This window comes from Ochotona curzoniae, unplaced genomic scaffold (assembly GCF_017591425.1).
Source record: "Ochotona curzoniae isolate NIBS_2020 unplaced genomic scaffold, NIBS_Ocur_1.0 contig_2754, whole genome shotgun sequence".
Lineage (NCBI taxonomy): Eukaryota > Metazoa > Chordata > Mammalia > Lagomorpha > Ochotonidae > Ochotona > Ochotona curzoniae.
This window is the reverse complement of record NW_024465582.1, coordinates 14036167-14323219: the sequence shown is the minus strand read 5'-3', so window position 1 is coordinate 14323219 and position 287053 is coordinate 14036167. Positions and strand designations below refer to the sequence as shown.

The 287053-nt window shown below is 45.0% G+C and overlaps 4 protein-coding genes, 1 non-coding gene and 1 pseudogene across 12 annotated transcripts in view; 4 read left to right on the top strand and 2 right to left on the bottom strand.

The window, feature by feature from the left end:
- The window catches only part of SUB1 (SUB1 regulator of transcription), a 9875-nt gene extending 2701 nt beyond the window's left edge, over positions 1-7174 (bottom strand). Inside the window, exons 1-3 of the mRNA XM_040977441.1 lie at positions 7106-7174; positions 4924-4996; positions 2509-2628 (exon numbers count right to left, since the gene is read on the bottom strand). Coding sequence (XP_040833375.1) covers positions 2509-2628; positions 4924-4995 — 192 coding nt within the window. The 5' untranslated portion in view covers position 4996; positions 7106-7174. The remainder of the gene's footprint in view (positions 1-2508; positions 2629-4923; positions 4997-7105) is intronic.
- Positions 7175-74107: 66933 nt separating this feature from the next.
- On the top strand, positions 74108-147296 carry ZFR (zinc finger RNA binding protein). Of its 3 annotated transcripts, XM_040977438.1 has the most exons (20): positions 74108-74227; positions 74525-74624; positions 95133-95415; positions 97178-97322; positions 99096-99314; positions 104290-104537; positions 107020-107211; positions 107927-108218; positions 111119-111315; positions 115734-115853; positions 117189-117334; positions 121923-122085; positions 122875-123080; positions 124050-124200; positions 126647-126788; positions 130972-131069; positions 131923-132018; positions 144740-144851; positions 144956-145053; positions 145806-147296. In XM_040977438.1, exons 1-20 carry the CDS (start codon positions 74191-74193, stop codon positions 145983-145985), a joined length of 3225 nt encoding a protein of 1074 aa, XP_040833372.1. In that variant the 5' UTR covers positions 74108-74190; the 3' UTR covers positions 145986-147296. The 3 variants fall into 3 exon arrangements, with proteins under 3 accessions (XP_040833372.1, XP_040833373.1, XP_040833374.1); XM_040977439.1 differs by lacking the exon at positions 107020-107211 and having other exon boundaries at positions 74116-74227; XM_040977440.1 differs by lacking the exons at positions 130972-131069; positions 144956-145053; positions 145806-147296 and having other exon boundaries at positions 74116-74227; positions 144740-144828.
- LOC121154698 lies at positions 105570-105672 on the top strand. The gene has a single exon (XR_005883586.1). It is a non-coding gene; the product is annotated as a U6 spliceosomal RNA (small nuclear RNA).
- A 6787-nt stretch (positions 147297-154083) lies between the features above and the next one.
- Positions 154084-223308, top strand: MTMR12 (myotubularin related protein 12). 6 transcript variants are annotated; one of them, XM_040977435.1, is made up of 17 exons: positions 154084-154207; positions 182132-182192; positions 185370-185512; positions 186296-186298; positions 186443-186515; positions 187337-187467; positions 189186-189283; positions 194547-194669; positions 198738-198813; positions 203540-203646; positions 204283-204407; positions 207814-207892; positions 209202-209272; positions 212690-212862; positions 215875-216042; positions 216878-217039; positions 220398-223308. In XM_040977435.1, the coding sequence occupies exons 1-17, from the start codon at positions 154127-154129 to the stop codon at positions 220965-220967; spliced, it is 2244 nt and encodes a 747-aa protein (XP_040833369.1). In that variant the 5' UTR covers positions 154084-154126; the 3' UTR covers positions 220968-223308. The 6 variants fall into 6 exon arrangements, with proteins under 6 accessions (XP_040833369.1, XP_040833367.1, XP_040833366.1 ...); XM_040977433.1 differs by lacking the exon at positions 186296-186298 and having other exon boundaries at positions 154085-154207; positions 189186-189279; positions 194540-194669; XM_040977432.1 differs by lacking the exon at positions 186296-186298 and having other exon boundaries at positions 154085-154207; positions 189186-189279; positions 194540-194669; positions 216875-217039.
- A 26314-nt stretch (positions 223309-249622) lies between these two features.
- GOLPH3 (golgi phosphoprotein 3) lies at positions 249623-281946 on the top strand. The gene is made up of 4 exons (XM_040977431.1): positions 249623-250124; positions 269099-269230; positions 272245-272359; positions 280030-281946. The coding sequence occupies exons 1-4, from the start codon at positions 249900-249902 to the stop codon at positions 280452-280454; spliced, it is 897 nt and encodes a 298-aa protein (XP_040833365.1). The 5' UTR covers positions 249623-249899; the 3' UTR covers positions 280455-281946.
- LOC121154601 lies at positions 274761-276679 on the bottom strand (annotated as a pseudogene).
- Positions 281947-287053: the final 5107 nt, after the last annotated feature.

Genomic DNA, 287053 nt, shown 5'->3' with positions numbered 1-287053 from the left:
GAACATCGTAGTGTATAAGCACTCGCACACAGCTGGCTACAGTGTCACTAGGTGATATGAGCTATCTTCATACACACGGTCTGTTAACCAAAACGTAACTATATGGTACATATCAACGCTACTACAACATGCACATTCAAAGGAGCGTCCTTCACGACAGGGAGGGGGAGACAGTGAGAGATTCTTTCATTGAACAGGTCACTGCTCAGATGGTCAAACTGCTGAAGCCAGGAGCCTGGAGTGCTGTCTGGGTCTACTGTGTGGAAAAGGAACCCAGGCACCATGCTCCACTGCTTTTCCAGGAACATTAACAAGGAACTACATCAGAAGTAGAGCAGCTGGGACTTGAATGGTGCCTGTAAAGGATGCTGGGTAACCCACATGGGTGCAGGATCTGAAGGTTTGGGGTTACCTTCTGCTACTGTCCCAGGACACATGTAGGAAGCTGGATGAGAAGCGGAGCATCTGGGACTTGAATGGTGCCTGTAAGGGATATCAGTGCTTGCAAGGGGAGGATTATCCAATTAAGCCATTGCGCCAGTCCCTTACCACGGGCAGCTGTTCATAAAGCATGTCACAGACTATAGCACGGATGAATCTGAGTATACTCTGCGCTAAGTGAAATCAGTCACATAAAGCATAATATTACATACTTTCACCTACAATGAGGTACCTAAAGGAGTCAAACTCAGAGACAAAAAGAATGATTACCCAGAGCTTAATATTTTGGATTCCCTGTTCTCTTTAAGAATCTGACAGACTTTATAATCTCTTCAAACACACACACAAACTCTAAGCAGGTATGTGATTACACAGACCCTTAGCAGCCTTTCAGACCTCACATCCTCTGGTTCAAACACTCAACCCCAGGGCCAGCTGGTGTAACAGCAGGCTAAGCCTCTGATTGTCGGTGCCAGCACCCCTAGTGGACACTGGTTTCAAGTCGCGGCTGCTGCACCTTCAGCTAGCTCCCTGCTTACAGCCTGGGAGCAGTGGAAGATGGCCAAAGCTCTGAGCCCCTGCACCGTGCAGGAAACCTGGAGGAAGCTCCTGGTTCCTGGCTCCAGATCAGCTCACCTCCAGCTGTTACAGTCATCTGGAGAAGACAGAAGATTTCTGACTCTCCTCTTCTCTAAAACACACCCTTCAAATAAAAATAAATAAAGAATCACACAGCTGACCCATTAACCTTCTGTTCTCTTAGGAAGAGATTTGAAAAACAGAACGACAGACACAGAGGAAGAGATAGTGACACCATCCATCCACTGGCTAACAGCCCAAACGGCTCCAGGAGCAAGCTGGCCAGGCCTCAACTGGGACTCTCACGCGGCTGCAAGGACCTGGCACCGGGCTGACGTGCTGTGGCCTGCCCAGGTCTGCTAGCAGGAGTACCTGGAACCAGGACTCCAGCCAGACACCCAGCAGCACAAGCGGCGCTGAACATGCTGTGGCTCCGCTTAAGATCGCTGCCATTTTTTATTTACTCTACCTTATTTAAAAGGCAGATACACACACGCACACACTGTCCACGTGCGGGCTCACTCCTCCAAACCCTGCAAACAAGCAGGACTAGGGACTGTGTTGTACAATAGCAAACAAAGTTGCCTCCCGCAGCGCTGGCACCTCAAATGCCTACTAGTTCGAGTCCCAGTTGCTCTGGTACCAAACCAGCAAGCAGCCTGCCTACAGCCTGGCAGGAGAGGAGGGCCCACATGCTTTGGTCTCTACCATACGGGAGAACGGCAGGCAGCTCCTGGCTTCGGCCTGGCCCAGCCCTAGCCAGTGCGGCCTTAACTCTTGTCTCTGTAACTGTGCCTTTCAAACAAATAAAACCTTAAAAAGAACAAAGCCAAGCAAACCAGACAGCCAGGGCTAGGCCAGGCTGAAGCCAAGAGATGGGAACTCAACCCCATTCTCCCTCAGGGATGGCAAGCAGCCACGTACTGGGGCCAGCACCTGCTGCCGGTCAAGGTCAGCTTTAGCGGAGCCCCAAGTCCCAAGCAAGGCCAGGATTCAAACTCTATGGATGTTGGTGCCATCAGGGCTGTGTTTACCACTGTGCCAAGCCTCTCCCCCGATCATCTACATCAAGTAATCACTTTAAAGTGGCAGGTTTCTCTTCAAATCAATGAAAGCAGTCTTACTGACTCTGCTCACTAGGGAGAAAGTTCCAATCATTCTGTCAGTTAAGGCCCTAATTACGTGATCATCCTCCAGCATGCCTGTTTCCCAGAAGTCATTTCTGGTGCTCTATTTCCATGTGGAACTGGTTCCCCAATGCGGAGCTGGCAGGATCCAACACCGTTCCACACTTGACCGAACCAGCCGGGAGTTTAGAAGACCGGGGGTGATACTCTTCAGCTCCAATTATTTTTCAATATTATATAGAGGGAACCGCTTTGTATTCTGATTACTCTTAGTCCAGAACACCGCACTCGTCGCACAGCATCCAGCGAGGTGCTGGCGACACCCCCGGCCAAGCCGGCCACCCGCTGCAGGGCCCCGCACCTGGAACATGTTGTCGTCCCTGCTGCTGCTCTGTTTGGGAGAGGACAGGACTCGGGAGGTCTCGCCCGTCTTCTGCTTCTTCATAGGTTTTTCCTGAGCGACTTGCTTTTTCCTCTTTAACTTCAAAGGAAAAAAGAATATAGTTAAAATACGCAAATGGTGGGGGGACAGGGAGGAGACAAAGCTAGTCAAGCCCCTTGCTTCCATGCCGACATTTCACCTTGTGCCAGTTCGTGTCCCTGCCGCTCCACTTCCCATCCGGGTCCTTACTAACCTGCCTGGGAAGAGCAACACAGATGGCCCAAGCATCTGGGGCACCGCCATCCACACTGAGACCCAGACGAAAATCCCAGTTACTGGCTTCAGCCTCGGCCCAGCATGGGCCACTGCAGCCACCTTTCCATTAAAAATAAATAAATCCTGGGCCCAGTGCAGTAGCCTAGTGGCTGAAGTCTTCGCCTTGCACACACCAGGATCCCATATGGGTGCCAGTTCCAATCCCAGCAGTCCCACTTCCCATCCAGCTTCCTGCTTGTGGCCTGGGAAGGCAATGGAGGACAGCCCAGAGCCCTGGGATCCTGTACCCACATGGGAGACCCAGAAGTTCCTGGCTTTGGATTGGCTCAGTTCCAGCCGTTGTAGCCACTTGACAGTGAATCATCTGACAAAGTATCTTCTCTCTCTCTCCCTCCTCCTCTGTGTATACCCGCCTTTTCAATAATACACACACACCTGCATCTTTTAGGAAAAAACCTTCATCACACACACGCAGAAAACCCCACAGACAGACGGCAATCCATTAGACCAGCATTCCCACAACGTAGTATCACAGCAAGTTGCTCATTACGGCCTCCTTCCTACCACTGCATAAAAACCACCTCAGTCCCCAACCCAAACAGTAGAGGGCAGTATCGCTTCTTGCCAGTGCAAATGTAAAATTAGTATTTTAATGCTACTGAATTAAAGTGCTGAATTAGATGAAGTTAGGGGAAACACCATACACAGATTCAAAACACGGGATGCAAAGCACAACTGTATATAGGCGCTTATAAGATTAACAGTACTATTGGGGACAACAGCAAAAACTAGCTCAGTGAGCAAAGCCGTCATTCTTTAAATCCAGGTCTAGGTATCCCTGCGGACTACTGCCTATCTGGCACATGAAGGTTCAATCCGAATTTATCAAATGCAAGGCCGGGTGCAAACCGAGCAAGTTCCTCAGGCAGCACTTCACGCGCTCTCCGACGTCTGTCTTGTCTCCGACAGGATGTTCCGTCTTCGTATCTACTGCCCCCACCTTCTCCAAGGCTCCCCTAAGCACTCCTTTTTCTTTTCTTTTCTTTTCTTTTCTTTTTTTTAAGATTTGTTTATTTTTATTGGAAAGTCTGATTTAAAAAGGAAGAGAGATGGAGAGGAAGATCTTTTGTCCTTTGCTTCACTTCCAGAACAGCCAGGGCTAAGCTAATCCAGAGCCAGGAGCTTCTGGGTATCCCACAAGGGTGCAGGGTCCCAGGGCCTTGGGCCATCCTCTACTGCTTTCCCAGGCCACAAGCAGGGAGCTGGATGGAAGTGGGGCAGCCGGGATATAAACTGGTGCCCATATGGGATTCTGGCACATGTAGGACAAGGATTTCAGCCACTAGGCTACCGTGCTGGGGCCAAGCACTCCTTTTTCTTGCCGTTAACACTGCTACAGAGTTCAGTAGTAAAAAGAAAAAAGATGGCAGGCCTGCTGTTTCACAGATCTGCTAGAGCCAATCAACTACTTTTTTTCTTGAGAGACACTGCTAACTAGAAAGCATACAGCAACCCATTTCACTTCTAGAAGCTGGGTAGGAAGTCCTGACCGCAGCACAAGACACTGTCATGCTCCAATGAGATGCGGGACTGAGAGGAAGGTCTAGTGCACAGCCTGTGGGGTCTGCCACACAGAGCTCCCCTTGGGCACATCACAGCCTGTGGGGTCTGCACACAGAGCTCCCCTCGGGCACATCACAGCCTGTGGGGTCTGCACACAGAGCTCCCCTCGGGCACATCACAGCCTGTGGGGTCTGCCACACAGCCAACAGCATTTAACCTCAAAACACACCAAGTCTCAACTGTAGGTGCAGGAGCCAGTGGTAGAGAAGGGTTGTAAAACGGGTATTTAAATTCAAAACCTCCAGGTCATTCAGCCCAAGTGCCACAAACGGCAACTCCAGAGCAGACAGATTTCTACACAATGGCAAACAGTAGCTTCCTTGGGGTCTAAAGCAGTTTGGGGTGTGCCCCACCAAGCCACACAGTCAGAAACTCCAGCACCCCAGACCCTGGCTTCAAGACAGGCCCAGCCCTGTGCTGCTGGGGCCCCAGGAACAGGCCACACTGCAGCAGCGTGCACTACCAAAGCCACGAGGCCCTGGCGCCAACACCCACCTTTTTGTCCACTTCGCTGTCGGAATCGCTGCCAGATGAGCTTGAAGACACAAGTTCCTTTGACTTCGGCATCCTGTAAGGGAAACACACTGTGTGAATAACTTACTGCAACTAGGCCTGCCCCAACGTAGCAAGGCAATCAAGGGCCAACCCACAGTTCTCTCCAGCACCGTGGGACCCGGGGCTCAGCTGTGGCTCAGTTGTGGCCGAGCACAGGTTTTAACCTACAGTGAGGTACTGTGGACCCTGGAGGGAGAGAATGCCAAGTCATTCACTTACAGTCCCCTGCCTCCACTTTCTCAAAGCCTAGGGGTCTCTGATTCATTTCCGTGGGTTACAAGTTTAGGGGCAGGGTAGATTTTAAGAGGGCAGCTGTTAACAGTTCCTGTTAAAACCAGAAGGTACAGGAACAATTGCACTCAGTACTGCCTACCGTCCCAGTGACAGCAGATGTAACGTAGGATTAGCGACTGCAGGGAAACTGCAGGGAAAGCAGGCCCACATTCCTACAACAGAAGCTGCTGTGCAAAGGTGGCGTGGTGCCTAATTAACTTTGCCTTGATATCATTTTACCTTACATTTTATATGCCATGACTTTCTGGCCATACCATCAAAATGGCAGGCTTACACAGTTACACATAACTCCCAGCGAGGGACTGGCCTGCATTTCACACTTTCCACTCTCAAATACAATCTAAATTTGAAAAGTCTATTTATGAGGACAGAGGTTTCCCAGTTACTCCCAGAGAGGAGGAGCCCACACCTCCACCTGCCTCCAGCAAGGGACCAGCAGCACCCCTCAAGGAACTGTAGGTGTGTGGGTCCTCCACGAGGCGCCTGGCCTGCGTGGCAGGTGACACAATGCCAGTTCTCCACCTGCCTTCTGCTCTGGCCACCTCCGAACAGCATGGCTCCTGCAAATGTCTGTATGCCTCATCAAGACCGCATACTTGCAAGGCAAAAGGCCTCGCAGCTGGCCTGCACAGCCTTGGGGCTGGGCTCACAACGGGAGTCCTAGGTGGCCGTGGGTCCTCCCAACCCTTGGCCAGGCAAGCTGACGGCCATTCCGACTTCCCGTGACCCATCAAGCCGAGGCAGCCATTCCGACTTCCCACGGCACGTGTTTTTCCTGTTTCAGCTCTAATTTTACAACCCAATCTCCACAACCAATTTACTTCGTTTGTTGTTTTTTAACGCCAGCTGCTGCTATAACAGCCCAAAAAAGCCTTCCTCTTCCCCCCCCCATCAAGTTGAACATCACCTCTTTTTAAATTTTAAAAGGCCCAAGCGTTAACTATCATTTTTTACTAAAAGCTGCCTAAGGGCCTAGGATGGTTTCCAATAATACCCACCTCCTATTTTAAATATATCTACTCCAGACAAATGGGGAAACGCCAAGCTTCTCTGAACTTCCAGCTAAGAAATTCAGCGGAGTAATTCTTTTAAGATCGCCTTTGCTGGGTTAAAAAAAAAAAAATGGTGGGACGGCAGGTAACTGACTAAAGCCAATATCACAGAGGATAGACCAAGGTAAGCAGGGAATAGGGTTTAAAAGGAGGGGGGAGGGGAGCACTTTCCTTCTTGGCTGGACGGCTTAGGGAGGAACGGGGGAAAGGAGATGATGAACCGCGAGTCAAGGGCGCACGGTCTCGGGGAGGTCGGGGTGGGGGGATCCCGCCGGGGGCCGGGCCGAGGGGCGCCGGGGCTGACGGAGGGCCGTGGGAGGCGGCCGAGCGCCGAGCAGAGGCCGAGAGGAGGGGAGGGACCGGCACCCAGCGCCATTTTCTCCTCTCGGAGCGCTCCCGATCCCACCCCCGGCCCCCCGCCGCCAGCCGGGCCTCCCTCGGCCCCGCCGACCCCGCTCCGACGACGCGCGTGCGGGGGCGCCCGAGAGAGGGCCGTGAGCCGCCCGCAGGCCCCCCACGCGTGTCCCCAGCCGCGGTCGCATTGTCCCGGGGGGCGCCCCGGGATCCCCTGCCCACCGCCACGCCCGCCGCCTCGCCGCCCGTCCTGGGAGCAGGCCTCGGGGGCCCCGCGGGCGCGGAGCAGAGGGCGCGCTCGGCCGCCGGGGAGGCTGGGGCGGGGAGGCCGGGCGGGAGCGGCCGGGCAGGGCTGGGGTCGGGGAGCCGAGGCCCGGATCCGCCCGGGGCCGCCCGGATCCCCCCGGGGCCGCCTCACTCACGCTGCGCTCCGGCCGCCGAGCAGCCTCCGCCTCGCTCGCTCCCTCGCTCGCGACTGACAGACGATCGGAAGTGACGACAGCGGGGAGCCGCGGGCCCCGCCCAGCCGGACTCGCGAGCACGTGACGGGGCGGGGCCATCTCGCGGAAACCGAGCCGCGGGCCCTTTCCAGGGCCTTAAAGGGGCCGCCCTTCCTCCAGAGCGGTCCCGCCGGAAGTGAGAGGCCACCAAGGTTGGGTCTGAGCCTCGAAGGAGTGCGGATGGGAACGAAATGCGACCACCGCTTGAGCCCTTGGGGGCTGGGTGGGGGAGCGATGTGGCACCCCGGGGTTCCCTCCCAGATTCTTTGGCGAAGGATGGTCCAGTGGAAACCAGGAACAAGTTGCTGGCTCTTAATTCCCACACTGACCTGCCCTGGACATTTTAGGTGCGGAGGGAACCAGTGGTTGAAAAATCAATCCTAACAATATTTATTTTTCTTTGAAAAGCAGAGAACAAGAGATTTCCTGTCTGCTGGTTCACTCCCCAGATGGCTGCAGCGGGCCAGGCCAAAGCCGGTTTTTGAAGTGGCACCTCCACCAGCTGAGCCACACGGACCCCTTCAATGAATCATTTTAAAAGAAGAAGGGGGAGCTTTGGGGCAGTGCTGTGGTCGCTGCAGCATCCCGTATCACAACTCCAGTGCAGTTCCTGCTGATGTGCGTGGGAAGGTGGCCCAACGTGTAAGGTGCTCAATAACCAAGCTGCGTGGCTCTGTAACCTGGAGCTTGTACCCTAACACAGGGCACTTCCTAGGCACACACAGGCCACGCGACCCGTTGGGGACAGTCGGGGGTCTACGTTGCTGTGGGCGCCTGCTGGGACCTGGCTTCAGTGAGGGGATGCCTGCAACAGCAGGCTGCCCGGAGGCCATCCACCGGCTCCAAACGGAAAGCAGTGTGCTGACAGCAGAAGGGGCTGGAAGAAAACAACCTGCACAACTTCCACCAGCCCCAAAGGCTGGCGTAGGGAACCGCCCACCAGTCCTTCCCTGCTTCACGGACCCCTACCCACCCAGTACTCTGCACTCACCCATGGCTAGTGAAAAAAAAAAAAATCTACTGACCTTAACCCCAGGATCCGTGCCTCTCCACTTGGAATTCCCTTGCCTGCATTAAACGCTGGTTTATGTCTCAGCTGCTCCACTTCCCATCCAGCTCCCTGCTTGTGCCCTGGGAAAGCAGTCGAGGATGGCCCAAAGCCTTGGGACCCTGCACCCACATGGGAGACCCAAAAACTCCTGGCTTCGGATAGACTTAGCTCCAGCCATTGTAGCTACTTAGGGAGTGAACCAGCACAGATCTTTTTCCTTCTCTCGTTCTCTGTATAAATCTGTCTTGCAACAAAAATAAATAATCTTTTTAATTGAAAGAAATCTCTCTCTTTTTTTTAAAGGCAAGAAAGGAAAGAAGCCCTGATGTCGTGCTGTCCCAGGACCCTGCAACACTTTGGTCTGCACCTAAAGTCACACTCAGGGTAAACGTCTTGTTCCTCTTCGCTTGGCACAGGAGTTTTCGTTGAGGTCCTGTGTCTCTGAAGGACCCGAACAGAGCACCTGGGATAGACGGGTTTAGCTCTCAGTGCCTCAGAGGGGGAGGACTGTGAAGGAGGGATGCATTTTTAGCAACAGAGCAGCCTGGGGCTTTACATGCAAATTTAGTTGGCCCACTTTTCTTGGGTGTGAAACCTTGTAAAACTATTAGCAAATCCTGAGTGTTGCCTATTAAATAAAAGCACATGTAATTCAGGAAAATAACAATTTTTTTTAACACTTGAATGAAAGAGGAAGGAAATGTTTGCTTAAAAATAGGATTGTAGTTGCTTTCAGCTGAGAGGGCTGTGTAACTCACCCGCGCTTGTGCGGAATGGGCTGGCTGGGGGCATGACTCCTTATATGCCGAAACACTGAGAGCATGACTTGAAATGGGTAAGTTCTCAGGCCTGGTTCTGGAACAAATGGATGACAGAAAAAGGAAGCCACATCGATGTGCTGAGTTTTTAAGAATTTGTAGGTACCTCGGAGAGGAGGATGGATTGGGGAGCAGGAATAAGGGAGGGGGAAATATTGCGGTTGCTATGAAAGAACAGAGCTTGAAAGGCATGAGCCGGGGAGAGTCCAAAGCTGCAAGTGGCTGGGGTAGGGGAAGGGGTTAGGCAGTGGGTCCCTGGGTATCCACTGTGCAACTGTGCCCGGCCTCCATCATCCATGCGCCAGCAAAAGATTTGCTCAGATACTGAAACATCACTCAGGGTGGCTCTTGGCCCTGGGCCCCCAGACCCTTGTGGCCGAGGCCCTGACCCCATTTCCCATTTTCTCAGTTACAGCATCCACTGGGGAAAAGGTGTGATGTCAAAGCTTGGACCTGTGTCCTAGCTTTTTTTTTTTTTTATAGTATTTCAAGTACATGGTTTCTTTGAATTGAACAGTGCTCTAACCAGCAGAGCTAGTAACGTGGACACGGAGAGAGTCTGGGGATGAAGCACCGACAGGAGACCAGTGATGGTAGAAATCTCTGTGAAGTCTCTATTGCTCCTTCACCTCTCCTTATATACTCTAGGTGTTTTTAGTCACAAGCCCAGTTTGTGTTCTGCTCAGCCCAACAAGCACTAATCAATTCCTTAGCCCACAACAGGGCTCACTTATACACTAACAGAAAATTTCTGAGCTCTTCATTTAACTACAAGGGCCAGAGAATAGAGGAAGGAAGAGATAAGGACATTAATCAGTTAAAAAGCCGAGAGCCAGCAGCCAGTGCGGTAGCCCACAGGCCAATCCTCAGTGCTGGCATCCCATGTGGACACCAATTTGTGTTCTGGCTGCTCCACTTTCTGTTCAACTCCCAGAGAGAGACACAGCAACACCTGTGCTCTCAGGCTGTGAGAGCCCACTGAAGGGAGCACGAGCAGAGGGAAAGCTGGGCTTCACAGCTTTAAAGAAGGTAAGAAAAGCAATTTCCTTCCTTGCTGAGACCCCAAGGAGTTGGGCCTAGGGGCCAGAGAAGGAAGGAGCTTACAAGGACCATGCTGACCTGGTGTTGGTAGGTCTGCCGTCAGTGGGAATAACAATGAGCCAGGAAGCCAACAGGTGCCCGTGCCACGATGACAGCAGCGCCAGCATCCTGTATGCACACCAGTTAAAGTCCAGGCTGCTCCACTTCTGATCCAGCTTCCTGCTATGACCTAGCAAAGTAGCAAAGGGTGGCGCAAGGCCTTGGGACCCTGCACACACATGGGTAACCTGGAAGAAAATCTTGGTTCCTAGCTTCAGAATAGCTCAGCTCGGGTCATTGCAGCCATGTGCGGTGTATACCAGCACACAGAAAATCTCAATCTCTCTCCCTTTCTTGAAGTTCGCCTTTCAAATAAAAATAAATCTTTAAAAGTGAAAAAGTGATTTTGTAATTCCAAAACTTCAATACTCCTTCTCATTCCAGCAGCTGTAAGTAAGCCTGACTGATCTGAAAGGTCATACACATTGAGTAGCATGCATTTACTTAGGGAAGCTATTTCAATGCAATGTGCTGAGCGTTTCTTCCCTAGGGTGACCTCTCTGAACCTGGCAGTACAGTTACTCACAGATCCAACCGTCATTCGAAATGTTACGTCACCTTTTAGAGAAGAGCACATTTTATAACAGCAAGTACGGCCATTCACACACACACACACACACGTACACGCATCTCATTTTAGGAGGTTAATAGTGTAACTCTTACCAGCTATTCCTGACTAATTAAATGGACTATAAAGTATTATAATTACATTCTAGTAAATATGCTATAACTTACATCTAAATGAGTATTTCCTCCTTCAAAAATCATCTTCTTAAAAGTTGTATAATCATTGTAATGACTCTGACATTGGTCAAAGTTAACTTTTAGAATTACTCTTTGAGAATAGCTGTCAGAACTTGAAACATTGTCTTTTATATGTCCCTAGGGACAGGAAACGATTGTCTTTGGAGGTCAGCTTTATCTGCAAAGAATGAAAAAATAGTAAGACGCAGGATAATAAGAAAGGAATATATAAATGATAGCGTTATGTGGCTCACTAATGGGTCTTGGGAGCACCCAGAGGGAAATAATTACTGAGGGTAAGCGTGGGATCAGTGTTTGAATAAATACATGATTTCCCAGCGGGACTTTTACAGAGGTCAGGACATGTGTCTTAACTTAGCTAGAGTTGTTTGAAGTACACAGTACTTAATTCTGTGGTGCTATGTGTGATAGCCAATGATTCCAGTATGAAAATCCAATCCAAGCACTCTCCTAGGCAACGGTTGGATCCCATGTTGGTTTGCCCAATTGACCAACCGCATCCCAAGCAAGAAGAGCCTTAGTCAGTCAGTGGGTTAAGGGCAGGGACAGAACAACCTGGCTCTGGAACAAAACTCAATGGGCCTGCAAAGTTACTCAGCCAGAGACCACAGGGCTGAGTGACACCTATACTGAGCAATCTAATTACACTCCAGCTGGGCACACTTCAAGGATGCTAGGGTTCAGGATAGATATGGAGAATATACAGCTCTGTATCATCAAAAACAAGATGACGGCCCTAGGGAAAGGTTATCAATGTCATTTCATCACCTCTGAACTATGGTCGTTCCACACCACTGAATCTTCAGTAAGTACATTTGTTGTTTGAAAAGGGGTCAGTTAGCTGACTTTCAGTTTCAAAAAACGTAGCTGCGCTTAGCAACAGGTGTGCAGATTCTAGAACTTCAGTAAGCTTTCAATACATCTGTTTTTTAGTAATGCCTGAATGGACACCCATGGCACTCAGTGACTCCTACCAGACTCTCAAGGGCTACACTTGAAAAATCAAACAACTGCACTCTTTTTTTTAAGATTTATTTACTTTTATTGGAAAGTCAGATATATAGAGAAGAGGAGAGACAGAGAGGAAGATCTTCCATCCAATGGTTCACTCCCCAAGTGGCCGCAACAGCAGGGGCTGCGCTGATCCAAAGCCAGGAACCAGGAGCCTCTTTCAGGTCTCCCACGCAGGTGCAGGGTCCCAAGGCTTTGGGCTGTCCTCGACTACTTTCCTAAGCCACAAATAGGGAGATGGATGGAAAGCAGCGCCTCCAGGATTAGAACTGGTGCCTGTATGGAATCCTAGTGCATACAAGATGAGGACTTTAGCCACTAGGCTACCATACCAGGCCCTTTTTTTTAAAAAAAAAAAAAAAGGATTTATTTATTTTTATTGGACAGGCAGAAATACAGAGAGAAGAGGAAAAGATCTTCCATCCATTGATTCACTCCCCAAGTGGCTACAACGTCCAGAGCTGAGCTGATTAGAAGCCAAGTGCTTCGTCCAGGTCTCCCATATGGGTGCAGAGTCCCAAGGCTTTGGTCTACCTCGACTGCTTTCTCAGGATACAAGCAGGGAGCAACCGGGACACAAACTGATACGCATACAGGATCCCAGTACATGCAAGGTAAAAACTTCAGTCATTAGGCTACGGCACCGGGGCCAAAGCACCTATTCTGTACCTGGCACATGGCACCGGTAATCGCATCAGAGGTTCATATGAATCCTGGAAACGAAATATTTTATCCCAGTTTACAAAAAAAAGACAGCATAGGATTGGCAAGGAAGTCTTCCACAATTAAAGGGCTGCCAAAACATTGCATTCAAGTTGTAATCTCTAAGACTTGTGAATGTCGCCATATTTGGAAACAGAATCTTTGCAGATGAAATCATTCTAGATTAGGGTAGCTCTTAGTTCACTGGGTGGCACCTTTATGAGAGAAAAGAGGACATTTAGATTCAAGGAAGGCCATGTAGGGACAAAGGTAGAGATTGGAAAGATGTAGCTTCAAGCCAAATCACTCCACCAGTACGTATTAGCGTTTGAGACCGGTAATCACCAGGAAGCTTTCAGAGGGAATATGGCCCTGCTGACACCTTGATTTTGAACTTGGAGCTTTCAGGTGGTGGAAGGATAAATGGCTCTGGTTTTCAGCCTCCCAGATGATGGTGCTGAGAGCTGCCCATAGACATGTGAGGATCAGCATGGCATAGCTAGGGAGCTGCAAAGCTGGAGTCTGACCCGGTTGCCTGCTCCCCAATTACTAAGCATAATCCACACGCTGTGTCTTTCAGTGGGAATTTTGCGGCTTCCTGACTCAAGACTGATCCGCCCTCTGTAAGTCAAGTAATAGGGACAAACAGGCTAAATTCAAGCGTTAGCAATCCATGTTCAGAGTCTATGCGATTTAGTCTCTCTGAGCATTACTCCATGGGAGTTGCATATGGAGATGGAGAGGATGCTGAAGGGATGAGCCTACAGAGCAGCAGTGAAGGTAGAGTGAGATAAAGTCACTTCATCCACATAGGCCTTTTAACTTCCCATCCCCTTCAAAAGCTAACTAATCCACAGGCTCCCAGACAACAACCGGGTCCACTTGGCTGGAACCGCCACAAACTTTCTGTTTCTGCTTTTGTTCTTTTGGTAAGTTTTTTTTTAAAGATGTATTTATTTTTTATTGGAAATGCAGATCAGATTTACAGAGAGAAGGAAATATAGAGCGAAAGATCTTCCATCTACTGGTTCACTCCCCAACTAGGCCCAAGGGCTGGACCTGGACCGATCTAAAGCGGCAACCAGGAGCCTCTTCCAGGTCTCTCATGCAGGTGCAGAGTCCCAAGGCTTTGGGACATCCTGTACTGCTTTCTTAGGCCACAAGCAGGGAGCTGGATGAGAAGTGGAACAGCTGGGACACGAACTGGTGCCCATATGGGATCCTGTACATGCAAGGCAAGGATTTAGCCAATGAACCAACACACTGGGCCCACTAGGTTTTGACTGTTTATTTTTAAATAAGTGTTTGCCACTGTCTTGGTCACGCCCATATGTAAATGTTGCCTTCTTGTGTCTGTTCATGTATAGGCATCAACAGTCACAACAAAGGTAATATATCAATGCTCTCCTCAGTATTTCTTGCTTCTGCTGAGCTGGCAACAGTTGACACTTCCCACGTAGGCCCTAAGCCTGAGCAGCACCCTCACAGCCATTGCAGGTGCAAAAGACAACTGAGCTGTTTCCAACACAAGAGCAATGAACCGTCGCAAGCTAAGTACAGCGCAGTGATTGGCTTTCTAAAACTGTCCACCATGCAGAGAAGCACTGACACTAAATTGGGTTGATTTCCAGGAGAAGCTTTCTTGAAGAATGTAAAACAGGCAAAGCTGCATGTGTTTCCATAGCTGTGACTCGGAACAGAACCCAGCAAGGTCCGCCCGCAACGCATCCTGCGTCACAAGGCAACACAGGTGTGGCAAGTGGGCTTGCTTAGCTAAGAAGAACCAGGCTGTTTTCACTTTGACTTGTCCTTCTTTAAAAAGTTCTGAAATCAATAGAGCAATGCAGCTGAAGAGCTTTCGAGGCACCCTTGAGGGCACAGCTGGGTTCTCCTTCAGCCATGGCTGCCGTGAGGCTGTAGAGGCTGTAGTGACTATCGGGAGAGGGAACCGTGACTTCCCGGAGACGAGTTTGGTTGTAGCTCTACTTCTCAATCCCCTTGGGGGAATTTGCTCCCAGAGGTGGAGCTCCCCACAGCCTCACAATATCACCAGAGCTTCCTGGGTCCTTTTATTTATTTATTTTCATTTATAAACTGCCTATTTGGTTTGTTAGAGAGGCAGAGAGAGAGATCTCCCATTGGTTTGTTCACTCCACAAATGCCCAAAGCATCTGGAGGCGGTCCAGGCTGAAGGCAGGGGCTGGGAACTCAATCCCCGTCCCCAATATGGGCGACAAGAACCCAGCTTCTTCTTTTATTTATCCATTTATTTACTTTTTAAAGATTTATTTATTTATTGGAAAGGCAGATATACAGAGAGGAGGAGAGACAGGAGAAGAGACAGAGGGGAAGATCTTCCGTCCGATGATTCACTCCCCAAGTGAGCGCAACAGCCAATGCTATGCCAATCTGAAGCCAGGATCCAGGAACTTCTTCCATGTCTCCCACGTGGGTGCAGAGTCCCAAAGCCTTGGGCCGTCCTCGACTGCTTTCCCAGGCCACAAGCAGGGAGCTGGATGGGAAGTGGAGCAGCTGGGATTAGAACCAGTGCCCATATGGGATCCCAGTGCGTTCAAGGCGAGGACTTTAGCCACTAAGCCACTGCGCCGGGCCCAGGAACTCAGCTTCTTGAGTGATCATCGGCTACCTTTCCAGGTGCGCATTAACAGGAAGCTGGAGTGGGGAGCGCAGCCGGGGCTTGAACCCCGGTCCCCGAGAGGAGATGCAAGTGTCCTAAATGGCATCAACAACTTATAACCCTTTTACTACCCCTCTTATATCCTTTAAACTGCTGCTTGGAATACCAGCCTAGCATAGCCGAGTGCTGGTTCAAGTCCCGGCTGCTCTGTTTCCCATCTGGCTTCCTGTAAACGCGTCTGAGAAAGCAGTGGCAGATGTCCCAAGTGAAGCAGGTTGTGAAGATGAAATTAGAGGGTGGATGCAGAGGTTTCTGAAGAGCCTGACCCAAAGCACCTGACACAGATTCTTTGGCATACACTAGACACTCTTTAGTTATGGTTTCTTGTTTCTTAAAGAAATGCGAGTTATTTCACATACAATAAAATTTACTCCTTGAAAGTGTACGTCTTCTGTTCACAAAGTTATACAGTTATCACCACTATTGGAGACAGGCAGTCCAGAGTTGCAGGACTAGCTGCATGACTCCATTAATCATGACCCAAGATAAATCCAGGTTTCTACTCCACCAGCCTGGCAGGTAGCATTCTGAGAAGCAAGACCAAGAGCAAAAGGGCCTGGGGCCCAGTATGCTAGCCTCATGGTAAAGTCCCCACCTTGCACACACCGGGATCCCACATGGGCATTGGTTCATGTCCCGGCTTCTCCACTTTGCCTTCCAGTTCCCTGCTTGGGATCTGGGAAAGCAGTAGAAGATGGCCCACAGCCCTGCACCCACATGAGAGACCCAGGGGAGGCTCTAGGCTCCGGGCTTCGGATCACTTCAGCTGCTGCCATTGGGGCCAGTTGGGGAGTGAACCAGCTGGTGTTAGATCTTTCCTTCTATCTCTCCTTCTCTCTGTAAATCTGCCTTTCCAATAAAAAATAAATAAATCTTTAAAAAAAGAAAAAGGGCGGGGGCTGTCTGTCAAATCACGCTCCTGGAGACAGAGCTCGAGCTCCTGAGTTTCTGCCAGCAACATGGGAGATCGGATGGAGTTCCTATTCGTGGCTCTGGCCTGGCCTGGTCCCAGCTGCTGTAAACAGTGTGGAGTAAACCAGCAGACAGAAAAATGTCTCACATTCACTCTGCCTTTCAAATAAATAAGTCTTTTTCAATTGGCTGATTAGACAAATCTTGGCAAATGCCTAGTGCAGCGAGGATTTAAAACCAGGGCCGGTTGCTCCAAGGCAAGTGCTCTAAGTCCAAGCTATGCTAACTCCTTCCTGGAAGATAGAATCTAGAAAACTGTGCACTGCTCAGTACAGCACAAGGATAAATCGTCAGTGTCCTTACACTGTTATTAAATACCCACCACCAAGTCAGTGGTTTAAACAACACAGATTTCTGGGTTTACAGATGCAGAAACCACAGCCTGAAATCTATATTACCATACTTAAACGCAAGCACCAGCAGGGTGGTCCTTCCTGGGTACTTCCTTCCTGTTCTAACTGCTGGAGGCTGCCAGCACTCCTTGGCACCTGGACCCTTCCTTTCACCCTTCCAACCTCTCATTTTAGGGCCACTTGGGCTGGGCTGTACCAGGCAAGTAGCTAGATTAGAGCCCCCACGCTGCAAGCCACACCTCCCCCACCCTGTGTAATCCTAGCCACCTGTCCCTCCCTCCACGTGGGATCTGGAGGTGGTGTAACCACTTCCCTTTCCCATCCCCTAAGAGGCCAGCAAATGGGTGGCGCTTGCTCTTCCTCTTCCTGCCAACTCAGAGGGAACAGGCTACTGACACCACCCCTCTCTCAACCCTCCCCCATCCTCTTCCCTTCTTGGCCCACTCCCTCTCTAAAGGATACGTGTGTTTCTCGCCTTTTAAAGAAGCTTTATCACTTTGTGTGTCATATTCATAACTGTGCTAAGAATGGTTCTCTAAGTAAAGGGCGAGAACCTAGAATAAGACTTTAGACCGCACCTCCCCGACAACGTCAGAAGAAAGATGATGGCGATATTGTCAAGAACCTTGGATAAGGTACAATGTCTCATGATGCACTTAAAAAGCAGAATGATGGACTTCTGACTGCCGCTGAAGGTCTATACTATTGTAATAATATAGGGGAAGCTGGGGGGAGGGGAAGGGCAAATCCTTGAGCCTATGGAAGTTTATTATGAATAACAATAATAATGTAATTCATTGCTTTAAAGAAAGAAAAATAAAAAGGCACAACCTGAGAACCCTGGGGATGCAGAAGGTAGAATTGGACTTTACTTCTGGGATTATCAGGAGGAGTGAACACAGTTTGGCCAGGCGGAGGCAGTTTGGCCATCGCGGGTAGTTAGCAAGTAAAAAAATCCTGGACTATAAATAAGGTGAGTCAGAGACGGAGGAAAGAACTAGAAACCAAGAGACCCCAGGAGAATTATCTCCACAGCGGGGCAAGCAGAGTTTCAACAGCACTCCTGACCCCGGGGCTGTCTTCCAAGCATTTTGTGACCTCCTGTATCCTCAGATACACAAAGCAGCCTCTGATGAAAGCTGGAAAACCTTAAGGCTAGAACGCGGGTAAAATAAGACAGGAAGACAGGTGCCTGTAGTACTCTTGGTGCCTTCACTGATCTTGAACTTTCAACACACTGAGAATGAAGGCCTCCTTGTCCCTTAAGTTTTGCACGCCAGACACCTCCCTTGCTGTTACTCTTGTTCCAGTTCTGGGCAACTTATAGTTAAACAAGGTTTGCCTAGACCTTGACAAGTGCCCAAACCTTGAAATGTGAAGAAAGACATTTGAAGCTGCATAATTTATCAACTTTCCTATTATTATAACCCTTTGCAGACATCCTCATTTCCAAGTCTAGACGATTTTGATGAAGCAAGGCACCCCGTTGCCCACAGGAGCCCTCAAAGAACAGCTGAATGCTGCCCGCCATTGGCTTTCACTTAATTTTCAAGTCATCAAATGCCTTAAAAGGAGGCCCCCGACCCCGTAGGACCCATCCTCAACACAGGAGGCAGCTGGAAGGCCTGATCTCTCACACCTCGGGGGAACCCGGACCGGTGGACCACCTGCACAGGACTCATTGGCTAGTTTGGTGGGAAAATGAAATGAAAGGCGAACCCAAGGTCTCCCTGTTTAAACAACAAAGTTTACTCTCATTGTATTTAAAAAACCATTAACCTCTTCAGATAAAGCTGTGCTGGAGAAAAAGGAGAAGGGTGTCAACATGGGGGAGAAAAGGCAAAGCAACCAGGAGCAACTGACCATTACACTTGAACTCCTGTGTCCCCTGCCCCCCCGGGGGGGGGGGAGCTGTTAGAGGCATTGATGATTTGCTCTCAAGCAGGGAGACTCAACCTTGACTGTTGCATATTGTTTAAGCTAATTCTCTGTCGGGGAGGTGGGAGGGTGGGGGAGGGGATCTGCTGTGCATTGTTAAGATGTTCAGTAGCATGCTTGGCTTCTGGCCACCAGATTCCAGGGGCACCCCTCCCCCCAGCTAGGACAACCAAACTAATGTCCATAAAGGATGTCAAATATCTCCTGGGGGCAAAATAGTCCCTGGCTGTCAACTGGAGAGTCCAGGAACTGGCAGTGCCTCAGCCGGCCTAACCAAGGTCACTTTCCCATCACAGAATTCCTATGAATCCTGAATGAGAAGAAAGGAATTCTTTATGAGCATACATGGCAGAACAGAGTAACCCACCATTGCAGTTACCCTAGAATAAGTATCCACAAAAGTCACCTGTGCTTTGCCTATCATACCAAAGCTCTGACTCCAAAGAAGAGGGGAACTGACAGCCGGCTGGCCTCTCCTACATTGTAACACCTTGCTTAACACTATGCTCTGAGGAATACTTCAGCAGCTGGTTTTGTCCTGGTATGAACATAATGGAGCGTATTCGTGCTAAGACCACTACAATTTCACTAAATCATGTCATCGTACGGAAGCTGTAGTGTGTATGCAGTGTGCTGTCATGTGGCACAAGATTGTGCTTGTTTACAAAAAAGAAAAAAGTTCATCTACTGGATGGAATGATAGCTAGATGACAGCTTCATAGGTGACAGAAATCACTGCATTTCATTCAACAACTCTAAGAGTTACTTTTCTCTAGAGACAAAACGTAATGGGAAATGCACCCTAAGTGCTCTGATGCACACGCCCTCGGTACTCACGAGATGGGAAGTTGGTCAATGTCATTTCTTGTGCACCTGGTCCCTGAACAGAGGTTGCAGCCTCCAACCTTGACTACTATTACCACCAGAGGGAAAGCCAACTGGGTGTGCACAGAGGACCTACCAGTCAGAACCACCCTTCTCTGCGGTCTGTCTGTTTTCTCTACGGTTTCTCAGCTGCTGAGAAGGCAGCCCAGGCTAGCCACCCTTCCTTCTCCCTCTCCTCCAGCACCGAGCCCTCCCCTGCTGGTTCTGCCTGCAGCTGCCACTCTGTTCCACAGCTCTCTCCTCCCAGTCAGCATCAATTTTTCATTGCTCCACGCCAGGCCTCTCAGCATCCTTAGGGAGCTTCCCCTGCTGCCTCCTGTCCAGCTGGCTCAGTGATTCGTTCTGGGCTAGAACAGAGACGGACCATTAATTCCCAAAGCATGCCATCGTTTCCTTGATTATTTCCCTAGGAACAAGTCTGGGGCTGTAGGGGGAGGCTGCTGATTTTGCACATTCCCTGCAAGAGAAAAGCAAACAGCAGCCACAGGATGAATAGACAGAAAGCTCTGATGGGGAGGAAAGAACAGCATTAAAAATAAAAAAGCCCTTTAAGGGCAGGCTGCTGCACAGATCCCTGTTATGTTTGAACACGGCTGTCGGTGCGCATTGTATTTCTTTCCATGCCTCCAGCTGGCTTTTTCTATGGCCTTGGCCTTCAGGGGCCTGGGCCTGAGGCCTAAGCTTCTCTGATGGGCTGTAAATGTCCACCCCACATCAAATTATAAAGAGTACAATCGCCATCCATGTGTGTACTTTACGGTACTTGTATTGGCAGGAATTCTCTAAAGAAATAGAACCAGAAATGTAGGATGTGTGTGCTGGGGGAGGAGCAGGGAGAGAAAGAGATCAATTTTAGGGAATTTGTTCCCACAATTGCAAGGGACTGGCCAGTCTGAAATTTTCAGGCTTAAGCCCCAGAAAGAGTTCATGTTGCAGTTCAAGTCCGAGACGGTCTGGAGGCAGAGTCCTGTGCTCCTTGAAGGACCTTCGCCTTTCATCATAAAGCTTTCAGCTGACTGGCTGACAGCCCAATAAGAGGGGGGCCGAGGTCGGAAGACCTTCCTCTCTGTATCTCCTCCTCTCTGTATATCTGACTTTCCAATAAAAATTTAAGGAAAAAAAAAATCTTTAAAAAAAGGCGGGGGGAAGGGGACATTTAAAACCTGAATCAGATTTGAGACACAGGAAATGGGAGAGTAAACCCAAGGGGCTGCCTTCTCCACCTTCTCCCCTCCCCTTTCATTCAAGCCCACCATCCAAGCAGAGCTGCTGCAGGAGTCCCTCTTACATGCACCTGCTAGACTCTGCTGCTGCTCCCAAGTCAGGAGGGTTGATGAGATCCTCCTGGGGGCTCTAGCCTGGAGTTACTCCAGGAGAGAAGGGGTTGGAATTGGCCCCAACCAGGCAGAATAAACACAATGAAATGAAGAGTGTGAGATTGGAAGTAGGACAACGTGGCATTGCATTTGTAACAAAAAGCAATAAAGCACTTCATCTCTATTCTTTGATTTGTAAAATGAGAGAGCTGGACCCAGTTATCCAGAGCTGTATGACCCATTTCAGCAGTAAGAGTCTTGGACTCCGTTGGCTCACTGCCAAGTGGACTTACACAGGATGAGGACGCCCCACCCAAACCACAGGCAAGCTGGCACACATTTTAGGAGACAGAGCATTTGGGATTGTTATTATTTGTTCATCCACTCAGGAATTTTTTTATTAAGATTTTTATTGGAAAGTCAGATATACAGAGAAGAGGAGCGATAGAAAGATCTGCCGTCTGATGATTCACTCCCCAAGTGAGCACAGTGGCCAGTGCTGCGCCAATCCAAAGCGAGGAACTTCTTCCAGGTTTCCCACACGGGTGCAGTTCCAAGGCCTTAGGCTGTCCTTGGCTGCTTTCGCAGGCCTCAAGCAGGGAGCTGGATGGGAAGTGGAGCTGCCAGGATTAGAACTGGCACCCATATGGTGCAGCCTCTAAAATGTCACTTGAGACTCACGCATCACATATCAGAGTAGCTGGTTTGAGTCCCAGCTCTGCTTCCAATCCAGTTTCCCACTAATACACCATCTGGGAAGGCACAAGATGTGAGCCACTGCCCACAATGCAGGCAGACCTGGATTGAGTCCTGCGCTCCTGGCTTCAACCCTGCCCATCCCTAAAGCCTGCAGGCATTTGGGGAGTGAAAACATGGATCTCTCTGTATTTATCTCTGGTCTCTCTCTCTCTCTCTCTCTCTCTCTCTTTCTCTTGCAAATAAAAATAAATGTGAAAGGGCGCTTAACAAGAGAAAAACAAACGCATTAGTGTGGTGCTCATCATGTGAAAGAAACCCCAATGAAAAGTATCAACGCAGTGGCTTAGCACTCTGACTTCCATAGTGATCTTAACAAACGGCGATAAATTGGTAAGGAAATAAGACAGAGGGAAGTATTTTGGGCTCCCAGCATGGGAGACTGCAGGCAGGTAAATGCACACCAGGAAATGACCAGTGTAGGGTTTGCTTGACAGTTTCTATGGGACCATCTCTGGGCTGAAAAGAGCCCAGGGCTGTGTCCAGCAAAGAACAGGAAAGAGAGAGAACTTTTCCTCCATTTTCTGCCTTTTAATTGCCTTTAGAATGAACATTATATTGATGTCCAAAGGGCATATTTGTAAGTGACGAATTCTGGGTCCCTTCAATTCATTATGAACATTTTGAGCAAGAAACAAACTGTTGGCAAGGAGGGAGACTGTCAAGCCAACGGTGGTGAGGTTTGTCTGGGGAGGATGGCAGGATGGCCATGGTGTTGTGTAGGGGAGGCGTTATGCCTCAGCAGCCTAAGCCACTGCCTGCAACATCAGCATCCTGTATGGGCACAAGTTTCAATCTAAGTTGCTCTGTTTCTTCTTCTTTTTTTAATTGTATAAATTTAATTTTTGATAATTTTTACATATTTGATTAGGGTGATAAGGATTAAGGGCTAGAGGAAAGTGGACGAGACCATCATTTTCACATTCTCCCTGTTTCTGGGGGAAGGAGAGAGGTAAGGGGAGAAGCCACACCCAGCCTCCCAACCATCCCAGGGTCCCCAATGTGGCGCATGCTCTGAGAGTCCTGCTCAAGTGGTTTTGATAGTTCAACAGTTCTGTACTGCTGCCAATCTTGCCACTCCAAGCACGATGAAATCTCTCCAGAATCCACTGGCTGACACAGTTCACCTTAGAGACCCTGTTTGCCCAGGTATTCACTGCCAACACTTGGCTGGGGTAGTTGATCGATTTGTTCTGTCCTCAGTCCTCTGTTATGGTACCAGGTGTCCTCTGCAGGATCCAGTGTACTGCCATGTTCTCTATGTGTACCTGGGTTTGCTGTCCACTGCTTTGTCTAAGCCATTGAGGAGGCCCAGCTCTGACACATGTAATCCATTGTCAGACTGTAGAACCTACAATTTTTCTCCATGGTTGGAGTTCTGAGTCCAGCTAATTCATCTTCTTGCTGCAGCACCTGGAAAAAGCAGTGTAAGATGGCCCCTGTGCCTACATCCCTGTTACTCACATAGGAGACCTGTTAGCTTTTATTGCCACAAAACCAAAAGCCAGACACCGTAGTCACACAGAAGGTCTTTATTACAGCAAGGAAGGAGAGGTAGAGAGAGAGAGAGGTAGAGAGAGAGAGAGGTAGAGAGAGAGAGAGGTAGAGAGAGAAGAAACATATCCTTTACATTAGTGAGGCCAGGTAGTTGGAGCATGGGGCTGCTGCTGGAAATTGGTGAATAAGTAGTGGGACGATTGTGGATTGGAGAAGGGACAGGAAGTCTCCTTTTTTGGAGACCTTATTAGGAACCAGGGGCCGATTTACAAAATTTCTAAAGAATGCGAACTAACAGAAATGAAGAAAAAAGGGAGTGAGCATCTAAAATGCACCAATTCTCTATTTGCTGGGTCTTACCAATCTTTGGGCCAATGTCCCAGCCAGTCCTCAAGGACCTGGATGCAGTCCAGCTTGGTCTGGCGCTGCTATTGTGTCATTGGTGGAGTGAACCAAGAGACAGAATATTCCTCCCTATCTTTCCATTTCCCTGTAATTGCGTTTCAAGAAAACAAATTTTTTTTAATACATAAGTGAGGGTCAGTGCCATGGTATAGTAGGCTAATCCTATTCCAATGGTGCCAGCATCCCATGTGGACCCCTCTTTGTGTCCTGGCTGCTCCACTTCTGATCCAGCTCTTTGCTATAGTAGCCTGGGAAAACAATGGAGGACGCTTCAAGTCCTTGGGCCCTTGCACTCATGTGGGAGACACAGAGGATGCTCCAGTTACAGCAGCTGTGGCCATTTAGAGAGTGAATGAATAGAGGGAAGGTCTCTGTCTCTCTGTGTCACCTCCCTGTAACTCTACATTTACAATAAAAATAAAATAAATGTTTTTATTGGAAAAGCAGTTCAGAATTAAAGAGAAAAGGAGAGACAGAAAGAACAATCTTCCACCCACTGGTTCATTCCCCACGTGGTTGCAATGGCCAGAGCTGAGCTGATCTAAAGCCAGGAGCCAGAAGCTTCTGTGTCTTCCAAATGGGTTCAGGATCCCAAGGCTTTGAGCCATCCTTTACTGCTTTTCCAGGCCACAGTCAGAGAGCTGGACATGAACCAGTACCCATATGGGATCCTGGTACTTACAAGGTGAGGATTTAGCCATTGAACCATCACACCAGGACCAACTTCAGGAATTATTTATTTTATATTTGTGGACTATGGTTGCCTAGAGACAACTGAAACCTGAAATAAAGCAAGGATGGGGGGAAGGAAGGTTACTGCTTTAAGTGCTAGCAAAATATCCCCAGTGTAAACAAGACCCTGACTTGTCAATAGCATCACCTGTTTATAACACTGACTAAGACATCAGCTGGTGACCTAGGGTGTTTTCCCTCCTCTGTAAAAATAGCAATGGAGCACGAAGGGTGTCCAGGAGAATTCCTCTTCTCTTCCACCTAGCTGTATAGAAAAGTCAAAATGGCCAGGCCAGCTTCTGCCGGAAGCCAGCTCCAGCCAAGTTCGGAATTCCAGAAGGGTACGTGGAGTAGGCATAAAGAGAGAAGAAATGGATCATTACGATTTCATGATCATAATGGACAACGTGAGAAAGCTGCCTCTTTATTTATACAGAAGCAGTCACAAAGACTGGCACAGACTTTTTACGTCATGGTCAAATGGGTGTTTCCAAGGATAATTCTGCCATTTGTTTCACCTTAAAGCAGGATGTTATTCATCCTGACCCTGTGGTCGGGAAGTTCTCAATAGACAGTGCATATCAGTCAATAACACATTCTTGCTACAATCCTCTTTCTACAACTTAATCTTGAATCAGTTAAGGAAGGAAATGCATCACAGAAGGAGGAACCTAAAGATCAAGGAAAGACGGAAAAGCCCTAAACATAGATTCCCACTACACCCAAGGACATAACACCCTAGATTAGCATATGGTCAATGGAGACAGCTGAGACAGCATGAATAGTAAAAGGCCCTTTTGTTAAAACATTATTAACAACATCAACTTTCAAGTAAAAACCAACAAATAATGCCTAGATTACAGAATTGGGACTCTGCACCCATGTGGGAGACCCAGGAGAGGATCCTGGCTCCTGGTTTTGGATTGGCTCAGCTTTGACCATTGCAGCTACTTAGGGAGTCAATCAGCAGGCAGAAGATCTCTTTTTCTCCTCCTCTCTGAGATCTAATTTTGCAATAAAAATAAATCTTTAAAAAAAAAAAGCTGAATATCAGTGATGTCAACTTCACAAATACACTAAGAACAGCATTTACCTGCATATTCTCGATGGCTGATTTTTGGGGCTGGCACCCTGGCAGACCAGCTTAAGACGCAGCCTGCAATGCCAGAATCCAAGATGGTCAAGTCCCACTTACTCCATCTCCTGTCTATCTCCCTGCTGATGTGCCTGGGAAAGCAGCTGAGGGTGACCGAGTGCTTGGTCCTCTGTATCTGCTTGGAAGACCAGGAGGAAGCTCCTGGCTCTTGGCTATGACCTGGCCCCACCCAGCATTTGCAGTGGTCTGGGAAGTGAAAAACAGAAGCAAGATCTCTCTCTCTCTCTCTTCCTCCCCACTTAATTCTTTCACACTCATAAGAAGATTGATTTATTTATGTTGGAAAGGCACATTTATAGACTGAGGGAGAAACAAAGAGCTTCTGTCTGCTGGTTCACTCCCCAAGTGGTCGCAATGGCCAGAGCTGAGCCAATCCAAAGCCAGGAGCCAGGAGCTTCTTCTGGGTCTCCCACAGTGGGTGCAGAGTCCCAAGGCTTCGGGCTATCTTCTATTGCTTTCCCAGGCGACACGCAGGGAGCTTGAAGGTAAGTGGAGCAGTCAGGACACAAACCGTTGTCTACATGGAATCTTGGTCCATGCAAGGCGAGGACTTTAGCCACTAGGCTACCAGACTAGGCCCCACATATATTAATCTTTTTTAAAAAGTGAATTATTTAAAAATATGTGAATGATTCTTCCTTAAGTCTATCATTTATAAGTCAATGAGTATAGATGTTTCTAATGGCAATCATTGAGATTGTTTCAATTCAGAGTTTGTGCCAGCAGAAGGGAAAGTTTGCCGAGAGTGATTTGGATGAGCAACCTGGACAGTGAGAGGTTCAGACATGGACTGCCAGCAAACCTCAGTTTCAGGGCCCAGGGACAGTTGGGATTGCTGGCTGACAGCCTGGCCAGTGCTGCTAGTAAAAGCTGTAGGCTTTGGCAGGTGACCAGAGAGGCCACATCATCAGAGCCACTGGATTGTGTAACCCACCCCATGCCTCTTCAGGGCACTCAGACCAAAGGTGGTTCCTCTATTTCCCAAGAAGTGCCTAGAGAGGGCATTCAGTTCATTGCTTGCCACACTATTCCTCACTCATCATGTGCACAAACAATTGCCACCAATGAGTCTAAAAAGAAAGCCGTCTCCTGGCAAATGCTAACAGTAAAGCTCCCAAGGGTACTATTTTTATTTGTTTATTTTTTGGAATAAGTTTTGAGAACATGGCCCAGTCAAAACCTGCCCCCTTTGTGGCAGTTTGGCTGCAAGGGGCAGAACCTGAGAGCAACAGGAAGCCACAGAGGAGAGTGGATTTGCCAGGGCTTATTCTCTCTGATGCTTCAAACTTCTCAAGCTTTCAAACGCCTTCTGTTCCCCACTGAACTTCCACATGCATGTACACTGCCAGCAGCTTCCCCTGCTTCTCTCACCCATTCCATGGGAGCCGGGAACACTGTTAGCAGAGCTCCAGCAATCAGACCCACTGTCTGTTGCCTGGGGACTAACATGCAGGGCACATCCAGTCCCCAGTCTGCACAGCACCCACACTCAGGACTGTATTTCTGTCAGCTAGGACTGAGTCTGACAAAACAACACTAAAATCAAGTATTTGAAACTTTCCACACCATCACGATAGCTCAAGCATAAACATTTGCAAACAACTCATACAGGTGGGCACCGTGGCATAGTGAACTAAGCCTTCACCTCCAGTGCAGACATCTCATATGGACACTAGTTCATGTCCCAGCTGATCCATTTCCCATTCATTCCTTGTTTATGGCCTGGGAAAGCAATAGGGAATGGCTCAAGTTTTTGGGTCTCTGCACCCATGTGGGAGACCTGGAAGAGGCGCCTACTTCCTGCCTGGTTTGGATCGGCTTAGTTCCAGCCATTGCAGCCATTTAGGGAATGAATCAGTTGGATGAAAGCTCTTTCTCTCTATAGATCTGTTTTCCTAATAAAGCAAACAAATAAATCTTAAAAAGAGGGAGAGAAAGAGAGAGAGGGAAACTGTTTTTCCCTGAGAAGCTGGCAGTCTTGGGCCCACGCAGCGCAGTAGTCTGGACGCCACTACAATGTCCTCTTTGTGCAGTCCACCGTGCACTTTGGATGAGGGGCCACAGACTTGGAGCGCTGCTCAGGTTCTCATCCACAGAAGGTGGGCTGCCTTCATTCTCTGGGGTGACTCGGTTTTTATTTTTAAAAAATCTTGATTGATTGATTTGAAAAACAGGAACGGAGGGAGATAAGCATGTATGCACACACACACACATACACACACTCACAGATCTTCCAACCACTGGTTCATTTCCCAAATGGGCATAACAGCTGGGCTTAGATCCAGTCAAAGCAAGGAGCCTAGAGGTTCTGTAGTTTCCATACAGATGGCAAGCGTGCTCAAACACTTGGGCCATCTTCTGCTGCTTTCCCAGGCCATCAGCAGAGATTCGCTATTGGAAGTGCAGCAGCAGGGACACAAACTGTCACTCCTATGGGATGACAGCATTTCAAGTGGCTGCTTAACCACCGTGCCAGTCCCCAAAATCCACCCCTGTGAATCAGAGGGAATACTTCCCATATCTTGCCAGCAGATTTGTTATAAGATTTCTGTAGCTATTATTTAGCAGATTAAAAGAATGTCCCTCCTCCCCCAAGTTTGCCAGGAATTTGTTGTAATTGTAAGTTGATATTTTACCAAATGAGTTAATCATGGTTTTCTCCTGGAAAATTACATCATTTAATTTTTTAAAATGTAACCAATATTGCAGGACTCCTAAGACAAACTCCTTTTACAGATGGTTGAACTTGGTTTGCTAGTCTTGTTTCGGATGTGTGCCTTTCTTTCCTAAGTTCAAATAATCTATATTTTCCATTGTTACAAAATTTGAAAATCACTAGCCTCAAAATGAACCAAAGAATGTTCCTTCTTTTCCTATCTTTGGCGTTTGCCTACAGCTTGTGTTCTTTCTTCCTTAAGTTTTTCATAAAACCCAACATCAAAGCTGTTGGCATGAAGTCACACCTTGATTACATGCAGTCACACATTTATCACGGGCCAAGAACACTGCCTGGAACTGGGGCACTGAGGGCAGGTTCTTCTTTCAGAACAGAACTGAAAGTGGGAACCCACCCTTGCAAAGTACACACTTCAGTGGCTTTGAAAAAACTCCAAACTAATTCACCTACCCCCAGTGTCTAATCACAGATCATGTCCATCATTCAAAAGGGGAAGCCCATGTCCATGAGCCACCACCTCCAGGTCCTCTGTCTCCCATCCCTTCTCCTGCCAGGGGTTCTCTTCTTACAGACACTTGAGAACAATGGAAGCACCCCACGTATGGTCCTCTCTGCTGAACCTTTTTCATTTAGTGTCATGTTTTCAAGGTGTGTCTGTGTTATTGAATAGATGTGGATTTCATCCATTCTGACAACCAATATCCACTGTATGGATATGTTCTTTTATTGATGTATTTATTAGTTGCAGGAGATTTTTTTTTTCATTTTAGGGTGACTATAAAGAATTTTGCTGTAACCTTTCAAAAAAAAAAAAGATACTTGTTTATTTATTTGAAATGCAGAGTAAGCAAAAGATCTTCCATCTGTTGGTTCACACTCCAAATGGATGCAACAGCCATGAATGGGAAGGCTATAGCCAGCAGCCAAATGTGGGTTGCAGGGACCCAAGCGCTTGGGTCATTTCCCACTGCTTTCCCAAGCACTTTAGGACAGTGAATCAGAAGTAGAGTAACCAGAACTGGAGCTGATGCCCAGATGAGATGCTGGCAGCATATGCAATAGCACAACCTGCTGTACCATGCCACAGGACTCTGCTGTGAGCTTCATGTATAGGTGTAGACATAGGTTTTCTGTTCCCTTGGGCTGATACCTAGCAGAGGAACTGCTGGGTTGTAGGAGGACTCTGTGTACAGAACATCACTTTACATCTAAGGCTGCTTGTTGCTATGGCAGCGGTAGGGCTTTGTTTGGTTTCTGCATAATCTGTGCTCCTTATGATGCCACGTGAAGCTCAGGATCCTTTTTCCAACATGTGTCCAGGTATATTCTTATTTCCCCTTCCCATGTGCCCCTTGTCACAACGAAATAACATGTCCCTAAGCAAAGACGACCAAAATGCAGCAAGAGCCAGCTGCGCATCAAGTATTACACTCCACAATTCCTGTGGTTTGTTTCCTGGCCTAGTTGCCACCTTGTCAATAGCAAACTGAAAAGCCTATGCTTGCTTGCTTACTTGCTTGCTTGTTCTTTCTTTTTTTAAAGATTTATTTTATTTTAATTGGAAATGCAGATCAGATTTTCAGAAAGAAGGAGAGACAAAGATCTTCCATTCGCTGGTTCACTCCCCAAGTGGTCACAAAAGCCATAGCTGAGCTGATCCAAAGCCAGAAGCCAGGAGCTTCTTCTGGGGCTCCCACATGGGTACAAAAGCTTTGGGCCATCCTCCACTGCTTTCCCATGTCACAAGCAGGGAGCTGGATGGGTAGTGGAGCAGCCAGGCCATGAATTGGTACGCATAATGGATCCCAGTGCTTGCAGGGTGGATTTAGCCTCTGAGCCATTGCACTGGGCCCTGTGCTTTCCTGCTCCGAGCCATAGTCCAGGCCTCCCAGAACACGATTCTCAAACCTTGTGCCACAAAACCTGATGGTCTTCAGGAATTTAGCAAGCAACAGAAGTTTCTGTGGAGCAAAAGAGCATTAATAGTTCCATTTGGGCTTCTGGGAAGATCTTGACAATATTCACTGTTGTTTCCCTGGGCTTAGAATCACACAGTAGTTGTTCAATAAGGCATTGATATAGGGAGAAAGTTTCTACTGATGAAAATTTGGAAAACCATTGTGCTGAGGCATTGCTTCCCAAACCTGATGCTAGGTCAAAAATTGTTCCCAAAACTGCAGACATTTGGTCTAGTGGTTGAGATGCTGGTTAAGATGATGTATCTCCACACCAGAGTGCCTAGCTTTAATCCCTGCCTCCGCTCCTGACTCCAGCTTCCTGCCAACGCAGACCCTGGCACACAGGGATGATAGCTTAACGATTAAATCCCTGCCACCTGCAGGAGAGACCTGGATTGAGTTCCCAGATGCTGGCGTCAAGCTCCCCGACCCTGGCCATTGTGAGCACATACAAAGTGAAACAACAATCTCTCTTTTTCTCTCTCTTTCTCTCCACCACCCCCACCCCGGCAGCATCTGTAGTTACTTTCAACCAAATAAGCAATTGGGAGTCTAACTGGATCCATTGTCATTACGGAATACTAACCAGTGCTGGCTTCACGCCAACCACTAGACTATGGAAACTGTCAACAGTGAAGTGGAACCTCTTTTGTCAAATCCAAACAAAATAGAACCAGGAAGGCGGGGCCTCAACACACATGCCTATGATAAGGACTATTACGAAGTCTCTCAGGGCTCTTACGCACATAGGCCTCTAACAAGAAAGAACTTTTGCCAAGAACTTTCCAAAGTGCACCTTGCCGGGGTGAGTCACGGGGACAGCTCGCCAGACATACAGGAACACTGGCTGGTGCACGCTCTCCGCTACTGAACGACCTCACATCAGCATTTACAATAAGCCCCTGAAATCAACATTCTGTTTACCTCCAAACAGCTTACATGGACAGTTTACATTTTACACTGAAAAGCTCTTGTCTCCCTTTGGCTTACTGAAAGTGTCTGTGGTTGCCATGGCACCTGAATTCTGTGTTACAGTGCCCTGCTATTTCCCCATTTAAGCTCAGAGTGGTTGGAGCACCACTCTCTGTGCTCATTACTCAGGTTGACAAGACCCTGCGAAGGAGAGGATGACTCTCCGTGTATGAAGAACACTGCAGGTCAGCCTTTCCTTTGATCTGCTTTCTTCTTATTAACTATTAACAGGGGTAAAAAACGAGGCCAGCGTGAGTATCAGATGTTCCCCATGCTGGAGAAAAGAATCTCACCACTCTCCTTTTTTTGCTTGTCTTCCTCTCTGCCCCCTCTTGTCTTCTTTCTTTCCTTCGTTTATTCTTTAAAAGAGACACAGACAGAGTTGCCATCTGCACTTTCACTCCCATAACAGTGTGACGCAGGAGCAGGGAACGCATTCAGACCTCCCACGTGGGTGGGCAGGAACCCAGTGTTGGAGCCATCGCCTGCTGCCTGCCAGGACGCACATCATCAGGACAGAGCTGGAACTGGAAGCCCAGGGGCACGGGTACCAAATGACATCATAACCACTATGCCAAACACCCATCCTTGGTCACTACTTATATCCTCTAACTCCCACCCCTCAACGACTTGAGAAGTTAAAACACACGATGCAAGTAAACATGGAATTCCCCTTTGCCTTGCACCGAGAGGAACAGGCAATAGCTTCCATGGACTCACTTCTTTAGAAGTCAAGGGTGATGTAGCAAGCATCATGTCTTTCCCGACTGGTAGGGGACCCAAAGAGGAAAAGAACTCCTGACTCACTTTTCTGTGTTTGTTCAAGTCTCATTTCCATGTTTTTTTCCCCAGGAGGAAGAAAGATTTTGTTTTACTAGCAAATGTCAGGACTCTCCAAAGAGACGTGATTGTTTATCTACAGTCAGAGCCCACAGGGGAAGAAGACTGGGGATGGCATGAGTAGCTCCTGACTCAGTACAAGTGGCAGAGTGAGGATTGGGTTATATGAATCTGCTGGAGGAAGGGAGCAAGGGAAGCAGGTTGGCAGGATAAGTCTATGTGGACACTAAATAGAGCCAACTCAAGCAAACACAGCAGGGCCTGGTGTGACAGCCTAGTGGCTAAATCCTTACCTTGCATCCATTGGAATCCCATATGAATACCAGTTCATGTCCCAGCTGCTCCACTTCCCATCCAGCTCCCTGCTTCTGACCTGGGAAAGCAGTGGAGGACAACCCAGGGCCTTGGGATCCTACACCCACATGAAAAACCCAGAAGTTCCTGGCTTTGGATCAGCTCAGCTCCAGCTGTCATAACCACTTGGGGAATAAACCAGCATATGGAAAATCTTCCTCTCTGTCTCTCCTCCTCTCTGTATATCTCTCTTTCCAATAAGAAATAATTAATTAATAATTAATTAAACTGTTGGAATCAAGGACTTAAGTAGTCTCAAGATAGTTTAATGGGGATGCAAATAAATATGTATCAGTGAAGACTCCCTGGCACCTTGTTACACAGGACATGGCCGCTACAACCAGAACGGGCTTCTGCACAGATTGAAGTGCTCTGCACCAGCGTGAGCGGAAACACAACTCCATGCTGAAGCCCACAGGTGGGGCAAGCGTTTGGCACAGCGGCTGAAACGCCATTTGGGAAGTTCACATCTGTTTCTGAGTGCCTTGGTTTGTGTTCCTGACTCTGCTGCCAATTCAGACTGCAGAGTTCCATGAAGCGCACCCCGGGAGGCAGCAGATGATGGCTCAAGCACTTGGGTCCCTGCCACCCGCAGGGACAAGGTCAAGTCCCCAGCTCCCACCTTTGGCTTGACCCAGTCCAGCTACTGAGGGCATTGGAGAGGTGAATCAACAGACGGGCGATTTCTCTCTCTCTTTTTGACATCTCTTTCAAATAAAATGAAAATAAATAACAAAAACCCAGCAGATGATTGGACTGAGGCTAAGAGAGTTCTAGGCTTTTATGTACGCAAGAACTTTGTGGAAAGGTTCTGATCCAGAAGATGCCGGCTGGTGCACAGCGTCTGGGTTTCCAGCCAATGCACAGAGGCTCTGCTTCCTGAGGCTCCAAGGGCCTTTGCTCTAGATAAACACCATGACAGCGTCACACATGCGTGTGCAGACCACTGTTTAAATGCTTCATCCTTCCCACATATTTTTCTCTTTTGCCTATTGCCCATTTGTAGCAGACACACCACACGGGTTACAAGAGGATGGAAAGCTAAAGAAAAAAAAGATAGATGGACAATCCTTTCTGAACGGAAAGTCCCAAAGCCTAAGCCATCAGTGATACCAGGAAAGTTAGAATTAATTCAATGTTTGTAAGTAGAATTTGGCCAGGCACTGTGGCACAACAGGTTAAGACACTGATTAGATGCCAGCATCCTTGATTGGAGTACCAAACAAGCCCACATTTCAGGGAGTGGCTCCAGCTCCCTGCTAGCACACCTGGGAGGCAGCAGGGAGTGGGTCCTTTGGAAAGTTACCCAGTCTGGGATAATCAGTGTTAATAACAGAAAACAGACTAAGTCAGCATTTCCATTTCCACTCTCTAATCTCCCGAAGTTCAGCTTCCCTAAAGAGTCAGGGTCATCATGACCTAAAATACTAATGCCAGAAAAATGAATTCCTACCAAAAAATATGATACCCTATCATCAGTTATGGAAATGAGTCATTTAAAAATATTTACTTTACTTTAAAGAATTACAGAGACAGAAAGATAGACAGAGCTCTTCCATCTGTTGATTCACTCCCCAAACAGCTGCAATTGCCAGAGTTGGCCCAGTCTGAAGCCGGGAGCCAGGGTTTCCTGTAGGGAGTACAGGGACCCAAGGACTTCAGCCATCTTCCTCTGTTTTCCCAGGCCATTAGTAGGGAGCTGGATCAGAAGTGGAGCAGCTGAGGACTGGTGCAATGGCATAGCAAGCTAATCTTTTGCCTATAGCACTAGCATCCCATATGGGTGTTGGTTCAATTCTCAGCTACTCCACTTCCAACACAGCTCCCTACTTATGGCCTGGGAAGGCAATGGAGAATGGTTTAAGCCTTGGGTCCCTTACCCTCATGGGACATCCAGGAGCAACTCCTCGTTTCAGATTGGCTTAGCTATGGCTGGCAGTTGTGGGTATGTGGATTGTGAACCAGCAGATAGAAGATTCTCTCTCTCTCTCTCTTTCTCTCTCTCTCCCCCTCCTTCTCTTAAATAAAAATAATAAAATGTTAGAAGAGAGAGAGAGAAAGAGAAAGAGAGAGAAAAGTGGAATAGCCGATTCATGAACCAGCACCCATATAGGATGCCACTGCTGCAGGCTGAGGGTCAGCCTACTACACCACTGTGCCAGCCCCAGAAATAAGTCTTTTAAGCGAATTTCCCAGGATTATAAGAGCCTGTTACGGGGCTACAGGCACTGATACCCCAGCCTCTTTCCAGAAGCAAACAGCAGAACAGAGTAGAGACACAGCCAAGGTAAGAGGCAGCCCCATGTGCACCTCTGGCCTGTTAGCTCTGCTCAAGACCTTTCCTACTGCATCCTAACCCAGCAGCGTCTGGCCCTGTCCTTAGCCCCGCCGCTCCCCCTGCCACGCACCTCCCTAGCCAGCCTGCCCCAACGCTCGCTGGGGAGAGCAGCTCAGGCCCCTCTCTCACCTGCAAACTCAGCAGGGATTTTCCTCACTCTTCCCTGAAGTCAGAGAAGAGGAACCGACTGTAGGAAGGTGGGTACAGGCAGCTCACAGAAGTGACTCAAACGTCAACTCCTGCCCCACCCACCTCCCACTTCCTCTTGCCTTTTAGCATCTCTGGGAAGAGCTGTGGGTGCCTCCTGCCCTGACAGCCCTCTTCCTCCTCGGGCTGTAACATGAGTCTGCCAGTGTGACCTCAGCACACTGCGTGAGGACTGCCCACTGAGTCCAGGAAGGGCAAAGAAGGTACAGGAGCATGAAGGCACAGAGGAAGGGAATTGTGAATTGGGGTGGTCGGTATTGTGGTATAGTGGGTAAAGCTATTACCTGTAATGCTGGCATCTCATATGGGCACAAGTTCGAGTCCCAGCTGTTCCACTTATGATCCAATTCCCTGTTTATGGCTTGGAGAATATAACCCAAGTGCCTGACCCCTGCCCCCCATGTGGGAGACCCGAAAGATGTTCCTGCTCCAGGCTGAAGATGTTCCTACTCCTGGCCACCTGTGGTCATCTGGGGTATGAACCAGCGAATGGAATACCTCTCTCCCTCACTCTCTCTGTACAGCTCCAACTTTCAAATAAATCAATAAAATGTTTTGAAAAGATTTATTTATTTTTATTTCAGAGATAGTTTATAGAGAGAAGGAGAAACACAGAGAAAGATCTTCTGTCTGCTGGTTCACTCCCCAAGTGGTCACAAAAACTGGAGCTGAACCGTTCCAAAGCCAGGAGCCAATAGCCCCTTCTGGGTCTCCCATGTGCGAGCAGGGGGCCACAGACTTGGGCAGTCCTCCACTACTTTCCCAGGCCATAGCAGGGAGCTGGACCGGGAACAGGGCATCCATGACATGAACCTGTGCCTGTATGAAATGCCGACACAGCACCAGCCACAACTGAATGGTTTTTGTTTTTTGTTTTTAAGAAATTGTTAAATTGGATAATGTCGTTCAGCATTCATGGTTGCTGGTCCCTTGCTGCTTCTCTTCCTCCTGATGCCTGTTCGCTCTTGGATTCCCTAAAACATCATTGGGTCTCACCCTAGCATCCCAGGACTCCATTCCAGCTACAGGATTTCCGTTCTCCCACAGGGAGCCGGGATCTCCTTGACAACAAAGACCTTTTAAAATTCATATTTAAAAATGCAGCCTTTGGTGGAGTAACCAGGTACAAACAGGTGCTTCAAATGTCAGCTGACTGAACAAAAAGACAACTTGACTATCACACATTACCCTTAAAAAGACACATTATATAACAAAGGTTGCTGGATGCTGCGTTGGATACATCACCTCCCCCTGCTGCCCCCACACACATCTCAAGCATCTTCTATCCAGAGGTTTTGCTAATAACGAAGACTAATTACATAGAACATATGGCAGCAGAACAAACACATTGCATGTGCATGCGTGACTCCTAAAATCAGATACAGAAATATAAGAAGCACATTTAACACTTGGGGGAGTTCCTTGCTGTGATGTGGACAGGGGTCAGTTGAAATGCTGGAAGGAGATCCGGGAGAAACAGGGTAAACGCAGGCCAGCGCCTTCTTGGGAGGAGGATGGGAAGGTGGCCCCTGGGGAGAAGAAAGGTGCTGGCACAAACTTCCGAGGGGGCGGGGGCGGGGAAGGGAAGTGAAGAAGTCAGGAAGTGAGGCTGAGAAGGCCTGAAATGGGATCGCAGGCAGAGCCGCTCCACTGCAGGAGGAGGAGGGGGCTGGAAAGCTTGGAGGGAGGAGTCATGAGCCAGAGAATGCAGAGGACTTGCACAAACCACAGCCCGCCGGCACCGCCACCGACCACAGGCCCCTGAAACGGGCCCCCAGAGCTGCGGAAGGATGAAGTCGCATTGTATTCAGCAAACTTTGCGGGAGGGATCATTGAAGGAACAGGCAGTCATTACAACAACCCGGCCCCAAACCAGCCAGCCCTGAGAACTCGCTACCTCTAGAGCCCGTGGGACATGACGTCACCAAAGCTGGGGCCCTTCCCCCTCCCCCAGGGCAGCCCCTGGCAACCTGGGCGCTCTCAGAGGAAGCAAACCGGCAGGCTGCCTGGCAGACAGGCCGCTGGGGATTCCCAGGGCTGCGCCGGCCCCTTCTCCCCGGGGTGAGGCCGAAATCCCCCGACCCAGTCTCGTGGCTGGTGCATTACAGAGCCACTCACTGCAGGGGAAAGAGCAGATGGGACATTCCACCCAGGTGGCACCTCGTCGCTCTTGAGGCCCACGGAGCCATAACGCTGCTTTCTCCAGGGCCTGTGCTCACGCATCTCTGTCGCCTGCTGTTCTACCATCTAGCTCCTCTGCCTGTCAGCCAGGAGATGCCAGAGATGCACACAGACCAGAGGCCGGCTCTGCCGCATTACCCGCAGCTCCCCAACCCCACGCCTTTAGGCAAACCCTCCAACTTCCTTGGCTCTTGGACCCTGCACAATCGTAGCGATCCAGCAGGGAGTCCCCAAGGCCTCCTCCTGATGTAACGCCTCTGGCTCCAGCCCCCAGCAGGGGCCCTGTGCAGAACCAAAGCAGGAGTGAGGCAATTCCTGTTAACTGTTGTGCAGCCCGCCCACCCATCCTCCAGCGCTGAAACCCCCCTCCATAAGAGATCTGTTTTGAGTTAATTCCTTGGCAAGATGCCTCATGCCGAAAGGTCCCCTCTGATGTACAAAGGGGACTGTTTTCAGCTTGAGTTGAGTCATTATTTGCCTTGGAAATGGTTTCTTCTGGGTTCAGTGCTCACAACTTTGGTCCCAAAGAGAATTACTCCCCTTGAATAAAGTTAGTCCTAACCCTCGAGAAAGCCGGGTGTGTGACACCGCCAGTCTCCGGGCTTGCTTTCCTGAGTAGGATCTCTCGGGACTTCTCACAGAACTGGAGAAAGCAGTTCTGCTCACCTGCCCGGCCAGCTAGCAGCAGCTGGTCTCCCTGGCTGAACAACAATGCTCGCCCACACCGCGGCTGGCATCGCTCTCACAAACCAGACTCCAAATCCTCCTTCCCCCTCACCCTCAACTATTTGTCGGAAATCCCAGAGTCTCTTGCACAGGCACAAAACAAAGATAAGACCTGGGCATCAAGGGTCCTAAAGACAAAAAAAGGGGGGGGGGGCGTGTTAGCATCAACCAGGAGCATATTCCCTTATGGGAAAGAAATCTAGCGCTCCACAACAATCGCCATGTTGACACGAATCTTACCTCAGTTTCCCTGATAGGGAAAAGTCTAAGTGGATTACACAGGAGAGGTGAAATGTTGACTGACTGGAAGAGGGGTGCTGGCTTCAGGGATGGTGTTGGGAAGAGATTGGGAAGCCAACGCCCTGCGCCGCGCCCCACCTCCCCACCCTCCAAGTGACTGGGTCTCTCCCCTCTAAGCTTATCCATCCTTGCTTTTTAATGCTCCAAATGTAGAATTAAGGCCAAAAGGCAGCCTCATGCTCTTTAATATCATTCTGACTACTGTTAATCCTCTGCCCAACGTATCTTTGTTTGACTTAATTCTTTTTATTAGAGCCCAATGTGATAGCCTAAGGGCTGGGACCCTTGGCTTGCATGAGCTAGGATCCCATATGGGCTCTGGTTTGTGCCTTAGCTACTCCACTTCCCTTCCAGCTCCCTGCTTGTGGCCTGGGAAAGCAGTAAAGGACAACCAAGGCCTTGGGACCCTGCACCCACGTGGGAGACCTAGAAGAAACTCCTGGCTCCTGGCTTTGGATCAGCTCAGTTCTGGCCATTGCAGCCAACTGGGGAGTGAACCAGTGGATGGAGGATCTCTCTCTTTCCTTCTCTTTGTAAGTCTGACTTTCCAAGAAAAATAAATAAATCTTTTTTTAAAAAAAATTATTAGTCTCCACATTCTGTGAAATGACCTGCTAATCTGGAGGATGTTTCCTATGAGAGAAGCAAATTACTCCCATCTAGTGAAGACCCAAAGTTTGAAGTTTCTGGAGCTGCACGGGATTAGCAGAGATTTCCCTGTAACCTAGCTGCCTTACTGAAGCACACCTACCCTGACCCTCTGCTCCACATACACCCCTAGCTCTTCTGCTTTCTTCATGAAGTAAAGCAAACATCTGACACGTGGGGTATCCTGACCACACACAGGTTCCACCTTCTAGCTTCATGACCTGGGAGTCAGGACTTCAACCTAGGAATTCTACCAAGACATAAATATTCACTGCGTAGCAACAGGCAGGGCACTGTGCTAAGGGCAAGGGAATGGGGAATATTACAGAGAACAGGATGGGCAAGTCCCTGTCATCGGGGAGTAAGCACACACACGAGGGGAATATTGCAAACACAACAGCAGAGACTGACAGGGGGAGGCCGCCAAGAAAGACCTCTCTGAGAAGGCGACACTAAGCGAAGCTTTAACAAACGGGAAGAAGCAGGATTGGGCACTTGGCACCAAAGTGAAGAAACTGCTTGCAACACCTGCTTCTCACATGGCAGTATGTGAGCTCTGGCTCCACAAGACCCAGCTCCGCTCTCCAGTTCAGTTTCTGGCTAATGTACACTCTATGAGAAAAGCAAGTGAAGGCTCAAGTGCTTGGGTCCATGCCACTCATATGGGAGATCTAGACTGAGTTTCCAGACATTTGCACAATGAGCCAGTGGACTAATAGCTGGGATAACTCTGTGTCTCCATGCCTCTCAAACAAAATTTCAAGATATTTATGTGTTTATTAAAAATCAGAGCTACACAGAGAGAGGAAGACACAGTGAGAGAGAAAAAGATATTCCATCTGCTGGTTTACTTACCAAATGGTCAAAAACTGGACGTCTGGAGCTTCTTCTGGATCTCCCACATGGGTACAGGAGCCCAAACGCTTGAACCATCTTCCACTGCTTTCCCAGGCACATTAGCAGGGAGCAGGATTGGAAGTGGAGCTGTATGGACCCACACTAGTACTTAGACATTGTTTAAAATCTTCTACTGAATTTCCTTCTGAGAATCAAATGTTTCAAATCAGTAAGGACATAAAAACCAGTTAACCAGTTAGCACAGTGTTTCATCATGTGGCGCATGCTTCAGTTGGAGACTTATCGCCTATAGTCATTTGGCAGCTGCTGGATCATGAAGGCCACTGGCACCTGTTGGTCTGCATCTGAGTGAGGGGGGAGCCTTTTCTTGCTCTATTTCCAAATTAAAAATGGCAACTCTGGGGCCCAGCGCAGTGACCTAGTGGCTAAGGTTCTCGCTTTGAATGTGCCAGGATCCCATATGGGCACTGGTTCTAATCCCGGCAGCTCCACTTCCCATCCAGCTCCCCGCTTGTGCCTGGGAAAGCAGTTGAGGACAGCCCAAAGCCTTGGGACTCTGCACCCACGTGGGAGACCTGGAGGAGGTTCCTGGCTCCTGGCTTCAGATCGGCACAGCACCAGCTGTTGAGATCACTTAGGGAGTGAATCAACAGACAGAACTTCCTCTCTGTCTCTTCTCCCCTTTGTATATTTGCTTTTCCAATAAAAATAAATAACTCTTTATAAAAAAAATGGCAACTCTAGACTCACCAGGTAAATGAAATAGAGCAAGGCAAGCAAATATATTCTCTGCTACCTTCAACATTCAAGAAGCCCTATAAACTATGAGTTTATCTGTCCATACTTAAATCTCATAGAATCTACCAGGGTATTAAGTCCCTATGTTTTCACAGGATGGCTTTCCCACCCTCTGGGTTGGGTGTGACTGTGACATCCAGAATTATAGTGGTAATATTGACTATTGCCTATTCCCTAATCCCCTTTAACAGCCACTCCCAGCTGTAAGTAATCTCTTCTGTTTATTTTCTATTTTCTTGTTCCTTTCATCCCCTAACTGGTCCATTCTGCTTCACCCCAGACCATGTTTTATTTAGATTTTACTTGCTGATATAGCAACGTGAGAAGTAGGCCATGAAGCAATTCCTACCCGCAGGGAGTGACTGCCTCCTTGGGCAGAAGAAGTACTCTTTCTTGAAGCAGAAAAGACTCAAAGGGTTGAGTTTCAGAAGTCTTTGAGTATTGGCATATTTAATCTTTTACAGTGATTCAACGATATTCTTGACTCTGATTTCCAGTGTAACCTAATACAATGAGTCCCAATTCTTTCACACAGTGGGATCAATGTAATGCAGACTGGTCACCCTGCCAAACTGTCCTCTTACCCAGATAACTGTCATCTCCTTGGGCTGCTGTCCATTTCCTCGGGATGACGTGGTCTTAAGGTCAGATAAGTCTTGAACTCATTTGAGTACACACCACACACCAGGAACTGCAACAGACTCCACCATGCTATTCTGCCCATCAAATGTTAACTCTACCCCCAAATTTTCTCATTTTGTCGTTAGTGGCTTTTTTTCATTCTCTATTCTAACAGGCTATCTATCCACAAAATAAACCCTTGACATTCAAAAATTTAACATTTCAACCCAATGAAAACTACTCTACAAAATCAATAAAGCACAAACAGGTGCCCTTCTCTCCCAGGAGCAGGGGAAACAAAAAGTCTCATCCTCTGAAAAGCCTTCTCCAATACTTTATCACTTCCAGGTTCAGGCCAGGGGCCCTTGAATCACTGGAGCTACCTCCAGCACTAACAGAAAACCGGATAACAGCATGCAAGTACTCCAGAGGACAGATATTCTGAAGGTATGCAATGCCTGGGTTGTTTAGTTTCTTGATAACACTAGGGCTCTGGCTCAGAATTTTTACAGGTCTCTTGCCCAAGCCCACTTTGTCCACTTCGTTATTTAAAGGGTAAATAGCCTGCTGGAATAGTGAATGATGACATCAGCTCTCAACAGCACATCTCACATAAACCTTTCTCCAGGCGGGTGGGAAAGAAGGCCTCCTGCAAAGGTATTGTTCACCAAAAAGCAAAATGCTTCCTGCAAATTTCTCCATTGACTTTCCCTTTGTAGAAAGGAGAGACAGAGAGATCTCCATCTGCAGTTACCCTCCCCAAATGGCCAAAACAGCTGGAGCAGAGCTGATCCAAAGCCAGGAGCCAGGAGCTCCTTCTCGGACTCCTATGTGGATATGCAAGGTCCCAAGGACTTCAGCCATCCCCTGCTGCTTTCCCAGACCACATGCAGGGAGCTGGATTCAAGTGGAGAAACTGAGACACAAACTGGCACCCATATGGAATGCCAGTGCTTGGAGGTGGAGGATTAGCCTTTTGAGCCACTACACTGGACCCCAGAGTTCTAGGTTTTAATCAGTCAGCCTTGTGACTCTGATGCAAGGCAAAACTTGGAATGACTAAAATAGATCTATCATGGTTAACCCAGGGGAGGAGCCCACCCACCTGAGTATCTTGACTTCTAGAATAAAATCAAGATCCCATGAAACATGGAAGGAGAGGGAGATGCTGTTGGATAGACAAATATATTCCATTATTTCCATTTCAATGACCACTAATTACTGACATGTTGATTCTGACCTAACTTTGTCTTTTCTTAGTATCCCTAGTGCAACAGAAGGCACTGGATCAACAATCAATGCTTGCTGGACAGATGGATAAATATTAAAGAGCCAGCAGACGAGAGCATGCTCTGACCCTAATTCTGTCTCTGAAATAAATGTTCCTTTAAATTTTTTTTTTAATATAAGTCAGATATACAGAGAGGAGGAGAGACAGAGAAGATCTTCTGTCTGTTGATTTGCTCCCCAAGCAGCCACAACAGCTGGAGCTGCGCTGATCCTGAACCGAAGCCAGGAGCCCAGAGCCTCCTCCAGGTCTCCCACGTGGGTGCAGAGTCCCTAGGCTTTGGGCTGTCCTTGACTGCTTTCCCAGGCACAAGCAGGGAGCTAGATGGGAAGTGAGACCATCAGGATTAAAACCAATGCGGGTACATGCAAGGCAAGGACTTAAGCCACTAGGCCACTGCGCTGGGCCCGTCCCTTTAAATTTATAGTAACCTCTTCTCTCTCTCCATCCCATGAACAGCTGCTTCCTGCTGCTATCCACTCAAGGAATATTTGCACAAGAGCCATGTCTAGGAGCCAAGAGCTATCTCTTGCACAGGTCTGAGAACAATGATTTCATTGCCTTATGGGAGCAAGCAGACACTGGCTTCCTGAAGGCATTTTGGACTTTTATGGACATTCACTTATGCTCAGAGAGCCCTGCTGTGCAACAGCCCTGCACAGAAACTAGCACAGAACTAGACATGTTGATGATTGAGCTGGAATCTGGCTGCTGGCTCTCTCCAGTCAGGCTTTCTCAGAGGCAGCTGCGTACTCGGGGTCAAGGCCCCCAGGCTTCCACCCCAGCAAGAGCAGCAGGGCAGCCAGGGCAGCCAGGGCAGCCAGCGGCAGCATGGCTTTGTCCTGCTCAGCATAATGAGCTGGGTAAGTCTGTGAGATTTGGTGAAGTCATTTGTGTTTGATGGAGGGACGCTGTGGGTTGCAAGAGACAGAACATCCAATGGGTAACGACCTAATGGTGAAGGTATCAGTGGTGATGCTGCATCCCACATGGGGGCACCAAGTCCCAGCTCTCACTCCCGCCCAGTGCATTCTGCCTGCATGATTCTACTTTGCATTACCTTAACAAAAAATATCTGAGGGATTCTTTGGGATAGAAAAGTCTTATTTTAGCTCACAGTTCTCAGATTATGATTCAGGATGAGATGGACTCCACAATATAGTATCTGAGGAGACTATTTATGGCAGATGTTTAGGCAAAATCACACGGGAAGCTAGGAAGCCGGGAACTGCTTGAAATGGAAAAAAGATCAATCCTGTTGCAATATACCCCTCCCAGAGCATGCCCCCAGTGGCCCAATACCTGCCACTGGCCCTACCTCCCAGCCACCACAATTAGAGCAAATCTGCAGTCACTAACATGAAGACATCACGGCCATGCTAACGGACAGACACGCATTGACATGATGGGAGCAGTGACGGGCCATGTAGTTGGGTCCCTGGCACGTACGTGGGAGACCTGGGTCGAGCTCCTGACTTCAACTCAACCCAGCTTTGATCAGTGTGGGCGTTTGGGAAGTGAACCAGCCGAGGAACACAATCTACCTCTTTCCCTCCTTCTTCACTCATCTTTTATAAAAAAATGGAGAGTATGGGGATGACTTTATAGGCTTAAGGACTTAGTATCAGTTTCGGCTACATTTTCAGATACACAGACAAGTTTTTCAGGAACTTTCTCTCTTCATTACTCAACAACAGAATCTTGTCCTATCAGCCTCACTTTTCAGGCTTTCAACAGAGCAAGCCAGGGGCAACTCCAGGCATGTGCCGCAGCCATGGGGCGCTGGCAGTGGGAAGCAAGCCTCTCACGAAAGTGCTAGGCTGATTCTCAGCACCTGGACATCCCCACGCAAGTGATGGCTTTGCTGGACACAAGTGCCCTGCTTGGAGCAGGGCCCGGCCTGAGTGGAGGTCATTGTCACCTGAACCCCAAAGCAGATCTCTTGGTCCATCTCCCCCCAGTAGCAACACTGTTATCACAGTGTGGTAGGGTTTTCGACCCGGAATATGGCAGCAACCTCAATGCTTGTCTCGCAGGAAAGAAGAATTTTCATGCAGACACAGTTTAGCTTTAAAGCAAGATTTATTAGAAAAGCTGAGAAGAGAGGTTCCCGTCCTAGTGATGGGAGGGAGCCCCAAGACAGAAAAGAACCCATACCTCCTGCCATAGAGGAGTGTCTCTCTCATTTGTGATCTGGAACTTAGGCAGGGGCACCAGTTTGGGAAGCTAACCTTTCCCGCTCTTTGTAATGACGGTTTTTTCAATGAATTACCTCTCATTACCCAGGACCTGAAGGGGGCGGTGTTGAGTAGACACTCCCCTTCCAAGCCCCTTACAGACCATTGCTAAGGAGCCATTCTCTCTTAAGGTTGGATGGACAGACATGGAGGACACAAGGCAGCAGCTTTTCTCCTTTACTCTTTCCCTTCCTGGCCCACTTTCCCTAAACACGTGTGTCTGCATTCCTCACCCTTCCCACTGTCTTGACCTATGTTGATGCCTGTTGTTAAAATGCTTTTTAAGTAAGAGGCAAGAAGCTAGGAAATGAAAATAGCAGGCCTAGACCACAAGAAGAGAAGGCAGGAGTGGCTACTGAGAAGGCATAATTCACAGCCATCCATTCTACCACTCCTCATTTCGGGTCTGAGTAACACTTTGTATTCAAAAAAAAAAGCACCCACAACCTGCCGCTTACAGAGTTGGTACCATTTTCCTAAACAAGGAAGGAAAGAAAGTGCCTCCAGAAGATAGAAAGTGCAGGCTTTCTTCCCCCCAGTGGCTTGAAATAACTGCAGCAGCAGCCACTCAGCCTGTAGAGTAACCCTCCCAGCATCTCCAAGCGTCTGCCTTGCTGAGCACCAGCGCTGCCCTCTCCCCTCCACTGCAGGCCAATCCGGCCTCCCGCCGTCTCCAGGCTTAACAGCTGTGCCATTTTATTGTGGCAGGACAAGAGTTTTCTGGTTTGCTTTTCTTTACCCTTCTTCTCCCGGAGGTTGAATGCAAGGCTGGTGGGGCTCCTTAATATGATCTGAAGAGGCGCTGAACCGGACCGCGAGGTTTGGACCCGGTGGTTCCCTGAGAGCAGCCACTCTACCACTCTCCTGGCTCACTGCCCTGACCATCCCGCCTGCAACCAAAGTGCTGACCCTTCCAACTGAATAAGAGACAAAGGGATTAAGGGAAGGAAATCCAGGCTAATGAGATGAGAAATCCACGGGGCATCCGAGAGGGAAGGCGAGAGGTTTCCCCCCAATGTTGGAGGGCGCTCCGCTCCATTTTTCCCTCTGCAAACTACAGCCAGAGCTACAGTCTTTCAAATGATAACAGAAGCCAACGCAAGTTCCTTCCGTCCCTCCCCCACGCCCCCACCCAACATTTACCAGAACTAATGAAATGACTCAAAGATGAACACAAAGGAAGAGATAAGCTGACTCAACCAGCTCCAAACTGAGGTTCTTCAAACCCGGGCGGGGGGCGGGGGGTGGTGGAATTGCAGCCGAGCCAGGGACCACCCAGCTCTCCAGCTCCCCCAGGCCATCTTAATTGAGGTTTTTTTTTTAAACTTATATTTATTTTTATTGCAAAGTGAAATATACAGAGGGGAGGAGAAACAGAGAGGAAGATCTTCCATCCCTTGATTCACTCCCCAATAGGCTTCAAAGGCCAGAGCTGAGCCAATCTGAAGCCAGGATCCAGGACCCTCTTCCGGGTCTCCCACGTGGCTGCAGGGTCCCAACACTTTGGGCCGTCCTCGACAAGCAGGGAGCTGAATGGGAAGCAGGGCTGCCAGGATTAGATCCAGCACCCACATGGGATCCTGGCGAGGACTTTAGCCTTACCATGCGGAGCCCTTGAGGTTCTTCCAGCCTAGGGTCTGGGCTAGAGGCAAACCGTGGTGCCGTCTAAACTGGCCTAGCTCCTTTCCCATCCATGAGGCAAGCCCATGGGATTGCGTATGTATTTATTTGTAAAGCATCCAACTAATAAATCACAAAGCTTAACGCTGATTTGAAAACTTCTCTTGAATTCCTTTAAAGAAAAAAAGAGAAAGTATTTATTGTTTTGACAGTCAGAGTTTTAGAGAGACAGGAAAGATTTCTATCTGCTGATTCACTTCCCCAAATGGCTGCAACAGCAGTAGTTAGGCCATGGGAAAGCCAGGAGCCTGCAACTCCATCTGGGTATCCCCTGCAGGTGGAAGGGCCCAAGTACATAGGACTTTTTTTTTTTTTTTCTGCCTTCCCTGGTGCATTACCAAGGAGTTAGTTCAGAAGTGGAGCAGCTGGGACTGCAGCTGGAGCCTGATACGGAAGTCAGTGTAGCAAACAGCGGCTTCACGTGCTTCTCTACCACACTGGCTTCTGCATGGATTTACAGAAACACACTTCTTCTGTATTGGCTCTTTAATGCTCCCCTCCTGTGAGTCTTTTTCTAGATATCCACTGTCATCCCAGTGGTTAAAAGCAAGCTGACTTTTCTATTTCTGGGTTTCTTTCTATAAGATCCTTCTTTTAAAAAAAAATTTTTTTTTTTCATTTTATTTGAAAGACAGAAAGACAGCACAAGGGCTAACAGGTAGATAGGAAGGAGCTCGTCCCTGCTGGAATAAGAAAAGGGGAGTCTCTTTAAAGTGTCTAAGATGCTTGCATAGGCCCAGGAGATATTAGAGGACAAAAGTGCCTTCTGAGTCAAGTTTTATCACGAGACTACACAGACGTTACCCTTCAGGTTTTATCTTGAGCAAACTAGACAGGATTCCAGCTCTGACCTTCTGGTTTTGTGTTGCTGATCTGCTCATCTGACACACGCTTGAAAGACATTCAGACATGTTGTCAGATGTTCCTGGAGCCCCACTCCAAATGTTGCCGTAGGAAGTTTCTGTCTTCAGTAAATTTCACTTTACTCCCAATTACATGTCCACATGAAAATTCTTTTATGTGAATCAAGAACTGAGGCTGCTTGCATCCTTTATGTTGAAATTCCTCTTCATGAGAAAGAGAGATCTTCCACTCTCTGTCTGGGCCAAGCCAAAGTCAGGAGTCTAAAACAGTCCAGAGTTCCCAGATGGGGGACAGAGTCCAAGTACATGAGCCGTTATCTGCTGCCTCCCAGGCTGCATTGCGAGTTGACCAAGTCTATCCCTGAAATGTGCTGGAGGCAAACCCTTAGGAGCTCTGGAGTCTTCATTCACCAGCCTTGACTGTCCCACAGTGGAAGAGAAGAGCTACTCCAATCAGCCATGGGCAGGGGTTTTAAGCAATGATTAACCAGTCAACTAAGAGAGCACTGGCACGTGATATGAATCATTCCATCAACCAAGCTTACATCAATGCACAATACAAATTATCCAGGCAATTGTAGTGGCACAAAACAGAGACCCAATTAGTTTAAGCATTGTGCACTCTAAACTATCCAATCGGGAAGAGCTGCATCCTGTCTAGTAGTGAACAATTGAATCAGACAAAGAGGTCCTTTCAAATCCATGCGCGGGAACCAATTTGGGACAATCAGCTTACTGCCTGAGCTGTGGAAGGGAAGCAAACTCTCATCCCAGAATGGGATTGTGTCTTGTGATAAGCACTCTCATGTTCCCGGGAATTTCCAAGAACCCAAGGTCATGGACACCTTTCCGGAAACGTTTCAGGAGATCTAGCTTTACGGTTGCCTTTTTTTCTTTTTAATTGTCTGGGCTATCACAGCTGTGCATTAAGCAGGAGCTGAAGCGAAAGGAGAAGAGCCAGAATTCAATATGGTCTGTGGACTCCTCAGATAGCAGCCTAGCCCTGTACCTAGCACCAGCTCCTACCTTTGGCAGCTCACTGTAGCCACCGCATGCCTCTTATTGTCACTGACTAGGATTCTCTCCACAATCCCAGGATTGCTGATCACGCTAAAGACAATGATATGTGTTTATTACAGTTTCTGGTAGTGGTGTGTTATTCTAACATCAGTATATTTATGAGTTTTTCTTCTTAATTAAGATTTGTTTGGTTTTTGTTTTTATTGGAAAAGCAGATTTGCAGAGAGAAGAGAGACAGAGACAAAGATTTTACGTCCACTGGTTCACTCCCCAAGTGGTCACAATGGCTGGAGCTGAGCCAATCCAAAGCCCGGAGCCAACAGCCTTCTCCAGGTCTCCCACGCGGGTGCAGGGTCCCAAGGCTTTGGGCCATTCTCTACTGCTTCCCCAGGCCACAAGCAAGGGCCTGGATGGAAAGCGGAGCAGCTGAGTCACAAAATGGCATCCTTATAGGATGCTGGTACTTGAAGTGGGAGGACTAGCCAATTAAGTCATTATGCAGGGCTCAAGATTTTGAAAAAGTGCATTAGGAATGGATCTGATACTACAGTGCAACAGGTTAAGCCACCACCTGAGACACATATGAGTGCTAGTTCAAGTCTTGGTTGCTTTCCAGCTTCCTTTTGAGACACATAAGAAAGCACCAAAAGATGGTCTGTGTTCCTGGGCTCCTGCACCCATGTGGGAGACCTGGAAGAAGCTCCAGGCTTTAGCTATGAGCCAGTCCTCATTGTGGAAGCCAACTGAGGAGTGAGTCTGGATGGAAGGTTCTCTCTCTCTCTTTCTCTTCAGCTCTCACCCTCTACATCTCTCTCTCTAACTTTGTCTTTCTTTTTTCTTTTTTAAGATTTATTTCTTTTTATTGGAAAGGCAGGTATATAGAGAGAAGGAGATACAGAGAGAAAGATCCTCATGTGCTGGTTCACTCCCCAAGTGGCCGCAATGGACAGAGCTGAGCCAATCTGAAGCCAGGAGCCAGGAGCTTTTTCTGGGTCTCTCACATGGCTGCAGGGTCCCAAGAATTTGGGCCATCCTTGACTGCTTTTCCAGGCCACAAACAGGGAACTGGATGGGAGTGGAGCTGCCAGGACATGAACAGGCACCCATATGGAATTCAGGTACATGCAAGGCAAGGACTTTAGCCAGTAGGCTGCAGTGCCGGCTTCTAACACTGCCTTTCAAAGAAGCACATTTGCTAAGTGCATAAGGCAGATGTCATGTGTTAAGCCATATAAAAACACAGTATAGGTTGTCGACAGTAATTCCTATGGCATTAGTTAGTAAACAATAGAAATTCTCCCCGTGATGAATCCTCCCAGAGAAGAACCATGCAGGAGACAGATACAAACGACAGACATTCCGGCATCAGCAAAAAATCTTTGTGTTGCACATTCTTTCCAATTTCCTGCTTGAACACTGTATTCTATTTACAAGTCCAATGAGAACCTCCAAAGTTCTCTGTGTTATTTCTTCCATCTCCGTTGAAATGCAAATGGAACCCTGGTCCCACTCAGTAATCTGAACGCACACATTAATAATTACCACTCCCAGCACTTGAGACCTCCTCCAAAGTAAAAGAAGTATCAACATGGAAAGCCTCGCAGAGATCTGCCCATGGAAGAAGCCTCTGCCTTTAAAACACAGGGAGTGCCTGACCCAGAGGAGGAAGCCAACAGCCTGCAGAGGGTCTGTGTGGAGCTGGCCTTGAGCAGCTCTGGGTCAGCTGACTGGTCAGGCTGTCATAGATCCTTCCAGTCCAGATATACAGGGCTGGTTTCCCACTCTGAGCACAGCAGGCCCAGCAATTCTGCTCATCCCTCAAGCCTGAAGAGGGCAATTTGAAGCTTGGAGCTTAGAAAAGCCCTGATGTTACAAGGGAAGTGCCTGCCTACCTGCCCCAGAGAAAGTCATTATCTACATTTTAGTTGTCAGAAGACCTAGAGAATGTATTTCTAGCTTCCATAGAAAGTTGCTAACCAGGCAATCTCGAGCAGGTGATCTGGACAAAGCAACGCCCAAGTGTGTGGGAACGCCGAAGAGACCAGCACTCTCCATTCAGTAGATGTGGTAGAGCCAGATGGAAACATATTGTGGAAAACAAGGGCTAGAGAAAGACCTAACTAGCCACTGCTCCATCCCCGGGGGTAGGCAGGGACTTTATGCTGCTGATCTCCACCACCCAAATCAGGACCATCACAGCAGGGAAGCACTTCATCTAATGAATTGTAAGGTTACAGAGTCCTTTTTCTTGGGATAACTGATATCACCAGATGTTGTAAAATGAGAGTCAGATGTATCAGATATTTCACAGAGGGGGTGGGCAGAAATCTGTGGATGGGCAGGAGTGACAGATTGTGCTGATATTGGGAGAGCTCTGGCCCTGCTTTCCAAGACCTTCCCAAAGGATGTTGAAGAGGCAAAATCAGCGAAGCCCTGGAGCACAGTGACCAGTGAAGAGCATTGTCTACAAATATTACTGAGTGTCCAGGTCCTTGACAAAGCCCTTTGGGGACTAACATCACTGAGGGAGCCCAGCCCTAAAAGAAGTCCCTGACTAACACCATCCCACAACTCCTCCCTGACATGCACACATTTAACAGAATAGGGTAGAAGCTCCTTGGAACAAGTGTTTGTCAAATGGTAAGATTTAGGTTTTGACAGAAGCAAGTTAGAAAAGGCTCTGGAGACCCAGAGGATGTTGCTGTATTTCCTGTGTAAATCTGCCTTTCCAATAAATAATTAATTAATAAAATCACCCTTAACTTCACAGTGGCTAATGTCTAAGCACTCTATTTGCTCTTTGCAAATACAGTGTTAAAGACACAGAAATACCCCTGGACTATGAGACCCCAATGGCTCGGTCTCTTCCACAGCACATCCCCTTTGCTGGGAGCTTCTTCTCTCCTTACTTGAGCAAAACTTTATTTCTTTACTCTCACTATTGTGTCCAGTTGTGTCACTTGTCATCAGTTCTAGGACAAACCCAGACTCATCCCACCAGTTTTCCAGCAACGTCATGGCACAGGTGGTTGAATGCCACTTGTAATGCTGGCACCCCCAAATGGAGACCTGACTACTCCACTTCTGATCCACCTTCCTGCTAATGTACCTTGGAAGGAGGCAGAGTGTGACACAAATGCTTGGGTCCTTGCTACCCACAGGGATGACCAGGACAGAGCTGCTGACTCCTGGCTTCAGTCCTGCCCAGCCATTATCACCATTTGAGGAGTAAATCAGCAGATGGACAATCTCTCTCTTTCTCTGTTGTTCCCCTTCTTTTTTCTGGTGCCTTTCATATAGATAAATACTTTTTTTTTTTAATAAAGAAAAAGCCCTTCAATGTGTAACCAGTTATAAAATGACATCACAAACCAGAGAAGTAAAGCAAAAAGGCTTGTTTTGTGGCAAAGAATGTAAAGCCACCACCTGTGATGTCAGCATCCCATCTGGGCTCTGGTTCCCAGCTGTTCCACTTCTGATTGAGATCCATATTAATGCTCCTGGCAAAAGCAACAGAGGATGCCTCAAGTGCCTTGGCCTCTGCCACCATATGGGAGACCCAGATAAAGCTCCCGGTTCCCAGTTTCAGCCTGGCTCATCCCCGGCCATTCTGACCACTTGGGGGAGAGAAGCAGTGGATGGAAACATCTATCCTTCCTTATTTCCCTCTATCTAACTCTGATCTTCAAATAAATAAATCCTTTTTTTTTTTTAAGGAAAAGGAAAGCAAGCCAGGAAGCCAATGCTTCCTGTACTACTGACTGCCTACCCGTCATATTTTGAGATGCACATTGCCTTGTTCTTTTTGTCAACTTCTTTCACAGAGCAGCACAAGCTGGTTGGACAAGATCTAACTTCACCATGTAGGGCCCTCCAGAATCACCATGAGTACACAGAGAAGGAATGCACAGGGCCTGACACCAGAGACCTTGCAGCTCCTCAGTGACATCACCACACCAGCATCCCCTTACAGGCAGCCTCTTCAAAACCCCCAGGACCTCCTCACTCAGCAGAGCAGCAGTGTCGGGACCCTGAGGTCAGCCACTCCCTCACCTGTTGGCAGATTAAAGATGCCCACATCCCATCCCAGTGTGCCTGGGGCAAGCTCGGCTCTGGTCCCTGAGAGGCAGCAGTAATGGATGTATTAATTCCTTCTCTTCCACCCATGTGGAAAGTCCAGGTTGAACTCCAGGATCCCAAGGTTAGTCCCAGCCCAGCCCTGAATTGCTAGAGTTTGGGGAATGACAGAACAATAAATAGGATCGCATTCTGTCTGTCTGTCTCTCTCTCTCTCTCTCTCTCCTCCCTCTAATTATCAAAATAACAACACAATAGTAACAGAAGAACTAAAAATAATTATATACCTCTACTGAGAAGGCATTGTGAGATGAATCTTTATCTTTCATAACAGGAAGTCAAGAGATAATATCCAAAGTTGGTGAGCTGTAAGGAAGCCATGTAAGCATGGTCTAGATGCAGAGAGATAATTACTTAAAAGCAGAGACTAAGTGACGGCCTCTGGACAATGGACTTGGTATAGGTAAAGGGTCATACCTTTGACACATTGGTTTCACTTTGTAAATCATGTGCCTGAATTACCCTCTTAGATTAAATACTTACAAGAAATATAAATGGGGTTATTGCTTATCTCCTCCCTCTTCCAATATGACTCCATGAATACAATGTTTTTGAAGCTTCTTTTTTTTTTCCTTCTATTCCTGGTAACCTATCAAACTAACCCCTCCCTACCACTTGTCCAGGGTAGGGATGAAGGACTAGCAGTGGTGACCTGAAGCTTGGTATGGCTATGAAAGCAGTTTTTGATTGAAGGCCACTCTAGATGTTGTCTGAGGAAATAAGAGACAGAGGACGCAAGCAGGAATGAATGTGTGTGCACACTCTAGCCTACAAGATGCACAACTTCCTGTGTGTGTCTTAGTCACGCTGGTTTCTACTTTCTACCCAATAGGTAGGTAGTCGAGGTGACAAGTGCTTAAATCAGCAGACAGTGAGCTGCACAGATTGTCCTCCATATTAGGAGTGGGCCTCATCCCGTCTGTGAGGAAGGACTATAGCACCCCAAGGGAAAAGTTCCACTCTGACCTGCCTTTGGACGCCAGCTGAAGTATCAGTGCTTTTCATGTCTGCGGACAGCTGGCCTGCTGTGTGGATTTTGGAGTTCCCAGCCCTCACAGCCACGTGAGCCAATTGCATCTCCATCTTGCTCTGAATCCCTCCTTTCTGTACATACGTGCACACGCACGCGCACACACACACACACACACACACACACACACACCCCCTCATTGGCTCTGCTTCTCTAGAGAATCCTAACCATGCCAGAACACACTGTGAAACGTCACTTTTCGTTTCTCCTCACCAATGCCATAGTGACTGTAGTGACAAAAGTGGAGATGATGCCTGCTGCCTGGATCCTTGAGGGCCAATAGCAGGTGGAGTTCCTCTGCCAACCCCCAGTGCACAGACAGCCTAGGCAAGTCATAAGTCCCTCATGATTGACGTGGACTACCAACGTATTAGGTACGAAGCAGAAACCAGGATAACTACAAACCACACAGGAAGCTCCCCATCTTCTAGGCCGGGGTGCGCAGTAACATTGGCTTCTGCTCGTGTACTCTGTCTCTCATTTCCTCAGGCCAGAATCTCCCAGGGTTCAAGAGCAGAAGCAGCTCTAAAAGTGGGCCCTGCCTAGGATGTCCCTGCATTGACATTCTAGTCTCTTCCAGCTGTCAACCTCGGGAGCTCAAAAATTTTCTCTCCCTCTCAAGTCAGTTTAAAAAAAAAGTACTTTCCCCTAGTGTGAGAGATAACAATCCTGTCATAAGGGGTAACAAGCAAATCCCCTCCCACCTGAGAACAGAAATTTCACCTTCTTAAAGGGATTTGCATTTGAAAAGATTAAAGAACAAGCCAGAGATCCCACACAGAGGATGCTATACTTGGGGAAATTCCAGGGAGTTGAAGGGAGGAGTGAGGGATGAAATGCTGGGGCTGGAGGGATTTTTCACAGGTGTTCTGCAGGGAAGTGCCACCGAGTCAGGCTGGCTTGCCTCAGTTCAGAGGGATAAATGTTGGGGTAATAAGGTGAAGTGCATTGAAATACGTTCCAAGGAGTGAGCAGGCCTGGAAGAGAGAGCATGTGACCCTCTGAAGGGAGAGGGTTGATTGAAGCACAGTATGGAGAGAGCACGTGGCAGTCTTTCTTCCTGGTCTGGAACTTTGATCCCTGAGGCTTGAGGATGAGGGGCATTGACCAGTGATGGGCTGTGATGCTCATGATTGATATACATGACACACAGCTGGGGTTTGCATGCCTCCAGGCCATCGGTGCACAGGCCTACAAACTGGACTTGTCTGGTCAGGCTGAGCTCCTATCCTATTTCATCAGATCCTTCAGTCACAGGTTGAACAGGAAAGTGAGCAGTCTGAGGTGAGTCCTGGAGCAGGGCCAGCAGGGTCCCTGGCCCCCACTGGATGAGGGTTTGTAGTCTCTCCCCAGACACTCATGCCTACTTCTCTGCCTGCAAGAACCAAGACGCCCTAGGCCTGATACTGGGGGTTGTGGTGCTTCTGAGCGGCAGAAGGGTCAGGCCCAGCTCCTGGATCTCCCTCCCGTTGGCTCCTGATAGAGTCCTGAGAGCAGCTCCCAGCTCTTTGGCTTTCCACAGGGCAGCTTCCTGGAACACAAGGCTTGTCTCTGGGGACCACGGCTCCCCTCTTACCTTGCACCCCCGGAGGAGGCTGCTCTCTAATCTCACAGGCAAGATCTATTCATAATTCAACCTGGGGATTCATTTACAATGCAGACTGAGATAACTAGGTTCTGGGATGCAGCCCAAAAAGATGCACTTTGTGAGCCTGCTTCCCGCAGGTGGTTCACAGCAGGTGGGAGGCAGGGATGTGTGGAGAAACCGGCTCCAAGGAGCTGGGGGAGTTACGCTAGCACAACCCACTCTCTTGGGTCTCCAGCTAACTCTTTCCTAGGTGGCTGTTTTTCTTTTTTTCTTTCTCAAACATAAGCTTGGATAACCAAGGTACACACAGTTTATTCATGTGATATTTTAGCAAACCTGGTGTAGAATCAAAAATCACTGAGACATCATCCACTTGGCCAATGAAATGGTTCATTTCTATGCTCTCGTGGGAGGCACCCACTAACGCACACACACTCTCTCCCTCTCTCTCTCATTATCCCAGCCAAGCACTGACCAAAATCCATGCACCCCCTGGTGGTTGGAAGATACATTACAACTTCCCGTAATGGGGAGTAAAGAATGCATCCTTCGGTTTTGTGCTTGTATTTCACCACTCCTCTACTCAACATCTGGAGAAATTTCTCAGAACAGATCTCGGGTCTGCTGCATCAGCCCTGTCCCGCAGCTAAGAGAATCATAGCTGTGTAGCATCTCCCCACTTACTTTAACACAATGCTGTAGGATGTTGTAGGGTGATCTGCGCAAAAACACGGCAGCAACCTCGTTTCTTGCCTCACACAAAAGGATTTTCATGGAAACTCTAGTTTGCATACTATTATTTATTTAGGAAAGAAATAAAGAGGGCTCCTGTCCTAGTGACTGGAGGGGTTCCAAGGTAGGGAAAAACCCAAAAGGAAATGGTTGAAATGGTGTCTTTTAACCACCATCTCGGGGAAGGGGGTTTACAGGAGTACTCCAAGGACAGAAAGAAAAAAAAAAACTTACTCACAATGGGTTGTAATTTCTACCACCTTGCCCCGAGGTGAGACCTGTAGCTTCCTTCCCCCACACTGAAGATAAACTGAGGTGCCACCACTCTCAAAGTGGTCCATTCTCCTCCCCAAGGGACAGGGATTGGTATATTAGTTCTGTCCTTTGGTTCCTTCTCTTCGGGAAGAGTATAGAAATAGGGAAAAAACCTCATTTTTAGACACTCAATTAACCTCTTAAAGGCAACTTCGGCAGAGACCCTCACTGTCCCTCTAATTCTTTACACAACACCTCAGACATCCCGTGGGTCCTTACGTGGCCGCATGGAGGCGAGGGACCCGCTGAAAGCATGGACACAAGAACTCCCCAACCGTGAACAGATGCCGTCTCTCCTGGTCTCTCCAACTGCCTTTCAGAAGAGTAGATTTATTTCTTTTACAGAGAGAGAGACAGAAAAAAATTTTAATTCTAATACATTCCATTTTGGTTTGAAATCCTGCCCATCTCTCTGTTCTGCATCACATTTTAGTTTTTAAAAAATTTTAAATAAGCCACGGCTTATGACACCAGTCCTCCCCATCAGAGTGCTGGTTCAAGTCCTGGCTGCTCCACTTTCAACCCCACCTCCTGCTAACGCACCCAGGAAGACGTCAGTGAGCCCAAGAACTGGACCCCTGCTACCCGTGAAGAAGACCAAGGGCTCCTGATTGGACTTGACCCATCCCAGGTTGTTGTGGCTGTTTGGGAAGTGAATCAGCAGACACACGCTATCTCTTTCCCTCTGTCATTCTGCCTTTCACAGATTTTTTTTTTTTTTTTTTTTGGGAAATGTATTTGGACATTCTCTTGTTTCATCCATCTGCAAACAACTGGATCACCTCACATATCAATGCAAACTTAGGAAACAGTAAACACTTTAATATTATCCTAAATAAAGCAGGAAGATAAAGCTGTGAAACGTATTTTAAAGTCAAATGACTTGTAGGTTATTTGCAACAACATTCTCTTATCACAGAAGTAGGGTATTAATCACACACAACCATACCCAAGTCTGAGCTACACTACTGTATCTTTTTTTTAAGATTTATTTATTTAAAAGATAAGTAACAGTGAAAAGGTGTTAGGGAAGAAAAGAGAGAGGGAAAGGGGAAGGGGAAAGCAGAGTTGCAGAGAGAGCGAGAGAGAGAGATCTCCTATTTGCTGGTTGGCTACTCAAAGGGCCACAACAGCCGGAACTGGGCGGGTCTGCAACCAGGAGTCAAAACTTCCACTGGGTCTCCCAAGTAGGTACAGAGGGGCCCAACGGCTTGGGCCAACTTCCACTGTTTTCTCAGGTAAATTAACAGAGAACTGGATTGGAAGTGAAGTAGCTGGGATTTGAGCCAGTACCCATATGGGATGCTGGGACCACAGACTGAGGCTTAACTTCCTACACCACTGTGCCAACCCATGAAGGGCAGTCTTAACACCAACACTGAGAAAACTATTATACAAGTGTGAAAGAATGAAACTGGATCCTTACCTAGCAGCGTATGTAAAAAGACTAATTCAAAAGAGTGGATAAAAGAATATGAATATAAGAGCTGAAACCAAAAATCTCTTAGTGGAAAACACAAAGGAAAAGCTTCATAAATATTGGGTTTGGCAATGATTTCTGTTTACAACAGCAAAACCATGGGCAACAAAAGCAAAAAACAAACAGATGGGACTCTGCCAGGCTAAAAAATTGTCTTGCATTAAAGAAAACAATCAGTGGAGTGAAAAGGCAACCCATGGAATTGGAGGGGATATTTGCATATTTTCTGTGTATCTAAAAGGAAATCCAATGTGCTAAAACATAGCAAGCCAATCTGCCTGTGGTGTCCCAGCTGCTCTACTTCTGATCCAGTTCCTTGCTTGTGACCTGGTAAAGCAGCAGAGAATGGCTCAAGTCCTCTCCCTATACTCACGTGGGAGACCCAGAGAAGCTCCTTGCATCATCATACTGGCTCAGTTCTTGAAGGCATTTGGGGAGTAAACCAGTGGATGGAATATCTTTTTCTTTCTCAATCTCTCCCCCTCTCTCTGACCTTCTCTCTGTAAATCTGCCTTTCAAATAAAAATAAATAAATAAATAAATGTAAAGGATTACTGCCTAGAATATAAAACTACTATAATTCAGCAACAACCAAATAGGCAGAGAATTTAGACAGAGATTTTTCCCAAAGGAGATATACAAATACCAAGAAACATATTAAAAGATGTTTGCATCACTGATCATTACTGAAACCACAATGAGATACTACATCATACCCATTTGGATGGCTAGGATAAACAAACAAACAGAAAGAAAGAAAATAAATGTTCATGAGGTTGTCTCATTTATTCTCGCCGTCTACTTGGAAGCTGAGAGATAGAGAAACATATCTTCCATCTGCTGATTCACTCCCCAAGTGCCTAAGGCAGCAAGGTCTGGACCAGGTCAAAGCCAGAAGCCCAGAACTTACCCATGTCTCTTGCTGAAGTGGGGGCGCAGTCACTAGAGCATCACCTGCTGCCTCCAGCATGCACAGCCGGAAGTTGGACTGAAAGTACAGCGTCTAGGACTGGAACAGGGAGTCTGATAGGAGCTGTTGGCACCCTAAGGCTTGGGTTAGCACGCTATGTCACAATATCTGTTCTAGATACAGGTATCTTTTTATGACTTAATTATTATTTTTAAAAATATTTATTTTATTGGAAAGGCAGATTTAGAGAGAGAAAGATGGAGAAACAGAAAGATCCTATGTCCTTTGGTTCATTCCCAAGTGGTTGCAATGGCCAGAACTGAGCCAATCTGAAGCTAGGAGCAAGAAACTTCCTCCAGGTCCCCATGAGGGTGCAGGGGCCCAGGGCTTTGGGCTGTCCTGGACTGCTTTCCCAGGCCACAAGCAGGGAGCTGGATAGGAAGTGGAGCAGCTGGGACACAATCCAGCGCCCATATGGGATCCTGGTTTGTGCAAGCCAAAGACTTTAGCCACTGAACCATTGTGCCAGCCCTTATTTATTCGAAAGGCAGAGCTATAAACAGAGGGAAGGAGAGACAGAAGGAGAAGGGAGAGAGAATGAATATGAATCTTCCATCTGTTGGATCATTTCCGGCAACAGCCAGCGTTAGGGCAGGCTGAAGCCAGCAGCTTGCAGTTTCATTCACACCTCCCCTGTGGGCACAGGGTCCCAAGCACTTGTGGCATCCTCCACTGCTATTCTCAGGGGTTCCAGCAGGAAGCTGGACTGGAAGTACAGCAACCGAGTCTTGAACTGGCCACTGTATGGAATGCCGGTGTATCTGGTGGTGACTTTATTCTCTGCACCACAACGCTGCTTCCAGATACAGACATCTTTTTTTCTCTTTCTTTTTCTATTTTTTTAAAAGATTTATTTATTTTTATTGGAAAGGCAGATATACAGAGAGAAGGAGTTACAGAGAGAAAGATCTCCTACCTTCTGGTTCACTCCTCAAGTGGCCGATCCAAAGTCAGGAGCCAGGAGCTTCCTCCAGGTCTCCCACGTGGGTGTAGGGTCCCCAGACTTGGCGCTGTCCTTAACTGTTTTCCCAGACCACAGCCAGGGGAGCAGTCGGGATTAGAACTGGCACCCAGAATAGGGTCCCGGTACATGCAAGGTGAGGACATTAGTCAGTGGGCTACCACGCCGGGCCCCAGATACAGACATCTTAACAAGTATCTGAACTATTAGGCTAAATACCCATCTGTGAGCTTCTGTTTTTGTTGTTGTTGTTGTTGTTATGTTTTTCAAACACAGTGGATTCTAAAATCACAAGAAAAAATATATAGTATAGTAAACACATAACTAGTAACCTAGTAACTGTTATTTAATAATTATGTGCTATATGTCATACAACTGGAAATGCAATAGGGTTTTTTTTTTTAGCATCACTACATACGTGAGGAAAGTGCTGCACTGAAATGTCAGCACAGCTTTACCACATCACTAGGTTTCTGGAATTTTCCAACTGTACCATTGTATATGGAATACTGACAAACATTATTGGGCAGCACATGTTTGCATTTTACATTCATTCTGATTTTTTTTAACTAGTTCAAATGAACTTTTGGTGCCAGAAGGGTCAAGTTCTCATTATATGGAAATATCCACGATATGGAATATTCTCTCATAATGTCAGCTAGGTGAAGTTTCACTATAATTATTAGACATGGAAAGAAATCACCATAAAACCAAGCTTGTGCCTGCACATCAAGGCAAAGCTAGCTGTCCCTGCCATTCTGAGTGGAAGCGAAAAAGACAGGTGCCCTTGTCCCTCAGGCCAGCCCTGGTTGCTGCATTTCCCTGTGCAGGAGCAGCAACCTTGAGGCAACACGTTCCAGCTCCGTGTGCTCAGGTTCCCAGCTTGGCGCTGCCTGCTGGGGAAAGCTGCTTCTGGCCCCGTAACTGGAGCTTCCGCACACTCACATTTTTAAAAATTTGATTTCGTTCTATGACACAGTTTCATAGGCTCTGGGATTCCCTCATCCCCTTCCCATGCCCTCCCCCCATGGTGGATTCCTCCACATTGTTGCACTTCAAATTGTACAGTTCAAATCCGGTCATGGCTCTTCCATTGCAAACATGTACCATGCATAGAGTCCAGCATCTTGAGGTGCAAAGCAGTTTTAGGAGGGGTGTGCAGAGAAATCTTCTATACCTTAGTGAGGAGTAACTAATTTTTGTGTCTTACCCAGTACGGTATATGTAAGTACGAGCTGTCTGTTTCCTGTCTGGTTCTAAGCTTTCCTTATTGATCTCTGTCTATCTAATCCAATTCTAATTTTTTGGGGGAGGGGGCACCAGAGCGACCCTGCTGGTCATTCCAAGAGAGGATGGGGATCCAAAGTTGGAGCTAAGTAAGGACCAGAGAAAGCTCCCCTCTCGAGTCCCGAAGGAAGTTTACTGTTCTTCTGTTCCTGAGGACCGCTCAGGGCTCCCGGCCATTGTTCCAATGACATTAGATCCTGTGAGGAAGGATCTGGGCTTCTCCCATCTCCTGTGGGAGTTCCGAAAGGGAGTGGATGACCTGAGAATTCTTGGCCTACAAGGGCAGTCCAATTCCCAGTGGTCTCCTTGGCAGTTGGAATATAACCTTTGGTTCCCGTACGGATAGTCCTAGGTGAGGATCTGGGAGTCTCCAGGGTTGGGATACAAGCCTCTTCCTGTCCTCCTGCTCCACTCTGAGGTTCCCCCACCTGCTCTGTATATATGGCCTTCTGTTAAGAGATTGTCAGATCGCTCTTGATTCCCCCTGTATGTCTTTATAGTTTTGCTACTGTCTAATGCTGTTTCGAGACTGTTGTCTATAAGTTACCTATTATGTTCTTGATAGGTTATACTTAATGTCTTCCTCACACATTCTAAGAAGGTGGAAGATTGCTCTGCTCTCCCGACCCATTACAGAATAATATAGAATATTAAAATGTATACTCACATTTAACCTGGAGGCAGAAATCAAGGAGGCACATATTTTAACCTGAAGGCTGGAAATCACAGCTTGTGTATCCAAGTGGCAGAAAGGGGAGCCATCTCCAGCCTCGCCCCTACCTTTGAGTTTCTCTCTTCTGATTCAGCATGTCTCCATGGTAACTTACTTGTGCCTCCAAACAGTCATCACAGGCCCTGTGGTAAGGTATTGGATTACTGCACTCAATTCTTCATTTCCTCTCTGCAGCAGAATGAAACACCTACAGCTCTCGCCACGTGATTCTGCAGGCAGAAAGCATTTTCATGACCCCACTGATATTGATGTAGCCCTGTGATTTATTTGTTTGCCAATGGAATATTCATGGATGTCATCAGGAAAAGAGGCAGTTTTTTTCTAAAGGCATACTTATATTTATTTTAAAGGGAGAGGTAGAGATCTCCCATCTGCTGCTTCACTCCCCAAAGGGCTGCCACAGCCGGCACTGGGCCAGATCACAGCCAGGAGTCAGGAACTCCGTGTGGATCTCCGACATAGCAGCAGGGATCCTCCTTCCAATGGGCTTTCCTAGTCAGCTACACAAGTAGTTCAATCCGACGCAGAGCAGCCAGGACCCAAGTCAACACTCCCTGGTGGGGGTGCTACTGATGCTGGCACCAACCTGACTCTTGGTGCCATAATCGCAGCCCCAGGAAAGAGATTCTTTTAAAAAGGGGGCGTTATTTTAATTGGAAAGTCAGATATACAGAGAGGAGGAGAGACAGAGAGGAAGATCTTTCATTCATTGATTCACTCCCCAAGTGACTGTAATAGCTGGAGCTGTGCCAATCCGAAGGAAGGAGCCAGGAGCCAAGAGCCTCTTCTGGGTCTCCCACATGGGTGCAGGGTCCCAAGGCTTTGGGCCATTCTGAACTGCTTTCCCAGGCCTCAGGCAGAGAGCTGGATGGGAGGCAGGGCCACTGGTATACAAACCAATGCTCATATGGTTCAAGGCCAACATGCTCCACTTCTAATCTAGCACCCTGCTGATGTGCCTGGGAGAGCAGCATAATATGGCCCAAGTCCTCAAGCTTGCATACCCACAAGGAGGACTCAGGAAGATCCTGGCTCCTGGCTTTAGCTTGGCCTGGCCCTGTCTATTGTGATCGTCTGGGGAGAAGACCAGTGACTGAAAGATTCTCTCTCTTTCTCTCTCTCTGTAAGTTTGTCATTAAGACTCATTTAGGGGCCTTCACCAGTGCCTTTTACTGAGCTAATACTTTATCTGCATCAGCCTGTCGTTGCAACTGGTGCATCCGTGAAGATGTTGAGCAAAGACATCCATGTCATTACACAAGGTGCAGGCACGCTGATGTCTTCCGGAGCAGTCATCACCAAACCTTAATATGCTGCAATGCACATTTTGTATCACTATAAAAACTCTTCTCATTTTTCTTTACACTTCAACTGAAATGCTAGATTGCTTTTGAAATTATAAAATTAGATTTATTATGCAGTGTTTATAATTTCTGCAGTTTTCATTTCAGGACAGTATATAGGATATTACAAAAATGTATTATAGGAGGGGCCCGGTGCAGTAGCATAGTGGCTAAAGTTCTTGCCTTGAACGTGCTGGGATCCCTAATGGGCGCCTGTTCTAATCCCGGCAGCCCGCTTCCCATCCAGCTCCCTGCTTGTGGTCTGGGAAAGCAGTCGAGGACAGCCTGAAGCCTTGGGACCCTGTACCCACATTGGAGACCCGGAAAAGCTCCTGGCTCCTGGCTTCAGATTGGCACAGCTTCAGCCATGGCGGCCGCTTGGGGAGTGAATCATTGGAGACAAGATCTTCCTCTCTGTCTCTCCTATCTGTATATCTGACTTTCCAATAAAGATAAATAAATATTTTTAAAACACATGCAAACTACTACATTCAATCTGTATTTACTTGCCTTCATTTTGTTGATGTTATTTAATGTTATATTTGCAGGAGTCATTCTTTTGTGTAACAGTAGTCCATTCATTTTCAATGCTGTTAATATTCTTTTGAATGAGTAGAACAGAATTTATTGAGAAGATTGCTTGACACAACAGTTCAGTGCTCTGCTCCCAATTCCGGCTTTCTGCTAATGCGCCCCCGTGGATGACGCACGTGTTGGCTCGAGCCCATTGAGTTCCTGACAAACTTGTAGAAGAATCAGACTGAGTTCCAGGCTCCTGGCTTCAGCGTAGCCTAGACCCAACTGTGGCAGGCATAGCTCCCTGTGTCTGTCTCTCTCACTCTTCCTGCCTGCCGAAATCAAATTTTTAAATCAGATTTATGTTTCTATTTGACTATTGGTGAAAACTTGGGGACCTTCTAATTATGGACTGATGTGAATAGTGTTGTTATGACTACTTTTGTATGTATCCTTCAGTAAATGTCTATAAACCTTTCCGAGTTGTATTGGCAATTAGACTTGCTGGGTCCAAAGTGTGTACTGTGCAGCGTTAGATTCTGGCAGTTTTCCAGAGTGGTTGAGAAAATTGACACTCCCACCCCAGTAAGGACAGTTCTCCTTGCTCCACACTCCTAGATTTCAACATTTCCATGTTTTCTTCTGACTCCACATCACACAGACCCTTGCCAACACAGATTTTGAGACACTGCTACGTGAAACGAGAAAGGTGGGTGTGTGGCCACCCCAGCAATGAGCCCTGAGGAGCACGGTCACCACATCTTACAAGAAAAGACTTGACTGAGTAATGGCCAAGTCCAACAGTTGGCTCTGAATCCCCCTTTCTATCTCATTGAGCAGCTGACTCACTTCTTGTGCCTCCAAGCAGAGAGAAACCAGCGTTCAAGTACCCCCGCCTGCATCCCAGCCAGGATTGCTGGAGTCAGGGGGCTGAAAGCGCACAGGTGGAAAAGCCCAGAGTAGGCAGAGGAAATGCGGGGGCTGCCTGGCAGCTGGAAAACAGATTCAAGGTAGGTGGGAGTGAGGGAAGCCAGGGTACAGATGACTGTATTTCCAAGATGTATGCAATTCAGATGATCAGAGCTAGATTTTAATTGAAAGTTTAATTTAATATATGGGAAATAGAAATATAGTGAAAGAATAAAGTCTTTTGTCTGTTAGAGTCATGGGCATCTCCAGTAAGTTATTCAACTTCTCTGGGCCTCTTCTCTCACTGTGTGCTACTGAGTGATGAGGTCATTTGCGATGAATAGATATTTATTGGTTTGTACTTCTGGAGGCTGGGAAGTACCAGATGGCTTACAATGATGGCCTTCTTGCTGAGTCACTGTATGGTGTGTGGCAAAGAGGAAATTCTCATTCATTAGAGGAGTACAGAGATAGAGAGCCCACTTCTGCCAACTCCTTTTCTTGTGGCTTGTATCCATTCTGGAAGGCTCTTCCATCATGACACACCTTCCAACACTGACACATCTGAGACTCAGCTGCCAATACGTATGTTTTAGAGGTGACAAGGACATTCAAATCAGAGCCCTGGGTCTCACATGCTCATAACAATGCAGATGGACACAATGCTTCCTTTCAGAATCAATCTCTAAAACTGCTTTTACTTGATTTTGCCAACCTTAGGGGAGGAGATGAAAGGGATGCTGAGACAAAAGAACCAACCTCTATTTTTCCTGCCATTCCTGCCATCAAGCGGAATAAGAACAATTAATAGAAGCCGTTTGGGCAAAGTTGGAGGATTGTTATTACTCACATATATAATGTCACTGAGCTGGCTGGACTGCAGTTCGCAAGGTTTATCTGGAAGGAATGCCACCACTAAGGAGCTGTGTGATCTTGTGATGTCAGTCAGCTTTCTAAATCTATTTTCTTTATGTAGACGATGGAAGCTAGCTTTGAGGGCACCTTTTAAAGTGATTCTAAGGGGTACATTGAATATTCCTATAATTGGAAGCATCTTATAATCAATAATGTCTTATTATTGACAGATTTTGCTTTTCGGCTGCATAATAATTAGATTCAATAAATACACTTGGCTGTACAGATAGTTATATAGTAATACCTTACATTTGTATATTAATATAATAGCCTGTAACTTTTTTTCAAAGATCTATTTATTTTTGCTGGTAACACAGATCAGATTTACGGAGAGGAGTGACAGACAGAAAGATCTTCCATTTACTGGTTCACTCCCCAAATGACCACAATGGCCAGAGCTAAGCTGATCCGAAGCCGGATCCAGGAGCTTCTTCCAGGTCTCTCACATAGGTGTAGGGGTGCATGACTTTGGGACATCCTCTACTGCTTTTCCAGGCTACAAGCAGGGAGCTAGATGGGAAGTGGAGTAGCAAGGATACAAACCAGTGTCCATACTTCCCAAATGGCCATGACAGCCAAGTTTGGGCCAGTACCAAGCCAGGAGCCAGGAACTCCATCTGAATTTGCCATGTGAATGTAGGGTCCAAGCAGTTAGGGAATGTGCTGCTTTTTCAAGTGCATTAGCAGGGATCAGGATCAAAAGTGGAGCAGCTGGGACTCACACCGGTGTCTGGAAAACTGGTGTTCAGGTGGCAGCTCAATCAGCCACACCATAATGCTGGCTCCTATTTTGTGCTCTAGTAATTGCTTTTAAAATACTCATTCATTCATTTCTACATGATGCATCTTAGTGGTTTTCAACAGTAGCATCTGAGGGGGAAAAAAATCACCTAACCTGTCTGTTTTTGATGTGTGCTTAACCTGACAAACAGAAAGGAATGGAATGTCAGGCAAAGTCAGGGAGAGGCACGAAGATGTTACTTTACGAGACATGTTCAGAAAACGTCCAGCATTTTTGTGGCTGAAAACAGAGAACACATCACTAGGTGGCAGGTGACACGTCAATTATGTCTCTAAGAGAGTAGAAGAAAACATCCAAAGAGGGCAGAATTTCATCCTCAGAGCTGGGGGTTTTTCATCAACAGGGCAATTTAGCTGGATTCACATTTGAAGTTCAGGAAAACCACTTTGATGGGACAGTAGATTATGCTTTAAAAGTGTGAGGAAAGAGAGATGAATGAAAAGTTGTTGACATACTCTTGAGAAATTATGAGGGTTGGAACTAATAACCTGGTAGGGGAATGGAGAAGAGAAGATGAAGTTGAGAGATATTGATGGAATGTTGATCAAAGAGGTGTAGGATATGCAAGAGGACTTCAAAAGTTTATGGAAAATGGAATTAAAATACAATAAGAAGTTTGAAGTTGGCATTGTGGTACACTGGGTTAAGCTGGTGATTGGGTGCCTGCATCCTTCAGCAGAGTTTGAGTCTTGCCTCTGCTTCTGGTCTAACTTCCTGATGAATGAACAGCCTAGGAGGCAACAGATGATGTTTAAAATACTTGAGTTCCTGCCACCCACATGAGAAATGGAATTCCTGGCTCCTGACTTCAGCTTGGTCCAGACCTAGCTGTTACAGGCATTTGGGGGAAAGAACCATGGTATGAACGACTTTTTTTCTCTCTCTGTGTCTCTCTGCCTCTATCTTCTGGGCCCTCGTGGCAACTAAATATCTACCTGAGTATCTGACCCCAAGTACTTATGAGAACTTCCCATCATGAAGTGGGTCTTTTCTGATGCACCAAACCATAAAACTAAGCACGTGCAGCCCCAGCATTCCAAAATAGAAGTGGTGCTGTTTGAGAGATCCCGCTGGGGCCGTCCAGAGATATCAATAAACTAGCACAAGCTGGTGACCCAGGCTCTCAAGATCCCTTTTCCTGCTACCTCACATGCCTTCCTCCAGCCATCCTTAAACCTCTGACTCACTGAAGAAAGAAGCAGAAGCAGAAGAATCCGAGGCCTGAATGATTGATCAACTTGCATGGCATGCTGATTCAAGCTAAAATTGGACAACTAATGACCTATTGTCTCACTCAAGGGTTGATGTTGTGGCTCAAACATTGGCATACAGGGCAGACTGGGGGGAGAGCTGTGATTATTTACCCCATCAATAAAGATAGACTGAGGGCAGTTCTATGCATAAATGGGTACAAGTGAGTGGGTTGTCCAGCTGATTGAGGATAGGCGAAGAACAATTGACACAAGAAGATCTGGAGGAGAGGTACACGCGTGAACATTTCAGAATGATCATAGCAAAGAGAGATATTTTATTTGAAAGGTACAGTTAGAGAAGGAGCAACAAAGAGGTTTTCCATCCACTGGTTCACTCCCCAAATGGCTACAATGGCCAGAGCTAAGCCATGCTAAAATCAGAAATCAGGAATTTCATCTGCAGGCATGTCAGGCTAGATCACAGTACCTCCTGGCAGATACAAGAGCCCGGGCTGGGAGTATGCCTGGTAGGGAACTGCGGGCACTCCCCTACTAAGCTGTACCTACCACTGGTGAACACAAGATTCAGAGCTGGGCAGGCCAGGCTGAACGAGGTGGCAGCACTTGTCAGCATATATGGGGACCAGGTCTGGGGGCTGGTCTGGCTGAGCTAAGTTGCAGCACTATGGGTGTGCATAGGAGCCAGATGGGATGTAACTTGTGTCTGGCAGGCTAGGCCACAATAGAGGCTAACATGTGCAAAAATCAGGGCTAGTAGTTGGCCCAATGGGGATTGGGGATTATTAGGGGTTGCCCTGATTAGGCCACAATACCCACTGGTGTGTATGAAGACCAGGTCTGTGATGAGCAGACTGTGCTGGGTTTCAGCACCAATTGGAACTCTCTTCTCCATATTGGGTTCTCAAAGGCATCATCAAATGACCATTCCCCAATCCTTGAATACTAATGTAGTTTGACTGCAAGGAGCGGCCCCTCCCCCTGCTTCCGGGGGACACAGGAGGAAAAAAAAACCTAAAAAAATCTGTCCTACTCCCCTTCCTCCATACCTCAACCCTCCCTAACCTAATTGAAGACCCACTTGGGTGCACAGCCCTCTACTAACTTGAAAAGAAAAAAAAAAAGGAAAAACTGGAGATAAAGGTGGAGACAGAGATCCTCTATCTACTATTCATTCCAAATGCCCGCAGCAGCTGATCCTGGGCCAAACCAAAGCCCAGAATTCAATCTGGGACTCCCATGTGGGTTACAGTGACCCAATTCGTTGCCCTATCAGCTGATGCCTCATAGTACATATTAGGAGGAAGTTGGAATGGGAATCTGGGCTTGGACTTAAACCCAGATACTTGTGTGTGAGATGCAGGTGTCCCAAGCACTGTCTTAATTGCCGTGCTGAGCATCTGCCTCTGGAAAGCTGCAATGGCCAGTCAGGCTGTGGGATCTAAATAACGTGCCTTCAGCGTCTCATATGATGGTATCACACTCCCAGTCAGGTCCCAGTGTGGCTTCTAAACAGTGATTCCTTGTGGCTGCCTTGAGTCCTGCAGGTGCTTCAGATTGCTGAAGATGTGTTACTGACACAAAGAAACCCTTATACCACCGAAGTCCTGAGACTTGGCAGCCCAAGCCTATGCTAGAATATCAAGGAAGCTGGGACTAAAATAGGCTGGTATTTGCTTATTTGTCCAGTACTATGTCAGGAGATAGCGAGGGTAGGGAGAAGATATCAGACACATCTGATAAAACCACTGACCTCAAGAAATGGACTAAAGATTAATTTCATTCATTTTAGAAATGTTTAATAAGAGCCTACAAGGTCCTAGTTAGGTATTGGCAATCCTTTGGTAGAAGAGACCCACTTGGTTCCTGATCCTGTGCTGCTTATGTGTTTTTTTGTTTATTTTTGTTTTGTTTTGTTTCACATCTCTCTGTGCCCTTCTGTACTTCATTGTACTCCTCTTGTGACAGAGGAGCTAATACAGTTATATGTTGACAAGGCCTTTCAGCATGTTGGACCTTGACTCAGAGTTATTGCTGAAGGTGACCAGATAATATTTTTGGTAAGTCTAGGGCCTGGCTTTCTCAGCCTAGCTCTACCTTGTGGCTCACAAAACTGCCAATTAGCATTTAACTCATTTGCTTCTAGAAGCTAAGTGAGGTCAGAAGTATGAAGCACTACAGATTTTTTTTTATGCTTTATTTTTCTATTAGACCACCACGCCGGTCTCCTCCCCCCCCTTTCCCCCTAAGATCTATCTATTTGCATGGATATACAGAGATAAAGAGAGAAAGATCTGCCATCCACTGGTTCACTCCCCACATGGCAACAGCCAGAGCTGAGCTGATCTGAAGCCAGGAGTCAGGAGTTTCTCCACCCCTGCTGCTTTCCCAGGCCACAAGCAGGGTGCTGGATGGGAAGTGCAGCTGGGACATGAACCTGTGCCCCTGTGGGATGCTGGTGCTTGGAGGTAGAGGATTAACTTGCTGAGCCATATACCAGCTCTGACACTACAGATTCTTAAACGATCTTCAAATTACCAAAGAAAGCTTACTCTGTGCATAATCCATTCATTCCAAAAGTACTTATTGGGTGTGTATCACCAGGTACACAATATTCGCACTTTGCCCTCATGAAGTTTATAGTTGGATGAGAGAAATACGTACTAATTCATCATGCAAGAATTTTAAGATCACAACTATAATGAAGGAAACTACACAGAAGTTTAACATTGCAACCATCTTGAGGGTAACTGTGAAGAGACACCTGGTGTCCCGGCAGCACAATTAGGAAAAACTGAAGAGGGTTTCGCCAAGATTTCCAACCATGAGGCTAGCCAGGGAAGAAGACGAAGGAATAGTAATGCTAGGCAGAGATAACACGCAAGGCCCTATGGGAGGAAGAGAGCAAAGGATGGAAGGCTGAAGCAGCTGGAATGAAGAGAATAAGGAAGAAGATGCTGAATAGGCAGAGAGTTTAAACCAGTCTTTCAGGCCATGTGGAGGAATTTCACTTTTTCTTACTTAGGAAGAATGGGAAATATTTGATCAGATTTGTTTTTTGAATCATTTCAGGACCTGAAAACAGGCAGATGCTATAATTCGCTGCTTCCAATTAAGTCCTGTGCCTCCCATGGTCCCAGGAGGACTGTGTGCTGTCATGCTTCCCAGACTGGACAATCTGGGGCCTACTTCTTCAGGACAGAATCATGAGCAACCATAGTGCATTTGCTTATTAGAATCACAATCATGCAATCTAGTACTTCGTAATTAAAAGACTAGGTATTGTTTTAACATAAACACTGCTTAATTTATCCCCAACCAGAGTTTCAAGAGGGAAATGCTATTGCTATTTATGTTATTTAGGATCAGAAATGTTAAGTTATATATTCAGGCCATTAAAAAAAGAGTTATTTATTTGAAAGACAGAGAGAGAGAGAAATCTGCATTCACTGATTCACTCTCCAAATGGTTGCAATAGTCTGGACTCAAGATGAAGCCAGGAGTCAGAAATTCCACGCTGGTCTCCCATGTGGGTAACAGGAGCCCAAGTACTTGGACCATTTTCTATTACCTTTCCAGGTGCAATAGCAAGGAGCTGGATAGGAAACGGAAAAGCCAGGGCTCCTACCTGGGCCATGCTGGGATGCAGGCATTGCAGGTAGCAGCTTAGCCCACTGCTTCACTGTGCCAGCCTCTGTATTCAGGCCATTCTACTACCAAAATTCACGCTGGGAAAATTCAAGTCCTTTCAAAAACTTTTTCCTTAAATAATCCCAAGTCAGTGGCAGTTGAAAGTCTTCTTTCAAGCTCCATCCCTGAAGCAGTTTTTCCACTGCACAGCTCCTTAGACCCGAACAGCAGCCACCAAAAAGGCAATGTCTTATCATTCTAGTATAGGTGCTTATTCAAGGGCATGTGCCACCAGCATACCACCCTCTAAAGACCCACTAAGCAGCAAAGTATAAAACATTTTTGTTTTTATTGGAAAGTCAACAGAGAGGAGGAGAGACAGAGAGGAAGATCTTCTGTCTGCTGGTTCACTCCCCAAGTGGCTACAATGGTCAGAGCTGAGCAGATCTGAAGCCAGGAGTTTCTTTCCAGGTCTCCCACGTGGCTGAAGGGTCCCAAGGCTTTGGGCTGTCCTCAACTGCTTTTCCAGGCCACAAACAGGGAGCTAGAATGGAAGTGGGGGTAGCCAGGATATGAACCAGTACCAATATGGGATTCTGATGTATGCAAGGTGAGGACTTCAGCCACTAGGCTACCGTGCCAGCCCTGAAGTTTTTGATAGTTCTGAAATGTTGATGGCTTTGTTGCACCAGATTGAGAATATCTTTCCAAGTTCTAATGGCTGACCATGTCCACCTTAGTGCGTCCACAGACCCAGAAACATGTTGCAAAGCTTGACCAGGAGAGTGGTCCAACCTATTCTTTTTTCCTTCTTCTGACAAGGCAATTGAGGTTCTCTGCTGGCCTTGATGACCTGGTGGTCATGTTCCCCATGTGTATCTGGGTATACTGACAAATGCACTGGCATCAGCAACTGAGAAGATCTAGTAACAAATAAATTCACTCCAAGTTTAGATCACATATCTTGTGATTTTCCCTGTGGCTGGAGTTAGAATCTAGTGGTCTAGTTGGGGAATCTCCCAAAAAAACCTCGCCTGAGGTGATTTCACACCTAACCCTCTTGAATGCCAGATAGTGCAGGGTCAGGTTCAGGCTGCCTTCTGCACCAGCTAATTCATGGTGGTTGTTGCTGCCTGGTCAGTTTTTCCCCAACACCATTTCTCACGTGAACTGATGGGTGCTGTAGCAATCTGGTAAGCCCAGTCTAGCCCACCACAAACTTAATACACACACACCATTGGGTGCCATAGCCTAGTAGGGGCAACTTTGAATAACCTCCATTAGGCCCCCTGCCACTAGTCTTTGTGCTTGCCAGCATGTGTTACAGCCTAGCCTGGTCTAGCTCACATTCCATCTGGCTCTCATGTACACCCATGGGTGCTGCAGCTTAACTCAGCCTGACCTTCCGTTAGGTCCAGGTCATGGGTGTTACATCTTGACCAGCCTGGCCCGCTCCCAGCCCTGGGTCTCATGTTCACCAGTTAGTTGCCGCTGCAACCCAGCAAGGGAATGCCCACGGTTCCCCTACCAGACCTGCACCCAGCTCCAGTTTTTGCCTGCCAGGGGGTACTGTGGTCCAACCTGACATGACTTATGCCCTGTTCCCATATTTGCCAATTGGCGCGGCAGCTTAGGCCAGCCTGGCCCACCTCCAGACAGGCCTGCCCTGAGTCCCAGCTCTCATGCACACCACTGTATGCAGTGGCCCAGCAAGGGAGTCCTTATGCCAATCTTGCTCATGCCAGTGTGTGTTATGGATGGCCTGCCCTCAGCCCACCCCCAGACTCAGCTCACATGTATACCAACAGGTGCTACAACCCAGTCTGGCCTGGGCCTGGCCTACCCTCAGCCCCAGCTGTCACACTTAGATCAGGAGCTCCTGCCTAGCACAGGAAATCCCCCTGTTCCCCTACCAAGATCACTACCAGCCCAGGATCTCATGTGTGCCTGCAGGAGCTGCAGCCCAGGCTGCCATGGCTAGCCTGCAATCCTGGCACTCACCAAGAGGGTACTAAGGCCTAGCCCAACTGGCCCATACCACTTCCAGATCTTGCTGGTGGGTAGTGGGTGTTACATCCTAGTCTAGCAAGACAAATTAAACTGCAGTTTCAATGCCCTATGTGTAGCAGATATTTTCTTATAACAACACACTTGGAACACAAAGGACTTCTGCCTAAAAAAAATTAATATGCTTAAAAACAATGACATTAAATTTTCCCCAATGTTTTCTCTTTTCTGAAATGAGTAACAGGGCAAATTAGACAGGTCTTTAGAAGCTGTACCTTTGTAGGAGGCGTGGGAGAGCAGGGTTGGCACAAATACTTGTTTGAGGCATTGCTTCTCTGCATAAGAAGGTGGGAGAAAGCCCTAGGTTTCAGGGGCGAATTCTGAATCACCTTTTGCGTTTCTTTCGGGTGTTCTAATCCAACAGCAAGGAGAGAGGAGGAGTAGAAGGCCTGGGGGACGGGCATGGAGAGGGCGAGGAAAAGGTGAAACGAAACACTTACGCATTGAGGATGGTAAGGAAGAGGGAAGGCAGAAGGAGACAGCCCTTCAGAAGAGAGACCACTTGCATAGAGAGAATTGAGAGAGTAAAAGGAAAACTGAGAAATCAGAGGGAAGGAAAAAACGCATAGGAAAATACTCTTGCTTTGCCAAAGAAAGACTGTACCAAGCAGGTGCCTGACAGGGTTGCTGTCTCACTCAGCTGCGGTCAGAACGACCTTCTGACAGCTCCTGAACATTCGTGGCTTTGAACAACCTGCCAGGTAAAAAAAAAAAAAAAAAAAAAAACAGCCACACCATTTTAGGATGAGTTTTCAAGCTGTTTCTCCCAGGTAGGTGATTTGTCTGCAGAGCCTATACCTGCTCCTTTAAAGAGATTCCACCATGTCACCTGGGCCACCCTCACCACCTGCCACCCATGTTGGAGACTTGGATTGAATTCTCAGCTCCTGGCTTTGGCCTGGACCAGTCCCCACTATTGCCGGCACTTTCTGAGATTTGGGCTGTGGCCAGTCACATGTCCCTCCCGAAATGCAAATTCCATGTGAACGGGAACCTGACTTTGGGTCACTGCTGTGGCTCCAGGACACACCAGGTGTAGGTCGTGGGTGGGTGGCACCTTCGGTCCACTGGCTGTCCTTCCCCCCTTCCCTCCCCATTTCAGAGGCCAGGGATAAGCAGCAAGAACGTGGGAAATGAGGCAGAATGCTGATTATTCCAGTTCAGATTCTGAAAAGTGAACGGGGCGAGACAGACAGGAAGGCAAAATCAAAGGAAAGGAATGCAAAGTCCCAGGGGAAAAAGGCTGACAGACGTCACGCTCTTTGGTCACGCTCCCCAACGCCCCCGCGACGGCCCAGGCGCTCCCTCCTCCGCATCACTGTCTATCCGGTCCAGAACGCCGCCACTATAGAGTCCGGGGAGCCTTGGCCCTCGGCCCTCTAACCCTTGCCACTCATCAGACACTCTGCGCCCGCTCCCCCTGCTCCTCCAGGGTTCTCCCCGACACGCCCGCGGGGGACCAGCGAGGCGGCTGGGACTACAGCTCCCAGGGAGCCCAGCGCGCGCGCGCCTGCGCAGTGTGGCCGGAGGCGGCGGTCTGTTCTCCGCTGAGGAGGAGCGGGGCAGAGGAGGGAGGCAAGCGGGTGAGAGTTCAGAGTTCAGCAGCAGCAGCCCGAGCCCATGATTCCCATATGCCCTGTAGTTTCTTTCACCTATGGTGAGTCCGATGTGGCCCGTGAGGCCTCAGCCTGGCCCTCTTTTCCCTGGCCCGGGGCGGCGGGGAGGTGCGGGGGTTGGGGCTGGCTCCGGGGAGGAGGCGGCGGCCGCCACCGGGGCGTGCGAGTGAGTGAGGAGTGCGAGGCGGGCGCGGGGAGGCGGCGCGGCCGCGGCCCGGGCCGGCCGGGGCAGCTTCTCACGGCGCCTCTCTCTCTCTCTGCCCTCCCTCCCTCGGCGTCCCGGCCCCCTCCGCGCCTCTCTTCCCGCCATGGGACCCGACTCTCCGTGCCCGCCGCAGTGCCCAGCCGGCTGGGGGAAGATGCCAAAATGGCGACCGGCAACTACTTTGGATTCACCCACAGCGGGGCGGCGGCGGCGGCGGCTGCGGCCCAGTATAGGTAACGGCTCTCCCGCCCGCTCCCTTCTGGGCCCCCTGATCGCCCCCCGCGGCCGGGGTCCAGCCGAGCCGACGCGACGCCCCCGCGGCCGACCCCCCGAACCCCGAGTCCCCGAGCTCCGACCGGCGCTGGACAGGCCCAGCCCCGCGGCCTCGCCCGCCCCGCCCCGCCCGGCCGAGCCGAGCCCACGGCGGCGGGCGGGGACGGGGGGACACGGCGGCGATCCGGGAGCGTGGAGGGCCGCTGGGGCCTCCGCGGGCCCGGAGCTAAAATGGCCTCCCGCGGCCTCGGAGCCGGGCCGAGCCGTCCCCCTCTGGCACCCGGCGAGGACCTCTCCCCGTCCCTGGGTCCCTGCCTCTGCCGTCCTCCCGCCCCGGGGATGGAGCCGGAGGAGCCGGGGGTGGGGAGGAGGCTGCCCCGGAGGAGCGCGGCGTCGTGGCAGGTCCACGGGCCCTGGTGCTCCAGCCCTGCATGGCCACTGCGGCTGTCACCCGGGCCCCCCAGCTCCCTGTCCCGACCACCTGTTAGCCAAAGAGGTGCAAAGTTTCTGGTGCTGTTGGGAGTTTGGGTTGTAGGTGGGCTTGCAGCTGACTTCTCCTGGGGGCGGGGGGGGGTCTCTTCAGAGGAAAGAAGGTACTAGGGAGATGCCTCGGCTGATATGCCCACCCTAAACTGGCAGCTCCTGTTTTGTGGAAGTGTCCGGGGTCCCTTTGCTCGGCTTAACCATCCCGAAAGCGCACCAAAGTGGAATGTGCTCTTGATGCTCCTGATGGATCATTTTGAGACTGTGTCTTGATCAGGCGGTATGCACACGGAGCTCCTGGGAAGTGAGCTTTTTACGTATGTAATATTAGCCACCTAGTGTTTTTGCACGTTTTGCAGTTGGTTAAAGTCAGGTAGTTTGTTGGTGTTTTGTTGTGTTTCCCTTTCCTTTTCTTGAGACGCCAGGTGTGTAGTGGGACAAGCAGTTTGGGGAATGGCATGACTGGGGCTGAGTCTTACTGTGGGTTTTATGATGTTGGAGAACTCGTGTCTTCGGATGTTTGTTTTCCTCATCTGTAAAATGAGACACTGGACTAGCTAAAACTTGCAGTTCTGAGAGTGTTCCTAAGGTGCCATTTGTTCTACGAGGTGCATTATTCTGTGTAACACTAAACATGGCACTGTGAATTCAGATAAGACACACTGTCTGAGGCCCCACTTATTTTTTGAAGAATTGCTGGAATGTATGATCAAAACTAACGTTTTTAAGAAGTTGGTGGAATGTGTAAGAGTGCATTATGTTGATGAAATCAATGTGTTGCTGATTGTCAGATGTTGTGATTTCATGTGGTGTTTCGCATCTCATCATGAGGCCTGTGTCTTACAAAAGAACTGACATCATGAACCGCTAGAGCAGAGTTTTAGGGCTTTTCAAACTTAAAACATCTTTTGGTTACAACTTGTGATAATGAAGCAATGAAGTTTTAGCTACTGATAAGACGTTTAGTGTTAATAATTTTTGCAGAGCAAGGGAAAATTTGCTGGGAAACAAGGCAGTTAATCAGCATCAGTGCTGCTAGCAAGTGCTGCGTGTTCTGGCGAGGCTCTGTGTAGCCATTACATTTGCTGCTTGTGTTAGTGAGATTTATTTATGTGTCTGAAAGGCATAGTTACAGAGACGGGGGAAAAGACGGAGCTCTTCCATGCACTGACAGGCAGGCAGGCTCCCTCGGGGTGCAGGGCTCAAGCACTTAGGCCAGCCTCCACTCCTGTCCCAAATGCATTATCAGGGCGCTGGATGGGCAGTGCAGCAGCCGAGCAGCGCCTGTGTGGGATTCCGGCTCACCGGAGGAGGATTGGCCTGCAGGAGAGGCACTACCTGCCCATCTTGGTGATAATATGTGCTTTTATTTTTTTTTTTCGGTAAATACAAACTTTACAGATAGAAATATAGAAATATGGAGGGCAAATTCCTGTTTAAAGATTTTTTTTTGGATAAAATGTTTGCATTCATTTTTCCTGTGGCAACATAGGAAACTTAATTTGTTGGGCCTTTAATCTCAGTTTCAGTAAGTTTTAACAATTCAAATTAGTCGATTGTTATGTTTAGTAGGAAAGGTCTAACCTTTTATTTATTTATTTAAAGATTTATTTATTTATTGGAAAGTCAAATATACAGAGAGGAGGAGAGACGGAGAGGAAGATCTTCCCTCCGATGATTCACTCCCCAAGTGAGCGCAACGGCCGACCGATGCTATGCCGATCTGAAGCCAGGAGCCTCTTCCAGATCTCCCACATGGGTGCAGGGTCCCAAGGCTTTGGGCCGTCCTCCACTGCTTTCCTAGGCCACAAGCAGGGAGCTGGATGGGAGGTGGAGCTGCTGGGATTAGAACCGGCACCCATATGGGATCCTGGCGCGTTTAAGGCCAGGACTTTAGCTGCTAGGCCACGCCGCCAGGCCCACCTTTTATTTTTTAATTAAAGATTTATTTACTTATTTGAAAGTGCATTAAAGGGAGACAGAGATCTTCCATTGTACACTCAAAATGGCTGCAACAACCAGGGCTGCCAGGCTGAAGCCAAGAGCCAGGAACTTTCCCATTCTGGTTTTCCCATACAGGTGGCATAGATGCAAGCACTTCAAACATCTGTTGCCTTGCCAGGTGCATTAGCAGGGAACTGGGTGGGAAATGACCCCCTGGGACTTGAACTGGCACTGCAGAATAGGACATTGGTGTCATGAGCTGTAGCTGTCCATCCACTGTGCCAACAGCCCTTGTCCCAAGACTAGTCTTCAGCATTGCTAATTTTGGGGCCTATCACCACAAATAATTACTATGGGTCTCTGTGTGTATAAACATAATACATGACAATTGTATTTGATGGCAAAAAAAAGGTAGGCTCAGTATTTTTAATATTTTTGCTTAGCAAAATTGGATAAACTAAATAATAAAAACATATACAGAAAATACATTAATAATGTTACTTTTTCTTCCTGGCTGGAAATAGTTGTAATTGAAACCAGAATTCACTTTTTTCGTTTTAAAAGATCTCAAACTTGGGATTGTCTGACTTTTTGTTTTGTTTTGTTATGTTTTGTTTTGTTTTATTGCAAAGTCTGATATGTAGAGAGGAGGACAGAGAGGAAGACGTTTTGTCCGCTGATTTACTCCCCAAGTGGCCGCAGTGGCAGGAGCTGAGCCAGTCCAAAACCAGGAGCCTAGAGCTTCTTCCAGGTTTCTCACGTGGGTGCAAGGTCCCAAAACTTTGGGCCATCTTGGACTGCTTTCCCAGGCCACAGGCAGGGAGCTGGATGGGAAGCGGGGCTGCCAGGATCGGAACCAGCATCCATATGGGATCCCGGGGTGTGCAAGGCGAGGACTTCAACCACTAGGCCACTGTGCTGAGTCCCTGTCTGACACTTTTTAAACGTGGAAGATTTGAGTTGTTCCACTTGTTACTGAATATTGATAGTAAACTTCCTACAAATTAAATTAATTCTTGGTTTTAGTTTGCTTGCTTAAAATTGCAAGGCATTTGATTTTAAGTTTTAGATCTAAACTTTTACTATTTGAGATTCATGCTGGCACACTGAAGTAAAGATCAGGTTCTTTAGGATGTTAGAAGAAATCTTTGTCGGTCTACTGATTTAAATTAATTAAGTTTTGACAATGCATATTAAACATTTGTGGTAAGCATTTCGTTTTTTATCTTTTTAAAAAAATTTAGAGGTTTTTATTGGAAAGGCAGATTTACGGAGAGAAACAAAGTATCTTTAAAATCAGTTTTACTTGAAAAGCAGACTGACAGGGAGGGAGAGGCAGAGATTTTCTGTCTGCTGTTTTACTTTCCAACTGCTGCAGCATTCAGCACTGGGCCAGGTAAAAGCCAGGACACAGAACTCCATCCGGGTCTCCCACATGCCTGGCAGAGCCATGCCCCGTTGCTGCTCCTCTGGGCACACTTGCAGGAAGCTGGATTGGAACATGCGCACTGGCTCAGGCTGGCCCTCCAGGGTGGGATGCAAGTGCCCAACACCTGTTTAAAGAAAAGAACTTTTAGTATTTTAAAAACATATTAAAATAATTTTGTTTTATAATAAAGCTTGGGAAAAGAAGCATTTTAATAATCTTTAGCAAAAAATGTAAGATAATTATCAGTATAGAAAAACCTTTCTAGTGGTTTCATAGGCCTGGAAGTCTTTTTTCTTCACTTTATTGAGAGTGATAGAAAAGTTCTTGTAAGAGTCCTTCAGGTTTTGAAGGGGACTTGTAGCATGTGTTTAATATTTAATAAAAACATTGAATAATAATGCCATTATATTCCACAGTTAATAGGAACTAAGGCATAAGAATTTCTTTTTTATTTCCTTGTAAATGACTTAATTTATCTTTATTTGGAAGGTTTGAAAGCCAGTTAGACAGAGGTCCTGCATGTCCTGGTTCAGTCCCCAGATCATTGGAGCTGGGCTGGTCTCGAGTGAGGAGCTAGGCACCTCTTCCTGGTCTCCCACATGGGTTGCAGATGCCCAAGCGCTGGCAGCATGCTCCGCTGCTTTCCCTGATGCACTAGTGGGGGTGCTGAAGCAACCCCCCGGGAAACCTTCAGAACTGGCCATTTTCCCCTTACTTTAGAAAAATGCTGGACTTAGCAATTATGTTCTTCCTATTCAGTTAGAATGTTATAAATCTAACTTGTGCTTTAACTAGCTTTCTTTTTCTAAATGTGCCATATCAAATTTACTCTACCTTCAATCAAGTTGACTATTTAATGACTTGAAAACTTAACGTATACAGTAATAATTTACCACTGTATTCTTACCATCTTAGTAAATGTTAAATGATACATGTTTAAGTGGGTTTTTGGCTAGACATTTAAATCTGGTAGATAAAAGAAGAAGGCATCTCCTGTAATCATTTTGAGATGTCTTCAGGACTGTTGTAAAGGGTGAGTGTCTCATTGCCAAGGCTGTCGCCTGCCAGCTTGCTGAGAGTGACAGGCTGCTGAGTTGTGCTCGCCGCTTCACTTTTTATTTTCATGTAATATTAAGAATATTATGTCTAAGGAAATGATAAAAGTAATGTTAGTAAGGTAGAGAAGGATTAATCTCTGAGAAGGTGGAAAAACCAGGTGAACAGGTTTTTGAAACCAATCCTAGTTGTGGAAATTTACTGGTTCTTCCAAAAAAAGAAAAAGCTTCCAACTGTTGATTGTGTTGATTGCTGAATCGGATGCCTAAGGATGCATTTTGTCTAAATGAAGTTGAAGCAGGAGCGTATCTTTTCTGAAAAGGTTGATGCTGTTGATTGGCTATGTTGCCTGTGTATGTTATGAATAGATTTGGGGATAGTGTGCAGCATGGAGCTACATACTGGGTTTGAGGGCCAGGGGCCCCCAGATTCCAACTTCCTCCTGAGGCACACGGGCAGGGGGAAGCAGGTGGGCACTTCAGTGTGGGTGCCTCTGCCTCCAGTGGGAAATCCCACATTGGATTTCCAGCTTCTGGCTCAGCCTCACCCAGCATGACCCATTGTGGACATTCGGACAGTAAACTATTGGGTAGGAGATTTGCTCTTGCTTTTTCAGTTTCTGCCTTTAATATAAAATTAAACCTTAATAAATTGATTAACTGTTAGTAAAATATTCCTGAATAGAATGCTTAAGGCGTATGTTTGAATATGCTTTTGTAAACTGCCTTATAGTGTGCTGTAATGAAAAGGACACGAATTTGGAGTTTGAATTCCAGCTATATCCCTCAGTCACTTAGCCAAGTCATTCAACCTGCTTCTAAGAGCTTCTTCTGGGTCTTCCATGTGGGTGTAGGGGCCCAAAGACTTGAGCCATCCTCTTGCTGCTTTCCAGGCCATAAGCAGGGGCCAGATCAGAAGTGGAACAGCTGGGACAAAAACTGGTTCCCATATGAGATGCTTGCACCACAAACCAAGGTTTAGCCTTCTGTGCCACAGGTCTGGTCCCAAATATATAACTATTTAAGTAAAAAAAAAATTTTTTTAAGACTTATTTATTTTTATTGGAAAGTCAGATATACAGAGAGGAGGAGAGACAAAAAGAAAGATCTTCCCTCCATTGATTCATTTCCCAAGCATCCACAATGGCCAGAGCTGCACTGATCTGAAGTCAGGAGTCCGAAGCTTCTTCCGGGTCTCCTATGTGGTGTAGGGTCCCAAGGCCCTGGGCCGTCCTATACTGCGCTCCCAGGCCACAAGCAGGGAGCTGGATGGGAAACAGACCTGCAGGGATTAGAACCTGAGCTCATATGTAATCCCAGCACATGCAAGGCAACTTTAGCCACTAGGCTACCGTGCCAGACTCATTTTGTTATTATGTTAAAGGCCAATTAGCAGCGTTATTATTTGAAGACATGCCACTAGATTGATCAGAGGGCAGCCCTTTGGCTTATAAATGTAGTGATCCACAACGTATGTAAGAATTACTTAGATGTATCTTCAATCTACTGATTGAAAGTGAGTATACCCACTATACTTGTCCATAAATTGTCTTTGTCACCACTTTATCAGGATACAAGATGAGAGCCATTGTTCTGAGTATACCATCTCTTATTGTTTCATAAAAGGCATATTCAGTGCAGTTATTAATGCGTAGAAAGATCAGATGAAAGAAACACTGGGCTTTTGGCCTGAATATTGGTGTTCTTATGTACTTTTGTCTATTTAAATAATTTTTAGGCAATAATGCACTTTTTTTTTTAAGTTTGTCTAGTTGGAAGGCAGAGTGACAGAAAGGGGAGACTGAGAGCAAGAGTTGTACCATTTGCTGGTTTACTCTCCCAGTGACCACAAAGGTCAGGACTGGGTCAGGCCATAGTCGGGAACCTGGGACTCCGTCCAGATCTCACGCAGATGGCTGGCAGGAAGCATCCTCGTTGCTGTCTCTTCCCTGTCACATTAACAAGGACCTGGATTAGAGGGGGAGCGTCTGAGACTCAAACCAGCATTCTAGAGAGGGATGTTTGTGTACCAGGCAGTGGCTTAACTCACTGTGCCCCGACTCTAGCTCCAATGCACTTACCTACCATTTGATGAGCATCTCCAGTGTGCATAGTCTGTGTTCTCAAGGAGTGTACACTTCTAGAACATGATCGTGGCATATAAACCTCCAGATAGCTATGCCATGAGAGTGATCATATAACCAAATCTTGATAAAATGCCAAAATGGAGAAAATTGAAGGAATCTTACTTGGAGTTTGAAGTAGATGTAAGATTCTTCATTCAAAAAACCCAGAGGGAAGTCATTTTATGGACAAGGTGTTTGATACAGGGCTTAAGGTGCTGCTTGGGATGCCTTCATTCCATATCCCGGCTCCTTTTCTGAACCAGCTTTTCCCTATCATGAGCCCTGGGAGGCAACAGATAATAATGTGGGTATCTACTACATATGTGGGAGACCCAGAATTCTATGGTCCTGTTTTTGGCCTGTTCCAGCCTTGGTGGTTGTGGATATTTCATCAGTAGATGAAAGTTCTCTTTTCTCTGCTTTACAAATAATGTGAAAATGATTTTTTTAAAAAAGGGTTCATGGACCTGGTGCAATGGCTCAGTGGCAAAATCCTTATCTTGCACACGCTGGGATCCCATATAGGCGCTAGTTTGTGTCCCTGCTGCTCTACTTCCTGTCCAGCTCCGTGTTTGTGGCCTGGGAGGGCAGGGGAGGACAACCCAAAACCTTGGGACCCTGCACCCACTTGAGACCTGGAAGAGGCTACTGGTTCTGGCTTTGAATTGGCTTAGCTCTGGCTGTTGCAGCCACTTGGGCAGTGAATTAGTGGACGGAAGATCTTTCCAGTAAATCTGCCTTTCCAGTAAAATTAAAGAAATCTTAAAAACACACAAAAAATTTTTAGAGGTGATTTTAGACAAAGAATATGTGTTGAGCCAAGACAGGAATGTAAATTGTGTAGTGGTGTTCGAGACTGAGTAGGCTCTAAAGTCAGCCTCCTGAGCTGAATGAATCTGCTGCTTTCTGCTTGCGGTGTGACTTTGGGCAGATGCTTCTGGTACTGTCTCATTTCCCCACCTATGAATTGATGATAATATCTTTTCGTGGGATTGATTTTAAACATTTTTATTGAACTGTGATTTGTGTAAAGAGGATATTTGATGAAATGTCATAGACTGAGAACATCTGCATTACCTGCACTCAGATTTTGAAAAAAGAATGTCAGCATCTCTGGGGTCCTACATTCTTGTTTTGTTTTGAGGGCTCGGTGTTACTTGTTTTTTTCTCAATATATATAGTTTTCATTTCCTTGAGAGAGCTTTTACCCAGTAGTTCATTCTCCAGATGTCTGTAGCAGCCAGTCCATATATCCTAGGCCAGAGCTAGGAGCTCAGAATGCCATCTGGATTTCCCACTTAGGTGGAAAGCGACCAAACACTTGGCACCATTACCCAGGGTGCATTAACATGAAGCTGGATTGGAAATGGAGTAGCAAAAACCTGAGCCAGCACTCAGTACCCCCTTTCAGTATTATGTATAAAGTATCTGGAACAGTCACCAACAGTCCCCTTTGGTATATTTTTTGAGGATTTATTTGAAAGAATTACAGAGGGAGAGAGAAAGGTTCTTGATCTGCTGGTTTGGTCCCCAAATGGCTGCAACAAGCTGAAGCTGGGCGTTTTCATCTGGTCTCCCACGGGGGGTGCAGTGGTCCAAACACTGGCTACCCTCTTCTGTCTCCCGGGTTCCTGAGTCGGGACTTTTAGAGATCCATAATCTCATATAAAATACACTTTTGAATATGCAAGTAAATTTTTAGGAAAACTTGATAATAGAAGATGAACTGAGGCCCGATGGCGTGGCCTAGTGGCTAAGGCCTTGAATGTGCCAGGATCCCATATGGTCTCCGGTTCTAATCCCAGCGGCTCCACTTCCTCTGTCTCTCCTCCTCCTGTATATATGACTTTGTAATAAAAATAAATCTTTTTAAAAAAAGAAGATGAATTGGTGGAAGGTAATTTTTAGTTCTTTTCAAAATTTTCCTTTAGTATGTATTTATTTGTTTACTTATTTATTTGAAAGACAGAGGAGAAGATTGAGAGATCACTTCATCTGTCAGTTCGCTACTCAGATGATTGCAGTGTCCGAGGCTGGGCCATGCCTGAAGCCAAGGGCCATGAACTCCATCCAGGTCTCCTGAGTTGGATGACAGGGACCAGAGTACTTTGCCAGCCAATGCTGCTTTGTAGGCTGGGGAGTGGCTCAGGTGTGGAGTAGTCAGAATTCAAAATAACGCTCAGATATGAAATGCAAGCATCTTGGGTCATAGTTTAACCCACTGAGCTACAATGCTGGCTTCTAATCCTGTATTTTTACCTAAACAGTAAATATTCTTGTCTTTTAGTGAAGAAATCTTAGTATGTTTGATACTGATTGATTTTTTAAAAAAGATTTGTTTGTTTTTATTGGTAAGTCTCCCACACAGGTGCAGGATCCCAAGGCTTTGGGCCATGCTCTATTGCTTTCCCAGGCCACAGGCAGGGAGCTAGATGAGAAGTGGGGCAGCCGGGACATGAACCAGTTTCCATATGGGATCTCTGTAGATGCAAGGTGAGGATTTAGCCACTAGGCTTTCATGCTGGACTTGGCTACCAAGTTTATTTAAAACACAATATCCCTTCTAACTTTACTGAGGCTGCCGACTATGTTAAAAATTCAAAACTCTGCCTGAATTATGTTATTATCCTTGTGCAGGAAACATGCCATTTTTAGCATATGTGCTGTTGGAGTGAATAATCACTTTTTTTTTTAAGATTTTATTTATTTTTATTGGAAAGGCAGATATACAGAGAGGAGGAGAGACAGAGAGCAAGATCCTCTGTCCGATGATCCAGTCCCCAAGAGACTGCACTGACTGGTGCTGCGCTGATCTGAAGCCAGGAGCCTCTTTTAGGTCTCCCACAGGGGTGAGGGGTTCCAATTCTTTGGGTAATCCTCAACTGCATTCCTAGGCCACAGGCAGGAAGCTAGATGGGAAGTGGGGCTGCTGGAATTAGAACTGGCGCCCATGTGGGATCCTGGCGTGTTCAAGGTGAGGACTTTAGCTGCTAGGCCACCACGCTGGACCCTGATCACTTATTTTTTAAATACAGTAGCCATTCTGATGAATATGCATTGATATCTCATTATCTTTTATTAAGATCATTTGAAAGGCAGAGTTAAAGAGGAGACAGATCTTTCCACTGCTGATTCATTTCCCAAATGTCACAATGGCTGGGGCTGGACCAGACTGAAGCCAGGAGCATCATCTGGGGCCTCCAAGAACAAGGGTTACTCTCCCAGGCACATTATCAGAGAACTAGATCAGAAATGGAGCCGTGGGTGGCTTAACCTACTAAGCCACAATGCTGGCCACTCATTGTAGGTTTGATTTGTTTCTCTGATTAATTAAGAGTTTTTTGTATGCATACATCTCTTTAGCTGTTTATATATCATCTTTGGAGAAATACCTGTTCAAGTCTTTTGCTTCAAGTCTTTTGCTCAATTTTTTAAAAAAATTTTGTTTTGAAAGGGTATGAGAGAGACATCAGTTGATGGCTCTTCATCTGGTGGTTAACTCCCCAGATGGCCTCAACAGCCAGAACTCAGCCATTCCGGAGCCTGGAGCCAAGAGCTTCACGTATTGCCATGTGGATGGCAGGGGACCTACCACTTTGGTCACTTGGGTTGCTTTACCACACAATTAGCAGGAAGTGAAATCGGAAATAGGGAATCTGGAACATGAATTAGCACATATATGGATGCTGTTGTCACAGTTGCTGTGCCATAACATTTGACCCTTTTGTCTAACTTTTAATTGGGTTGTTTGTTGTTGAGTTGTAGGAATTCTTTATACATTGTGGCTATAAATCCCTTATGATGCTTGTGTTTGCTCTTTGTTTCAGTACTTAATTATGTTCTGACTATGCTCTTTGATCCAGTTTAAGTTGATTTTTATGTGTATGGCCATCCGATCTTTTTCCAACACCATTTGTTGAGAAAACTCCCTAAAGCATTCAGTTGTCATGGTGCGCTTTTGAGAAATAACCTGCTTGTATATTCAAGGATTTTATTTCTGGCTCCTTTTTCATGTTTCATTGGTTTGTAATTGCCAGCACCACACTGCTTTGCTTGCTGTAATTTGAGCTTGGGAAGTTTGAGGCGTCTAGTTCTGTTACTTTTTAAAGGCCATTTTGGTTACGTGAGATCCCTTAATATTCTGTAAGAATTGTAGGAAAGATTTTTCTGCTTCCTTTTTGCATGGTTGGTTTATTTGAAAGGCAGAGTTACAGGGATTAAACACATATAGAGCGATCTCCTATCTGCTGGTTCACTCCCTAGGTGGGTACAACAGCCCAGATTGAAGAAATCATTCCATGCTCCCAGATTGAGGAAATCGTTCCATGGCCCATTGCTGACACAGTCCACCTTAGATCCATTCGCCCAGATGCGCACTGTCAAAGGTTAGCCGGCAGAGCTCTCCAATTTGTTTTACCTCTGTGGTAAAAGATGTCCTCTACAGACCTCAGTGGACTGGTTGTCGTGTCTCCCATGAGCATCTGGAAATGCCACTGCACAGACCTCAGCAACCGAAGAGACCCAGTTCTGACACATGTACTCCACAGTGAGGCCACAGATCATGTGATTTTCATCATGGTTGGGGTTTTGAGTCTAGTGATCCACTGTGGGGGTTGCCCAGAAAACCTCACCAAAGGTGACCCCAGACCTGACTCCTGTGTGTGCCAGACAATACAGGGTCTGGCTCAGTCTTTCACCCGCATCAGCCTACACACACTGAGGGTTACAGTCACCTGGCTAGTTCTGTCCCCACCCCCATCTCATGCAAACCAGTGGATGCTGCAGCCCAGCCTAACACTGCTCACCACACACTCAGTCTTCATGCACACCAGCGGGAACCTTATCAGAGCAACCCGCAGTAACCCCACCTAGTCTGCCCTTAGCCTTAGTGCCTGCTCATGCTGGTATGTTCAGCAGACTGGTCCAGTCTGTCTTGCATCTGGAAGAAACTTTTTTAAAAAGTATTTATCTTGTGTAGTATTGACATCTTAGCAGTAGGCCTTACAACTCATGAATATGGAATATCTCCTAATGTGTGTCTTTGTATCTTTCAGTGATATTTTGTAGTTTTTGATGTATAAGCCTTTCATATCTTTGGTTATTTTTTTTTTAGGATTTATTTATTTTTATTGAAAAGGCGGATATACAGAGAGGAGGAGAGACAGAGAGGAAGATCTTCCGTTCAATGGTTCACTCCCCAAGCGGCTGCAATGGTTGGAGCTGAGCAGATCTGAAGCCAGGATCCCTGAGCCTCCTCTAGGTCTCCCATGCAGGTGCAGGGTCCCAAAGCTTTGGGCTGTCCTGGACTGCTTTCTAAGCCATAGGCAGGGAGCTTAATGGGAAGCAGAGCAGCTGGGATTAGAACCAGCGCCCATATGGGATCCTGGCCCATTCAAAGCGAGGACTTTAACTGCTACACTATCGCGCCAGGCTGCTAGGTTATTTTTAATTCCTGAATATCTTTCTCTCTTTGGTGCTATTAATGGAGTTGTTCTCAATTTTCTTCTTGTAGTTTTCATTGATAGTGTATAGAAATGCAGCAATGAGAGTAAAGCCCTGTCTGTGATGCTGACATCCCATGTGAGCACCAGTTTGAGACCAGCCTGCTGCACTTCCAGTCCAGCTCTCTGCTAAGTTGCCTGGAAAAGCAGCAGAGAGTGTCCCAAGTGCTTGGGCTTCTGCCACATGTGCGAGTTCTGGAAGAGGCTCTCAGCTTGAGACTTGCTCCATCCATTGTAGCCATTTGGAGAGTCAACCAGCAGATGGAAAAAATCTCTTTTCTTCTTTCTTCCCTCCCTTACATCACCCCTTCCCCCATCTCTGTGTAACTGTGACTGTCAAATAAATAAATAGATCTTTAAAAAAGACATATACCGGTGAGGTCAAACATTTGGCCTGGTGATTAAGATATCTGTGTATCATATTGGAGTGCCTGGGTTTAAATTTCCTGCTTCAGCTCCTAATCCAGCTTCCTTACCAGTGTTAGACCCATGGTGGCTGTAGATAATGGCTTAAATAGGTTGAGTCCCTGGTACCCACATGTGAGACCCAGATTGAGTTCCTGAGTATTGGCTTTGGCCCCCACTCAGTCTTGTCTGTTGCAGGTGGTTGGAGAGTGAGTCAGCAGTAGGAGCTAAATTTTAAAAAAACAAGAAGTGCACTGATGTGACTTGCTGCTAACACATTTCTTTTCGGGCAGGGTGTAGAATCTTGGATTTTCTACTTTTAAGGTCATGTCAGTTGCGGATCATTTTTAATCTTCCTTTACATTCAGGATGCCTTTCGTGTTTTTCTTTATTTCTCCTGCCTAATTTCTCTGCCTGAAACATTAGTGATCTTAAAAGAAACACTTCACTTATATTACCATTAAGAGTGATGTAACTGGGATTTTCATATGTGTCTTATTTTTTTTCTTTTAAAGATTTATTTCATAGAACAAAACCATTACTTTTAAAAATGTTTACTACCTGGATGCAGGGATGGGGACTGCAAGCCTTTGTGGGCCTGTGGGAGGGAGGGTGAAGGTTAGGGAGGGGAGGAGGGGTAAGAGGAGTGCAGAGGTGTGGTTTCTGCAGATTCTTGTTGTCAAACTTCTTAGTGGCAGGACAGAGATGATCTGATGACCTCTGTGGACACTTGGAGGGAGAAAGTGTCCTGGGAGTGTTACTTGAGTGGTCATTGTGTGAGAGGTACACTCATGTGGGAGACCAGGAAGAATCCTGGCTCTTGGGCTAAGCACGGTAGCCTAACTGCTAAAGTCCTCACCTTTCACACACCAGGATCCCATAGGGGGACAGGTTCTAATCCCGGCAGCCCCACTTCCCATCCAGCTTCCTGCTTGTGGCCTGGGAAAGCAGTCGAGGACAGCCCAAATCCTTGGGACTCTGTACCCGTGTGGGAGACCTGGAAGAGGCTCGGGGATCCTGGCTTCAGATCTGCTCAGCTCCAGCCATTGCATTCGTTTGGGGAGTGAATCAACTGACAGATCTTCCTCTCTGTCTCTCCTTCTCACTGTAAATCTGACTTTCCAATAAAAATAAACAAAATCTTTTAAAAATCCTGACTCCTGGTTTTGGATGGCTTTAGCTCCAGCCTTGCGGCCACTTGAGGAATAAACCAGCAAATGGAAGATCTTCCTCTGTTTCTTCGTCTCTATGTATCTGCCTTTCAACTAAAAATAGATAGTTATATATATATTTTAAAGAAGAAGTGGAGCAGTTGGTACTAGAACCTGTGCCCTAATGGGATGGCAACACTTGTACGTGGAGGGTTAGCTTGTTGGGCCATTGTGTTGCCCCAGTCAGTTCTTCTTGAGAAAAAAGCAGTGTGACTAGTTGTGAACTCTGTTAACAGGTAAGGACTTGATAAGTAACTGTACAGGTGATACAAAGGATGCTTTTGCTTCCCAAAGCAAGTAAACCTTTCTCTGCCACCCCCGCTACCCCCCAGAAACCTGCTTTATGTCTGACTCTTGAAGCATTTCCTTTGTTACACATAATAGGTTTTTTTGTTGTTTGCTTTTACTTTAAAGAGATAAGATGGTTTTACTCTGACAGATTTTAGGGACCCAAGCACTAGGCCTGCATGGGGGTGTAGGTGGTGTGTTAGGACTGTAACCATGGCACTCCAGTGTAGACTGTAGGCATTTTAACAACTGGCAGAAACTTGCCCTCATGTATTTTTGGTTTTTATTCATTAATTTAGTTTGTCACAGTTTAAAACTGACTGAATCGGGGGCAGGTGTGCAGCGAACAGTTAAGTTGCCACTTAAAATGCTTGTATTGCATATTGTAGTGATTGTGGTTCGGGTCCCAGTTCCTGTACTTCCTATCCAGTTCTTGCTAATTCAAGATACCTGTGGAGGCAGCCGGTAGCAGACAAGGTGTTTGCGTCCCCGTTAACCCATGTCAGAAGTGAAGAAGAGCTCCAAGCTTCTGGCTTCTGCCTGTCCCAGCCCTGTCTGCTGTGACCACTGGGGAATGATCTTGCTGCTGCAGTGCTTCTGTCTCAGATCAAATGAAAGTAAAATTTGTTTAGAAGAACTGACTGAATCTGGTTAAGTTCTGTATATCACAAAGGATATTACAAATAGAAGTGGCTGCTCCATGGGCTGCTTGGTAAATGCACAGATTTTAAGCACAAGTCTTAGCTTTTGTTTGGTGTAAGATTTATTTTCATTGTGAGTGCAGGTTTACAGAGAGAAGCAGAGAGGAAGAGAAAGATCTTCATTTGCGGTTCCCTTTCCATTGGTTGCAATGGCCAGGGTTGAGCTGATCCAGACCCAGGAGCCTCCTCCAGGTTTCCCAAATGGATCCAGGACATCCTCTACTGCTTTTCCAGGACACAAACTGCCACCAAAATGAGATGCTGGCACTTGCAGGTGGAGGATTAGCAGATTGAACCACCATGTCAGCCACAAGTTTTGGGTTTTTATTTATTTTCTGTTTGAGTTAAGCTTTATGTTTTATGTGGGAAAATAACTCCTTCCTTCTTGTTTTTATATTCCAAAATATTGATTTTAGCAATTTTAACTTAAGGCCCCATTTGCTTAAATATGAACTTAATTCAGTCTGTCTTTAAAATAAATGTAAGTGGGAGGTGTTTGGCTCACTGGTTAAGCCACTGTTTTGGATGCCTACATGTCAGATTAGGATGCTGAAATTCAAGTCCCAGCTGCGTTCCCCAGCCTGACTTCCTGTTGGTGCAGACTCCAGTGGGGTAACAGAGCCTCTGCCACCAGCATGGAAGACCTAGATTGAGTGGAGCTGCTAAATCAGCCTGGCTCAATCCTGGCTGTTGTGGGCATTTGGGGAGTAAAATAACAGATGGAAGATTTCAGTCTGTCTCTGTTTTTTAAGTAAGATGAAAATAAGTTGTAAAGAAAATTTCCTGTCCCTGCACCCATTTAGAAAGGTATCTATTTCAAAATATTCTTAGAAAAATTACATTTACATGATGTAGATAACTAGATTAGCACCCACAAATTCGATTTAAATACCCACTGGCTAAGTCCTAAGTAAATTTACCTTTTTTAAGTAAGTTTTTTTCCCCCTGAAGTTATTTGCATTGACTTGTTTGGGCAGCAGAAAAAGAGGGAAAGAGAAGTGCAACCAGCCAGACATCTTCTATCCATAGTTGGACTCCTTGAAATACCCACAGTCTCCAGCAGTGGGCCAGGCTGAAGCCAGAAGCTGGAACACCATCTGGTTGCTGGCAGCCAGATGCTTTAAGCTCTCATCTGTTGCTCTCCAAGGATATATGTATTCAGGAAACTGGAATCTTAAGTGGACCCGAGACTTCAACATTCTGATATGGGCTGCAAGTGTTGTCCCAGCAGTGACTTCACAACTGCACCTAACATGCTCCAGCGTGATGAATTTTTGTTCTGAATACTTGCCCTTGGCTCAATACAATCTGAAAATGTGTTGCTCTTCCTGATGCTTTTGGTGAATTATGTTGGTTCCATTCCATGTGTATAGGAGTGAAATTATAGAAATGGCATATAAAGCAATTGCAATATATTCTAGCTTCTTTTTTATATGATTCCTTGGAAAGGTGACTGTATGTTTAATTATTCAAGTTGGAATAAATAGAATAAAATACTATTTGTTAATTACACCTAGGGCATGTGGGGTCATTACTTCCTGATTCACATGAGCTTTAAGGTGAGGATCAAAGGTAGATAAAATTATCCACTTAGTTGACTTGAAATTGCTGCTCTTTTCACTTGCTCCTTATCCTATAGGACACGTTTAGGAGACCAAGAAATGTTACTAAATCTGAATAAAGGGTAATGGGATGAACAAAATACAATTTGCCTTCTGTATCTGTGAGTTCCACAGTTGTGGATTATTCATCCTCATTACAGATTGAAAAAGATTATTTTAGTTGCATCTGAAGGTAGGCATTTGACCTAGCAGGTAATTTTTCAGTTATGATGCCCATGTCTTGTATATGGGTTTTATACCAGCTTCTAGTTTATTTTTTAAAGATTTATTTATTTTTATTGAAAAAGCAGATTTATAGAGGAGGAAGTACAGAGAGAAAGATCTTCCATCTACTGTTTCACAGTCCAAATGGCCACAATAGCCAGAGCTGAGCTGATCCAAAGCCAGGAACCAGGAGCTTCTTCCAGGTCTCTCATGTTGGTGCAGGGTCCCAGGGCCTTGGGCTGTCCTTGACTGCTTTTGCAGGCAACAGGCAGGGTCCTGGTATGTGCAGGGCGAGAATTTAACCACTGAGTCACAGTGCTGGGCCTTTTGTTAAAGATTTATTTATTTGAAAGGTAGAGAAACTGGGAAAGACAGCAAAAAAGATCTTTAATCTGCTGATTCACTGCCCAAATGGCCACAAACACCATGGCTGGGTCGTCAGGACGAGGCAAGCCTCTTGTGTAACAGGGGGTCCAAGTACCTGAGCTAACCTTTGCTGCTTAGTGAAGAGCTGGATCAGGAGCAGAACAGCTGGACTTGAACCAGCAGTCCAGTGTGGGCAAACACTGGCCCAGCCTCCAACTCTTTATTTTTCAAAGATTTATTTATTTTTTAAAAAGGCAGATGTTTACAGAGAGAAGGAGATACAGAGAAAAAGATCTTCTATCCACTGGTTCACTCCCCAAGTGGCCATAATGACCGGAACTGAGCTGAGCCAATCCGAAACCAGGAGCCAGGAGCTTCTTTCCGGTCTCCCATGTGGTGCAGGGTTCCAAGGCCTTGGGCCATCCTCCACTGCTTTCCCAGGCCATAGGCAGGGAGCTGGATGGGAAGTACAGAAGTCAGGATTAGAACTGGTGCCTGTATGGGACCCTAGCATGTGCAAGGAAAGGGCTTTAATCACTACCACACCAGGCCCAATGCCTAGGTCTTGACTCTAGTTGGCTACCTGCTATTGTGGACCTTGGGAGTAGTAGCTATGGCCCAAGGGATTGGGCTCCTGACGTCATATGGGGGACCAGAATTGGGTTTCCTGCTCCTGAATTCATCCATCAGAGAACATCTGTCTCTGCCTTTCATGAAAATACATCAATATATCATTTATTTTTAGTTGCTCAATGTGCTGATTTTTTTGTCATTCCCTAAACATTGCAGCATAATAACTGTTTAATAAATAATAAATATTTCCATTCTCTTAATATTATAAGTATTCATTTTAAACTATACAGGATATGCATAGGATACATACAGATACAACATTTAAAGCATATTTAAGTTTATTCAAGAGCCACAGTGCTCACATCTACTAATCTAAACTTCCCAGATGTCCACATCTGGTGGCTGGGCTCAAGCCAGAAACTGAAAAGCTCAGTCCAGCTCTTGCACCTAAGTGTCAGGTACCCAGCCATTGAGCCATCACCTGCTGCCTCCTAGTCCATGCATTAGCAGGAAGCTGGAATGAGGAGCTGGGTCTGGTGTTGGGCCCAGGCTCTCCCATATGGGATGTAGGCATCCTGACTAGTCTAGTGTCTTAACCACTAGGCCAAATGCCTGTCTGTACCCCATGTTATGGAAGAGTCTTGAGTGTCTGTGGGTTTTGGTTTCCATGAAGTCCCGAAACCAATTGCTCATGTGATAGATAGTAGGAAACTATTGTATGTGAATTCATGGTTGAATTTTTACATAGCCAAAGTTTCTCCGAAGTAGTACAGTTTGAATATGTGAAATCCTACCCTATTTGTAAAAGTTAAATCAAGTTTCACAGATCTGATGTATTTATATTTTGAATATAATGCTTTTTCTCAGTTTGTGGATTTTTGAAGAAGTATAAATGTTATTGCCACTTTTGCCAAAAGATATGAAATTGTCCATAAAAAGGTCAATCCCAAGTCAATTTTCCACTATTAAAATGTAAACTTCCTCTTTTCCTATCTTGTGATTAGCATCTGTGTAGAAAATGCTAGATGGTTTTATATCAAAGTATGGCATCCTCATCCAAATAGAAATTATAAAAGTTTCTTTGGACTCCATTCTAAGGTTTTTGTTTTTTTCTTTGTTTTTTGTTTTCTTTTTCATATTGGACTGAAATCTGCCACCCTGTAACTTGCATCTATTGGTTCTAGTTCTGTTCTCTGGAGCAGCATGGCGTAAGTGTCTTCTTGTAGAAGGCAGCTATCACCTTCTCTACACTGATTTCCTAAAATCCTCCACTTTTCATATGAAATGAAATGCATATCCATAAGCTTTTAATTGATTATGTTCATATTCTAGTTGATCGGTGTTTTCTGAAATACAGTTAAAATATGGTGTCCCATGTTTTATTTCTACACTGTACACAAGTACACAGTATTCTGTACTTTAACTCCATAGATCAGGTGCTCTAGTTTCTTAGTACCACTTCAGCTTACCAGTTTTTAAATTTATTTTTCACTAGCTATTCTTAATTGCTATTTCATGTTAAAACATTTAATCAGCTGAAGGCCACTGGCTAAGTAACTTTCTTTGTTTTGGTGGGCATATTTGCCTAGATAAAACAGCCTTAACAGGTGAAATTTTGAGGATATAATTAAGAAACTTCAATAGTAAATACATTTTCAAAACCCCATAATAATATCTGTGGGCCTTTGGTTTTATGTTACTTATGCCCTCAATTTAGAAGTTAAAAAAAGAAACTCTTAAGAGCTTTAGTAGGAAGTTCATTTGATAATGGTTTTTGGAGTTTGCTTGTTAAGGCTAAAATGTTTATGGTTGCAAAATATTTGACTTAGATTTCTTTACAATATGTGCTGTTATATTTTTAAGAGAAAAATAAGATTATTTAATGAAATGTTGCACCCAAATTGGAAATTATACCTAAAATAAAGATTCCATTGTAGATTTTGTACTCTACAGTAGGACTTTTCAACCACAGCACTATTGGTATATTCGGTAATTCTTGGTTGTTGGGAGTTGTCCTGGCGTTGTACAATGTGTAATAGCATCCCTGGACTCTTCCCATGTGTTGCTAGTGACACATAGCAACTCTGACTCCTCTGCTATATGATCATCAGCATCTTGGACATGGCCAGATGTTCTCTTGTGGGCAGAGTCTCCCCTAGTTGAGAACCACTGCTCTGGAACATCAGAAGTATTTCATAAGTTGGCCAGTTAAAATGTTTTATTCATTTATAGACTATTACATATAATGAATACTCTTTAAAATTCCTATTGATCATTTTTTTTCTTCCTAGTAGTGTTTCTTATCCAGTTTGTCATTCTTGTTATGCGACATGATTTATGATCTGAAGCAATATTTGTGGAATATATAATTTATTGAGATTGAGGGATGAAAATTAAATAATAGGAACAACCACAGTATGCAGTAGGAGGTTTGAGTTCAAATTTGTGGCCTTTGGTAGCCCTTGATTAAATGATTTGAAAACGTGATTTTTATTAAGTTAATTAGCTCTTAGATTTTAAAATTAAATTGTTATATTTATTCTTCTACTTTACAATATAGCCAACAACCGGCTTCGGGTGTAGCCTATTCTCATCCAACTACAGTTGCTAGCTACACTGTCCATCAGGCTCCAGTAGCTGCTCACACAGTTACTGCTGCCTATGCACCAGCAGCCGCTACAGTTGCAGTTGCCAGGCCTGCTCCGGTAGCTGTTGCAGCTGCTGCCACAGCTGCTGCCTATGGAGGCTACCCCACTGCACACACAGCAACTGACTATGGCTACACCCAGAGGCAACAAGAAGCACCACCACCTCCTCCCCCAGCTACTACACAGAACTACCAGGTAAGAAAAGTAGTCTCAGTGGGCAAATGCATTGTCCAAACCAAAGGTTCTCAAAATATTCTAATGACAGAGAAAAGTGAATGGATATTCCTAAGTAGTTTGGAAACATAACATTAAATTCCTTTGTATTTTTGTGTTAATCCTGCCTCACCTGCCTTCCCCCCAGTTCATTTCTCTGTATTATATAGAATACATATTTTTAAAATTTTACCTTGGGTTTTTGAAAGAAAAAATGTAAAAGAGGCCTGTTCTTTAAATTATGGCAGTTACTTATTAAACTGTTTGAAAGGCATTATGACAGAATGGGGGCAGGGTGAGAGATTTTGCCCTCCATCTCCTGGTTCACTTGCCCATGGCTACAGTGGGAGCCACTTGTCTGGGCCAGAGCCTGTGATCCCATCTGTCATTCTGTACTTGGCCTGTCTTCTGCTGCCTTCCCAGACGCGTTAGCAGGAAGCAGGATTAGAAGCAGAGCAGTTCAGACTTGATTTGGTGCTGCAGTAAAGCATGTTGTCACACGCAGCTACTGACCCGCTGTGCCCCGTACTTGGAATCTTTCAGCTAAAACAAATACTTAAGATTTTTTTCTTTTTAGTGTACCACAACTGCAATCATATTCTTATCCATCCAAGCACTTTCCCTCTAACAGGATAGTTAAATCATGTTTATCTTATTATGGATGAAAACATTACTAAAACAGTTATTCGTGTTAATTTGGTCCTCATTTTTTGAACACATTGTTTGGGATATGTGTTTAAGATTTTGGCCTTCTGGAATTTTTTTTAATCATTTTTAAAGTGGTAAGATTTTATTGAAGTAGAAATTGATAAAATAATATAAATCCACAGTTGCTTTCAGTGTGTTTATGTTTCAATATGCTAACTGACAATATAATAAATTCTTCTAAGATTTATTTGTTTGAGGGCCTGGCACAATGGCTTGATTGGCTAATCCTTCCCTTTCAAGCGTTGGGATCCCATATGGGTACTGGTTCATGTCCCTGCTGCGCCACTTCTTGCGTATGGACTGGGAAGCAATGGAGGATGGCCGAAATCCTTGGGACCTTGCATCTGCGTGGGAGTCCTGGAAGAGACTCCTGGTCATCTCAGTTCTGCCCAATGAAGCCAATAGGGAAGATGAACTAGATCTTTCTCTCTGTAAATCTGCCTTTCCAATAAGGATAAATAAATCTTTTAAACAACAACAAAACAAAATTTGTTTGAAAGGCAGAACAACAGAGAGAGAAGAAGGGACTGAAATCTTACATCCACTGAATTTCTCAATTGGCTACAACAGTCAGTTTGACCCAGGCCAAAACCTGGAGCCAGGAATGCCATCCTGGTCTTCCACATGATGGCAGAGGTCTTGTAAGCATCTGAGTCAGCGTCTGCTGCCTTCTCAGGAACATTAACGGGAAGGTGACTTGGAACACGAGCAGCTGGGACTGAAACCAGCATTTCAGTTGGAAGCAAGGAGCAAGCAGCCTTTCCCAGGTCTCTTACGGGGTGCAGGGTCCCAAGGCTCTGGCCATCCTCTACTGCCTTCCAAGGGCATAAGCACAGAGCTGGGTCGGAAGTGAAGTAGTCAGGTCATGGATCCGGGACCCAACGGAGGATCAGCCAGTTGAGCCGTCGTGGAGTACTCCATTTGATTCTTTTATGTCTGGGTCTGCTGTGAAATTACAGTTGAGTTTGCTTTCCTTTGTTAAACCTTTACATAGTAAAAAGTTCATGACAAATTTTCTTTAATTCTTTGTCTTTAGGACTCTTATTCATATGTAAGATCCACAGCTCCTGCTGTAGCCTATGATAGTAAGCAGTACTACCAACAACCAACAGCCACTGCTGCTGCTGTAGCTGCCGCTGCCCAGCCTCAACCTTCTGTTGCTGAAACCTACTATCAGACAGGTGGGCTTTATTGTCAATTGTTGAAGTGTTGATTCAGGGTACTTTTTTAAAGTGAAGATAAAATTTTGAGTCATGGGGAGAAGGCCATGGAGGTAGTTGTGCTCTTCCTGAAGTGCTGCATACAGTTCCCTTCCTGTAGAAATAAGCCATGCAAAAGAAGCTGTGCTGATTCTTATTTTTGCCAGAAAGCCCCAGAATACTTTGAAGTGCAATGAAGACTTCTATTTATAAAAAAGGAACAAATGTAATGTATTTCATATAAACAATTTTATGATACTTGCTACTCTATCATTTACTACTGCCACCCTACTTCCTTTTCTTATTTTTTTTTAAACTTAAAAAAAAATGTATTATTTGAAAATGAGAGAAAGAGAGACAGATTATCATATGTTGGATCACTCCTGCAGTTGGCTGCAGTGGCCAGGGCTGGGTCAAGCCAAAGCAGGAGCCAGGAGCTTCATTGGGGTCCCTGGGTAGCAGGGACCTGAGCTCCTGTGCTCGCTCCTGCTGCTTTCCCAGGTGTATTAGCAATGAGCTAGATCGGAAGTAGGGCAGCCAGGACAGCAGTTAGCTGTATCTTCATAGGCAGCCGCTCAGCCCACTGCAACACAGTGCAAGGCCCTAAAGGGAACTCAGATTTTTATCTTGCGTTGATCTGTAAGGACTTGGTTCTGTTACTAGCCACCAGCAATATTAAATGTAACGTATGTAATGGCTCAGTGAAGGTAATGTTTTGTTTGAAAACAGGACTGCATATTTGCAGAATTTAAAGATGCCTTTTGCCTATAGATTTACTTTTGAAATGAAACTCAGCAGGGTCTGAAAACGTAGCAGCTCCTTCAGTTATTTTGGAAGGACCTGAATGTGTGGAAGAAGCCTTGAATTAAGAGAGATGTCCCTTACAAGTTATTTGAGTCCTCTTTTAGTTACTAAGTATAGTTTGTACTTGAGAATGCTGGACTGTCCCAGTCAAAAGATCTTGATTAGTCTTATCTTGACATTGTTCATGTGCCTTCTTGACACCATTTAGATTTTGGATATTGGGTTCCTCTCTGTTATGTGAATGAGATTTCATAAATATGCAGGTATATAAATGAGAAGGTCTTTTGAACTGACCATAAAATGGGTTTGGCTCTGATATTCAAACCTTTCCCAGAATTATTTGTATGCTTTAGTGATCATTAGTAGGTGATTAATTATGATTGGTGATGAAGTGTGTTAAGATTTTTTTGGCGTATGCATTTGTTTTAAATATGGCCAAGACTATGTATACTAAACTATTGACTATTGATAAAAGTCAGTAGCATTTTGTGAATTAGTTAGGTTGAAATTCACTACGGATAAATTAGTAAAATGCAGTGACTGATGTATGAACTAGTTCCATGTTGCTAAACATTGGAATTTTTAATGTGAATTGGCATACACGCTCTGAGGCTTTTTCCTGTTCCCAGCAGTGACCACACTTGATGTAGACCTGTTAGTGTAAATTCATACATATACACATACCCCTTTCCTGAAAGTTTTGTTATTTCTACCCATTGTCAATAGTTTCAGTTAGCTATAATAATGATTTTGGAATACATAGAAAGCATTTGAGAAAATGGTCAATTAATTTAGCATTTATATTGATGGTAAGAGTTTTTCCCTAAGCATAAATTGCTGGCATAAAATATAGTTGCCTGATTTTCTTAGCTTTTAGGACTCTTGTTGCAGTACCCACAGTGACTGCAGTAATTACAACACTGGTTTTCTGACTTCTTTTTCTTACTTTAGCCCCCAAAGCAGGTTATAGCCAAGGTGCAACTCAGTATACTCAAGCCCAGCAAACTCGACAGGTGACAGCCATAAAGCCAGCCACACCAAGTCCAGCTACCACTACTTTCTCCATTTATCCTGTGTCCTCCACCGTACAGCCAGTAGCAGCTGCAGCCACTGTGGTGCCATCCTATACCCAGAGTGCTACTTACAGTACCACAGCAGTTACTTATTCTGGTAAGACGAATAAACTGTGTTTAAATGAGTAAGCATATTTCAGAGAGACTTACTAAAACTTTCCTTGGTTCTCTGTGGCATAACCTCATCCCCCTAAAAAGAATTGACTGTAAGCATTAATGTAAATGTTTTGTACATAATATGACAAATAGACCATAATGTAAGTTGTGTGTTTGTTTTGTTTAAACGAAGATCTTAGCAGAATATAAAATGCTGTTTGGGGATTTTCCAAGTATTTTATTTCTGACTTTTCAAAATGAATTTTAAAATTCATGGTTAACAGGGATAGTTAAATTATATATATTATTTATTTTTACTCTTAATGAACTCTCCATATATTATCATTAATAAACAGTCTGGGAAATACTAAATAGCCTTTGTAAACAACCATAAGATGGTGGTTATGCCATACCTTTTGGAAGGACAGAGTGGCTTTATTTTCATTAAATGATCTCTAATTTCCGTATTGAAGTATGATCACTGAGACATTACTTTATCCACTTATTATGCCAGGGTCTAATTGTGATAGCTTGCAATATTGTGGTGTGTTGCTTTTTTTTGTAGACAGTTTCCGAAATGATATGTGATTTGTTACTGATTTGCACTTTCTTTATTCTTTAATGTATGTCTTAAAAATCAAAGGCTTTTAAGATTGACATAGGTCATTTACTTTCTATCACTTGCTATGTTATACTGGCTTGGATATTAGAAGCCTCGCTCCTGAATTTTGTAAGTATGTTACCTGTGTTGAGTATGTGAAACTCAAAGGAGGAGGATAATGTGTCTGAGAACTGCCTGAGCTGTGAAATGACAGCGTGCTGATCAGAGGGAATTAGAGAGATGTTTCTAACTTCAGGAGAAAGAGTAGAGGCAGTGCTGACAGTCATTAAGAAGTAAATCTTGTGAAGATATAGAAAAATGATTAAGACAGATTTTTGAACTTCAAAAATACCAATGCTAAAGTGGAAGTGGATTATTTTTTCCAACCTTTCATTTTGGAAATTTAAAATTCTGTGAAAGAATTGGAGAAATAGTACAGGGAAACACTCATATACTATGACCCAAATTAACCAATGAATTATTTGTCGTATTTGCTCTATATCCTGTTTAGATGAATTTGTATACTCACCATGGTATATTCATAAGTTGTAGCCATTATATATAACCCTGAATTCTTCAAACTGCTTTTTCTAACAATGATAATATTCTGAGTCACATTACTAATATTATAAAGTAGAATTGAGCATAGATAATATCTAATACATAATTTTCCCTGGTTCACAAATGTCTTTTATGGCTTGACAGTATATATTTGATATGTTTGTGCTCTTATTTTTCTTTATGTTTTTCTTTTAATCTGTTTATTTGATTGTCTGGGAGTGGAATTGGCACTGTGGTACAGAATACAGATATTGCAAGCCTTTTTTTTTAACCTATACCGCCCACACCCTCTTCAAATTATATTTTGGTATTGGTATTTTTGAAGTTCAAAAATCTGTCTTGGAGGATATTTCATCCTCTGAAATCTGATAATTTCTTTGTGTTTTGCTCCAGGAAGATTTTAGGTATGAAAACCCCTTGAGTAAGTTTTCCATGTCATCATGTCAGATTATATAATTAATAATGTCAGTCTGTTTCTTACTGACAGCGGGTCTGGTAGTTAAAGTGTTACCTAGTAGATGTCTCCTGCGTTGTAAAGTTTTCTTTCCCTTCGTAACTTACAGATAATCTATAGGCTTACTGCTCTTTCACACTTTCCACTGGTGTGTGAGGTCCTCTGAGTATCTCTGCCTGAATCAGTTTCAATGGAACTTGCTGGATGTTTTTTACATTGAGTTTTAAGCATTCGTCTTTAAAGAAGAGTTCTGATATTTTTCTCCTGCCCAAGCCTTTTTTGTTTTAATATAAAGAAAATATATCTCTGTTTCTTTTCTGGTATTATTGTGACCTCTTTTTCTTTTTTCTTTAATTTTGATCAGTATATTTATTTGATACATTCTAATGTATTTTATTTTTTAATGTTTACATAATTGAAAGGATGCACTAGTTAGGGAGAGGAAGGTCAAAGTGTGGAGGAAGATGGGTAGGACAAATATTTCAGTTCTTTTTATTTCTCCTGTGTCCGTAGGGGAATAAGAGCAGGGGGTCAAGCCTTCCTGTGATTGGGTACACCTTAGAGACTCTGATGTGTGGAAGAGTGTTCTAAGTGTGTTCCATGAGTGGTTTTGAAAGTGTTGAGAGGTTGTGAGTTTCATAGGGTTAAAAAAATCTTCCAAGCTTTGTTGGCTGACCATTCCACCTTAATACCTTCACAGACTCAGACACTTGTCGAAGAGGTTGGCCAGGAGAGTAATCTAACGTATTCTGCTTTTCCATCCTCTGACAAGGCACTGCTGGCCTAGATCATTGGCCATCATGTCTCCTTCGTGTGTCTGGGCATGCTGTCCATTGCACAGGCATTAGCAATAAAGGAGTCCTAGTCTTTGGGGTGTTTTTTGTACTGAAATCTATACTGAACATATTTTTGTCTAGAAATGTAAAAGCATTTGAGATGTGAGTTTAGTTAGGTTCTTTAAAAACATTTTTTAAGATAGATTTTTATTTGAAAGAGACAGAGAAAACAGAAATATTCTCCATCCTCTGGTTCACTTCCCAAGTGGCCACAGAAGCCAGAGCTGAGCTGATCTGTAGCCAGGAGTCTCTTCTAGGTCTCCCATATGGGTGCAGGGTCCCAAGGCTTTGGGCCATCCTCTACTTCTTTCACAGGCCACAAACAGGGAACTGGAAGGGGAAGTAGAGCAGCCAGGACATGAACTGGCGCCCATAAAGGATCCCAACACATGCAAGGTGACAGCTTTAGCTGTTGGGCCGCTTCCCACGCCCCTGTTACCGTACTTTCAATCTGAAAAGTTTAGTGTTTGTATGTCATGACAGCTTAAAATGAAAGCCTAGGAAGAATTTCCCTAAAAGTTTCCTGGCTCCTTTCTCTTCTGGATATGACCAGTTTTAGATTCTCATGATTTTCAGGGCAGGCTTGCAGCACAGTGCTCCAGCTGCAGCGTGATAACCACATCTCACATCTTGTGCCTGATTCAAGTCCTGGCTGCTCTACTTCAAATCTGGCTTCCTATTAATATGTACCCTGGAAGGCAACAGATGATAGCTCAGATTCCTGTCACCCAATGGAGAATCCCACATTCAGTTCCAGGGTTTGTCATGACATGGTCTAGCCCAGCCAAGCTGTTGTGATTATTTGGGAAATGATCCAGTCGATATAAAGTTGTTCTGTGCCTTTTCAAATTAAAAGAGAAGAAACCCCATGATTTCTGATTGCCTATACATCCTTTTTTTTTTTTTTAAGATTTTATTTTATTTAGTTGAAAGGCAGTTACTGGTTGAGAGAGGGAGAAAGGTCTACCATCTGCTGGTCATTGCCCAAATGACCACAATAGTCTGGCCTCACCAGGAGATTCTGTGGGTTCAGGGGCCCATGCCTTTGGGCCTCTGCTGCTTTCCCAGGTACTTACTTTATCAGGTGTAGTTGAATCAGAAGTGGAGCAGCCAGGACTCAAACTAATGCCCATGTGGGATACTGGCACTGAAAGCTCGACCAACTACGGCACAGCATTGGCCCATTGCCTGTGCGTCTTAGCTCTGTCATCACATCCTGTTTTTCTCATATGTATAGGTAATACTGAGTCACAGGTCTTTTTTTTGATATGGCATATATTTAAGAGACTAAAAAGTTCAGATCCCCTTAAATAATTCTTCTGTGACATTATACCAACTTGCAAGCTTGAGATCATCATGGTAAAAAAATGGTAAGTTTGCCACTTTGCAAGTAGATCTTGTCAAAATTTTTTTTATGGTTTTACAAACCTGTAAATCATTGAGAATGAACCTGTATATCATCAGTAATTGGTGTAATGTGATTAGTTGGTGGAGGCTTTGACCAGTAGAAATATAATCGACATATTTAACCAGAAAACACACTGCTTTTTCCTCTTCCAGAAGGTGGTCATTAAGATTGATCCCTCATTCTACACTCTTTATTCTTGTCATATTTTCGTGTGAACTCCAGCCACATTTCATAAGCTGCTGTTTTTTATTTAATTTGCCTCCCCAAACCAACTTTTAATAATTGCTTGATTTTACCAGTTGCAAAACTCATCAATCAGTAGGCTCAAAATTTTAGTGTCATCTTGTAGGTTTTCCTTATTATAAAAATTTTTTTTAAATTTTTATTTGAAAGGCAGGTTTTACAGAAGGAAAAGGAGAGATGGAGAAGGTCTTCCGTCTGCTGTTGCACTCTCCAAGTGGCCTCAACAGACAGAGCTGAGTCAGTCTGAAGCCAAGAGCTTCTTTTAGATTTGCCACATGGGTTCAGGGGACCAAGGACTCCGGACATCTGCTGCTGCTTTCCCAGGTTATAAGCAGTGAGCTGAATCAAGTGGAGCAGCCTGAACTTGAACCAGCACCAATAAGGGTTCAGGTGCCACAGGGTGGAGGATTAGCATGCTATGCCACCCAGATTTTTTTTTTTCTTATCTACAAATCATGCCAAAACTTATTTTGTGAAGCATTTTTGTTTGTTTTCATGTCTGGTATCTCTCTTCAAATCTTCCTCAAATCCAACACTTAAATTTTTGTTTGGGAAAATAGTAACTTTTTTAACCTCCTAAGGTGGTCAAGCCATTTTATTCCATCGCTGCTATTGAACTGTAGGTTTCTTGAAGATAGGGACCAAATCTTATACTTTCTTTATACCTCTATAATACCTAACATGCATTGACTCAGTACTTACTGAATGGCATATATAGGAAGAACACATTTTCTGGTTTCTGTTAGATGATTTCTAAATATGTAAATGTAAACTATCTCACAGGTAGGACTTACTGAATTAAATGTGTAAATTAAGTTTACCTTGCCCTTCTATACTTACGTAACTTGCTTTCTGTTTGGTTTTGTTTGGAAGGTACATCTTACTCGGGGTACGAAGCAGCAGTGTATTCCGCTGCATCCTCCTACTACCAACAGCAGCAGCAGCAACAGAAGCAGGCGGCGGCGGCAGCTGCTGCTGCTGCTGCAACAGCTGCCTGGACAGGGACCACGTTTACTAAAAAAACACCATTCCAAAATAAACAACTGAAACCAAAACAGCCTCCGAAACCACCCCAGATTCATTATTGTGATGTTTGTAAGATCAGCTGTGCTGGACCACAGGTACTCCTTTCCCATATTTTATAATGTAGTCTCAGTGATTGGTACTTCTTTTGTGTCTGAAAGTTTACATTTTCTTTTTGCTGGTGCATACCAACAGTTATCTGAATCCACAGATTATGTACAGATTTAACCCAATGAAGGATTAAAAATACTTGATAAATGGATGCATTATTATGTGCTGAGCTTTCTCTGATGCTTATTACCGAATAGCACAGTTCAGCAGCTGTAGCCACAAGCAATTACAGTGCCCTGGCTACTAAAGCTGATCTGGGGATGACTTAGCATGCTTTTAAGAATGTGGGCAGGTGATTTGAAGTTACTGTGCCATTTTGCATAAGGGACTTGAACATATGCAGATTTTTGCAACCAATACGTTATAGAAACCATTGGAGAAGTCTAGTTCACTAGACAGTGATTTTTTATTTAAAGATTTATTTATTTTTATTGGAAAGGCGGGTATTCAGAGAGGATGATTTTCTGTCCCATGATTCACTCCCCAAGCAGCCGCAATGGCTAGAGCTGAGCCAATCTAAAGCCAGGAGCCAGGAGCGTCTTCCAGGTCTCTTACATGGGTGCAGGGTCCCAAAGCTTTGGGCCATTCTCGACTGCTTTTCCAGGACACAGGCAGGGAGCTGGATGGAAAGTAGAACAGAGGGGACACAAACCGGAATCCATATGTATCCTGGCACATGCAAGGCGAGGACTTTGGCCACTAGGCTATCATGGTGTCCCCATTTTTAAGTCCTGTTTTTTTTTTGAGACATAAAGATTGTAATTGTATTTAAAATACTTGTGAATATGAATTAAAAATGAGCAAACTGAGCTTTTCAAAAGGAAGGCTAGTTTGTTCTTAAAGTTTTATGTTTGAATTAATTGGGCTTTGGAGGTAAAAATAAATTTTTGTAGCTTTCTTTAGCATTCATAACTTACTGTGTAAAACCCTTTACAGAATTCTTACTTAGTTACTAATAATATATCATTTTCAAGATTCACTAAAGATGTAAAGGACTTCTTCAAATATGTCAACCATTCTTGCTTTGGCAGCACATATACTAAAATTGGACGATACGGAGAAGATTAGCATGGCCCCTGCGCAAGGATGACACAAAAATGTCAACCAATGAAGCATACTAATAACCTTGATTTTTCTGGCTTAGTTTTTGTATCTGTAAAAGCTTGTTGATTCAAGTCTCTTATCAAGCTTTTTTTTACTCTGAATTGAGAATTTAGTTTGCAGCTTGGAAGATAAAAGGCCTAACATTCGACAAAATCAAGTGTGGATTTTACTGTTGGTTTCTTTGAATTCTATCCATCTCCCACCTCTGAGCTACCTATGTGTATTTGTGATTTACTGCATGACTTTTATTTTTAGTACTAAATTTGAGATATATTTGCAATGTCTGACATTCCTTGAATTAACACCAATTTAGGGAACATTAAATATATGTAGGTAGATACATAAAACCTCCCTGTTTGAATATGAGGAGAAATGGTTTTATTGTGATTGCCTGACTGGCAAGGGCAAATTGAGGATGTTTGTAGGGATGCAGAGTAAACATGAAAGGGAATAAGGTAGCATCTGAGGGGAGTTTGTTGTGCTCTGACTTTTGAGAGAATGATGTCATGATTGGCAGCAGATAAGAAATGTGTTGGCTGTGTTCGCTGTGAAGGGTGAGTCTTGGTTTGGACATAAGGAGGTAGACCGAGTCCGTTCAGTTTAGGGGCCACAGCTGCAGTTATCTGGGTCAGTAAGTGTGCAGCAATGGAGAAGTTGAACCCCTCACTTTGTAACAAGGACTTGTCCCAAATAAATGACTCAAGTTGCTTTGTGGAGCCACATCAGACTACTCTAGATAAGAGAATCAAATGTCTGGGTGTTAAGTTTCTTGTTTTTCTTTCAAAACAAAACAAAACAGGAACGCTCCATAGTTTTACATAAGATTTCATTTGCTAGAAAGGGTTCTCTTACTTAAAAATTAGAATAATCTCTGAGGTGTATCATCTAGCTCTGAAATTCTGTCATGAACGTAAGCTTTTGCTAATCATTTTGTCTTAAACATTTTTAAAATAAATTATAAAATAGGATTTAGCTCCACTCAAAACACAAACTGACCTGCTATTTCTAATTCACTTCCTTCATCAGTAATCTATATTTAAGATAATTTTTAATATATAACCACACTGCTTTGTTGGTTATAATCACCCTAATATTGTTTTTCTTACAAATATATTAAGTTTGAACAAGCTTTTAAAACTGAAAGCAGTTGCCTAATATTATGATTGTGAATAAGATGATGATTGTGGAGCCCGAAGTGTTTTCTTGATATGGAGGATAAATCACCTCTGAAGGCAATCCCACATGCTCTTACTCAGCTATTTAAAAAATTTGTTTAGTTCTCATTATTAATTGAATGTGGGAAATTTTTTAATAATATAGAAAGAAAATTGATGTAGCAAAATGTATCCTTTTTGTCTGAAACAGACTTACAAAGAACATTTAGAAGGACAGAAGCATAAAAAAAAAGAAGCTGCCTTGAAAGCCTCACAAAATACCAGCAGCAGCAACAGCTCTACTCGGGGGACTCAGAATCAGCTACGTTGTGAGCTCTGCGACGTGTCCTGTACGGGAGCAGATGCGTATGCTGCCCACATCCGTGGTGCCAAGCATCAGAAAGTAGGTGGTGGTTTTCCCCCACACAACCTTATGTCATGCTCTTTTTTTTTTTTTTTTTTTTTTTACTTTTTCAGTGGGGATTTAAGTGAAAGTGATTTCAAATTTTGAAAACTTTGAGTACCTTTTAAGCCTTACATGCTTATATATATGTAATACTTCAGAAAGTTCATGGAAAACAAAATGTATTAGGCAATGTTGTTTTGGTGCAAAATTTTTGAAATTCATGCATACCCAATGTCCTCAAAAAGTTTGTGAGTAATACATATTATGAAAAAAATTGCATAGATGTCAAAATTTTTCAAAACTAACATTTTAATTCTATTTTTCATGAACCTTTTTAAGTGCCCTCTTATGTAAAATGACATCAGTTACTGCTTAAAAGGGGGGACGCTACAGATCTTTGTTTCTTAAATTGAACTATATCACATATTCATTAATTGGAAGTTATGTTATTCTTTCTCTCTTTTTTTTTTTGCTTCATTATAGATTGGTTTGCGTGTGACCAAGACATTTTCTTTCTTTCCCTGTTTCCTCACCTGTAGCAGATGGAGTCTGTTTTGTGCTTCACAGAGATTATCTTTAAGTAATGAGTTTTGTTTCTAAAACATAGAAAACATTTAGCAGAAAATTATTTAGAATTTCATTTTATGTCCTTCAGACAAACTTAAAAAAATCTCTAGTCTGGGTTTCCTAATAAATTGCTTTTGCTTTGTAGGTGGTTAAATTACATACAAAGCTTGGTAAGCCAATTCCATCAACAGAACCAAATGTGGTTAGCCAAGCTACTTCTTCAACAGCGATATCTGCTTCAAAACCAACTGCCTCTCCCTCAAGCATTGCAGCAAACAATTGTACTGTGAATACTTCATCAGTTGCAACCTCTTCAGGAAAAGGTCTTCCCACTACAGGAAACACATCTCTTAACAGCACCTCTGGCAGTAAAGTATCAGCAGTGCCTACAAATATGGCTGCCAAGAAGACATCTACACCCAAAATAAACTTTGTTGGCAAGTACTGAAGATTCTCTGTGTTCCTCCTGACTCTTTAGGTTGAAATTTTCTTCTGTTGAACTTATAATCCTTTTTTTTTGCCTGTGCTATTGAATGTGTCTTGTCTCTGTGTATGTGGTTGCTTTTTTAAAGTCATCTGCTTCGTTTTAGTAGTCATTCACCACACACAGACCTTTTCTATAATCTCAAGCTGTTAACCTCACTTTTTCTTGTTATATACTTTCTGTCCAAGCCTTAGTCTGTTTCCACTTTACCCACTGTCTGAAACTTCTTTAGGAGTTACCAGAGCCCTAATGGCCACACCTCATGGCCAATTTTCAGTTTCATCCTATTGGCCCCCTAATGTTAGAAAACTTGACTGCTGTGTCTGAAGAAATAAGATACTGTTTTATGCCCGGGTTGTGGGTTCACCCACAGCTTGCTCAGTGTTGTTACTTGTTCCCTTGCCTGCGTGTTTCTTATATTGTTGGGTTCTCAAGATTCTGCCCTGGCTGTGTGTACCTCACTGCTTTCTGGGTGGTTTCAACCATTTTGGTGTATGGAATGAATTAAAAGTTTTCTTTTTGCCTCCAGCTGTCCTTTCCTCATCTGCTCCTCCTTGTCCTTTCTGTTTATATTTCTACAGAAAAAATCTAATCTTTGTTGCCATTTGTTTGTTCTTTCTGGTTCTCCCTTGGAACCTTGTCTCGTACTGAGTACTGCGTTCAGTCTCTCATCCACACTGTCTTTAGTTGTTTTAGGGCTGTGTGTGTAGACAAATACATATCATATATATATATATATATAGTGTGTTATGTATGTAACATTTCCTTAGTCTTCTGCTTAAAAATTTTCAGGAGCCTTCCCTTTGCATAGAGGTCAAACACTCTAGTCCTTAATTATGTTATATAAGCAATTCATAATCTGACCCTTGCTTCCTTTCTGGCTTCATTTCTATACACCACTGCCTAGTCAGTAACTAGCACTGAATTATTGGCTCTTTTTTGACTTTATTATGTCTTTGTAACTGCATTGTGCTTTTCTAAATATGTTATTCCTTTCTTCCTGCCCAGATCGTACTCATCTTTTAAAGCCCAGGTATATGTCATAACCCTTGGGACGCTTTTCCCAAGCAGATCAGTTTGAAAGGGTAGTGGCTTCTTGCCTCTCAGACCCACACTGTGTACTTCATTCTGATTACAGAGTACTTACCACCTTGGGCCATGATTGCTGGTGAATTTTCATTCCACTCACAGGTTTTCAAGGGCAGCTATATATGTATATTTGTAAATGTTTTCCCTCCTTTATATAGGTTGTTCTTTAATTTTACTACGGTTTGTTTATTTTTAACGTTATTTGAGTAGTTGGGAAGAATGTATGCCATAGTGAGCCACTGATTAGGGTGGGGGGAGCCAAGGTGTAGAGGATGGTGCGTGGGATAAATGTTTCCATTTTTTTCTTTATCTCCCGAATCTGCAGCGGGGGAACTGTTCGTTACTGAAGAGTAACTCTGTTCTTACTATATTGCCAGCATGTTGTAGATACTTAAGTGTGTTTTTAAAAAGAATATTAAAAAAAATCATAATCATATCAAACTCTTAGGGTATTGTGTTTCATTAGTGATTAAAATGAAAATATGATTTGTAGTTCCTTCAGGTTTAGAAGTTATTCCTATTTTCAGTTTAGAGTGACGACATTTTTGGTAAATAAGTCTTGGAGAAAGTTTTTATCAGATTTCGTAGAAAGTGGATTGTTGGAAATAAACAGTAATAAATCCTAAAGGGTTCCATTTCTTTCCTTAGTTGGAAATTTTATTAAACTGAATTTTCATTGAAAACTCATGGAAATATCTTTTAAGGATTACATAGTATTTATTTAGAAGGTCAGTTGATTGGCAGACTAAGTGAATGAGTTAGGCTTAGTCCCCGTTTCTTTCAAGTATTTGCTGTTCACTTTTAGATAGTTGATGTAATAAAAATAAAGGAGATAAGTGGGCAGAAGTGTTGGGAGGTGAAGAAGGGAGACTCCTGCGTCATTATTAAATGAAAAAGATCAAATGTTTAAAAAATAAATATTTTTAAAATAAATACTTTTAAAACATTTGATTTATATAGGTTTTTTTTTAAAGACCTACTTTTTTGAAAAAAAAAAAAAGATTTATTTTTATTACAAAGTCAGATATATTTATTTGGTTTTATTACAAAGTCAGATATATAGAGAGGAAGAAAGATCCAAAGGAAAAACTTCATCCGATGATTCATTCCCCAAGTGACTCCGATGGCCAGGGCTGTGCTGATCCGAAGCCAGGAGCCAGCAACCTCCTCCAGGTCTTCCACATGGGTGCAGGATCCCAAAACATAGAGCTGTGCTCAGCTGCTTTTCCAGGCCACAAGCAGGGAGCTGGATGGGAAGTAGAGGAGCCGGGATTAGAACCGGCTCCCATATGGGACCCTGGCGAGTTCAAGGCGAGGTCTTTAGCCACTTGGCCACTGTGCCGGGCCCCACGATCCATTTAATTTTATTGGAAAGGCGGATATACAGAGAGAGAGACAGAGAGGAAGATCTTCTGTCTGATGGTTCACTCCCCAAGTGACTGCAATGGCTGGAGCTGAGCCAGTCTGAAGCCAGGAGCCAGGACCTCTTCCGGATCTCCCATGCGGGTGCAGGGTCCCAAGGCCTTGGGCCGTCCTCAACTGCTTTCCCAGGCCACATGCAGGGAGCGAAATGGGAAGCAGGGTCGGGATTAGAACTGGCGCCCATATGGGATCCCGGCAAAGACTTTAACCACTATGCTATCATGCCGAGCCCTCAAATAGGTTTTCAAATGTTAGTTAGGAAGACCTTAAACTGAAGTTCTCATTGTCTAGGCTTATGCATTACTATAAAAATAAGATGTAACTAATTCCTTGCTTTTTTAGGTGGTAATAAGCTGCAGTCAACAGGAAACAAAGCAGAAGACTTAAAAGGAACCGAATGTGTTAAAAGTGCTCCTGTCACTTCTGCTGTGCAGATTGCGGAAGTCAAGCCTGATGCGGTGTCAGAGACAGTCACACCTGCGTCTCTTGCAGCGTTGCAGAGTGACGTGCAGCCAGTGGGCCATGATTATGTGGAAGAGGTATTAATTTGAGAGTACAATTGCTGTGAAATTAAGAAAGGGCTCATTTAATGGCAAGCAAGCTCCAAATATAAAGTTATAATAAATTATTTTAGATATAGTTTACTTACAAGAGAATATCAGTTTTGTTTTGTTTTTACTTCTCTAGAGGTTGTTTTAATTTCATTTTTAATATTGTTTGCATAGTTGAGAGAGAGGCACGGCCATGTGAGTCTCTGATTATGGTGGGGAGGGAGGAGGTGTGGAGGAAGGTCACCTGGACGAATGTTTCAAATTTTTTTCTTCAGTGTCTAAATTGCAGGAAGGGGAGAGGACCCCTCCTTCCTGTCAAACTACATCAGCACCCAGGGATGGGGTACAGTTATTTGATGTCGCCTTAGAGACCCCGATGTGGGGAAGAGTGTCCTGATGGTGTTACTTGCGTGGTTTTGATAGATCTGAGTTGTCGTCAGCTTCATTAAACCAGGAAAATCTTTCCAGGGCTGACCAAATCTGCATTAGTGCATGCACAGGCCCAGGAACATGTAACAAAGCTTGGTCAGGAAAGTGATCCAACCTGTTCTGCTTTCCATCTTCTGGACAAGGCACTTGACACACTCTGCTGCCGAGATGAGCTTACTGTCGTGTCCCCAAGTGCTTGTAGGCCTATCCACCACACAGGCATCAGCAGCTGAGGAGGCCCAGTCCTGACACAGGCACTCCAAGTTTGGATCACTATGGCCAGGATCTGAGTCCTGCAGTCTAGTTGGGGAGATCCACCCAAGAAACCTTACCTAGGGTGACCTCAGACTTGACTCTTGTGTGCACCAGCCAGTGCAGGATCGGGTTCAGTCTGTCACCTCCACCAGGTAATGCATGGTGGATGCAGCTGCCTTGTCAGTTTTGCCCTAGCTCCATCTCACACAAACCAACATGTGCTGCAGCCCAACCCAGCCAGCCTGCCACAGATATTGTCCTCATGCATACCAGGGGGTGCCACTGCCCAGTCAGGGCGACCTGAAATAGGCCTCACTCAATCCGTCCTGTCTCCCATATGCCTTTCATACATGCCTGTGGGTGCTATGCCTAGCTCAACTCAACTTGTTGCCAGATATGGCCCACACATATGCTAATGACTGCTGCCATCTTGACTAGCCTGGCCTGCCCCGAGCCCCCATATTTTGTGCTTGCCGAGAGTACTGCGGCCCATGCTGGTATGGCTCGCCCTCAGTCCTAATACTTGCCAGTAAGTGCAGCAGCCGAGCTGAGCCAGGCCCGGCCCACCCCCAAGTTCCACCTCTCATACTCACTGGTGGAAGCAGTAGCTAGTAAGGGAGTCCCTGAAGTTCCCTTACCACGTCCATTCCCAGCCCAGGGTCTTGTGGCCCAGAAGGTGTTGTGGTCCAGTCTCACATGACCCATCCCCAGTCTTGGCATTTGTCAGCAGGTACAGCACCAATGCCTGTGCCACCTCTAGCCCCTGCCCTCATATTCACCAGCAAGAGCTGTATCCTTGCAGGGGAGTTCTCCAAGTTCTCCTACCAGGCTGGATCCCAGTCCCAGATATAATATGTGCCAGTTGGTGCCACAGTCATGCTTGTCATAGTCTGCCCTTAGTCCCAGCCTTTGCTTGTGTCAGCAGGTGCTATAGCCTGGTTCAGCCCATCACCACCCCAGGTCTCCATATAAACTGGAGGGTACCACAGTCCCACAGAGGCAATCCCACGTGTACCCTACAGAATCTGCCCCCCAGATATGGTTCTCTAGCCTTCTGTTGGGTCTGCAGCCTAGCATGATGTAACCTATTCCCTGCCCCTACACTGACAGGTGGGTACTGAGGCCTAGCCAAATAAGGCATGCCCCTAGTCCCAGCTTTTGTCTCTTCCAACAGGTGACAGGCAATGCTATTTAGCCCAGCCCAGGGCTCCCACGTGGGCAAGTGCTTTGGCCTGATCCAGATATGCCCTCCAGCCCTCCCTCCCACACAAGCACTCCGTCTCAGCTCCCTCACCTACATGCAAGTGCAGATCCATGGGAGCCCCTGGGTGTCCCTCGTCCACTGTCAGTCATGCCCTCGGATGTTGCCACTCCGACACATCCTCTGTTCCCCCTCCCTGGACAATTTGTAGCCCTACCCATGGCACCTGCAGTGGTATATCCTGACCAGGCATTCTCTACCTTCACCACGTATCTTTTAAAAAAAAACAGTAATAATAGGTTAGGCAACTATAATGGCACAAATTTGGCATTAATCAGTCCCAGAATGCCCGTCCGCTCTGGCTGCTTTTCTCCCAGCAATGTAGCACCTGCCTGGATACAAGGCAAACTAGGCAGTCGCCTATATCTGGGGAATTTCTTTTTATTATGAAAAAACATAACTGTTTGGAAGATGTGTGTTTTCCTATAATTTTGAGCTTCAAATAAAAATAAACCTTTTTTTTCCTAACAAAAAAGCATGTCTTTCTTTTCTCTGTTACCACTGTCTTGTGCTGTAAACATTTATTTTTCAGGCTTTCTTGTAATATACTTTTCGACTATCATAAATAATAAATTTCAAAGTTGGAAGCAGCAGAAATTTTGATGGAAAGGAATAATATATCCTTTTAAACATCACTTAGTAAAATGAGGGTTGTTAGTTTTTAAGAGGTCATTTTCGTTTCTCAAGTTACTGGAAAAGTTTCTGTTTTTTGAGTATAGTAATAAACTCAGTAAAATTGAAGAATGGGGATATATCGGAAGATTTTATAGATAGTGAAAAGATGATTGTTTTTGGCCAAAGGACTATACAGTGCTACAACACTGCCACTAATCATAAATCATGTATTTGTTTCTGGCCTTTGATGTCCACATCTGTAACATTGGAATACTCCTAAACAAATTTGTGAGGATTAAATGAAATTGTGCAGCATAGTGTCTCACAAATACTGGTTTTTTGCTAGATCCTTGGCCCTGCTTTGTGTACAAGGTAGACCAATTTTAAGCCGTTCGCTGATAGATCTCATAATGTTATATTGGTTATCTGAGCTGTTACTTGTTATTCCAGCGTCGTAAATAGGTGCTTGCCCAAGTGTCAGCTGCTGCAGTCCCAGTGCAGCTCCCTGCCAGAAGCACAACATGGCACAAGTGTTTGGGCTCCTGGCACCCAAGGGTTCTCAGCTAAACCACCCCAATTTCTGGTGATTTTGGTTAATAATCCCAAACTTAATAAGCTGTTACGATTAAACATCGCTGCACTTTGAGCCAATCTTAAAACTTGTGTGTAGAATTTGAACCTGATACTCATTATGGACCCATAAGAACATTTCAGTTTACTTGTCTTCCTGATCATTTAGTAACATTTTGTCTTCGTTTAAAATCTGGAGATTTAGGAGCCTGGTGCGGTAGCCTACTGGCTTAAGTCCTCACCTTGCAGGATACCATATGGGCACCGGTTCTAGTCCCAGCAGTTCTGCTTCCCATCCAGCTCCGTGCTTGTGGCCTGGGAAGGCAGTTGAGGATGACCCAAAGATTTGGGACCTTGCACTCACATGGGAGACCTGGAAGAGGCTCAGGGCTCCTGGCTTCAGATTGGCGCGACTCCAGCTATTGCGTCTGCTTGGGGAGTGAGTCATCGGGTGGAAGTTCTTTCTTTGTCTCTCTTCTCTGTATATATGACTTTCCAATAAAAATAAATAAATTTAGGGAAAAAAATCTGGAAAATTGAGAAATTTATATACTAAAATTAAGCTTTTAATTATGCTTATCTTTGCCTGCAAGAGTACCTAAGCCAAAAGCATCTATTCAGTTAATTATTAGAGAATTTAAAGCATCCAGTACATTTAAAAATTAAATTTAGAAATTAACAACCTAAATGTTTTAGTCAGAACTTTAAAATCAAAGATAATTGACAAAGCAGCTTTGTGCTAGCACATGTTACATGTTAGAAGTACAAATCGCGGGGCTCTGCACGGTAGCCTAGTGGCTAAAGTCCTTGTCTTGCACACTCTGAGATACCAAATCAGCGCCAGTTCGAGTACTGGCTGCCCCACTTCTCATCCAGCTCCCTGCTTGTGGCCTGGGAAAGCAATTGAGGCGGCACAAAGCCTTGGGACCCTGCACCCGCGTGGGAGACCAGGAAAAACTGGTTCCTGGCTTTGGATCAGCTCAGCTCCTGTTGTTGTGGCCATATGGGAAGTGAATCATTGGACGGAAGATCTTTCTCTCTGTCTCTTCTCCACTCCGTATATGTGATTTTCCAATAAAAATAAAATAAATCTATTAAAAAATACAAATTGTGATTTTTAGCCGGACTTTTTTGTCCTTTTAAAACATTTTTTCATTTACTTTTTTTTCTCATTAAGTTTTAATTGGTCCCAGCTTCTTCAAATAATCTGACATCGTTTATGAATTCAACTGTAACATTCATATTAATGATTCTTGATTTTTCTCTCTCCAACAAGGTACGAAATGATGAAGGAAAAGTAATTAGGTTCCATTGTAAATTATGCGAGTGCAGCTTTAATGACCCTAACGCGAAGGAGATGCATTTAAAAGGACGAAGACACAGACTTCAGTATAAAGTAAGAAATATGTTAACCATTATCTTTCCTATTACTGATTTTTCTTGTTAAAGCAATCTCAAAGCAAAACAACATCTGAACACAGCTCCTATCAATGAATTTTTATCTGAAGATGAGCATGCATTTGGTAGATTCAGAAACTTGGTTTTTATATACTTAACATACTCAAGTTTATTACAATTCAGTAAGAACAATACCTGATTTAACATGTTCTTATCAGTTACACTAACTGGGAAAATAAATGAAAATACTACTAAGATGCACACTGGGAGCCAGTGAATAAATGGAGGCTTAAAGTATTCAGGTCCCTGCACACATGCGGGAGAATAATTGCTTTTTCAATCTAAATATTGTTGGGCCCAGCGCTATGACCTAGTGGCTAAATTCTTGCCTTGCACACCTGTGATCCCATATGGGTACTGGTTCATAACCTGGCTGTTCCACTTCCCGACCAGCTCCCTGCCTGTGGCCTGGGAAAGGAGTAGAGGACAGCCCAAAGCCTTGGGACCCTGCTTCCCACGTGAGATTGAGAAGAAGCTCCTGGCTTTACTCTTGGGTTTGGTTTGGCTCAGCACAGGCCATTGCAGCCACTTGGGGAATAAATCAGTGGATGGAAAATCTCTCTCCTCTCTCTGTAAATCTGCTTTTCCAATAAAAAATGAATGAATCTTTATATTTAAATATTTATTAGTTTGGACCATGTACTTGGTCCATACTTTTTTAAAAAATACAGGGACTATGAAAATAAACAGTCAGTTCAGGGACAGTATTTTATATAAAAAGATATTTTGAAGCTAATGTGCTGTAGGGTATCAGCCCCTGCTTGGACTGTTTGCATCCCATGCCAGAGTGCTTGAGTGCCAGTCCCACCTCTGTGTAAAATCCATCTTCTCCTAATGTGCCTGAGTGCCAGCAGATGGTAATTCAAGTACTTGGGGCCCTGCCACCTGCTTGGGAAGTCTGGATGGATCTCCTGTTTCAGGCTGTTCTAGCATTGGTTGTTGTGTGCAGTTCAGAAGCAGGTTGGAAGATCTGTGCATGACTATTTCTCTACCTTTCCAATAAAGTGAATAGCAACACAAGAGTGGTTACTATCAGAACTAATAGTAAATAAGCTTTGTATTTCATCCATACTTGTATGCCATTTCATACTTGGAATAGTTAAGATTTTTATTAATGCATCCTGAATCTTTAAGTATTTTGATTTTTACTGTGTAGGAAATTTGCAAGTAAAAGCCTCAGTAATGGAAAAATATATAGACTTATTTGCTTAGAAATACATGTAAATTGCTGAAAGTGGCTGCTAGTATATTAAATGCTTGTCTTTATTAACAGAAAAAGGTAAATCCAGATTTGCAAGTGGAAGTGAAGCCCAGCATTCGAGCAAGAAAGATTCAAGAAGAGAAAATGAGAAAGCAAATGCAGAAAGAGGAGTATTGGCGAAGAAGAGAAGAGGAGGAACGCTGGAGAATGGAGATGAGGTACGGTATCTTTGATGAGCGTGGTAGGAAGTGGTTTAGCCTTTTGAGCTGTTGTGGGTAAGTGATTCTTATTCAGGAAAATCCAGATTGATTTATTGTACTCTCAGTGCTTTTACGTTCCTATAAGATTCTAAGTGCTGGAAAACATGCAATAAAACTAAATGATTGGCTATTCTAGTATTCGCTGTGGCCTTGGTGTTAGGAGATGTATAAAATAGATGAAGAAATGGTTTAGTACTATAAATAAATGTCTCAGCTTAAATCAAGCAAAATAGAACATGGTTTTTAGAGAACTCTCTGGAACATTGAGAGTTAATGGTTTGTACACATCACTTTTTTTTAAAAATATTTATTTATTTATTGGGGCCCAGCGCAGTGGCCTAGCTGCTAGAGTCTTCACCTAAAACGCCCCGGAATCCCATATGGGCGCTGGTTCTAATCCCAGCAGTTCCACTTCCCATCCAGCTTCCTGCTTGTGGCCTGGGAAAGCAATCGACAATGGCTCAAAGCCTTGGGATCCTGCACCCGTGTGGGAAACCTGGAGGTAGTTCCTGGCTCCTGGCTTTGGATCGGCACAGCACTGGCTGTTGTACTCACTTGGGGAGTGAATCATCGGAGGGAAGATCTTCCTCTCTGTCTGTTCCTCCTCTCTGTGCATCTGACTTTGTAATAAAGATAAATAAGTTTTAAAAGTCATAGTTATGTATATAGAGAAATCTTCATCTGCTGGTTCACTGAGATGGCCACAGTGGCCAGGGCTGCGGCAACCTGGAGCCAGAAGCCAGGAGTTTCATTGGGGTTTCCCAGGTGGGTACGGGGGCCTGTTGTCTACTGATGTTCCCTGGCCATTACCAGGAAGCTGGATCAGTAGTCTTAACAGCTGTGCCTCTCAGACTGGTGCCCATACAGGATGTAAGCGTGAGTGACTTACAGTGTCTTTACCTGCTCCATCACAGTGCCAGCTCCCAAACTTTTTTTTTTTTAAGATTTATTTTATTGGAAAGTCAGATATACAGAGTAGAGAAGAGAGAGAGAGGAAGAACCCCCTGTTGTTTCACTCCCCAGTGGGCCTCCAGGGCCAGAACTGAGCCAATCAAAGCCAGGAGCCTGGAGCCTCTTCCGGGTCTCCCATGCGGGTACAGGGTCCCAAGGCTTTGTGCAGTCCTCAGCTGCTTTCCCAGGCCACAAGAGGGAGCTGGATGGAAAGCAGGGTTGCTGGGCTTAGAACTGGCGCCCATATGGGATTCCAGCACATGCAAGGCGAGGTCTTTAGCCACTGGGCTACTGCATAGGTCAAACCCCCCCCCTTTGTTTTTCAAGAATTATTTTTTAAAAAGATTTCATTAATAGGAACTTTGAAGGTATGTTGGAGGAGAATCGAGATGGCCCATTCTCTAGACATTTGTTTATATAAATAAAAGTTTTATTGGAGACTTCATCACCCCTAAAGCAAACCACAAACCTGTTAACGTACTTTCTCCATTTGTCCCCTAGCAGCCTCTATCCAACCCCACCCTAAACATTACACCACTTTCTGCCTGTGTCAATTTATCTTTTGTTTATATTTAAATGGTTTGCATAACCAGTCCTTTATTGTTAGATATGTGGATTTTTTTCCCAGTGCTTTCCTATTGCGATTATTGTAACATGGACCCTCATTAAGGCTATGTTATTTTACCTATCATGGTGTGCTAATAGTGAGTTGGAAATGTTTAAAAGGTGTATCTGCTTGTGTTGTGTAGTATCAGTGCTTCTCACACCTATTGATCTAAGGACATGCTTAGTTGTTGTAGGATTCCTAAGAGCTTTTGTTCCTCTGGTTATATCTTTCAATATTTATTATACATTAAAGCTGATAAATTTAAATATTGAAGTGGCCATTTTTGTATTTAAATATGATTAAATATTTTTAATAACTGAATATTTGGATTAAACATGCTTAAAATATGATGTGAAAATTAACTGCCAAGTAACTGCATTTCTGTGCCAGAATAGTGGAAAGTGTTGTACTGTTTTGTACGATATCTGTTATTTTTGTTTTTATTATGTTGTCAACTTCTCTGTTCCTCATGAGAGAGTGAGAGAGGGGGGAAAAGGACAAATAAATATTTTAGTGTTGTTATGAAAATGAACATGACTTCCTGGATCCCTTGGCAGCATCCCAGTCATCTCACACTGTTGTAACATGTTAAAGCCGGCTATTAACAACTGCCCGTGCAGTGACAACAGGTGGGTCTGAGCCATTCCGAAGCCAGGAGCCCACAGCCTCCTCCGGGTCTCCCGTGTGTATGTAGAGTCCCAAGACTTTTCGCGGTTCTTGACTGCTTTCCCAGGCCACAAGCAGGGAGCTGGAAGGGAAGTGGAGCAGCCGGGATTAGAACCAGCGCCCATATGGGATGACAGACCATGCAAGACAAGGGCTTTAACTGATAGGCTACTGTGCCAGGCCTGGTAGACTTTATTTTTTAAGATTGATTGGTTTATTTGAAAGGCTGAGAGAGACTGTTCCATCTGCTGGTGCATTTTCCAAATGACCACAATGACTGAGTCTGTGCAGGCCACAGCCAGGTCTCTGACACAGGTACAGAAACCCAAGGACTTGGGCCATCTTGATCTGCTTTTCCAAGTGCTAGTAGGGAGCTAAATTAGGAATAAAAAAGCTAAGATTTGAGCTGTCACCCAAGTTAGTGGGACACCATCATTGCATGCAGCAGCTTATGCGGTTTCACAGCACCGCTTCTGGCCTCTGTGGGGCCTCCGTTTGTTCTGTGGAAAATTGCTTGTTTGTTATTTCATACTTGTTACTAAAGTAGTTTTGCTCCTGTTACAGTTTTTAATTTTATGTACTTAGATGCTAGTCTAGTTCTTTATGAAGTTTTATCTAATATAATGCTTTAATAGTACTAATTTACTCAAAACTAGAATGAGTATGGTTTTTCCAGAACTCTTGTGGCTATTTGGGGAATGAACTTGTGGATCGAAGATCTGTCTCTCCTTCTCTCTAGAAATCTGCCTTTTAAATAAAAACAAGATAAATTTTAGTAAATAAATAAATAAAATGAAGTTGAAACAAAGAGGGAAATGATTAAAAAGAAACCTAAATGGATTTTAAATTTGTTGACAAGCAAAACAGAGACAAGATTTTTTTTTTTTTAGCTCAAGGTCTATTTGGATATTTATAACATTGTTCATTGGCTCTACAAAATTATCAAATTATCCTGAGCCTGTCCTCACCTTGCAAGTGTTGTGATCTCATATGGGTGCTGGTCATGTCCCAGTAGCCCCACTTCCCATCCAGCTCTCTGCTTGTGGCCTGGGAAGCCATTGAGGACGGCCCAAATGGGGGCCCATGTGGGGGACGCAGAAGAAGCTCCAGGTTCCTGGCTTTAGCTCAGCTCAAGCCGTTCCCACTACCTGGGGAGTAAATCAACAGACAAAAGATTTTTGTCTCTGTCTCTCCTCTTCTCTGTATATCCGACTTTCCAATAAAAATAAGTCTTTTCAAAAATAATAAGATAAATTTTAAAAATTATCGCTATATAGGTTTATTGAACCGGTCTCACCTGTGTTGCCTTGAAGAGTCTGAGTGAGTGATTTTGTGACTCACAGGCCTGAAGCTGCCCAGCCCTCCCATGTGGCAACACTTGTTTCTTCTTGCCAAAATCTGAGTTTTTTTTTTTTTTTTTAAAACTTTACCATATTTCTCATTTCCCCTGAATGTCTCATGTAGTGAAGCCCTGGATTGCTATTTGTTTATCATACTGACTTGGACTCTTAGTTTTCTTTAAAGTAGAGAAATACCTGTTGGAGACCTGCGTTGTGGTCCAGTGGCTTAAGGTGCTGCATGAAATGCCAGCATCCCACATAGACACCAGTTTACGTCCTAGCTTTTCTTTTTCTGAGTTGAGTCCCTGCCAGAATCCTAGGAAAAGCAGTAAAAGATGGGCCACATATTTGTGCCTTTGCTGCCCACATGGGAAACTTGGGTTCATCTCTTGGTTCCTGCCTGTCCCAACTCTGAAGATGGCAGAAATCTGGGTAATGAACCAGCAGACAAAGATACATTCTTTCTCTCTCTTCTTCTCTCTCTCTCCATCTTCCTTCCTCCCTCTCTCTCACTCCTCCCTTTCCCACAACTTACACTACTGTTACTGTTTCAAATAAATAAAATACTGATTAAAAAGGACAGTGTACCTTCAGTGAAGAAATTAATGATAGTCTACAAAGGTTTTTTTGTAGGAGCAAAATGGTTGTTTCTTAGAGGCTATGAAGAAAATCTGTACATGTTCCCCAGGCATTGGGCACATACTTTGCTGGTGGTGGAAGGAGCACCAAGATTTCTTAAACCTTTTCTTCCTCTTTTCTGCCTTTTTCTTGGGCTGTGACATTTTGTTTGGCTTTTTCCTCTATTCTCTTCGATTCTTTTCCATTTACTTCTTTATGGAATCAAATAAGTGAAACGATAAGTAGTAGGGAAAAACAGAAGTGTTGGTTTGGATGGGGTTTTTCATAACTTTTTTGTTGCTTGTTGAAGCAAGTCTTTCGTATTGTCCCTCATGTACTTATAACATCGTTCTTTATGCTGTAGACGCTATGAAGAGGACATGTACTGGAGAAGAATGGAAGAAGAGCAGCATCACTGGGACGATCGCCGCCGCATGCCTGATGGAGGCTATCCGCATGGTCCTCCCGGCCCATTAGGCCTTCTGGGAGTCCGACCAGGCATGCCTCCGCAGCCACAGGGGCCTGCGGTGAGTATCCACTTGGTGTATACAAGGGCGGACAGTGTAAGACTGCTTTAGCATTAGAAGGTAACAATTTGAGAAGGGTTAATTTTTAGACCTAATATGTTATCTAAGAATCTTGATTTGAGCTTTTTAACTGATTGAGAATTTTCCTTCCTTTTAATTATCTGTTCTTAAGTCCAGTGTCTTTATGTATAAGATTTCAAGAAATTTCCATGAATTTTTTAAAGATTAATTTATTTGAAAGACATGAAAGCCAAATTTATATGCTAACTCTTTTCATATTAAATATTGTTTCTTTGAAGGAAAAACTAATTTGAAGCTGACTGCTTGGCCTTCACGTTAGCTTTGCCTTCCTGACTACTTGTGGAGTGTTTCCCTCTTCACAAACTACCCTAACTGAGTGAAGGGTTGACAGCCGGTTCAGGATAGGCACCCGCGTGTATTGTTGGCAATGTCGTAGGAGAGATCTGCATGTTCAGCGTTTGAATGTGGAGTAAAAGTGTTTTAAGGAACTGTTGTGTGTCATTGTAGGCTTACGCTGCAAAAAACTTGGGTTATTGAAATAAGTATCTTTCAAGCATTACCTATATCTGCTGTTCTAGGCAAGGCTTATACACATCTATGTGTAGCCTGAATGGCATAAATTTTTATGAATTTCGTTTTTCATGAAAAGTTTTTAAAAAAATCGTTTTTAAATGGTCATTTAGCATGAACCAATTTGATTATTGAAAACATAGCAAATACGTATGTGTTGTTCAGTTTTTTTTAAATGAAATGACTTTTTCTCTCTAGCCTTTACGTCGTCCTGACTCCTCTGATGACCGTTATGTAATGACAAAGCATGCAACCATTTATCCAACTGAGGAAGAGTTACAGGCAGTCCAGAAAATTGTTTCTATCACAGAACGTGCTCTGAAACTTGTTTCAGACAGCTTATCTGAACATGAAAAAAGCAAGAACAAGGAAGGAGACGATAAGAAAGAGGGAGGTAAAGACAGGTATGTTCTCATGAGTTTTTCCATTTGTGTATTTTTGGTTTTGCTTACATGGACTTCATATTATATTTGACATCATGATACAAAACTGACAACCCTAGGTCTGAGTCTGCATTCCTTAAATATGCCTGGGACAGATACTTAATGTTTTTACATACATTTTTTCCCCAAAGGTGACACATGTAATTCTGCCAAGAAAACATATCATCTCTACTCTTAACATTTTCACTCATTTGATTTGTTTGTATGGAACTATAACAAGTCTCTTACATTCATTTGCTGTTTTTGTTCTTATGTATTAGTTACATCTGACACATACCCAGTATTAGTTCCAATAACTGTATTTAAAGGGGGAAAATTACTTACTTGAAAGAGCAACAGAGACAGAGGGAGAGACTGAAAGACAAAGAGCTGGTGTATCCATCTGGTGTGTCACGCCTAGTGGGCAAGGCTGAAGCAGGGTTTGTAGAACTGCATCCAAGTCCAGCTGGGTGACCCGAGCGCTTGGCCCACTGCCCACGTTCTCAGGTGCTTAGTGTGCCGCTGGACCCCATGTGGAGTGGGCAGCATCGCAGGACTGCTGCATCGCGACACTGCTCATAAAGCACAAAAACCCTGAGGTGGCAGTTATAAAGTTTGCATTTTTTGTTACTTTTCATTTTCCCTTTATCATTTGGAAATAGTTTTGTCTTACGTTGAACTGACTCTAATTATTCTAACTTGTGAAATAAGTAACAGAATTGTTAGCATCCTTTATTTGCACTTGTCCCCATGAGAATTCAAGTCAATTTTTTTAAATCATGATTGCTTATCTAAACTGAAGTTTAATTCTAAGAATACTGGGTGTTTTCTCCTGTAATTGTTGAAAATTTTAATTGTATGATGGTTATTTCATTGATTCTTGTGTATTTAGAGAATATCATGATTATGATTGAAAATGTGATAATAAAATTAAAATTCTTTTTATTGCAGAGCTTTGAAAGGAGTTTTGCGAGTGGGAGTATTGGCAAAAGGATTACTTCTCAGAGGAGATAGAAATGTACATCTTGTTTTGCTTTGCTCAGAAAAACCTTCTAAGTCATTATTAAGCCGAATTGCAGAAAACCTCCCCAAACAACTTGCTGTAAGTATTATGGAAATGTTAATTTTAATTTTTACCAGTTGTCTGCTGCCTATGTTTTTGGCAGTACTCACTGTGCTTTAGTTTAAGCCTATGCCAGTCTTTAAATTTTTGGCTCAACTTTATATGTTGAATTTTTGGCTTGATTGTGCAAGCCTGTTAAACTATTTTCTACTTTGTCTTTTTAGGTTTTTATGGTACTTGTATTTGACATAAAGCCATCTTCTTTATTTATTTAAAAAAATGTAAAATATCAGCATATGCCTTCTTTTTTCCGTTATTATTCCAATACTTTAGTTGTAAGAAGGCAGTTGCTGAGGACAACAGGTGGTTTTTCGAAAATCAGGTCCATATATAGCTAGCTTAAAATTTTTTTTTAATTTATAAATGTCTTACTTAGTTGAATATATATATGTGTGTGTATATATATATTTTTTGTTGTTGTTTTAATTGAAAAGTCAGATTTACAGAGAAAAGAGGAGAGAGAGAGCTTGTGTTCACTGGTTCACTCCCCAAGTGGCCTCTACAACTAGAGTTTCAGAGCAGTCCGAAGCCAAGAGCCAAGAGCTTCTTCCAGGTCTCCCACACAGGTGCAGGGTCCCAAGGCATTGGTCCATCCTCTATTGCTTTCCCAGGCCACAAGCAGGGAGCTGGATGGGAAGTTGAGCAGCCCGGACATGAACCGGTGCCCATATGGGATCCTTGGCATTCAAGGTGAGGACTTAGTCACTAGGCTATTGCTCTGGGCCCAATTGAATATATTTTTAACATAATATAGTTCATCAGTATCTGATTTAAATTTCTGTATTTTATTCTAAATACAATGGTCCCCTGTTATCCATAAGTATTCCCAGACACTCATAGTACTGAATCCTATACCCATGTACGAGGTTTTTTGCTATAGCTATCTATTATCTCTAGATAGCTATCTGTCTAAAGTTAATGTATGATTAGACATGCGTAGAAAGTAACACAGTAACATGTAATAGCCATGGTGTATAATTTTTTTCTTAAGGTAAAAAGCTTTTACCTTTTCACTTTAATGTGGCATGCTGTCATCTCTGGCATATCGGAATTGGGAGCATCACAACTCTTGTGTTTGTATTGCTTGAACATCAGCACCGTGATGCCTTGAACAGTCCGATAAACAAGAGAGCTCTGAAGTAACTAGTGAATGGATACAGGTGCAGCATGGATTTGTTGACAGGGATGGTTTACATCCTAGGCACTAGATAGCATCAGGTTTTGTTAAAACTACACAATGTAACACTTAAAATGATCTGTTCCTGGATTGTTCCATTTAATATGTTTGGGTAGTGGTTGATTATGGTAACTGAAACCATCACAAGCAAAACCACAAGTAAGCAGGAGACACTGTATTTTCCATCTTCTACATAGATGTTTATAGTGTTAAGAAATGCCTCTCTTGTCTCCAGTAAATCCTGGTAAGCACAAGTAATGGAGCATTCCTTTTGGTGCTATGATTAAGTCGCTAATCCACATTCTGTTCCTGCTTCTTGCTAATGTAAACTCTAACGGAGGCAGTAGAGTGGTGGGAAATTCAGTTCAGTTCCTGCCAGCTTGGGCCTGAGCCACACTCCATCACTGAGGGCATCTGGGGAGTGAACCAGTAGATAGCACCTTCTCTGCAATTGTTTTTTTCTCAATGCTTCTCAAAACAGATGAAAAAAAAAGCTTTAATTTTATATATTAGCTTGTCAAAATAACTTAAGATTTAAAGTTTTTTTTTTAATTCAAAGATTCAAAAATCAGGATATAAAATTTTATTTTAAAACTTTGTGATTTAATTAGGCACTCTAAATCCAAGGATCTGGTTTTTATTGGTAACGCATATTACTGCAATGAGTCAGAGTGGCACCATGTCACAGCAGAGCAGCTAGGAGGAGAAACGTGGTGTTGAAGTTTATCTCTGGCATTGATTGTTGTTTTAGATTCCCAGTGTTCTAGATAGAGTTTCTTATTATAGGATAATTTCTGTGTTTTAAGTATTTCCTAACAAATTAGTAGTTAATAGTTAAAGAATATACGCTGCCAAATCCATCACTTTTTATTGTAAAAGTAGATAAATGGATAAATGATTCATCATTATCATTATTATGGCTAGTGTTTATCTAGTATTTACTGTTCTGTAAAATTGATCCATTTAAACTTTTATGTGATATGATAGTTTTTTTTTAATCTAAGAATTCATCATGTAAGAGACATGTGTAGATATGGTATTAGTTCAATAAAAAATGCACAAAAATAAGGAGGATCAAGAAATAAATAATGTTGGCATATATTGACATATAATTCTTAGATGAAGTTGTATGTGGTGTAGTCCTTATGCCTTATGGAATGTTATGATAGAAAGATAAAGTGATGACATGGAAACTGTTCTTTCTTCTTGTTGGAATAGATCCAGCTAATTTCTTATTTCATTTCATAGGTTATAAGTCCTGAGAAGTATGACATAAAATGTGCTGTATCTGAAGCAGCAATAATTTTGAATTCATGTGTGGAACCCAAAATGCAAGTCACTATTACTCTGACATCTCCAATTATTCGAGAAGAGAACATGAGGGAAGGAGGTTGGAAAGCCATTAAATACTCTACTGTCCTATTTTTTAAAAACTTTTAAAAATTTATCTACTCTTTTTTAAGATGGCATATAGCCCTGGAAGGCAACATGCTGGCATTACAAATGAATTTGATAGATTGGACTTATTTAGCAACCAGTTCTGCTTAAGATCATTGCTTGCAAAGCATATGCTCTTTTTAGTGAAGTATTTTTGTATAAAATATTAATGGTATGGTTGATTTTCTTGAATTTTCTTTTCTTGCTAACCTCAGATTTCTGGAAAAAACCTTTAAAATCATTTTTGTTAGCAGTGTTTTAAATGTTTCTAGTAACTAATGGTTACAAGTTTAACTTCTGTTAAGTTCTTTCTCTTGCCTTTTGTTACAAAAAAGACAAAAGAGTTGCACAAGTGAAATTGGCTAAACACTCATGACATTGGCATTGAAGAGAAGTTGTGTAGTCATGGATTGGCTTGTTCTGAGATGGGTATTTCTAGTTCTCTGAGGTTGCTTTTTGCTGTGGAGCACTTACTGTGCTAAGTGCAGAGCATCCTGATGCACCTACACGTGGACTTTGACCCTAAGGTCTTACCAGATGTATTGAAAAATAAATGGTACAAATGTAACTAGCTAGTCAAAGCAGCCAAGGTTTTTAAACATAACATTGTAGACTATGAGATCCTGCTGGTGCCAGCAATGTTGCTTTAGGGACTGTTCTGTAATGTTTTTAAAGCTTCGAAAACTTTTAAGCAGAAAAGCATGACCAGTGTCCTCAGTTGTTGGTACTGTTGTTTTATGGGTCAGATAAAATTTACTTTGTTTCCTTTCATGTTGTTTTTATACATTAACTTATTGAGTATGGAGTTAAAATATACCCTGATATTTCTTAGCGAAATAGGTTAAGCCAGTCCCTTTAAATTGGTTTTATTGCAGAGCAGTTGTTTCTAAGACACTGGGTTTTTTACATCCCAGGAAAAGAACATTTTGCTAAAAGTGTCATTAGGAGACATACTTATTGTAACATACTTTTATATGAATATATACATGTACACACACTATATTAGGACTCTTAAGTTATATCTTAAACTTTACAACTTAAAAATCAGTGGCTTTTGTATAAAGGATTTTTTTATATGAACATGAGTTTCCACTCAAGGTCTGGTTATGGGTGTTGTTGGAGAAATAGTTTCTGAGTCGATCTGGTCAGGTCATATGTAGCATGTGACCGCATAATTAAGATTTCAAATAAGATATAAAAATATTGCTGTATTTAGTAGAAAATTGTGCTCATATAGCTGTCTTAATTTACTTCAAAGTACATTTTTTTCCAGTTTGTTTATTATCAAGCCATTTTATTATGTTTCAGAAGTCTGATTTTAGACCTAAGATGTTTATAGTGAATTGTTAACTTATCCCTTTTAAAGGAAACAAAATTATATTTTTGTCTGACCCAGACTTCAGTTAGAATTACTGTTCTGAATTTCTTAAACATGATTGTGAGGGATCTGATCAGTCCAAAATTGAAAGAGATTGCTTCCAGACACTGAGCTGAAAAGTTGAATGTGCACAAATGTAGAAGCACTGATAGTGTCCCTGCTGCAGATCACTGCAGTAGACCATGTCTGTAGCTTCATTATGAAGATTGCTTCTTTCTTGCTGCAGAATAACGGTATGTATTCTCTCAGACTGCAGCTCCCAGCGCTCTGTGTCTTCGAATCATTGAAAGCCTATAGCTTGCTTTGGGGAGATAGTACGAGGGATAAGGAAGGCTTTGCCGGAAAGAAGAATTGTAAATCAATTGTGCATAGTATGTTAGCCTCTTTATTGTGTAGTAATCCCATTTAATCAAAAAAAATACCTAATAAATGATTAAATTGTCCAAATAACTGTTAAACACATGACACATGTATTTTTATATACTGTGTTTGACAGTTAAACATTTAGTAACCATTTAATTGACTTTTAAGTTTGAAATGTTCGGAATGCTCTAACCCTTGCTACAGAGTTTGTCTGCAGCAAGCTAAGTATTATTATGTATGTTTTCTTCCACTTGTAGCTTATCAGGCCCGGTCCAAAGCCTTCTAGGAGGGGATTGATTGATTCCTGTCAGGGGTTGCTGCCAAGACATCGGAAGGATTTTTGACCAAGGTTTTCAGAAGCTCAGTGTCACATCTGCCGTTTGATCAGGGAGGGATTTTGGATGCAGAGTCTGGCATTTGCTGTCCTTTGTGTGGCTGTTTTGTTTGTTCTGTCCTTGTCTTTTCTAGAATGGAGCAGTGTTCACACTAGTTTTTAAATGGTTGAGTGGTTTTTATATTTTATATAACCATGTTAATTTAAATTAATCTATTCCCATTAACCTTTAATCATAAAATAGTGTGGACACAGCATGTCTTCTAATTAGTGATTAACCCCTTACAATTAATAAATGTAGAAAAAAGATCTGTATTTTAATAAATCAACTGATTTTTTGTTTTGTTAACTGAGTGTTAGGCCACAGCTATGATTTTTAGCGCAATATATCTAAGGGGTTAATCCATTTGAAATATAAAATGGGTGCAAAAATCCACACTCAAAATTTTAACAAATTTCTTACATTTTTAGATCTAATTAGCTTTTAAATTGCAATAGGTATCTTGGCATCTTTGAATTTATATCACTTGTTAAAATTTGCAAGGTTGTGAATGCTTATAAATAAACATTTTCTTATTTTTGGGGAAATTATAAATTAACATAGAAATTTAGAGGCTGTTAGGAGATTGTGCATTCTCACCTATTTGCATTTTGTTGGCAAACAACATAGTAAGAGCAGGAAAAGAGATCTTATTATTATTATCTGCATACCCAGGGGAGAGAGAGGTTTTCTGCTATTGATGTTTGCTCTTTCCTTTCTGAAAATTCTTAGTTTGCTTACCCATGATCCTTTTCCCCTTCAAAATTATTTCTTTTGCTCAAGTTACATCAGGGTACAGCAGCTGCTCTTAAAAATTTTGGATTATTGCATAAAATTGCTCTTTCAGTGTTCATTCTCAAGATGCCACAGCATTCTACTTGGCTGTCTGTGAGTCTCCCCTCTAACACATCTCCTGAAAAATGGTGGCCATCTAACTAAGGAGCAAAAACTAAGAAAACAAAGTACAGACCAGGAGCGCTATTCTTCAGATGATAACTTGAACGGTGCAACTAGAATTCCTAATGTCATCTTTAACTTTTTCCTATTATACTCATTCATAAATGTCTTTGTCTATCATAGTCATTTGATTTACTCAATGGATTATTAAATCCTTTGTGCCCCGTAGTTTTGATGCCTTTTAGCAAAATGGCTGTTAATAATGAGTTGATTATGTAGTTTTTCTGTATTTAAGATTTTCTTGAAATCAGTCACAATTGGGAATTTAAATTTAATTGCAATTTGCTTGCTTTTGCTTTGATAGCAAATTTGCTGTCAGTTCTATACACATTTTACAGATGTTTAGCTTCATGTTTTCTCAAATTTTATGTAGCTCATTTGTATTTGAATCAACTTAAACACTGCATATTATTTAATCTTAAATGCAGTCTCCTTATTGCTTCTTTTCTGTACTTAATTCTGTATAACCATGCTAGTTCCTATTGTTTTTCTGCTATCCATTATTTCTCTCTACTTACTCTTTAGTATAGTTAAATAGTAATTTAAAGATATCTCATAGTCTCTAATAGCTAAAATCCTTTTGTGGAAGAACAAAAGTTGAACTCTTCTAAGTGCCTATTTTGGGCTTATCATCTTTTATGATTATATCATTTCATGTTCATCATGAGTTCTTTGCTACATTAGTCCCAAAACAACCTATGACTATTTAGATATTGAACAAACTCAGCAGTTTATTGTACATTCTCATTTATCAAGGTGGATTTTTGTGTTCCCTCTTGTCTTGTCTTTGTGCTGGTGCACTGTATCCAGTAATCTTTCCTTTAGATATCATTTTGGTGGGTAGGGTTTATAGTCCCAAAATTTATTTATTCAATTAAGAGTTGAATTTAACCCTTTGTTCTTTATTGGTTTATTTAAATTTGAATGTTACTCCCTGGGTAAATTAGAGTACTGACAAATTCTCAAATGGCTCATGTGACACTGATGCTACTTTAAGGAAGTGTCTTGCTCACCTGGTCAAACACCCATTCCTCACTGCATTTTGCCAATTCAATCCATTTTAGATGTAACCTCGGGTATGGTGAAAGACCCACCGGACGTCTTGGACAGGCAAAAATGTCTTGACGCTCTGGCTGCTCTACGCCACGCTAAGTGGTTCCAGGTTCGGAACATCATTTTACTTTTTTCTTGTAGCCTTATGAGAGAGTAGTTCAGTACAACATGTTTAACTGTGCTTAAACATTTCAAAAGATCACCCAAGCAATACTATTTTAAATTAAATCTCATAAAATATGTTAACATAGAAAGCTGGCTATGAATATACAATCTGCATATTGCAGTTACTATTAATTTGACAAACTTTTAATAAGGTTTTTGGGTGTTTTGTAGTGTGGGTGTTTGGTTGGTATTTTTAGTGGCTATAATTAAAGTTGACTTGTTTAGAAGCATCACATTTGTGTATATACATTATATTCCATAAGGCTGCAGATAACTTTGCTTTAAATAATGGAATATGTGTTTAAAGCTTTGTGTATAGGATTAAGATTTCCCCCTTCTTTCTCTCAGTCAATAGGTGTAGGGAGTGAAAGGTGAGGAAGCAGCTGTTTGGTTTAGTGACTTTGCAGTCATGCAAAGGCACAGAAGGGAAACCAAACAGATTTCCTTAACCTTTCAGTCTCTACACAAACTTTTTAGCTCTTTACTTTTTCTTTTATTTCTAAAGTAGGCAGATTTTTTTAAGTTTCCTGTTTTAAATGAACACAGGTCAAGGTTCACAGGAGATCAAGAAATATTATTCTTGCATAATCTGTTTACTTTGACCTAGATACCAGCTTTTAAATACTAACCCTGGCATAAAATATTGCTGTAAATGGCAGCTCATTGAATACAATTTTGAATGCAATTATGTTTATTTTTATCTGAGCTTCCATTGAACAGTGGTATTTTACCTTTTTTCCAAGGGGTCGTTTCAGTATTTCTAAGGTTGATTCAGGTGGTTTTGTGTTGCTCTCAAGGCTCGCGCGAATGGGCTGCAGTCCTGTGTGATCATCATCCGCATCCTCCGAGACCTGTGTCAGCGAGTCCCCACCTGGTCTGATTTTCCAAGCTGGGTAAGTGGGAAAAACCAAACAGCAAGTATTACTGGTCACTTTATATCCTCTTGCCTTGCACTTTCATTGATTAAATGTTGATTTATTGTTTCACTTCTAAGAAGAAATCCTGTAGTTTTGATAGTGTTTTAATTTATCAGAATTTACTAATTAAAGAATTATACCTGGAGCCTGTGCAATGGCTAAATTAGCTAATCTCCCTGCAAATATTGGCACCTGAAAAGGGTGACAGTTTGTGTCCCAGCTGCTGCATTTCCTATCCTTCTCGCTGCCAGTGACCTTGGAAGGCAGTGGAGGATGACCCAAAGCCTTGGGATTCTGTTTCCATGGGAGACTCAGAAGAGGCTCCTGGCTTCAAATCAGCTCAGTTCTGGCCGTTGCAGCCATTTGGGGAGTGAACCAGCAGATGGAATATCTTTCTTTCTGTCTCTCCTCTATAAATGTGTTTCAGTTTAAAAAAAAATCTAAAAAAGAATTATAATTGGGGGCTGCCACTATATTGTAGAAGATTAAAATTATGTCTCTGCCTGTGGTATTAGCATTCTGTTTGTACACTGGTTTGAGTCCTATTGATTCCAATTCCCATCCAGCTCCCTGCTAATGTGCTTGGTAAAGCAGTGGATGATGGGACCAAGCGTTTGGGGCCCTGTACCCACATGGAAGACCCAGAAAGGCTCTGACATTGAAGTATGCTTGCTGCTGCTTGGACGCGCCAAGGATCCTTGTACGCGCCAGGATCCTTGCACGCGCCAGGATCCTGTATGGGCACCAGTTCTAATCCCAGGGGCCCTGCTTTCCATCCAGCTCCCTGCTTGTGCCCTGGGAAAGCAGTCGAGGACAGCCCAAAGCCTTGGGACCCTGCACCCACATGGGAGACCTGGAGGAAGCTCCTGTTGCCAGTCTTTCAAGGCTGAGCTTTAGCTGTTGTGGCTGCTTGGGGAGTGAATCAGTAGATAGGAGATATCTCTCTGTCTCTCCTTCTTTGTGTATCTCTATTGTTCTAATTTTTTAAAAAAAATAAATCTTTAAAAAAATACAATGTTTGTATGCATACATACACACTTAGCCATAACAGCCAGAGCTAGGCCAATCCAAGACAGGGCCCCGGAGCTTCTCTGGGACCCCCTTCTGGATGCAGGAGCCTGAGGATAGGACTTTGTTGCACTGCTTTTCCTGGGCACATTAGCCGGAAGCTGGATCAGAAGCGAGCAACTGGGACTCGAACTGGTGTCAGCCTCATAGATGAAAGATTAACCTATGCCGTAACACTGGCCCAGTTTTTACTTTTATATTCCTTAATCCCTGAGTAATTCCGGTTCCTGAATAGCAAGAATTAAGACAGATTCATTGAAAAATGAAACCTAGTGAATCTGGAGTTGGGTTAGTGAGAGTTGAGTAGCCAAGCTTTCCTTTAAAAAAATTAAAGCACAAAAAAAGACTGCTATTTTTATTGCTATGTGTTACTGCTTCTTTTTTCCTTCTCTCTTTTTAAAAATATGAATACTTGCGTCACAGTTACAGAGGTTTGTTTACAGAGATCTTCCATCCATTTGTTCACTTCCAATGTGGCTACCGTGGTCAGGGAAAGCCCAGGCTGGAGCCAGGAGCCAGGATCTTCTAGGTCTTTCACATGGCTGGCAGGGGCCCAAAGATGTGATCATTTTTTTATTAGTATTACCTAACACATTAGCAGGTGGCTGGAAGTGGGTCATCCATGACAAGGATTGCCTCCCAAATGGGGATTCCAGCATCACAGGTGGCAGCTTTATCAAGTAAGCCACAATGCTGGTCCCTGTTGCAGTTTTCTTAAAATATGTCTTGTGGTTCTTTATAAAGGGACAAATTTCCCTAATTCTGTGTATTTACTGTTATAATTTTCTGAGTTGGTGTTCATTTGATCCACATTTGGGTTATGTTTAGCTACTGAATCTTCGTTATTCTTTATGTAATTAGTTGGTCAAGCTTTTTTTTTTAAAGATTTATTTATTTTTATTTTTATTGGAAAGGCACATATACAGAAGAGGAGAGACAGAGAGGAAGATCTTCCATCCAGTGATTCACTCTCCAAGTGGCTGCAATGGTCAGAGCTGAGCCTATCTAGATCCAGGAACCAGGAGCTTTCTCCAGGTCTCCCATGCGGGTGCAGGGTCCCAAGGCTTTGGGCTGTCCTCGACTGCTTTCCCAGGCCACAAACAGGAAGCTGGATGGGAAGTGGGGCTACAGGGATTAAAACTGGCACCCATATGAGATTCTAGCACGTGCAAGGTGAGGACTTTAGCCGCTAGGCTACCGCGCCAGGCCCAAACTTTTGAGGATAGTAGAATTTGGAGGAACTCTAATGTCATTTAAAAAATAAATGTTAGTTGGTCACCAGAAGGTGTTTTGATTTCAGATTTATTTTTTTGTGCCCGGCACGGTAGTCTAGTGTTAAAGCCTCACTTTGCATGCACCAGGATTTTGTATGGGAGCCCGTTTGTGTCCCAGCTACTCTCCACTTCCCATCTAGCTCCCTGCCTGTGGCCGGGCAAAGCAATAGAGGATGGCTCAAAGCTTTGGGACCTTTCACCCAAGGCATGGGAGACCCAAAAGAAGCTCCTGGCTCCAAGGTTCAGATTGGCTTAGCTCTGACTGTTGCAGCCATGTAGGGAATGAACCGGTAGGTGGAAGAGCTTTCTCTCAGTCTCTCCCCTCTCTACAAATGTGCCTTTCTAACAGTAGTAGGTGGGGTTAGACCAGGCCTATCCAAGAACCAGGAGCTCATACAGGTCTCCATGTGGCTGGCAGGAAGCTAAATGTCTCTGGCATCGCAGGTCATTTGTGGGAAGTTGGACTGGAAGCATAGGAGAGTTGGCCTCACACGAGGCACTCCAGTGAGGGGTATGGGTTCCAGAAGCAGTAATTTCACTCTGATAATCATTAGGCTTCATCTTTAGCAGTTTCAGACCGCTGTTAGTGGCTCATCTTTACATGCTCACTAGCTCTGAGAATTATTCTCACTTATTAATGATATTAGACACAGTATCATATCTGTTTTACTTTTATTTTGACTGTTGACATCAGTAGTTTTGCTTGGCAGTTTCTTTGATACCTGTCATTTACTGAATTATATAAACTTTATAATATAATAGAAAAATTGTCCCTTATTCATGTGGAAAGGTTTTTTTTTTTTTCAATTTTTACCATTTCTAATTAGTTTACCTAACTTCTGGATTTTTTACTTTGTTTACTTACAAAGACCTCTCATGTGAGGTTACAAATTGATTTATATATATTTTTCATCTAAACACTTTCTGTAATTACATATGTGTATGTTTTTAAATTTTGGTCTTTCTTTGAAATGCAAAAAATGACAGAGATCTTCTACCTAAAATATCTTCCAACTGCTGATTTTTTCCCTCATTTTGATCCCCCAGTGACTAGGACTGTGCCAGGCTGAAGCCAGCAGCTAAATATTCATCTAGATTTTCCACATGAGTAGCAGGAACCCTCGTGTTGCAGCCACCATTTGCTGCTTTCCCAGGCATATTATAGGGAGCCAGATTGTGAGCATAGTGACTTGGGACTTGAACCAGTGGTCCCTGGTGGGATGCTGGCATCCTAAATGTCTCCTTAATGTCCTACACCACAGTGCTGACCCCTCTCCCTTCCATGTATGTGTGTGAAATAGGTAGCACAGACTCTTGAAAAGGGATGATTATACCTTAGAATATTGGTTACTTCTAAGGAATGGGAGGGAAGGGATGATTATGGGAGATACTTGTTGTTTAATTTTTACCAGAATGAAATAAACATACATTTCTTGTTGTAATAAAAATGAACCAAAAAGTCATATGTGAATCAAAAATGAGTCCAGTTGTGTTATTCTCCAGATAGGTTGCCATATGCTGTGTTTAAATGGTTCAGTGCTATCTACTAAGTTGGGGCTTCTTTTAATTTCATTAAAATTTTTCTTAAACTGGTTTCATGTTTCAGAATAACTGCCTACCATTTGCCATTACTTCAGTGACAATTTGTTAGGTTACAGCTTTTCCCTCTTTTTTCTAACACTGCATTAAATTTGGGCATTTGATTTTGCAAATAGGTCCAACCTTATCTTTTCTGCCCTTTTTGTGGAAGTTCTTTGAGGAATTTTTTTTTATCATTGGATTTTATTAACTAAGCCAAATTAGCTCTTTGAATCTACTGGTCAGCATTTCTTTGAAACTTGCATGTTCTTTTGTCCTGCAGATTTTTTTCAGTTAATCAAGAAGGAAACAGTTTATTATGTCCAGTGGATATGATTCTCTGTTCTAGAGACAGAGATTATCCTGAGGTTGAATTGTCTGTTATCTTTCTTGTAGCTGTTCCTCATTCTGGTGTGACACACAGTGCCAATTGCCCATCCCTGAATTGCTCAGTTTAAAATGGTTGGATGGATAGGAGGAGTGCAGGCATTGTGGCACGATGTGCTAACCCACTACTTCCAACTCTGGCATCTCATATTAAAGTGCTGGTTTGAACCCCAAGTACTCTACGCTTCTGATCAAGTTTCCTGATAATTTACCTGGGATCATGCCTCCAATGTGGCAGATCCAGATGAAGTTCCAGACTCCTGGCTTGAGCCTGGCTCACCTCCTTCACCTTCCTTCACACTTGCAAGAATGAACCAATAGGTGGAAGATTGATCTCTGGGGTGTGTGTGTATGTCCATCTCTCCCTTAATTGTCCCTCTGTCATTATTCCTTCATCTTTAGCTCTGCCATGTGGTGCAGTGTGTTGAGTCTAGGGAGTTAATCAGAAGGTGGAAGCTTTTATTTCTCTCTCTCTCTCTCTCTCTCTCTTTCTATCTCTTTCTCGCTCGCTCGCTGTCTTTCTGTCACTGTAACTAACTTTCAAGTAAATAACAGCTTTGAAAAAAAGAGGCTGGGGTGATATAACATTTCCCTATGTTGGAATGGTACTTAAAGGGTTTTTAATTTTGTTTTTAGTTATTAAGGTTAAATTTGAGAATTCGTGACTGTTGCTGATAAAACAAATGAAATAAGAATAAATATTTTTAAAGTTTTTATTTACTTGAAAAATAGAATTAGAATGTTCTCATCTACTGATTCACTCTGCAAACACCTACAGCAGCCAAAATAGGCCCTAGTAACAATCCAGGCTTCTGAAGTCTGTGAAAGGGACCCCATGGTTTGAGTTGTCATCTGTAATCTCCCAGGATCTGCATTGACAGAAAGCTGGAATTGGGAGCTGGAAATTAAAACCAGCTACTCTGATGTGAGATGTAGAGATCTTAAGACCTAAGCCAAATGTTTGCTCCCCAGTGAGAAAAATGTAAATGATAGGACACTGATATTTACAGGCAAAGAACTAAAGGTCTCTTAATTTGCAAAATAATCAGCAAGTTGTCAGTTATCCCTGGACTGTGGATTTCATTTGCTTTTACTTAAAATAATATTCTAGCCTTTAGCTATTCCCAGAAAAGCCATCTGTTTAACTGTAATAGTCTCCCCTAAATTACCAAAATGCTGTAACTCAACATTTTTCTCCCCAGAAAGCATTATCACTTTCATTCATTTCACTATAAGAAATGTGGAAAAGGTGCTGTTTGTTAAATATACTAACAAAATACAACATCCCCCCATTCATTTACAAATGGATGCTTGTGGTACATGTATCAGTAATAATCTAGGTCAACTAGAATCTTTTTAAAGATCTGTTTATTTTTGATACATTGTGAGAGAAATCTTCCATCCTCTTGGTTCATTTCCCAGATGGCCACAACAACTGACACCAGGTCACACAGGAGCCAGGCGCTTCATCTGGGCCTTCCTCATAGAATGCAAGGGCCCAAATGCTTGGGCCATCTGTGGCTGCTTTTCTTGGGCCATTAGCAGGGAACTCAGTTGAAAGTGGAGCAGTTAAAAAATGAACCATTGCCCTATGGGATTTTGCTTTTGCAGGCAACAGCCACATTGTCCCTAATGTCAGCTACAATCTTTTAAGTGACTTTTGTGTATATAATTTTTCCTAAAAGAATAGTTTTGAAATCCAATTCTTTAATAGCATAAATATCGCCAAAAAGTGAGAATTACGGCGTTCATAGGTAAAGGCAACACTGACATCTCCTTTTGAGCTAGATTATATCCTGGCTATTCCAGTTCCAAACCAGCTCCCTACTATTGCCCTCCCTACTATTGCCCAGCAAAAGACAGCTTAAATGTTTGGGTTCTGCCACCCTATGTGGGAGACCCAGATAAAGTTCCTGGCTCATTATGTGCTGTTGTTGCCATCTGTGGAGAGAACCAGTGTATGGAGGATCTCTCTTGTCTCTCCCTCTCTATAACTCTTTCAGTTTTTAAAAAGAATTTATCTTCAGGAAGCTACTGTGATGATTATAATTGAGTCATGTATGTGAGGATTAGGACAGTACTTAGGACTGGTAAGCATAAGTACAACTGTCTACTCAAAAGTCATTCATGCGGACATTGTGAGTTTAGTTTGTACCTGTTAAAACTTTTAATAGGGCTTATTTATGGTCTGAAAAAGATTTTACTAGTTTACCACCAGTGAAAAGAACCTGTTGTCACAGTCTCATCAGCTATTTTTTTTAAAGAGTTCTAGAGAGAGATCCTCCATGCACTGGTTTGCTCCCCAAATGGCTACAACTGGTTCCATAACTACAGCTTCTTCTATGGGTATTGGGGACCAAGGACGTTAGCCATCTTCCACTGTTTTTCCAGGCACATTAGCAGGGAGCTCATTTCAAAATAAAGCCAGCCAGGACTCTAATACATATATGGGATACTGGCATTATAGGTGGCAGCCTCCTGATTCCTTGCAATTAAACATTGCAAGCTTAGATTTTGAAACATTTAATAAGGAGAACTTTTTCTTTCAATCATTCTAATCCCCAGCATCCCTTACATTACATTCTGAAGTATCATTTCACTAATTTGATTCTGTTCACCTTTGTCGCCCTTTTACTTTTAAATGCACGTTTCAGAATTTATTTGCAAGTTTTTCTCCTTTCCGTGTTCTAACTGTAGACATCTGCTTGGAGAACAACCATGTTTTTAGGAAAATTAGCATTTTTGAAAAAGTTTATTCTTCCATCTGCTGGTTCACTTTCTGTGTAGCTGCAGCAGCTGCAGCTGGGCTAGTCTAAAGCCAGGAACTTCCTCTGGATCTTCCATGTGAGTTCAGGGGCGTCATCTGCTGCCCCCAGGCCACCAGCAGTAAACTGGATCAAAAATGGAGCAGATGGAAACTTAACTTGCTGTGCAACCGTCAACTCCCAAAATTAGCATTTTTAAGTGGCTTGTTTCACAAGTGATCTCAGAAAGCAGTTGACTTAGTTTCCTTTCTTTAAAAAAAGAAAAAGTTTATTTATTTGAAAGACAGAGAGGGAGAAGAGACAGATCATTCATACTCTACGCTATTAATGCCTGCAGTAGTCAGGGCTGAGCAAAGCCAGAGGCAGGAGCAAGGAACCCAAGTTCCTGACCATGCTTCACTGCCTCCCAGGCACATCAACAGAAAAGTCACACAGGAAACTGAAACTTGAACCAGTCACTTCAGTGTGGGACCTGGGCAGTTGCCATGCCACGCACACTCCCTGACTTACTCATTTTTCTGTGTGCCTGTGTTGATTTTTTTGTGTTCCTCTTGTAACTGGCTTCTTGTTTTGTTTTTTAAGATTTTTTTGTTTACTTAAAATTCAGAATTACAGAAAGATAGAAGCCTCCTTATGCTAGTTCACTCCCCAAATGACCACAATGATCCAAACTTGGCCTTTCTAGAGCCAAGAGTCAGCATGTTTCTCAAGGTCTCCCGTGTGAGTCCAGGGACCTAAGTAAGGGGCCATCCTTGGCTGCTTTCTCAGGCACAACAACGCAGAGCTGGATGACAAGGAGGGTAGCTGGGACTCAAAATCGGCTCTCCTATGGGATGCTGGCATTGCCAGCAGTTACTAAAACTGTGCCACATTGCTAACCCATGCTGTTTCTTACTGCATCTGCCAGTTGTTGTTTTTTTTTTTTTTTTTTTTAATTATTCTTATGTTTATCTGAAAGGCAGATACAGGAGAGAGATCCCACCTACTGACTCACTCTTAGCTGTCCTCAGCAGCAAGTCTGAGCCAAGTCAAGGCCAGGGAAGCAAGAACTCATTCTGAGTCTCACACAGGAGGGTATCCACCCCCTTCCAGGCTGTGCATCAGCAAAAGCTGGAAAAGAGAGCAGAACCAGGACTTGAGCTTAGCCACTCTCATAGAATGTCAACTTTCCTAGCAGTTGCTTAACTGCTGTGCCTGTGCCTTCAAAACACTTTTTTCTCTAGGCTCATCATGATGATATCCTCATGGCTAAACCCTCCCCTTATTTGCCCAGGATCCCATATACTTCAGTTCAGGTCCTGGCTGCTCCACTTCCCATCCAGCTCCTTGCTTTGGCCTGGGGAAGCAGTAGAGAGTGGCCCAAAGCCTTGGGATTCTGCACCCATATTGGAGACTTGGGAACATCTGGCTTCGGATCAGCTCAGCTCTAGCCATCGCAGCGCTTTGGGGAGTAAACCAGTGCTCCAAAGATCTTTGTTTTTATTCTCTCTGTAGATCTGTCTTTCCAATAAAAATAAAATGTTAAAGCAATAAAATAGTTTCCCTCTCTCTGCCACTATAAATCACAAATTCCCACTTTTTACCCTCAGTCAAAGAGCAGATTTTGGGTGCTGTCACCTGTTGTGCCAGCCATCCCATTTGGGTACCAACTCTAGTCCCAGTTGCTGTACTTCCAGTCCAGCTCCCTCCTATGTGCCTGGGAAAGAAGTGAAAGATGGCCCATGTCCTTGGGCACCTGTACCAACATTGCTGCACCCAGAAGAAACTCCAGGCTCCTGGCTTTGGGTTGGCTCAGCCGTGGCTGTTGTGACCTTTTCGAGAGTGAGCCAGTGGATGGAAGATACTCTCCCCTGCCCCCTTTCTCTGTAAATTTGCCTTTCAAATAAAAATAAATAAATCTTTAAAATTATGGTAATGTAAGTTGGGAGTTTAAAGATTTATTTGTGCAAAAAAAGCATGTTTTGAAAAAGCTTTGAATTACTTGTGTTGCGTATCACTTGATATATAAGATTTTGTGTATTTTTATTGGAAAGTCAATTATACAGAGAAAGTGAGACAGAGACAAAGATCTTCTGTTTGATGATTCGCTCTCCAAGTGGCTGCAATGGCCACAGCTCGGCCCATCCGAAGCCAGGAGCCTGGATCTTCATCCAAGTCTCCCACATAGGTGCAGAGTCCCAAGGTTTTGGGCCATCCTTGACTGTTTTCCCAGGTCACAAGCTGGGAACTGTAAGAGAAGTGGAGCAGTTGGGACACGAACCTGAGCCCATATGGAATCCCAGCTCATACAAGGCGAAGACTTTAGCCACTAGGATGCTATGCCGATCCGAAGCCAGGATCCAGGAACTTCTGGGTATCCCACACGGGTACAGGGTCCCAAGGCTTTGGGTCGTCCTAGATTGCTTTCCCAGGCCACAAGCAGGGAGCTAGATGGGAAGTGGAGCTGCCTGGATTAGAACCAGCGCCCATATGGGATCCCGGCACGCTCAAGACGAGGACTTTAGCTGCTAGGCCACTGCGCCGGACCCAGGAGTTCCTGGATTATGCCTGTGGCCTGCACCAGCCCTGTCTTGTGGGCATTTGGGAAATAAATAGAAGATCTTTCTGTGTCCCTCTCCTTGTATCTTTATTACATGCTGACTACTTCATGCCAGGATAAGGAGAAATCAGAATGAGTGTCGCTGATGTTATCTTCAAGAGCCTCCCAGGATTTCGGCATCTTAAAATAATACCTAATTTATCTGGAAGTAAATAATAGCTCATACAGATGCACGGTGTTTTCTGTATAACTAATTTTCTTTTTTTTTAAAATACTAAAACATGTAAATGAAGATCTTTAAAAAGTTCTTACCAAAAAAAAAAACTGGCTTATATCCTAAGCTAAATAAACTAAACCATTCTAACTTATTTTTCGTTGTGACTTCCACTTAGTCCATTATGTTCTGATTTTATTCAGTCTGTTGGCAACTGTCGTTTTTCCTGGCTGTTCGCATGTGTTCTCTAAATGTCTCTCTCCCATGCACTCTCGTGTCTCTGAGAAGTCTGTAAATACTTAGTTTCTTAGAAGAGTCTGAAACATGATTTTGGAGTACATCTCAGTTTTTTAGTGTTCTACCAAAAAGGGATTCTTACTAAAGGATTTTTATTTTCATGATTTAAAATTTTTATTGACATTTGTTCCAAACTATTTTCCCTGAGTTTTTGTTGCTATGGGTAGTTTTAATCCAATTGAGATAATAGCCGCATTGTGGATGAATCTTTTCATGACTGGTTGGAGTAGGTAACACCATTACCCAACAGAAGGTATTAGGGAATCAGATAGTAGTGATGATTCAACATGGGGGAATCATGCATGAATCGTTTCTGTTTTTGAAAATAAATTAGAAAAATTTGTGGTAACAGATCCTTTAAAACATATCAGGTTAGGGCCTGGCGCGGTGGCGCAAGTGGTTAAGGTCCTCGCCTTGCACGCCTGGGATCCCATATGGGCGCCGGTTCTATCCCGGCAGCCCCGCTTCCCTTCCAGCTCCCTGCCTGTGGCCTGGGAAAGCAGTCGAGGACGGCCCAAAGCTTTAGGACCCTGCACCCGCGTGGGAGACCTGGAAGAGGCTTCTGGCTTCGGATTGGCATAGCATCGGCCGTTGCACTCACTTGGGGAGTGAATCATCGGATGGAAGATCTTCCTCTCTGTCTCTCCTCTCTGTATATCCGTCTTTCCAATAAATAAATAATAAAAATAAATCTTAAAAAAAATATATCAGGTTAGATCCACATGTGTTGCTTTCTAAATCCGTACCTTTGTCTGTTATTTATTCTTTTAGCTCATAGTCCAAAAGCGTAATTTGTATTTTCCAGAAACCCAGATATGCATTCAGTGAAAATTTAGGTAATACCAACTGCAAAGAGAACAGGGAAGTCTTTAACTGTAGAATATTTTCCTGCTCTAATGCCTTAGCATCATCTATCTGTATTGTAAAACATATGGGATAGACATTTGGCTTAGTGGATAAGATGCCATTTTGAAGCCCTCACCCCCTGAGTGCCTCGTCACATTCCAGCTTCCTGCTGCTGTGCACCTGGGAGGCACAGGGAATGACTTGGTGCCTGAGTCTCTGTCACTCACATGGGGGGATGAAGATTGACTTCTGGGCTCCTGCCTTGTGCCTGGCCTCCCCCCAGCCATCGCAGCTATTTGGAATGAACCACAGTTGGAATATTCCCATCCAGATCTCCCTGCCATCATCAGTTGCCTCCCAGTGTGAATTAACAGGAAGCTTGATTGAGAGTAGAATAGCCAGGGGCTAGCACCTGTTAGTACTAGCATCCTGTATGGTTGCCAGTTTGTGTCCTAGCTGCTCCACTTTGAAAGCACCTCTGCTGGTGGCCTGGGAAGACAGCAGAGAATGGCCTACATCCTTGGTACCCTGTACTCGCATGGGAAACTAGAAGTTCTTGCATCACAGCTTCAGACCAACTGAGTTCCAGCCACTGTGGCCAAAGATTGATTTATTTTTGTTGAAAACGTAGGTTTACAGGTAAAAGGAGAGACAGAAAAATATTCTGTCTGCTGGTTCACTCCTCAGGTGGAGCTGATCCAAACCCAGGAGCCAAGAACTTGTTCGTGGTCTCCCACACAGGTGCAGATTCCCAAGGCTTTGGGATATCGCCTGCTGCTTCCTCAGGCCACAGGCAGGAAGCTGGATGGGAAGTGGAGCAGGCAGGACATCAACTGGCACCCATATGGGATTACAGCACTTGCAAGGGGAGGATTAGCCAATTGAGCCATCACACTGAGCCCAAAAATGCATAAATCTTTAAAAAAGAGAGAGAGAAGGGGCACAAGCACAGTAGCCTAGTAGGTAAAGTCCTCACCTTGCATGCGCCTGGATCCCACATGGGCAGCAGTTCATGTTGCGGATGATCCACTTCCCTTCCCATCCAGCTTGTGGCCTGGGGAAGCAGTAGAGAGCGGCCCAAAGCCTGGGGACCCTGCACCCACATGGGAATTCCAGAAGAAGCTCCTGACTCCTGGCTTCAGATCAACACAGCTCCGGCCATTGCGGCCACGTGGGGAATGAACCAGCAGACATTTACAGATTCCTCCTCTGTAAATCTGACTTTCGAATGAAATAAATCTTTTTTTTTTTAAGATTTGTTTTTATTATTTTTTCATTGGAAAGGCGGAGAGACAGAGAGGAAGATCTTCCGTCCGATGATTCACTCCCCAAGTGAGCGCAACGGCCGATACTATGCCAATCCGAAGCCAGGAGCCTCTTCCAGGTCTCCCACGCGGGTGCAGGGTCCCAAAGCTTTGGGCTGTCCTCAACTGCTTTCCCGGGCCACAGGCAGGGAGCTGGAAGGGAAGCAAGGCTGCCGGGATAGAACCGGCGCCCATATGGGATCCCGGGCGTGCAAGGCGAGGACCTTAACCACTTGCGCCACCGCGCCGGGCCCATAAATCTTTTTTAAAAGGTCAAATTACTAGTACTTGAACTCAGCACTCTGATATGGAAAGTGGGCATCCTGAGCAATTGTTTAATCCATATGCCACAACATCTGCCCTAAGGACAGTCGTTATTAAAAAAAGAAAAACCTTGTGTTGAACCCTTGTATGTTTCTGTTTAGGCTATGGAGCTGTTGGTAGAGAAGGCGATCAGCAGCGCGTCGACCCCGCAGAGCCCTGGGGATGCACTGCGAAGAGTGTTCGAGTGCATTTCTTCAGGGATTATTCTTAAAGGTAACATTGCCTTTGTTGTTACCCAGGTTAGATAACTGAACTGGAGCTCTTCTTTTACAAACAGATAATGCCAATACGTTGTCTTCCTTTGGTGACTGCTGCAGGTAGCCCTGGACTTCTCGATCCCTGTGAGAAGGATCCCTTTGACACCTTGGCAACCATGACTGAGCAGCAACGTGAAGACATCACATCCAGTGCGCAGGTGCGCAAGGGTCCTGCCCAAAGGCTCGCTGCAGTTACTGCCCTCCAGGCTGTTTGTGGGGTTTGGCTTGTTTGTTAATGATTCTCCTTCAGAAGTCATGGTGTAGTACTTATTCTTTTGCTTCTTTAGTAAGCTACTTGAAAGGATTTTATGTGTAGACAAAGGGCTAAGCATTTGGCACAGTATACCAGTTGACACCACATTTCAAGTTGTGGTGCAGGGGTTCAAGTCCTCACTGCATCTTGCAATCCAGCTCCCTGCTAATGGGCACACTGGTGGACAGCAGACGATGGTTCAGGACATGACATCCCTGTCATCGGATTGGGCACAGGTGTCAAGTTCCCATCTCTGGGTTCTAACCTGGTCCAACCCTGGCTATTGCCAGCATAAAAAGATATTTACATGAAAGACCTACGTAGATTCCACAGGAGACAGATCTTCCACCTACTGCCTCACCAAATTCTTTGAATTGTTAAGTCTAGTCAGGCCAAAGCAGCTTGGAACTCCATCCATACCTGCCCCAGGTGTGGTCGGGATCCAGCCATGTGAGTCATTGCTGCTTCTCATATTGTGCACAGTCAGGAAGCTGGGCTCGAAAGCAGAGCTGGCACTGAACCCCTGACCTGCCCTGGGATGCCACCAGCAGTGCCCTAACACCCACCCAGTATGCTTCCAACCCAGTGAAAACTTGGGTTTTTGTTTTGTTTTTAACTAATTAAAATCCTGTTTTCTTTCTTTCTTTTTGATTGCAGTTTGCTTTGAGACTCCTTGCATTCCGCCAGATACACAAAGTCTTAGGCATGGATCCATTACCACAGATGAACCAACGTTTTAACATTCACAACAACAGGAAGCGAAGAAGGGATAGTGATGGTGTTGATGGCTTTGAAGCCGAGGGGAAAAAAGATAAAAAAGATTATGATAACTTTTAAAAAGTTTCTGTAATTCTTCAGTGTTAAAAACAGGTGCCCATTTATTGGCTGTTTTTCATTCATAATAATGTCTACTTTAAAAACTCATGAAGAATTTCATGGAAGAACCAAGTTTTTCTATGACATTAAAATCTTATTGTACAGTGTTAGGTATTATATGAATGAAAAGACTCCAAAAGCGTGTACTCCTCCTCGGGTAAACGGTGGGTCAGATTGTTTTCCTATGATTTGGTTTTATTTACCGATTGCCCTAGGTCTCCCTGTTTTTGTGTCTTTTGCTAACTAGTATGTTGTCTTATTCAGTCTTTACTGTATTTAATGCAGGATTTGTGCTTCAGTTGCTTTGTGTATTTTGATATTTTTATTTAGAAGTTTTGTTTGCTTTTTTGACACTAGGTGTGAGTTATTTTGTGTTATAAATAATATCCTCTCTCCCCCTCAGCCTCTTACAGCAGTGCGTTTTTTTGTAACGTGAGACTGCAGATTTTTCCCCTTTTGTTCTCTGTATGTGAAGGATTACAACACTTACAGTTATCCTGCCATCTGAGTGCTCAGAGCTGGCTGTTTCTGGAGCTCTTGTGGCATTTGTCTCTAGTGTGATATATAAAAGTGTAATTAAGACAGATTTCTGTTATGCTAATCAAGTTTGCTGTTAGTTGTGCATTAGCAGTATAAAAGCTAATATATATATATACAATATGGTCTTGCAACAGTTTTAAAGCCTCTGCATAATTAATAAAAATGCATGACATTTTTGTTTTTAATAGACTTTTAAAATTATAATTTTAGGTTCAACTTAGATCTTTGTACAGTTGACTTTTTGACATAGCAAGGCCAAAAATAACTTTCTGAATATTTTTTCTTCTGTATAAGTGGAAAGGGCATTTTTCACATAAGTGGGCTAACCAATATTTTCAAAAGAACTTTATCATTGTGCAACTAACCACAGTAACTAGCCCTTAATTATGGTGACAGTTCTTTATTGGTGTGTGAGATAATGTAGTAACAATTACAGCATAATACAGTTGAATGGTTCACACACATCCCATCACCCAGATAACTTATATAGTTCTATTAACATTGATGTTGATAAAAGTATTGATAAAAAAATTAAAATTAAGGAAAAAAACCAGAAAATTATTTGATGTGGCCATCTTACATGCCTATGTCTCCTAAAAAAAGCTAAATATTCTAGCAGTGGTGTAAGGAGAAGTTACATCTTACTGTTGATGTATGTATGCTCTGGTACACAAATGTCATTTTGTTGTCACAGCACTACAGTGTAATACATAAATAAAACAGTTAAATTCATATAATGACTTACATGTATTATAATTGATATCATAAACTACTTTGCTTTAAAATGACATATGCTTCAGTAAAACTGTATTCAACTTTATTGAGTACTACATCTTGTTATTCCTGACAAATGTTGATTATGTGAGCACATATATTCCAGAAAAGGGTGTGATTCAATACTGTATTGCTTTTTTTTCTTTCTAATGTCGGTCTTTTACAAAATGGTGGAGCACTGAGGGAGTCTGATTGGACTTTTCATCAGAATTGTTAGACAGTATCTTATGTAACTTTGGCAGGCCTGTTTTAGTCTTTAAAAAAAATTATTTTCAATTAGCATCAAATTTTATTCTCAAATATTAAATCCTCCAGGAAAAATTTTCAGTTTTGTTTCTCTGAAGAAGGAAGGAATGGAACTAATGCTTACTTTGAGCTGATGACAGATACTTTTTTTAAATTTAAAACCATTCTAGGGCCTGTATGCTTTAGTGGGTAACATTACCAGCTGCAGTGCTGTCATCCCATGTGGGCAACAATTTGAGTTCCAGCTGCTGCACTTGTGTTCTAGCTTCCTGCTAATGGCATGAGAGAAGCAACAGAGAAGCCCCAGTGCTTCACCCCGCCACTCACACAGGAGGCCTGGCTGCAGCATTAATAAGTAAATAAATAAATATATTTTTAAAAACTTATTCTAACAATACTGAGAGTGCCATACTACTTTTTTTTTTCCAGATGAGGAAACTATGTCAATAATTTAAGTGACAGAGCTGAAATTAAAACCCAAGCATAAAATTTCATATTTGAGCCTTTGCCATGTAGCCCCCTTCACCTTGCAATTAGGGTTTGAGGCTGTGTTCCAGACCTGCACCAATTCAAAGCCAGAAACCTGGAGCTTCTTCCGGGTCTCCCACATGGGTGCAGGGTCCCAAGGCTTTGGGCCGCCCTAGACTGCTTTTCCAAGCCACAAGCAGGGAGCTGAAGGGAAGTGGAGCTGCTGGGATTACAACCAGCACCCATATGGAATCCCAGCATGGGAGTCAGATGCTCCACTTTGAATCCAGCTCTCTGCTAATATGCCTAAGAAAGCAGCAGAGGATAGCCCAAGGCCTTGGGCCCCTGCACCCACAGGAGAAACCTGGAAGAATATCCTGGCTCCTGGCTCCCAGCTTCCAGCTTTGGACCAGTCCAGCTCCAGTCATTGCAATCATTAGGGGGAATGAAATAGCAGATGGAATATCTTTCAGTCTCTCCTTGTGTAAATCCACCTTTCTAATAAAAATAAATTTTTTAAAAATAATTTTTACTACTTAATAGGAAATGATTATGCATTAAGCAATTACTACTAAGAAGAAAAAAAAAAGAAGTAAAAACCTTCCAGTGCCCGAGGAGACACCTCAAGAGTCCTTAGCCTGGCATTCAAGGCCACATCCATACAGCTCCAGTCTAGCCACATACACTTTTTTTTAATTTGTCTTGGAAAGGAAAGGCACCACCCAGCCTTCCAGCTCTGATCAAAGATGGCCTGTCCCAGCAGGGAGGCATGCCTGGCCTGTTTTCACTTAAGGAGGTTCTCCAGTTTCTCAGGTCCTTACTTTTTATTGGTGAGATTCACTGATTCACTCCCCAAGTGCTCAAAAGAGCCAGAGTGGAGATGATCCAAAGCCAAAGAGCCAAGGGAATCCTTGTCATCCACATGGGTGCGGATGCCAAGGACCTGGACCATCCTCTGCTGCTTTCCTAGGCCACAGAAAGCTGGACAGGAAGTAGAATAGCTGGGACATGAACCGGTGCCCATTTGAGAAGCCAGCACTTGGAGGTAGAGGACTTGCCTGTTGATCCACTCACTGCACCAGTCACCAGGTCCTTTTTAAGTTCACTGGGCTACAAGCAGCAGTGGCCCTTAGCTATGGACAGAGGATCCTGTGTTCCCACACAAAACTTCCAGATCACCAAAGCCGTCAGATAGCACTTGGACCATCCACCTTCAGCTCAGAAAAAAGTCTAGGGGCCTGGTCCCTCACTTTTTACTGCCCAGCTCGGCTGTCCCAGCAGTTCCAAGTTCTAAACGGAATACTTTGTTCCCAGTGAAATCCAAGATCCCTTTGATTTGGGGTTACACAGCCTTCACATGACCGGATGACATGTGAGGCACTCATGTGTGTCAGTCTGAAAGTGGTGAGATGATCTTTGTCCATCCCTGCCTCCTGGGGACTACCATCCCTGAATCAGCCCCCCAGACCTTGAGTTTCACTCGCCTGGAATGAGTCAAGAGAAATACAAATGGGTGGTAATGCAAATAACACATTCTTCTGGCTGCTGCTTCCTGCACTGCCACCCCCCCCCCCACACACACACATGCACACACACACACCAGGTACTCTCAGCCTGGACACAGCTCTAGCGAGGAAGCAGAGTGAGAAGCAGTGTCAATGACCTATCACCTAGCCTCTAGGTTCCTGTGCTTTGGGTGACATGTTCATCCTGGGAGCAGCCAGGATGAACATTTTGGAGTGCAACATCCCTGCTTATCTTCCCACCCTCCCATGACATGGAGTGGCTGGAAGAACAGTCTGACCTTTCTACTAGCCAGGGAGTTGGCATCCACAGTCCTTCAGACCACGGGAAGATGGGGTGGACACCTGTTGCACCTGTTGGAGATTACAGAGCCTGAGGAGCAGCAGGGAACTGGAACCAAGCTGCTTCCCTGCTGAGGGACAGCAGCAGCAGGGCCCCTGGGACTGGAGTTGAGGGGGGGCGGGGGGGGCGCGGGGAACAGGCGGCTCCACCCACTGGCCCCTGCAGGAAGGGGCTTTCCATCCTTCCAGAGCTTTCATCTCAGCGCTGGGGCAAGGAAGCATAGGAGCAGCTTGAGATGAACTGGACTGGGCTTACCAGGCCTGCATTAACAAAGATGAAGCCCACAAACCCCTGCAGACCCCTGGGTCTAAGGGCTACATGGTGTTAGGGCCCAGTGACAGTGCACAAAGAAGTTGTTGCTTGGGATGCCAACATCCCTTATCAGACTCTCGTGGTTCAAGTTCAGCTCCCTGCTAATATAAGCCTTGGGTGGCAGCAGGTGATGGTTTAAGTCCTGGGGTTGCTGCCAGTCACGTGGGAGACCCAGATGGAACTCCTGTTAGATTTAGCCTAGGTCAGCACGGGCTGTAGCAGCCTCTGGTGGAAGCACAAGCTGTCTCTGCTTTTCAGATAAATAAGTCGTTTTAAAAAGGAGATCACACGGTGTTAAAGATGTAACTGCCAGGAGGCATTGGTCAACTGTGTGACCACGGAGAGTTGTTTTTTTTTTTTTTTTCAAGGCCCCGTGAACCCCCAATTCAAGAGAGTTTTTTGGTTTTTCCAGAGAATATCATAGGGCACTAGGGCCCTGCGCACAGCCAGTGTTGAGGCTGGAGCTGAGGCCCTATAGCCCAGGGTGGCAGGACCGAGGACAGGGAGTAATGCTCTGTCAGCAAGCTGGACCACTGGTCAAGGACATGATGCTCAAGTGCCTGGACACCTGTCCCCCTGCCTGTCAGGAAGTGGAGGCCACTGACTGCCCGGGGAAGGGAGAGGGACCTCCCCAAGTGTGGGATTTTGAAGATCATGCTGGTACAAAAGTAGATGTACATAGGCCAACAGACCAGGTTCACGGTCTGGGGGATCATGATGGCCATGTCAGCCTGGGTGTCCAGGGTTCCCAGATTAGGGGCTGCCACTCTGGCCCAGCTCTCCATTGATGGTGGTACAGAGAGGCTAGTCAGGGAGGAACAAGATCGGCCAACGCCACACAGTGCCATGCAAGGCGACTAGACACTGGGATGCTGTGTTTATGGCACTGGCATCATCTCAGCTCCCGTCCCCAGTAGGCCACTGCTGATGGATGACATGGAATGGACGATGGCTACACCTCCACCAGGGGCTGCCCTGCCACTCTGGACAATTTGCCAAGGTCATCTTTGATGCATTCTCCAAGGCCCAAAGCTGTTTGACCCTACAGCCTCTGAAAAGAGATTGTGTTCATTGGGTCTCTGTTCACAGGACCATCTTGTAAAGATCAACACTACAGTGTTTGTGCAGCAGACCCAGGCTCCAGCTACAGCTACATCATAGGAATATTAAACCTTGATGAAAAACATTTTCCCCCTACCTTTGGGAGTATGAAGTTCTGTCACCTCTAGGGGTAGCCCAGCAGCTGGTCCAAGCCAGATTTTAGTTCCATACTTCTGGTGGTTACAAACCCAGTAATGTGCCCGGGAAGGTCTGCTGATACAGGGTAGGGAAGCATAGCTGAATGGGAAAAGTGCAGATTCTTTTCTCACTGTACTTTTAGAATTGACCTGTAGAGGGTGTGGCGTCCCTGTTCAAGCTCCTCCCACGAGTCTGTGAAGAAATGGGCACCTGTTCCTAACCCTGCTGCTTCACTCCCTATCCAGTTCCCTGCTTGTGGCCTGAAAGCAGTCGAGGACGGCCCAAGGTCTTGGGACCCTGCATCCACATGAGAGACCCAGAAGAAGCTCCTGGCCTCTGATCAGCTCAGCTCAGGCCATTGTAGCTACTTGGGGAGTAAACCAGTGAATGGAAGATCTTTCTCTGTTTCTTCTTCTCTCTGTAAATCTGACTTTCCAGTAAAAAAAAAAAAAAAAACAAATCTTAAAAAGTACATTTTTTAAAAGATAGCTTTATTTATTTATTTGAAAGGCAAAATTACAGGGAGAGTGAGAACTGGATTTTCCACCAGCTGCTTTGTTCACCAAACGGCTACAACAGGCAGGGCTGAGCCAGGCCAAAGCCAGGAGCCTGGTGGTGGCCCAAGGATTAAACCGTCCTCTGCTGCTGCCTCTCCGAGGCCATAAGCAGGGATGGCAGCATCACAGGTTAGCCTATTACATCATGGCGCTGGCCCCAGCTCCACCTCTTTAACACCTGGACATTAGTGATGAAGTTCCAGTGTACGAATGGGGGTGCAGGTGTAGTGGTAGGAGACACACTCAGACCACGACTGCCTGCAAGTCTTCCTCATTTGTTCATTGCAGTGTTTTGGAAGAATCTGCATGCGGTAGGAGTGCCAGGTTTGAAGTTGGGGTCGAGTAATTGCTTAGTGCAGCATGGCCTTAAGGAGGAAAATGTGATATGATGAATTAGAAATCAAAAGTCATGATTTTGTGTCAAAGGATGGGGTCCATGTAAAACAAAAACAAAACCTCTTTGTTTAAAACTGTCCCAAAGTTAACAGGGAGTGTTTGCTTTGCTTCTTTGTCTACAACCCATGAAACAGGCAGTACCGTGCTTGCTGAGTGGAGAGCCTTTACCTAGTTATTAAAAAGAATTAAGATTTATGGATTTATCTACCTGAGGAAGATACATCCTGGCTCTGGGTTGCTGCCTGGTCTATCCCAGTCCGAGGCATTGTAGCCATTTGGGGAATGAGCCAGTAGGTGGAAGATCCCACCTTCTCTTTGGTGCTCTGCTTCTCAAAAAGATTAAAAGCAAATCCTAAATAAATAAGTAAATTAATCATTTACTCAGACTGTAAGAATCTGCTCTGCCATTCCACTCAGAAAGTTACAAATGTCTGTGAAATGTAAAGTGGCATTGTTATCAGTTTTTACAAACACATTATTCACATCGCTACAGGAGATCTTGACTTTCTCAAGCAGAATTGACCAGTATTCTGCTGCTGCCTCCTAACTGGGATCTTCAAGATGTTAGCTTTTTTTTTTTTTTTTTTTTTTTTAGTATGTTAGGAATGTAGACTTTGGAATCAAGACAGACCTGGGCTGTCAGTAAACAACTTGGGCGGCCTGGACCAATGGCCTACAGCTCGGGTTTGCTCACCTGAAGCCGACAATTCAAGGGTGGGCTCCAGGGCAGACACCCAGCTCAAGCGCCTGACTTCACCCTTGTTTACAAATGCCAGCATGGTCCCTTTCGCTGAGCGTTGTTGGCTACCTTGAATTGGACTTGAGGATTTGGGAAGGGCTCGCATGCATGGAAGCGGCAGCCTGCTGCCTGACGCCCGAAAAGCTGCCTGCCAATATTGATCAGGCCCCCCTCTGCTCCACTGTCTCGGTGTTTGGCGTCCAAATGTAGATATGATGGAAAGGGAAGATTTTGCGAACTAGCAGAGGAGCTTTGATATTCAATTAGAGACGCAAACAAGTGTTTGAAATAAAACATGCCCTTGACAGCGCCTTTCTGGATCGCTCCAATCTGTCCCTCAGTGCTCGTGGGCACTCGGTCCGTCTCACATTTAAAATTGTAAACCTTGAATGTCAATGAGGTAGGTTTGGAACTCAGGCGGAGAAACTGGACACATCTCATTTCTGGACGTGTGGCTTCTCCCTAAACCACCAGCAGAAGTAAGATCGTGACTGCCGAGAACTCGGTGGCCCCAACAGCTTACCCATCGCTGGACGACTATGACATCCTCGCAATCTATCCAATCGACGGGAAGTCCGGAGAGAAGGCTCTTCTGGATTGGTTGGCAGAAACATCTCTCGAGGGCCTTTCAAGAAGGGGCTCGACCGGAGGCACTTTCGGCCAATCAGAGGAGGTGGGAGGCGGGTTTTGCTGAAGCCGAGCGGCGCGCATCCGCCCGACGAGGCCAACCGCCGGCCGAGAGGCGAGGGGCGTGGCCTGCGGGCGTGGCTCGCGGCCTGGGGGGGCGTGCGTACGCCGTGGGCGGGGCGAGCGCGGCCGGCGGCCGAGCCGGATGCGGGCGGCGTCGCCGCTGCGGCGGCCCTGGGGATGGGCGGAGCCCCAGTCGCTGGTGCTGGTGGCCTCCGCCGCCGCTGGCCGAGCCGTCGCGTCTGTTCCCGCGCGTCGCTGCTTCCCCGGGTGGCGGGATGCTGGGGAAGGGGGGAGTCGGCGGGGGCGGCGGCACCAGGGCGCCCAAGCCGTCCTTCGTGTCGTACGTGCGCCCTGAGGTGAGGAGGCGCGGCGCGGGCTGGGGTGAGGGGCGCCTCGGGGAGCCCCCTGCCCCGCCTCGGGGAGGGCCGCGGGGCGTTTCCTGCTCAGGGACTGGAGCTGGGGGAGCCCTGCGGGGTGCGGCCTCGGCGGCGCGCTGGGGCCTTCCGGCGGGCAGGCAGGTGCCCCGGGGTCGGGCCCGGCCCGTCAGGGGCCGGGTGAGGGGCCTTCGCTGGGAGGGTGCTGGCGGGTCCCCGACATGGGGGTACAAGTGCGGTTGGGTGCGGTGAACTGCAGCGCAGGTGGATCTGTCCTGGCCTTGGACTTGCCCAGTGAGTCCAGAGGAGCACCCGCCCGCCCAGCTGGATGCCACTTAGGCTGCTTCTCGTGGTCTCTTGTCGTCTGTCACCATCTCCCTGTCCACCCCGTCTTGCTGTGGTTCTGGAGTCCTGAGGGCAAGAAGTTCATTCATTCAATCAGAGGGTACTTTCTGAGCTCCTCCCTGGGGTGCCAGGCCCTCATCTGAACACTCGGGATACATACACTGGCGAACCCAACCACCATCCTTGCTCGGCTGGAGTTCCCAGGCGGGGTGGGGAGGAAAAGCCCGCAGGAAGCTCTAGCCAGCCATAGGGTAGAAGCGCGTTTTACTGTGCATGGGGAAGAAAAACCAGTGGTGCCATTCTCTCAGGAATGATGGTGAGCCAGGATTTGGGAAGTAGGGGTCTAGGGACCCGGATAGCCCTTGGGAAGTTGCTGGAGTTGGCAGGTGTGCCTGGGAACCTGCGGGAGCATCGGGGAGGCCAGCTGGGCAGAGGCCGGGTGGGTGTGAGTCCGAGGGAGGGAGGCCAGCCAGAGCAGAACGGCCAGGCCATGCTGAGCACTGTTTGAGCCGCGTTGCTGCACACGCCCTCGGTCCATGCTCCTGGTAGGTTTGCTCGCTCTCTCCCGCGCGGCAAACAGCTACCTGGGGAAGCCCTCCCCTGGTCACTCTATCCCGGAGGCCTTCCCACTGCTGTGGGTGAGAGGTCTCCATCAGACATTGCTTCTGTTTGACTCCCCTTCCGGTGGAGGGCAGCTTTGCAAGTGTATCTTCAAAATCCAACTGGGTGCATGTTGACTGCCTTGGGGAGTACTCTTGAAATGGATCTTATTTTTAGCCCTAATTTTCAAATCAAAACCACTTCCTCTGTTAGCACTTAATATGGACACGGGTCATTTTAAAATTTCAGCAGGCTTCCCTTATATGACCTGTAAGTAATGTGGTCAGTTTCTCTTTGTCTTTTTTTTTTTTTTTTTTTTATAGTGCTCTAGTTGAAGTGCAACTGACCTTAACCTTTCCTCTTCAGGGAGATTAAACCTAACAAGTGGAAAGTCTTCTGAAATGTGGCTAGAGTTCAAGAATGTTGGAATTCTTCATCCACCAAATGCACATGTTGTAATTAGACATGTTTCCCTCTGCCCACAGCGTCTGATATATTTCTTTTGAGGGATAATTAGGGAAGGGGAGTGGTTCAGCCCCAAAATAAGCCCCAAGTGGTCACATTTTTCAAATCCTCCTAGTTGGCAGTTTTGTTTTCTGGCCATGAGATAATGCTATGTAGAAGCTATGCTTTGTTGTAAACCCCTGGAAGTATTTTGTAACAGAAGATAAGGAAATTGTGGGTGTTCTTTTTTTTTTTTTTTGATAAGGTGTGGGGTGGTAGTGGGAGAGCAATTTGTTTTTAAGGCTATAGCTTCTGCTAGACCCCGCTCACTGCACACTATGGCAAGCGCAGAAGAGCAGGGTTGAGATGCCGTGCACCTGTCGGAGAGCCCCAGCACTGGTAATGCTTTCTTGCTTCTCCCAGTGGGAGAGGCGTCAGCACACATGTCCTGTGCTGCGTGCTCCTTTCCTGCCTCTTGCCTTTATCCCTGCTGCCCTTGGTATATGTCTTGCCAGCACTTCTCTCAGTGTATGGCCTTTGCCAGCTGGGAAACTGTAGCTGGCCTTTTTGTTGGTAGATGACTGGGCTGCTAGACCAGCCTTTATGCTTTACTGTGTAATGAGACCTGCACCTGATAATAAACTTGTTCTTGGGCAATGAGATCTTTATAGCAACAGTCTGGATTACGCTATTCTTTATCAGGAGTCAGTATTTTGTGTTAAAGAGAAATGTGTTGTGGGCAGCTGGCCTGGCAGATAGATTCTGTTCAGTGTCAGAGTGCCTGGCTTCTAGTCCTGGCTCCAATCCTAATTCCAGCTTCCTGCTAATATGTACCCTGCGAGCAGCAGGCGATTGCTGAGGTGCTTGTATCATTACACCCACGTTAGAGACCTGGATTGGCTTCCTAGCTCCCAGCTCCAGCTTGGCCCAGACCCTGCCCAGCCCTGGCTGTTGTGTGTATTTGGGAAATGACCCAGCACATGGGAGCCCTCCCAGTCTACTAAATAGCTAAATTCTTCAGTAACTAATATGTGTGTGTTTTTTTTTTTTTAATATTCGTTTTAAAGGCAGAGTGGCAGAGATTTTTCATTTGTTAGTTCACTCTCCAAGCCAGAGCTGGGGCAGGCTGAAGCCAGGAGCTCCGTCTGGATTTTCTGCATGGGTAGCAGGACTTAAGTACTTGAATCATCATCTGCTGCTTCCCAGGCACATCAGCAGGGGCTGGATCAGAAGCAGAATAGCTAGGACTCTAACTGGCAGTCCCATATGGGATCTCAAGGTCCCAGGCAGCGACTTAATCTGCTGTGCCTGAAGCTTGTCCTAGGAGAAAGCTGACTTCAATAAGAGCTCGTTTCACATTGTGTGTTCTCTAAACCTGAGCAGGGAAAATTTAGCTTTCAGAGTGCTGTTGTACCCATTTCTGTGTGGTGTTCCGGAATGCATTTTCTGTTAGAGCTTAGGTCAGTGGTTGACTTGGTGACAGTTATTTGTGGATTTTTAGATAAGCTGTGCCACCAGTGTACTCTTCTATGTCATGCAGAGACCCTGCAAGGATGAATGTCCTGGCTAGAGATAAGAATTGTTTCCTAAGGCCTTGCTTGGAGATCCCTGATAGTTGTTTCTTAGGCCATCAGGACATTAGAAGTCACTCATGGGATGCGTATCTTGGCCTAGAGGGTTGAACTTTGCTTGGGACTTTGGCTTGCCAGTTGCAGTCCTGGCTCCTCTTCTGATACAATGTCATGCTGTTGCTCCTGGAGGCAGCAGATGATGGGTCAGGTGCCTGAGCCCCTGCAGTCTGCATCGAAGACCCAGATGGAGTATCCTGGCTTTGGCCCGGCCCAGCTCCCACTGTTGCAAGCTCTTGGAAAGTGGACTAGTAGATGGAATATCTTTCTCTATCTGTTCCTCACCCCATACCTCTGCCTTTCAAATAAATAAGTCTTTTTAAAAAGTTCTCCATAAAATAATCACTTTCTTTGCTGTGACTTTAGGCTGGTGATCCGTCCAGAGCTTCTGCTTTTTCTCCTCTGCATGTGCTTCCTGTGGCATCTCCCTGGGTCACATCCAAGAGCATACGACTGTGCAGATGGAGCCTTGAAACGCATCGGGAAGCTCTGTCAGGCAGCACTTCCTGTAGGCTGACTAACAGCTGCAACACCCGTGGGCGCTGTCACTTCTGTACCCGACGTCCAGCTCCAGGGTTAGGATCCAGGCTCTGCCAGAAGCCTGGGCTCTGGAGACCCCATACTTTGTGATTCAGAGCTGTGAATCTTCATCAGCGTGGCCTCAATAGGATGTTGTATGTCTGTGTTGTATTTATACATTACTCTGTCCTGGTGGGACAGTGTGTTTAGAGTACTATTTTCAGAAACCAAAGATTTTTCTTTAAGTCATGATTTCAAAAAAAGTGTGAACTTATTACCATGATAAAGACAATTAAAGCTGAAGAATTTGGGAGTTTAAGAAGGAAACCTTTAATTCTGGTATCCTGGCCAAACCTGGCAATGGTTTTTTTTAAGTATGTTCAGGCATCTTGTCTAAAACTGTGTATCATATAGTTATTGTCTTAATAGATGTAACAATTTACTCCCTGCATGTATTCATCATCTTGGTGTTGCGGACCCTTACTGGTAGAGTATATTTTAGCTGTTTTCTAGCAGGGAACCACTGTTACTTTCTCATTAAGGGACTGACAGGGAAGGCAGAAGGTTTGTAGCTCTTGACAAGAAAACATGTGGTTTAGAAAATGATGAAAGCCAAGTGTTTGGGTTTGCTGTGATGAGGTCCCTGGTAGCCACCTGCAGGAATGCACGTGTGATTCAGCAAATACACACCGATGTTCCAGGTGGATGGCGTTTTGATTTACACACATTTAATACCAGTAAATAGCGTTGTCTCAGTCTAGCACCCCAAATAGGCTTTAAGATAAGTGGCAGTCATATAAAAACGTCTTCTTGACCGTCAGAATAAATGATTAAAATAATCTCTGGAGATGATGGGGAAGTAAGAACTGAACTGGAGTAATCTGTTTAATCTTGAATCTTCCTTTGCTTTGGGAGAAGAAAAGCACTAAGAGACATAGGAAGGAGCAGAGCTGTCAGAGATGGAGACTCCAGGACGGCACCTCTCTGATCTCTGCACTCCCGTGCCTCACGACTCCAAGGAAGGCGCTTCCTTCCTACGGGTGGAGACCACTTCCTTTAAGCTTTGGTTATGATTCAGTTAGATTTGAAGAATAGTTATATTAATATTAGTAACATCATGTTTTATTTTTTAAAGATATACAGAGAGGAGGAGATTACAGGAAGATTCTCCATCCAGTGATTCACTCCTCAAGTTTTCCACAATGGCCAGAGATGAGCCGATCTGAAGCCAGAAACCTGGAGCCTCTATCGGGTCTCCCACGCTGGTGCAGGGTTCTAAGACTTTGGGTTTTCTCTATTGCTTTCCCAGACTACCAGCAGGGAGCTGGATGGAAGGCAGGGCTGCCTGGATTAGGAGGGGATCCCGGCATGTTCAAGGCGAGGACTTTAGCTGCTAGGGCACTGTGCTGGGTCCAGTAATGACATCTTTACTGATAAATACGTATGAACATTTAGGCGTATTGAATGGAATTATTTATAAAAAGCCTTTAGGGCACTTGGCACGTAGTTAAGCGTAATAAATACAGGCTATTGTTATTTTTCAGAGTGTGGGTCAGAATCATTTAGATGAGTCAGAAAAGTGCTTAATCATTAGTCTTAGAGTATAGAAATTTTTTGCTGGTTAAGTAAAAGTAGAATATTTTGTTGTGATGAATGAAAATAGAATATTTTGTTGTGGTTGTTGCCATGGTATCATGCCAGGAAAGTTCACTATGGTAACTTTCTTGAAATATTCTTCATTATCTCTAAAAGTTTCTTTTCCTCTTTTCTTTGTTCCTTTATACATTCAAGAATGATGTCATTATTTTAAAAATTTGAGTGTGATAAGAATATTTTAATTGTTTATTATTAATTGTTGACATTTTTGTTGCATTGTATAGATTTAGTTTTTTTGTATTATCTCATTTCAAATGATTTCTGTATCAAAGAACATATTTTGTTTGTTTGTCACCCCTGTTCAATGATTTGCCTAAGATACAGGTAAATCAGATCAAACCAAGCCATAATTTTAGCAAGGCTAGTATTGTTGCATAGCAGGTAAAGCTATTGCTTGGTCTGCCTGCATCACATGTGGGTGGCAGTTCTAGTCCCAGATGTTCCACTTTTGATCCAAGGAACTGGATCTAAATCTTGGACCCTAACTGAAAAGAAGCTCCTAGATCCTGACTTGTGCCTGGCTCACCTTGGCCGTGACAGCTACTTGGGGAGTGAACCATTGGATGGAATAACTTTCTCGTGATCTCTCTTCCTCTCTATGATTCTGGTGTTCAAGTAAATATATTTTTAAAAAAATCATAATTAGTATAAGTAAAATCAAATGAGCTCTTGGAAGCTATAGCTCCCTATAAAAAACAAAAAACAAACTCTTTTTAAAAAAAAAAAAAAAAAACTTCCATCCGCTGATTTACTCTCCAAGTGGACATAATGGCTGGAACTGATCCAGTCTGAAGCTAGGAACCAGGAGCTTCTGGGTCTCCCATATGGGTGCAGGTGCAGAGTCCCAAGGCTTTGGACCATCCTCTGCCTTTTTCCTAGGCTATAAGCAGAAATAGACAAATAGAGCAGCTGGGACACGAACTGGTGCCCATATGAATCCTTTGAAAGGGGAGGATTAGCTAATTGTGCCGTTGCACCATCAGGCCCTTTCTGTATTTATTTGAACAACAGAGAGGAAGGGAAAAAGGAGATAGATCTTGATTTGCTGGTTCATTCCCCAAATGGCCACAAGAACTGGTGCTGGGCTGGACCAAAGCAAGGACCCTGAAACTCCATCCTGATCTTTCCTGTGGGTGGCAGAGGCCAAATACCTGGGTCATCTCTGCTGCTTTCTCAGGAGCATTAGCAGGGCACTGCACTAGAAATGGAGCCGCCAGGACTCTTAACTGTTGCTCACACGGGATATCAGTATCATGGGTGACAGTTTAGCCCACTGAACCACAATGCCAGCTCCACTGATTTCTTAAAAAAGTTTATTTTCGCAACTTAAATGAGAGCTTTCATCCACTGATTTACTTCGTAAGTACCCGTAACAACCAGGACTGGGCTCCCGTGTGGATGGCAGGGCCCGGGGCCCGTCACCTGCTGTTTCCCAGGAGCTCCTGAGCAGAAAGCGGAGTTGGCAGTGAGGAGTCTCCAGGACTCCCCTGGCACTGTCGGGATACAGCTCCTGGGGAGCCACTTAAAAACCTGCCACTTAGGGCCCGGCACGATGGTGCAAGTGGTTAAGGTCCTCGCCTTGCACACCCAGGATCCCATATGGGCGCCGGTTCTATCCCAGCAGCCCCGCTTCCCTTCCAGCTCCCTGCCTGTGGCCCGGGAAAGCAGTCGAGGACGGCCCAAAGCTTTGGGACCCTGCACCCACATGGGAGACCCGGAAGAGTCTTCTAGCTTTGGATTGGCATAGCATTGGCCGTTGCGCTCACTTGGGGAGTGAATCATCGGATGGAAGATCTTCCTCTCTGTCTCTCCTCTCTGTAGATCTGCCTTTCCAATAAAATAAATAAATAAATAAATCTTTAAAAAAAAAAAACCTACCACTTAAGAACAGTCAGGGGCCCAGTGGCGTGGCCTAGAGGCTGAAGTCCTCGCCTTGAACGCACCGGGATCCCATATGGGTGCCGGTTTAATCCCAGCAGCTCCACTTCCCATCCAGCTCCCTGCTTGTGGCCTGGGAAGGCAGTCTAGGACGGCCCAAAGCCTTGGCACCCTGCACCTGTGTGGGATACCCAGAAGAATTCCTGGCTCCTGGCTTCAGATCGGCATAGCATCGGCCATTGCGCTCACTTGGGGAGTGAATCATCGGATGGAAGATATTTCTGTCTCTCCTCTTCTCTGTTTATCTGACTTTCCAATAAATAAATAAATCTTAAAAAAAAAAAAGGTCAGGGCCACCGAAGTGACAGCCTGGGGACATTTCCCCCCTCATCTGAGGTCTCTAAGGTGACCTCAGGAGCTGATACACACTGACACCGGGAAGTGATGCAGGGCCCTTGATCCCCATAACCCCACCACCCACAGACACAGGAGAGAAAACAGAAATATTTCTCCCCCACTCCACCCCCCCACACACACCTTTGCCATTGTAACCAGAGGCTCACACAGATCTACAACTTTCCTCATCTGTGTAATAACATTTTTAAAAATAATAAAATGTTTAAAGAAACTTTCCTGCTCCACAACGCCTGCCCCAACATTCATTCAAAGGCAGTTGCAAGACCTTACTGTTTTCATTGCTTATTAGGTAGTTTTCCCAGTCTGTCATTGGCTGTCTTGGGCCTGACCTTCATCCTTTCTTACATGGCTGCCTGGTAAGCTGTCAGAGGTGACACATTACCTCAGTTCTTTGCTTTGTGGGAAGGGAGGAGTTTCTGCCCCAAGAAAGCAGTGCTTTTGTGAGATGAGAGCCCAAGGTCGTTCTGGCCACAGCATGCAAATGTTGGGAAGCCTCCCCTGCCCTGTGACAGATTGCCATCTGTGTCTCAGTGGCACTGAGCTGGTCGTTTTTCACTTTTGTTTTTGCCAAGACTTTCACAGTACCTGAGAATACTTCCCCTTTGTCAGTCCCTCTGTTTGTCACACCGTATCTGCCTACTTACTTGCGATCATTCTGCACTCTCCCCAGGTCCCACCTCAGCTTGTGTAGTTTGGCTTCAAGTTCATGTGCCTTAGCTAATCTCTTAATGCTGCTTTTGTCCCTTGTGCTTTAGTGACCACTGTCTTCTACTTGCCAAGTGGAGAGAGTGGTTCCCCATGACACCTACAAGGAGCTCAGGGAGCAGGGCAGATGCCATGAGTGGAGACAGAAAGTGTGTGAGCACTGTGGGTGCCCACGGGAGCCCTCAGCTTGGCAGAGGCACTGGCTGTGCCCTAGCAGAGACAGCTGAGGAGTCAGCCAAGTTCCGGAGCAGTTTGGGGTTGGGAGCAAGATGTCCTGTCGTTCTGCAGAGACTTGGCCTTGGACTCAGCCACCTGATGGTGATCTTCAGAGGACGACTCGGCCTCTCCTCCCCCGCAACACTTAGATCTCAGGCTTGTTTTGAGAATCAGTAGTAAACCATTTGTATCCAGCTCAGGCTCTGCCACTTGGTGGATTCTTAGCAACTGCTAGGTTCTTCTTGTTTTTTTAAGGTTTTTTTTTTTTCATTTTTAATAACTAGAATTGGAATATTACCTGAGCAGTATTTCTGTGTTCCTATTGTTTTTCTAAGCACTTTAAAATTAGGCATGCAGAGAAGCAGTCTGTGCTCGGCAGTTTCCTGTTCTGTTGGGGAGATGACACAGCCCCAGATGGCTCTCGCACATGGCAGTGGGAGCTGCCTACCTCACAGGGCAGTGTGCCAGGCGCAAGAGGAGCACAGAGGAGGGCCTCCCGCTGAAACGTCAGCAACCCCCAGCCTTGTCTGAAGACTGTGTAGGCCTTGGAGAGGCCAGTGTTCCAGTGAAATTTTGGCATGGGGAGGAGGGAGATAAGGTTGTTGCTAGACAGGAAGGACAGCTCTGAAGGGTGCCTAGGTATATCAGGACTGTGTGGGCCAAGTAGCTGTACCCATCCCTTACATAAGGTGTGCACCGACATGTATGACAAGAGGTCCTGAGGGACAGAATGTGAAAGCCACTGCTGGGCCACGCAGGCAGATGTCCTAGATTCTTGATGGATTCTTTTTCTGTGATGTGCTGCATTAACTATTACACTGATCTGACCACAGCTGGACCTGGGAGCCTTTTCATTTCTGTCTGGTTCCTCTCACTCTCCTGCTCCAGGGCTTGTAACTCGTCCAGGCTGTGCAGCCACACTAGTGTTGATAGAGCCAGCTGCGGAGGAGGTGGTGGTGGCGGGGGACAGAGGCAGTGCCGTGTGTCTCTGCAATGGCTGTTAGTCACATCGCTTCATTTAAGCCATAAAACAATAACAGCCCCATAACTGACACCTGACACCTTTCCTCTGGCACTTGTACACAACTCAGAACAACCATCTTTCAGAACACTGTGGTAGTTACAAGTATGGGTTTGTGATCAGACAGAATTCTGCTACTTGGTAACTGAATTTGAATTTCTCTCAACCTCAGTTTCATGAACTGTGAAATAGTAATAATAGTTTATTTCCAGTGGAGTTTCTGTGAAGTTGTGAAACAATCCATGAACAGCTCTTGGCAGAGTACCTGGCCTGTAGTAAACATTTATTAACTGTTAATTATTCACCGCCCCACAAGCTGCAGCTGTATAGGCATTCAGGGGTTTGTCCTGATGGTGGAAGATGCTCCTTCCAGCGGTGTTTTGCCCTTGCACTGCCTGCAGTGTGTCTGGAGCTGTGGATGTCGTCTCTCTTCTAGGCTGAGCATGCCATACCCACCATGGCTATCTGTACATCTGTGCAGGGTCTTTTCAGTGAGTCATTTTGTGTGTTTCCTTTCAGTCTTATGTAGTGGAACGCCCCTCTGCTTTTTGTAAGGGTTGGCTTGTTTGTTTGTTCTGTAATTTGAAAGTGTGTGAAAGGGAGAGAGGGAAGGAAAGAGAGAATGAATCTTCTCTCTACTGGTTTACTCCCCAAATGGCGGCAGCTTGTGTTGGGCCAGGCCAAAGCTAGCAGCCCTGAACTTGACCCAGGTCTGCCATGTAGACATGGACAGCAGGGGCATGAGTATGTGGGACCACCCACTGCAAGAGCTTAACTGCCCCTCTGCCTTCTGCTCCCTGCATGTGCCGCCACAGCCCCACAGCTGGCTGGGCTCCTCCTGGACATGGACTTGCTGGTGCTGCTTTCAGATGGAAGAGCCCTCCACGCCCCCCTGTCCTGCCCACCAGTCCAAATCCTGACAGGAGCTCCAGGCTCACCCAGGGTCCTTTCTGCTGCCGGTTTTGTTGAAGCTTGGGTTTGGGAGGCCTGGCCTTTGGACATTATGTTTCTCTGTGACTTTGAGCGAGCCTGTTTTCTGATTCATATGAGAGATTCCCTTATATAAACTCTTTTACACTTGATCTTAGCCAAAAGGCCAAACAGCAAAATATAAACCCTTTTGTAGAGTTGGGATACGTGAATGTTTTTACATGTGGCATTGTTTGAGAAACCTTTCAGAGATCCAGATAGGCCCTTGAGACAGGGAAGGCTGTGGGTGATGGAAGCGAGCACCTGTGGTAGGAATCTGTGTTGTTTTTTCAATCTTTAAGTAACTGTAATCTCTTCCCTCATCTTGTTGAGAATGGTTATTTCAGATGAATCATAGAGGACACCCAAAGAGAGAACAGAAAGAAGAGTGTGAGGAGCACAGTTTGGAAAACACCTGGCGGGCCATAGCTAGCACCCTTGCCCTGTCAGCTTTTGGATGTTCTTTATGTTTGTTTTTAAAAACTAGTTGAGAGGCAGTGAGCAGAGTTCCTGTCTTCTGGTTCACTGCCCAAATGCCTGCAAAGGCTCCCAACTGGAGCCAAGGCTGGTGGCTCGGGCCAGGGTTCACATGTGAGTTGTCGGAACCCCAAGTATTTGAGTCATCATCACCTGCTACCCCCAGGTTCTTCCTTAGCAGGAAGTTGGAGGTGGAAATCCAACCCAGGGATGCCAAATGAGACAGGGGACATCTCACCTGCTGGACCAAATATGTGCATCTTCTCTTGGCCTTCCTAGTCCGCCTTTATAAGTGATAATTTCTTTGTTTTTGTCTGTAACTGGCTTCTGGGAGGTGTAATTTGAGGTGTATTCTGCACTCCTTTTTTATAATTGCTATGTGCATGGGGCTTGTTCCTCCAAGAGAACCGTAAGCTCCATCAGGTTGGAGCTGTAGGGTCAGCCTCTCATTGTGGTCTCTAGGGCTAACAAAGAGAGCTCTGGGGAGGGTCATGGTCTTAGGCTTGCAGAGGAGGACTTCAGAAGATGACTGATTAGAACATCAGAGTTTCTTTTCCTGTGATTTGAAGAGACCTATTGAGGGCTAAAGTGCGACTACCTACTCAACTCAGTCCTTACGGCCCAGTGATCAGCTTTGACACCAGCTGTTTTGCCTTGAAGTATTCCTTTTAGTAGTAGCTGGTTTGTTAAATCTGTGACCTGTTGTGGAATCCTGGAGTGCTGAAATGTCTGGCTACCTTTTGCTTCCTCTGGCAGCTTCTGAGTCCTTCAAGGGAGCAAAACTTTCTTTCTCGGGTATGGCTGACAGAGTATGCAAGAACCAACCTGGTAACTAGTGAGATCAGATCTGTTTGTGCTGAGGCCTCCGCTGGTATTTGGATCTTGCCACTTACCAGAGAGCTTCTTACCACAGAGAGGTTTTTTGTTTGTTTATTTGTTTATTTTTAAAGATTTATTTATTTTTATTGGAAAGGCAGATGTAAAGAGAGGAGGAAAGACAGAGAGGAAGATCTTTGGCCCACTGATTCACTCCCTAAGTGGTCGCAACAGCTGGAGCTGAGCCAATCCGAAGGAAGGAGCCAGGAGCTACTTCCAGGTCTGCCACACGGGTATAGTGTTCCAATGCTTTGGGTCATCCTCGACTGCTTTCCCAAGCTACAAGCAGGGAGCTGAATGGGCAGCAAGGCCACTGGGATTAAAACTGGCAACCACATGGGATCCTGGCACGTTCAGGGCGAGGACTTTGTGCTATCGCACTGGGCCTTGTTTGTTTTAAAATGCATTTATTTATGTATGTTTGAAAGGTGGAGTGATAGGGAATGACAGGCAGAAAGAATCTGTTCTCTGAGAAGCTCTCCTACATGACTGCGGTGGCTGGGCTGGTCTAGACGGAAGCCAGGAGTTTAGAACTCTGTCCTTTAAACAAGAGACTGATGCAATTATTATTCCTACACCATTGTAGTGAAATGGGGCAAATCTGTCAGCAAGGTGGGAGTTTGGGGGGAATCCCCGTCTATATGAAATTGTACCACATAATTCTAAAATTAAAAAAAAACTATCTTGTCTTCCCTCGTGGGTTATTGGGCCCCGTATGCTCCAGGTGTGTTATCAGGAAGCTGGCCTGGGAGCAGAGCAGCTGACACTTGACCTGCACACAGTATCAAGAATGCTAAACTTCATGTCAGAGCTCCTGATAAAGCATTCCGGCTTCTCTTTTTAGCAGGATGAATCTAAGCATATCATTTAATATCTGGGAGCTTTATTTATAAAAGTGGGGATGAATACAGGATGGTTGACAAGATAAAGTGGACATAGTAAAGCCTGAAACAAAATTCTGTTTTGCATTTTAAAAAATTACTTGTTGATTTTTATTTAAAAGGCAGCCCACAGAGAGGGAAGATCTTCCAGGCATTGGCTTACTCCTCCAGTGGCCGCAGTGCGCAGAGCTGAGCTGATCCGAAGTCAGGAGCCATGAACCAGGAGCTTCCTCTGGCCCTTCGCTTAGCTCAGGTTCCGAGGCTATCCTCTGCTGCTTTCCCAGGCCATGAGCAGTGAGCTGGATTGGAAGTGAAGCAGCTGGGCCTGTAGCTGGTGCCCACTAGGAATGCTGGTGCTACAGGTGGAAGATAAGCATGTTGAGCCACCATGCCAGCTGCATGCTTTGTGTTTTTAACTTAGATGTGTCTATCTTGGAGGACAGCAGAGACTAGCGTGAAAGGAGTTTCCAGCTGGCCTTGTGAAATGAACACTGCTTGATGGCTGGGAACCGATGCACCTGATGAGTGAACAGCAGAGTCCTTAATGACCAGGTGCTCCTGGGTCCTCTGTGGTCTGTCACCTCGAGACCAGACAGATTGCCAGTTGGCTTCTTACTGCATGTCTGTCTCCGGAGCCTCAGATGCTGTTCTCATGGGTTACAGTCAGGGGAATTACTACCTGGAACTGCCAAGGGCAGTGTATGGTTCAGCTGAGTAGTGCTGTGGTCAGCAGGTCAGCAGCACTTTCACCTGGTGCTGCTGTCAGAGCTGGGAAGCTGGGAATGAGCCTGCTAGTAAGGCCAGCTGTGTGCTAAGGGGAATAAAGCCTTCTCTGCTCTTGGAAATCAGCTCTAGGAAGCAAATACAATTTTGATTTCTGGCTTCTTAGAACTGGAAAGTATAGATGGATTAATTTAGTCTGTGGTATATATCCTCAGCAAAGCAGCTTTAAAATCCATTCTTTTATCAGTGAAGCTGTAATGGGGCTGGCACTGTGGTGTAAAGCTCCCCGCAGTGCTGGCATCTACATGGGTGCTGGTTTGAGTTCCAGCTGCTCTGTTTCCAGTGCAGTTCCCTGCTAATGTGCCTAGGAAATAGTCCAAGTGCTTGGACCCCTGCATCCACATGGGAGACCCAGAAGAAGGTCTTGGCTGCTGGGCTTCAGACTGACCTGGCTGAGTCTACAATTTATTCAGAAAGCTAAGTGAAGAAGGTAACAATAGTTAGCTGATGTTTATCATATACTTAGGTAGGAATTTCTTTTTGTTATTATTTTTTAAATACAATATTTACTTGTTGGGAAGCACGACAGAGAAAGGCATCTTCATTGGCTGGTTGATTCTGATTCACTGTTCTGACAGAGCGAGGCTTCATCTGCTCTCTGTGCTTGTAGAGGACTTGCACTGTGTGGGAATGAACTGAGTGGGCAGGACGGAGACAGTGGATTAAGTGGATCCTGTAGCTGCACTGGGGACCAGACAGAAGCAGTGTAACTGGTGGAATGGGGGTGTGGGAGAGGAGGGTGGTCTGAAGTTAGAGTGTGGCAGCAGGCATGGACTCATGTGGAGGGGTTGGTGGTGTTAAGGAAGGACGCAGCTTTTGGGAGATGAAGAGTATTTAAGAATAACTCCTAAAGCCCAGCACGGTAGCCTAGTGGCTAAAGTCCTTGCCTTGTATGTACCAGGATCCCATATGGGTGCTGGTTCATATCCTGACTGCTCCACTTCCCATCAGGCTCCCTGCTTGTGGCCTGGGAAAGCAGTAGAGAAAACCCAAAGCCTTGGGACCCTGCACCCACGTGTGAGCCCTGGAAGAGGCTCCAGGCTCCTGACTTTGAATTGGTGCAGCTCCGCCTGTTGCAGGGGAGTGAACTCTATGTAAATCTGACTTTCCATTAAAAATAAATAAATCTTAAAAAATGATCCCAGGATTTGGGTGTGGCAGGTGGGCTCTGAACCAGGACCCAGAGGAACATCTTAGGTATCATGTGTGGCCAGGAGTCTGTTGGGTCTGGGCATCTAAAGGCGCATGTGCAGTGAGGAGCTTTTGGGGAGCATCTTGACAGGTCCTGAGTAAGAGAGCTCATCTGAGGAGTGCTGGGCTGCTTAGTGTAAATGGTGGTCCAGCTGTTTTCTGACAATTTCTGAAGGTGGATAGGTGTTTCTGCCATGTTGCCACTATACTTATACTGCCACAACAGAACACTCATCATTATTAATGCTGGTGATGTGATTGGGTTCCAATCATACCCTGGGCATAGGAGCAATGTTTGTGGGCACAGTTGTGTGTGTTGTGCCTGGAATTGCCCAGGGACATAGGAAAGGATGGCTCTGTAGGTGAGCGTATGTGCGAGTGACAAGGGCACATTGAGGTGGCCAACAGGGATAGTTAAAAGCGCAACTGGAATGAGATGAACTGAGATTTGAGCCCTCACACAGCCTTAGTGTCATTTTCCTGGTGTCTGGGCTGGAAACAGATTATTCATGGAGTTGGGAGGATTGAAGGAAGTGATACCTGAACAGAAGCTTTTGTAGGCTGCTAGAACTTTCGCCATGGATTAGCCATTTTCTACTTTTGTTTGAATTTCATGCAGGCAAAAATCAATTCATATTGATATTTTTTATCCTTAGCATTTGGTATTTAGGATAATAAGGAACTGTTCGTTAAAATAAATTGGCATGTAATAGACTTGGGTCTGGCCTGACACAATAGCGTACTGGTTAAAGTCCTTCCCTTGCGCATGCCGGGATCCCGCACGGTCACTGGTTCTAATCCCGGCAGCTCCACTTCCCATCCAGCTCCCTGCTTGTGGCCTGGGAAAGCAGTCGAGGACGGCCCAAGGCTTTGGGACCCTGCACCTGCATGGGAGACCCGGAAGAGCTCCTGGCTTCGGATCAGTGCAGCACTGGCCGTTGCGGTCACTTGGGGAGTGAATCATCAGACGGAAGATATTTCTGTCTCTCCTCCTCTCTATGTATCTGACTTTGCAATAAAAATGAATAAATAAATAAATAGGCATGGGTCTTCTTGTAACTTTGTGTAAGCAGAAGCACTACAACCTGAGTGTTCACTCAGCCTCGTGAGAGCCCTGTGGTTTGGGCTGTGCCTTAGAACCTCCCTGAGAGGATGTTCCTCACCCTGCCATCTGGGGCCAGCTGGGTGGTGGAGATTCTGGTAGATGTGTTTCCTAAGGCCATGGGTTTCCTGAAGAATGAGTGGCAATTCTCAGTTTCTCATGTATCTTGTCTGGCATAGCTGTTGTTGGAAGCAAGAAGAGTCGTTCTGTCTCAGCGTTGGGTGAGGTTCCTGGGTGATAGGGGAGTGGTGGCAGCTGTGGAATTGTTGATATTCACAGTGGGATCAGAACAGATGTGGAGGTCTCCTTTGATCTGAGAGAAAAATTTGTGGAAATTGGAAGACTGTTTTCCATGGTCTTGTCCTCTTTTTAAATCAGAACAAACAAGCAAACAAGCAGGCAAGCAGAGCAGCTGTAGCATTGAAGTAAATGGTGAAACAAAGAATTAACGACAAAGCCCAACCCTGATGCTGCCACTCTGGCGGCATTACACTTCACTCATGCCATGCCACTGTTCTGATTGGATTTTGGCTGCGGAAACACCATCGTGAATGCTTGATCATGTTGTGACCCCTGCACTACAGTTCCCCCTTCCCTCCTTCATTTTTTTTTTGTCTGTAGTAGCAAGGTTTACCGAAACTTTAATGGAGTAACAAGAGGTCTATACAAACAGGTCATTTAAAACCTTTTTGTTGAAATTTTGCTAACCCTCAGATGAGTTAGTTTTTGAAAAAAATCTGCTTGATTGTTAAGGAACCATGACTTTCTACCTATTTTTTCTATACATTGAGCATGATAGTTAATGGGTTCAGTGAGGAATTTGATGTCATACTTTACAGCTGTGGAAGGAAGATGGTCACCATTTTCTGTTTAGGCAGTTGGCATGAAGTGTCAGAGTTGAAGGATGTTGGCATAGAAAAGCAGAGACTTAAGGGGGCAGTCCAGGCCTGTCTCTAAAACTGCTTGGTGGTTTAAGAAACTCCTACAGCTTCAGAACATGTGCAAGGGCAGCTGGTTGGATTGGTGAAAGGGACTAGGGTGGTACCAGGCCTTTCCACAGCTCTTGCCCTGCTGCATTTCTTTCTGGGCAGGCTCCAGAAATAATAGATTTCCGTATTAATACTGAATACATGGTAGTCATTACGGCAATGCTTCCTTTTTCCAATATTTTATAACTAGAGCATCTGGTGATGCCATCCAGCTTAGTGTCCAAGCTTAGCTGTTGTTTCTTAAGCTCCCTGCACCCGTGTGGGAGACCCAGAAGAGGCTCCTGGCTTCGGATCGGCATAGCATCGGCCGTTGCGCTCACTTGGGGAATGAATCGTCAGACGGAGGATCTTCCTCTCTGTCACTCCTCTCTGTATATCCGCCTTTCCAATAAAAAATAATAAAAATAAATCTTTTTTAAAAAAAGAAAAAAATAATTCAAAATAAATAATGAAATGACAGTTGTTATAGGTGCTAAATGGAAGAGAATATGAGAAATCTTCAGAAAGTTGATGATAAAACTATGGATTTCTAAACTTGCATCAAAGTAAAAAAAATTTTTTTCATTCTGAGACAGTGTGTTCTCACCTGCTCTTCATTCTCCAAATGCTTGCTGCTGTGGACACTCAGTCCAGGACTCTCACATGGGTGGCAGAAGCCCAGTCACCTGTCCATTACTGCCAGCTCCCAGGGGCAGGCATTAGCAGGAAGCTAATGTCAGGAGCTGAGGCTAGGCTTAAAACTAGGCACCAGGAAAGGAGGCTGACAAACAGGCCATATGCTCCTCATAAACGTATCTTTTAGTCCATTCTCCATTTTTTTTTTAAGATTTTTTTGGAAGGCAAGTCACATGTGTGCACACTAGACGTGTGAATGCACTCACAGACACACACACACACACACACACGTTTACTCTCCAGATGGCTGCAGCATGTGAGGTTGGTCCAGATTCAAGATTGGAACCAGAAACTGTAGTTTCCTCTTCTACTGTGTGGCAGAGGCCCAAGCACCTGAGCCACTTTCCCCTGCCTTTCCAGATGCATCAGCAGGGAGCTGGATTAGAAGCAGAGTACTTGGAACTCCAACCAGCACTCCAGTATGGGATGGTGGTATCACAGGTGTCAGCTTCGTATCCTATACCACTTGCTGGCTGCTCTGTGAACCATGAAGTGCTTTTGTAGATATGGCTGTATGAACCTGGCACCAGAGTAAGCTTCCCTGAGGAAATAACCTTTGGCCTGAGAGCTAATGGATGCATAAAATTCCCAGGTATCCCAGGAAGGGATTCCATTGGGGAAATTGCTTGAGGAATGACTGAGGGTGAAAGAGAGCAAGGCACATGGCCAACTGCACAGGCAAAGGAAAGAGATGCTGGGAGGCCAGACAGGACAAGAAGATAAAGGTTGTGTTGGAGTATTGACCTCATGTTACCAATAACCCATCTGGGGTTGTGTTCTGAAAAGATCACTCCTGCTTTAGGGTGAAGAATGCATCTGGAAGAAGACAGCTGTGAGTGGGCCAATTCTAAAACAGTTGCAGTGATCCTCGTAAGAGGTGAGAATAGCTTGGGGTAGAATGGTGCTGGCAGAGGAGAGGAGCATGGATTCTACCTACGTTTATAGATAAAGGAAGAATTCTTCCTTACCTGTGGAGGAAGTCCTGCCCAAGACTGCTAGTGGATGCTCAACCCTAAAGAACATGAGGGTACGTGAGTCAATTCATGGGGGGCAGGAGCTGCATGGCTTAGTGGTCAAGACACCCACAACTCATATTGGAGTGTTTGTGTTTGAGTTCTGGCTTTGCTCCTGACTGATTTTCTGCTAGTGTGCACTCTGGGCAGCCCAAGTAGTGCCATTCTTGTAAGAGCTGGATAGAGTTCCTGATTCCAGGCTTTGTCAGGGCCCAGCCCTGAGTGTTGCAGGCATTCAGTGACTGAACCAACAGGTGGGAGCTCTGTCTCTCAAATGAGTTTTTAATGGAAGTCATCTCTCAAATAAGTTTCTCAAAGTGTGGAAAAGAATTTTAAGATGCTTTTTTTAAAAATTAAAATCTAATCATATATACAGGGTCATCAAGTTCATGCAAAATGTATATTTTTAAAAAATTGCATGGGTTTCAAAAATTTTTGCACCAAAAGATACAATATTTAACTTCATTTTTCAATATCATTTTTAAAAGATTTATTTATTTTTATTGGAAAGGCAGATCAGATTTATGGAGAGAAGGAGAGACAGAGAAAGATTTTCCATCTGTTGCTTTACTCCTCAGGGGGCCACAGTGGCCAGAACTGAACTTGTAGCCTCATCCAGATCTCCCACGTGGGTGCAGGGTTCCAAGGCTTTGGGCCATCCTCTGCTTCTTTCCCAGGCCATAAGCAGGGAGCAGCTGGGTGGGAAGTGGAGCAGCTGGGTCACAAACTAGTGCCCATATGGGATGCTGGCACTTGGAAATAGAAGATTAGCCTGTTGAAGCACTCACTGTACAGGCTCCTCCATTACCATTTCGAAGTGCTCTTTTACTGTGTTTTTTCCCATATGCATATACCTATGATAAATTTTAATTTATAGAATAGGCTCAGTGTAAGGTTAAAAATAATGACATGAAACAATTACATAGTATACTATAATTAAAACGTATGAGAATTGTCTTTCAAAATATTGTACTGTTTTGTGCTTACCTTTTCTCTTGTGATGCTGTGATGTGGTTCAGTGCCTGAATGAGATGAAGGGAGGCGAATGATGCAGGCATTGTGATGGAGTGATAGGCTTTTGTGTAGGGGTTTCTTGTGCATGAGTATTGTGATACGGGCTGTTGGTCTGATAACTGAGATGGTTACTGAGTGACTAACAGTCAGGTAGTGTATACCTTTCGGTACACTGGACAAAGGGCCGATTCATGTGCTGGGCAGGACAGAACACGACAGTGCAGTTTCCTCATGCTGTTAAGAATGTGCTTAACTTAAAACATACAAATGGTTTATTTTTGGAATTTTCCATTTTCCATTTTTAGACTGTGGTTGACCACAGGTAACATCTGAGAAAGCAAAACCTCAGATAGTGGAGGACTGCTGTATTCATAGTATTCAGAGATCAGCTGGGTACTGAGGATGAGAGAGGGGTAGGTATACAGGGAGACTTTGAGGTGGTCTCTACTTACATGCCCCTGAAGGATAGTGCAGAATTGCCCATGCAGTAAACAGCCACACCACAATGCTGGCCCTTTTTTTTCTGTTTACAACCTGTTACCCATCATCCATATAATTTCTGAAAAGCAGATTTTTAAAAATCTAGTAAAAAAAATTAGAGAAGATTTCCTTATGATTGTTGCTTATATACCTTGATTTGTTGAATAATGGTCCCAGCATTGGTGATTTGGCAGGGTCAGGGCCATAGTGAAAAGCAGTGATGGTGGTACTTGTTTTTGCGTGAGCTGATTGTCTGTGAGAGTTGCATATTGGGGTTGTGATGTAAAGGATTAAGCTGACATCCACAACATTGACATCCCATATTGGCGCCAGTTCAAGTCTTGGGTGCTGCACTTCTGATCCAGCTCCCTGCTAATGTGCCTGAGAAAATAGCAGAAAATGACTTAGATCCTTGGGTTCCTGCCATCCATGTGGAGACCTGGATGGAAGCTCTTGGCTTTGCTCTGGTTATTGTAGCCATTTTGGAAATGGAATTGGGTGAGAAGTTACAAGTAGTACCGTTTTTTTTTAAAGATTTTTATTTTTATTGGGAAGCAGATTAACAGAAAAAAGAGACAGAGAGAGAAAAATCTTTCATCTGGTGGTTCACTCCCTAAATGGGATATAAACTGGCGCCCACATGGGATCCCGGTGCATGCAAAGTGAAGACTTTAGCTACTGGGCTACTATGCCAGGCCCACTAGTAGTACTTCTGTGACAAAATCTCAAATAATCGTGGTTTTTTGTTGTTGTTGTTGTTGTTGTTGTTAAGATTTGTTTTATTTTTATTGGAAAGGCAGAGACAGAGAGGAAGATCTTCTGTATGTCCATTCACTCCCCAAGTGACTTCAGTGGCCAGAACTTTGCTGACCTGAAGCCAGGAGCCTGAAGCCTCTTCTGGGTCCCTTATGTGGGTGCAGGGTTCCAAGGCTTTGGGCCATCCTCTGCTGCTTTCCCAGCCGTAAGCATGGAGCTGGATGGGAAGCGGGGCTGCTGGGTTTAAAATCTGAGCCCTTATGGGATCCCGGTGCATGCAAGGCAACGATTTTAGCTACTAGGCCACCATGCCAGACCCCAAAATCTTGAATAATCTTACAGCTCTTATGTACTATGATTGAATTCTTTCTTTACTTATGCAAGTGGGAACAGCAACAACCACCACCAAAAAACAAAACAAAAAACAAACAGGGAATTAAGAAGCACAGATGTTGCAGTGTCCAACAGTGAAATTTTAATGAATACATGTGCCAGGCATTTATATGCATAAATACATATACTGTAAAGCCCTCAGATTAGGTCGTATTTTTCTGTTCTACTTTAGAAGAAATTGAAGCAGATTTGGGTTAAATGACCTCAACCAGGCAGGTTGTGTATGTAGTTAGCGGAGCTGAATTCGGACTGTGGTCCCCAAGTCTGTGTTATTTCTGTTTTTAGCACTGGCACAGAAGATTGGAGAGACATGGGGAAAGAACATTTGCTATTAAAAATACAGCTGTCATGGATGGGCACAGTGGTGCCACAGTTTAGCTGACACTTGGGTTACCTACGGTCCCATATTGGAGTGCCTGGCATTGAGTACTGCCTTCACCTTTTGTTTCCTTCTTAAAGATTTTTTTTTTTTTAATCGGAAAGACAGATTTACCGAGAAAAGGAGACACAGAGAGAAAGAGCTTCCATGCACTGGTCCACTCCCCAAGTGGCTGTAGTGACCAGAGCTGAGCTGATCTGAAGCCAGGAGCTGGGAGATTGTTCTGGATCTTCCACACAGGTACAAGGTCCCAAGACTTTTGGCCATCCTCTGCAGCTTTCTCAGGCCACAAGCTGAATGGGAAATGGAGCCAACAGGGCATTAACTAGTGCCTATTTGGAGTGTCCACACTTCCAAATGGAGGATTAGCCAGTTGGACCATTGCACAGGCCCCTTGTCTTCACTTTTAATCTAGAGTCCTACCTGTGAGGCAACACGTGATGGCCTGTGTGCTTGGGTTCTTGCCGTCCAAGTAAGAGACCAGAATTAAGCTCCTGGTTCCAGCCTTGGCTTGGTTCAACCCTGCCTGCTGCAGACATTTGGGGAATCAACCAACAGACAGGAGAGCTCCATAACCTCGTTGTTTGTCACTCTACATTTCAAGCAAATAACTTTAAGAATTTCACTTTCTACTTAAGAAATTTTAAAATTTATCTTTGTAAAATGAATTTAAGATTCTCATGTAATATGTGGATGTAAATATATTTTCTCCCTCAGATTTTCTCTTTAGTGGAAGAACCAATCTAGAAAATAAAAGTTGAGGGACAACTAGAAAAAAAAATTTTTTTTTTTGACTGTAGTTTGACAGCAAGGAGCAGCCCCCTCTGGAGAAAAAAGAAAGCTGCAACATTTGTGGTAGTTTTTTTTTTTTCAGATTTATTTACTTATTTTTATGAGAAAGGCAGATGTACAGAGAAAAGGAAATATGGAGAGAAGTATTCTATCTGCTGGTTCACTCCCCAAGTAGCTGCAACAGCTGGAGCTGATTTGATCTGAAACCAGGAGCCAGGAGCATCTTCTGGGTCTCCCACATGGGTGCAGGATCCCAAGACTTTGGGCTGTACTCTACTTTTTTGCCAGGCCACAGGCGGGCAGCTGAATGGTAGTGGAGCAGCTAGGATACAAATCGGTACCCATATGGGTTCCCGGTGCATGCAAGGCTAGGACTTTAGCCACTAGGTTACAGTGCCAGGCCCCAAAACATTTGTCTTATCCACCTTCCTCCATACCCGACCTTCCCCACCCAAATCTGAGGCTCACATGGGCTTTCATTCCTCTCAACTATGTAAATGATGTTAAAAAGAAAATTAAACATGTGGAAAAGAAGAGACAGCTTCCATTTGCTGGCTCACCCCCCGAACGGCCACAACAGTAAGATTGGCTCAGTCTGAAGCCAGGGGTCAGTATGTGTGTAACAGGGCCCTGGAACTTGGGCTGTCTTCTAGGGCTTTTTGTAGTACATTATAACCTTGGGACTGGATTAGAACAGGAGCACTGGGGACTCTTAATCCATTGCACCACAACACTGGCTCCAGGAGTAGAATTCAAAGGTAAGTTTATTTTGATGGAGAAAAAAAAAGCAGCTTTGCTTGTGAGACCCAATGCTAGAACTGTGATGAGGGTGAGTGAGATGGTGAGGAGTACATGCCTGGCACCTAACGGAAACTTAAATGTTGCTGTTAGAGTTGAAAGCAAGCAGTGGATGCAGAAGATGAGCGGCAGATTGTGGAAGGCTTTGGTCGCCTTGCACAAGGTTCAGCCGTGTGTGCCCTGAGCGCCCAGAGGCTGACACCTGAGGCACAGGCTCATTGTTAGGTTACTTGTGGCTTCTTAGCAGTGTTGTACATCCTGCTGCATTAGTCTGACCTCGCCTTTCCCAGGCGGCAGGCGTGAAGGAACCCTGATTGAATAGCAGTAATTTCAGTAGGAAGTTAAGGGCCAGAAGGAGTCTTGGATTTTCCTTTCATCCTCTTCCGGTGTTGAACTTTCTACATGCTTTATGAAAGTGTGGTTCCTGGATGACTTTTGTTGCCTTTTGAACTTTTCCTTTGTGTCAGATTGATTTTTGGCTTCAGCGGCTTGGTGCCAACATTAAAGCATTTTTAACAACATTCACTGGAAGATAAGTCAGTGTTTTTTTTTGTTTGTTTGTTTGTTTGATTGAAGATTTATTATTTATTTGAAAGGCTGAGTCATATGGAAGTGGGGAGAGATCTTCCAGCTGCTGCTTTGTTCTCCAAATGGCTGCAGTGATTGGGGCCGTGGGCCCAAGCACTTCAGCTGCCATCTTCTGCTCTCCCAGATGCATTAGCAGGAGGTGGACAAGAAGTAGAGCAGTTGAGACTCAAACTGGTCCTTAAATGGGAACCCGCTGTACCACAATGTTGGCCAAGTCAGGGCTTCTACCTAAAGTGGAAGTGTGCACTGAGCTTCGGAGCGTTTGACAGAGATGAGGGTGAGTGGGTGTAGGCTGCTAGCCTTCCAGCCTCTTTTTGTCCTCGGAAATGCTTGAGGAAGCTCATCTTCGTCCTTGACAATATGGTTACATGTATGACTGAGTGATTTGGAATGGAGAGTGGCTGTGAAGAAATGTTGTTTTAGTTTCTGGTGAGGGAATGCTGCCAAGGATCGTCCCTCTTGGACACACATACCCAGAGCCTCTCCATATTGTGAACAAGTTCTGTAAGGTTGAAATCCTAAAAGTTGTCTCCAGATTGTATTGTTTCTGGAATATAAAAAAAACATTGTTAACCATTTCAAGATTTTAATGGGCATAATTTTGGATTGCAAAATGCTTTAACATCTAAACATGACTTGTAGTGACATAACCAGAGGCCGCAGTTTTCTCCCACCTGGCTACAGTGTATGCACTGAATTCTAAGTAACAGTCAAGATTACTTTTATATTTTTCTTTCTTCTTTTTTTTTTTAAGATTATTTTTATTGGAAAGTCAGATATACAGAGAGGAGGAGAGACAGAGGGGAAGATCTTCTGTCCACTGATTTACAACCCAAGCAGCTGCAACAGCCAGAGTTGAGCCAATCTGAAGCCAGGAGCCTGGAGTTTCTTTTGGGTCTCTCACTTGGGTGCTGGGTCCCAGGACCTTGAGCTGTCCTTAACTGCTTTCCCAGGCCACAAGCAGGTAGCTGAATGGGAAGCAGGGCCCCTGGCGTTAGAACCAGCGCCCATTTGGGATCCTGGGCATGCAAAATGAGGACTTTTGCCAGTAGGCCACCATGCCAGGCCCTCTTTATATTTTTCTTACAGGTGATTGAATTTAATGAATAGCTTTGCTCTCTCTTCACAGAAATATGATAAAACCTGTCAGAAATAATTGTGCTTTAAATTTAGTTCTTTATCAGTGACATTATGATGAAAACTCTACTTTTTAAATTACCAAAATGCTAATACATTAACAAGAACAATCTGTTGTGTTTAACCCCAGAGCAATGCATCCACATCCCTGGGGAGCTTTGCACACTACCTTGGGCCTAGCTTACATCCCCACATTTAAGTTCCTAAGCTGTGGTAGAGCCAAGTCTCTAAATATAGGGAACAGTACCCCCAGGTGATCTGACAGGTCCAAAGTTTGAGAAGCACTGCCTTGGGGGATGTTATTAGTTGGGATCTCCTGGGGCAGAAAACGCAGTGATCTTCAAGAGAGACCTGCTCAGAATGGCTTCCCAGACAGCCCCAGAGATGTGCTGGCTAGCCCCTCCTTGCCTCAAGTATACCACTTTGTTTTAATGCCATCTTCCATTGTGAATTAGCAAATTCAGAAAACTTAACCCATCTAGGGCCTTCTACCCCAGTCCCCTCTTCAGCCCACTGCCAGAAATTCAGTTTTGCTTGTTTTGATGACACTCGTAGTCAGGATTTGCTGATTGAATCTCCCTGTTACCATCACGTTTCTCTGTGCCCGTGTTTCCTACACATTGGCCGACTGCCATGAAGCTGAGACTGCGATTAGTTAGACAGTTTAGTAAGTGCTTTCTTGATGATGTGGCAGACTTCATTAGAAGGCCTGCTAAGCTCTTTTTGCTGTTAGCAATAGCCATTTGTAGTCATTGCTTTCGAAATACCATTCACTGGGGTTTGCTAATTGCCTTTGAATATCCTGTGAACACTGAACTAAGAGTAGAGGCACTGGAAGAGGTATGTCCTCAGAGACAGTGTCACAGAGCCAGGTATTATCTCCCCATTAGAAGTGATTGTACTTTTTTTTAAGATTTATTTTTATTATTATTGTTTTATTAGAAAGGCGGATATACAGAGAGGAGAGACAGAGAGGAAGATCTTCCGTCCGATGATTCACTCCCCAAGTGATGCTATGCCGATCCGAAGCCAGGAGCCTCTTCCAGATCTCCCATGCGGGTGCAGGGTCCCAAAGCTTTGGGCCGTCCTTGACTGCTTTCCCGGGCCACAGGCAGGGAGCTGGAAGGGAAGTGGGGCTGCTGGGATTAGAACCGGCGCCCATATGGGATCCCGGGCGTGCAAGGCGAGGACTTTAACCACTGCGCCACCGCGCTGGGCCCAGATTGTACTTTTTTTAAAAAAAAGATTTATTTATTTTTATTGGAAAGGTAGATATACAGAAAGGAGGAGAGAGAGAGGGAAGATCTTCCATCCTTTGATTCATTTCCCAAGTGGTTGCAAACAGCTGGAGCTGAGCTGATCTGAAGCCGGAAGCCCGGAGCCTCTTCCAGGTCTGCCACTCGGGTGCAGGATCCCAAGGCCTTGGGACGTCCTTGACTTGGGCCCCACTGAACCCAGTTATCCCTTGACCCACTTCTCCCTGCCCCTGGGGCTCATGGACTTGGCATCCACTGCACAGGCTTTAATATTTCTGACTCTTGATGTGTGATACCTCAGCTTTCTCTCACTTTTTTTTAAGATTTATTTTATTTGAAAGAGTTACAGAAAAAAAAAAAAGACAGACTTTATATCTGTTGCTTCACTCACCCAATTTTTTTTAAAGATTTTTTTTTAATTTTTATTGGAAAGTCAGATATACAAAGAGGAGGAGAGACAGAGAGGAAGATCTTCCGTCCGATGATTCACTCCACAAGTGAGTGCAATGGCCGATGCTATGCAGATCTGAAGCCAGGAGTCAGGAACTTCCTCCGGGTCTCCCACACAGGTACAGGGTCCCAAAGCCTTGGGCCATCCTTGACTGCTTTCCCATGCCACAAGCAGGGAGCTGGATGGGAAGTGAAGCTGCCGGGATTAGAACCGGCACTCATACGGGATCCTGGTGTGTTCAAGGCGAGGACTTTAGCCTCTAGGCCACGCCGCTGGGCCCCCACTCCCCAAATTGTTACAGTGGGAGCTGGGAGCTTCCTCCGGTTTCCTACATGGGTTCTGAGGCCCAAGTCCTTGAGCCATCCTCTGCGTTTCAAGGCTACCTTTAGGTAGCTAGATCAGAAGTGGAGCAGCTGGGACTCCATCTGGTGCCCGTATGGGATTGGCACTGCAGCAGAGAATTAGCCTGATAAACCACTTCTCCAGCCCCTAAACTTGCTCCTTTACTTAAGGAATGTCCACGCTAGACCTTCTGTTGTGACAGTTACTGTCAGTCCTAAATGATAACTTAATACATTTTGGAAATTAATTAAGGTTGCATCTGGAAGAGTGCTTCTGTTCACCAACTCCTCCCTAAACACCAGCAGTGCCTGGGGCTTGACCAGGACCTGAGAACTCAATTTAGTTCTGCTGCATGCATGGACCTGAGAACTCAGTCCAGTTCCTTGAGCTGTCACTATTGCTTTGCACACTCAACATTATTAGCAGGAAACTGGAGTCAAGAACTGGAGCTGGATATTGAACCCAAGTACTGCAGTGTAAAATGCTCATTTTTTTTTTTTGCAGATTTTATTTTTAAGGATTTATATTTTATTGGAAAGTCAGATATACAGAGAGAAGGAAGGCTAGAGAGGTAGATCTTCTGTCCATTGAGTTATTCCCCAAGCGGCCGCAGTGGCCAGAGCTGAGCCAGTCCGAAGCCAGGAGCCAGGAACCTCTTCTAGATCTTCCTCATGGGTGCAGGGTCCCAAGGCTTTGGGTCGCTCTTTACTGCTTTCTCAGGCCACAAGCAGGGAGCTGTATGGAAAGTGGGGCAGCCAGGACATGAACTGGTACCCATATGGGATCCTGGCACGTGCAACAGAAGGACTTTAGCCACAAGGCTACCAAGCGGGACCCCAGAATGCTCATGTCTTAAGTTGGGTCTTAACCACTAGGTCAAATGCTGGCTCTTAAGGTTTTTTGTTTGTTTTTGTTTTTTTCTTTGTTTTGTTTAATAATTTGAATATCCATAACTATTACAATTTTCTGGTTTTCTTTAGTTATAACCATATTTTTATATAATAAATAGCTTTTCAAATTAAAAAAAAACTGGAGTATGTGGTACTTTAGCTTGTTTTCTGAAAGTATGGCTTTATTTTATTATTTTTTTTAGCCATTAAACAGAAAAATATTGCCTTCTGTTTTTCTTTTTTAGGAAATTCACACAAATGAAAAGGAAGTAGCTGAGAAGGAAGTAGCTCTTCACTTGTTGCCAGGTAACGGTCCTGTTAGCATCATACCCCTGTACAGTGGGAAGCCGATTATAAATGACATCATCCCTTGAATTGCTATATATAAACTCCTTTGTTTGCATTCTCACATGTAGCAGTAATGAGTTAGACAAAAACCCAAGTTCTTCAGTAACTCCACACCTGGATCTGAGTATTACAACATCTGCAAAGCATTGTTATTATTCTTTCTGCCTCCCAAACCGAGGAAAAATAAACCTGGGAAATGCTTACCTCATTCACAAAGTGAGGAGGCCTTTTCTCTGGTGTTCGGGAAGTCCGGGAGTGAAGTGTCCATCTCTCGAGTCCCCCAGCCCTTCTCTCTGCCTGCTACCAGGAGGCTGGCTGCCCGACTCCAGGCAAGCAGTACGTGTGCTCACCCTTGAGTCCCCGTGTCCCAGCCTGAGCTCAGAGGCTGTCGATGCCGGTGCTCAGGGCCTGCACTGTGGTCATTCTGAAGGACCCTCGACTGGTTGGATATCTTTTTTCTTTTCTAATATTTACTTACTTATTTATTAGAGCTTTGTGTGTGTGTGTGTTTAGAATTAATTTATTTAGATAAAGAGTTACAGAAAGAGGGAACAACAGAGATGGCCATCCTCTGATTGCCTTCCCAGATGGCCGTGACGGCTGAGGCAGGGTGACAGGGCTCTGCTGGACAAGGGCCGTGCTCTGCTGCTTTCCTCGGTGTATTGGCAGGGAGCTAGGTCCAAAGTGGAGCAGTGTCCATTTGGGGTGCCAGTGTTGGGCGGTGTCATGAAGCTTGTCCTGGTTGAATAGTTTTGGAATGTGGGAAAGTGCTTGCTTCAACAGCACATACACTAAAATTGGAGTGATACGGAGATGTAGGAAAGTGACTGTTGCTTAAATTTCAGTCATCTCTGAGGCTAGGAACAGGAACAAGTTTTGGTGGTATGTTCTTTGTATAAACAGGATATCAGCTTTTATCCCCTTTTTCCCATTTCAGAAAGCTTTTTGTAAAAAAACAAGCAAAAAGAACCAAACTTGTAAGGTTGTATTGGCTTGCAAGAGTTACACAGAGGGAGGAAGAGACAGAGAGAGATCTACCTGCTTGTTCACTTCCTAAATGGCCCCATTGGCCGGGGCAAGACTAGGCCGAAGCCAGGAGTCTGCAGCTGCTTCTGGATTACCCCTTGAGGAAAGGAGCTCAAGGGCTTGGGCCGTCTTCTGCTGCATTCCCAGCACAGTAGCAGGGAGCTGGGTGGAGAATTCAGCAGCTGGGTTCACCTAGCACTGGGAAGGGATGTTGGCATCGCAGGTACGTCATTAGCCACAACACTGCAACTCTGAGCCCTTGGTTTTTTCTTTTTTTTCTTTTTTTTTTTTTTTTAATGTGTATATTATAAGAACAGTAGAGACTTCTTTGTTCTGGTACTTTAAATTTTATTCCATTTTATAGTGAGGTTATGTTTATTGCAGCAAGTTTCTGACTGACCTACTTTATTTGAAGAAATAAATAGAAATCCTAACTTTTTTTGATGTTTGTTAGTTTCAAAGGCTTTTTTTCTTATACTAATGCCATAAACCTTGATTCATAGGTCATTGTTTTTCCTTGCCTTTGGGATTATAGATTCTGAGGTTTGTTTTGTTTTGTTTTGTTTTTTAGCTTAGTATTGTCTCTGGATTACCCAGTGGTCTCTTCTTTTTTATTTTTAATGTATTTTTAATATGTTTTTATTTTGAATTCTGAATTATGTGGTACAGTTTCGTACAGGCTGGCATCCCCCCCATACTCCCACCCCATCCCCCCAGTGATCTCTTCTAAGAGTGCAGCTATGAATTCATTGTTAGCCTCTCCAAGCCTTGGTTTCTTAAACCAGACAGACATCATTCCAGCTCCCTGCACTTACGAGATTAGAGTCTGTATCTGGCACAGATAAGTTGATAACTGGCACAGCTTGGGTCCTGCCGGGAGTGGTGCTGTCAGTCCTGTGTGTTAGTATTAGACCACTCTCTGGTCCATGGCCAGGGCTGGCTGGAGCTTGGGGAGAGTCTTCCTGTTAAAAGCTGGTTCATGCTGACAGTGATTCCTGAACAGGAAGCTTTGCTCACATGCCTTCCACCTTGGATTTGGCGGAAGCACTTTGGGACTATTTTAAGCCCCATTGAGGCCCTGACTTTATTGTTTTCTAGAAGTCTTTGTCTGGAGGCTGACCTAGGTGATGGAGCCATCTTCTGTGTTTCCTTAGAGTTTCAGTGAGATGGAAAAAAGGAAAACAGTGTTATTGTATGTGCCTTGATGGCCTAATGTCCGCTTTTATTTTCATCTTGAAAGCTGGACTGAAGGAATTTTGAGCCAAAAAGTGAGTTAAAGAGCTAAAAGAATATTCAGGAGACTCTGAGGGGAAGATGGTTACCTGTTGGATGAGAAGAACATTGGGACAGTGTGTAAGCTTAGTCTTTTTTTCTCTCTCTGCCCTTCTCTTTCCCATTGTTACCAGATACCCTGTTCTCCTAAACTTTGTTTCTCCTGAGCAAAGAATACTTACATCCTCTAGTCCTGATCTTTGTGACTGCGCAGAAATGCTCCTTGTCTCCAGAAACTACAGCTGCTCTTGGACTAGGGGAGGTAATGCATTTAGGCATTTAGAGGAAATACTTTCAAGTCAGAAACAAAGGAAACAGTTTTTTCTGCTCACAAACCTCTGACCTCCTCTTTCCTCCCATCCTCTGGTGCGGGGCTGCAATGAGAGTGGTGGTGCGGAAGTCTGCAGCAGTGTCTGAGGAAGCCGCCTGGATGACCTAGGGCCCAGGAGGCACCCTGTTCTCACAGGAAAGTGGGCGTGGGATGAGTGCCTTTAGGGGCTGGCTGTGTGGGACAGCTGTTGGAGGAAGGTAGTGAAAACACCTAAGGGCTCTGCTTCAAAGTACAGCTGAGTTCATCACCACCCATTTGGGAACTTCATCATTCACAGTGAGAAGGTAAAGTGGCATCTGAGCCGTCTCAATTTTACTTTTTGAGGTTGCCATTGAGCTTCATCTTAAGTTTTGCAAAAGCTGCTTCTGTGCTGAAAATTGGGAAGTTCTGGAGTACTACTACATTGTATTGTGTCTTTGCCTCATGAAGAGCTGGGAAGTACCCAGCGTTTACCTACTGTGCATTCCCTTAAGGCTCTAAGGAGTACTTGCTTTGGTTCCCACCAGGTGAACAACTGCTTTGTGAGGCCAGCACAGTACTGAAGTATGTTCAGGAAGATTCCTGCCAGCGGGGAGTCTATGGGAGACTCGTCTGCACGGACTTCAAGATTTCCTTTCTGGGTGATGATGAGTCTACATTGGACAGTGCTGTATGTATGAGCCATGTTCATGGGCAGTGCAGGTTGCTCCATTATCTTTTCCCCAACTTCACCATTACTCCATGCTCATCCCTGACACACCAGAATAAAATCCACCAACACAAGTCCTCTTCACTGGTCTGCTCTCTCTTAACCTCCTTTTGGTGGTAGGGCTGTTTAGAAGGTTCCTGTCTGTGCCGTATGTCACACAGGCTTGCACTTGACCTCTTGGATAGATGTGAACTTTTTCTCATTTTGTTTTATATTTCAGCATAGGATGTTTCACTCCTGGAGTACTATCTCCTCAGATGTACTAGTTCCCCACATATTGTCTAACTTTAGTAATGAAACTGATGATGAATACTGCTTTTAAATTGGGGTTTATTTTATGTTTAATCTGAATGTAGTAGTGGCATGCTTAGGAGACATTGAACCTACTTATGCAGGATGAGAAGTTGAATAAGAAGCAAGCTGTGTGTTAGTGAAAACCCAGCCAAAGTACTTCCTGGCCTCAGTGCACCTGTTGTCCAGGACCACCCTAGCTTCCTAAACAGCAGCGCTGCTGCCTCCACCTCTCATCTTGGGTATTGTTTGCTGTTGCTGCTGCATGCTTCGCAGCCCAGTACAAAAGACAGCCTGAATCTCCCCGTGTTGTCTGCATAAAACTGGCTGCAAGTGACTTTGTCAGGCTGCTGCTTGCATTCATATGGAGTGTTAACCCCACACAGTTCAGAGTGATATGCTTGGCATGTTGAGCTTGCGTGAGAGCAGCTGAGAAGCGGCATGCTCTGCCAGGGTGTGAAAAGCAATAGTCTGAGCTTTTCCCATGTGCTTCACCATCCTTTTCTTGGAGTGGGGCTGCGTTTCTCTGGGGCTGCTGATCTGTGTGTTTATAAATAACATACACAGAAAGGAGTCACAGTTTTCTTTTGAATCTTCTAGGAAACTCATTTTAAGAACAAGATTATAGGAGAAAATGACATAACGCTCCACTGTGTTGATCAGATTTATGGAGGTAAGTATCTGCATTCCCTTGTTTTTGTCTATCTTGGAGTGTATAGCTGGTAATGGTGATGATATTTTTATGACTCCATCATTATGAGAAATTTGTTCGCATGCATCATTTTAATTAAGTCAATTTCATAGATGATGGAATTGATGCTTAAAGTCATTTTATTTGGGGCTCACTTTGCTGGAGCAGTTTGGGCTAGGACCACACAGAGCCATTATAGGTTAGATGTTGCTCATGCTTTCTGCTGCCAGTATCAGCTGTGTAGGTTTTACTTGGATAGCTGATCTGATGAAGGTCTTACATTAGGGATGGCTCTTCTGCTGACTAAGCAAGCCTCTTGTGCCAAACCTCTTTTGTCTTACTTCTCTGTTTTTGTATTGAGGTCATTTTCAGAATTCGTTCAGTAGCAGTTTATAATGTTTTCAATACCAACAGGTTCTAGGTGAGTCTAAACTCAGACTGAGAGGAAGGTGTCAGGGAGGCCCATGCTATAAACTGGGGGAATAGATGGTCACAATGGTGTGTCTTTAGTGATCTCCTGTCCGTCCATCATCTCAGCTTCCAGAGCTGGGTGTTCCACTGGAGTCAGCTCTGCCAGCAAGAGCGGTCAGCTTGGGTCTTGTGCTTCCTCTAGAGGCATCAAGAACCTTAGCAGCTCAGAGAGCCTGGGCTCCTGGCTATAGGCACAGAGAAGGCAGACAACACCTTTCCTTTTGCTAGTGAATAAGTGAAGGTAGACTGTTAACTTACTCTTTATTTAGCTTTAACTAGTTGCTGCACAGTAATAGTTCCCTTCCTGATTTCATCGTTGCATTTATCTGTAGTGTTTGATGAGAAAAAAAAGACTCTCTTTGGACAACTGAAGAAATACCCTGAGAAACTCATCATCCACTGCAAAGACCTCCGTGTGTTCCACTTTTGCCTGAGGTACACAAAGGAAGAGGAAGTCAAAAGGGTAACTAGTTGCATGCGTTTTTAGGTTTTATTTCCCATCAGGTTTTCCCCACTGACTCAAAATTATTCTTGCCTAGCACACAAGTTGAAGGGAGGCTTGCTTTCTTTGTGTTTAAATTCGTTTTCCTTTTTTGTTTTTTTAAAGAAGTATTTGTTTTTATTGGAAAGGCAGATCTACAGAGAGAGGGAGAAACAGAAAGATCTTCCATCAGTGGTTCACTCCCTAAATGGTTGCAATGGCCAGGACTGAGCCACTCTAAAGCCAGGAGCCAGGAGTCTCTGCCAGATCTCCCACACGGGTGCAGGGTCCCAAGGCTTTGGGCCATCCTCAACTGCTTTCCCAGGCCACAGCAGGGAGCAGGAAGGGAAGTGGAGCAACCAGGGCACGAATGGATACCCATAGTGGATAACCAGTTGAGCCATTGTGCCTAGCCCAAAATTTATTTTCATTTCATTTAAAAGACAGTCAGACATAGACAGAGAGGCAGGGAGATAGCAAGAGAGAAAAACAGAGAGAGTGAGCAAGACAGATCTTTCAGCCACTTTTTCACTCACTCCGTGTTCACAACAGCCAGTGTTGATACTGGCCAAAGCCAGGAGCCCCGAACTAAGTTTAGGTCTCCTGCTTTGGTAGCAAAGACCCAACTGCTTGAACCATCATTTGCCGTATTAATAGGAAGTTGGATTGGCAACAGAGCCAGAACTCAGACCAAATACTCTCATATGCAAACTGGGTGTCCCAACTAGTGATTTAATTGCTCCACTGAATGAAAGCCTGCTCCAGGGGAAGCCCTTTACTCTGTGAGGTTGAAGTTGATTGCAGTCCCATAATTTTTGACTGGAATTTGAGAGGCAATTTGGTGAAACATGTCTGTGCATCAGCTTGGCATATGCTGCCTTTGATCCTTCAATTCATAGTGTTTTTATTTCTAGAATCACTGAAAGGGCGGGAGGAGCGGGGACAAGGCAGGTCAGGAGGTGGTTGGGGAAAGGGAAGAATGGGACAACAGAAAGCTTTTCTCTGTGACCCCATCTCTGATGGAGTTCTAGAAGACAGTAGCGCTAACTTTCTACTCCTTTGGGTAAGTGAGCTTGCCACTGGGAGGTGGTGATTGTATGGAAGGAAGCCCACAGGTCAGATGAGCAGAGCCAGGGTGTAGGTGTGCTGTGCAAACGGAAATCCCTGGGTGCCACGGCGCTATCTGACTGACCCCAGAAAGCTGCTGTACCAGTTTGAAGTTTAGAATAACTGCCAAGATATCTCTTGACTTACATGATGTATCAAGTTTGCCACCCTTATGATGAACATCAGGGGAATCCTACCAAGAGGCCAGGTTGTGTATACTGTCCTGGCTACGATGAGTTACATGCATTTATAAGCAGCATGTTAATTTTCTCTTAAATAGTGTGGTATTCTGGTTAGAATAGTAAACCTGATTTCAGTTTCTATTCTGAGCTAGAAAATAATAGCTTAATTACAGAAAATTTCCTGAGAAGCCAGATAATTCACTTTGAATGATAGTGTTACTCATCTATCCAAATACATTTCTGTCTTACCACAGCAGATTGCTAGTACTGATACTGATTTTTATTCCTCATCTTCTAAAATGTTCTAAGTCCACGACCAGGGTAACAACCAAGACACTTAGCTGTTTGACTCATGGCTTTCCTGGTGTTTCTTAAAAGCTTAATCATATGCATTGGTTGTTTCTTTTCTAGATTGTCAGTGGGATAATTCATCATACCCAGGCTCCTAAGCTGCTGAAACGATTGTTTCTGTTTTCCTATGCAACTGCTGCCCAAAACATTATAGGTAAGTGTTCTGGGCTCCACCCAAGGAGGGACAGAGTCTCAAGTCAGCATCTTTTTTTAAATTATAGATTTATTTATTTTTATTTGAAAGGCAGAGTTGGAAGCAGAGAGAGATCTACCATCTGCTAGTTCACTCCCTAAATGGTCCCAGCAGCTGGAGCTGTGCTGGGGGTCTGAAACCATGAGCCTCCTGCAGATCTCCCACATGAGGCATGGGCCCAACCTCTCAGGCCATCTTCTGCTGCTTTCCCAGGCATGTCAGCAGGGAGCTGGATTGCAAGTAGAGAAGCCAGGACTCAAACTGGTGCCTGGATGGGATGCTGGTACTGCTGGCAGAGGCTCAATGTACTATGCCAGTGGTGCCACTGCAGCATCCACTCCCCCCCCCTTTGTTTTTTAATTTCAAAGGTAGAATGGCAGAGAGAGAGAGAAAAAAAAAAATAAACCTTTCCCAATTCGCTATCAACAATCAGGACTAGGGCCTGTTGTGGTAGTCTAATGGTTAAAGTCCTTGGCTTGAATGTACCAGCATCCCAAATGGGCGCCGGTTCTAATCCCAGCTATTCCACTTCCCATCCAGCTCCCTGCTTGTGGCTTAGGAAAGCAGTCAAGGATGGCCCAAGGCCTTGGGACCCTGTACCCGCATGGGAGACCCAGAAAAGCCTCCTGGCCTCTGGCTTTGGATCAACTCAACTTCAGCCATTGTGGCCTCTTGGGCAGTGAATTAGCAGACGGAATATTTTCCTCTCTGTATGTTTGACTTTGCAATAAAAATTTAGAAATCTTGAAAAAAGTAATAAAAACAAAACAAAGCAATCAGGGCTAGTCCAGGCCATAGCCAGAAGCCAGGAACTTCATTATTACCTTCTGCTCAGTTATTGGAGACACATACTAGAGCCATCTTCTGCTGTCTTCCTAGGCATATTAACAGGGAGCTGGATCAAAAGAGAAAAGCTGGGGCTTGAGTCAGCTCTGTGATATGTCGATGTCACAAGCTGTGACTTAACCTGGTGTGCCACAACACAATTGTCCAACTCTGCATCATTTTAATTGCACTTGTTTTGACAAATAGAGACCAGAATTCCATCTTGGTCTCCTGCGTGGGTAGCAGGGCCCAGGATGTGGGCCATCATCTACTGCTACCCTACTGCTCGTGGCATGAACAGGGTGGGAGAAGGAGGCAAATGAGACAGACAAGATGAAGACTATAACAGCAGGCAGCCAGAGGAAGTCCCTGTGCTTAAAGAAGGAAGTTTGACCCACAAGGCCTCCTGTCTTAACCTTTTTTTTTTTAAGATTTATTTATTTTTATTGAAAAGTCAGATATATAGAGAGGAGGAGAGACAGAAATATCTTCCGTCTGATGATTCACTCCCTAGGTGGCCATGACGACTGGTACTGCGCTAATCCAAAGCCAGGAGCTCTTCCAGGTCTCCCATGCAGGTGCAGGGTCCCAAGGCTTTGGGCAGTCCTCAACTGCTTTCCCAGGCCACAAGCAGGAAGCTGGATAGGAAGCAGGGCTGCCGGAATTAGAACCAGCGTCCATATGGGACTCTGGTGCTTTCATGGTGAGGACTTTAGCCGCTAGACGCCAGACCCTGTCTTAACCTTTTATTAAACTGTTTGAGAAGTCAAATTGTAAAATTGAAGTGGCACAAGCTTTGATAAATAGCTACGTCCCCATATTCATGTTACCCAGCCAGTGACTGATGATGAGGAAGCAACAGCATAACCCAAGTACAGAAGTCAGTACATGACTGACTCATGAACAGGCACAGCACAGAGCTCTGTGGCCTTAGCCCATGGCGCAGCTGAGACCCTTACCCGAAGGGTGGTCCTTGGTCTCTTGTGCCAACAGTCTGTGGACTCAAGATTTCAGATACAGTCCACCCTGCTCTTTAGCTCAGGCTGTTTTTGTTTTGTTTTTTTCTGTTCTGTTTTTGTTCTTTTTGCGAATTGCCAGAGGCAACTGCTTTCCAAGGTGCGTAAGCAGGGAGTTGGGTCAGGCAGAGCAGCTGGGGCTTGGACAGCCACAATGACGCAATTGCCTTTAGTGCAAGCAGTGGCTTAATCTGTTGTACTTCAGCACTGCTCCAAACTTTGGCTCTTGACCACTCAGTCAGATGGCTGTGCCTGTCCATTACTCTTTTTCTGTTTGTGTTTTGAAAGATAAAGTGACAGAGAAAGAGGGAGATACACTGATCAATGGTTTTACTTATTAAATTCCCACAGTAGCTAGAGTGGGACCAGGCTGAAGCCAGCAGCCTGGCCCTCCCGTCTTGGACTCCTGCCATGGTGGTAGAGATCCACACATTTGGGCTGTCATTTCTTGCCTTCCCAGGGGCACTAACAGGAATCTGGATCAGAAGGGAAGCACTCGGAATCAAACTGAAACTCTGCTGGAGGATGTTGGCATCCCAAGCAGCAGCTTAGCCTGCTGCACCACAGCAACTGCCCCCTGCCTGCTGTTTTGTTAAGATTCGTCTTCAGTTTATTTGCAAGGCAGAGGGAGAATGAGACAAAGAGGTCTTCAGTTTGCTGGTTCACTGCTCAAGTGGTTGCAGTGGCCAGGACTGGGCCAGACCAAAGCCAGGAGCTTTATTCTGTTCTCCCACATGGGTGTAGGGGATCAGAGACTTGGGCCATCTTCTGTTTTCCTAAGAACTTTAGCAGGGAACTGGTTAGGAAGTGGAACAGCCGATACTTGAGCCACTGAAGGTGGAGGTTTGACTTCTTACTGGCACAGCTGCAGCCCCTGCCCGTTATCTCTAACATGAAGCTGATGTCTGGTGATCCTCGGTCCTTTGTGCTGTCGGGGAAGGGGCGGCTTAGTTTAACAGCAACTGCTTTTCAAAAACTTTATGGAATGCAGAGTGGCTTTGCCACTGGTTGCACATTTAGTAAACACTTGCTGAACACTTGTTATGGACCAGACCTTGTGAAGATCCGGGGTTGAACAGGACTAAGTCCTCACCCTAAAGAGCATTAAATCAAGTATAAGAGGCAGCATAGTGGCAAGTCCCCCACTGGGGGAAGCAGGCTGTCGGAGAGAAAAAACTGTGCCTGCCCTCAGTGTATGGTAGGCGGCAGTGAGTATTTTAGGCAGAGGGGATGACGTGAAAAGATGTAGGTATTCCAGAAAGGATGTTACAGTAAGGGAATCCAAGGGGATGAAGTGAGCAGAACAGATTGTAGTATCTGTTTCAATGAGTTGAGCCCATCAGCCTTCTACCCGTGTGATCCTGGGGATAACTCACTCCCCATGTGAGCACTACGGCTGGTGCTGCGCCAATCCGTAGCCGGGAGCCAGGAGCTCGTTGAGTCTCCCAGGCTATGCCAATCCAAAGTCAGGAATCAGGAACTTCCTCCACGTCTCTCATGCAGGTGCAGGGTCCCAAAGCATTGGGCCGTCCTCTACTGCTTTCCCAGGCCACAAGCAGGGAGCTGGTCGGGAAGTGGAGTTGCCAGGATTAGAACCAGCACCCTTATGAGATCCCAGCGCATTCAAGGCGAGGACTTTAGCCTTGTCACCGTGCCAGGCCCTCCTATTTTTTTTTTTTTAAGATTTGTTTATTTTTGTTGGAAAGGCAGATATACAGAGAGAAGGAGAGACATAAAGTTCTGTCCAGTGATTCATTCCCCAGTGGCTGCAACAATCACAGCTGAGCCTATCTGAAGCCAAGAGCCAGGAGCTTCTTCTGGGTCTCCCACATGGGTGCAGGGCTTTAAGGCTCTGGACTGTCCTCTACTGCTTTCCCAGACCACAAGCAGAGAGCTGGATGGGAAGTGGAGCAGCTGGGATTAGAACAGGCACCCATATGGGATCCCAGTGCATGCAAGGCAAGGACTTTGGCCACTAGGCTATCACACCAGGCCCAGGTTTTTAACTTTTTTAAATACTTATATATAAATAATTAAATCTAAACATATAATTCATTTATGTTTCATATATACTTTGTACACATAGTCTGAAGGTAATTTATGCAATATTTTTTTTGTGCACCATTTTGACCTCACATGAATTCTACCATGGCATCATGTCAGCACTGAAATTTTTCTTTTTTTTTTATAGCATTTCAGATTTTCAGGCTACGGATACTCATTTTGTGTAGGCATTGACTTATCATCATCACAGTATTTTTGCTGTCATCTGGTTTTGCCCATAGGAGCAGAATGAGTTATTTCATTGGACACTTTTTTTTTTAATATGCAAAGGCTTGAGCTAGCTGAGATAGAATTTGTATAAATGCCTGAGACTGACTCATACCACCACCAACAAGCAGGTCTGTGACTTGGGAGTAGACCAAGGACGTGTCTGCTGGCTGTAAGGCAGTACTCTAGGAGTAGACATTTGGCAGAGCTGTTCAGATAGCTGTTATTCCATCTGGACATACCGAGGTTCAGTACCTAGCTATAGTGGACGTACCTAGGTTCAGTACCTGGCTGTAGCCCCCAACTCCAGTAACCGAGTAGCAGCAGTGATGTCTCAAAGTAGGGGATTCCTACTGTCCAGGTGGGAGACCTGGACTGAATTCTAACTGCTGCTCAGTCCCATTGCAGACAATTGGGAAATGATCCACTGAGAAGAGGCTGGGTCTCTCTGGGTTTCTCTGCCTCGTAAATTAAAAACAAAACAAAGCAAAAACCACACACACATGCATGCGCACAAAACAGTACTCCTGGGAATTTCATCCTTGTGGGTAGTTAGGTGCAGAAGTACATGTCTACATTCGGTAGCCTTGGCTGGCAGGTGCCAACCGTCACCATTGCTCTCTGATGTGCTTTTTGCCTTTGGTAACCAGGTGTCACATGAGACAATTTTATTCCAACTAAATGAGGATTTACATTCAATAATTTGACATTCTGTTAAAATCAGTTTGTTATTTTTTGCACTTACTGATAGGGCTAAAAATGTTGCATTATATTAGCATTTGCACCAAGCTCTGCTTCACATAGTGTCTTTGTGTTACATAAGTTATCTCCTAGTCTGATGACTGAAAATAGAGCTGTAAATTACTTCTGCAGGGAATGGAACAAGAACAACTGCTTTTCTGCAATATAAAGACAGAAGCCTCGTCTTAATTTGGATGAATGACAAAAAAAAAGAACAAGCTTAGGAGTAATAGGTGAATTCATTTTGCTTGACTCAAAATGTGCTTAGTGGAGGAAGTTAGGGCCCAAGGATGTGCTTTTGCCTAATTGAAATATCAGTGCTTCTTGAAGAGACTGTCTTTCTCTCCCCTTCCTCTCCTTTTTGATAGCCGCCAGTCCGAAGAACCATACAGTAATGTTTGACACACTGAAGGACTGGTGCTGGGAATTGGAGCGGACCAAGGGCAATGTGAAGTATAAAGCAGTGAGTGTCAACGAAGGCTACAAAATCTGTGACAGGTAAGCCGTAATGCTGGGTATGTAGCATGCAGTTCGTGAGGTGGAAGCATGCAGTGTTTTTAGTATATTTACAAATTGCATAGCTGTCACCACAGTCAACTCTACAGTATTTTCATCATTTCCAAAAGAAACGGCACACTCATTATCAGTCATTCCCTTTTTTTCTTGTACATATCACCCTTCCTCAGTCATAGGTAACCTCAGTCTACTTTCTTTTATTTTGCCTGTTCTAGACACGAATCTTAAGCTTTGTGGTCTGGTAGAACTAACTTCTTAGACTTGTGTAGTGTTTCAGTGTAATGCGCTTGGATTTTATTCTTTGTTGTTTGGTGGTAATGATATATATTACCTCTGTCTGTTCACTAGTTCATAAATATTTGAATTGTTTTTATGATTTGGCCCTCTGAATAATATGACTACAACAATTATTCACCTGTTGTTTGGGTATTTGTTTTTATTTTTCTTGGATGCATACCTAAGAGTAGCATTTCCAGATCATTTAGTAACTTTACATTTAACTTTTTGAGGAACTGCCCTGCTGCTTTCTTCAGGAACCACACTAGTTCATATCCCCATTAGCAGTACTTGAGTTCTGTTCCCAGTAGCAATACTAGCTTTTTAGAGAAATACTTAACTCAAAAAATGAGTATATATCTTTTTGCTGTTCCCTTTACTGTATCCAAAATCCAAGTGTAAAGCTTGCAGAGCAATTTCTGAGTTTATGTTGTGTATTTTCTTCCTTTAGTACTTTGTTTAATCGTTCAGTAAATTATTTGAATCCCTTCCAACCCGCCTGCTGTAAATAGCCAATGGAGGACCTGAACACCTCTGTCCTCCAGAGCTGCCATTCTGTGACAGAAAGGTGATGAGATGATAAAGAAGTAAATTAGATTATAAGACAAGTGCCATGGAGGAAAATAGATTAGGCAATGGAGTGTGGAGGTGATGGTGGCAGGCTTGCTCAGGAAGGTCTGGGGTAAGTGGCATCAAGCAAAGCTCTGAAAGCGGTGAAGGGATGAGCAGTGAAGGGTTCCTGACAGCGAACTTGCTAGGCTGAGGGAACAGGGGTGGCAGAGTCTTGAGGGGGAGCAGTGGCTGCAGGGAACAAGCAGGGGGAGGAGTAACATTGGCTGAGGTCAGGGAGCAGAGGGGACCATCGAATGGTGAGGGGCGTGGCAGCTTTCCAAAGAGTCAGCCCCTGACTGCTGGGACAGCGTGTGGGCACGTTTGAGCAGAGCTGATGTACATTTTTAAAGCAGCAGTCTGCATAATCTGTTTTAGAAACAGAAATCTTATCATTTGGGAACAGACTCCTTAAAGCCTGTTAAAGCTTCACAAAATGTATTTTTATAGAGCTTTTTGTATTCATGATTTTAATAGGCCTGTTCAGCAGCAGGTCAGTTTTAATTTTGATCAATCTCAGATAATTACAGGAACACTTCTCAGTCCATCCCAGAATAAGCTGTGAGGACAGTTGAGAAGGTCGGCAGGGCCTCAGTTCTTCCCAGAACCTCACTGTCACCCCATGCTCTCCCAGAACTGTCACCCCATGCCCTCCCAGAACTGTCACCCCATGCCCTCCTTTTTTCCGGGGGATGAGGCTAGATGGGAAGAGCCGCTGCCACTCAGAAAGGGGTCATCTCCTATTGCAGTTGCTAACAGTTTGCAGTGAGATGTTCCTGTTGATATAAAACATTTATATTTCCAGAATTTTTAAAATAGATTTATTTTTGATGATGTTTATGTAATTGAGATGGATGTATGCCCATGCGGACCACTGAAGGGTTGAGGACTGGGAGAAAGTGGATGAGACAATTGCTTCCAGGTTTTTTTTTCTTCCTCTTTCTTGGGGGGAGAGAGAGGAGAAGGGTATATGGCTGCTCCCACCAGCCTAATTGCATCAGTAACTGGGGATATGGAATGGCCATTTGATGTCCTCATAGGGTCCCCAGTGTGGAGCATGTTCTGAGGTACTACTTAAGTGGTTTCAGTAGTTCTGAGATACTGTTAATTTTATTACTCCAAGGTTGAAGAAATCCCTCCAAGGTCCATTGGCTGGCATAGTCCACCTTAGAGTATCCACTCCCCCAGAGTTGCTGTCAGAGCTTGGCCAGGAGAGTTGTCCAATTTGTTCTATCCTTCATCCTCTGCCAACAGTCGGATCCTCCAGCTTCCCTTCTCCAAACCACTTGGTCTCAGCCCCCTTGCTTACCTGCAGATGCAGTGGCCTTGTTGGTGAAAGTCCCCCAGAAGATATTCCTCTCGTGCAGTGTACTCCCTTGGTGCTTCCACATTCCCTGAACAATCTACAGCTTCCACAGTCACATGGGTTCCCCAGCCTGGTCTTCTGATGGGATGGTGTGCTGGCCTGGAGCCCTGTGGTCCAACCGACCCGAGACCCAGTTATATGCCTGAGTCCCCACGCCTACTCCACCTGCCCTGCACTCTGTTGGCCTATTCCCAACATCCTTTTTAAAAATATCCTGCTACAGGGTCCTGGCACTGTAGCTTAGCGGCTAAAGTCCTTGCCTTGCATGCACTGGAATATATATGGGTACTGATTCTAATCCCAATGGCCCCACTTCCTATCCAGCTCTCTGCCTGAGGCCTGGGAATGCAGTCGAGGATGGCCCAAGGCCTTGGGATCCTGCACCCATGTGGGAGACCCAGAGGAGGCTCCTGGCTCATGGCTTTGGATTGGTGCACCTCCGGTTGTTTTAGCTACCTGGGGAGTGATTTAGCGGACAGAAGATCTTCCTGTCTCTCCTCTCTGTATATCTCACTTTCCAGTTAGATTCAAATTTTCCCCAGTCTTCATTAAAGCTTTATTAAAAAGCTTCTCTTCGTCTTTTGAGTCTGTTTAAGGATGATTCAGTGGGATTCAAATCTTGATTTGAATTGAAAGGTAGTTGATTGAAAGGTTTCTTAAATTGTTTGATTTTCTTTTAGCATCGTATTTTGAAATTTATTGAGGCTATTTGTTAGTTTACCATACGTCCAAGATAATGTTTATCTGTTATTCTCTCCTCTATGAATTTATTGGATCTACCAGTTTCATCCCATTTAAGTTCCAGTCTCTTTAACTCAGAAAACCTCTCTGCTGACCTGACACTTAGATATACACCAAACGTGCAGTGTGCATACACATGCCTTTGTTTATTTTCCAAAGTAATTCCACGAGTAGCGTGTTTCATGTGAAGCTTTGTTTCAGGCTCTTTGAGGGAAAGGTGTTTATACTCCATAGTGATAGAACTTTGGTCTCTTATTCACAGAAACACACATTTAGGGATTGACTATAAGGTGGTGTCTTTGATCTCCAAATTCTGAAAATCCAACTTTTTCATGTCCTCCTGCTTAGCAGGTTTGCTATTTTAGAGACTAAATTGCTAACTGACAGAAATAGAAGTACTATTGCTTGGGTTCAGACCACAGCATGAGCATGTACTTACAATTTTGTAATCTGTGAAGAACCTTAGCATTAGTGAGTCTGTTTCTTAATCTGTGTAAAGGAAATAATAATAGTGCCCTCAGAAAGTTGTTGGGAGGATAAAGCAAATAATTTCTGTTAAGTAATTAGAACAGTGATCATGCTAAGTAATTGGAGCAGTGTCTGGCTCATAGCACTTAACTGTATGTTGCCAGAACACTTAATAAAATGTTTAGGCAGCAGTCACCGTAATTCGTGATTTTCGTACTTAACTGAAAGTCACACAGATGCTTATGTTAAGGAAAGATCACTTACAATTTTGGAATTCATATATTTTAAGCATTGCCTTTCCCAGTTCCCTCACTTTATGTAAAAGGATATAGAGCTAGAGAAGTAAAGTAACTTATCTAAGGTTGTGCAGAAACACTGGCAGAGCAAAGATAGAAGAGCTCAGATCCCAGACTGATTTGGCATTTACACCACAAAAAGCAGTTGATCTAAGTTCTTCTTAGCAGGAAAATACGGTCTTTCTCGTGACTTAAATGGTTCTGCTTAGCTTCCTTGCCTTCATTGGTTTGAGCTTTCATATTTTTCGAAATTTCAGTCTAGTTCTGAAATTTGATGACATCTCTTTCTTCTAGGTTGCCAGCATACTTCGTTGTCCCCACCCCGCTTCCTGAAGAGAATGTGCGGCGCTTTCAGGGTCGTGGCATACCAGTAAGTGCGTCTGGAGTGTCATCCTAGCAGTGTGATCTTACTGAAAGCTCTTGGCTTTGGGACTAGAGAGTTTGTCTTCAGTCCAAGGGTGATCCAAAAATATCATAGGGACTCCCTAGAGAAGTCTGTTAAACATGAGGCTCCTTGGGACAGAGTTCTGAAGTTTCCACAAATGCACTTGAGTGTTCAACAGAAATATTTAAATAACTTTAAGAGGATGCTCTGCTTTAGCACCTAAATCATACTGAACCTGGGCTGACCACTCTAAGGGTAGTAGGATTTAAGATTCTTTTGCTTACACTAGAAATCTTTGCATAGGCAGGATGGTTGTTATTTTTCCCAGAGACAGCATGGAGTGTGTCTTAGTTTTCACAGACTAGAATGGGGTGAGAGCCATATTCAGAGCGTCACTGATCAAAGAAAGCAGGACTCTGGCAGTCACTCCAGTTTCTAATTAGTGGTTGAGGATTGCCAAGCCTGGAGGGAGTTCAGTAAGGGAGGAGAATTGTAAGTCAGTGCCGTGCCATGCACACAGCTGCTGCACCGAAAGGGTCATCCTCAGACGGTCAGCAAGGTGGTGAGAAAGGTGCTTTAGCAGAGGAGTCCATGGGAGGCGAGCAGGGAAGGAGCGCGCCCCTCGCCGCGAGCCAGGGACCCTGCACGGCGAGGGCAGCAGCTCTTCACTGTCAACTGCTTGGTGCAAAGTACGGTTGAGAGCTGAATGTTGCCAGATGTCGTTTGTTTTTTTTTTTAAGAAACCAGATATAAATTATTGTGTGAGTTTTCTTGATCTCTAAAAATAAGCAAATGATTCAAATGTTCTAAAAAACAGCTTTAGGCCAGAATTGGCTCATGTCCCACCAGTTAGTGTTCTTTGATTTAGAGCAACTGTTCTCAGACTTTCTGGTCTCAAGACTCTTTACACTCCTAGAAGTAACTCAAGGGCTGAGAGTTTTTGTTTATATGGTTTGTTTCTATTGGTATTTGCCATATTAAAAATTCAACTGGAAAAATTTTAAATATTCATTTAGCATAACATGTTAGCACAAATAACATTTCTATTGTTGAAAACACTGTTTTCATTTCATTTGGAACAGAGACTGGCAGAGAGAGGTTTTCCATCCACTGGTTGACTTACCCTGTGCCCGTAACAGCCAGGCCTAGGCCAGGCCAGACTTAGGAGTGTGAACTCCAGTTGGTTCTTCCACTCGGGTTCTTCCACATGGGCCTGGCGCCATAGCCTAGTGGCTAAAGTCCTCACCTTGCAGCCACTAGGATCACATATGGGTGCCAGTTTGTGTTCCAGCTGCTCCACTTCCCATCCAGCTTCCTGCTTGTGGCCTGGGAAAGCAATAGAGGATGGCCCAGGGCCTTGGAACCCTGCACCCATGTGGGACACTGCTGACTTCAAATGAGCTCAGCTCCAGCTATTGCAGTCACTTGGGGAGTGAGCCAGCAGACGGAAGATCATTCACTCTGTATCTCCTTCACTCTGTATACCTGGCTCTCCAATTAAAATAAACAGATCTTTTTTTAAAAATTCACAAAGGTTAGTTGCAGTATGAATTGGAAAGCATAATCAGCTTTTTATTCTTTGTTGTGTTAGAAACCATTGCTCTTATCTTGTGCTCTGAATGGATTTTAAAGCATGCTTGATTTTATACTATTATCCACTACAATCTGGGAAATATTGGCTCATAGGGTTATGCGGATCTTCTAAATATTGACACTTCCATTATGCTGTTACATTATATTATATTATTTCATATTTTTAAAAAGTCACATCTATTAATGCCACCATTTCAACATCAGTGTCTTTAAAGGTTAGGAATCTTGGGGACCAATGTGATGGCCTAGCAAGCTGAGCCTCCACCTGTGACGTCAGCATCCAAATGGATACTGAATTCTGACGTCTCTGCTTCTGATCCAGCTCCCTGCTGATGGCCTGGGGAAAGCAGCAGCAGAGGCCCCAGTGCATGGATCCTTGCACCCATGTGGGAAACCTGAAAAAGCTCCTGGCTGCTGGTTTTGGACCAGCACGATGCTGGCTCTTGCTGCCATTTACCAGTGAACCAGCAGATAAAAGATCTTTCTTTCTCATTCTGTCTCTTCTCCGCTTTCTCTGCCTTTTAAATAATAAATCAAAAATAATTTAAAACATAAATATTGGGAATCTACCCCACTAAAGTGATTTACTGATTTTTTTTTAATGCTGGATTTTTTTAAAAAAAGATTTATTTTTTCATTTTTTATTGGAAAGTTAGATTTACAAAGCGAAAGATCCATTCACTGGTTCACTGCTTAAGTGGACACAATGCCCAGAGCTGAGCCAATCCAAAGTCAGGAGCCAGAAACAACTTCTGAGTTTCCCGTGTGGATGCAGGGTCCCGAGGCTCTGGGCTATCCTCCACTGCCCTCTCAGGGCACAAGCAGATTGAGGCATGGGAAGTAGAGCAGCCAGGATGGAAACTGGTGCCCATATGGGATCCCATGGATGTAAGGCAAGGATTTAGCCACTAGGTTATTGCACAGGGCTCTTAAATGCTGATTTTTACTTTAAGCTCAAATATTAACATTTAAGAAGTTGATTGTTTTTCATAAAGTAAAAAACTGACTTCACATTTGAATGTTTGCCCAGTAATAAAGCAGCAAAGTCTGAATGCCCATAGTTTGTGTGCCAGATTTTTAATTCTGTGAAAAAGGCAATTTGTTCATCTCTAGCTGAATTAAGTAAGTGATTCTTCTGGAAACATTGTTCTTTGGCACTTACCTCCCATTCTGTCACTCAGAATGTTTAAAAAATGCTTAATGGTCAATTAATAATTCTTTAGATTTATTTATTTTTATTGGAAAGTCAGATTTGCAGAGAGAACGAGAGACAGAGAGAGCTTTTCTGTCCACTGGTTCACTCTCCAAATGGCTGCAAGAGCCGAAGCTGAGCCGATATGAAGCCAGAAGCCAGGAATGACTTCTGGGTCTCCCATGCAAGTGCAGGGTCGTAAGCAGGGAGCCAGATGGAAGTAGGGAGCTGAATCATGAACCAGAGCCCATGTGGGATCCCAGTGCTTGCAAGGTGAGGATTTAGCCATTGAACCACCATGCCTGGCCCACAGTAATGTCTTGATCCTTCATTAAGGACATTCTCAAGTGAGACAGATTTTTCTTGTTAGTGTGGTGGCAGGAGACACAGTGACCATCAGCAGTTGTGTGGCCCCTTCATGATTGATGGAGATGCAGTCAGTGATGACATCAGCGCAGTAGAGAGGACAAGCTATAGGATTATATGTCAGTGTGATTGGGAAGATTGGTGGCCTCTCAGACCACCCCACAGGTTTTCAGACCTTTGGTGTACACATATTTTGAAAGTTAGTGCTTTAGAGAAATGAAAATTATGGGATCTAGAATCAGCAGAATTTAGAGCTGAAGATATTCTCTAGAGAAACAAAGATGAGTTGTTTAACTATAAAGAATCTTTAAAAATCTGTGGATATTAGGATTATGAAAAAATCTTTGCATGGATTTCAAAATTCTTTGTGCCAAAATAAGCCTGTTTTTTTTCTTTAGATTATCTGTCTAAAAGGCAGTTGTAGATTGATTGATTGATCTTTTCTCCACTGTTTCACTCCTGAAATGGCTAGAGTTTGGACAAGCCAAAGCGAGTAGCCAAGAATTCCATCTGGGTCTCCCACATAGAGGCAGCAAAAGCTCATAGACTTGACTATCTTGTGCTGCTCATTGGTAGGGAGCTGAACCAGAAGCGAACAGCTGGCACTGGATCTGGTGCTTTGCTATGGGATGCCTAATGTTTTAATTCCATGAGCTTTGTCACAGTATCCTTATGTGTCCCAAGGCTTTGGGCCGTCCTCGACTGCTTTCCCAGGCCACAAGCAGGGAGCTGGATGGGAGCGCCAGGATTAGAACTGGCACCCATATGGGATCTCGGTGCGTTTAAGGCGAGGTCTTTAGCCGCTAGGTTACGCCTCCGGGCCCATCCTATTTATCTTAAAATGTCACTCTTGGTCCCGTTTTTTATCTTCTTTGTCCTTTTGCCCTCCCTTTATTGTTCTTGAAACCATCTAGTCTTCTTGCCTGCCCTGTCCTACTTTGTTCTATTTGGAAGCTTATTTCCCTTTCCAAAGTATAGACTTCAAAGGTAGACCTAGTCTCTTGGTCATCTTCTTGCCCTCTCAGCCCAGTTCAGTGCATTGCTGTGCAAGCCGTCTCCTTTGCTCTGATTGAATAGCTACCCTCTTTGTCATCTAAGTAGAGCAAAGCCCTTGGTGCTATTTTCCCCACAGTTTAGGAAAGCCCTGCAGTCTCTTTAAACTTAATTGTGAATGATGTTACTATAAGTATCAGAGAGAATGACCAGGAAAATTAAGTGAGTCAGTTCACATGAAATGCCTGGCACACTGTAAGCTGTACTCCAATGATATCTATTATCCTAGTAATAAAAATGTTATCATCATCTATATTACCAGCACTAAAATCATGTCAAAATATGTTAGATCCTAAACAAGTCCTGTTTTGTTTTGCTTTAAAAAAAAAAAAAAAGAGTAAGTTTTTTTTTTTCATTCATTGTTATTTAATATACCCTGGCTTAATAAGCATGGATATATCCAGCCACTTTGTACTGAAGCTATAAATTTCCCTGTGTTAATTTAAGTGGTAAGCTTTCCTGTGCCCTATTGGACTGTGCCTCACCACCCTGTATTCCCCCCTGCAGATATGGTGTTGGTCCTGCCACAATGGAAGTTCCCTTTTGAAGATGTCAGCACTGCCCAAAGAACAGGATGATGGCATTTTACAAATCCAGAAGAGCTTCTTGGATGGGTCAGTTCCAGTTTACGTTTTGTTCTTGTTTAATTCAGTGCCTGTTTTCTAAGGTGCAAAGAACAGTTTTTAGTGCTTTGTCCATCTGTTTACTTGGTAATAGTTTAATGCTGGGGGAATACAACTCACAAATGGTTGTTTTAATTACTTTGAGAATGGTCAGTATAGCAAATTATGAAGAATGTCAATGCAAAATGTTTAGCCGTACATACTAACATGTTTAGCAGAGAGGTGCCATAACAGCTGTTATTTCACAGCTGACAAATCAATGTCATGGTAAATGCCACTTCTCCAAATGTTTGAAATTTTTCAAAATAAATAGCAAAACATGCAGGTCGGATAAATTTAAAAAGGGAGTAAAAACTTTGGGGTTGAATTTGTCTTGGTCCCAGTCATGTCTCCATCAGTTTTTTGAGCTTGACAGTCTTGGGCCTGCTGGTTCTACTGTGTGAGCCTCTGTTCCTGGGTGGGTGGACTGGGGACAGCAACCTGCTGCAGTTATCACCAAGGGAAGAGTTGCACCGGGGCTGCCCACAGAGCTCTCGATACTGCAATGTGCAGGAATTCTGAGGAAAAAATAAACTATGCTGAATTCAGGTTTGCCTTCCTAATCTTGTGTTAATTTTTCATACCTAGGATTTACAAGACCATCCACAGGCCACCCTATGAAATTGTTAAAACTGAGGACCTATCTAACAACTTCCTACCCCTTCAGGAAATCCAGGCGGCATACTCTAAATTTAAGCAGCTGTTTCTCATAGGTGAGAAGAATGCTGAGCAAAACTTTCTGTCAGACAGGGAAAGACATGCCACATGGATCAGGTGCAAGTCAGTGCCTTTTCCCTGGACTCCTTATGGTACTGTGCAGATGTTGCCAGCCCTGAAATCACTTCTTCCTGTAAAAATGTGTGAGCCTATGGTCATTGACGTGCAGTCTTTTGTAAGTAGTATGAGCTGTTTTTTTTTTGAATCAGTGGACTTCCTTCCCAAAGTGCAGTTACCATGCTTGTCCTCTCAGCTGGGCATAAACAGTTTCCTACAAGCTAAATGAAATGTACAAACTAGATTATGAAATATGTCTTGTCCAACTGCCCCATTTCCCTGCCCAGGCTGTCTACTAGTATCAGTTTAAACTTGGTTTTCGTTTAATAATGCTCAATCACCTGTAGAGTCTCTCCATTCCAGAAATGGTTTTTAAAAATATTGTATTTATTGGGAAAGTAGAACTACAGAGAAATATCTTCCAGTGGCTGTGGCTGGGCCACACTGAAGCCAGGAACTTAATCCAGGTCTCCCCTGGAGGTGACGTGGGTCCCAAGCGCGTGGGTCATCCTCTGCTGCCCCCACCCCTACCCCCCCAGGTGCATTAGCAAGGAGCTGAATCAGAATTGGAGCAACCAGGACCTCAAATTGTGCTCATATGGGGTTCCCCAGCATCATAGGTGGTAGTTCCATTTCCCATCCTGCTTGTCTGCTTGTGGCCGGGGGAAATAGTAGAGGATGGCCGAAAGCCTTTCCAATCAGTAGATTTACAGAGAGAGAAAAAAAAACACAGATATTTTTCATCTGCTTGACCCCTCCCCATATAGCCACAATGCCCAGAGTTGAGCTCATCCAAAGCCAGGAGCTCCTTCTAGGTCTCCCACTTGGATGCAGGGTTCCAAGGTTGAGCCCTGCTCTGCTGCTTTCTTAGGCCATAAGCACAGAGTTGGATCAAAAATTAAGCAGCTAGGACACAAGCTGGCCCCACAATGCCAGCCTCTTTAATTTGATTTTTTTTTTTAATTTTAAAATTTATTTTTTATTTGAAAAGCCGAGTTAAACAGAGAGAAGGAGAGACACACAGAATCTTCCATCTGCTGGTTCATTCCCCAGATGCTGCATTTGCTGGAGTTGGGCTGCTCTGAAGCCAGGAGCTTCTTCCCAGTCTCTCATGTGGGTGCAAGGACTATGCTTAGATCATCCTCCACTGCTTTCCCAGGCCATTAGCAGGAAGCTGGATCAGAAGTGGAACAGCTGGAACTTAAGCCAGCATCCATTTGAGTTGTTAGTGCTGCAGACAGGCTTAGCATACACAGCCCCTACTAATTTTTTTTTTTAACATTTCAGTTTATTTATTTAATTGAGAGGCAGACAGAGAGCCAGCAAGTAGAAGCTCCTGTTCGCTAGTGTACTCCCCAACTGTGGGCACTGACCCCAACTGAGGATAAAGCCAGGAGCTAGTAACTCTATCCAGCTCTCTCATATTAAGGGTAGAAACCAAATTACTTGACTCCATTATTGCTGCCTCCTAGAATCTGCATTGAGTAAGGACATGGGTGTCTTAAATGGTGTTCTAACCCCTAGGCCAATAAGCTGTCCTAACTTTAGCCTGATGAACTCTTAGTTGTTTTAGCATTTAGGTGACATTTGTCATCTTCAAACAAATTCATGGAAAATGCATAATACAAATAAACTTCATGGATTTCAAGCTTTCTTTGTACCAAAAGAAACTTGTCTTCAAAAAATTTTTTTAAAAATTTATTTATTTTTATTGGAAAGGCAGATTTACAGAGATAAGGAGATACAGAGAGGAAGATCTTCCATCCATTGATTCACTCCCTAAGTGGCCGCAATAGCCAGAACTGAGCCGATCCGAAACCAGGAGCCATGAGCTTCTTCTGGGTCTCCCATGCGGGTTCAGGGTCCTCAAGGCTTTGGGCCGTCCTCGACTGTTTTCCCAGGCCACAAGCAGAGAGATGGGTGGGAAGCAGGGATTCCAGGATTAGAACCAGCAACCATACGGGATCCCAGTGCATGCAAGGCGAGGACCTTAGCCACTAGGCCACCATGCTGGGTCCATAATATTTTTATTATTGGTTACATGGTAGGTAAGAATGCAAGCCCATGTAGGCGTGCAGTTAGAGTGTGGAGGGTTGAGGTATGGAGGTTGGGCAAATGTTTCCATTTTTTTCCTCCTGTGTCCGTAAAGAGGGAAGTGGAGGGGGCCACTCCTTGCTGTCAAACTTCATCAGCACCCAGGGATAGGGACAGTCATTTGATGTGGGGAAGAGTGTTCTGAGGGTGTTACCTGAGTAGTTTTGATAGTTCAGAGAAGTCATTGGCTTTGTTGCTCCAGGGTTGAGAAAATCTTTCTAGGTTGTATTATTGGTTGAGTAAATCCAGCTTAGTACATTTACAGCCCAGGAACAAGATACAAAGCACTTGACATCTTCTGCTGGCCTAGATCTTTCTCTGTTTCTCCTTCTTTCTGCAAGTCTGACTTTCCAACAAATCTTTAAAAAAAATTAGTATATATATTTTAATTTTTACAAAATGTCTATTTATTTTTTTATTAGAATGACAGGTCAGATTTACAGAGAGACAAAGATCTTCCATTGACTGGTTCACTTCCCAAATAGGACATGAACTAGTGCCCATTTTGGATCCCAGTTACAAGATGAGAATTTAGCCATCGAGCCATTGTACCAGACCCAAGATTAATTTTCTGTACTTGAAAAAGTTGAAGAGATGGAATAGTGACATGGCAGGTAGTGGCTTTACCTGCCGTCCCACAACCCCAGCCCTTGTGTAGGCACCTCTTCTTTCAGCCAAAGACCTCTTTTAGACCATCACATGCTTCTTCTATAAGGCTAGAGTTTAGAAACCAATTGACCGGGCCCGGTGCAGTGACGCAGTGGTTAAGGTCCTCGCCTTGCACGCCCAGGATCCCATATGGGTGCCGGTTCTATCCCGGCAGCCCCGCTTCCCTTCCAGCTCCCTGCCTGTGGCCCGGGAAAGCAGTCGAGGACGGCCCAAAGCTTTGGGACCCTGCACCCGAGTGGGAGACCCGGAAGAGGCTCCTGGCTTCAGATCGGCATAGCATCGGCCATTGCGCTCACTTGTGGAGTGAATCATCGGACGGAAGATCTTCCTCTCTGTCTCTCCTCTCTGTATATCCGCCTTTCCAATAAAAAAATAATAAAAATAAATCTTAAAAAAAAAAAGAAACCAATTGACCGAAGTTTGGAAATTCCATTTACTGAGATAGACAGCCCTGTGCGTAAAATCTGTACTTTGAGTCTAAGACCATTAATCCGGTGAGCAGCACAGATTTGGGGGTGGCCTTGATGGGAGCAATGACAGGTAACCTTCCCTTACCTCTTTGCTTTGCCTTCCTTTTTTCAGATAACAGCACTGAATTTTGGGACACTGATATAAAGTGGTTTTCTCTGTTGGAAAGTAGCAGCTGGTTTGACATAATCAGGTATTTTAAGCTATTGTTTTGCTCATGAATTTTTAAATTGTCTAATTCAAGAAAATAGAGTTGATAGAAGACTAATGTGTTTGCTGTTACACATGAAATATCCTTAGCTCCGTGTACTGTTCAAAGCTTGACTGGGTTTTGCATTTTCTTTTTTTTTTTTTTTTTTTTTTTTTGGTATTTGGGAATTTACAGTCCTGCTACCTGCTTGAAAGGAAATACAGTTTGTAGATGAAGCATTGGAAAACCAGAGAATGGCATAGGCAGTCCAAAATTACTGTTCAGGCACTAGGACCAGCCTTGGCAGACACCAGAGGAGAGTGGCAGAGATCCTGGCCTTTCACTGAATGCTTTTTTGCATTTTTATCTTATATGCTTATGAAAAGCTTTAAAATCATGACTTAAGTGAATCCTTTTGATTTTGGAGCTAACTTGAGGTGTCAGTTCCGTTGCTTGTACCATTCACTGTGAGAAACAGCTCTGCTCCATTGTCACTAGTGGATAGAGCAGATGCCTAGAATGCGAGGATGGCCATGGCCCTTGTCTCCATCTGAGGAAAGAGGAGAAGCTTCTGTCTGCCTGGCGTAGGTCTCACCATGCAGAGTGCTGGATGTGTTGTGCTGCGAGAAGCCCAAGCCCTCCGGACGCCTTACAACTATACTCTCAGGAGCCTGTCCTGAGTGCCCCCAGAGTTTGAATATATGATTTCAGGCAGTGCCAAATGTTGCCAAAGAACCCTTCTTTTTGTAGGGTGCGCGCATAAGGGCAAGCATCCATAACCAAACAAAGTGTCTGAGTGTTGGGGGTGAGTTACTGGTTTGGGCAGGCGTGGTAGCAGAGGGAAGACAGCCTAGGTTGCCATCCCTCTTAGTAAACTGGGAACAAAGCCATCTTTAGAGGAAGACAAAGGATTTCTGAACAGACTCAGTCTTTTTTGCCACCCTGATAAATTCACCCCTGTGCAGCAGTTACCTGGGGCAGTTGGCTGTTTCATATTACCGGGTGTAGTGTTTCTATGTCTTGTTAGGATTCACCATCAGACACAGGTAGGAATTTCCAACAAGAATTTCTAGTTTGGAAATAGCCTAGCAGCATTTGTACATCAATTCCGAGATTTCCTTTTGAAATTGTTCCATCTGCAGATGAGTGTCTTCTGGCATATGAATGCTGTAAGTGGTAATTGGTTTCTTTTTCTGATGTTTTTGACATGTGTTATAGATCAGGTAGAAAACCAAAGATCAGTCAGAATATCTCCAATCTTATTGTTTGTGGTACCTAGATGAAAACCTATGGTTATCTTTCTCCTTTTTAGACGTTGCCTGAAAAAAGCAATAGAGATTACAGAATATCTGGAAGCACAAAATATGAACGTTCTTCTTTTAGGTAATATATTTAAAGTGTAAAGGATGATTGTGTACTTTTTAAAAACATACTTTTAAAAATATGTTTATTTTTACTGGAAAGACAGATTTACAGAGAGAGCAGAGACACAGAGACAGATCCTCCATCTTTTGGTTTTACTCCTGACATGAATGCAGTGGCCGGTCTGCAGCCAAGAGCCTGGAGCTTCCTCTGGATCTTCCATGTGGGTGCAGGGTCCCAAACACTTGGGCCATCCTTCGCCACCTTCCCAGCCACATTAGCAGGGAGCTGGCTCGGAAGTGGAGGAGCTGGGATTTGAACCAGCCCTACATGGGATGCCAGGACTGTAAGCAGGCTTAATCTATGCAAGGTGCCAGCCCCATTGTTTTTTTAAGCCACTTTCTTCCCTCCCTTCCTCCCTTCCTCCCTCCCTACCTCCCTTCCTTTCTTCTTTCCTTCCTTCCTTCCTTCCTTCCTTCCTTCCTTCCTTCCTTCCTTCCTTCCTTCCTTCCTTATTTGAAAACACAGTTATAGAGGAAGAGGCAGAGATCTTCCATCTGCTGGTTCACTTCACTAATGGCTACAATGACTAGAGCTGCACTAGCTGAAGCCTGGAACTTCATCTGGGTCTCTTATATACCAGAGCAGGGACCAAGAATGGACTGTCTCCTGCTTTTCCCAGGCCATTAGCAGGGGGCTGGATTGGAGCTGGAACAACTCAAACACAAACTGTTGCCCATATAAGGTGCTGGCTTTGCAGGTGGTGACTTTACTTATTACCACACAACACCAGTCCCCAAAATAAATGTTGTAATCCTTTGTCTAGAGACCCATTCACTGTTGTTTTATATCTTTGGAGTTTTATGACTTAGTACAATTACCATGTAAAGTATGTGGTCTGTGATTTCCTTCTGCTCAGTTGGGTTAATATTACTGTACATCTGACAGTGGCATAAACATACAAAGTGTGTAAAAGCAAATGTAAGCTATCATGTAGTAACGAGTACTGCTATAACTTGTTCAACATGAGCTAAATATTTACCTAAATACTCTGTACTATATAGAATATCATAAATAAAGTAAATGCCTTGGGGCTTTTATACCCCAGCCAGCTTTTTTCATTTCTCAGATACTCTCCATGATTGTGGAATTTAAATTGTAAGAGCAGACTGGAAAATATGTCTTCCTGATGATTGTTGCTTTAACCATTTTGTTAATACCCAAGGAAGAAAGGTAGAATGGGACACTGGATAGCTGAGTGCTTGGTGAGAGGGGCAAAGATTTGTATCTGAGGAGTCCAAGGCTATGCTACAGTGATTGCAGAGATGAACTTAAATGTCTAAACCTGGGTCCAGCATGATGGCTCAGCAGCTAAATTCTCAGCATGCGTGAGCCGGGAGCCCATTGTGTCCCGGCTTCTCCACTTCCTATCCAGCTCCCTGCTTGTGGACTGGAAAAACAGAAGGCATCAGCCTAAGGTGTTGGGACCCTGCACCCGTGTGGGAGACCTGGAGGAAGCTCCTGGCTCCTGGCTTTGGAGTATTTCAGCTACAGTCATTGCAGCCATTTGGGGAGTAGACAGAGGAGAGTTCTCTGTGTCTCTCCTCTCTTGATCTACCTTTCCAGTTAAAATAAAATAAATCTTTTTCGAAAAAGGTGTCTCTAAATCCTGCATTGACTACTGAATTTTTCTCTTTGAAATCTCGTTTTTGCAACCTCTCCTGACGGCTTACAGCTGCAAAGATTGCCTTAAAAATGTGTGGTGGTGGGTGTTTGCTTAGGACAGCCACCATTCTTAGTGGTATATGTCAGGTCCCCTGACTCTGCTTCCCATTTCATCCGTGCTACTGCACATGCTTACAGATGGCAAGTGATGGCGCACAGGCCTAGATCTGTGCTGTGCCTGTGGATGGTGCTCCGGGCTCCTTGCTCTGGCCTGGCCTAGCTCTGACTGCGTGGTCATCTGAGCAGTGAGCTAGCAGATGAGAGATCTATGTTTGTCTCTCTGACTTTCAAATAAACAAGTTTATTTTTTCCCCAGAAACTTATTTTGAAAACTGGCAAAGTGGAGGATAGAAATGAAATTTTGTTTCTTCTAAACCCAATTCTAACTGTAGTTTAGACTTATTTCCTGGATGAGACTAGTGTAAGCCTGGACCAGCACAATAGATTTCTGACAGTGTGAATATTTCCCTAATTAAAATGCATTTTTAAGTTTCTCTCCTAAAAATACCAGCACTGTTTTCCTCATTGGTATTTTTTTTTAAAATTGATTTGTACTTAGTTTTGTAAACAGGAAACCATGGGATTATACACCTTAACTTTTAAGAATGTAAACCCCAAGATAAAGCATGGCTAGAATGGTGTGTGTGTGTGTTTAAGTTATTTTCATTTTATGTCAGAAGAGGAAAGAGAAACCTTCCAATTGCTGCCTCATTTCCTTAAATTCTCATAAGAGCCAGAGCTTGCCCAGGTTGAAGTCAGGAGCCTAAAATGCCATCGGGTCTCCTATATGGCTTAGCAAGACCTTTTTTAAGATTTTTATCGGAAAGGCAGAATTACAAAGAGAAGGAAAGGCCGAGAGGAAGATCTTCCATCCACTGGTTCACTCCTCAAGTAGACACAACGGCCTGAGCTGAGCTGATCCAAAACCAGGAGCCAGGAACTTCTTCTGGGTCTCCCATGAGGGTGCAGGATCCCAAGGCCTTGTGCCATCCTCAGCTGTCCTCCCGGGTCACAAGCAGGGACACGAACTGGCTCCCATGTGGGATCCCTGCATGAGCAAGGTGAGGATTTAGCTACTGGGCCACCTTACTAGGCCCAGATTTGTGCTTTTTTTGTGCTGATTCATAAATGTTAAGCAAAGCCTGCTATATGGACAAAAGGAGGTAGACCCCGTGGGCATTTCTTCTCTAGGCCTGGCAGGGAGGAGCAGGCGCCTCTGGGCTTCTCCAGCCAGAGGAACAGAGTCTGGGAACTGACAATAAGAGCCTATATTGATGCAGTGTAGAACTGTTAAACTGCAAAGCAGAGTTCCTATAGTGCATTGGAGTGGAGGAACCATCTGAGGTGAGGTTAAAAAGCAGCCCAGCTAGAGCAGTAGCCTCAGTGATGGAGGCCTTGATGCCTGGGTGCCGAGGGAGGGAAGAGGGCACAGGCCTGCTCTGTAGGGCCAGCATCAGTGCGGGATTGAGTCCACTCAGATTTGGTCATCTGAAAGCCCACCACTGAGAGCAGATTAACATGTCTGCCAGAACCTGTGCTAGATGGGCTGAAAGCAATTTATGTTTCATCCGGGAAACGTGACCCTTTTTGCCCCGTGGCCTTTGCGTCTGGGGACTAGGAGCTTGACTGTGGCAGATTGGTGTGGGGTCTGTGAGGAACTGTGAGGTGAGAGCGCTCTGCAGGTTGCTGACTGGTACGCCCTTCTTCCTCCAGAAGAGAATGCCTCTGACCTCTGCTGCCTCGTCTCCTCTCTGGTGCAAGTGATGATGGACCCCCACTGTCGAACCAGGGCTGGTTTCCAGAGCCTCATCCAAAAGGAGTGGATCATGGGTGGCCACTGCTTCTTGGATCGCTGCAACCACCTACGCCAAAGTGAGAAGGAGGAGGTGCGTTAGCTTGCTGCACACTGACCGGTCCCGGGCAGAAGTGCCTGGTCTTTCCCTCAATGCCTGTCTTTAGGTGGGGTGTGCTTGCCAACTGCACACCACACAGCATTGTTAGGAAAACTGACATCAGGTCATTGCAGAATGACTTCAAGGGATTGGAATAGTAGTGAAACCTTCCCCAGAGGAAAAAGAGCCCACAGATGTGTTCAGAGTCTACACCAAAGGTGTGTACATACCGCATGGTGGAAATAACGCTGATTCGGGTAGATGGGAAGGATCCCAGTGAGACTCCTGCAATTTTTGCTGTAAGTGGGTTTTCTGCACATGTCAACCCTTTCCAACAAAGCACAGGGCTACATTCACACCAGCTGTGACCAGGACCATGGCCATGGCCTTTTCTGCACCTCTATGAGGTGCCTCGGGCCTAGAGTCAGCACAGCACAGTCAGCGTTTTCGTTCACTTCCAGCTTGTACTGGACTTGGCTGGGCACTGGCGGGGCTATCACTCCCTTCACGGCTGTGTAGATGATTAGCAGACAAATGAGAACAGATTTCCTCTCATTAAATCACCCGCTGAGCTGGTGCAGGCCTGTGGTCTAACCTGCATGGCCTGTGGCTTTGCTTGCTGTGGAAAGTCAGCTTGTGTGCCGTGGTGCAGAGCAGGGGGCCCAGCAGGCCATGTCAGGGAGCCCTGGCTCCTGCCTCTCGGTGTTCAGAGCTCCAGGGAAACGGCAGGCAAGTTCTCCAGGCCTGGCCTCTACTCATCTGTGTCTCATTAAGCTCAGCAGACCACCTTTTCAGCTTTGAAGGCACTCGGAGGAGCTAATGTGAAGGATGGTGAGTCATTACGTGAGCCTCAGAGAGTGAGAATATCTTTTCGTGTATCTTCAGAGAAGGGGCTGACAGCACCAGGTCTCATGGGGAGAGTCAGGACACATGATGTGCTCTTCCCCCAGCCCTTGGGGAAGTCACATTTCCTGACCCCATTTCCCTGACTATTCAGTGAGGTTCAAACAGATTCTGTCCTACTTTATAATAGTGTGCATAAGTTGAGGTGTGACATCAAGCTGTTCCAGGTTTGTTAGTGTCTAGGTGTCAGCGTGTGGGAATGTTGGGGATGAGTGGTGTCACTTGTGCTTAGTTCAAGAGCTGGATTTTCTCTTTGTCTCTCTTACAGACACACACACACACACACACACACACACACACACACACACACACTTCACTCTGACTTTATGTGAGACCTGGGCTAGCTCATCAGTATCTCCAGGCTTCATTTTCCCCTCCCTAAGGGACAGACTCACACAGCTGGCAGGATCACTGGGGAATCAGAAAGTAAAAGCCCTTTGTAAGTGACAGCACACCCTGGAGCCTACTGTCTCTGCTAATAGGGTTGGTCTCTGTAGCCAACAAATGAGGCCAATAGGCTTTAAGAATGTCATTGTGAAGGACTGTTGTACCACAGCTTACAACACCAGCATCTTGTATCAGAGCTGGTTCAGATCCCGGCTGCCTTGCTTCCAATGCAGCTCCCTGCTAATGTGTCTGGGAAGGCAGTGCAAGATGGCCTAAGTGGTTGTGCCCCTGCCACCCATTTGGGCAAACTGGATGGAGTTCTGGGCTTCTGGTTTTGACTTTTGGGGCCATTTGGGAAGTGAGCCATAGGGTGGTCCTCCATCACTATTATATTGCCTTTTTTTTAAAAAAAGATTTATTTTTATTATTTATTTATTGGAAAGGCAGATATACAGAGAGGAGAGACAGAGAGGAAGATCTTCCATCCGATGATTCACTCCCCAAGTGAGCCGCAACGGGTCGATACTATGCCGATCCGAAGCCAGGAGCCTCTTCTGGATCTCCCACACGGGTGCAGGGTCCCAAAGCTTTGGGCCGTCCTCGACTGCTTTCCCAGGCCACAGGCAGAGAGCTGGATGGGAGGTGGGGCTGCCGGGATAGAACCGGCGCCCATATGGGATCCTGGGCGTGCAAGGCGAGGACCTTAACCACTTGCATCACTGCGCCAGGCCCTATATTGCCTTTGAAAATGAATAAATGCATCTTTTTAAAACAATACCTTTGGGAGAAAATGTTGAAATTCACTGTTGCTGCTCTTTCTTCCGCCTGCGGGCTCTTGCTGTGGCTGGAGAGGGGAGCATCCCCATTTCGGGCTCCAGGACCAGTTCTTGATGCTTACCTAGCTGGTAGGGGGACAGGCAGCGGGATGGAGGGGTTTTTTTTGTTTTAAAGATTGATTTATTTGTTTGAGGGGTACAGTGCCAGATAGGGAGAGACAAGATCTTCCATCAGCCGGTTCACTCCCTAAATGACCACAACGGCCAGGGCTGGGATGGGCCAGAGCCAAAAATGAGGAGATAGAAATTCCATCCAGGTGTCTCACGAGAGTGACAGGAGCCCAGGTACTTGAACATTGCCCACTGCTTCCCCCGGGCATGTTAGTGAGAGCAGGATCAGGAGCGGAGTAGCCAGGATCAGGAGCGGAGCAGCCAGGACCTGAACTGGCACTCTGATCTTGGGATATTAGCTTAACCCATGCCAGTCCCAGTGTGGAAGTGTTTATCCTCATAATTCTTTATTGACAAGATGTAGATTACTAATCATAACTCAGTACAAGATTTTTTCAGTAACAGCCCTAATGAGAAAAATTGAATTCTTTTTTGGAGGAGGCAACATTTGGCTTGGTTGTGAATTAAAGTCAGTGTTCCTGTCACCAGAGTTAATTGCAAATGCTCTCTATTAGGGCTGGTCTATACTGAGACGTTATATATTTCATCTTTGAGATGCCTTTGACACAGATATTTCTTGCCAGATTCTGATATTAATCCCGGGCATGTGGTTTCCATTGACTTGGGGTGGGGTGGGGCAGCCTGTCTTTCCAGAGAATGCAGCCCTCAGCAGGAGTGGTCTGTAGCTGCTGAGAATGGCTGTTCCCGTTCCGGAAGACTCACACGGGGCTCTTGGCGGCTCAGTGACATGTATCTTGTTTCCATGTAGGTTCCTGTGTTCCTGCTTTTCTTAGATTGTGTCTGGCAGCTGGTGCACCAGTTTCCTCCGGCCTTTGAATTTACAGAGACTTACCTGACTGTTCTGTCAGACAGCCTGTACATACCCATTTTTAGCACCTTCTTCTTCAATTCACCTCATCAAAAAGATGCTAACATGGTAAGAGTCCCTTTCAGGAATCTGTGTATTAAAGAGGTTCCATTGCATAACGAGGATGCAATAATATTGATGCTAAGAAGATGTTGACTTAACCCAGGCTTAATGGGCTGTGTGTTTTTCTCCTCATGCCTGAGGAAGCGGAGGCACACAGAGCATAAGAAGCCAGCCCAAAGTCCCAGCAGAAGCAGGAATGGGGCAGGGAGGGCTGAGCTGTTGGTTTGGAAGAGGTCAGGTGCTGTCTCTCCTACTTGCCTGCTCCATGGGGTTACTATGTGAAGAGAGTGGCGAGCAGGCCCTGAGGGGAGCAAGCTGCTGAGCTCCTCCTGTCCATCCCCCCCATCCCAGGTCTTTGGAGACCATATACCCAGGGAGTTGGCCGCACTAGCTGCTGTCAGGGCTCCTGCCAGCTCTTCCCTGACCCTCAGGCCGCAGGAGCAAGGCTGCTTCCCAAATCCACAGTGCAGTGGGGACAGCGGGAGCCCAGCTTCCCAGTGCTTATTCCAGTCCTGCCTCACAGCAGCTCTAGTCCCCAGCTTGCTCAGGCCAAACATCTGAAACTTCCATCTCTTCAAATGTAAAATTGGAGAAATGCTAGTTCCCTAAGCAGGTGGTGGTGTAGGCACCCTGCACGTTGTCTGGCAAATGGTCTTCCAGAAGGAAAACGTCCTCCTTGCTCCCCTCTTCTACCCTAAAGCCATGAGGGGGCAGCCAGAGATCCCACAGCCTGGAGCGCTCCTGGCAGCAGCTGCCTTCCTGGTGCCAACTTCTCACACCACTGTGTTGGCTTTTCTCAGCCCTTGCTGGAAACCGAGGTGACATGTGCTTGTTTTGGCAGGGTAGGGAAAGCCTGGATTCACAAAGCAAGCCTTTGACTCCGTTCACCGTATGGGATTGGTCTATACAGTTTGGATCCAAAGCCCAGACGTTGCTCAGAAACCCTCTTTATGTCGAAAAGTCAAAACTGGACAAAGGCCAGCGGAAAGGAATGCATCCCAAAGTAAGACGTACATCTGTCTACACCCCTGATGGCTGCCTCAAGTTTGTGTGTGTGTGTGTGTGTGTGTGTAGGAATAAAAGTGACTTTTGCATGTCGTCTGGCAGCATATGCTTCCCCCTTGAAACAATCTACAGGATCAAGGTTTGTGTTGGGTAAGTTGTCAGGCTCCGTGCAAATTCATGGTCCTGATGAGCCCCAGCACTGAGGTGCTGCTGCCATGGCTACACTGCAAAGAAACATGTTCCCTGTTCCGCCTCCATGTGCTTAGAGGAACAGAGCACTGGGGATAGAGGTTTTACTTGAGAAGTTCCAGTTCATCTGTTAGTAAGACTTTGCTTAGTGCTTTCTGTCAAGGGTGATGCAGTTTTTGTCCCCAGTCTGCTGTTCTCAAAAGCAGCTATAGATGATACTCCAAAGTGTAGACATGGCTGTAGGCCAGCACTCATGAAAACAGGTGCCAAGACGTTGGACCTGAGGGTTGTAGTTTGCTGATCCATGCCATGATCCACAAACATTAAAGCGGTCTTTTGGGGGGACCAGTACTATGATACAGTGCATAAAGCTGCTGCCTGCAGCTCTGACTTCCCATGTGGTTGCCAGTTTGCGCCCTAGCTTCTCCGCTTCCCGTCTTGGGCCCCTGCACCCATCTGGGTGAACTGGAAGAGGCTCCTGGCTCCTGGCTTCAGCCTAACTCAGCCCCATTTGTTGTGGCATTTGGGAAGTGAGTTGGTGGATAGGGGATCTCTCTCTGACTCTTTCTCTAAGTAGGCCTTGCAAATAAGCTAAAAAATATTTTTTTTGAAGGACTACTTTTCTGATATTTTGTGCCTGGTCTTACTGTTTATTAAATTTCCAATGTTCTCTAGTGATTTGCTTCTGGCCTGTAGTCTCTTGCTGACTGACCTTATTCAAGGAGAGCAGTGATGATAAGTGAAGTTGACGAGTCCATATTCTTCTCAAGTTGATCATGAGGATTTGCAGGAGACCTTTCCTGTCCTGAAGTGGGAATTGATTCTCTTCTAAAGAAGTCTGGGGATGTAGATGGGCCAATTCCAGCTCGCAGGGACAGTGTCGGGCACACAGAGCTGCCACTGTGCTCCGGGTTCTCAGGCCTACAGCGGTGCTTTTCCTCTTCTGGGGTAATCCAGGGTGAGCCTGAGCGTCTGGGGCTTGGCTGGAGAGTTTTTCTTCAGTGTGCTGCGCCCTCTGGTGGGCTGCATGCACACTTTTCCTGAGCCCTTGGCTAGAGTCAGACTTGCCTCTGAGTGGCAGGAGACCTCAGAAACAGCTGCCCTCCCCTTCACAGTAACAGAGAGGAAACTAAGGCTCCACTGTCTAAAAATGGGGCTCATTTCTGTGTCGAAATCCGAAGTTTCTAATAGTACTTTCTCCTTGTAGATAGTGACAGGTTGCCAAGGCTCTAAGGAGCAGCGGTTCAGAGAAATTTGAGCCCTACAGGTGGAGAATTTAATTTGATACTGGGTAAAGCAGAGTTGGAACTCAGGCAAGAAAGAGATTAGAAACTTTGGACACTTTCTTGAATTGCCACTTGGCCTCGGAGACGTTCTAGAGAGATTCTGAGGAAGCTGGGACTGACCAGTGCTAAGTACAGCTCTGAATTGTTGTGCAGCCAGCAGGATTCAACTCAGGCATCTGAGCTCCACTGCTGCCTGAAGGCCGGGCCAAGCTCTGGGCATTTGGCACTGCTTCCCCTTAGTGTGTCTGCAATGTCCGCTTTACACAGGAGACTGGTGGAGGGAGGTTCCAGGACCAAGTGGAACCCAGCCAGCAGCCCAGCTCTAGAGGGAGCCGCCTTAGGTTTCCTAGTTGTTGAAGTGGACACCGTAACAGAAGTGAATGTCACCTGTAAGCGCTGAGCACAGAGCCTGTAGGCAGTGAACGTGCAGGGATGGCTAGCTTCTATTTACTTAAGTGGAAATGGAGTTCCAGGGGAAGGAGATCTTCATTCGCTGGTTCCCTCCCCATATGGCTACAATGATCAGAGCTGGGCTGATCAGGAACTAAGAGTTTCTTCAGGCTCTGCCATGTGGGTGCAAGGGTCCAAGCACCTGGACCATCTGCTGCTGCTTTCGCAGCTGAATTAGCAGGCAACTGGATCATAAGTGGAACAGCAGAGACCAGCTGGTGCCCCCCAGTGGCTTTAGCCACAGTGCTGCCCCTTTTATAATTTTTCAAATTAAAAAAAAAATTAAGTATGTATTTATTTGAAAGTCAAAGTTACAGAGAAAGAAAACACAGGTAGACAGATTTTCATGCACTGTTCACTGCCCAGAGGGCCACAGTAGGGAGGGCTGAACCGGGAGTTTTCTCTGTCTCCACCATGGATGGCAGGGACCAGACCCCAGGCCATCTTTGACTGCTTTTCTAGTCCATTAGCAATGTACTGGATCAGACTTAGAGCAGCCTGGCACTTAAACCTGTGCTCACAGTTGGCAGCATTAACCACTACAGCGTTAACTGGTCTCAGCCCTTCCTCTGGGCAGTGTTTCTGCCTTTGTTGTCCTTGGCCAGAAGAACCTTTATGATTTAGGCTTAAACTCCCTCTGGATACCTGATAAGCTATCAAGTTATTTCATCCACGCGGCAGGATGCTCAGCAGTCAGCAGTGCTTCCTTGTGTTATCAGGCCTACAGTGCTCAAGAAAGAAACATTTTGCTCCCTTTAAAGGCAAACAGACGTCACCTTCAGACTCCCCTAAATTGTTCAACTACACCATTTTCTCCAAAGTGCTGCACAGATACCATGGATGCCTGGTTTACCCCACCTGTTCACAGTGCCACCTACTTGCACATTTGTGTGCTGGTAGCCCAGGAAGCCCCTTCCTGTCTGTGTTACTGTGTTTTAATGAGTGTGCAGACACAGGCCTGGTTTGGTATGTCTGGGTACTTATGAAAACAGGATATGGGCCCAGCACAGTGTTCCAGTTGGCTAATTCTTCTTCAAGCGCCGGGATCATATGCAGGCACCAGGTCATATCCTGGCTGCTCCGCTTCCCAGCCAGCTCCCTGGCCTGGAAAAGCAGTCGAGAATGGCCCATGTGGGAGACCTGGAAGAAGCTCCTAGGTCCTGATTGGCTAAGTTCCAACTGTTGCAGCCACTTGGGGGATGAGCCCGTGAATGGAGGAACTTTCTCTCTGTCCTTCCTTGTCTTGGTAAATCTGTCTTTCCAATAAAAATAAATAAATCTTTAAAAAAATCTGAATCCCCTGTTTCACACTTAGAGATGATTAAAATTCCACTTTTTAAAAACAAAAAGAAAATTATGACCTTTTTTATGGTAACAATTTTAACTGTACCTGTTATGTTTAACCAGAGGTGTTTCTGTTTTCTCTCAAAGCATCGACGACAGCTATCTTTGCCACTCACCCAGTCTAAGTCATCTCCCAAAAGAGGATTTTTCAGGGAAGAAACAGATCATTTAATTAAAAACCTCCTGGGCAAGAGAATTAGCAAACTGATTAATTCTTCTGATGAGCTTCAAGACAACTTCCGGGAGTTCTATGACAGTTGGCACAGCAAGCCTACCGACTACCATGGCTTGTTGCTACCTCGTATAGAGGGACCAGAAATCAAAGTCTGGGCCCAGCGCTACTTGCGTTGGATTCCAGAAGCCCAAATCGCAGGTGGTGGCAGAGTGGCCACGATGAGCAAACTGTTTGAAATGATGGAGGAAGTCCAGAGCTTACAAGAGAAACTCAATGAGAGATGCCACCCCCAGGAACCCCTCCAGACTGAGACCCCCTGCCTGCTGCGAAACTCTGCTCGCCTCTCCTCCCTGTTCCCCTTTGCTTTACTCCAGCGGCATTCGTCCAAGCCCATCTTACCCACCAGCAGCTGGAAAACTTTGGGAGATGAAGAAGATCTGGCTAAACGAGAAGATGAGTTTGTGGACCTCGGCGATGTGTGACCTGTGCATCGGGTCGTTGTTATAGGACAGTGTGAGAGATTGGGACAGTTGATCCCAGGCTTAGTGTTAGGCTCATCTAATCCTGGGAGGGTCGTTAGCCCAGCACTGTGGTGGAGAAAACCAGGGACTTCAAAAGAGCCGATTCTTGGGTTTTTGCTTTTGTTTTTTTTTTTTAAATCCTGAAAGACTATGCAATTAAGACTATTTCTCTGGCATTAATAATTGGAAGGAATTACAACTTGACCCATCATAGGATTATGACCATTTTCTGATGCCTAAGTATTGTACAAAACCTGCAGTTGCCAGTTTACTGCCAGAAAAGGGCTTTGGTAAGATATCCTTGGACTTGATAACTTCCACTCTTTTTCTGTGCCAAGATCACTTATCCAGTCACTGGAGACACTGAGTTCTCTAGAACCCATTTTAAAAGGAGCAATTCAACTTGATGTGATACTTGCATGGGAATGGAAATCTTCTGACAGGTGTTCAGATGCACTTACCTAAACCATAGCATTTTTCCTTTCCTTGTCTGTCAGAAACCTGGGAAATGCCACAAGTGTCACTTGCCCTAATGCTTCAGAGCATCCTCCCTCCTGCCTAGACTGTGTCACCCCATGTGGGGTGGAAGGACCAGCCAGTGCCCTCCACCTGTGCTGGCAGCTCCAGGTCCTCCTCTGAGCTGCCCTACAGCGCTTGCCGCTGACCCTCTGCTCCCCACCCCAATGCACAAAGTCCCAGGGTCTTGCTGCTGACTTTACACGGCCGCATTGGAAGGTTGGGTCCCTGTCGGTTTTTCCAGAGAAGCTTCCATTCCTCTGTCAGCGTGGAACTCCTGCTTTGCCGCTGGGTTGTCACTGGCTGATGCTCTTGGGTGCAGGTGCGGGGGCCGCCCTGCAGCAGCTGCCCAGCCGGCTTCCTCGCATTCTCCGTTCCTCTCACAGACTCATGGGTGGGTCTCCTTTGAATGTGGCTTTCATAGGAAAGCAGTTAGACATAAATTTCAGAAGTGATGTCTATCACATGATACCTCAGTGAATTAAGAAGCCATAGAAGAAATTTGGTGATGCCTCGTCACCTTCTTGAATCTGCTGTCTAAGTGAGAAGTATATTTTCCTATTTTTTTTTTTTAAGCAAGGAAGTGTACTTTGTAAAGACTTGTTTTTGTTTTTGGTTTTTCATTTTCAGTGGCACCCTGTCAAAACCCAGAAAAGGAAGGGAAAAAAGCTTACATTAGAGTGTTTCAAATCAAATGTATCCTTTTTTAGAGACACCTGCTTTTCAGGCTAGATCTCAAATTGAATGTTACAAACAGGTTTAGGGAAAGTTTTGGTAGCTCAAAGGTGATAAGAAATGTTTAAACTGTTGGCCAAGTGGAATTTCTGTTTGCACTTCATTGTCTGTCCAGGCAGTAAGCTGTTTGTTCTCCCCTCTGCGTGTTGACGCAGGAGCCTTGCTGCTCTGTCACGATGACCGGGCCCAGGGGAGGGTAGATTCGTGCATCTGGGGGCCAAACACGTATTCAGTCTCGGTTGCCTTAAGAGCTTTGAACGAGGTCAATGTCAGGCTTGCAATAGGGATTTCTGAAGTGCGCTAGTTGCTTCGCTACCTTCACTTTTGTTCTGTAGGCCTTGTTAAACTAGCACTAACCTCCTCCCCTCGGCCCGTTGCCTCCCTAATACACTATGGAGCTCTTTTTGTTACGACATTGTAACATGAATATTTATACTGTGGCCTCTTACAGTCTTAGTAATTTTCATTCCAGAAATGCCTCGTGTGATGCTTTATACGTCACAAAGTATAATTTAAAGGCACAAGGTCATGGCCCTTGTCATAGCAGTTGAATGTGTGTTGAGATATTTTTGTATGTTTTTTTAAAATTACAATAGAAAATAAGTAAGCTGTTGTAACATGTCAGGTCATGACAATTTATGTATTTATATTTGAAATCAGATTTCTATATCTGTGTGTATAGGCTTCTCAGTGGGTTTATATATTGTGAAATTTTTATTCAGGATCGAGATGTGGATTATACCTAACAGTAAAAGCTGAAATGAGACACTTTTGCTTTGTTTCAAATGCTGCACTGTGCAAGTATGGAAATGTACATTAACTTACTGTATATAATATCTTGAGTTTGTTTATACCTCCAAGTTTTTACACTGAAGATAAACTAGCTTTAATTACATGCAGAACTTAACTCTTTCTTAAGGGAATAAGCTGTTGGGCTAAATCTGTATAAATGTGCTTTTTATTTTCTGGAGGCACAGTGGACGTTTATACTTGTATCTTACTGCATCGTCTCTGATGGCAGAAATTAAAGCACAACTTACAAACCACTGGATTGCTGTGGCTGCTGCCTCACATTGCCTTCAGAGTCCCTTGGGGACACTGAACATTGTCGAGCTTCTCTGGGATGCCAGCATGCCCCCTGGGTTCAGCTGTGGGTACTCAAGGCTCCACCTGCCTGCAATTTGCATTCCCCATAGCCTAACCAATGTTTAACTTTTCAGGTGATGATAAAATGCTCTATTAAAAATTTTAAAAAGGCAGAGGCCCTCCCTATATGTTGATTTTTTTAAAAAAACAAATGGTCACCAAAACCTTGCAATGAAATACTACTATCCATTTGCTGTTATGGAGATATTTAAATTAGAATTACATCATTTCAATCCCCAAAGATTGCTGAGTTCATTTAGAACTGAAAGACGGGAAGGGCTGTTTTTCCTTCCGAGAGGACAAGTGAGTGAGCTCGGAGAAGGCTTAGGAAAGAGAGGTGTTTTCTAGTTAGTTTTAGTACTTCCTAGATTGAGGCATGTCACCCTTGTTTGTTCTGGAACGTTCGTTTCTTTGTTTCTTTGACCTTTCCTCTTTGCAGAGCAGGCTCTTCCCCCAAACTCCCACACCCTTTCCTGTCTGGCCAGGCCCAGGCTCCCATGTCCAGAAAAGCCTGCTTTGGAGTTTCTTGGAACAGCCTAAGCTCTCACTTCCAGAACCTGCTTTTCAGATATTTTAGTTCTTAGATGTTTGTGTTCATTCTTAAATAGCAGTCACACCCGAGAAAGCAGCTGTTGCTAGTCCTGTCTGGGCTATGGATAGATCCTGCTTTCCCTGGTTTCTAGGTGAGAAAACGAGGGGAGGCAAAGGTGGGACATCTTCCATTTAGTGTGAAACAGGATGGGAGTTGAGTTCCTGTGGAGACAGGATTGCAGGCTCCAGGTTCCTGTCACCCCCTCTCCTCTAAGAGGGAGTTGACTGTGGGGAAGCCTGCCCAGAGGCCAGCTTCCAGGCCCTTCCTGTGGTTACGGTCAAAGTTGCTGACCAAGAGGAACATCTTGCTGTGCTGGTGCCCCAGCACAACTCTGGGTATGAATAAAGCCAACACAGTTCCACCCTGAGAGGGGCTGGAATCAGAGGGGCAGTCGCACTAAGGCCACGTTTGTGCTGTGGGTTAGGTGTGACAGGGACGTCCCTGAGTGCTGACGTGAGTCTGGGGATCACCAGGGCAGCATGGCGGTGGCGGCTTGGTGGCTTTTAACTCTTGGATGCCCCCATGTAGCAGTGCTGTTTCAGGGACTTCCTCAGCTGCTCTCCTTCCAACCTAGCTCCCTGGGCTTGGGAAGGCCACAGATGATGGCCAGACTGGGCTTGAGCCACCACGTGGGAGACCAGCATGAAGTTCCAGCTCCTGGCTGTTGTGGCCATTTAAGGGGTAAACCAGCAGATAAGAGAGAGAGAGTGTGTGTGTGTGTGTGTGTGTGTGTGTGTGTGTGTGTGTGTGTGTGTGTTTCCTTCTTTCTCCCTCTGTCTTTCAAATAAATTTTTAAAAATTTAAAATTAAGGTACCTTGGTGGATTTTATGATTCAAGCCTGAATCTTTTTCATTTTTGTTTCTTTCGTTCTCTTATTAAACTGCTGTCTTTAGCCGTGAAAGAATATAAAGTGTTTAACCAGTAGAAATATACACAGTAAGCCTTTTGGTCTTCGTTTTTAAAAAGATTGACAAGTTTTACTAGCCAGTTTTTTTGGTTTTGGTTTTGGTTGTTTGTTTTAGTTTTGTAGCTGACTTTATCCAGAGCTAGCCAGCTTTATGAACACTGCATGGCCTATTACCTTTACGAAAGCCTAAATGGAAGCCTTCTGAATGATCGTCTTGGTAGGATCGGGGCTGGTGGACTTAGCTTGCTCGTCCCAGCACTGAGAGGCCATCCATGCCACTCTCGGGCTGGAGAGGAATGCAGATGGACCACTTTGTACCTCAGGGGTGACCCTGAAGCCCCACCAATTGGAGTGTGCTCCAGGATTTTCTCCACAGAGACAGGGGCTTGGAAGAGTGAAGATTTCCCAGAAGAGTTGTTGGGAAGGAATCTAAAGGAATGTTCCCGAGCCATCCCCATTGTCACCTGTTGTTATTTCCTGTTGTCAAGTCACCACCAGCGACTTTTTCCACCTCTGGTCCTTTCCCGCTCTACTGTAGCCCCTCGACTGGCTGTTGAATCTTCCTGCAGTAGTTTTGTGTTTCTTGGCTGGGAAATGTTTCATGGTGCAATAGCTTAATCCCAAAAGAGACATTTAGCAAGGCTGTGAGGAAGTTCCTCAAAGTGTTCTTTGTCTCTCTCTTGCTGCCGTTCAGCTCCCTCATCTTTCTAGCCTGTGGAGTAGGACGAGCCTCTTACAGCAGCTGTCTGTCCAGAAGAGCAGTCAGACGGAAGCTGGCATCGTGGACCACGCTGCAAGTACTGGGGGCGGAGAGTCTGGGTCACGGAGCATGGGGGCGCGTTGGAACAAGGTTCATTCAAATGTAGGACAGGCTGCTCCCCTGACTGTGTGTATATGACTGTATGGGTTCAAAGCACAGACTTGAGAACTGCTGTCTTCTAACATGTGATGTGGGCATCTTTCTCATCCAGCTTCTCCATCTGGTAACAATGTGAATGTCCTGTTTCTGTATTTCCCTGAGTGTGCTCTGGGATCAGCCCCACACAGAGGCTGTACAGCAGAGTCAGCTAGAAGCTAGGCTCTCAGGAGCAGAATATCCGCGTCTGATCCACTGCTTCTACAAGCCCTGGGATAGCATGCTTCCCTGGTTTCCTCCTGTCAAATGGTACCATTCATGAAACCCAACTCCCTTGAAACAGTTAGTGTTTGAGACAGCAATCGTAAGTTCAAAGGTGGCTACACAAGCACATTGGATGTATTCAAAGTCTGCCCCAGGGTTTTGTTGAGCATGTGGATGTCATAAATCTTTCAAAGGTGAAATGAATGGATACTTGGAATGTGGTTGGCTAGGAATGCCAGAGGCCCCTTCCTCACACCTACAGGACATACCAATCCTGCAGGCTCAACTGTGTCAACACTAAAGGCGCAAGGGGCAGAGCCCCAGCTATGCTGTAAGAACTTCATCCGCTGGATGAATCCCCGTCTCCAGAGTGGCAATGGGGCTAGCTGGGCCTGCTCTGTTACTGCGTCCATTGTAACAATAGTGTTGTTTTGTGCTCTCACGAAACTTTCCCACATCTGGCAGGCTCAGCCCAAGGCTGGTTTTGGTTATGAAACACCACTGCTTAAGGAAGTTGGGGTGATGGCAGCAGGGAGCTCTTTCCCCTACCTCCCTCTGACTTGCAGAAGCTACTGAGAATTTACTAGAAGAACCACAACTGAATTGCCACACTGACTTAGGTTAATGCACAGGGTCCCATCAGATTGGAAATTCAGTCATGTTCTAGTGAGATTCACTAGATGTTCCATTAGCACTGGAGGTTAGCAAGCCTGCTGGCCTGTGCCCTTCCGGCCACCATGGCTGCTGCCCAGGAGTACTTTGCCCCGGATCAGTATGTCTTAGTCAGTTGTCCCCATGAACAGAATCTAAGACAAGGATTTGAGGGCAAGTACTTTAAGCAGCAGTCCCCCAAAAAGGTAAACAATAAAGAGTATGAATAAGCAGGTGATGGCTGTAGGCGATGGGGCTCATCACCATGAGGGACTCTGTGGGAGCCCCGAGGAAGGAGCAGTCTCTGAGTGGCCTTGTTGAAGGGCCAGAAGTTTGGATATTGATACAGCAGCTCCCCACTGGCTGAAAGCATTGTGTTCTTGGGCACCCCACTGCATGTGCCAGGACTGTAGGACACATGGGCCCATGTGCCATGCTCTGTAGGGCTCCTGACAGGACCACTTGTATGAGGCATCTCTGCCAAAGCCCCCAAGCTGGGGCACCATGCACACTTACTCTGGCCCAGGTTAGACATTAGGAGCCAGCTCCAGCAGGGACCAAGGTCTCTGCAAAGCAAAACGAGGCCAAAATACTGAACTACTCTTCCAAGTCTCAGGGAAGTCATCTAGTGCTGTGGATGCGGGGCTTTCTTATTTTTTTTTTCCCCAGTGGAGAAAAACTTGCATTTTTGTTGTTGTTCTGTGGAAGTAACTAGGTTACAGGCCAGGACTGGGATAGTAGCAGATTAGGTTAGGTTACCACTGTAGTCACATCATTGCATGTGAGTACCAGTTCAAGTCCCAGTTGCTCTGCTTGTGCATGGACTCTGCCTCTCATTTAGGAGACCTTGATGGAGTTCTAACCTCTTGGCTTTGGCCTGGATGATGGTGGCCATTTAGGGAGTGACCAGTGGATAAAGTGTCAATCTATATCTTTTCCTGTCCTCCTGTCCTTCATTCCCCCCTTTTTTTTCTTCCTTTCCCTCTCTCTTCCCTCTTTCCTTTTCCTTCCTTTTTTTCTCTCTCTCACTTTTTAAAATAAATAAGTCTTAGAAAAAAGAAATGACTTGATGTAGTCAGTGCTGAATTGAATCCCAGGAGGCCACTGAGTTGGAATGAGCTTTTAGATGGTGTCAATAGACCAGAGCAAAATGGAGTTATTTATGCTAAGTCCCCTGTAAATCAGCAGAAACTTTAATGAAGTAAGAAAAATCCACCCCCAGACAAGCTGGGTTTTTCCCCCCAAAACAGGAGATTGACAGAAACCAATTGGAAAGAACTCAGTCAACCTGAGCTGGCATAAAGAAGTTCCCTTTACTTTAACCTATATAAGCAAATTAATCTGAAGTAATCTGAGGTTAATCAGTCACTTCTCGTATCATTCAGTTTCCTTGTTCCTGCTCAAGTTACTTGATAAAAATTGACCAGCAGCAGATGCTTCCTGATAACGATGCTCATAAAAATGCCTCACGTTGGCGTGCCAGGGTTGAAATCCCAGCTTCAGCTCCGGACACTCCCTTCCTGTGAATGTGCCCCCTGGGATGCAGCCAGCATGGCTCAAGTCATGGAGTTTCTGCCACTCATGTGGGATACCTGGATTGCATTCCAGCTCCTGGCGTAGACCTGACCCAACCCTGCACATTGTAGGAATTACAGGAGTGAACCAGTGGATCGGAACACACATCCTTACTTTCTCTCTGCTTCTCAATTACTTAAAAGTTTCCAGAAAATAACATTGTAAATAGCAAGTAAATTATTTAAAAGTTGGTGGCGTAAAGTCGATCACTTACAATAAACATAATTTTTAACTTTTAAAAAACAAATAACAGATCAAGTTTAACAAAGGCAATGGTTCTCCAGGGTGAGGGGGTTTTACTTTCCCTCTTCTACCCCCAAGGGTGTAGCATTTTTGGCTGTCATGACTCGGCCATTCAGGACTCCGGGTGTCTGATGGGTGGAGGCCCCAGTGTTACCTGACATCCACACTGCACAGGATGGGGGAAGTGTTGTGCAGTGGGTTAGGCTGCCGCTTGTGACATAGGCGTTCCATATCAGGTCCTGGCTGCTCCACTGCTGATCTAACTTCCTGGTTATGTGTCTGGGAAGGCAGCAGAGGATGACTCAAGCACTTGGGCCTGCCTCCCACACTGCAGACCCAGACGGAGTTCCTGGCTCCTGGCTTTGGCCTGGCCCAGACTGGCTGTTGTAAACCTTTGGGAGTGAACTGACAGAAAAGCTGTCTTTATCTCTTGTGTTCCTCCCTCTCTCTGTCATTCTGCCATTTAAATGAACAAATAATCCAGCACAGAAACAAATCTTTTAAAAATATCTGATCCAAAATGACATCAGTGCCAATAAACCCTGCTCTCTATTCCAACATTTCTGACCTCAAAATTATACACTTTGTGGCCCTGCACTGTAGCCTAGTGGCTAAAGTCCTCACCTTACATGTGCCAGGATCCCATATGGGTGCCAGTTTGTGTCCTGGCTGCTCTACTTGCCTTTCAGCTCCCTGCTTGTAATCTGGGAAAGCAGTAGAGGACAGCCCAAAGCCTTGGGACCCTGCACCTGCGTAGGAGACCCAGAAGAAGCTTCTGGCTCGTGGCTTCAAATCCACTCAGCTGCAGCCATTGCAGCCATCTGAGGAATTAGCCAGTGGATGGAAGATCTTTCTCTGTCTCTTCTCTCTGTAAACCTGAGTTTTCAATAAAAATGAATCTTTAAACACACACACACACTTTGGGACTTTGAAACTTTTCAGCATTATAAGAAAGTGCTTTCCTCTTCATACCATAGCAAAACTGACTTAGACTGAACGTGGTTTATGGTAGCCACGCTAAGTTCACACTCAGCCTGGGCTTTGTAAATAGCTGGCTTGCAGATACTGCCATTCTCCCTAACCATTTGCTTAAAAAGTGTCATGGGTAGTTGAGGGCTTTCTACAGCAGTTGTGTCAACAATTGCTCCTTTTTCTAAGGTTGTTTATTAGACCTCTAGCCAAGGTTTGCTGTCTGACTTCAGCGGCAATCTCTAGCCAGGGCAGAGTTTTAAAATACAAATGGAACTTTCCGTTTTTACGATTTCCAAGGAACAGTCTCCCTCCTCTTTCTCTCTGAGACAGTTGCAGCTCCCAGGTCTGCATGCTGGTGGGGCAGGCCTGAGGAAGAGGAAGCTGTTAATCCCCAAACACTTGAACACAAGGGTTTGGCTGAGTGGGGAAGGGAGGACTGGAAAAGGAACATTTCTCTAGCCCTTCTTTTTTCAGATGATTTAGTTTATTTATTTGAAAGGCAGAGCAACATAGATGGAGAGACAGAGATCTCCCATCTGTTGGTTCACTCCCCAAATGGCCACGATGGCCTGGAGCTGAGCTGATCTGAAGCCAGGAGCCAGGACCTTCATCTGGATCTCCCACGTGGGTGGCCGAAGCCCAAGCACAGGGTCCGTCACTGACTGTCTTCTCATGTTCATTAGCAAGGACCTAGAAGTGGAGCAGCTGGGACTGTCGTGGGCTGCTAGCCCCTGCCTTGTCTTGCCTCACAGTCTCCCTCACAAGGAAAATTTCAGTACAAATGGATATCTCCATTTCATTCTACAGAAAGATCTCTGGGACTAGACATGGCATTATTAGATAGGAGCTTCCTGCTACAACCACTGGACCCAGCAGTGGAAACGGGAAGAAAGGTTGGCAGACATAGCTCAAGTGTGTTCCTTGGCCATAAATGTACACAGACATGTAAGCATGCTGTTTTTCATACGTAAGATCATTTTGTATTCATCGGGGTCCTTTGCTTTCTTTCTCTTGGTCTCCTTGATATAGTCTTCATCCCATAAAGATACATGAACACTGAATTGAAACAATGTAACATCAGCATGTAGCTAGTTTGAACCAACATTTTGCCATCTTCATCCCATGGATTCAAATTAGGCATGTGATGGCTTCTCAATTATGGAAATGTATAATGATGGAGTACTGGGGTCCACCATATCCAGATGTGGGGGTACAATGCAACATGCATTCCTACTTCTGGACAACAGATGAATTCCCAATGAAACTGTTGAAAATACGTAGACAATGGGATGCTGGACCAGCAGTGTCGGGGTACACTTAAATAAGAGACTGATGGAATTATGATTCCTTATGAAGGACTAGACCATTGTAGTAAAATGGGGAAAATCTGTTGGCAGTGGGGATGGGGAACCAGTCTATACGAAATTGTACCACATAATTAAAAAAATTCAAAATAAAAATATTAAAAAATTAGGCATGTGAGTCAGGGATGGGACATGCTGCCTGTTGCTGCTGTTGCTCAGTCTTGCTTTTTTCACTGTGCTGTCAGGGTAGAGCCTGGTGCTCTCCAACGTGACCTCACAGGGGCCACAGGCAGGGCGTGGTGGCAGCTTCTCCACAGTCTCATCCCTTATGAATGCTGTCTGCTCTCCCCCCACTCGAGAGAGCTGTTCTGATTTCTCTCCTCTGGTTCCAAATGTGGGGCTGCCTTTGTAAAGGTACCAGGTTCCCACAGCCCCAGGGCCAGGTTCCCATTCCCAAATGCCCTTCCTACTTTTTTTTTAAGATTTTTTTTTTTTTTTTTACAAAGTCAGATATACAGAGAGGAGGAGAGACAGAGAGAAAGATCTTCCGTCCGATGATTCACTCCCCAAGTGAGTGCAATGGGCAGTGCTGTGCCGATCCGGAGCCAGGAACTTCTTCCAGGTTTCCCACACAGGTGTAGTCCCAAGGCCTTACGCTGTCCTTGACTGCTTTCGCAGGCCTCAAGCAGGGAGCTGGATGGGAAGTGGAGCTGTCGGGATTAGAACCGGCGTCCATATGGGATTCTGGCGCGTTCAAGGAGAGGACTTTAGCAACTAGGCAACCACGCTGGGCCCCCTAATTCTACCAAGGGGTTGAGATTTCATGCCCTGTTAAACTTGTTACTGGAAAGGGTCTGATTTTCTAGAATTCTTGAAGATTTGATCTAGGCATTCTCTTGCCTTATAGGGAATGGCATGATTTATTAGGTAATTGTGGCATCTGATTCTCGAAGTTGTACTTAAAAAATTATTTATGTTTTAGAGAGGCAGAAACAATGAGTTCTCTTTCTGCTGGTTTACTCCCTAAATGGCTGCAACAGCCAGAGATTGGACAGGTCAAGAGCAGGAGCAGGGAGCTCAGGCAGGGTCTCCCACATGGGTGACAGAGACCCAAGCACTTGACCCATCACCTCCAGCCTCCAGAGTGTGAATATCAGAGAGCTACATTTGGGAGCACAGCTAGAACTTGAACCGAGATGCTCCAGTGTGGATCGCAAGCATCCCCAACAACATCTTGACCTCTACACTTGCCTGCTCCTAGAGTTGAGCTTCTTATTGAGATGAAAATCCCTACACAAAGCCTTCCACACTCAGAGCACCTCTGTGTTCATCATCTGATTTTAAGAACCTGTGCAAATGCTCAGTTAGGCAGCCCATTCCCCAAATTCAAGGAAGAAATGCACTGTGATTAAAAAAGAGAGAGAGAGAGAAAGAGAGAGAGAGAGAAGCATTGAAAGCCAAGAAGTTCATCAGTCCCTGTTTATGGTAAGTGGTAAGAAAAATGTAACATAGCACATACCGTTTCCTTTTTGAGCCTTCTGCACAACCAGTGGGATGTATACTTCTACTGTGTGAGCAGACTCAAAAATTGTCAGTTTTCTTGCTAAAAAAAAACACAGCATGAGCCAAGGAATAAGGGCTCAGTGTGCTCTGGGCACAAGGAGAACTTATTCTGCTCCAACTCAGGCAGAAAGGAGCCAAGCTGAGAAGACAAAGAACAACTTAGAAGTGTGGATCCCAGCCCATACCATGGCTGCACCATCCATACCCCAGTGACCTACATTTGGGGGTACCCTGGGCTTAGCTCAGGTGGTTAAAGGTGCTGTGAACTCCTGCCTTGCCAGAGTGGAGCTGATTTCCTGAGGGGATCCCTCCTCCCCTTCCCCCCTGCTGGCCCTGGGTGTTCCTTGGAATGAGAGGCCTCCTGCAGAACACAGCAGCAAACATGCCCCACCATGTGGTCTTGACTCAGCAAATATGAAAGCACTCCAGAAGAATTTGTGGAGGGGTCAGCATTCTGGGACCGCAGTTTAAGTTGCTACTTGTGAGGCCAGCAACTTGTATCAGAGTGCCGATTTGAGTCCTAGCTGCTCTACTTTCCAATGCAGCTCCCTGGTGTTGTACCTGGGAAGGTAGGCGGTAGAAGGTAGCTCCAAAATGCTTGACTTGTTGCCACTCGCATGAGAGCCTGGCCCAGCCTCAGCCAAGGTGGACATTTGGGGAGTGAACCAGCAGATAAAAGACCTCTCTCGCTCACTCACTTACTGTGTGTGCGTGTGTGTGTGTGTCTGCCTGCCTTTAAAATAAATTATTTAAAATTTGTGGAAAAGTGGGATTTAAAGGTAAATTTATTTGGGTGCCAAAAAAATTGACATTCTTGCCTGTTCTCCATACTAATTCCCTCTGAGCTTCTCTGAGAACCTGTTATGTTGAAGCAACTCACTCAGGAGAGGACGGATGTAGGCCATTAGGTCACAGATTTGCCACTGACTTTGGTGAGTAGAACCATTAACAAGGATTCAAAGAGCAGTCTTACTAGCTGTGAAGCTAGGAAGCTGAGACCCTCCCAGGCCTGCAGACCCACCTGGGCGCCATCCAGGGAGGCTGCAGCCCCAGGTCCACTTGGCCTGTTATCCCTGGCTTCCCGTGTCCTGTCCCATCATCTCTCCTGTGACTGTGGAAGACTTGGTCTGCTTTATCCATACCCAACCCCCCCACCTGTGCTCTGGCTGTCTTCACCACTGTGCACTCAGAGACCTTCTGTTTTTTTGATCTGTCTCTCAGTCCTAGCTTCTCTACTGACCTTGCCTATCAGCATTCCGAGCCTATCTCAAAGCAGGCAAAATGCACATCTTGATCCTACCTTTTCCTTAGAACTGTGCCTCACAGCCCACTCCCTGCCCTCCACCATTCAGACAGAGGTCTCAGTCACCTTCTCCAGGCTTTTCAGTGGCCCACTCATGTTCACTTCCCAGTCACTCATTGCTGTCAAGTCCCAAGGACATCCTAGCTTTGTGTGTCAGTAAGAACCCAGTCTGCCAAGGCAATAAGTAGAGACTTGATACGTGGAGTGGGGAGTGTTATGTGCCGTGGTTAGGTTGACCTTGGCAGCCCATAGCCAGTAGCCGGTATCAGAGCGCCTAGTTTATGTCCCAACTCTGCTTCCAGTTCTACCTTCCTGCTAATTGTACTTTAGAAGGCAGCAGCTGATGCCTCAAGGAACTGAGTCACTGCTGCTCTTGTGGGAGACTCAGCCTGAGTCCCTGGCTTCTGGCTTCAGCCTGGTTCAGCCCTGGCTGCTGTGGGCATCTGGACAGTGAACCAGTAATAAATGGGAAGACTTCTATCTCTCTGCCTTTGAAATAGAATCCATAATTAAAAGGATATGGAGGAGGCTTCCGTTGCTACCTGCCTGAACTCCACAGCAGTCAGCTGTGCGGGCAGTGGCTGCCTTGAATGGCTCTCTTCTTATCTCGAGCATATTGTGCTTCTTTAGTTTCGTTGCTGCCCTCTGGCCACTCCCTCTCAGTTTCCTGGGGAAATACCCTTTCCTTTCCCTGGTGCTCATCTCACTCTCTGCCCTCTTTCATGGAAGCCGTCTGCTGCCTGCCTCTGACTCTCCATTTGTCTCCATCCTCACTTTCACCCCCTTGTCCCGCCGGCACAGGGAGTCATGTGGACATCTCTCCCGTTCCAACCTGTTTCTCTCCAGCCTGTCCCCTTTCTGCGTTTAGCATCCTCCTGTCAGCCTGTCACATACCCTCCCCATGCCGTAGGGCCCTCCAAATTGCCCTAAGGATCCAGCTGTGACACCTGAACCCCCTTTCCGGGACCCCTGAGCCCCTGGCCCTGCCCACCTCCACCTGCTGCAAGCAGCAACTAAAAAAGGCTCAAGAAAGGACTCTGGAGAGAAGCTGTGCACAGGGGTGGGTTTTCAGGTAAGCAAGGCTGGTCCAAGGTAAACAGGCCTTGGCTTTGATCCCCTTCTTCCTTTCCAGTACTGTCTTTACTGGAAGACATCTTCTTTCTCTTATAAAATCTTGTCAAGCATTGTACTGGTGTCTTCTCTTTTCCAATATCAAGAAGGCAATTAAAAATACTTATGTGTTAGCCAGATGTTACATATAAATATTTGACTATGTAAAAAACTAGTGCATGGGAGGTACATAGCACGTCTGTCGAACAAGAAGTGCTTGGTAAATGTTGACTCTTTTTGTCCGGAAACTACTTTCTGTGTTTGGGTAAATGATGGAGAAAGACACTGGGTCTCCCACACCTGTGCAGGTCCCAAGGCTTTGGGCCGTCCTCACCTGCTTTCCCAGGCCACAGGCAGGGAGCTGGAAGGGAAGTGGAGCAGCCGGGACATAAACCAGCGCCCATACAGGATCCTGGCAGACGCAAGGTGAGGATTTAGTCACTTGGCTCAGCTCTGGTGGTTGTGGCCTCTTGGAAAGTGAACCAGTGGATAGAAGATCTTTCTGTTTCTCTTTCTCTCTGCAAATCTGCCTTTCCAATAAAAAATTTTTAAAGTTTTACTTAGTAAAATTTATATAAAAAATTTTATCTTAGTGAAAAGGATGACCAGGCAACACAACATTATAGGAATTCTACAGGACTGCTACCCCATGGCCACACCTTAGTGGTTTAACTGACTGCGATTAAATTCTCAAAGAGACAAAGACAGAATGAAGGCTTCAAATGGAAATTAAGTCCAACTGCTGATTGGCGGGGTTGTGTTTCCTGCACACCTGAGTTTGAATGCTGTGTAACAAACTGTCAGACTTAGTTACACAGGCTGGAATGTGCTTTGAAAAGCTAGAAATTATATCGAGAACATTTCGTTACGGAAGTTTTAGAAACAAATTGGATGAGCATTTTCCAACTAGTTTCCTCTTGTTTGCTTCATGTGTGGGTCTGGTGGGAGGCACGGTGGGTGACCGTTTCCTTAAAGTATCATCAATGTTTGTAAATGCACATTTCCAATACCTCCTCTCACCTGCAGCCATGATGGCTCCTGAGCTAGCATTAGCATTTAACAATGAGGTGCGGGAAGCTGTTGCTTCTGGGAAGCAAAGTCAATTTTCAAATGTTGCTAAGGGTGCCGTTTTCGTTATTTTTACTCCTGACCACATAATTCTCTTGCATATTGTGTTGATTTGCTCTTTTAAATATTTGTTTGAAAGCCAGAGTGACAGAGAGAAAGTATGTTCTATCTATTGTTTCCCAGAATGGCTAGAAAACTCAGAACTAGGACAGGTTGAAGAACCAGGAGCCTGGACCTGTGTCTGAGTCTCCCACGTGGATGGCGGGTGGCCCAAGCACTGGAGCCATCCTCTGCTGCTTTCCCAGGCACTTAAGCAGGGAGCTGGATGGGAAATGGAGCAGCTGGGACTCCTATCTGGCACTCTTACATGAGGACTGGTATCACAGGGAGTGTCTATTTTGTGAATTTTAATCAAGGAAAATGTTTATATTAGCGTACACGCCGCACATGTCCTTGGATATTTAAACTGCACCCATTCATCTATCTTTAAAAAAAAAATATTTATTTAATTTTTATTGGAAAGTCACACAGAGAGAAGGAGAGACAGAAAGGAAGATCTCCTGTCTGCTGGTTTGCTCCCTAAGTGGCTACACTGGCCAGAGCTGAGCCGATCCACAGTCAGGAGACAGGAACTTCTTCCGGGCCTCCCATGTAGGGACAGGGGTCCAAGGCTTTGGGCCATCCTTGACTGCTTTCCCAGGTCAGAAGCAGGGAGCTGGAAGGGAAGTGGAGCAGCTGGGACATAAACCAGCAAGTATATGGGATCCTGGTGCTTGCAAGGGGAGGATTAGCCAATTGAGTCATTTAGCTAAAACTTAATATACCTGCTATGTCTAGGCATTACGCCTCACTTCAGTGTCTGAAGTTGAGTTTTCATGTCACTGGACCTTCCTGTCTACTTACTGAGTAGTCTTTTTAAGGTTCCTTAGGAGAAGTCACCAAAGAAACACGTTAAGGCAAAAAAAAGGGACATCAGAGGATTTATGAGTGTGAGGCCAGCTGCGCAAGTCGGCCTAAGCTGCTTTCTGCCAGTCTGTTCTTAGCTTAGTACATGGGTGTTTGATGAATGTGGTTAATGGAAGCACTGGTGGGAAAGCAAAATTTTCAAAACAAGTTCAATGCTGTGGTTCCAGAATCAACAGATATATTGTGTACACGGTGAATCCCATGAAAAAGAATGGAGTAGAGCTGAACGCACTAAAACAGAAGATCCTCAAGATATGGTTCAGTGGGGAAAGCTCCTTGTAGCGTAGTGTGTACTGCATGGTCGTTTGACCCATCTGTCCTATGAATATGCATGTGTACGGGTGGAAAGACATGAGACAGCAACAAGGGACTGGGTACCTAGCCTAGCTACTTTGCGGGGAAGATGAGAAAGTTAGTGATGAGTTGATGTCTGCGTTTTACTGTCTGAACTGGTTCTTGCGTGGATCCTTTGTGAGGATGTGTTCCTGTTGCTTGAGTAATTTTTGAAAGTTCATTCCCTGTGTTCAGTCCCTCATGAAAACAAGGACTGCTGACTCATAATGGCATGTTACATGAGGAATTCCTTGGCCTCTGACTTCATCCTGTCCAATAGCTGTAAACACAAGAGAGATGACTTTTTTGTGATAATGCCTCAAGTTCATGTTCGGGTCATTTAACTGGTTTGACTGCTTCCATCCCCCCTGCTCTACTCTCACAACCGAGGGTTTTTCCCCAAAGGTGGATCTACTCTTTTCTTCCTCCTTTTTTTAAGGCTTATTTGTTCTTATTGGAAAGGCAGATTTACAGAGAGACAGATACAGAGGTCTTCTATCCACTGGTTCGCTCCCCAAGTGTCCACAACACCTAGGGCTGGGCCAGGAATTCCAACTTTCTGACTCCTGGCTTCAACCTGGCACAGCTCCAGCTCTTGTGACTATTTGAAGAGGGAACAAGCAGATTTCTCCGTCTCTGTCTCTCTCTGTCTTCCTCTTTTTCTGTCATTCTGTATTTCAAATAAATAAATAAGTCTTTTAAAGGATACTGTCATTATTATGATTTTTAGGAACAGAACAATGTCCCTTATAAGATTAACTTCATTGCATCTTTCTCTTATTTTAGTAGAAAGAAATAATGCAATTGAAATAATATGTTCTACTTTTAAAAATAGACATCTAGAACTCCATATGCTCCTCCCATGTGGGTGGCACTGGGGCCTTCTTCCTCTGCTTTTCCAGGCACGTCAGCAGGCAGCTGGATCTGAAGCAGAGCAGCTGATCTCGAACAATCACCTATATGGGATGCTGGCATCATAAACTTTACCTGCTACAATGCAAAGCTGACCCGCCCAAATATTTTCTACTTTCAGCAAGTTAAATTTAGATTAAATCCTGTTGTTTTTGTGGATGGTTTAGGGATGCTTCAAAAAAAACCAAACAGGGCCCCGCATGGTAGCCTAGTGGTTAAAGTCCTCACTTTGTACTCCCAGAAACCCATATAGGTGCCGGTTTGAATCCTGGCAGCCCTGCTTCCCATCCAGCTCCCTGCTTGTGGCCTGGGAAAGCAGTCAAGGACGGTCCAAAGCCTTGGGACCCTGCACCCTCATGGGAGACCCATAAGAGGCTCTGGACTCTTGGCTTCAGTTCTTGGCGCAGCTTTGGCCGTTCTGGCTGCTTGGGGAATGAATCAACAGACAGAAGATCTTCCTCTCTGTCTCTCCTCCTCTCTGTATATCTGTCTTTCCAATAAAAATAAAATAAATCTTTAAAAAGAAACAAAAGAAAAAACTTCCCATTTCAATTGCAAGTCCACATGGAATATTTTCTGAGCTTTGTTGGTGATCCACACAGATGCATTTTGGTACTGGGAAGGTGATGGGATAGGGAGAAATAGGAAACGAGGACAGGCGTGGTGATCTCATGAGAGCATTAAAAAAACTCCACCAGCTGCTGCAGAGTTTCTAGCAAAGGGCCAACATGCACGCAAAGTAATAAAACAGATTTTACTCCTTAAGCTTTTTATTTTCTTTTTCTTCTTTCATTTTAGAGAAACATGACAGAGAGATGTTGTGTCTGCTAGCTTCCTTCCTAAACGGCAGTCCTAGCCAGGGCTGGGTCATTCAGAAGCCTGGAGGCTGGACCTGCCTTTGGGTGTGCTCCAGTGAGATTAAACCCAAGTGAGAACCTAACCGCTGTACCACATGCCGACTCTGACTACTTCATCCTTTGGGAACTGGGTGGGACAGAGGAGAAAAGCAGAAAGCAAACGGTCCCAGGGATGCTCCTAGCGAAGAGCTGCTCCGTGGCAAGCTGAGGCAGCAGAAGAGGCAGGAAGAGAGATGGGAGAGAAAGAGCTCTCTGCTTCCGGAAGAGGGGACAGGGAGAAAGCCAAGCAATAACTCACCCTGTGTCAGCTGGGGACAATGGGCAGTTGGCAGAAGGTACTCATTCTTGATATGGAGCTTTCACAGAAGAGAAGTTAAATAAAGCACAGTGACAGTTGGAGAGAGAGATGTTTGGATTGGCACTGGGGCAAAGCAAGTAGAAGTGACTGCAAGTGAACAAGTAGATCCAGTTTGTGCATGGCGGAGAAAAAAAGAGGAACCCACACTCCCACAGAAGAGCAAATCGGCCAAGCACGGGGACAGAGGGGAGATCAGGGAGGGGGTTGAAGACAAAGGTTGGTGACTTCCTGAGGCCATGATAAAATGTTGTAAAGTGGTGATTGTTGCACTTGGGAAATTACCAAACAACCACTAGTACAACTGGAATATGCCAATAAGCTGATACTTTAAAAAAGAAAATCTAAAATTAAATGTAGGGGCAGGCATTTTGCCTAATGGTGTAGCCATCCATGTTCTACATTGGGGTGCTGGAGTTTGTTCTCTACTCCAGCTCTTGACTTGTGTCCTGCTGATGCAAACCATGGGAAGTAAAGGTGTTGGCTCAAGTAATTGAGTTCTTGCCAGTTAGGTGGGAGGGCTGGCCTAGTTCCCAGCTTTCACCATTGGTCCTGGCCCAGCTGTGGCTCTCATGGGCACTTGAGGAAATAGCATGGTAGAATGGAAATTCCCTTTTTCTCTGTTTTTCTGCCTCTCAACAAACAAAAATTTAAATAATACAGTTGAATGTGTGTATGTGTAGATTTTTTTTTTTGAAAATTTATGTTTTATATGGGGCTAGCACTGAAATGGTAGGCTGAGCTTCTGTCAGCATCCCATAGAGGTACCAGTTCTGTGTCCTGGGTGTTCCACTTCCCACCCAGCTCCTCGCTCATTGCCTGGGAAAGAAGTAAGGAATGGCTGAAGTCCCTCTGGGCCCCTGTACGCTGTGGGAGACCAGGAGCAAGCTCCTAGCTCCTGCCTTTGGATTGATTCAGCTCTGGCCAATACTTGTTTCCTTGCTATAATATTCAATGCAAGTATATAAAAATGTATCCTATGTTTGTTTCAAATTTTAAAACCTTGTCCAACTGATTTAGTTTTTAGCAATGATTTTTTTTTTATTCTTAAAATATGTCGGTTCTTCATTTCCTATGCAACAGTAAACCTTGTTCAGAACATTTTATCCTAAAAATGAAAAGGGCAGGGGCCAATGCTGCAGTGCAGTGAGTCAAGCCACGGTGATGCCAGCATCCCACGTCCAAGTGCTGATTCAGATCCTGGATGCTCCATGGCCAACCGAGATCCTGCTAACGTGCCAGGTAGGCAGTGCAGGGAGGCCTTAGTAACTGGGTTCCTACCACCCACATGGGAGGCCTGGATGGTGTTCTTGCTGCTGTAGCCATTTGGAGAGTGGATGGAAAATCTTTCTTTTCTCTTCCCCTCCCCTATCACTTTGCCTTTCAAATAAGCAGCAAATGGAAATTTCAAGTATGTTTTGTAATTTGCAAAAGAATTTCATCACTATCAAAAGACACCCATCCCTGTTGGCCATTTCTTCCTACTTCCCCTTGTTCCAACAGCTACAGCCACTAGTCTGCCTTGCTGCTTGCACTGATGTGTCCATTCTGAGCAATTCAGACATGAATGAATCACACAACAGGCACATTTTAGAACTTGCTTCTTCCTTTTAACATAAAGTTTCAACATTCATTCGTATTATAGTGTATATCAACACTTCATTCCTTTCTTAAAAATACATAAATATAATATCACTGTTGAAATACACAGTGCCATTGTACTTGTAGTTTTAAAGTTTATTTTTTATTTGAAAGGCAGAGCTATAGAGATTTTTTGCCCTTATTATCCATGCCTTTGGTGTCATGCCCAAAAACCTGTTGTCAAGACCAATGTTAAGTTTTTCCCCCTGTGTTTCATCTAGTAGGTTTACAATTTCAAGTTCTATATGTAACTTTTTAATACATTTTACTTTTATATGGTGCAAGATAAAGTTCCAATTTTATTCTGCATTTGATGGTTTAACTTTCCTAACAGTATTTATTCTCCATTATATACCCCTGGCATCCTTGTCAAAGATTGGTTGGTTATTGATGTACAAATGTGTTTTGGAAATGAATAAAGGGTCTGAATATTTTGGGGCTCTCTATGCTGCTGGTCTCACGTTTTTTGTTTTTTGATTGTTTTTGTTTTTTTGTTTTTTTTGTAGTATCATACTGTTTTGATTGCTGTAGCTTCTCAATACATTTTAAAATCAGGAGATGTGAATCCTGCAGCTCTGTTGTTCTTGCTCAAGATTGTTTTCTTTCTGGTTCCATATAAACTTTAGGATTGTTTATGTCCATAAAAAAATGCTGTTGAATCTTGCCCTTACTTCAGAGATCAAGAATGAATTCCAGGCTCCTGGCTTCAGCCTGGCTCAGCCCTGGCTTTTGCAGTTTGTTTTTTTTTTTTTTTTTTAATGAGCCAACAGAAAAAATAATTCACTTTGTCTTTTTCTCTCTCTTCGACTTTCAAATAACCACAAGCTTTAAATATTTATTTTATTTTTATCTGAAAGGCAGAGCTACAGAGAGAAGAGACCTATCTTCTATCTGCTGGTTCACTCTCCTAGAGAGCAGCGACTGGATATGGGTTGATCCAAAGCCAAGAGCTAGGAGTTTTCTCTGAATTTCCCATGTGGGTGCAAGGTCCCAAGGACTTAAGCCATTTTCTGCTGCTTTCCCAGACCAGGGAACCGGATCACAGTGGAGCATCTGTGACGTGAACTGGTACACATATAGGATGCTGGCTCCACAGGTGGAAACAGTCTACTATATTACAGTGCTGGCGCCTAACACTTTTTTCCTTAATACTGAAATTTAGATTTATTTGAAAGACAGAGAGAAAGAGAAAGAGAGAGAGAAAGAGAATCTTTCTCCCATTCACTCCTCAAATGATTGCCACAGCCAGAAGTAGGTCAGGAAAAATTCAGGAGCCAGTAACACAGCCCATGTCTCCCCTGTGGCTGTAGGGACTCAGGTAATGATTGAAGCTACTATTACTGACTTTCAGGGTGTATATTATCACAGAACTGGAATAGGAAGTAAAACTGGGACTCAAACCCAGACTCTCAGATATGGCATCCAGGCGTGGCAATCAGTGTCCCCTTCAGGGCTAGCTGCTGGGCCTGCCGTCGGGATTTTGATAGGGAGCTATGGGATCTGTAGATCATTTTGAATGTATGGGCACTTTGGCAATATTAATTACTCCAACATGAATGTACAATGTATTTCCATTTGTCTGTCTTTTTAAATTCCCTTCATCAATGTTTTATAATTTTCATAGCCTACTTTTAATGGAGCTATGTTTTTATTAATGGATTTTGAGAGTTCTTTAGATAGCATGTGTACAGGTCCTTATCAGATACATGACTTAAAAATGTTTTCTCCCATCAAATGCATTTTTTTTTTCATTTTCTCAATTGAGTTCTTTTACTCATGCTCAGTGTATCTTTTTCTTTTGTCACTTGTGCTTTTGGTTTTATATCTCAGAAACTGCCTGATCCAAGATGATGAAGATTTATGCCTATGTTTTCTGTTAAGTGTTTTGTATTCTAATGTTTAGATTAGAACCTTGATTTATTTTGAGTTAATATTGAATCTCGTATGAGGAAGGGGGTTTGACTTTGTTCTTTTGTATGTAAATAAATAGTTGGCCCTGTACCATTTCTTGGAAAGAATGTCCCCCCACTGAATTGTCTTGGATGTCTTGTTCAAAATCAATTGACCGTACAGATGGGCCTGTGTTTCTCTTTCTTGCATTTATTTTATTTGTTTTGTCTGATATTAGTATAGCTATTCCACTTTATTAGGATCCTTGTTTGATGATGTATATTTTATATCATTTGATTTCAGCCTGTATGCTTTTGGATGTAACACACTACCACAAGTTCAGTAGCTTAAAACAACAGTTTCCAAAGGTCGGGAGTTTGGGGTGGCTCGCCCGGCCTTCCGCTCAGAGTCACACAAGGTTACAGTCAAGGTGTTGGCTGGGCTGCCCTCTCACCCAGAGCTTGGGGTTCTCTTCCAGGCTCCCCGAGAGCCATGCCAGCTGCCTGTGCTTGTGAGACGGAGGCCGTTGGCTCCTTGAGGTCACTGTTCCACTGGTGGCCATCTTCCTCGCCAAGGCCATCAGGAACGTGTCTCAGCTGACTTATGTGTCTCTCGGGAAGGAAAGGTTGGAGCCTCCCCCTGTTTTGTTTATGGGCTCATCTATGTCTGGTCCCAAGATAGTCTGCTTTTGATAAACTCATGGGGAATTTATTAGGGACCTTAGTTACATATGCAATATGCCTTCATTTCTCACCATATTCTATTCATAAGAAGCAAGACATGGGCTTGGCGCTATGGCTCAGTGGCTATGTCCTCGTCTTGCATTTGCCAGGATCCCTTAATGGCCACTGGTTCATGTTCCAGAAACCCCACTTCCCATTCAGCTCCCTGCTTATATGGCCTGGGAAAACAGTAAAGGATGGCCCAAAACCTTGGGACCTTGTACCCATGTGGGAGACTCAGAAGAAGCTCCTGGCTTTGGATCAATTCAGTTCTAGTTGTTGTGGCCACTTGGGGAGCAAACCAGTAGAGGGAAGATCTTTCTCTCTGTCTCCTTCTTTCTGTAAATGTGCCTTTCCAATTAAATAAATCATAAAAAAAAAGAAGACGCAAGTTCTGCCCTCAGCTAGAGAGGTGGTTGCACAGAATGATGGGTGACAAGAGTTGCAAATCATGGGACCATCTTAGAATCATACTTTGTCAGTGGAAATGAACGAGAGAGTGAAAACACAGTTGTTCAGGCCCTTTATCCGTTTCCGTTGTTGAAATGTGTGCATGTATTCAAACATAAAGCTAAAAGTCTTTGGAGCTTTGCATTTGTCTCAGGCTTTTCTGTCTCTCATGGCTATGACTGTTTGATGCTAAGGTCCTGGTTAAGAACAGGCACTCCAGAGCCAGCCTGGGTAAACCTGGGCTAGGGACGAATCTCTCTGTGTCTCGGTTTCCTTTTCTCTAAGATAGGGCCAATTATAAGACATAGTGAGAGTACTGGGAGAACTAGATGAGATGATAATATTGGTATCATTTAGATAGTGTTCCCTGACAACATAGAAGTGAGTGGCCTAGAACAATAGGCATTTGTTTCTGGCTCACACAGCCCTGGGTGGCTGGCATGGCACTGCTGCTGTCACCTGGACTTGACACGGATTGCCTCCAGGCTGTGAGTCGGCTTTGACTGCCCTGTTCCCGTTCTTCTGGGATGTGTAGACTCTCTAGATGAAGTGTTCCCATTGGCTAGACATGTTCAGTGCCTTTCTGACTGGCAAAGGGGGTTAGTCAGGGAGCAGCTGCCCCGTGGTAAGTCAAGAAGCATCTGAATCTAAAAAGCATTTTTGTTGGCGTGGATGTCTGGTGCAGAGGCTGAACCCCTTCGTGGGATGTCTGCATGCTGTATTTGAGTGGTTGGTGAGTTCCGGCTTTGCCGTTTCTGATCCAGCTTCCGGCTGATGGAATCCCAGGAGGCAGCAGAGGAAGAAGCCAATGCCCGGTCCCCGTCGCACTGCAGGAGGCAGTTCCAGATGGCCAGCTTCAACCTGGCCCAGTCTTGAAACACTCAAAATATAGTCAACTGGCAGATGGAAGAGCTCTCTCTTTCCTGTTTAAATAAGATGAAAGGAAATAAATGTCAAGAATATTTTGATTGGATTTTGATAGAGGATTCTTGCCTTCACAGTTTGAGATTTCACTTCTTGTTTTCTAGTGGTACTTTTATGGCTTTGTCTGCAAAGTATTTACTTTTTAAAAAAATTATATTCAAATAGAAAGTTTCTGTACATACAACTGTCTACTTGTCATTGTCCCTACAGCAAGTCCTCTTGGAGGTTTCACACACTTATCAAATGCTCAACAGAGACCAACCTATGCAAACCTAGTTGTTTATTGGTGGTCCTCACCTCTGCTAATATGTTCCTTCTTCTCTTCCCAATGCCAGAGGGCAAGGCATCCTCCACAACTCCTCTCCCTTGAGCAGTACACCCCAGGGAGTCACTGCATCTTGTCAGTTTTGCTTCTCACCTTCTCTTCTGTGAGTGGAGCCAGAGTCACTCTCAGGCCCTACTATCTTACTGGGGCAACAGGCTAGTCTGCTTTGACCACCCTCTTGGAGTATCTGATGAGTTTTTTTTTAAAAAAATGCCCTTCCCGTAAAGACATTTCACAGTATCCCTTTTGCTTCCCATGATGTTTATCTGAATAAAGACCACAAAAAAGATTTTTAAAGACTCATTAATTTTGATTTGAATGGCAGAGTTACTGAGAAGCAAATAGGGAATCTTCCATCCACTAGTTCACTCTCCATATAGCTGCAATGGCCCAGGGCTGGGCCAGATCAAAGCCAGGATCCAGAAGGTTCTTCTGCGTCTCCCATGTGGGTAAAGGGGCCCAGTGATTTGGCCATCTTTTGCTGGTGCTTTCCTAGATGCATTAACAGGAGGCTGAATCTTTTGGCTTGCTGTTAATATCCTCATTGCTGAGTACACTGGCTGGTACGTAGCAGGCATGTGCAAATGTAAATATTTGTCCAGTGATTGCATCAGGGCCTGTGTTCTAACCCAGGTCTGCAACTCTCCAGACATGACTCTGGGAAGATGAGTGTTCGAGCCTGTTCCCTCTCAGGTGAGATGGGTGTCTTAGTTTGAGGCTGTGGGGAAGCAAGGCTACAGAGCAAGGCTTTTGGACCACCAGCGCAGGGAGCGGGGCAGGGGCTGTGCTGCTGAGCCTGCTGCACTAAGTGGCGCTCTCTCCAAGCACCACCTTTGCCAGGAAGGAAGCGAACCTCTTCTACTGAAATCACTCCCTCCTCCTCGCTTCCAGCCTCTCTAGGTGGCCATGAATAGCAGTGCAGCCACTCTGCAAGGCCTGGGCTGGGGGGAGTCCGCACCAAGCTGCTCCTCAGGACCCCACCCACAGGCTCTGTGGATGGTCCGGTATGGGGGGGAGGGGAGCGTGATCACTGTAGAACAGCCCTGGCACATCCGCAGCACCAATAACACAGAGTCCTTGTCATTGCAGGGATGGATATTTGGGGCCTGAAATGATCCCTTTTCTTTCTTTCTTGATAAGGTAATTTTGAAGTCTGCCTGGAAAATAAGGGAAAATGCAAAAACAAAACAAAACAAAAACAAAAAACCAAAAATATCCCTAAACCTTAAAAGAAGACAAAAGCAACAAAGTCATGTAGCCTCAATAACTTGCAGACTGTGCTATTGGTACAGGAGTAGAGTATGAGCATATATTTTTGTGGACAAGATTTTTGTATTTGGGCCCAGCGCATGGCTTCGTTGTTAAATCCTTGCCTTGCATGTGCCAGGATCCAATATGGGCACTGGTTTGTGTCCCAGATTCTCCACTTCCCATCCAGCTCCCTGATTGTGGCCTGGGAAGGCAGTTGAGGATGGCCCAAAGCCTTGGGACCCTGCACTGGTGTGGGAGACCCAGAGAAGCTCCTGGCTCTTGGCTTCAGATCAGCTCAGCTTCAGCTGTTGTGGCCACTTGGAGAGTGAAGCAGCACATGGAAGATATTCCTCTCTATCTTTCCCTTTCTCTGTAAATGTGCTTTTCTAATTAAAAAATATTTTATTTTTAAAAATATTGTCCTATTTATTGTAGCATTGTTTGTAACAGCGAAGGATTGGAGACGACCTAAGCACACATCCATGGAGACTTTGGTGCATGTTGGTCGGGTTCTTGGGTTCTGATAGACCAACCAAGTGGGAAGGGTTCAAGACACACAGCTGCATAATGTGCTGTGCTCAGTATAATATGGGAGGAGTGTCTATATTCTTATTCCCTAAATATACACTAATAATCCCTGGAAAGGTTCATGTTTACAAAGTTGTGTGTGTGTGCACAAGCTACGTATGTTAGTACCTATTACTGCATAACATGTTAGTCTGAATTTAGCAGCTAGATCAGATACTTAAAGATTTATACTTGTAAAGTGGAGGGACAGAGAGAGAGATCTTCCCTCTGGCAGTTCACTCCCCAAATGCCACCACAGCCAGGCACAACCCAACTGAAGCCAGGATCTGGAACTCCATACGCTTTGTCACCTGGGAGGCAGAAAGGTGTCGGCACGAAGCCCATGGAAGGTAGCCAGCCAGCACCCCAGGCAGGCACCCCCATTTGCCTTGTGGGATTCCCAAGCAGCTGCTTCACGTGCGGTGCCACAGCATGTGCCCTCCACATGTTCATCATTTCCAACTTCCGACAGGACAGGAATCTGAGAATGGTCCTGCTGACTGTGACCAGCTCTGAATCCTTCACGAGGATTCAGTGAAGTCGTGGGAAGGGCTGGTCTCAGTGGAGGTCCTGACCAGAGCTGGATGACTTGCTCATGGTGGGTCACTCCCAGGGCTGACCCCGGGTGGGAGGGTGTGACTGTGAGACCCGGTTTCAGGCTTCTTGGAGTGAATGGGACAGGAGGACGCTGGGAACATTCCTGCGACCTGCTCTGACCAGTGGCACCCAGCCAGCCCATGCTGCCCACCGTGCAGTCCTCGTAAGATGTTCAACCCCAAGCACAACCAGGCTTCGCATTCGACAGAAAGAGGCCCACAGAACCTGTTGGCATATTTTAAAATCTAGGGCGGGGATAACCGGACTGCATGCCCGCGGAGAGCGTTGCTCTCCACATCTTTTTAAGTTATATTTATCTTACTTTATTGCAAGAGTGAAACAGATTTACAGAAAGAAGGACAGATGGACCTTCCATCCGCTGGTTTACTTACCCAGTGACCACTATGGCCAGGGCTGAGCTTCTTCCAGGTCTCTCACGTGAGTGCAGGGTCCCAAAGACTTGTGCCATCCTTTCTGCCCTCCCAGGCTATCAGCAGGTGGCTGGATATGAGTGGAGCAGCTGGGACATGAACCGGCACCCATATGGGATCCTGGCACTTGAACGGGGAGGAACTGGGCAATCTGGACGGGCCCACTCCCTTCAGCTTGCCATCCGTTTTTTTTTTTTTTTTTTTTTTAACACATGTTGGACACTTTAAGCCAGCAACAACTGTATCTTTTTACAAAGAGACATATTTATCAAAATACTTGGTAAAGAACTGGGAAGAGGATGAGTGTGGCAGAACATGGTTGAGAAGGGGCCAGTCTTAGGCCTGAAAGAGGTTGGAGGGCTTGGCATGGATCCTGTTCCCATTTCTCTCTATTGCAGTCTTGCTGGCAGCCTTGACTGTGGCCATGGGAGTTCTTTTTTTTTTTTTATTACAAAGTCAGATATACAGACTGACTTGAGGAGAGGCAGAGGGGAAGATCTTTCGTCTGATAATTCACTTCACAAGTGAGCGCAACCGCGGTGCTGCACCGATCTGAAGCCAGGAGCCTGGAGCTTTCTTCCAAGTCTCCCACACAGGTGCAAGGTCCCAAGGCCTTGGGCCGTCCTCCACTGCTTTCCCAGGTCACAAGCAGGGAGCCCGATGGGAAGTGGAGCTGCCGGGATTAGAACCGGTGCCCATATGGGATCCTGGCGCGTTCAAAGTGAAGAGGACCTCAGCCGCTAGGCCATGGCGCCAGACTCAGGAGTTCTTTAGAATGGGTTGGTGGAAGGGTCAGAATCTAGCTAAACCGCAGCGTGTGGCCACCGTTTATTTTAAACAATTCTGGACGGCGCACAATGCTATTTCTGGATAATGTGGTACTTGAACCCGCACCACCCATCCTATCCCGCCTCTCGCAGATGGGACAGTTATTCTGTAACGTCATTTGCACCAACTACTCAGCACATCAAGAGGGTTAAACCCAGTCATTACGCAGAGAGAGACGTGGCATGAAACCGAGCAGCTTTATTGTCTCCATAAAAAGATCGCCCCTGCGGTCGCGTGCCGAACTAACTGTGCAGGACTCCCGCGCCCGGCCACCGCGCAGCGCCGTGTCGCTGCGGGAAAGCAAACTTTCCCGCACTCCACGAAGTCCCCGCGAGAAGAGTCTTGGAGAAGCCCCTCTCGCGCCCCGCGGGCGGCGAGCCCAGTCCCCCCGGCCCGGCCCGGCCCGGCCCGGCCCGGCCCGGCCCGGCGGGGTTCCTGCGGAGCCCAGGGCGCTCCAGCCTCGGCGGCGTCCACTCTCGCGCGGCCTCGGCTCCTCAGACGCACGCGCGCGCGCCCGGCAGCGCGGGCCTCGCGGCTCGTGAGGGACCACAAGGGGAGGCGAGCGTGAGGAGGCCACGTCACCGGCGCCAGGCCCGAGGCGGGGACCCGAGGGCGCGCGGAGCGGAGGGCCGGAGGCCGCGGCCGGAGCGCGGGTAGGCGGCGGCAAGGGCCGGCCGCTCCCACCCGCCGCTTCCGGCGTCCTCCCGGCTCTCGCCGCGCCGGCTCTGCCACATCCTCCGGTGACGTCAGCCGGTGCCGCCATATTGGAGAGGCGCCGCCGCCGCCGCCGCTTCGGAGCTCGGGCCGTTTCAGGGGCCGCGGGCGGAGGCAGGAAGGCACCCCCCTTCTCCGCGTCCGCCGAAGCCCAGCCCATCTCCTCATGACTGCCCCGGGCCCAGCTGCCGACCGACGTCGTCCCAGCACCCGGATCTAACACGGAAGCCCGGGGCGGGGGCCCGCCGGAGGAGGCGGAGGAGGAGGAGGGAGAGCCGGTCGGACCCGCGTCCCTCTGGCCCGCGCGGCGTCTCGGCCGGAGCCATGACCTCGCTGACCCAGCGCAGCTCGGGCCTGGTGCAGCGGCGCACCGAGGCTTCCCGCAACGCCGCCGACAAGGAGCGGGCGGCGGGCGGCGGCGGTGGCAGCGGCGAGGACGACGCGCAGGGCCGCCGCGACGAGCAGGACGACGACGACAAGGGCGACTCCAAGGAAACGCGGCTGACCCTGATGGAGGAGGTGCTCTTGCTGGGCCTCAAGGACCGAGAGGTGCGGGCGCGGCTGGCGGGGCGCGGGCTGGAGGGCCGGCGGGCGGCGCGGGGCCCGGGGCGTCTGCTGGGCTCGAGGTGGGCGCACCTGCGCCCGTGCCGTGCCAGCCGCGCGCCCCGGAGCGCACCGTGCGCCCCCGAGGCGCGTCGGAGTTGTTGCCTGGCTTCGCGGCCCGGTGTTTTTCTGGTTGTTGGCGTTTAAAGTGTTTGGATTTTTTTTTCCTCCCCTATCCTTTTGCACACTCGTTCTTCTTGCTCTCGGTCCTCGCTCTTTTGCCCGCGTGTTTAACCCGTGTAGAACCCAGGTGCACTTCCAACACCCCCCGCCCCCACCAAGTGATTGCCCAGTGAACCACAACACCTGGAGCCGCCCGCATCCCAGCTGCTTGGGTGGTTTTGCAGAGTTTGGGCACCTGGGAGGGAGGATTCACAGATCTTCAAGACCTAACTCTTGGGGGTGAAGGGGAAATTCGATGAAATGGTAGTGAAGGAAGAAGTTTACCGAGTAAAGTTGAAAGAATTCTTAGGATATTTGGAAGATGACTTTCTAGTGCAAGTTGCTTTGGGTGACAGCTCGTCTTGAGCATAGCGCTGCGTTTGGTCGGGTCTGACGGGCCTGCGGAGGTCTTGGCCATCGTCAAGGAGGAACTTTTCCGGGAGGTGCCAGAGTGTCTAAAGCTTTAGGTAGGGTAAAGTCGGGATAAGTATTTGGTGTTTGGAAATGAGAGAAAATGATCGTGTGTGTGTGTGTGTGTGTGTGTGTGTGTGTGTGTACGTGTACACCTGAATTCTGAAGTTAACAAAGCCATCCAGCCATCTACAGAAAACAGTTTTGAAGACACCGTGGCTCATTCAGACAAGCCCCTGCGTAGACTCTAATTCATGCGCTGTAAGGTGTTGCCTGAAGCTTGGTTCATCCCACTGTGGAAACTTTAGACAGTACCTTTTGAGTCAGACACAAAAAAATGTCTTGAGTTTTGTTTTGATTTTCAAAAAGCTTTCCAGATTCACCAAGAGATGCAAAAAATGTTTCATTCTTAGGAGCCGAAGTTTACCGAAACCTACCAAATGTGTTTGAGAATTCTAAAAGTAGGGAGCTAAGGTGCCAACCTTAGCTTGTGGAAACCTTCAGGGGTGTCTACAGTCTGTTGTTTTTTCCCACGAAGATAAGTTACTATCCGTGTGGGGTGCCCAGGCCCTGTGCAGTGGCCAGCTGTGCTGAGGAAAGCGGGCTGCACAGGAAGTGACTTTTTGTTTTTATGATGAAAAAGTCAGATGTATCTTAGTAATGTGATTTTTAGAAAGTATTCGACTTGTTTTTTTATTTATTTATTTGAAGTTTTACAGTTTGGATCTTGGTATTAAGCATTTTTTCTTTAGGTCGTTTTTGCTGTTGGGACAAAATTAACACTGTAGATAGAAAAGTAAAAGGAAAATAAAAGCATTCCTGAGTAAGCATTTTACAGTTTTTGAGACTTGTTTGTGAAAACTCTGAAACTAGAACTTTATAAACTAGCCTTTAGTTCTCTGAGTCAGGCGGAGTGAGGGATTGTGGTGAGAAAGTACCTTTCTGGGTTTCCAAGTGTGTTCACACCAAAACAGGCCAACGTGCTGCGCTTCTTTTTTTTTCTTTCTTTTCTTGTGGTAGGTTCTCATGAAGATAACCTAAAGCACTTGTTGAAATTTAATGGTACTTACACAATTTAGACAATTTGAGGTTCTTTGATGCCAGGTGATTGAAACCATCTGCTGTGTTTACTGTGCACCAGGAGGCACCCATCATGCTTTGCAAGTCCTGGCCAAAGTCCGTATGCTAACTAATTCTGAGCATTTCTTGCTGATTTCAACAGCCAGGGAAGGATAATTCCTCTCATCCCTCTTTGCAGGCAAGCCCAGGGAATTGCCTGGGACTGGGGCTGGGATTTTGCTTGCTTTAACTTTTGGTTTTAGCAATTAGCCGTGTGTGTGTGTTTTGTATTTTTATCGCATTTAAAAAAAGATTTATGTATTTGAAAGCAAAAGTGGTAGAGATATTCCATCTGCTGGGTCACTTCCTGATTGCCTGTAACCTCCAGGGCCGGGCCGCGCCAGGAGCCAGCACACAGCTCGGCGCTCTCACCTGCTGTAGCAGGCATCCTTTGTCTCCCAGGTACGTTAGCAGGAAGCGGAGTTGAAAGTGGAAGAGCTGGGACTCCAGTTGCTCCAGATATGGACTGCTGGTATCCCAAGCAGACCTACTGTGCTGCGCTGTAGTGCCTGCCCTGTTATTTACTGTAAACTGAGCTCCTTCCCCTCATGCCCGATGGAGGAGGCTCTCCTGGCCCCGTCTTGCCCTTGTTGAGGGCAGGAATTGCTGTTGTGAGCTTAGGTGTTAGTGCTCCTTGGCACCCACTCTATTACCAACAGATGCCAAATGTTAGCCATAACATTCACTTAGGTAGTGACCACTTCAATTTTGTAGTTTTGTATTTTGTGTAATGTGGCTGCTCTTAAAAGCTAAGCTTTAAATTTAGACAGGTTATTATTTTTTTAAAGATTTATTTTTATTGCGAAGTCATATACTGAGGGGAGAGAGAGGAAGATCTTCCATCTGCTGATTTGCACCCCAGGTGGCTACAACGGTCAGAGCTATACCAGTCTGAAGCCAGGAGCCTCTCCCGGGTCTCTGGGCGCAGGGTCCCAAAGTTCTGGGCTATCCTTGTCTGCTTTCCCAGGCCACAGACCAGGTGCTGGATGAGAAGCAGGGCCGCTGGTATTAGAACTGGCGACCAAATGGGATCCTGGCACAGGCAAGGCGAGGACTTTAACCGCTGCACTAGCGCACCGGGCCCGGCCCTATATATTTTTAAGTTTTACAATTTTTAAAACTAGAAAGTTAACATTAAGAATTGCTGTGCGTGCTTGAAATTTTTTTTTAAAGATTTATTTTTATTATTTTTTATTGGAAAGGCGGATATACAGAGAGGAGAGACAGAGAGGAAGATCTTCCGTCCGATGATTCACTCCCCAAGTGAGCGCAACGGGTCGATACTATGCCGATCCGAAGCCAGGAGCCTCTTCTGGGTCTCCCACGCGGGTGCAGGGTCCCAAAGCCTTGGGCCATCCTCGACTGCTTTCCCAGGCCACAGGCAGGGAGCTGGAAGGGAAGCGGGGCTGCTGGGATTAGAACCGGCGCCCATATGGGATTCCGGGCGTGCAAGGCGAGGACTTAACCACTTGCGCCACTGCGCCGGGCCCCATGCTTGAAATTAAAAAAAAAAAAAAAAATGGAGTGGCAGGCTGTCTGCTGATTTCATTGTCCAAATGGCTGCAATATCTAGTGGCCACAGCAGTGAGGGCTGGGCTAGACTAGAGCCAGGAACTTGGAACTCCACTTGGGTCTCCCGCTCGGGTGACAGGGACACAAGCATCGTGTCACCTGCTTCTCCAGTCACCTTAGCAGGAAGCTAGGTCAGGAACAAAACAGATATGAGATGTTGGCATTGGAAACAGTGGCTGAACAGAATCGCCACAACTCCAGCCCCACTGACTTTTTAAAACTTAATGCTTTTGATTATTTCGTCTTTTAATGGAGATGCTCTTTATTGGAAAGGCAGAGTTAGAAAAGAGACAGATCTTGGATCTGGTGGTTCACTCCCCAAATGGCACAATGGCCAGAGCTGAGGTGGTCCAAAGCCAGGAGCTTCTTTCAGGTCTCTTACATGGGTTCAGGGACATAAGTAGTTGGGCCCTCCTCAGCTGCTCTCCCAGGCTCTGCCACAGTGCCATCCCTCAACGTAGAAGTTCTTAACTAGGGTCAGTAGATTGAGTTTAGAAACGCTGTGAATGCTACCATTGTGTGTCTGTTTCCCGGGAAAATAGGGCGAAGTTTTATTAGGCTTTCAAAGCCTTCAGTGAACCAGGAAGGTTAAAAATTACTGAATAGGAGCTATCTGTTTTCATTTAAGGCTGTTTTGTCTTTTTAACTTCCTGAAAATTGACTGTAGAAAATTCCAGACTTCAGAGTAGTAGTGAGTCAGATTTTGAGTTAGTTGAGATTTGAAGCTGATGTTTTTGTGGCCTGCTGGGAAGGTTTTCATCCTGTTACGTTTAGGATTCCAGTGTCTGTCCAGTGTCTCATCCAGTGCTTGTTGGGCATATTCTTTGTAAGAGATCCTTCCTTGTTCTAGATGCTCAAGGAAGATCTGTGTCATCTAGTCAGTTTGCTTATAGTTCTGTGGGTCATAATTGTAGTAGGCGACAAAACGAAATACTGTTACTGTCCTGGGTTTTTTTTTTTAATATTGACTCTGTCAACGTGGCTTACAGCTACCTCTCAGGAAGTATTAAGGACTAGTATGTTCTTAGTGAAAGTGGTGTCCTTCCTAAGGGAGTAAAAATTGGTTCTGAGGATGGAATGGAAAAAAAAAAAACCCCCACAAAAAAACAACACTGTTTTCGTTTTATTTGAAGGTAGAGAGACTTGCAGAGAGGGGAGAGATGAGGCATCTTTTCACTCCCTGGCTCACTCCCCAAATGTATGCAACATCTGGACTAGGCCAGGTGTAGCTGGTGGCCTGGAACTCCTCCTGGGCTTCCTCCTGGGCCTCCCGTGTGAGTGGCAGGGACCTGCTGCCTCCCAGGGTGCTCATTGCTAGCCAGCTGGGCTGGGAGCAGAGGAGCTGGACCGACACCAGGCCGGGATCTGATGCACTGAATGTTTGCCTCTTTGGTCTGTTGGTGATTTAAGAACAGATGCACACTTGGTGTGCAAGTCGGAGTCCAGTGTATCCTGGGAGAAAATCGTAAAATTGTCCCTAAGGAGTGATAATGAGAACAAGAATGAGAAACACCAAAGTGAGTCCATCAGTTTGCTTTTATTGAAGCTTAGAAATCTTTCCTCTGACAGGACTTCTTTTTCAATTAAAGCCAATTAAAAAAAAAGATTTATTAGAGAGGCAGAGATGCAGAGAGGAAGAATCAGAGCTCTCCCTTTTGCAGGTTCAGTCTGCAGATGGCCCCAACTGCCAAGCTAGACCAGGATGAAACAGTGAACCATGAGTTTCGTCTGAGTCTCTCAGGTGCGTGCGGTCCCAAGGACTTGGGTCGTCGTCCTCTGCCTTCCCAGGCCACAAGCAGGGAGCTGGATTGGAAGTGGAACATCCGGGACTTGAACCTGCGACAATATGGGGTGTTGGTGCTGCAGGTGGAGGATTAGTGTGCTGTACTGCAGTGCTGACCTCTGGCTTCATTTTCTATTTTCAATTTCTTGGTTTCTTTTTTTTTCCTTTTCCTTCCTTCCTTTTTTCTTTTCTTTCTTTTTTTTTTTTTTTTTAAGATTTATTTATTTGAAAGGCAAAGCACCAAGGATGGAGAGAAGAAATTTTCCATCTGGTGGTGGTGGCTCAGTCCCCGAATGGCCACAATGGGACTGGCTCAACTAGGCTGAAGTCAGTAGCCAAAGACTCCATCTGGGTCTTCCACAAGAGTCACAGGGCCCCAAGCACTTGGGCTGTTCTCTGCTGCATGCCCAGGCATATTAGCAGGGGTCTGGACTGGACGTCAGATATGGGTGTCAAGTACCTGTGTTGTAAGAAGGGGCTTAACTCCGTGTGCCAAGGTAGGGGCCCTAAAAATGGCAAATGTTAAAATAGTTTTTATGCCACATGACAAAATAGGCTCCAAAGCAGTATTTAAGAACTTAAATTCATCTTAGTCACTGAATTGAGCTAGTAATCTCATTCTTGTGTGTGTTATATAAAAGAAAACCAGAGGTTGTTTAGCTTATGTAGTGCACACCTCTGTGCCGTTTCCTTGGCCAGGTGCTAAGGATGCAAAGAACATTTTTTTTCACCTTGTAAGAAACAAGGAGTAGGACCTGGTGCAGTAGCTTAGTGGCTGAAATCCTCACCTTGCACGTGCTAGGATCCCATATGGGCGCCAGCTCATATCCCGACTGCTCCACTTCCCATCCAGCTCCCTGCTTGTGGCCTGGGAAAGCAGTAGAGGATGGCCCAAAGCTTTGGGACCCTGCATCCTGCCCTCCCCCTCGCCCCGCTTCCCCCAGTGGGAGAGCTTCAGATCAGTTCATTTCTGGCCTGTGCGGCCACTTGGGGAGTGAGCCGGCCTGGAAGGTCTTTGTCTCTCCTCCCAGTTCTTCCTGCCCTTGCGCGTTCCCTTGGCTCTCGGCCGAGTCAGTCCCCTTGGGCCGCTCAGTTGGATGTGGCACATGCTAGTCTCCTCTTTGACCATGTGCACCTGGGGAGCAGTTTATGGCAGTTTCCCTGAATACTTTGCATTTGGTGCCTATTCTCCATTTTTCAGGCCTCTTAGTTCAGGTCTTCACTTTTTGCCTTGATTTATTTGGCCTGGCCCAGTTCCGGTTGTTGCAGGCATTTAGGGGGTAAACACCCCACGACACCTCGAAGTAAATAATTTTTTTTTCTTTAAATCCTGCTTTAAAGATTTATTATTAATTTTATTGCAAAGTCAGATTTACAGAGAGGAGAGACAAAGAGAAAGGTCTTCCATCTGCTGATTGACTCCCAAGTGGCCGGAGCTGAGCCAATCTGGAACCAGGAACTTCTTCTGGGTCTCCCATGGGGGGTTGGGTGTTGGTGGTATGGTGGTGGTAGTGGTGGTTCAGGGCCCCAAGATTTTGGGTTGTCCTCAAATGCTTTCCCAGGCCACAGGCAAGGAACTAGAAGGAAGGTGGAGTAACCAGGATATGAATCAGCACCAATATGGGATCCTGGTGCATGCAAGAGCCACTAGGCTATCACGCCAGACCCAAAATTAACTTTTCAACTGGCAATCACGTTAAGTTGCCACCTGTAGTGATGGCATCACACATGGGCTCTGGCTGCTCCACTTTTTTGTTTATTTGAAAGAGTGAGAGAGATTTTCTGTCTGCTGATTCATTTCCCAAACGGCAGCAGTGGCGATGGCTGAGCCAGGCCAAAGCTAGGAGCTTCATCTGGGTCCGCCACATGGGTACAGGGGCTTCATACACTTGGGCCATCTTTGGCTGCTTTCCCAGGTGCACTAGCTGGGTAGGAAATGGAGCAGCCAGGACTTGAACCAACATGCACAGGAAATGTGAGCATAATGCACTGTACCACAATGCTCTCCCTGCTCCACTTCCAGCCCAGGCACTTGGGAAAGCAGTAGAAGATGGCCAAGGGCTTGGGCCTCAGGTCACCCGTGTGGGAGTCCGCGATGAAGCTCCTAGCTTGGTTCACAACCTGCAGTGTGGCTTTTTGGAGCTCAACCAACAGTTGAAAGAACTCTCCCTCCCTCCTCTAAATATGTATATTTTAAAATAGCTGAATTTAAAGCAGTCCTGCTGAGGCCAGTATATAATAAAGCATGCATGTCATTGTGATTGGATAGAAAACTTAGGTGTCTCTAATTCATGTGTTTATGGATTCTTTCAGATGGCCTCCACTGAAGATGTTAAGAGCACTGTGTCTAGGTTCCAGGTTCAAGTGTGACTGTTGATTGTGGAGTTTATATGTGGTCATGTTTCTTTTCTAAACTTCAAAATTTTCAAGTATGACAGTTGATAGTGTTTTACTGGTAATTGTGAGACCTGGGTGATTCATATATGTGAGAATGACTGCATCCTCAGTGCTGTTACGATGTGTTTATTAAATAAAACATTCCTGTTTCCTACAGAAGAATTAAGACTATGGGGATTATACTTAGATGAGCTTCAAAAAACTTCTCTAGTCAGAAGGCTTTAATCAGTGTGTTCCCACTTTGTGGTCTGCAGATTCAGATGTAGAGAGAAAAATTTAAAGCTGATTTCAGAGGACCAAAAGGAAGGCTGCTTAGATCAGCCAGTAACCAAGCAGGAGGCAGGGCAGAGTGAGATAGCCAGGGCTTTGGGGCTAATTAGAGCAGTTTCAGTGCACTCACTAAGGTCCTTATCTTGTGAGATTGAAATAATGGCTTGTTTCACGAGGTCTTTGCAGGAACAGATGGAATGTTGGTCACAGGCTTAGTTCAGTTTTTGGAGTATAGGTGTTTGTGTGCTTGTGTGTATTTAGGCTTTGAAAGGGTCGCTCCAAGTGTTAATAGAGGTTACCTTGAGAGTAGGTGAGCAAGAACTGACGTGATTTTCTGTCTTGTGCGTAACACATTAAAACACAAACACCTGCCAGAAGTCTCTAGGTGAGTGTGAGTGGGCTAAGAAGAGGCCACTGAGCAGCACCTCGAAGGACTGTGTGGCTGAAGGGTCACCCGTGGGAGGGCCTGGACTGAAGCTGCTGGAGGACAGCCTGGTGGGGAGGAGGGTCTGTCAGCTGAGTGGCACGTTGAGGCTTCTGTGGCACTCTGGTCACCTGTCTGGGTTGGAAAGTGAGAGGGAAGTTGTGGAGACTTTGTTTTTTGACTGTACTGTACTTTCAAGGAGTTCCCTGGGAATGGAAAGGAGACAGGGCAGGTTGATCTGTGTCCCTGTTTGAATGTTGGGTGAGCCTGTGGCATGTTGAGCAGCAGTGGAAAGTTCTTACTGCCTGCGCAGGACGCTTAAGGTACGGTAGAAGGCAGAAGTTCTGAGTATAGGTAGTTCACAAGACTGGAGACGGTACACGGATTAGCTTTGGGTGGAATGCCGGTTTTCATCAGGTTACCAGATGAAAGGGTTTGGATAGTTGTGAGCTTTGCGGTATGGTTCATTCTTCCTTTGAATTAATATGCTAAAAAAGAGTTGGATTGAGGGGTGTGAGAATGGAGCGGTCAGAGCTGAGCAGGGAGGGCATCAGATGGGTTAGCTACGTCAGAGGGGTGTTTAAGTTGGAGATGGTATTTCCAGCACTAAGATTTCAAGATTGTACTACCAGTTCAGAATCCCAGGCACAGTTAGGGAGAGAATGGGTGGGTGTGTTAATCTGGAGTTGGAGTTTTGCTAGGTGAATGCAGAGAAAGAAAAATGAAGATGTATTTAGGAAATCAATGAGGGTGTATTTGAAATGATGTGGTTTGTTTACGTTGGGAATGATAATAGTATTTAACCTTGGAAGCCAGCACCTTTTCAGTAGGCTAAGTGCTGCCTGTGGTGCTAGCATCCTATATGGTACTGGTTCATGTGCTGGCTGCTCCAGTTCTGACCCAGCTCCCTGTCGTATGTCCTGGGAAGGCAGCTAGGAGGGCCCAAGTCTTTGAATCCTTGCCACCTGTGTGGGAGACCCTGAGGAAGCTCCTGTCTCCTGATTTTGGATTGGCTCAGCTTTGGCTGTTGCAGTCGATTTTGGGGAAAAGAACCAGCAGAACTCTCTTTCCTTCCTTCCACAATGCTGCCTTGAAAATACCAATAATTAAAAATAAACCAATAAAAATAAAACTTTAAGAATTGTGTTTAGCCTCTGGGGATTGTTGGGAAGGTTTCCATGAGCTGCTATGGCTTGACAATTTGGGGTGCACTTAGTGCTTGGCACAGAGTGTATGCTTAGTAACGTGTGTTGGCTGGAGGTACAGGGAGGAGTGGGAAAGCCTCGGGGCAGAGGGGCAGAAGACTTGCACTTGGCCTCCCCACAGCTTGAGGAAGGTTTGCACATGGAATAGATTTCTTAGTTGAATTGATTTCTCGTAGTGCTGAAGTCCAGGTCCCAGGAAATGGTGATGAAGAGCCCAGGCTTTGGCTCAGAACAGCCTGGGTGAGGAGAGGCCTGAAATACATGGATTGCATGCGGCTTTTTTAGGTTTTTGTTTTAGTATTTACCTGAGTCTGATGAGTTGCAGACCCATGTGGGCCTCCGGTTAGGGAGAGGGTTGGGTACGGAGGACCGTGAGACCGTCATCCCTCTTGTGTGTGGCATAGGGTGGGGCCGCGTGCTGCTCCTGTCAGACTGCGTCAACACACAAGGATCAAGATGGTTGTTGCATGTCACCTGGGAGATCCTGGTGTGAGGAAGAATGTTCAGAGGGGAATGACACATTACTTTAAAAGTAGTTTTTTTTTTTTTTAAGTTTATTTTATTTAGGCTGGTTCACTCCCCAAATGGCTGCAATAGCTAGAGTTGGGCCTATCTGAAGATGGAAGCCAGGAGCTGCTTCTGTCTCTCCCTGGTGGGTGCAAGGGCCTAAGTACTTGGGCCGCCCTCCACTGATTTCTCAGTCTGTGAGCCGGGAGAAGTGGGGCAGCTGGGACTTGAGCTCGTGCCCATTTGGGATGCCAGTTCTGCAGAGGCTTAGCCTACTGTGTGTACAACTGGCTCCCTAAAAGTAACTTGGGGACAACAGTAACTTAGCTGCTACTAGTAACGTGTGTATTTATGTGTTTTGCTGGTTGGTTATATGTTTTAGGCCTTTTGGCTGCTGTAACAATGCCATAGACTGAGAAACTTATAAAGAACATCAATTTGTTTCCCAATGTTCTGGATACTTGGAAATTCGAGGTAAAGGCACGAGTATGTCTGCTGCCTCAGTGTCTGATGGTTGTCGTGTGTCCTCAAAGGACAGAGGTGCCAAGGTGCTGTGGGGTGTCTTTCAGGATGTGCCTGCTGCTTATGAGGGTGCTGCATCCATGATTGCTCTCCTATCCACGCCGCTTTCCATACCATCTCCTTAGGGGGGGTTAGGATCTCAGCATGAGAATTTTGTGGCATCAGAACATTCAATCTGTAGTGTTACCCTTTTGCTAATTAACAAATCCATAAGAAGTGGAGGGCTTTCTTTTGTCATTTGAAATATTTAGAAGGAGCTGTTAGCTTAGTTTTGTTTCCTTGTAGCAGCTCCAGCAAGACACAATGTTTGGGCTGTGGTGTTCACTCACTGGCATGGTTCTGTCCAGTGCCCAGTAGTGGGTGCCAAGTTTGGCATCCTTCGTGGTATGTTTGGGCATATCTCCCCGCCCTCACAAGGCACATGCCTGCTCAGGAGCCCTTGGGCACAGTCCCTTCTCCTGCTCAGGCCTGCTCTTCTGCCATCACTGTCTTTTTTTGTGGTAACCAAGTTGGGTTCCACTTTTTAGCAAGAGTGCTTGTTAGATAGTGGTGTGTGTTGGCACGATCATTGCATTAGGAGTCATTCAGTGTTTGGTTTCAGGAATTGCAAGATCAGCAGGCTCATTGGTGACACTTTTATCCGTTCATTGGAAATTTGCCCTACTTTGCATGGAGTGCGGTGATGCAGGAAATAAGCCAGGGGAGTTTTAACAGTGTCTGAAAACATGTTTCAGATCCTTTTAAAGCAAAGGTCTCACAATGTTGTTTCTGCTTGTTACGAGTTACAGTAGTTATTAGATATGCCGCTAGACCTTGTTTATAATGTGCGGTTGAACACATCTGTCATAAATTTCTGATATTTCGACATCTTGGTTTCTTTTACAATCTTACACCTTTTATTCTATGTACTTAAAAAGGCAGAGTAAACAAAAAACATTGTGGTACGGTGGGTTAAATAAGCCTCTGCCTGCTGTGCTAGCTAGCATCCCTTATGTGCATTGGTTTGAGTCCTGGCTATTCAACTTCATATCCAGCTCCCTACTAATGTGACAGGAGAGGCAGCAGCTGGTGGCCTAAGTGCATGGGCACCTGCACCAACTTGGGAGAACTGGATGAAGTTCAGGCTTCTGGCTCAAGCGACTTGGTTCTTGCTGCCTCCTTAGGAGACTGGATTGAGTTCCCAGCGTCCACCTTTGGGCTCTGGCCAAAGCCCAAGGCTTTTGGTGACAGCCTGATAAGAATTTTAAGAGTATTACATTTTTTAAAAAATGAGTGTATTTTAGGAACTAATTCGAGATATATGTGTAACACGTAAATATCTTAGATTTTTTGGCTTGTGGTTCTTGATGTGGAAATCTAAAAAATGGTCTGTAGGAGCACACACATGCATTGTGGCACAGCTGTTTAAACTACTGGTATTCTATATGAGTGTGTGTTCAAGTCTAAGATACCCCCCTTCTGATCAGATCCCTGCTAGCTTGGCTGGGAAAGCAGGGGGAGATGGCCCAAGTTCTGTGTCCCCTGCCACCTGTGTGGGAGACCTGGATGGAATTCTGGCTGCTGGCCTTCTTGGTACAGCCCTGGTTGTTGTGCAAGTGAATCAGTGAATGAAAATATTTCTCTCTCCATCCCCCAATCTGTGTAACTCTTTTAGGTAAATATATATATATTTTAACTCAAAGTTTTTCTTTATATATATATATATATTTTTTTTTTTTTTGGAATTTTTGTAAGGACTGGGATTTCCCCCCAAATTCCCACCCCCGACAGATTTTCCCCATTTTACTACAGTGGTATAATCCTTCATAAGGAGTTATAATTCCATCAATCTTTTATTTAAGTGTGTATCCCAACATTGCTGGTAAAAAAAGAAAAAAAAAGTTAGTTGTTGAATTGCTGGGAGGTTTTATCCCCATTTTTAAATTGTGAAGACACTCATTCCTATTTTATTTTCTAATGCTTAATATTGTTTTACAGTATGATGATTAGTGATCATTTAGAGTTTATTTTGGTGTATAATAAGGTGTGGATTAAATTTTTTTTCCTAGCAGTTGTCCTGTTGTCCCACTTTCATTTTTTTTTTTTTTAATTACTACAGTAGTTGCACATGTGTATGGGCTGTAGTGTGACATTTCAATGTACATATAAAAATGTGTAAGGATTGTGTCAGGGTAATTTGTAATTGTTTCAGCTCAGGCATATCTGCCAGTTCTTTGTGTTAGGAACATCCAGAACAGATCATGAAATGTTCAGTTGAGGTCAGCCATAGTCATCCACATGCTGTCAAGTATCACGTGACCGCTCGTAGGTCAGTGTGTCTGTTAGTGTTTTCTCCTTTCTCCTCACCTCTGTCCTCCACATTGTTCCGTGCTCTGCTGGCCACTGCTCTGCTCTCTGCTTCTTCGAGAGCAACCCATTAACTTTCACATGTAAATGAGAATATACAGTATTTTTATGTGCCTGACTTATGTCACTTAACCATACTTTCCAGTTGTAGCTTATGTTACTGCAAGTGACAGAATTTTATTTATAGCGGAATGTCCCACTCTATGCATGTCATAGTCTCTGTCCATTTGTGTGTTTCTGGACACAGGTTGATTCTATCTCTTGGCTGTGGTGAGCAGTTTTGCAGTAAACATGGGAGTGCACGTTTCTTTGACACGCTGAATTAGCAGTGTGGTATTGCCGCGTGCATCGTATGGCAGTTGTATTTTTAGGAGGAGATCCTCTCCTCTCTTCTCCTCTCTCTCAATCCTTGCGCTCCCCTTCCCTCCTTCTGGCATTAAGCAGGGAGCTGGATTGGAAGTGGAGCAGCTGGCTCTCCACCTGGCACCTAGAAAGGATGCTGGCATTGGATTGCAGGCAGATGTCTAACTTGGGTCATACTACTAGCCCACAATGTGTTTTTGATTAGTATTTTTTGGATGATTAGTGACAGACTCTTTTACATATATTTGTTAGGCCATTATCTCTCTTCTGGGAAATATTGTGTCCATCTGTAAAATTTTTCATCAGATTATGGTTTTTTTTTTTAAACAAAAGATTTACTTATTTTCATCTGAGGGATTTTTTTTTTGGAGATTTCTTTCATGTACTGATTCATTCCCCAAATGGCCACAGCAGCCAGCACTGAGCTGATTCAAAGTAAGGAGCCAAAAAGCTCCTTGATCCCCTGTGTGAGTGCAAGGCCCCTTGGACTTGGGCCATCCGCCATTGCTTTCTTGAGCCCTAAGTAGAGAGAGTTGAATTAGAAATGGAGCAGCCAGGACAAGAACCTGCATCCATAAGGGCTGTCAGTACCAAAGGATAGAGGATTAGCCTGTTGTGCCCCTGTGCCAACCACCCAGATTATGGTTTTGATAAACTGTCATGTTAAAAAATTCTGGATATTTGTCTATGTTATATGAGTAGCTGACAAATATTTTCTCCCATTTTGGAGGTTTTCTCTTTATTCTGTTAGTCCTTTGTTGTAAAAGCTTTTGTTTTGGGTCATACTAAAAAAAAATTCTGCCCAGACTGATGTCCTGAAACATCTCCCCTGTTTTCTTAGTTTAAGTTTCATTGGTAAGTCTTTCCATTTTTTATGTATGCAGTACAAGAGATCTAATTTCTTTTTTTGTGCATATGGGCTTTTATATTCCAGGCACCATTTGTTTGTTTATTTGAAAGGCAGAGTTAGTGGGAGAGACATTTGAGGGATCTTGTTCTGCTAATTCAGTCCCTAAATGGCTGCAGTGGCTGGGCCTGGGTTGGCCAGGAACATGGAGCTCCACCTGGGTCTCCCATGTGGGTAGGGCTCAAGCACGTGGGTCATCTTCCCCTGCTATCCCAGGCGCAATAACCTGGAGCTGGTCGAAGGTGGAGTAACCAGGACTTGAACTGGCACCTAAAGGGGTTGGTGTTACAGGTGACAGTTAACCCCCAGATCCACAAATCCCCACTGCACCATTTATTGACTAAACTGTCTTTTATCCAGTGTTGTGTTCTTTTATCTTTGTTGGAATTCATTTGGTTAAGAATATGTGAATTCGTTTTAGGGTTCTCTGATTCCATTGGTTTGTATGTTTATATACCTGTGACATGAAGACATTTAGAATCTATTTTAGTATTTTGTGGGACAGCATGCATTTCTGTCCATACTTCTTTCCACTTCCCCATTTTTCCTGGCTATATCCCTTTTCTGTTTTGCTTGAGGAATTTTATTTTTAACTTGGATAACTCTGGGGTAATAATGTTTTTATTGGAATCCTATTACATTTATAAGGTAGGGGAAACCATAATTTTTGTTTGCCCAAGAGTGAGATTTTTCCCATTGTTCATGACTGTCTGATTGTTCTAAAGTTTTCTTATAGAATTTTGTCTATTTGTTTTATTGCTGTAGCAAATGAAATCCTGCATTCTCAATTTATATATTTGTATATGATCGCTGCTGATGTCAGTTAATTTTGCAATCTTGCTATTTTATTTAATTTCCTCATTGTTTATAATATTTTTCTGGGTAACCAGTTTCATTACCTGCACGTGTAGACGGTTTTGCTTATTTTCTAGTTCACATGTTTTGCTTTGCTTCCTCTTGCCTGATGTTTTGACTCTTTACCTGTAGACACCTTCATTCTGTTGTAGTTATTTCTGCCAAAAACTTTTCCACTCCACAATTTTTTTTTGAAAATTTGAAGAATTTGTTAGAGTTTACAAAAAAAAAAAAGTATTAAGTATCTTTTTTTTTGGTAGCAGCTTTGAGATAAATCCACGTTTGATTCAGTGTACCCTTCCAAAGTGTATAACTCAAGAATTTTATTGAAATATAAAGATTTATTTACTTGAAAGTCAAGAGTCCGAGGAATGACATCTTTCATTTTCTGTTTCACTCCTGAAATGGTTACAACAGCCAGGGCTGGGCCAGGCAAAGCCAGGAGCTTCCTCTGGTCTCCCATGCAGGTGCAGGGGCCATCCCCTGTGGCTTTCCCAGGCGCAGGAAGCACTCCAACCAGTATGTGGGCGTGGGATGCCAGTGCTGCAGGTGGTGGTTTAACAAGCTGTGCTGTAGCACTGCTCCTCTGTAGTTCCAGAATATACTACATATACATGCAGTTACAGCACCTCTCCTCACCTCCAGAAGCCTCATAGCCTCTAGCTGTTACTTCTCTTGTCTCTGTTCTTCAAACCCTGGACATCCTCTGTGTTAAGTGTTCTGAGCTGTAACAGGCGCTAACAGCGGTGAGCAGTAAGCCTCCATTGTCTCCTCGTTTCTGTGATTAGGTTTCTGAGTGGTGCTTGGATACCTGTGCACAGTGTGCATGAGGTTACACTGGAGCTGTTGGTCAGAGGTGCCGTCTCCTCTGAAGGCTCAGGTGCGTGAGTGTTGGGTTTCCTGCAGGGACTCAGGGCCGCTGAACTACATGTGGTAGAGCTGGCTAGTCCGTGCCGTGCCCTGTTTGTCGTGTCTGTCTGCAATCATTCTAGGCCACACACAGGGGCGGGAGTTAAGGAGCGTGTGAATACCAGTGGGCCATCCCAGCAAGCTTCTGGGAAGGCGCTTAGTGAGCAGCTCATTGGCTCTTGACTGCTGAGGAGAACCCCTTCAGTGCTTCTGCTGGGCATCCGAGAAGCAGGAGCCATTTCTCTCTTCCATGTTGAACCACTTGAGAGAAAATAGGAACTTAGACCAGTGGAGATCAAAGTAAATATCAGTCTTACCACTGAGAAAAAGCTGGGTTGGGGTTATTGCTAAGATGTGCAGTGAAGGGTGGATTTTCCAAGGTCTGTGCCCCTAATGCAGAGCATGCCCCCTGGTTCGTTGCCTCCCTTGTTGCTGTACCTGCTTTTTATGGCCTCCTTGCTTCTGGGTGTCCTGTTGTTTCCTGGTAAACCCCATGAGGTTAGCCCTAGCTGCTGGTTGCTTGTCTTGGGTCTCTGATGTGGGGGACTCAGAATAGCAGCGGACGAAGTAGGGCTCTTTGAGCTTAGCTGGCACTCCATTGGGAAGGTCTGTCTGCATCTGCTAACTAGTAGTTACTAAATACGAAAATGGATCATTATTAAATGGCAAGTCGAGTAATTGTGAGTTCCTAGCAAATCCCTCTCTGTTCTTTCACATTTGTTGGAGGCGTGGTGAGCTGCACCCAGCATTACCTTCACGTGGTATCTGTTGGAGGTTTCCTCGATCCCATTGCCCTCTGTGAAACTAATGATCGGTGAACCATGGTCCCTGGACTGTGAAACTGATGAACCCCTGGGCTCTGGTACCTGGCCCAGCTTCACCTGAGACAGCAGCCCTTGACCTTGATAGGATTTATATCATTGAAGCGGATTTCGGATCCCAGTCTTGAACTTTTAGAGAGCTCAGGATAGTTCTGTGGTCCTCTGCCGTCCCTGTGCTTGTGTCTACTGTGAGGGCCCCTGGATCTGTGGGCTGTGGGACTTCCTGTGCGGTGGCTGCTGTCGTCAGCCAGTTGATGATCCTCTGGCATTCTCACTTTGAACACTACTACTCTGACTTCCAGATACAAGAGGTGTGTACCATACCCGAGTAGTTGATTGCTTCTTTATCCCTCTACAGTGTGGCTGCACATGCATCTGCTCATGCCAAATAAGCTGCTTACTATCGCCAGTTTTTTACTGTCTTCTCCGCATGTTTTAATTATGTTTATGTGGCTGGCTTGTCTACTTGATTGTGCATTTGCTGGGACATAGACACACTTATACCTTGACTATATCCATCCTACCCACGCTGCAAGCGCTTGTAATTTGTTTGAGTAGTGGTTTCTCCACAGTCCTTTATGCGCTGTGGTTGTTTCTGACCTGTCCTTGTAAATTGTCCTCATTGGTGGCGTGCCTATATCTGGATATGCAGTCACCACGTGTTCTCCAGTAACTGACAGTTGGACTCCTCTTTTCCTTTACTGCTCTGCAGTTGTGACATGTACACCATAGGGCTCTTCTCCCCTCCAGGTGTTTAGTTTAGATCAATAACTGTGAGATATATATCTCTTTTAAGGTGCCGTCTGGTGAGAAATGTGCTCCAGTTTTAGGCATTGGAATGAAAGAAATGAGATTACTTCAGAAATTTTGCTAAACTTAATTTTTATTGGAAAGTCAGATATACAGAGAGGAAGAGAGAGAGGTCACAATGGCCAGAGATGAACTGATCTGAAGCCAGGAACGAGGAGATTCTTCCAGGTCTTCCATACGGGTACAAGGTCCCAAGGCTTTGGGCCATCCTCAACTGCTTTCTAAGGCCACAAGCAGGGAGCTGGATGGGAAGCGGGGCTGCTGGGGCCTGAACCAGTGCCCATATGAGATCCTAGTGCATGTGAGGCAAGAACTTTAGGCACAAGGCTACTGCGTTCAGGAGAGGTGCTGTAACTGCCTGTACATGTAGTATTTAAAACTTTTAAAGGGTTCTTTCAAACCCGTGTTTGTGTTCATCTACTTCACGTTTTAATTGGCATTTTTAGACTGCTATTTTTTGTTTATCCCCTTGAGCTTCTCAAGTTATTTTCTCAGGAGTGGAAAAAAAAGGTTTCCTCTTGAGCAGAATGTCTCAATTTTTTATCTGGCAGTCTTTCTGGATATATATATATTTCAAAATTGTTTTCTAAAGATTTATTTATTTGAAAGGGCTAGTTCCACAGAGAAGAAGAGACAGACAGAGTGAGAGAGTGGGAGCTTTCTTCCATTGCCTTCCCAGGAACGTAGGCAGAACTGGATCAGAAGGAGAGCAACCGTGATTCGAACCAGCCCCTGTAATTTGATGCTGGTGTTGCTGGTGGGAGCTGACCTGCTATGCCACAGTGCTAACACCAGCTATCTTAAACTGGTAGCTGGCAATCTTGTTGGCAAGGTTTATGGGTTTGTAATGAGGATACTTGTAATGGTACTTGCTTGCAGAGTGCCCTGACCTCATCTGCTGATGAGTGTTCGATCAGTATCTTCAGGTCGCTAGATGTCCACCCACCTTTCTGTGACTGGGTGTTCTCCCTTGGATATTGCCCTTGCATTCTTTCTTTGGAGACCTGTTGGATCCTTTCAATATTTGCTACTCAAAATTAAAGATGTTTAGCCAGTTTTGTTCATGGACCCACACATGTATTCTAGTGAATTCCAAAGTTAACCTTGTGCTTTTATCCTAAATATTAATGAAACATTGATGTTCTAATTGTCCGTGGAACTCACATGGCTATTTGTTTTGCTAAGCTTCTTGTCCACATAATAATAATAATAGTAGTAGTAGTTGTTGTTGTTTTGCTCTGAAGTAAGCTGTGTGTTCATGAATGTTTGAAAGGGCCTGATAGACACATTGCTTAGTAGAGTATGAGCTATGCTTCCAAACCTCCAGCCCCCCAGCTATGGTTAGTCAGCGTGTGGGGATGTGTGCTGAAAAGCCTGCTGCCAGTCCTGGAGTAATAATGTACACCTACTGTATTTTTTCCAGTATTTAATTTTGGAAAGATAAGCAAAAGCATTAAAAATGACTTTTACTAAAGATACTTCTGATTTTGACGATGAATTCAAGATAAACTAGCTATTCTCTCTCTTTGTTTAACAGGGCTACACATCCTTTTGGAATGACTGTATATCATCTGGATTACGTGGCTGTATGTTAATTGAATTAGCCTTGAGAGGAAGGTTGCAACTAGAGGCTTGTGGAATGAGACGTAAAAGTCTATTAACAAGAAAGGTAAGAGGAATGCTGAGTGACACACACCCTGAAGACTTTGTACTGCTTAAAGTGAAGAACATTTCTGCTCTAAATATGGAGGTTGCTTTTAAAGTTGTCTATTGCAATACATTTTCATGTGTTTTTTGCATTCTTGGTTTCCTGGTTCTTTGTACAATGAACTGTGTAATTGTTAACAATAATAGTCACTGCCTCTACACATTCAAAAACATTCCCAACTTTTTCTTTAAACATTCCTAACTTTTCTAAAAACTCATTTTTGAAGCCTGACATAATGTCAAAGAAACAACTTGGAAACAATATGCTGCAAATTTACCATTCATAGGTTACTGATTTTTTAAAGTTTTACTTAAAGCAGTAGATTCGATGCTCCTTCTGGGTTTCCCACGTGGGTGGCCGGGTCCCAGGTGCTTGGATCGTCCTTTGCTGCTCTCCCAGGCATGTTATCAGGGAGTGGAGTCAGAAGTGGAGCAGCTAGGATACAGTTCAGCAAAGCAGTATTGGACGCTGGCATTACAAGTGGTGACTTGATCTCCTGTGCCACTCGTGATATTGGTCCTGGATGCAGAGCTTTTCCGTAGACTGTGAATATTTTTGGATCTGTCTTGTCCCTGTTAAAGGCCTGTGTTGGCATTTCTCTGATAAGGTATTATTGGCCAGTGTTTCAGAATTTTTAATTACAACCTCACATATTCAAGATTTTCTCTTTTGATCTGTCTTTGTGTTTCCGAAGTACATTGTGTTTCAGAGTTATTTTTTCCCTAATGAATCCAAAGGTTTTAGATCAAAACTGATATATATCAGTTTTTTTTTTTTGTTTTGTTTTGTTTTTTATTGGAAAGGCAGACTTACAGAGAGGAGGGACAGAAAGGTCTTTTGCTGGTTCACTGCACAAATGGCTGCCACAGCCAGAGCTGGGCCTGTTCAAAGCCAGAGCCAGGAGCCTCTTCCTGGTCTCTCCTGTGGGTGCAGAGGTCTAAGGCCCATGGCCATCCTCTGCTGTTATCCAGGCTGTTAGCAGGGAAGTGGATACGAAGCGACGTATTCATGCCACAATCCAGCCTCTCTCCTTACTCTTACTGTGAAGGTGATGGCTTATTGTTATAAAACTGTTAAGGTATTTTCCACAGTTACATCCCGTGACATTTTCTGTCTTGGCAAGGTTTCTTATTTTCTCTGGAGTCAGTAAATCATGATCTTTTCCCTCTCACCTCTATTAATGTTGTATGTCTCTTTTGTTAAATACTCCATTAAAGTTACTCTTACTATCTGAGCATTTACAAGTGTTGACTGTCTCACACTCGGTGCCAGTGGGAGTCAACTCTGCACAGCTTCATCGCACAACTTCCTATCACATTTTTATTGACTTCAGCCCTGTTTCTTGGCTTTCACATTGTTTCCACCTTTTTTGCGGGGGAGGGGAGAACAGACTGTTCTTTGACATTCTACATGTCTGGAAACCCCTTTCTTGTCTGTCACTTTTCTTTGAGAGTTTGTTGAGAATAGAGTGTTGGTGTTACTTTCCTGCAGAAGTTTGAAGACCTTTCTTTGTCACCTGACACATAGAGTTGCTGTTTGCCTCCTGAATTTTCTTCCTTGTCTGGTGTTTATTTTTCTTCTCTAGAAATATTTGGGATCTTCTGTTACCCCTGGTGTTTTGAAATCAAATTATGTGCCTGATGTGGGGGATTTTTAAAATTCACTATGCATGGATTCTTTGGCTTTGGAATATTTTTCCCAGTCCTGCTGATTTCTGGCTTCTATTTTTGTAGAAATTTTAAATGAGATGTGGACTTGCTGGCGACTTTTACCTTCTAACTCTCCTGTTGGGTTTTTATTGTGGCACTCATGTTTTTTGAATACCATAAGCTCTTTCCTGTTTTTATTAAAGTTACTTAAAGGTATAATGCTGGGGTGAGTGTGGTAGTGTAATAGGCTAGCCTTGTACCTGCTGGAGCCAGCATCCCATTTGGACACTGGTTTGTGTCTTGGCTACTTCACTTCCTGATCTAGCTCAGTACCAATGGCCTGGAAAAAACGGTGGAGGATGGTCCAAGTCATTGGGCCTCTGCACCTACTGTGGGAGACCCATATGGGTGCCGGTTCTCATCCCGGCAGCTCCACTTCCCATCCAGCTCCCTGCTTGTGGCCTTGGAAAGCTGTAGAGGATAGCCCAAGGCTTTGGGATCCTGCACCTATGTGAGAGACCTGGAGGAGAATCCTGGCTCCTGCTTTCAGATTGACTCAGCTCTGGCTGTTGCGACCACTTGGGGGGTGAACCAGTGGACAAAGCTTTGTAAATCTGCCTTTTCAATAATAATAATAAAAAATCTTAAATAAAAAATATAGCTGTTAAATTTCACTTTTATGTATAAATTCAGATATTTGCATTTGTTTCTGGGACTGATTTAAAATTGGTTTTTGGAGCATCTAGTCAAAGGTTCAACAATGAACAAAATTTTAGTGAACTGCAGTTGTTGCAGTTTCATTTTTATTCTTGATTGTAGTCGATTTAGCTAGATTAACTATTGGATTTTCTTATTGTAGAATTATTTGAAATACAAGCTTTGTTATTGCATGAGCACTTGACCAAGTTTTATGTGCATAGTGGTTGAGTCAGAGCAGGTGTTGAGGATGCCATTGTTGCTTGGTAAGTCAAGCCGCCGCCTGTGGTGCTGGAACCCCACACGGACACTGGATTGAATCCCAGCTGCCGCACTTCTGATCCAGCTCTCTGCTGATACTCCTTGAAGAGCAGTGGAACAACGTCCAAGTGCTTGGGTCTCTCTACATATGACACACTAGAATGGATTTTCAGACACCTGGCTTTGGCTTGTCCCAGACCTGCCTGTTTTGGCCTTCTGCAGGGTGAACCAGTCAAGGGAAGTCTTGAACTGTGACTCTACCTGTTGCTCTGCCTCTCAAATAAATAAGAAAATCTTTTGAGGGGAAAAAGCTCACAGAAGCCAGGTAGGCATCAGTGGGTCATTTGGTTGTTGTTGCTTCTGTTGTAGGTGATCTGTAAATCGGATGCTCCCACGGGGGATGTGCTCCTGGACGAAGCCCTGAAGCACGTCAAGGAGACGCAGCCTCCGGAAACCGTCCAGAACTGGATTGAATTGCTTAGTGGTAAGCTGCTGTGTGTAAACCAAAAGGCAAATTCTGTTTGAAAGATTTTGTTACAAAACAACCAGAAAGCTTGTTTAGTTATTTAGGCAGACTTAAAGGTGACAGTAGTGACAAGGAGAAACAATGGCTTTTTTTTTAAAAGTATAAGGATCAACTTTAAGAAAATAGCCCTTTGAGGACTGTGATTAGAAAAGCAGGTTGGTCTACGGCCATACCACCCTGAACGTGCCTGATCTTGTCTGATCTTGGAAGCTAAGCAGGGTCGGGCCTGGTTAGTGCTCGGATGGGAGAAAAGCAAATTGCTTTGCTAAAAATCCAGTGAATGTTTTGCCTCTGCACACAACTATGGAAGTTACTCATTGAACAACTTCACCCATTCACAGTGGTATCCGTTAATCATGCTCTTAAAGTCCTTGGCACTTTATTTCATATTACATTACATGTTCTTCAAGATGAACTTAATTTTAAACACCAAATTCTTGGTTCTTGATAACGACACCTTTCAGAGGGGCTCTCTGCACTCAGCCTCTGGTGGCTTCAACCCATATTAGTGTGTTATACCAATTTTCCACCAAAGAAGGAAAAATCACTACATTTCTTTCCCTAATGAGTACATACTGCAAGAAAAGAAAGGTAATTAAAAGGTAGCCATTAAAACAATTGGCTCTATGGAATATTTAGCTCATGGCAATTAAAAACTGGGGTATGTGACTAGCCATATGCTTGAGCAATCTCTAAATATGTTAAAAAAATGAAGCTGGTCTGATACAACCAGATGGGAGTACAGGATAGTCATTGCGCTCATTCTTTATAAATCAATACTGTAAACCAGTGGGAAATGTTTACTATATCTGGATCCCCAAATCAACCATACTGAGCTTTAATATCTTCACTGAGTTTAGTGCATCAATCTTTTCTTTTTTTAAAGATTTATTTATTGTTATTGGAAAGTCAGATTTAGAGAGAGGAGAGAGAGAAAGATCTTCTGTCTGCTAGCTCACTCCAAAAGTGGCTACAACGGCTGGAGATGAGCTAGTCCAAAGCCAGGAGCTTCTTCCAGGTCTCTTACATGGGTCCAGGGTCCTTAGGCTTTGGGACAGCCTTTATTGCCTTCCCAGGCCGCAAGCAGGGAACTGGATGGGAAGTGGAGCAGCCAGGGCACAAACTGGTGCCTGTATGGGATCCCTGTGCATGCAAGGCAAGGGTTTAGCCCCTCGGCTGTCACTCCAGGCCCACATTAATTATTTAATTTGCTCATAAACTTTGTAAGTCCTTACCGATCAATCTAAGTGTATTCTGAGCATAGAATATTTTAGACAGCCAGCCTTATTATACAAGATACTTTGAAAACTGTTTATGAAAAGATTGTTTTGCCTGTAAAGATACAAGCTGAATGCAGAAGTTTCCCAAGATGAAAAAAACACATATTTCTTCTCACCGCTCATTACCACATATGATCTCATACTTCTCAAATTAGTTTTCTATGCCTTCATGAAAGATGTAAGCCAACAGCAAACAGTTGAGTTTAAGGGCATTTAGGATTTAACTGCAAGGAAACATGCAAACACTCATGTCAAAATTCAGTTAAGTGCATGAGATGATTGACAAATAGGGCTCTGGGCAGTCCAAATTATCACAAAAAATTGTTGCCTTTTGAGACTTTGGGAGTTGTTATGGTTTAATTGGCAAGGAGAATTTTTTTTTTTCTTTTAAAATCTATTTTTTTGGAAAGTCCGATTTAAAGAGAAGGAGAGACAGAGGGAAGAACTTGCATCCGCTGATTGACTCCGCAAGTGGCTGCAATAGCTGGAGCTTAGCCGATCTGAAGCCAGGAGCCAGGAGCCTCCTCTAGGTCTCCCACGTGGGTGCAGGGTCCCAAGGCTTTGGGCCATCCTCTACTTTTTTCTCAGGCCACAAGCAGTGAGTTGGATGGGAATTGGAACATCTGGGATATGAACCAGTGCCCATGTGGGATTCTGGTGCATGCAAGGTGAGAACTTTAGCCACTAGGCTACTCTGCTGGGCTCAGCAAACAGAATTTTTATAAGTTGCTAACCAGATCATATTGATAACTTTTTGTAAAAGACCCAGGGAATAAAGTGAGTTGTTAATTGTGGAAAGCCTTTAATTACAGTATTACAGTAGAAAATACAGGAGGTAGAAGATAGCTGAGAAGATTAAACTGTATAGCTACTTAAAACATGGTTTTAGTGAGTAAACCCAGCATTTCCAGTAGCCATAGGAACCATTAAAATGAAATTTGTCATGAAAGCCCTTACATCGTGCTTGATGTAGGGAGGTAGAAGGTATGAGAACCAGGACATGTGAAGCATGCTGGTTTATTTACAAGTGCTCTTTGCTTTACTGGGGAATAGTTTGGAAATTCAGCTTCAGATTTTTGTTATTCTTTAGTTTTTGAGCCATTCTGTAATCTTTTTTCTGTTTGTGAAAGGAAGACACTTTCCCTCTTTGCAGCGCTTGTGTCATTATACCACTTTGGAATGAGTTCTTCACTCAGGACTTAAGCGCTATAAAGTGCCAGTTGTTCTGAAAGACTTTGATGGGATGAATGTTGCCACAGCCATATTGCTGAATCTCCACGAACAGTCTGCTCGGGCTGACAGCAGGCGGGTCGGGAGCGCTCAAGAGCTGTCGGCTTGCTCTGCTGCAAGCCCCTCTCTCCTGTTGCATTCTATGGTGTCATTACACTTGACCAGACTAGCCCAATGACAGCTGGTTCTGGGATGCTATTGTTTGTGTGTATGTATTTAAAATTCTTTATTTTTCATGATGAAGCTTTATTTTTCTATCCCATTCTTGATATATAATATGATATGCTTGAATTGATCATCATGAGACATCTGTTCAAGTTCTTTCTGGAGCTCTTTATGAGCTCCTATGGTTTGCTGATTCTGAATATGTTTCTGAAAGTTTCTTGAAGCCTGCTTCAGTAAAATACTTGGAAGTATTCAGTGTTTTGCTTGCTGGCAGGAAAGGTCTCCATCAGTCCATTGTCCCTGCTGACTTTCCAAAGCCTTGAGCTACTGCACTCTTTTTCATTATCTATTAAAGAGCTTTACAGCAAAAACTGCTGAGACCCGTTCTTGAACTGAAATCTCTTTATAAAGTTATTGAGAATGGATACATCCTGTTAGCCGAAGAACACCAGTCAATGTAGCCAGCTTGTTCTTCCATGACTGAGAAACACTTTAAGAGAGGCAAAGGGCAGTGGCCTTTTTACTTCATCTTCAAACCTTTCTCCTAATATTTGTAGTGCCTGAGTAACTTGGTAAAAACTGGAGCAAGTGCTTCCTGGTCTCTAGGATCTACATGTGTACACATGATGTCATCTGCCAATTTTTTTTTTTTTTTTATTATTACGTTGCATTATGTGACACAGATTCATAGGCTCTGGGATTCCCCCATCCCCTCCCCGTGCCCTCCCCCCTTGGTGGATTCCTCCACCTAGTTGCAGTATTACAGTTCAAATTAAGTCAAGATTCTTTTGTTGCAATCATATACCAAGCAGAGTCCAGCATCTTATTGTCCAGATAAATTCAACAGTTTCTTGGGGAGATCTCTGATCTGAAGGTAGAGCTGCCAGAATATCATCCCAATCAATTAGAAGCCCCAGCACAACATCAACAACAATTTACAACATTATGGAATTAATTGACATAGTATTGAGTTATCAATATGTTATAATAGTACAAGTTCTTAACTATCTCCTGTGATTACTTGATTGACACTTTAATTTTTGTTTGTACTGAGGACCGGCTGCTATACACCTTAAAGTGGCTATAGGGCACTATTCAGCTGTCTTGTGTCTGTTTTCGTTTTAGTATTTAGCTGTTTATTGTGTTGACTCATAATTTTGCTGAACTTGGTGGATTTTAGGATAGTCTTAAACTGGCTTATAAATCTAACCTGGCCTTTGTCAACAGTTGAGGTGCAGAACAGTGTTAGGAGGGGTGTGCAGAGAAATCTTCCATACCCTAGTGAGGTGTGTCTTATCTAGTAAGGTATATGGGGATCCATGCTGACTGCTTCCTGTTTGGTTCTAAGCTTTCCTTGTATTTCTCTGACTCTCTGTTCTATTTTTTTTTTTTGGCGGGGAGGGCTCCGGGGTGATCCTGATGGTCATTGCAAGAGAGGGTGGGGATCCATAGCTGGAACTAAGTAAGGACCAGAAGAAGCTCCTCTCCCTAGTCCCGAAGGAACATCTGCCAATGTTTTACCTGGGGCCAGCATTGCACCTGCCACCAGAATGTCAGAGTATTTGTGTGTATTGCTAGTAATCAAGTTTTTCTCCAGAGTCATCAGGAAATGTAGCAACTGCTTGCCAACCTGTTCCAGTTTCAGTTGAACCTTGAATAATACAGTGTTGAAATACAGTAGGGTTAAATCTCTCTTTTTCATGTCTTCTTGGTTTTAAAATGCTGGCCTGATGATGTTGGCTTTTGCTGGTTTTGATTATTCGTAAAAGATACCCACATTTAAAGTGAAAAGAGGCAGAAACCCCAGTCATGGCTTTGGGAGTAGTTTCATGCTCTTCAAGACTAAGCAAATACTAAGTGAGATGTTATTCTTCCTCAGAGCCCCCTTCCGAATCAGAACTCCTTCACCTGCTCTCGGACTGAAGCTGTGTGCAGCCTCGAGGACCCGGGGCTTTACGCAGCGTGGCCTCCTCCCTTGTCTGGTCAGGCTCACCGTCTGCAGCAGTGTAAGGAGCAGCAGCATCTGCAGTGGTTCTAGGCTGCGGAGTTGGGCTTGGAAGCCTCGGGTGGCTCATGTCCCGCTGAGCAGAGCAAGTCCTGTGGGCTCCCTTAGCTGTACAGCCCGAGTCCGCTCTTGGGAGGACGGCCTGAGACTGCTGCTGGGCAGGGCTCGTGTGGTTCCGTGCTGTTCCGTGGGCGTGTAAGCTCCTTGAGGGGGAAGCTGTGCTGTCTTGCTCCTCCTCTCCGCTGTCACGTACAGCAGCTTTTGCATACGTTTGTTGTCATTTTTTCCCTCGTATTCAAACATTGCTATTTAAAGTAATTGTTTCAAAGTAATTGGATGCAGAAATTGATAAGTAAAATGTCATTTTTCTCATTTCTAAACAATTTTTAAATTAGTCCTGTTATGAGGACATTCTCTGGTAAAATAATTTGCTTTTGAGATTATTTTAAAAATATGTTTACTTCATTCTTAGCAAGCAGGGCCGTAAAGGAGACTTTACACTTATGTAAGTGTACACTTTTTGTTGATAACATACCTTATATACAAGATTTTCTTGCCGATTTTTAGGCTTTTTTTTTTTTCTGATCATGCTCTTAGCAGGTTTTTTTACATTGGAGTGTAAGAGAAGCTTGTAATGCTTCCCACTCACCCCATGTTCAGGGCAGTAGTGTTGCCTTCCATTGCAGTTTTCTCCTGCAGGAATCTTTTTAAAAGATTTGTTATTTTTTTAAAGATTTATTTTATTTTCATTACAAAGTCAGATATACAGAGAGGAGGAGAGACAGAAGAAAATCTTCTGTCCGATGATTCACACCCCCCCCCCCGCCAAATGACCACAATGGCTGGTGCTGTGCCGATCCGAAGCCAGGAGCCAGGAACCTCCTCCAGGTCTCCCACACGGGTGCAGGGTCCCAAGGTTTTGGGCCAGCTTCGACTGCTTTTGCAGGCCACAAGCAGGGAGCTGGATAGGAAGTGAAACTTCTGGGATTAGAACCGGTGCGGTGTGTTCAAGGTGAGGACTTCAGCTGATAGGCCATGCCGCCAGGCCCTCCTGCAGGAATCTTTAAGACTGCTTGGCCCATTTGATGATGGTTTATTTCATTAAAAGTAGAGAATATGATCCACTGATCCCCAGTGCAGATGAATCCATGATCGTGTCCAAGGCCTTTTGGGTAAGCTCTCCAGTTAGAGCTGTCATGATGTGCAGTCAGCTGACAGATTCAGCATTCATTCCACATGTGAAGTCCCGGCAGGTGCAACTCTTTTTTTTTTTTTTTTTTTAATTACATTGCATCATGAGACACAGTTTTACAGGCACTGGGATTCCCCCCTCCCCTCCCCAAAACCTGCTCCCCCCCCCCCATGGTGGATTCTTCCATCTTGTTGCATTACCACAGATCAAATTCAGTTGAGATTTTTTTTCCTTGCAAGCATCTACAAAGCATAGAGTCCAGCATCTTATTGTGCAGATAAGTTCAACAGTTTCAAGGGGAGACAGTCTCTGGTCTGAAGGTACAGCCGAAAGAGTATTATCCCAATCAATTGAAAGCCCCGACATTACATCAGTAGCAATTTATAACGTACTGGAATTAGTTGACATGATATTGTGTAGCCAGCATGTTCAAAGAGAGAGAGAATACAACAACAACAAAAAACAGAGTACAAGTTCTGAACCACATCCTATGACTTCTACATTGACATTACAATTATTAGTTTATATACAGCTGGGTTCTATACACCTTAAAATGGCTATAGATTACTATTCAGCTGTCTCATGTCTATTTTAATTTTAGTATTTAGCAGTTCATAGTGTTGAAGCCTGATTTTGCAGAACCTGGCTGTTTTTCGGGTAGTCTAGCTCTATAAACTGTAACAAGACATATGTCAACAGTTTAGGTGAATGGTTTTAGGAGGGGTGTGCAGAGAAATCCTCAGTACCCTGGTGAGGAGCAACCAATCTTCGTGTCCCACCCAGTGAGTTGTAAATAGGTGCAACTCTTGAAGTAAGGAAAAAGTGGAAGTGCTCATGACTTGGTGTATCATTTTATGCCTTCTGTAGAGATCACTGCCCGTACAGTCTTTAGGCTGTTCTCATCTTCAGATACTAGTTTCTGCATCTGATAGTTCAAGTTACAATTTGTAATTAGAGGGGTTGGCATTGTGACATAGTGGGTAAAGGCTCCACTTGTGATGCCAGCACCCCGTATGTACATCAGTTTGAGTCCAGTCCAGCTCTCTGCTAATAGCCTGCAAAAAGCAGTGGACTGTGGGGAACTTTGTAGAAAACCAGGAAGAAGTTCCTGGCTTCAGCCTGGTCCATCCTTACCCATGTGGCCATCTGGAGAGAGAACCAGCAGATGGAAGGTCACTCCTGCTCCTGTCTGTGCAACTCTCTGACTTTCAAATAAGAAATATTACAAAAACATTTTTGTTACCAAATTCTCGACTGGCTAAAAGAAGGCTTCCTGCCGTAGGCTGCATAGACATGACAGTTTCAGGAATAGCAGATCGGGAAGTTGTAGTCTTTGTCTTTGTTGGGTGGGGAATGCCTGGCCTGTAGGACATAGAAAACACAAAGTCAGTGGTCTAATCTATAGCGGGCTAATTTTAAGTTGATGATTTTTATATGTCTTATGAGTGATGTTTAAAATATTCAAATGGCTCTTGACAGAAAAAAGATTCCCTAGTCCTGGGCTGCTTTTTGCATTAGGTGTAGGGAGTTAGAGCGTAATCTGATACCTGGTTCATTTTGCACCCTAACCAGGGAGGATGCTGGGTGGGAGACTGCTTTCAGTTTGGTCTGAATGTGGCTGCTTTGCCGAAGGCCTGATTCTGAAGAGGTTCATGTTCAACTTGGGGAGGAGAAAAATTCACTTTTATTGTAGTGAAGTTTTGCAGAATTATTGGGCCATGCTCATCATATCTAACTTTAAACATCTTTTGTGTAGGTGAAACTTGGAACCCATTAAAATTGCATTATCAGTTAAGAAATGTCCGGGAACGTTTAGCTAAAAACCTGGTGGAAAAGGGTGTATTGACAACAGAGAAACAGAACTTTCTGCTTTTTGACATGACAACACATCCACTCACCAACAACAACATTAAGCAACGTCTCATTAAGAAGGTACAAGAAGCTGTTCTTGACAAGTGGGTGAATGACCCTCATCGCATGGACAAGCGTTTGCTGGCCCTCATTTACTTAGCCCATGCCTCGGATGTCCTGGAGAATGCTTTTGCTCCTCTTCTGGACGAGCAATATGATTTAGCCACCAAGAGGGTGCGGCAGCTTCTCGATCTAGACCCAGAAGTGGAATGTCTGAAGGCCAACACCAACGAGGTTCTGTGGGCGGTGGTGGCGGCATTCACTAAGTAACTGCTCAATGTGGAACGAACATTCTTTCCTTCATGTAAACCAGTAGTTTTTTCTTCTATTGACTTCTGGTTTTCTGCAGTTTGTACTTTCCCATACTCTAACTGGCTTTTGTTTTAGGAAATGGTGGGTGGCACTTTCTTTTTTGTATGTATGCAGGATTCTGCTGGTACGAGAGGCCTTCCTTCCTCTTTATGTTTTAAAACCATCCAACGGCCACATTGGCATTCCAGTCCCTGCTGTCGTTCTCACTGCTGCCTGTTTTGGGTTTCTGGTACTTTGGCTCTCACAGTACCTCTGGCCTCCTCACATGTACAGCTCTTGCATTCCCTCAGCTTGAGTTGCCCACATGTGCACGTCCATCTAGTGCTCTGCCTACAGTTCACACAGAAGTCACAGCACGGCCTTCTACTCACCAAAGGTAAATATCTGTATCTATTAGGACATTTTATACATAGACCTCAGTTGAGATGTATACTTTGCAAAATTATTTTTAAATTGAAACAGCACAGTAAATACTTAATATAAAGTCCCCCTTGGATTTTGCTTCCTATGTAAATCTATTGTATTATCATACTACTTATGATTTTAACTATTAAATCATAAAGGTCCAATTGTTTCACAATGCCAGTGTGGGATGGGCTGCATTCCAGTTCTGCTGTATATAGTTCTAGTTGGAGTAGATATAAATTGGCCCTTCTCTGGCTACCCCTGCCCCATCTCAGTATTTGTAAGATTTCATTAGTTGTGCACCTGGTGCCCCTCCCCTGCCTCAGCACTGCTCTCTGATGGTAAGTAGACCTCTCGTTGAAGGAGAGAGAAAGAGGTGGGTCCTATTGGTCTTGGGATTTTTTGAGTTATGCCATTCATGGTACTTTTTGCCTATGCATCTTCTTTCTCAGTTTCTTTTGGGAGGTCCTAACTCCTTTTATAATTTCTGTAGGGAAGAGGCTGTGACCAGTACTAATCTTGAGTACAGTTATTTTTCCCCTTTTTTCTGTCCACAAGTAAATTAATGTCTGCTCTGAAATGTCATTTATCTACTCACACTTTGTTGGGGGAGAAAATGAGTGTCAGTTCTAGCAGATGTTGCATGTAAATTGTTAGCAAGTAATGATTACAGCTCAGATGATTAAGAATTTTGTAACAGAAAGCTCTGCTATGTTTTAATTTTTATATGCAATTATGATGATCAGCACATTGTAAGACTATAAACCTTTGCTTTTTCAAGTTTATTTTTACTCTATCACTGTTTATTGTACCATCATTGGTTTCATAATGTAAATACTATACATTGAACAAATCAAATATCAAATTTTGTATTTCCATAGTTGATGTTACTAGTGGGGCTTTCAGGTGTCAAGATTTTTTCGGTTAACATTCATTGCAAAAGTACTAGATGGTGTATAACTCTAGAGTTGAATTTGAAGGGATTCCTTAATATGTATACTATCTTTTTATCTGACGTAATAAATAAACTATGATCTTGAAAGTGCCTGAATCAGAGCAAGCATGTCATTTGTGGTTTTGTATTCACTGTTTCTTTCAAATCAAGATTTTATTTAGTATGTTACCTTAATATTTCATTGCATGTTTGGCAGAACTTTTCTTGAAGAGCCAGCATATAAATCTAGACCGCATGAGCCAGATAAGGTGTCCTGAAGCCACTTGACTGTTGAATGAAGGCATAGGTAGTAGAAATAAATGAGCCCAGCTGTGTTCCAGCAGAACTCCAAAGTAGGCAGCCAGCTGTGGGCTGAGCTGTGGTAATGCACGCAGAAGGCTTTCCTAGCTATTAAAAGTAACCACCTTTGCTTCCAAAAGTGACACTAGTGATAATTAAATGCAGAAATAATTTCTTCCCACAAAATGTATTACTATGAACTGAAACCAGGGTATTGGAGTTGATTGGGTGCAGATCTCTGTGTTGAAGAGCTAGGAGGCAAAACTGGGTCTCCCGAGTTCTTCGCTCTTGGCGGCCTTGCTGCTCCCGTCCCAGTGGAGCTGGGCTTCACCTTAATTTGCTGTGTGTGTGTCGATACAGTGTGTATCCTCAACATCAGAACTTGTTTCTTTGCTCATACTTCAGAAAGTTCATGGAAAATGGAATGAAAAGATGCTTTATTTTGATGCAAAAAAATTTGAAATCCATGTGTATGTATAAAAGGGGGTCTTCAAAGAGATATGGAAAAGATGTGTGTTGTGAAAAGAAATACTGAGATTTCAAGAGTGTTTTTAGATTAAAATTAGCCTCTGTTTCTCTGTGAAAATTTAAAGGTAAAGATTTATTATTTAATAAATGCTTGCTTTATTCATTTGAGAGGACAGAGTGTTTCTGTCTGCTGGTTTATTCTTCAAGTGTCTTCAGTGTTTGAGACTGGGCCAGGCTGAACCCCAGAAGCTTGGTTCAGGTCTGACGTGTGGGTAGCCAGGAGCCTTCCTGCTGCTTCTCAGGCTGCGTGTTGCAGCAGGAAGCAGGGCCAGGATTGGAATCAAGGCGCAATGATACAGCATGGCATGTGGGTGTCCCAAGCAACTTCTTGAATTTTTCTAGCCATTCTCATATTCCTACTGGAGAAAAACAGTACATCTGAAGGGGCAGCTGTTACCTAGGGCTCTTTCCTATGGAAGACTTGTCACCATGCTTTTTAAAAGCAGGAATTATTTGACTTTGTATACATCGCTGCTGTGTCAAGATTTGGTAGTCACTGTGTCTTTTAGCTTTCTCCTTTGTCGTCTGAGTGTTGTCTAAAGTGACCTGGTTTAGTAAGAGCAGAAGTTTACTAAATGTATGCGGTGTACCTACTTACATGTTTTATATCTCATTAAAATTATTTATGTATTTGAAAGGCCGAGAGAGCTTTCTCTCCAGCGTTACTTTGCGAATACCCACAGCAGCTGCAGCTGGAGCTGGGTGGGAATGAAGGCAGGAGCCAAGGAACCTGACCCAGTTCTCCCACATGGGTGGCGTGGAGCCAAGTATTGGAGCCATCAACTTCTGCTTCTGAAGAGATACATTAGTGCAAAGTTGGAGTTGGAAGCAGAGCTGGGATTTGAATTTAGACACTCTGACATGGGCTGTGGGCAACAAGGCAGCATCTTAACTCCCCGAGCCAAGTACCTGCCCTCTGTGGGACATCGTGACCTTCCCAAACCCCAGTAATTTTGATTTGATTTACTTAGTCTCAGATTATGTAGTAATTCTTCGGCCTTTTACTCCCAAAGTGGTTGAACAACCGTGATGGCATTCAAATTTTTTCCTTTGTTATTTGGATGGTAGGAGGAGTATCCTTTTTCTAGTGTACACAGCAGAATAGCAGGTATGCAAAAGTTCTCATAGTGATGTGGAATAAAAACATAAAAGGACATCCTACTTTAATACCATATATGCTTGTTAGAGACTTTTCTTTTGGGGAATACAAAAAAAAATGATCACTTCTGTGTGTCTTTGGAAGAAAGCAGTATTGTGTTATCAGATGGCCAGGAAGCCCTTGGAGTACCAAAGCAAGATGGAACAATGGCCTCTGCTTCCACCTGGCAACCATCCTCATTGCTTGTGAGCAGGTGGGTACAATGCTGTAAGCATAGCAAACCCTTGAATGAAATGAAAGAGGCTGGTGTCTCCCTGGTGGAGTGGCAGTGCAGGATCAACAAGTAGTGTCACCCAGGCTGTTGAGGATAAGGACGTACTGCTTACAGGCACAACTGCCCTTCTCCAGAGCGTGGGTCTCACCAGTCATGAGTTTATGTGAGTTATAGGTTGAACATTTGCTTACTGGAAATGCTTGAGACCAGAAATGTTTGAAATTCTAGAGCTTTTGAAATCTTGGAATGGTTATGTGGGCAACATTCCAAGTCTTAAAAATTTAATAGTCATTTGAATTGGGGGTATTGCTCCTGTTTGCTTTATGAATTTGCTGTTTTCTAACTCTGGCTTCCGCATCCTAACTTTATTTGTCATCAGATAATACTGTTGCTTTACACTTTTCATCCAGGTTACTGTGATCAACAAATGAGGGCATTTGCAGTACTTCTCAGCCTTTGAGTCCAAGGACGATATGCCTAGTCTTGTGAGTTCACAGTCAATGTCAGATACTTTTAAACATCACCAGTACAGTGGTGGTGGTGTTCATTACTTCCTGGTGTGTGGATTGAAGAACATGTGATGGTGCTGTGGTTTAGTTGTTTGCCTGAATGTTGAATGTGCCCCAGAGGCCCGTACAGTAAAAGCTTGGCTCCTAAGGAGGTTGATGGTGCTAAAGAGGTATGAGTAGGGTTTGGGAACTTACTCCAATTACAGTGTGAGTGGAGTGGGGGAAGCAGGTTTGAGTTTGAGAAGTAACTGGGGTGGGCATTTTAGGATTAAATCCCAGCAGCTTTATAAAAACACAACATACTGCTGTCACTGTCACTTGCCACATGATGCTTTGTGCCACTTTGGGATTCTGCCAGCAATGACACAAGAAGCCGAACAGGTATGGCCTACCTGGTCTTCCTACTGTGAGCCTCACAGACTGAGCCGGAACAAGCCAGTGCCCTTCATCAGGGGTTAACAGTGAGGCCAAGTTGATGGTAACATGGTTCAATGCTTTCTCAGCCCCAAATGAGTTAGACTCATGTAGTTGTGTAGTTTATGCCTGTTTTAACAATGATGCCATAACTCATTTAAACACTGATGTGTACTTGAACTTAACCTGAGGAATGTCCAGATTCAGTCCACATCCTGTAGTTTTTCATTGTTACGGCTGCTACCTTTATATATATTTTTTAAAGATTTATTTATTTTTATTACAAAGTCAGATATACAGAGAGGAAGATCTTCTGTCCGATGATTCACTCCCCAAGTGAGCGCAACGGCCGATACTGCGCCGATCTGAAGCCAGGAACCAGGAACCTCTTCCAGGTCTCCCACATGGGTGTAGGGTCCCAAGGCTTTGGGCTGTCCTTGACTGCTTTCCCAGGCCACAAGCAGGGAGCTGGATGGAAAGTGGAGCTGCCGGGATTAGAACTGGTACCCATATGGGATCCCGGTGCGTTCAAGGTGAGGACTTTAGCAGTTAGGCCATGCCGCCAGGCCCAACCTTTGTATTTTTATTTCTGTTGGAGGAGTTAAATGATACATATTTGGCCAAATATGCTTTGGAAATGCAGGTGATGAGGTCAGATTGTTTTCTGATTCCTAACACTTCCACTTTGACCTATAATGTGATCGCTGGTCTCTCTGCACTCTTGGCTGATTATACAAGGTGTCATCAGTTGTGGTGTTTGAGAATTCTGGTAGAGGAGAATGAAGTTATTTTAATTACTGAGAAGCTGAGTATAATTGTCCTATCTTTTTTGAGATTTTTTTCCTGAGTACTGGTTTTTGTATGTATGTATTTACGAGGACTTAGCCTCATCTCTGTAATCCAGTTTGTTTCCTCAGTCTTTGGAGCTGTGTATGGGAAGTTATTCTTTTCCTTTAATTTGAAGAAAAGTGAGGTACATTACCTGAGCATGGGGTTAGTGATTATCTTGCCAGTGAGAAGTTTGTGTGTGTGTGTGTGTATAAATATATATATATAAATGGTGTATATATACATATGTGTGTATTTATCTAGGGGAGGTAGGATTAAATAGGTGAAAAGGGTTATTGTGTATAACATTTCATGAAATTGTTAAAATACACACGAGAAACCACACAGAGCTGCAGGTTGGAGAATGATGCTGGGGCAGGTAGGCCCACATCCCTCCCGGAGGCCTGGAGGTAGAAGTGGTTACTCTCTGAGTGCTCAGCTGGCCCTGGCGTGCATCTTCCTGCACTTTGTTTTTGCATTTGATTGTCGTCTCAGCTTCTTTTCATCCATAGGCTCATCCTCTTGGGTTTCTCTGGATTTTCCTTTGCCAAGGTATTTGTCGATAAATTTGGAGCATTTATCCTGAAGTGTTCTCTAGTTTGGATTTTACTGATTGCTTCTGCCAGTGTAATGTCATGTGTTCCTCTCACTTCTTTATTTCCCAGAGAATCAGTGATCGGTTCCAGAGGCTTTCTCGGATTCAGGTTGGCTCATAACAGGTAACACTACTTCCTAGGTGGCTGTGTGGCCTACTGTTTTTAAAGATTTATTTCTTTGAAAGGCAGAGTGGAAATCGAAAGATTGGGTTACAGACCTTCCTTCCAAGTACTGTGAATGGCTAGGGCTCGGCCAGGTGGCAGTCTGTAGCCTGGATCCCCATCTGGGTCTCTTACCATGGGTGGCAGGAACCCAAGTACTTGGGTCACCTTGCTCTGCTTTCCCAGGCATATTAGCAGGGAGCTGGATCAGAAATAAAGCAACTGGCACTTGAATACTCACATGGAATGCCAGCCCTGTGGGTGGTGGTGTAACGTGCTGTGCCAGGAGGTCCATAGTGCTGAGATCTGAGCTTTTCTGACAGTAACAATCTTGCTGTGTAGTTCTTAGATCCTGTGATGTATTGGGGGAGGGGTTCAAGGGTGATATTTTCTTACTCCATTACCAGGAATATCTATAAAGAGAAACTTCTCCTTATATGCCATACTTATGAGTGTAGTTTATAAAAAATATACTTATTTATTTGAATGATGGAAGTTGGGGGAGAGA

Excerpts from the sequence above, each read along its gene's own strand:
- MTMR12 (XM_040977432.1), top strand. The coding sequence starts at position 154,127 with ATGCTGGGGAAGGGGGGAGTCGGCGGGGGCGGCGGCACCAGGGCGCCC. Across the intron at positions 154,208-182,131 it reads TGTCGTACGTGCGCCCTGAG|GAAATTCACACAAATGAAAA; the intron begins GTGAGGAGGCGC and ends TTTCTTTTTTAG. Across the intron at positions 207,893-209,201 it reads AGCTGGTTTGACATAATCAG|ACGTTGCCTGAAAAAAGCAA; the intron begins GTATTTTAAGCT and ends TCTCCTTTTTAG.
- ZFR (XM_040977438.1), top strand. The coding sequence starts at position 74,191 with ATGATTCCCATATGCCCTGTAGTTTCTTTCACCTATG. Across the intron at positions 74,625-95,132 it reads GCGGCTGCGGCCCAGTATAG|CCAACAACCGGCTTCGGGTG; the intron begins GTAACGGCTCTC and ends TTTACAATATAG. Across the intron at positions 107,212-107,926 it reads GTGGTGCCAAGCATCAGAAA|GTGGTTAAATTACATACAAA; the intron begins GTAGGTGGTGGT and ends TTTGCTTTGTAG.
- GOLPH3 (XM_040977431.1), top strand. The coding sequence starts at position 249,900 with ATGACCTCGCTGACCCAGCGCAGCTCGGGCCTGGTGCAGCGGCGCACC. Across the intron at positions 250,125-269,098 it reads TGGGCCTCAAGGACCGAGAG|GGCTACACATCCTTTTGGAA; the intron begins GTGCGGGCGCGG and ends TTTGTTTAACAG. Across the intron at positions 272,360-280,029 it reads CTGGATTGAATTGCTTAGTG|GTGAAACTTGGAACCCATTA; the intron begins GTAAGCTGCTGT and ends TCTTTTGTGTAG.